Source organism: Rissa tridactyla, chromosome 3, assembly GCF_028500815.1.
Source record: "Rissa tridactyla isolate bRisTri1 chromosome 3, bRisTri1.patW.cur.20221130, whole genome shotgun sequence".
Taxonomy (NCBI): domain Eukaryota; kingdom Metazoa; phylum Chordata; class Aves; order Charadriiformes; family Laridae; genus Rissa; species Rissa tridactyla.
The window spans coordinates 90,287,846-90,542,290 of record NC_071468.1 but is presented as its reverse complement, the minus strand read 5'-3'; the positions used below and the strand labels follow the sequence as shown (position 1 = coordinate 90,542,290).

The window sequence follows — 254,445 nt, the reverse complement described above, 5'->3', positions numbered from 1 at the left end:
GCAACAGGCTGAAAGTGTAGTTCCTTGGTGATTTATATGGGGACCGGTAGATCTCCATTCATGGCTTTGGCAGTGAAACAACGTGTGCCCTCCACAAGTTCACAGATGATATCCAACTGGGGGGAGCAGTCATTGTGCTGGATGATAAGGCTGCCACTGGAGGTACACTGACAAGCTAGAGAAACGGGCTGAGAAACATTTTATGAAATTCAACAAGGGAAAATACAGTCCTGCATCTGGGATGGAATAACATCATACAGGGACTGAGCCAGAAAGCAACTTTGCAGAAAAAGACCTGGGGGTCCTTCTGGACAAGCTGAACATGAGTCAGCAGCGTGCCTTTGCAGCAAAGGTGGTTAATCACATACTGTGCTGCAATAGTAAGTGTAGCCAGCAGGACAAGGGAGGTGCTTCTTCCCTCTCTTTGGCACTTGTGAGACAGCCTCTGCAATGATGTGTGCAGTTTTGGGCTCCTCAGTACAAGAAAGACTTGGACATTCTGAGCCCAGTGGAGGACCACCAAGATGCTCAAGTGCTGGAGCATGTGATGTAGAAGGAAAGACTGAGGCAGCTGGGTTTGCTCAGCCCAGAGCAAATACAGCTTCAGGAAGTACTTATTGCTGGTCTACAGCTACCTTCTGGGAAGGTGCAGAGAAGACAGAGCCAGATGCTCCTCAGAGGTGCACAGAGGAGGGATTAGAGGCAACAAGCAGAAGCTGCAGCTGGGAAAAAGATGTTCAGAACCCAACCAAAGGGCAGAAGCAATCTGCTCCAACTTCAAGGTTGTCCAAGGTTTGAGCAGACTGGACTAAATGATCTTGAGATCCCTTCCAACCTAAATTCTTCTGGGATTCGCTTTCAACTCCAGAAGTTAAATCTTCCCTCCCTTAACTCCAGATGTTAATTTTCATCACTTCTAGTAAACTTCAGCACTGCAATCTGAGCAGACTGATGGTGAGCTGAGGTTGGTACTCTTTCTCACATCATCCCTTGCATGGACTTGTACAACTTTCTGTATACATTGTTAAAACTTTTAAACTTGTTCTTAAGAACATAGCCTAAGGAAGCTCTATGTTGTAATGCACGATGTATGAAGTAAATGAAGTAAATATAAGTACACCCTTGATAGCATGTAGCAGTTTTACTTTATTCTTTTTGCCTGTGCCTCATTGATTTAACTTTACATTTCCGAGTTTCCACACTCCACGTAGCAGCAGCAGAAACGATCACAACCACAGGGCTGTTCATGCTGGATAGGAATTTGGCAGTTGGACTAAATAATTGTTGTAGGTCCCTTCCAATGGAAATCTAACCTTTCTTCTTTTCCTTTCCCCTTTTCCCTTCCCTTCCCTTCCCTTCCCTTCCCTTCCCTTCCCTTCCCTTCCCTTCCCTTCCCTTCCCTTTTCCCTTCCCTTCCCTTCCCTTCCCTTCCCTTCCCTTTTCCCTTCCCTTCCCTTCCCTTCCCTTTTCCCTTCCCTTCCCTTCCCTTTTCCCTTCCCTTCCCTTTTCCCTTCCCCTCCCTTCCCTTCCCTTCCCTTCCCTTCCCTTCCCTTCCCTTCCCTTCCCTTCCCTTCCCTTCCCTTCCCTTCCCTTCCCTTCCCTTCCCTTCCCTTCCCTTCCCTTCTTTTCTCTATGCAGAATAATCTGTCTATACATCCCATTTAAGTTGACAACTAATGAAAGGGACCGGAACCTGTAGCTCCTGGAAGGAGAGTAAAGGTTGTACTTATTGTAAGAATGGTAAAATGTCCAAGCAAAGGTAGGATGTGTCTGGAAGAAACCAATAGCAGAATAGAAAGTAACAACAGGAGAAGCCAATGAATGGTAATTCTCCAATAGACTTCCCTGTCTACTAGCAATCTGTGACTATTCGATCTATCTTTGAAATGAGTTGTATGGGCATCCTCAAACACAGGACAATCAGCCTTATTTCAGCACCAAAGAACCCTGTCTGAAACATTAAGAAGGGAATTTAAAAATGCATGGAACATGTTAAGACTGTAGCTACTTGTTAGCATAACCTTCTGGGGAAGGAAAATAGTTTCTTTGCTATTTGAAGAAATTTTTTAGCATGTCAGAAGAACTGTGGATGACTCAGCTTATCTGTATTTTCCACAATCCTTTAAAAAGATCAGTTGCTAAAGTGTATTACAGAAAAAAAAAGTTGCTGTAATGCAATATAACAACATACATCAGACACTAGGTAAGAACAAAAGTAATAATGAACAGTTAACTCTGAACATGAAAATGGCTATCATACAGCCAAAAGTTAGTAGATGTACATACGGTATATAGCAGCATCCATTATAGCAGCATGCTCTAGAAAGGATATCTGTAGGTACAGAGCTAGTTCCAGGGGTGTGTTCAACCTCCACAGAGGCTATTTAGCTACAGAAAGGCAATCATACCTCTAAATTTTCTTCAATTTTACACAGTACAATATTGGCACCTAAAGAACATTGCCCTGTAGGACAGTGTCTGACTCTAAGGGGATCTACCTCCTCTCTTTTACTATCGCAGGGAAAAGGGAGCGCACCAGGTAATTCTGCTGAGGTGCAGGTCCGTGCATAACCTAGTGACAGCCCAGAACTGGTCAATGGCTGCAGCACAGAGGACATGGTCTTCAGAGCTGCTGGTTATCGTGTCAAGAAGCAGCTGAAACATCCATGTTGGCTGCTATCACCATCTCCGTTCTCTTTTCAGCCCAGACTGGCTAGCTATCAAATACCCTCCATTTAACTTTCTACAGCAAAGCAAAAGGAAAGTCATATCTTTTCTCTCTGTGGCATACAAGAGTTTCCATTTCTCATCTATTTTGAAGTCCTTATGAGTTGCTGTTTATCATCATTTTTTCTTGTCTGAATGTACCATTGCGGCTTTTAACTACCCGTTACCCTTCCTCTGCCCTATTGTATAGATCAGTCTGCTGCCAATAATCTCTTCTCTATGTAATTTTTCATATGTCTTCATTTAGGAACCACATAAGTCTTATTTTGACTCTTATTGTTAGGCATATATTCCAGATGTTATATCATTCACCAAGGTTTTTGCAAGTTTTTCAGTATTTTTTTACAAATGTGAATGCCAGATCTGTCCATGGTGTCTCAGAAATGGTCTTACTACTTATAGATAGTGGTTCCATTTGCAGTTACCCTTTCTGTTTGGTCACTTAACTACTTGTTCATCCATATAAATTAAATTAAATAATTTTTGCGTCTCTATTTTTTTTTCATAAACTCATGCAATTCAAGTGCCTACAGAAGCTTTATCTTATATACTAGTACTAGTACCATTACCTTTATTGGTCAGACTTTTGATCTTCAAATAGCAAGCCTATCTGACAAAATCTGTATTTCATAAAACCAGGTTGATAGACATTAATTGCTTACATGTTTTATTTTCTTTCTTGTGGCATCCTATTTTTGTCTTTTTAATTGAGTCCCGAATCCATGTCATGTTAATGAGTTACAAGTATGTGAAATCAACCAATTTAACATTTGGACATGTTTTCTCTAATGCACTTGAAATTCATGAGTGTTTCAAGACCAGGCAAAAAATCAACTGGAATATTTAAGAGACTTATTTGACCAACTATTGTAATATTTTAATACTCTTGGACAGTGAGTTCTCCATTCCTATGTCTATAATTAAAGATCTGTGTCCCATTAATTCTCATATTACTTCCAGTATTTCAAGTGTGATAGCTTTACTTAGTGACTTGTGAAGTGGCTAGGTGGGATGCAAATGGTATTCTGTTCCATGTGTCATTTAATGTGTCAGAAATGACAGAAAAGGTTTTGTATGGCAACTAAAAATGGAATCCATTCCTAGCTGTATTTTATAATTTTTTCTGATATATGCTAAAGTACCCTAGAACACAGGTTACAATGTGACATGTCCCTGAGCTATACTTCCAGTATATACTATTTCACAGTACGTCATACAGGATTTATGATCTGTTAAAGTTAATAATCCCGAATTTGCTCACATTCATGAATGATATAGATAAGACATATTGTAAAGGAATATTTATGAGTGTGCATGTGTGATAATAATCACAAATACGCTACTGCATAGGAATTGCAATACTGTGATTAATAATAATAACAATAGTAACAATATAGATAGAATATCCCTCATGGTCATCACAGGAGTGTTTGCAAGACTGCTTTATTTAGAGAATCAAACACGAAACCATACATAGCATATATAGTAACCTTTAATACCACTTGGGTTCAGATTCTCTATGAAAGTGTAGCGTTTTTTTCCTAGCATGACAATATTAAACATGTCAGAATAGCTTTCAGTACATCCTAAAATGTGAATATTCTGTATGTCTAGTACCTGTAAGAATGGAATTTCATCCATGAATGGAATACATCCAGTGTATAACAACTATGGATTATAGGAGGTTTAAAAAATATTCTATTAATTTCAAATAATAATAGTTTATCTGTAATGCCATAGCAATGAGAAGCTCTGGAACTTGTATGCTAGAAATCACTTACACCTACAGCAAGGACACAGCCCTTGCCATAAAGGCCTTGCAACATAGCTTTGGATAAAAATATCTTATAGGGAAGTCGGATATTGGCAGTTTCAAAACACTTTGACACGCTTGCATGAAAAATGCTTTGGCCATGGGAGGGGAGGCTACAGAAAATGGCATCTGGTCCATGTTATGGGTAGAGACTGTCAAGAAAAACTTCCTATGTAAGTATAGTGACCTATCATGATTCACTGATGTTACTGCTGTTTAAATAGGTACCTGAGGTGATTCCACCTCCTTCACCTCTTCCTACTCCTCCTTTCTTTTTTCCAAACATAAGCTCAGCTTTGATGTTAAGTTTAAATAGATTCTTGCTGCATATTCAATTTCTGTGGTTAGGGTTTACCATGGCTTCAACAAAGAAACCTGAGCTCATGCCTGCAGGACTTGGAGTTTCCAGGTGATTCTCCTGTGTCGTGTCTGTACACAGCACAGCGTAATAATAATCATAAGGAAGACACTTTTGACAATGAGGGTGGTGAAACATGGGCACAGGTCGCCCAGAGAGGTGGTAGATGTCCCATCCCTGGAAATATTCAAGGTCAGGTTGTACGGGGGTCTGAGCCACCTGATCTAGTTGAAGATGTCCCTGCTCATTGCAGGGGAGTTGGACTAGATGACCGTTAAAGGTCTCTTCCAACACAAACTATCCTATGATTCTGTGATTGTATGTGCAACGATAGAGCTGTGTACATGCTTGTATAATTTTTATCATCTTATATAGGTGATATTTTAGCCATATCATTCTTATCAATCAATAATACATCGCAGCAGTTGACTGAGCAAAATGGTAAGACTGTGATTAATCTCACTTTACTTTGAGCGCCTCCATATGAACTACTCTAGGTTTCACATCCAATGAGGAGAAACAGACACTGGCAGAGGAAGATGCATTCTGCCACCCCTGGATAAAACAAGCCATTGCCTGAGGTTTTCTGTCTCTATCAATAATACAAAGAGCCTGGAACAGTGACTAGGTGAGATACCTAAGTGTTAGATGGCTAAAGAAAATTAATCCCACCCTTATGTATATTTAGGTAACCTTCACCCATTCTGAGCCAGTGTGTATATTCTCTATGTACACACAAGCAGAATGTGCTGTCCCATTATGAATAATAAGAATACTTTTCATGTATCTACCTCATTCACTCCAGGATATCCTCTGTGTGCTTTATAAACATTAATTAATGTGGCTTCATAACAATCTCATGAGGAAAGCATTGCCCCCAAATTAGAGATGAAGAAATGCAGCCGTAGCATGCTTAAATAAGTTGTCCCAGGTTGCACAGAAAAACAGCGGGATAAACGTAAATACCAGAGGATGCCTCACAATCATAGCCCAAAGATAGGGTAATAGTAAGGTGTGGCTCCCAAATCAATACAAACATGGTGCTCGCTTCCGCACTATTCAAAGTAAATAGGTTGAGGTGTGGTGTGCACAGGGTAATTCCTGATGTGTTCACATCAGTCATACATTAAACTTAGTGCAGATGTAGCCAGGCTGACTAAGGACAGAACGACAGGGCAAGGGTCAAATACCTCTTCCACATACTTGAGACATTTGTGTGTCTGTATGATTCACTTTTTTTTATTCTGCAGAGTACAACATTTCAGCAAAGAAACACGATTTGAGAGCAGCCCTGCCGAGAAGGACTTGGGGGTACTGGTGAATGAACAGCTGGACATGAGCTGGCAATGTGTGCTTGCAGCCAGGAAAGCAAATGGTATCCTGGGCTGCATCAAAAGTGTGGCTAGCAGGTTGAGGGAGGTGATTCTGCTCCTCTACTCACTCTGCTCTTGTGAGACCCCACCTGGAGTACTGCATCCAGCTCTGGAGCCCTCAGCACAGGAAAGACATGGACCTGTTGGAGCAGGTCCAGAGGAGGGCCACAAAAATGGTCAGAGGGCTGGAATCTCTCTCCTATGAAGAAAGGCTGAGCATGTTGGGGTCCTACCAACTGGACAAGGTTTAGAAACAGGTGGTTCAGGCTGAAAGCAGGTCAGGGAGTGTTTCAGGAGGTGCTAGTGTAGATGATTTCAGTTCAGGATGGTGGTACATTCCCCACTACCAATTTACTAGTGGGGACATAGGCATCTACTGATGCCAGGCTTTGTTCAAACCTCCAGTAGGCTTCATGTCACTATATGTAACTACTTCCGAGGTTATCTTCAGTACAGATTTGCATATTTTTCCCCACACCACCCCTCTCCCCTCCTGGCTTCATCCCCCTAATGCCATTCTTGCCCAACACCTCTTATGTGCATGTCTAATCCTACCACCATCAGTGTGCGCATTGCCAGAGCTGCAGGACAAATCACGTGGTGACGTTACCTCCCTGCTTTGCCATACAGAAGAAGCAAAGACATGGGTACTTCAAATGCTCCTAAAGTAATCTCAAAGTATTACTCACACACTTCCCTTCATGTTTTTATTCTCCCTACTTTTTCCCTTGTTACTTTTCCAGGTACTGGGTAACTTCCTGATATGTTGACATTTGTACAGTGTTTCACTCTCCATTTCCATATGGCCCTCTCCATTTGCCACACAGTTCATCTCAGTTATGCCGGCCAACAAAATGCCAAGTCACCTTTCCTGTTACTATCTGGGTCATGGTATGGTTTGGGTTAACTGTTGGTGTGAGCAACCAACAGCCAACTCCTTCAGTCACCATCATCTGCTATGACACAACTTTGAACAGAGGCTCTCTCATCCTTTCCCTGGAGCACACAGGTGAAAGTAACGGAGAGGTTGCATGTTAATGGCAAAGAGTAAGGAGAAGACACCATGATGACCATGAGCCTTAAGGTCAGCCTCTAGAAGTGGGTGCACTGAAAGGTGTTCTGCTGAATGTTACAAGTGCTGGACTAAGTAAAAGCTGTGGGCACATCTCAGAGAATGGTCTATAGCCAGAAAAAGGTCTACTGATCCTCTCTGCTATTGTTATGGGAGAATTGTAAAAGAACAGGAAAAGATTCCTGAATTTCACTGTAGTATCCAGCTTTACGCACTGGATTCATTACTGTTTTGCAGCTATGGATTTTATTTGGCTTTGTGTAAAGATGAGAGAAAAAGCATTTCTCTTGAACCACTTCTTTTCCTATATCTGGCAATATACAGAGGATGGAAGTAATTTAAACGTAGAACTAGGGACTATTTTAAACTAGCTTTGCAATTTGCATAAATATGAGATATAGGTATAGTAAGAAAGAGTACTCATTTCTTCCAATATTTTTCTAGCTCTGTCCCATCAGTAGATTGAGGCAGATTAGCTAACACTGAAAAATTGTCCCAAATGGATGGACTGTGGAACCCAGCAGAGTTACAGTCTTTGGCTTGTGTAATTTCTTAGCAAGCTTTTTCTGATTGAGAGGGACAGGGAAAAGTGCATGAAACAATTTCCTTTTTGGAATTCCCTTCATTGTTCAGCTTCTTTTCACATCTGCCTAAATTTTCCCTTTAGCTGGCAAGTGACAGCTCAGAACACTTCATACGGGTGGAACTGCAGATGGTCAATGAGATGCCAGTGAGCGTATGTTCTCAGTGGCGACCTCCACAACTAACACATACTACAGTCCATAATACGCTGCTGAGTCACTTGGTAATGAAGAAATCTCCTTTGCATTAACAGGTGGAATTATGTTTATCTTTTCCATAGTTTGCCTTTTTTTCAGTCTCCGATACTAATGTATTCCAAGACCTACTGAGTATGAAGAAATAGTGAAAATAATTCTGGTAACGAGATCATGATGCCATGCTATGTTATATTATTATTTTCCCCAGCAAATAGTCCTTTCATTTTCCCAGTCATTAAATGTTTTCATTAGTTCATAAAGAAAAAGAAATTCTTAACATCGTTTCTGTCTCTTTGTTTTGGCCCAGACTGCTTCGGCTTTAAAGACTTCCAAATGCACACTATTTCAAATTTCACTGTTTCAAATGGGAATAAAAGCATGTCATGCTGATAACAAATCCTAACTGGGATTTTATTTTTGCCGAGGTGAGAGGAGGACATTTTTTCCCCTCTTCTATTAAAAATATTATCAGTTGTTTTGCACATACTTTTGTTTTTGCATGTACATTTCATTTTGTTGACATATTGGTTGAGTACTGTAAAAATGGGGTTATGTGTTTGGAAAATGAAGGAAAAACATGTTGTTGCACCCAAAACTTTTATTGTAGGTAGAGTCTCTTAAAATTCTGTAAAACCAAAAGCCTCTGATGCATGCTACCAAATCAGTCCATAAGAAAAGAGTGGATATGCATACCACACCATTGCACAACGCTACCTGACCCATGGCCACCTGGCATTCCTTCATTCCTAAACCACGTCACCCTGCAATAAGGGATGTAGCAGGATGAGCAGGAGGCATCCCTCATTTCCCCTGGTTGCCTCCCCTTAAGCCTCAGAGGGAGGAGACAGGATTTCTGTCCCTGTGTGCCAGATCTACAAGCTGAGTATGTATTGGGATAACGTATGCGAACACAGCCTGCCATTATCTTCTCAGATAATGAGAAGATAACATTAAAAGTATGTAAATGTTCACTATGTAAGCTGCAGCATGGCCAGGACCGTATCCAGGTGTTTCCCTACACAGTGACATTTTCACTGCAGCCTGCACATTCTTCCATCGTCCTGCAATCACTAGGCATCAGGGTAGGAGAAGGTCAATGGGATGCCTTGCAGCCACAGTGAAATCACACGCTGTATTGGTTACCTTGTCAGCGAGTAAAGTCTCTATTGTCCCAAAAGGCAAACATCTCTTCAACAATGTGACAATATATACTTCTGCTGATACTTCATGTTGAGTACCACTTGAGAATGATGGAATAGCTGCCTCAGCAATTCACTTTCCACGTGTTCATTTGATGGGCAAATAATGTACATGTGAGTACCACTGATGACCTTACTGCCACTTGGTACGTCCAGTTCCAGACAGTGACTACTTCAGAGATATTTGAAGAATTGTCCAATAACCCAGTGGTGTCATTTCAGTGCCTGACTTTGTACGGTGCTACTCTAACAAATGAATTAGAAAAGGGAATAGGAGTGAAGCATGTGACAGTACAGCTGGATCTTGATGCAAATAAGAAGAGAGATGCAGATGAGAAATGGATAAACCTTTCTGTTTGTGAAAAATTATGTGAAGACAGAGAGAATAAGAGTATAATTTTATGATGTGGAATTGGGATGGGATTCTCCCAAAGAGGATGGGTTTGTTTGAGAAGACATGAATATAGTATTGCCAAAATAATGTCAAGTGAGAGGGGCGTCAGATATGAGTGTGTCTGGAAAGATGATGAGAATTCAGTGTGGAAAAAGGAAAAAAGGTGAACTAGTAGTGAGGTTATTGGACCAGGCGCTAGGATTACAGGTGTTACTTCAGACATGTACATGTTGTTTTCCTGAAGGAAGGGAAAATGTATGCTATTACACTTCCATTTTGATGATTTTCAGAATCTTGTTAAACAATCAAAACCATTTGCATATGGGGGTCTCACTGATGTTGAGTCTCATCAGCATTATTCACTTGTCACCAGAGCTGTGTCCTTTTAGCTGCTCTGTCATCAAGGAGGGAGGGCACAGGTAAATCTAATTGTAGCTTCTCTCATGAGTGCAATACAACCACCTTTCTTAGAAGTATGTTAAAAAGGGACTGTAACTGAATATTCAATTTATTCCATTGGAACTGTTCTGGAGTTCTTCAAACTTTTAGAGTTACTCTGTACTGTACTCTCTTACTTTCTCCTTTCTTTTTCCTCCCTATGATACAAAATTTTGATAAATCAAATATTCAACAAAAACATTGCATAAGTCTTGCAACATTTATAGACTCACTGTTCAACAGAACGGACACTTCTGAGAAGTCTCAGTTTAAGTTATCTTTAGCAAATTCACCATTTGAACAGATGGACTGTAGAAGGGATAGGACTAAGGGGCATAGAGGTGGAAACAGGACTGTGATGCAAAAGAAGAGTTCCCCACAATATTCATGTGATATGAATTACACCTCCTGTACAACTATGCAACCCAGGCACTCAGCATATGGCAAGTCATTTAGGAAACAAAAAGTGGCTATACAAAATAAACATGACAGTGCATTTTATAGTTCTGGAAAATTTATCTATAATAAAATTGGCCCCATAGTCAATGCTGTGTTGCTAAGAATGCAGATTAAGGTACATATACAAATAACTAGCCAATTATGACCAAAAAAATGGTCATAATTCCATGGCAACTTCATTAGTGCAAAAATTAGATTGAAACACTGTTGAGTAGGAGTTTCAAAATGTTCAGTGTTTAGTGGGATGTCTTCTCCTTCTGGAAAAACAGACTCGTGTGTAAATAGATTGCTTTTTTCTGATCTGTCTTTCATGTACTTGCTTTTGATTCCCATCTAATTTTGGTGTTCGCGCCTCAACTGCGACCAAAGATACCTCAGCCTGATTGGCATTCTTCAGGTGTACAGCATCAACCATACCAATCAGTACAAGCAGTACTTTTTGAAGTCCCACATTGTTTTTGACCTTCAAACTCACTGTTAGGACCTCTGAAATTAATTATTTCCTAGAGTTTTAAGTAAGACAGGACTGTGAAATGAACATTTGTGCTGATATATCACGACTCACTACATTTCATTATATCACCCTTCTATTGAGCCAAATATATTTTTGACAAAAACATCCTTTCAGAAAAAGTAACTTTGATTCAAAGATGATTATTCACAAATCCCTTTGAAAGCTTAATTTCAGTGGTTATGCTCAGTGCTGTGCCTTGTTTCCAGTGCAGATGTGCCCACTTTCATCTTCCAGACCTTAGTTCCTTTGAACTTTTTCTCCACGAAATTAGAGACCATCATAATACCTACCTTTTGCTCCCAGCAGAGATAAGCACAGTAATCAAGTAATTTCTCAAGCCTCATCTTTTTTTTCTCTTTAAATAACGAAGAAGGCATTTTCTTCAGTTCTAAGGTATTTTTGTGGCTCTTTTGTGCATTTTAATGACTCATTTTTTGAAATGAGGATTCTTCGCTTTTTTCTGAGACTCACCAGCACCATATACGAAACTAAAATCACCTCTCAACTCCTACTCACTAATCACCTGATTTTTATACATGAGGACTGAATAATTTGCTTTTGCAATAGCCTCATAGTTTTGAGTTTGCCGTCCTTTAAATCCATATAAATCTCAGAGTTTTCCAAGATACCTCAAGGTTCTGGAACAAGGAAGACTTCCCCTTGGTGGAGGAGGATCATGTTAATAAACTGGACATACGCAAGTTCATGAGACCTGACGGGATGCACCCACAAGTGCTGATGGTACTGGCCAATGTTATTGCAAGGCCACTCTCAGTTATCTTTGGAAGGTCACGGCAACTGGGGCAGGTAACTGAGGGCTGTAAGAAAGCAAATGTCAGTCCTGTCTTCAAAAAGGACAAGAAGGAGGATCCAGGGAACTACAGGCTGGTCAGCCTCACCTTGATTCATGGGAATGTGGTGGGGAAATCCTCCCTGATACTATTTCAAAGCATAGGAAGGACAAAAAGATGTTTGGAGCAATTAGCATGTATTTACAAAGGGGAAATCGTGTCTGACCAACCTGATAGCCTTCTACAATAAGGTGAGTGGCTTGGTGGATGAGGGGAGAGCAGTGGATGTTGTTTATCTTGACTTTAGTAAGGCTTTCAACACCATCTTGCATAATATCCTCATTGACCAACCGATGAAGTGAGGTGGATTGAAAGTGATGTGAACTACTGGGCTCAGAGGCTTGTGATCGGGGGCATGAAATACAGCGGAGGCCAGTCACTAATGGTACCCCAGGCGCTGATACTGTGGTCAATACTGTTTAACATCTTAATTAATGATCTGGATGATGGGACAGAGTGTACTCTCAGCAAGTCTGCAGACAGTGCAAATCTGGGAGGAGTGATTGATACACCAGATGGTTTTGCTGCCATTCAGACAGACCTTGACAGGTTAGAGAAATGAATCAACAGGGGTCTCTTGAAATTCAACAAAAGGAAATGCAGAGTCCTGCCCTGGGAAGGAATAACCCCATGTACCAGTATGCACTGAGGACCAACCATCTGGAAAGCATCTTTTACAGGAAAGGACCTGGGGGCCCTGGTGGACAAGGTGACCATGAACCAGCAATGTGCCCTTGCAACAAAGGCCAACAGCATCCTGGGCTGCATGAGAAGAAGCATTGCCTGCAGGTCAAGGAAGGCGACTCTTATCTTCTACTCAGTCCTATTGAGACACATCTGGAGTGCTGGGTCCAGTTCTGGGCTCCCAATACAAGAGAAATATGGACACACTGGAGCAAGTCCAGAGAAGGGCCACAAAGATGATTAAGGGATTGGAGCATCCCTGATACAAGGAGAGGCTAAGAGAGCTGGAATTGCTTAACCTTGAGAAGAGAAGGCTTAGAGGGATCTTATCAATAGGTATAAACACCTGATGGGAGGGAACAAAGGTGAAGGAGCCACTCTTCTCTGTGGTGCCCAGTGACAGAACAGGAGGTAACGGACACAATTTGAAATACAGGACATTCCTCCTTAACTTTTTAACTGTAAGGGTGGTTGAAAACTAGATGATGTTGCTTAGAGAGGTTTTAAGAGTCTCCATGTTTAAAGATATTCAAAACCTGACTGGACTTGGCGCTGAGCAACCTGGTGTAGATGACCTTGCTTTGAGGAGGTCCCTTCCAACCTCAGCAATGCTGTGATTCTGTAAAGGGTATTTAAAACTGCCCTCAGATGACAGATTAGTTTCCATTAATTTTTCATAAAAGGCAGGTGGAGAAAAGAATGTTGACACGGCACTTAAAAGACAAGAGGATAGTTCAATGTATGAAATATTAGCAGAAGATGGAGAAGTTCTCTGTATCTTCTTAACTTGAGTATGACTCAATTATCTAAATTGCTGAGCATGTCAAAGGGGCAAAAGATCCAATAAGTAATGTAGATTGCTTTTGGAGTCCAAGAGGGAATCTGTTCTGGCTCCTTGTGGAATAAGGACAGTAATAAAGATAAAGAAATATACAGTGGGACAGCGAAGAACTGACCACACTCCTTTAAGCAGGAAGTTGGATTGCAGTCCTCCTGAGTTCCCTTCCAAACTGAATGATCATGTGATCCTATGGTCCAGGAAAAATGGCAGGTAATGTAGATGTATTAAAAGCCAAGACAATAAAATAAAAATGTTATTGGTTGATCTGACAGTCTTCTGCAGTTGGTTTAAAACACTGTTGGATTTTTAGACTTGGGAATGGAGATTCCAATGAAACACTCAATCTGGAGTGTAATGGTTTGGTACGTGAGGAAATTTTGCTACATCTGTCTAATGTTGTGTGAGATCTCAGCAGATTTTTTGAAGGTGCTTTATGGTTTCTGTAGGGAAATGTAATAAATCAGGCCCTCAGCTGCCATGCACTTCAGAAAGACAGCAGGCACTTCTTTTGGACAAAACAGGACTCAATATTTCATAGAACGTTCACAAAATAATATAAGCTATAAGGCATTGGCTTTGTTCAACCATGAATGCTTTATTCTTTCAATTTAAGATGGAGAACAAAAATCTTCCTCCTTATCCACTTATATTATGTTGGATTTGCACACTACAGTGAATAATTCACTATTCCTGCTCTGATAATTTTTTTAAATGTAACTCCTATTATCTTATCATTTATTTTTGGAAGGAATAACACTGGTGAATAAGACAGGTTTTATTCGGCATTTGTTTTTCTGAGGCATCTTGAAAGTATTAGTTTACATTTTTGTATGAAAGAGTTGGTACTGAGGCATGAGACAGGCCTGTATTGGTTAGTGACTGGCTAAGTGGGAGTACCTGTAAACACTCTGAATGTAGGCTTTATCTTTGTTCTCTTTACAGAAACGATAGAGATCATCTGCCGAAACCACTTTCAACATCTGTAGGGTAGTTTTCCTTTACATCACTCATTGATAGGTCAGATTAATTGCTCATTCAAACATATCCCAGTCATCTCCTCTGCACACTTTTCCTCTATGCCAGCTCCATCCTTGGCTTTGCTGCTACCTTGTTCAACACTCAGGGCATCTTCAACGGGTTCAATGCTTTCTAAACATCCACTGGGATTTCAGATATTAATAGCTTGAAGTTTCCAACATAATTCTTCAAACAGCGTTAAACTTGAAGGGTTCCTGACAGGCTTCTGTATTTAGAAGGCAGTCCTTGCAGTGCTTTCTTGGTTGTGCAGCATATTCCTTTTTGACAATCAAGATATTTCATACGGTCATAATTAAATTGCCTTCCTGCTACTGCAAACAGGCACAAGCTTTTCAAATTAGTTTTCACGCAGAGTCAACATAACCATACACTGGAGCACCCTTCAGCTACATCAGCAGAAGGAACTATTCACTGAGAATGAGGCTAAGTGCCAACGTCCTACTAAGTGATTATGGTGGCCAATAATCACGTTCTCCTAGTATGTATGAACCGGTCGGCATACGTAGGTTCAAAATGTTAACAACTTTACCTACCTGTGACTGCACTTCAGTTTTGAAGGATTTAATATCAACAGTTTTAAGATCATTTGCTCACTCAAGACAATGCTCTTAATGTCCTCTGAGGTGTCATAATCCAAATTTCAGCTTTCCCAGGGCATAAGGTAATAAACTGGACAACTGGAGTGGTTTCTCCCCTAGACAGCATCAGAAATGTGCACTGCCACAATGACTCCACTTCCTGTGTTCTTGTATTTTTCTCCCCGGGGAGATAAATTTCTCTCCTCTTGTGATGTACTCTAAGTATCAAATAAGCGTTTATTCTCAAGTGTTGGCTTTTAAAAAGAAGTTTTGTTTTGTTTTACTCGCACAGTGAAAACAAGCGTTCCTGCAAGTGGATCAGCCCTTCCAATGAGCCTGGCAAGTTTAGCCCTCCGGGTACCGTATCCTGCTGTCTCCACTGGCCTCTCCACACATTGACCTACCGATGGGATGCACAGCAGCAGCATCAGTAAGCACCACTACGTGGGCTGTAATCTGGCTAGCTCAGTTAACCACAGCATTGATAATTGTAACATCAGCAGTAGCCGGGGCCATACAATGAATACAGAATACATTGGTTACTGGCCCACACCGTGCTGCCATGTCTTCACTGCTACGTTACCTCTGTTTACTGGATTAAAGCTAACTCGTGCATGTCTATTCATGCTGCTCACACACCCAATGGAAAGCAGGGTGGACAAAGCCTTCTAATCTCTTTTTATCAGTATCGTGTGTCTGGACATTTGCTAATTGCTACTTTCAACTCTCATAACTTTGATTAAATCACTCTTGGTGGTTGGTTCCTTCATGCCCTTAATCTACGGGTTCCTTTTTGAGTAACATTCTTCCTTGAGAAACCCTGGGAGGAGGTGTTAACACAAGTACAGTTTGCTGCCCAAGCCATGGTTCCTTTCCTAATTTTCTGATGCTTTCACACTCCATCAGTTAGAGAAGTGTACAGCTCAGCATGCAAGATCTGATTCCCAAGGAAGTAACTTGATTTTTCATTATTATTAACCTTCTTGCAAACCTGTCAGGACAGAATAGAGGAACTGGCTCTGTACAAAATCATGCTCTCCTCTTAAGTTACAGTCAGATTCTTGTGGAGCAAGCAATACTTTCTATCAGGCAGGCCACGTAGTCTGTAAAGTGCTATATATTATAGGTACTCCTTAAAACATGCTGTTTGGGTACCAGAAGCAACAGTGACAGCATGGAGAACCACGCAGGGTAGAGCACGGCTTCGCAGCTCGACAGTTCTCAGCAGTGTCTGGGAGCCCACATTGTTCTCTTGACCGCTTTCAGTAACCAGGTTAGCTCATTTAAGATGAGCTAAAATTAAGAGCTCTAACGAGGACGTCCTGAGGTGGATCTTTTGGCTCTCATGCTGCGATTTACAGCTGTGATAAAAATCAGTTACGTATTTATTCCTAGTAATAAGATCTTAAAATGCACCTCGTGTTTGGCACGCTTAGGTAAATTTTTTTCTTCTAAATATCTCCTGAGGCTCCGTTCTGGGCAATCTGCCTACTAACAGCTTCCACGAGCTTTGCTTCATTGTGTTATCTTGAATTGTATTTTCGGATGGAAAAGTCCTTTCTTTTTGTGGGAAACCGTCATCCAGTATCATTATTTTACCCCTTTTTAGTAACGTAGTATTGGGGACCAGACTTTTTCCTTCCACTTCAATTTTCATTTCCTTCATGCTTTACAGAAACAGCATTTCAATCAATTTTGTGTCTATTCTAAAATTTCAGTTTGCATCTCTTTTGATGAAGTTTAAAATCTATTTTTTAATTCCAGCAATGGTAACAATCCCTAATATTTCAAATCTTACCATTCTTCACTGTTTACGTGGTCTCATATTATGAAAACAAAAAAGCTCTTTATTTCCATTTACTGGGAGGTATCACAAAAATAGCCAAAGAATCATTCAGTTCCCTTAAATGCTTATCTTTGGGTTGACCAAAGTTTTCTTTTTTTATTAAAAAGATGTAGGAAAATAAGCCTTAATTTAAAAGCTATCACACTTTAAAAACTTGCAGAGAAAATATTTATTAAATTTTTTTGTACACTAAAAATCAAATCACAACCTTCAAGAAAACTACTGAGTATTTTGATGAAAATAAATTGAGAAAAAATACTTTCATAGCAGAGAAAATGAAAGAAAAGAGTTTCTACACTGTGCATTTTGTGGAGAGTGCTGATGTGATTATTTGGCTGTATTGGTAATTAAAAAACAATCTACGTAACTTCAGCTTAAGCAGTATCAGCAAGCAGGTATTCTGAGACTGCAACAGTTTGTATCTCACGTTCTACCTTCCTCTCTGGCAAGGTCTGATTAATCCCTATTTCCTATATGATTAGAAATAACAGGGTCCCCTTTCTCAACAGTCCTGATGAACAGCAATTACAACGTACCTCCAAAGAGGGCTCAAGACATCAAGATGATGCAACGCAAAGCTGACCTATCTGTGTGGCACTAGAATCTGTTGCTTCTGCGTGTAATTTTAATTATCCGTCCAACTGAATATTACAGTATGATACATTGTTACTTCTTGTCCGGCTTCACAAATAAAATTCATTCAATTTTGTCCCCATGTCATTTTTTACTAACTGCCTGAATTCTTTAATGTTTCTCCCAACTCTTTCCAATTTGTAAATAACTTGGTGATAACATAATAACTTTGTGATAACGTGGTAATCGGGAGCTGCAGTGATGCTTTTGATGCAGTCTGTCCAGGGCTGTTGAGCAAAAGAAGATAGGAAAGTCTGAATTTGATCTCTCTACTAATTCTGGCAGCAAAGGTCTTTGAATTCACGTCCCTGCCATTCTGGCTGAAATGACAGGCTTCTTTGTTAGCAGATCATTAATTTGTTGTATAGTTGCGGTTTGCGCATGCTCACAGTGCATCTCCCATTGAAATGAGCAGATGTGTTGCTAGAGTCTTCCACTAATGCTAAGTGTGAGAAAAATGCCAAACGTTGCATGTTGTTAACATTTGAGTGGTTTTCTCATTATTACTGGCAAAAATGGTGAGAACTTTCAAGGTAGAAATGAATGTACCCATTTCCAGGGGCAGGAGATGATTCCGAGAGTAATTGGTCTGAATGTTTCGATCATACTGAGAAAAGAGGTGAACCACTTTGAGAGACTCCCTTCATCCCACTGCCTGAGGTGACTTTCCCTGTAGCAGAGTGCATCAAAAGAAAGGCGTATTTGAGCTGTGCCACTTCAGTCGAGCATCCCGCTTTCACTGGGATTAAAGAAGTACACTGCATTCTTTATCTGCACTATGGAAGTAGTGACCAGCAACAAAAGAGGGACAAAACAGGTAAAAGGTGAAAAGCAAGACTCATGAGAACTCTGTCAGAGTCCTTAATTGCTTAAAATGGCAATTGCTTTGGGGGCAGTTATGACATACTTATGTTCTTGTGTAACATCATCTATACTTCCCTTGCAGCATTACTGGTAGTCCACTTAGTCATTCTTTTTGAATGCTTGCAGGGCTTTTTTTTTTTTTTATAATTTTGCTTTCTGTTCTTGTTCTATTTTGCATTCTCCTAAGGTTGTTGTATGTTACTCACGTCTATTCCAACTCCTCCCATTCACTTAACAATTTCACTAATATTTTATTTACTTCCTTCTTAAGGTCATTAATGAAGATGGGTCAGAAGTGCAATCTCTGTGGCATAATAATACGTTGTTTGGATGCATTGATAATTCAGAGGGTGGAGTATTAATGATTGGCTACCTAAATAAATTTTGAACCCTACTTCTAGTCATGAGGGGACACTTCATTCCAGCATAAATATATCATTATTTATGCAATAAGAACAATAACTGCACTCACATACTTATAACAGTAACTTCCACATGAGGAACTTCAATGATTACAAATCCATTATTATCATCACTTTTCATAGATAAGGAAGAAGTTAAAAAGCAAAGCCCTAAGCCTTAGCTAAATGTCAGTAAGATGGTGGATGAGTCGTAAAGAAAACACATGACTTTTCCCTATTCGCTTTTCAGCAGCTCAGCTTTTATAAAATTGTCAAAAAAGGGATGCTGGGAAAAGAAGTGGTTGACAAGCAAGAGGTGATGTAGATATTGGGTCGCTCGTACTCCTGAGGGGCAGAAGAATTGTTTCCATCTGTCAGATTTAGCATCTGAAGGCCTGGTCCCGTCTAGGCTTGTTGGATCTTGATTGTGCCTTCTTGGATCTAGTCGTCCTCAAAGACCTTCTATTTCTCTAGGTCTACTCTTTTTCCCAGCAGATGATTTCTGGAAAATGAACCCATCTGTTGTATTTTTTCTGTTACTAAATATCATGGGCTTATAGAAGCTGCACATGGAACCAGTCTGATAAGAGCTGACTTCTTGTTTAAATATTTAGAAATCACTTCACGTTCTTTTGGTTGAGTATCATTCAGATTACCCAAATCTAGATTTTGCCATCAGTTTTTCAGGACTGAATTCACAATTTTATGCGGAATCTTTTCTTGCTTTCAATGGTTGTGGTAAAGGACTCATCAAAGGAGACTTCTAACAATTGCAATGGTCTCAACAGTTACACAGTCTGTGGAGCAGCATGCCCAACATTTTGTAGATCTCCCAACCTTCTAAAGACCCCACACAGTCACACAGACTGGTGAATTAACAGAAACAATCTGTATCCTGTTTTCTCTGTGGAGCCCTACGATCTGATGATAAACAAATGTGGTTCAATATTTTATTTTATCTTTTTTAGACACTGGAAAAAGAATTGTTTGATACCATAGCTGCATGTCGTATTACAGCTATAATGGTGATTGTTGTTTAGATGTCTGTTCCACCTCTTTTGAAAGGTATATGTTAAAATGACTGATGCACATTATTGCGTTATGGCCACCTACTCTTTGAAATACTCTAATAATGCAGCGAACAATGGTAACATGTTGTAATAACTTTAGGCCTTGATTTGCTATCGTGAACAAGTGCATCTTTCACCCATGCACATCCTTAAATTTACTACTTTGAGCTGCCCAAGTAAAACTACTTTTACTCAGTTCTTTTCTCCAAAATCTAACAATAGCAAAGTCTCAAGTCAGTCATTTATGAGGAAAGATGTGAAAATAGATGTTGAGCAAACTCAGGCCTCCAATGTCTTAAATTGGAAGGCATTCACAGATGAAGTCCCTATGCCCACACCCCTTATGTTCATTAAAAAGTAAATTGCAGTCTCTCAGGGCTTTCTAAGGGAGAGGTGAAAATAGATTTGAGTTTCTCTGGCCAACCTACTAGTCCCACAGAAACCACATGCAGTCTAAGGTCTGTACAGAGGAACGCTATGCACAAACCATCGTGTGCTGCTTCTCAGGCAAGTTTCAGAGGACCATTCCAGTACAACTGTGTCTTTTCTGAACTGGACCCGGTCCATGTCCAACTAGACCAGAATGCGGGAAGAAAAGATTGTACCTTGTAGCTATCTAACAAATTGCCCTTAACTGACCACTTCTGTCAAAGCTTTAATCGCAGAATTAGTTGTCAGTATTATCTACAGCTTTACAGGTCAAAACTCGTATTTCAGATTTCACTAAGGAACTGATTAGCAGCCACTGTAACAAGTTTGATAGGTTTTATTGCAATTAAGATATATTACCTGACTTTTTTTTTTTTAAATAGTCAAGAATGCACTTATATAAAGTGTACTGCAGTAAACATGGTAACTGTACCATGCTTAGCTGCTATAAGATGGACACTCAAAAGGAAATTTGTGACAGATATATATAGAAAATATGTTTTCTTCTGTTCTTTTTACATGGACATCCGACAGAACCTATGGATCTAGCATGACCTGAAGTTGTGAGCCCACACAACAGGCTGTTCACGTGATTTCTCAACTCTGTTCTTTTCTAGTTATTTACAGCCCACATGAATCTGTAACTCAGTTTGGCCATATACGAAGCAAGCTGCTGAACAGCACCAGCTGGATCTGATGAAATCGATATATACAGCTGGGTATTATCCTCCTACTGAAGGTACCACAACTCTCTTATCATCACGGATTTCCTGTGTGGCCTCATACATACATGGTAGTGGCCAGATAACAGGACAGAACACAAAAGAATTCCAGTTGAAAAGATTAGTAATTATCCAGTATGCAGGTGAGCAATCACCTACTATTTGTTGTACTCGGTGCCAACCTGTAGAGGCTGACACTATAATAGGTCTACAATTATCATCATTTGAAGTGGGTATATACAATAATATACTCTTCTTCAAAGATTAGTGCAGCTATTGAGTGCCAAAGAAATCCTCAAATGAGAAAGTTCTTAACGTGCTGGAATTGTTATCGGGATCTCTAAGGTTGATCCCTAGATCTGTTTTGGGCATCCTGTATGACTTAGAGGCATGCTGCTCACTTTCCTGTGCCTTAGTTTAAAAAAAAAAAAAAAAAAAGGGGGCGAATAATACTTCTCAGTCTTACATAGGTGCTGAAAACAAAGTTCTCAGATATTTTCAAGGTATTCTGATGAGATGGTGATACACAGAAAAGCAACTGAAAATGAAAAGGCACTAACAGGATGAAAATGGATGTTTGGACTGTGTAGCAGCTCATCATTGAGATATACAGGCTGCCTTCTTACTTCCAACGGAAGTAAGTTAAAATCTGCAAAGCAGGTGATTGGCTGAATTAAAGCCATTCACTTTTTAACTTAAAAACAAGATACAGATTGTCCAGTGAAAAAGTATATATACATGAAGGCAGGAAGCTAGTAACGAATTAGGTTAGGAGATATAGCAGTGGACAGGATGAAGAGAGATGGTATTGCTCATGGAAGGAAGCAGTTTAGAAAGAATTCACTTTACCTTATTTAATTGAGTGCAAGTTACACATTTCACTGCAGATACTCCCTCAACTGTCAGCTGAGAGGACGAAAGACACCTCCAGAGAGTCCCTCACCTCATCTGCAGACTGGAAGGACATAGGGTTAGACAGTCTACCCTGTGCTGGCTACAAAGGGATCACTTGCTTTGTCTGGCTACCTACCTTTTAGATAGCTCAGAGGAGGTAAAATCAACCCCACCCTTGATTTTTTGTTTGTTTGTCTTTTTCAATAGTAACCAAAAGCTTAATCCTAGCAGTTATCTCAAATTGTAATAATGAACAATCAGGCATTGCACCACCACATGAGTAAAGATGTGTCCTTATTGTAAAAGAAGTATAATTAACCCTACCTTCTCCATCGCTCTCTCTTGTGCGACTGCTAGCTGTTTTTTTGGCAAATAGCAGAGGTTTATATCTACATTAAGCAACCCTTGTTTGATAGATTTTAAATATTATTTGAGACCAGTATTCCTTAAGCAGCAAAACAGAAAGAGAACAAAGGCAAAGAACAGAAAGTGGGAGAACAAGAAACATAGATTTATACAAGGGCTAAGAAGAATCATCAGAAATGATTTCTTCATTTCCCCGGGAATCAGATGCTCTGAAGAACGAAGAAACAAATCTGACTGAAAGAAACTTTGTAAGACGAGACCCATCCTTTTCAAGTGATAAATAATGCTGATCGATTCTTGAACACTAAGGATACGTCTCTCCTCAGTCTTGTGGATTCACGAAGCTCAAGGTGGAAAGGACCATTGGATTATCCAGCCTGATCTCTTCTTAGCACAGTTTAGAAATTTTCATGTAGTAGATCTACTAATGACTGGAGTAAGTTATGCTAAACATAACATATTGTACTACAAGCTTCCTGTGAAAAGCAAGAAAATGTATGCATTTCTTTCCAGAGCTTATCACATCTTTTCTCATTTCTCAGCTATTTTTTGCTGCCCTTGCGTCTCCCTTTCTCTGTCCCAGTCTCCTCCCAAATACAGAACCTGCCTCTAATTCCTTTTTCTCCCTTGGTGCCAGTTTTGATAAATCTGTATTTCAAATCTGGTATGTCTGGTACCATTATCTAAGTGATCTCACACCTATGATGTGGTTACATAGGTGCTCTTGGTGTTCTAAGATTGTACTCCACAAAAGACGCCCTTTCCAAAATATTCCCCTTGAAGTTTGGCTGTTCCTCACATAACTCCCCCATAATCATGTGTGATCCAGCCACCTTTCACAGCATGACCTCTAGCCTTCATCAGCTTCTCACAAGGTTATTAATGTTCAGCAGTTTCTCATGGCATGCTCACCAGATAGCCACGTTCCTTCAGTCGGCTTAACCTCAGCCCAGGACCTACTGAACAGCCCAGTCGCTTGTCTGCAGCCTTAACACCAAGTTTACTGGCAGACATTTTATATTAACCTCTCCGTCACCAATACAATACTCAAAATCCACCACGGTTAGAGCCAAGAGGTATCCTTCTGAAATAAGCAGCTTGAACACTTATTAACGCTTCCTTTTTGGGATGTGTTCATTAGCCAGTTTCTAAATCAGTATTTTGTGCGTGTGCACATCTATGCCTTTTACAGACTTTCAGCAAAAAATGGTATCAGACAACACATAGAAGCCCAGGTACAATGGTTCTCATTATTTTAGTGATTGAACGTGTCCATCAATATGAAAAAAAGTTTATTTCCTAAGCCCAGTCACAACGCATGCATCAGATCTGTAAATGATGAAATGCCATGGGACAAGATACACTGATATAAATAATTATTGTTCTCTATTTCTCTTTATTAAAAACCAAAAAATTTACACATAAATCTCGAAGTAGTCAGTAGCGACAAACAAGTAGTATGTCATGGAACATAACACGTAGGAGGAGTGGGAATACTAGACATCTGGTGATTATTCTTGCTGCTGAAAATCTTAATAGTTTGTTAATTACCCACTGATTATTTTCACAACAACTTCTCATTTGCTGAGGTGACTCTGCCATCTAGAATGTTTGTTTGCTGCTTCTTGCGGACATCTGTAGGTTGTAGCAACACATCAGCAGTCAGGAACAGTACAGATACTCTCAGTAAATGGAGTACATGAAACACTCCATGCATTTTCCTCCGAATCAGCTCCACTGAATGCCTGTCTTTAGTTATAACCAACGAGCTACCATCTCTTTTTCTAAAGATCGGCCCTTTGTATCAGAATCATTAAACCTCAAACACCAAGTTGAAAGGATGTGTTAGTGGCTACCAAATTTTCAACTAGAAGAGGAAAGCCTTTCTCTTATAGTCATTTGCAGAAAACACCACAGTGTGGTACAAAGATTTTGTCAACATTTGAAAAATCCTTCATGACTCAGCCGTACCTTCGCTACATTTGGATTTGCAATACCATCATCCAAACTGACACAAAATCTTACCATATGATGTGGTATTTAAAATAATGAAACAGGATTCCCCTGATGATAACTTATAAAAGACTGACCTCTCTCTCTTCTTTCATTTGTCATCCAGTCTTGTCCTTGCTTTTTGTGATTCACTTGCCACATTTGTCACTCAAACTGGAATCACCTTTAGGTGGAAATTTCAATTGGTATACTTCTAAAATTCCCTATACATCTCTGATTTTATAATGAATAACAAGCATAAACACTGATAAGCAAATGGTTCTACCAACAATGCAAACATCGCAAATATTTTATATTTTACTGAAGAATACTAAATGGAGGGTCCTTTATTTTTTCTATGGATATTACAGCCTTTCTTTCTCTGACCCATTTCTCTCTTTGCAGCTTTTTTCAGAGGTCTACCCTGTCTTATTTCTTCCATTCATTTTGGTTTTGCCAGGATTCTACATGGTATCCCAGTTTCTCGTCACAGCTACAGAAATCAAATAACAACTCCTTAAAGCATTATTCACTCACTAGAACTCTCTTCTCCTTTGACCTCATCAAAACTGATAATAATGTATGACTATATCTCTCAAGTGAAGGCAGACATGGAGAAAATTGATGCAACTTGTGCTGCATCTTTAAATTTTCACAGGACTCATGTTCTGGTGGAACGTGAGAGCCCCAACACAGCAACAAAAATGTCAAAAACACCCAAAAAAAGTGTATATGCAAGGAGGAGTAAGGCAACATAGAAAAAAAATAAGCTTCATACCAGCTGAAAGTTAGAGTTGCTCTGTACTTATTAGAGAAAAACAGGCACCTCCTCCGTGGAATGATCCATTACAGTGTAAAAGAGGTGTTTGGACTGAATTTGTCTCTTGAAATGCCTCTTTTCCTTGACTGTAGAATGAGCTTGTATCACTAGATTAGATGAGATACTTAAATTCTAGATGAATAAAGATGAGTAAGATAAATTTCAATGAAAGACCAGTTTAGGTACCATATTGTTACTAGATCACGTTTGGTGTCTGTGGAAAACTAATGATTAGTAACCTATCAAATTAATAAAGCTTATATATACATGTCTAACTGCTTTTGTTGTGTTAAAAAGCCTCAATATTATAAGTATCAGAAGAACCCTACTGCTATAAAGAACACAGTAACTAGTACGTACAGCCAGAATGTAAACTGAGAGGCTGAACCGTTCTACTTAGTGTATTTGCATTACTATAATCCAACGCCAAGAAGAAAGGGACAGGTCAGAGAAAGAGCTGCCTTTAGCAGCCTTAGGCACACTGCAGATATGGGATCAGCTTATGAAGAATCCGTCTGAGAAAAAGGTAGAGGAAAGAAGTAATCTTAAGGAGCTGGTCGGGACACACAGTCCTGCTGTTCTCTTACAGATAAACAAAGCTTCACAAAATAACCAGTTATCGTTTAAAGAAGAAAATATTTTCAGATATATTTTAAGTAAGTTCGTATTATCTCAGTTTGTAACCGAGAACTGAGCCCAGGCAGCTCACACTTTCCCTTCCCTGCCCTGTGGGAATCGGGAATAACGACTGGAACCATGCCAGCGCTCCGGGGCTGCGGGGAACCAGACGCTGCTCCGGCCGCCGCAGCCCAGCGCTCCGGCGGGAGCTTCCCATCCCCACTCCGCCAAGACCGTCAGGGAGGAGAGGCCTCGGGAAAAACCCGCCACCACTGCCGAGGGAATCCCTTCCCGCCCTCCCCTCACTACAGCCGGCCGGCCCCTGACTCCTCCCTGCCCTCAGCTCCGGGCCGGACAGGATCCCCACCGCCCCCTCAGCGGCTGAGGCGGCCAACGGCCCCAGCGCGCGTCCGACGCACTGCGCCTGCGCGCAAGCCACCTCCTCCTCCTCCTCCTCCTCCCCCCCCGCCCTCCTCGGGGCAGCGGGGCGCGGCGCGAGCATCCCCCACGAGACGCTGGGAGGGGGGCGGGAAAGAACCACAACTCCTCTCCAATAGGCAGGCAGGCTCCGCTGTTTTTCCTTCCTCGGGCCAATCAGAGCTCGAGTCCTCCCCCGCCTCGTCATCCACTCTGACCAATGGGGAGTGGGCTCTTTGGGCGTCGGTGATATTCAAACCCAGAGCGGCGCGAGCGGCCTTGCTCGGCCCGGAGCTCCATCCTGGCTCCATAGCGGCAGCAGGCAGTGAGGGTGAGTCCGGCCGGGACGGGGGCAGCGGGGTGCTGGCCTAGCGGTGAGGCTGTGGGGATCGCCTCCCGCCAGCCCCCTGGGGAACGGCAGTGCGGGGGGCGGGCGCGCGTCGTGGCTTCTCCGGCCCTGCGGGGCCCTCGGCAGAGGATGTGTCCCGCGGCTCGGCTGGGCTGGCGCCCCTGCGGGCGAGGGAACCTGCTGGCTGACTCTCCTCATCTCCCTCACCACCCTCTCTCCCCTCCGTTTCCTCTTCTGTGAATTTTTTTTTTTTTTAACCTGAACTTTATGAGGGATTTCGAGAGTGGTGATGGTTTTTTCCCACGTTATTTAATTGTAGTATATTATAAAATGAAAAGGAAAAAGAAGTTCTGAATAATACAGATGGATGCAGGCTTGGCAAAAAACGCATGAGGAAATAAAGTTGGTTGAGGATATCGTGCAAGTTATCGTGAATTAGGCTGAGGAGTAGCACTTTCTAGAAATACATATAAAGCGGGTCTGTGCTTGATATTAGTTTACACAAATTGTTTTGGAAACAGGAAGGTGCATGTGGGCAAGGAGAGGGGAAAGGAGAGAAAAATCTTGGAACGCGTACCCATTCAGCTCTGGCTAGTGCAGGTGATAAAGCAATACCTATTTCTGAAATAATACCCTGAATTAAAACTACTCTCAGTTATGTCCCTTGTTACTGCTTGGCTATATCCTTAAGCCTTCAGAACTTAACCTTTAGAACTTAAAATTGTGTCTTAGAGGCTTTGTGTGCTGCTCTGTTCCCCGCTGCCTCTTGATAACTCTTACCTGCCTTAAAGCCTCCAGTTTGTTTATGTTGCAGTAGCTCACCTGCTTCTCTGCTGTCGAGCCTCTTTCTGATTAGGCCTGTTTTGTATCTTTGGGTCTTATACCTTTTTGTAGCTAATGCTAGAGTTTCAATTTTTTCTTTTTTTTTCATAGCTAATATTGCTGATTTCTTAAAATGATGATTTTTTTTTTTTTTGAATGTTGGGTGGTTTTGTTTCCCTTTAAGAAAATCCTAAATCAAGGCTTTAGGACTTGGAAACGAACCCAAACAAAGATTATGCACACATATAGGTTTTTTTTTAAAGCCTGGGTAGAGGCTTCTAAACCACCACGTTTCTATGTATTTTTGGAAATAATGGCTGGATGAAGGAGAGACTTCTACTAGTGGCTGCACTAGGGGACAGGTTAGAAGTGAGTTATCAAGTCTGTCTAGTGCTAACTAATAATCTTGTAACCCAGTCTTGTAATCGGTATGAATGGAGCTGAAGTTGGAGAAGACTTGGAGCTCATCTGAATTCAGATTTTGGTGACTGCTTGTGGAAAAATTTAGCCTGACTCTTTCTAGTAACGATTTCTTCTAAACATCTGTCTGGAGTAAGCAAAAATCGCAGGATTTCTTTCATATTTCTACCATTGCAATTTGCTCTTTAGACTTTAACTTAAAAGCTTGTATCTTTGAACAAGGTCTAATGCTTTCCTGACTTCCCATGGGTTTTAAAGAAATTGAGCAGTTTGAAAACTAGTATCTGTTTCTTCAAAGCAGTAATAAAAACTAGCTTCTGTTTTAATATCTACAGAACACTAACTGGTAACTGGAGGAATGGCAGATAATGCTATGTGTTTCTGAAGATGGTCGTGTGATGTTATTGCGTGTTTCCATTCTTACTTGCCTTGAATCAAGGCAGCAAGATCCCGAGGGTAGTAACTTTTAAACACTTAAATGTCCATGTAATAGATGCTAACGTTCAGGAAGGGTCTTTGGTAGTACTGTGCTGTTTAGGCAATGCTGATATCACTGCACTTGGAGATAGTTCTTTCTGTATCTGACAGCATTTTCTATACTACCATCAAGCATGCGCATCTTTGCTTAAATGGTTAGCACTATTAAATAATGAACTGAATACATCAGCAGAATAATGCAAATGCTGTAGAAGACAAAGGCTACCATTAGTTTTCCCATCTTGTTTGAGTGTGATTGTTCTGTGTATGAAAGGAAGTAATCAGAAAACATATGCATGGGTAATGTTCCTGATTTTGAGGTGGCATTTTTGCCTCTTCTACATGGAGTAGAGGACTTAACTCAAAGTTCTTCAGCGTATGGTCTTTAGATGCTATTAGACACTAATCAGATCATAGGAACAGAGCTAAACAAATGTTTAACAGTTGTAGTCACAATGATCTGGAGGTGTAAGGAAAATATAGGTAAAAGGATAACTGAAATATATTTTACTAGGTTGACCAACTAACTTGGAGAGCGCTTTCTTAAATTTTTTGCTGCCTTTCACACCTCTTTAAACAGATGCAATATTTCAGTAGATTCCAGAATTAGGAAGAGTGTACCTTTTTGTTCAATAATTAAGAAGTATTTTCATCCTTTCTCAAAGCTTGCATTTGAGGAAAAACTGCATCTGACTCCATTCAGAAATGGAACAAATAGTGTAACACAGCAAATCCAGAATTTCAAGACTGGATACTGTTATTTTTCTTTGATATCAATAAATGTTGTTGGGTGTATTACACATGAAATCCTATGGATAACCAGTATTGTCACTTCATCCACTTACAACACATACTGCTCTTTTAGTCTCTGTCCCTTGGCTGCTTATTTAGTGGGTCTGTATGAGGGGTTGAAGTTACTCTATTACACTTTTTTTTTTTAAAGTTTGTTCTGTATTTTCCTGATCTCTGCATACATGTTCTCCCTATTCTTTCTTTCCCTGTTTTTAACTTCCTCTTGTATGGCTTTTCTAGATCTCAACTGTGCTGCTATGCAGCCATTGCAATTAAGAGCTCAGTTCCTATTGAGTAACTATATAACAGCATGTTCTATTTTAAGTCGTTGCTGTTTTGTCAGATTTTGAGTGTGCTTCACACAGAGAAATAAATGGCTTTCTTTAAAAGCAATCATGCAGCAGATTAAGTTAAAATGAGACTCTGAATACTTGCTTTTGGTTGAACTTTGGCATGTGTAGAAAGATTAGTTGCAAATTATAACAATACACAGGTGGTTATGCCCTTAGTGTATTTTTATCTGTAAATGTCATAAAAAGCTGACATATTTGGAAGTGCTAGCCCTTAGTCCAAAAGCAAACTTTGAGCTTTTTTGTACTGTTTTACTACTAACTAGGATTAGTTTTATTGATTTAATGAAAACTATATTTTTGTGATATCATGAAGATGAGGCAAGCTTACAGGATATACTGATATTCATTTACTTTTCAATGTCTAACTGTTCCATTTTTGATACACAGGAACTTTTTCAGGATGGAAAGCTACATTTCTTGCCTTTGCTGGATTCTTGGAATCATCTGAGATAGTCTGACCCTCACCCACGTTATCTTTTTGACAAGGCATATCCTTTCTTCAGGAGAGATTTTTCTCCATGTAGTACACGTTGAACAGTTAACCAGCACACCAGAAATGTAAGTTTGACATGTATTGATGAGAGTTAAGAACGAATTTATGCAGAAAACTATTTTTTTGGTCTACTACATTTGGCAAGCTATTCCTGTAAAAAGAGTAATGAACTTTTTACATTGGTGAAAAAATATAAATAATGTCTTTTAAAAAAAAAATCCATCTGGGAATTGTTAGTGATTACAGTTGTAATAAGAGATCGTGGTATTACCTAACCTGAGGTAAATATCTTTTGATCTTCTTGGTGCTTCAAGTTTTGGAGAAGCTGACTTCATTCATACTTTGAAGGAATGGATACAGTTCAAGGACAGATCTTTAAGGATATTTTCACCTATAAAGAGGAGATTTGGCGTACTGAGTTTCCATAGCCCCCTCTACTAGATTTATCAAAGGCAAAACTGCAACATGTACCAAAATCTTCCTTATGAAGAGATGCATGTGTGTTTTTCCCCCGCATGAAGTAGATAAGTATCATCTTTAGAATAACATGTGAACAGTTTTTGCTACAGTAATCGCCTATGTAATTTTTAGCAACATAATCTCCAAAAGATGGGACAGTTTACACAATCAGTCTCAGAACAGCCTAAGATTTTTCCCTATGCACTTTGGGGAGAAACAGATACTAACTGAAGTTCCAAACAAGCACTGAAATTAAAATTTATTCAGTGTACTTCTTTTTTTAAGAAGAGTGAAGGTAGGGTTTTTTATTTAGTCTCATCTCAGTGAAACAAAAATTGTTTTTCAGATAGCACTGATTTAGCATGTTGTCTTTACGTGTTTTTGTAGCTTTTCTTCTGTATAGGTTTTGCTTACAGCCCTGTTTGGGGGATACTTGCTTCTACTTTTCTTAGACTACTGAAAATATTTCATTTTGTAATTGAAATGTTGCTATTTTGCTTTTCTGCAAAGATACTATGAAGTCATGTTTTGAATATCTCGCCAGGCTCCAACAGTTGTTCAAGTGATGCTAAGATCTTTTGATAGTGGTAATGTACACGGTGCTTTTGCCTGACTAAAACTTGGAGTTTGCAAAAAAAAAAAGCCCCATATTTTGAACCTACTAAAACAACCTCTCTTTCTGTGAGGCTTTTTGTCCTGGAACTGTTAGAACTTTAGCCCCTGGCTTTTGTTGCAGTCTTTGGCTACTTGCTATATATTTGGCGTGTACCACTTATTAAAGCAATAGGGGAATCTCCTGGAGGAAGGGGATCATCAGGATGGCATAGGCTCATGCTAAACAGAGGATATAGAAGTTTGTTTACTTTCGCTGTACAGATTTGGCTACATAAGGTAGGAAGTAACTACATCTCTGTAATAGATTGCCAGATGTGCACATACAGTAAGGAATGTGGAAACTTCTGTTAATGGTTTTTAGAATATTAATATATTACTGTGATGGGAAGGTGGCTGAAATGTGAAAGTGTCAAACAAGAGCAAAAAATACCATTTTTTCTCACAAGTGCTTGCCTGTGCTGCATCTGTCGAAATTGCTGAGTGTATTTGTGTGTTCTTTCACTAGCTCTGCTGGAAGAAACCTCCAAGCTTTCTGTGTATCCTCAAAAGACATTTTACTATAGCAGTGGTTTTCAGCATGTATTTATTGATGGAGCTCTTAAATTGGACAATTATAATTTGAGTATAGTTTAATTTGCTGTATCTTGCTAGCCTGTGTTGATCTGGAAGTTTGACCCTTATAGTCAACAGATCAGCCTGGAATATGACTGCGCTAGGATATATTAATTGAGACTTGAAGCTGAGGAGTGTAACACTTCTTAGATTTATTCAGACATGTTATCAACTGCAAACCTAGATTTAAATCACCAGCTTAATAAATGATTGCAAACACTTACATATAGCACTTAATAGCTAAGCTACTGTTATAAAAGACTTAAAAATCTTTTAACTTTTCCAAAATACCAAGTTCAGTGTTATTAACTTTTACCTTAACTTGGTGTGATTTTCAAATATTTCCCTGTCTTCACTGTTAACCATGAGAGCAGAGGTTTGGAGTGAGGTATTTATCTCTGACTTTGAATACTTCTAGACAATTATGTTCATACTTCTCCAACACAATTTTAGTTGCAATGAAGCTTTATAACTTATTTTTCAGATTGAATGATAGTGAATGAATTTGCAAGGTGTTAGAGTAAAATGTAGGCATAAGGCATACAGGTTTGTATAGCATACCTCTAAGTAAAGAAAATTATGTGTCTCTTTTGGTAGTAAGCTGCCACCCACATCAGTGGTGCTATCACATTCTTTGAAATGGTTATGTGGCTTCTTCTTTGGAAATATGCACAAGAGTTTGCCCTTCCTGAACACAAAGAATATAGAAAGGTTAAACATACATAGCTTTGTCTTAATAATATTCCTAATACTTACTTTTGTTAGCCTTAAATTACTCCAGTTATGTGGAGAAAATTCTTAGTAGGTGATGAAGTACACCGATTTGCTTTAGGGTTCTCCCAGCCTATACATAGGCTGTGAAACTGTGCAGATATGCCTTGGGTGTTTCATGTGTGAACTTTCCTCATCTTCTGATTAGTGTCTCCTAGCTAGTCCTCCCCTCCACCATCAGTTTTTAGTTTCAGTGTTGGATTATATTCCCTAATAAAGCAGACATTCCAGCCAGGAATTAATACAAAAGCTGAATATTATTCACTACAAGCAATGTAGTTTAGTAATTTGTTACGTATACCTTACTGATTCACCTTTATTCACAGAATCTTCATGGTTGGAAAGGACCCTTAAGATCATTCAGTGGTTTGTGTAATGTCTTAGAATGAATCCTTTTGGATAGACATCTAGGCAGTAAAATTTTGCAACAGCAAAACTTAATGAGAACTAGAACTACTTCAAAACGTTTGATTTAGAATCTCAGTGGTATAAATAAGTGCACCACGTTTCAATTAAGAAATGCTGCTTTAGAGAAGGAAAATGTTAAAAATGAGGCATAACAAGAATAAACATATTTCTCAGAGCACATCTCACTGTCCAACTAAGCATATATTATGTTAAGTAATAAATATGCCCATTACAGAGACAAGGTAATGCTAAAAGATGGGTTGTAAGTATCTGTCATGTCTTGAAACTTATTATTTCTACTGCAAGTTATACCTGTGATGGAAAAGATTAATAATGTTAAAACTTCAAGTTTATAGTAGTTTATAGTAGTATATAGTTTTCTTTACATATGAAAAATCTTTACATTTAAGGGAGGTGTATGTGTGGGGTGACACATCTAAGGTAGTGTAATCCAGCCTTACAGGTGTCATCAAATGAAAGTCTCTCCTTCCTCCCTTTTCTTTCTCTTGTCCATATGGTGACACAGTTGAGGGAGACAGAAGAACATCAAGCAAAAACATAAAAGCTCTCCCCTTTTTTAATGTAGTTTTCTGTTGGCATTTGTCCCTGAGCCAGGTCGCCATGAAAGTCTGACAAATGCTTGTTCCATTGCTGTTTATTCCAGAGAAGTGGTGGGAGTGTATGGCTAGGAGGAGGACTGCCTTTTAGCAATCCAAATCTATGGATTCAGGATGTGGTTTAATACAGTAGCTCCTAGCTATTCAGGCAGCATATCCCACCCTCATTTTATTCAAACACTGGATATACCTTATTGGAAGGGGCTACTGTGAAGCATGGACTAGTATTTGGCCAGATCAGTTAAATACCGATTCCTTTTGCTCATTCACGTTGGCTTCTGCTAAGAAGTTTACTTGTGTAACTACATTGACAAAGGCTTAAAAGAGTATTTATGTTACATAATGTGGTGGAGTCTCAATTAATCTGCACAATACACGGGAGGCTTTCCCATGGTAATTCCAATTAAGGTGAACTACAACAGGGTTCTTCAGGAACATCACTGTTTTTTAACCTTGTGTCTGCAGATGGAGGAAGAGGACCACAGTGAAAGAGGATTGCCACAAATTGCTTCAATCATGAATAGAGTTAGAGACTTGAAAAACAAATACAGAAATGAAGACAATATTACAGATGAGCTTAACTGTACTAAAATCTCAGCTGATACAACAGGTATGTGTTTTTGTTACGCTGTTGCCACTTATGCAACAGATCTTAACCTAGATTGAGTGAAAGAACCATTAACTCAAAGGATTTAAGGTTTAGCATTTCTTCAGTATTAATGACCACAAAATACATTTCATCTCTCCTTGTTTCTTTAACTGTGCTCTAATCTTGTTTAAAAAAAATAATAAATAGCTAATCATCTTGCATGCAAGCTTATAAAAAGTGTTTTCTTCTGTTCATGTTTACTGCAGTTTTAATCAATCTCCTTTGTTGTTTTTCTGTCAGATAACTCTGGAACTGTTAATCAAATAATGATGACAACAAATAATCCAGAAGATTGGCTGTGTTTTTTGCTCAGGCTAGAGAAAAAGGGTATTCCTCAGATGGATGCTAACCTACTGAATAGACTCATTGGTCGTTACAGTCAAGCGGTGACTGCGTTACCTGCAGAAAAGCATAGTCAAGATGAGAGCTATGCTCGCATTCTTGTGAGATTTGCTGAGTTGAAAGCGTAAGTATAAATTTTCAATATAAGAAGTCTGCATTTGAATGATGATAAAAATAGCTTCTTTACATCAGTGCTTTCCGCAACAAATAATCATTTTGAGTGTGGATGTTTTCATATTGACTCCTTGAATCTCTGAGTAGCTTTGGCTAGTCAGCTTATCTGTTGTCTCCACAGTACTTGCATTTTTTTGTAGGTGCTAATAAACATAGTTCTTCAGAGCTATTTGATTTAGAGATGTTAACGCACTTTTTTCTGTGTTCTATGTACATGGGGAAATAGCATAAGACCTCTTTTAGCTTTATACTTCAGCTCAAAAGAAGCTGCATGGGTGAAATCTGGTATAACTTTGGGTAACTATAATCTGTGTATTAAACTGTGTATGTTTTAAGTTAGGTTTAATTTCCCTGTGGACTTCTATAACTGACATGGCTGTGAGGCTGACAATTTGCTATCATCTAATCCATCTAGTCAAACCATAGTGGTCTATCCTTGTCTAGTCTACTTTCTCCCTTACTAGGAAAGACTAGTCCCAGCTACATTAAATTATCTGCCTTAGGGTAGGAAGAATGTCTTGGAACATCATTCTGTAATTTCATACTTATGAAATTAGGTTTGATTGTGGTCATTTGTCCTAGCTTGAGGGAGAGCATCTGTTGTTTCAGTGGCCAGTCTAGCCCAAACCACAGCATCACTTATTGCTTTGTTCAGTCCAAACTTCAACAATGTGGTGCTTCAGACATAATTTGGGACAGGGTTATTTGATTTTTTTTGTAAGGAGTTCTTTTGCCACTTGAAGTATCATTACAGCAAATATTTAGAAGAGCTATGGTTTTAACATTGCAGCAATCTTTAACAATTGGAGTTGAGCAGGTTGTCGTCCAGTGAATATAGCTAGTCTCTTTCTGTTTCTTGTATGTCCTCCTATTTGGCTTTTTGGCAGGTGGCTTGATCTTGCAGTATGTTATCACCTACTTCTTTGTCTGTACTGTCATTTGCATGGATCTTGCTGCATCACTGCTTATTAAAAGCATACAATGGAAGTAATCTGTTGAATCTACTGTTGAGAAACAAACAGGAGTGAATAATGACCTGCTGTGAATACTTAGTATCTTGAAGAGGTAAGGTCTTTTTGTGTAAGCAGAGTAAAGCACATCTTCCATCAAGACCTCCTGTCTTTAAAGATACTGAGAGGTGGTGTTCGTGTTCAAAGGTTAGTTGCTTGTCCTCAAAACAGAATTGTGTAATGTAGGCTTCCAGCTCGTACTTTCTGGAATTTCTTTTCCAGAATGGTGATAAGATGTTATTATTAAGTCATATCTGTTATCTCATTACATACAGTAGGAGTTTAAGTTCAGAAAGATTATTTCTCACCTCCCTAAGAATTTTAAAACTCTTGGACCTGTTTCCACTTGATCTTTAAAACATGGTTTTAAAGGTGGGTATTTTTAAAATGGATACTAGAACTATGTTTTTTATTCTGTGTTATATTGCAGAAAGTAAAACTGAAGGCACTGTCAGTAGCCTGTTAATATTAGAACACATGAATACTATTAACAGTTGTAGTGGTGGTGTCCCACTGAAATGTTTTTAGTTACTTCACTGCTACAGCCTTTAGGGGAACCTTCTTGAGAGAGTAGTCTTTTCTTGTTTCACTATTAAAATGCACTCTCTATAGCTATCCTAAAATACCTTCTCTTTTGGTAGACAGCATTGCTGTAGAATCTACCTAGCTCACTGGATAGTTCAGATCTGCTCTTTTTAATTGGCAAATACCATCAGTCATGTTTCCTGAGTTGCTAATGAAAATTGTTTTAAAAAACGATGAACAACCCACTCCCAAGCCCCTCTTAAAAAATGTACCCACCAAAATCTGACATTGCAAAGTTCCATTGAGATTGATGCTTTCACTATCTCCCTAAATGATGGTCCCCCATTTGAAAACTACTTTCAGAGATTAGCCAGTTCTTAATCATTTATTATAAGCCTCAGAGTGGCATATGCCAATTATTTATATGAAACTACCCTTATGAACTAATCACTCCAGAACATGAAATGACTTTTGACTGATCAGATCTAAAAATCAACGATGTTACCTGTCTGTAGTTTTTGGAGATTAACGTTAAGGTAATCAGTCAGTGGTTATTTGGATCTTTTGTGTTTGGCATGTTTACTCATTGCTCTTAATTTTCTTGGTGTTTGAGATTTCTCTGGTGTTTCATACTTATCTTCTCTGTTCCTGGCTTGTCTAGTACTATCTATTTTGTCTCTGCTCAGTTTTAACTTCTGTTAAAGAAGATCCTCTGACCTCATGACTTCCTAGAATGCTTCTGATTTAGGTTTTTTAGTTATTGCAAGTAAAGTAACACTTTGATACATAGGTACTCTGATGATAGTGCCTTTAGTGGGAGAAGATAGGCGCTCTTCAGTAGACTACTGTTTGCTGTTCTCCCAAATGTTCCACCTAACAGGAAAAGCAAGTTAGAGCATCACAACCTTCAGAAGTGGTGATAACAGTTTGAGATTTTCAATGTTTATTGGCCGTCAACACTTTTCTTCTGGTCAAAGCTGGATTATTCCATTTTTGGTACTGGACCTGTATTGTGATGGTATCTCCTCTAGCTGCAGTCTATGCCAAAGCCTTTTGACCTATTGTGATACTGAGGTGGTTTGAAAACCCCTTGAATGTACTCTGAAACAGGCAAAGGTGCACAGTCAGCCGCATCTGTGATTGATTATCTGTATCACACACTAACTGTGCCAAGGCTGCTTTCATGTAATGCTTCTGGATGTAGCACAGTGCCACCAAGTGTATGGCACCTGATGCCTGTTGCTAATGTTAGGGCTTGTTCTGCATATCTGCATATGCTGCTTTCTATAGGGACTTAAATTTTAACGTGCTTTTTGAAAGTGAATGTAATTTGTTACAGCTTAATTTCTGTTACTCTGACTTTGCCTGCAGATGGTCTCTGCCTGTCCTATTGCTTTGAATGATCAGAGCTGAGTTTATTAAACTTACTGGAGTCCAGTAACATGCCTAAACCATGGTAGAGACTTTTCTCATCTTTAATTCCACAAAATTTTACTGGAAATATGTTCTCTAGCTTTCAGTTTTGTATTTTTCTGTACTTATTTTTTGAGACATTGTAATAAATTTTTCACTATCTCCACTTCTAAGTACTACCTTTGCTTACCTGTTGAACCATGGTGGAATTTTGGAAGAAATGTCTTTATTTCTTGATTGTAGATTTTGCTACTGAGTGTTAAAAGAACTCTTTTTTTAATATTAACAAGGGAGAAGGAGTCCATTGAAACCTAATATTAATTTATTATTTTATAGTGTATAGATTCATGCCACTCCTATTTCAATGAGTATTTACTTAAGCTGTAGATCCTCTAGAATATTTAAATGCTGGTGTACTGCGTGCAAGCATCTCAGTTGTCCTACTTATCAATCTATGGCTGAATGCAAAACTGGGAATAAAACTTAATAACAGTAAAAAAAAAAAAACCAACACCCAAAGCATTAAATGTGAAGGATCTTGTCTGGATTTAGTGGTACCATCTCTATATTTTTTTGAAGTATACCATGTTTGCCATTGCTGCTTCCAGTGTGTCTGCAGAAAACAGACTTAAATCTACCTTGTGATACCAAGAATAATTGATAAGACTGTGTTGCCTAGGAGTAAGGGGGGAAAACAGAATGAATTCCCTCCATCTTGTAAGGAGTCGATGTTCCCATAGAACCCTTGACAGAGGTAGCTATTGGGTGAATGATCTTGTTGTGTCCTAGTTTTCTATAGGTATGGGATTATAGACATACCAACAGGAACAACATCCTTCAGACCTACATCTCTGCTAAGGGAATTTGGCAATTTGAGTGAAGTTGCAGAAGCTTTTCAATGTAAAAAAGCTCATAAACTCTAGCAAAATTTTGGTGTTCAGTACTGCTTTAATGTAGTGGATTGGAAACTTTGTGACTGTATTGCTGCAGGATATAACTAATAGTGCATACAATATTTCTTCTGACTTGATTAATGTGATACATTTTTCCACACTTGGTGTTTCTAAAGCAATCTCTTCCCTGTCCCCCTGCCGTGCAACCTTATTAGTATAGGAGCAGATGTATCTAGAAGAAAAAAGATTTTGCTCTGGGTAGTATTAGCCTGTATAGGTTAGTGAGTGTTCTGAGGGGAAAATATCTTTTTTTTGAGGAGTAATATAAATGGTGGCAAAGAATAAGACCTTAATCTTTCTCTTCAGGTTTGAGCATATTCTGTTTTTTGGAAAGGGTCAGCTTCATATCGTTGAATTATTAGCTTTTTAAAACTCTTTGCTTATTTGTACTTCACTAATGCTTCTAAGGAAGAGGAAAAACTTCAGCTATAGATGGATTGCTTTTCCAGGATTATCTAGAACTGTCACCCTGCGCATGGAACTTCATCATTTTTACTCAGGCTCTTTACCTTGTGTAACTATTGATATGCTATCTTTACAGTCTTCAAGATCCAGAGGAGGCACGGGACCAGTTTCATTTGGCCAGGCTGAACTGCAAGAAATTTGCTTTTGTGCATGTGGCTTTTGCACAGTTTGAGCTGTCGCAAGGTATGTAATAAAACTTCTTTGGTCTTGCTGTTTTATGTTGTTTTAAACTTCTCTGTTACATAATTTGCAAGGAAACATAGGTATTAAATCAGAACAAGAAAAATCTGGATTTTTGTCTCTTTCGATTGAAATTTAATGAGAACGTGTGTTCAATTTTAAATGAAAATATGTGCACAGTTCTTAATAGGTTTTTTCCTTTTTAGAAATACCTTTAAAACAAGATGAAAATTAGCACTGATTTCTGATTTTTTTTTTTTAAGCTTAGATCTTACAGTGGGACGTATGAGTAAGGCTTTTGCCGTATTGAAAAATGATACTCAAACTTGGTTGATAATTTCCCTTTAGATATTTTAAACTTGCTTGTGGAAGAAATTCTGGCTCCTTCCAAAGACCAATTGTAGATTCTTTGTGGGTTTTTTGTTAAATGAAAATATGCTGTAAATGTGCAATTTGGTTCAATGAAATTTCCCCTCTGCTACTCAAGATCCTAAGTAGCTAGCAATTATATTTTAATTGACCTCTGTTTCCTGTTCCATTATTGAACATTCATGTTGGGACTAAAGAGATGGTTGATACCTGCTTTTGCTTCATAAATGCTGTGGACTGACTTATTTAACAGTATGATAAATGTCACGTTCTAATCAGTTGGGGGGGGTGGTTTGTCAGTATTCAAAACAGAATGGTAATCCTTGTCATATGGTGCCATACAGCAGTGTTTTAGGCAAGCCATTCTGATGTGAGAGTGGTAATGTCTTTCAAAAACTCTGGCTCCCTTCTTTGAGGGATGCCTGAACTCTCCATCCTTGGTAGGGATAGCTGCGCTGACAGCTTACTTTGTAAATTAATTTATCCTGTTCCTTGATGTACTGGATCTGGCTTGGCTGGGGTTAATTTTCTTAACAGTGCATATGAGGCTGTGTTTTAGGTCTGTGACTGCAACAGTGTTGACAATGCACCGGTGTTTTAGCTGTTGCTGAACACCGCTTGCATAGTGTCAAGGATTTCTGTTTCGTGCTTGGCCCCTCCTCTGCCCAAAGTGAGTAGGCTGGGAGGGGACACAGCTGGGACAGCTGACCAGAACTGACCAAAGGGGTATTTCATGCCATATAGTATCATGCTCAGCAGTGAAAGGTCGGGGATAGTCTTTTCACAGTAACAGTTGCTCAGAGACTGGTCATCAGTCTTCTGGTAGGAGGTGATGAATGATTGCCTTTGTATCGCTTGGGTTTTTTTTTCCTTTTTGTATTAAACTCTTTATCTTTGAGTTTTTTCTTGCTTTTGCTCTTCCAGTTTTGCTCTTCCAATTCTCCTTCCAGATTATTCTAGACTATATAAATTATGGTCTAATATATCTAGAAAAATATGTGCTCAATGTGGTCCAATGTTTTGGACCACAAAGTTCACCTTTTTACCTTGCCTTATGTCACTCCTTTCCTGTTGTGTGTAGGGAAGGTGGCCCTGGTACTTGGTAGCAGGGTTGTGCTGCCTACCCACAGGCTTGTATTTTTGGGTGTCTTTTTTCAGTCTTCTTTCTATGGGTGGCTTGAACAGGGATCTATGTCACCCTGTTTGTCTCCTCCCTTTAACAGCTTGCTCCATCTAGAAGGAAAAGCACATTGCATTAAAACTGCTTTCTTCTTTGAAAGAAGAAGACTTGGTGGATATATTTTGAGTTTTTTGTGATTTGTTTTTCTTCATGGCTTTTGTTAGTATAATGCAAGTTGTTGTATACTGCCTAGGATGAGAAATTCTCTCCAAAATTAACTACAATAAATCAAGGAGATTAAACTTTATTCTATATTCTGGATTCTGAATACATCTTACTAGATGTTCCTCTTCATGCTTACTTCTGTTTTTATACACAAAACCACTGCTTGTGGAAAATATACTCTGTCCAGTGCTTTCTTGTTTTTACTGTTTTATTAGGAGGCAGTTTGTGTGTTCAAAATGTGTTCCATGAAGCAGAGCCATTTTATTAAAATCAATAAGTAAATACTCATTTGTCTCCTCAGATTTTCCAGGGTTTTTTTTTAACTAATAACTTTATCTGTAATGGAGCAGGAAAGGCTGTGGAAATTCCCCTCAGAAATACATGCCAAATCAAATGATTGAGGAATGATACTGAATAAGACTCCTACACAGGATGGGGAGGACAGGACTAAATACTGCATATCTGTGACTTGAAATTCCACAGTTTTTCTATTTCAGATGAGTCAGTTGTCTGACTGGTCTTGTTCTAACATAAACTTGTGTTGAATATATAAACAGTAGTAAAAAGTAGCTAGTAATTTGTCTAGTGAGCACTTGTATGCTTATTAAAAATATAATAAAACAGTAATACTGCAAGAATAAATATATTGTCAAATAAGTGTAATAAAACCTATTGTGTAATTTAAGTAAAATGTAGAAATGCTACTGGTGGTTACCAATGACTAGATTCATCCTGTCACAATCACTTGTGAATTTAATTACCCCATGCCTATGGGATGTGTTCATGCAATAGTTTTTTCTTAATTTGACAGTGAATAGTCAACTTGAAATGAAGTACTAATCCCAAACGAATAAGCCATTTATGATTGTCTTTATTTTATCTCCAATGTGCTCTCTGATTTGTATCTGTTATCCTTGAGCTGGTTTATTTGACATTTGGTAATGCGTATGGAGCTATAGTGTCCCTGGTGAATGCTTCAGAGAGGATTAACGTGCGAGTTGTATGTACCTTGAGTGCTGTTCCTTTTTCACTGAGTGTGCCCAGCTTAGGTCAGAGGGAAAGGAGGAGGATGGTGGTGCTTTGTTACCTCCTCATCCCGATCATTTCAGCAGTGCTTTGGCACACCTTCCAATTGCTTCTGGATTAATCTGTCTTTCCCATTGCATTAAGAAGAAAAAGTTAATTATACATGCACTTCCCTGACTTGAGCAAAACTGTGAGCTAAAGGTCAAGTCAAAATTCTGAAATTATGGTTGGCAAATTGATACCGATTTCCTTATAAATTGAATATTCATGACCTGGAAATAGTGACACAATAAAGACAAATAAATAAAACATTCTGTTTTGTTTTTATTTAAATGCTGAATACAACTTCATTTAAATATGTCAGATGAGGAGCTGTCTCTTTCTTTTGGTGTGCCTTGGGTGGTGTGCTTGAAGCAAGATTTGCTGTGAATTGCTCAAACTCATGACCATAAGTAAAAGTCTACTTTTGGCTATATAGAATGTCATGCCTGGGTGGATCATTCAGGTTTTTTGTATGTGATGAAGTGGACTGATTGAAACTCACAGGTACTTCTGGCTTTACTTTTGTGCCTTAGTTCCTCATCTGTTAAGTGGGATGGAGCAGCTCATTTTTCACAGAAGTGTTTTAGCGTCATATTATTTCTTATTCAATGAGAGGCACATAATACTAGGAGCAATTACTTTCACTTTGAATAGCAGGTCTTATGGAAGCAACGTGTGGTTACTAAATATAGCCAAAGGTAGAATGCTGGTTAAGGATTCTTAAAAAGAAATACCAAGCCTATCCACTTACTCAGGATTTGGGAGAAAAATAGTATTTAATTGTATGGTTAAACAAGGCACAACAAATATGCACAAAAGACACTTAAATTAAATCATAGCTAATCTTATTTTGTTGTTTTCTTGCTTCAGTGTATAACATCACCCATTCTTAAAATAGGTTAATTAAACATCAGTTCCTCACACATATAACCCACTTCCCCCCTGCCCCAGCCTGGACTGGAGGTGACATTGACAGCTAACTTCAGTTTGAGTTTCCAGTGCTAGAGAGATCACAGAGCTCTGAAATATACTATTATATAATATAAGAAATAATTATATATGTATGTGGCACTTAAAAAACCAAAGTGGTTTACACTTTGCTGCTTTGGAACTGAGGAAGAAGGGCATTTGGGACTTCAAGGGCATTAACAGCTGTAACAAAACATTGCATTATTTTGCCCTGATGTTCTCTAAACAAAGGAAAATATTTTGGTTGCAGTACACTTCTTTCCTTAGTTGACTCTTACGTTTTTTACTAGCATGTATGTGTACATGCTTATATATGTAAACTGATTACTTTAAATGATTTTGTTAAAACACACCTTCTTCCCTTCCAGTTCTGTTCAATCTCTGTTTACGGCATTTAGTAACATGTAAGACTGTAATAAAAGAATACTGTTCCTTTTCACTCCTCTTAACTGTAGTGCTTTCTAGAGTAGTGATGTTTGGTTTGACAGCTGCTTTTAACTTTGATTTCTATTAAGTGTATTAAAGATGTCTTGTAATGCATTCATAAAGGTTGTATCTGGTCAGATCTAAATAAAAGTCCATAAAGCTCTTATTTCCTTGCTGATACTACAGAAAACTGAATTTTAGAATTTGTGTTGTATTTCTTTACAGTTCCTATAACACTAAACAAATGCTGAGAATGCAGTTTGTGACTTCATAAAGCGTATTTTGTGACCTAGTGTTCAACTTCATGTGAAAAATTGACTTGCTTGATTCACTTGTAACTAGTTCCAGGCAGTATCCTGAAAGTGGATATTTAAGGAGGGAAGTGCCTAATGAACAATGGCTTCACAGAATGACGCAAAGTGAATATAAGCAGCATAAGTGTAATCATGTCTTGAAAAAAACCATGTTGCCCCAGTGTAACTTTTTATTTCCTTGATTTCTACTTCTGTATTCCTTACTACTTAGGAAATATGAAGAAGTGTAAGCAGCTCCTTCAGAAAGCTGTGGAGTGCTCTGCTGTTCCACTAGAAATGTTGGAAACTGCTCTACAGAACTTTCATTCACGAAAGAAGCAGTTGCTTTCAGATGAGGAGAAGGAGAACTTTGCAGGTAACTACAATTTCTTAAATTGTTGATAAGAATTTTTGCATGTTGTAACGCTCGACTGAAAAAATAATAATAAAAAAATCTTTCTAGGTATACAAACTCAAAATCTGTTATTGTCTAATAAACAGTTATATTTATCTATATTCTCCATCTTATTCCCTCAATACTTGGTTCCGTCTTTGATGCAATGACTTTAGTTTGCGGGAGCCATAGGATGGTAGACTTTAATTCTGACTCATTAGGTATTTTTACTTTGTAATTGAGACTCCCGGCTGAAAGTGTGAAGTAAGAGCTACTGGTGGTAAAGAAGAATTAGAACCGAAACATACAGAGTAAGCTCTACAGATAGATACACCTCCAAAGTAAGCTATCTGCTTGTGACACTTAGGTGCCAGAACTTTACCAGCATCTTTCAGTGAAGTCAAATCTAAGAAAGAGAATCCCTTTAAAGTTTATATTTATTTTACAAATGGACAAACCCCACGCATTTATCAGTACAAAATTCAAGTGCTTGCCTATATAGCGAAATATAACTGATACTGGTTGCTGGCTGTAATTTCAATAAGAGAACAGTTACCTGGAAGTTTTCAAGAGATATAAAGTTGTTTGGAGTGGAAAACATGGTTTGACTCAAATATTGAAGCGCATGTAACTAACTCTTGCAAGAGTGGTATCTAAAGCTTCCATGTTTTTGCTTTGTGTAAGGACAGAATTAGTGCAAAATAGACCTGACTTCATTTCCTTAGGAATATTTCTTCAGGAACACTATTTGAGATTTGGCTGGCTCCCATTGAATCAACCTGGGTGTGAAACAGTAGTTGGGCAAGGAGCAAAAATGTCTGGCGACACTTGCAATAATAATCAGTTATTGTATTAATTTTTTAGTAAAACTTATTTTTGGCCCTATTCTGTTTACCATTAATTGCATATAGACATCATTAGTGCCATAACTGATGTATGTGCCACAGAAGTTCATGGATTGTACAACTTCTGTCTGATATTACTGGCTCTACTTGCTGCAAAGCTAAGGGAATACCTATGAAAGAATACGTGTCAAAAGCCTGTTTGCCAGTTGGGAAGCAGTGAACTTTGGAGGAAGATTTTTTTTATTTAAATGAACTTGTAACATTAAGTATTTGAAAATTGGCAAGTTTTGCTTCATCTATTTAAAGATAAATTTTAAAAGGCAAATAACATTAGACTTGAAACATCTCAAACTCAGGGATGTACGTGGCCTAAATGATTGAACTTGGCTTTAAGTGAATTTGTATGGTGTTTCTGGAGCAATACAGAAACTATTTTATCTGTTTTATTTTATAGGCATTTAAGTCCTGTCTGTTTCATATTTCCATTTTAAAAGACTTTGAAATACTTATATTTGAAAACAGGAATACTGTCTATGTAAATGCATTTCTTCACTACTTCAAAAAATTGTTCAGAAAGCAAGTCTAGAAGCCTTTGGTTTAATTCCTTTTTCCCCTCTTTCATTAATGCACAGCAATCTAAAGTATTTGACATGCCAGGTGCAATCAAGAGTTTAATTGGGGGAAAAATATAATTTAGTACTCAAACTGTAAGGCATGAGTAGTATGAGAGGCAGATAGGCTGTCTCAGACTGTGAAGAAATAAAGTATGGTAGATCACTAGTTGAATGTGAGACTCCAGCAGTAAGACTGGGCAATAAGTATTTAAATGATGGAAAAAAGAAATGTGTGGGATGTGTGTGAGGCTTATAATGATGGTACTGGATTGGTAAACTGCTAATTTGAAATTATATTCAGTGTTATATTAAACAAAAACTTTGAACTACATTATACGTCGAGCCACTTCTCTGTTTAATACATTGAACTGAGTAGTTTGGTCTATTCACGTAAGTCATTTATTAAAAAAACATAGACTAGAAATAGGTAATACTGTGGTGTTCTTCATCTGACAGAAGCCTGTCTTCTGCTGGCTGAAGGGAGCATGGGAGGATTCAAAATAAAAATCAAATTAATTTTAATGAACTGATCCAGGATTTTAAAATGTTCAGAAAAATTGGAATATAAAAAAAGTCCTTTAACTGTGATTCATGGGAGGCTGTGGCTAGCCATGAGTTCTTCTGTTTATTGGTTAATGGAATAATTTCCTGTATTGATGGGAAAACAGTTGTCTGTTTGTAAGTTGTCAATCTTAGTTGTCTTTGGCTTTTTTAAAATGCTTGTTGTGGTGTCTGTCTCTAAAAAAAAAAAAAAATCTTACATAATGGAAGAGACCTGTCTATCTAAATAATCAGGTAATAATTTCATTTTTTAAAAGGGTTTGTCAGGAAAATAACTGAAGTTAACAGTTTAGTGTATATCTGAAGGCTCTTAAAAGAGCTTGTACTCCTTAATGTTCCCTAAATGAAGAATTAAACTACCGTTTTTATATAACAACTCGTGAACACATGTTCATGGACAGTTACTAACGTGTCAATGTGTCTGCATTATTGTATTCTGACTTCTTGTTTATCTGAGAAATAACCTTCTCTTATTCACCGCCAGGCAAAAAAGGTTTGGTTGATGACCATGTTGTTCTGAGCTGCTTATTTCCAGCTTTTGAAGTTCTAGAACAACTCTTCAAATCACTTGATTTCTGGTTTTGCTTACTGTAAAGCACATCTGAAATATATGCTTTATTTTCACAAGGTGCAATAATACCATGACTAGGAGTTGAATTGACGTTTCATTTTAAGATTAATGTGTAACTTCATATAACTTTTGCCAGATCTTCAGTGACAGAGCAAGATTCTGTATGGGACTGAGATGGGGCAAGGGAATGAGCTGTTTGCTGTTGCCTGCCTTGATCTTCTCTGACCTGGCAGTAGAGCACAGCTTACAAGAGCATACTCAAAATTTTCACTCTGTGAAATGAACTGGTTTAATTTCACCCAACTAATTGCTTAGACTAATTCAGCTGAGTTTCTAATTCAGCTGAATTTAACTGATATGAATTAGGGATTACCCTCATAAGTGCTGTGTTGGCAGGTCAGTGAAGTGGAAGGATCACTAAAAGGGCTTTGGTAACAACTCACTGGGCTAGTAAGTTCTTCAACTGGTTAGTAGAGTTGGCTCTAAGAGGGAATGTGCTCCTGGCCTATGTCAGGAGGTTTGGAGGTGATTTTGAAGTTTCTTTCAGCCTTAGGATATGTTAGCATGAAAAGCATGTTCAGTAACTGGAATTGGGAAGCTTCTTGGAGTTTTAATGAGTAAAACTGCAGTTAAAGTACCTCTCCTTTTAAGAGGGCGAAGGAGAATCTGCTTAAGGTTGGCAGTTCTGATTCCTGTCTTCTACCTCTGGCACAGTAGGTAGTTCTAGAGATTTAGTATGCAGCCTTCTAGAGATTGTACTGAGAACCCTGAAGGAGAAGATCTGCCTGTGAAAGATTTACCTATTTATTTTGTGAATGCTGCTTTTCATAACTTCCAGTAGAATTGAAAAGGCTGCATGCTTTTGCAATTGCAGGCACCTGTTAAATGCTTTCAATCCAGGTGGATCTACAGAAACACAACTGAAGTAGCACAAAAATTTTGTATCAAAATTAAATACCACATAAATGAAGTCAGAGACCAAAAGCTAGTGCTCCACAGGAAAACAGGACAGGTCAGGGATATTATCAATATCTTGGGTCTCTGCAGTAGCAGGGAGCTTGTCAGGATCATCTAGACAGTTGTACCTTTGATACGCTACCTCTCAAACAAGATGAGTTTTGATGCTTAATTTAGGATTTATTATAGTTATTCAGGCATGGGTGTCCTCATCACATGAGCTGAAAAATAACTGAAATGAACAGAGAAAGAATCCAAATGTAAGAGGCTTTAAATCTCGTGAGGAGTCCTTGTGGAGCAAGCTTCAGAAGCAGCCTTTGGATGATGCTGGTTTGGAGTGGAGTTGTAATCTCAGAATGTAGATTTGGAAAATCTGCTTGCTCTGAAAGAGTGGGTTTCTTCTTCACTCCTGCAATATACTATTTAAACCAATGTTTTTGATGCTTGTATTCTTCATGCTGCATGTAGGATGAGGTGAGTGAGGTTTTTGAATTAAAAGTTTAATTGCTTGGATAGTCTTTGGACATCTTGAATCTCCCTTTTTTGTGCTTAGATATAGTTTACAACTCTAACTGTATAGAAAACAAGTGGCTAATATATTTAACAATTGTTACAGGAAATTTTGTGCTTATCCTGGAAAGCTGCTTGTGGTTGCGAGTGTGTTAGGGTTTTTTCTTCTGAATTATATCTTTTATAATTACATAAAATGTCTGTCTAGATCAATAGGAAATACTGATATACGTCAGTTTGTATGTATGTAATGCAAATGTATGCATTTTTAAATTGCACTTATTATAAAAGAACACTTTCTTTTGAAATAACTACAATCTGCTGTATTATCCAAATAATTCTAACTCATTTACAGTATCAAGTACACAAGAGCTTGGACTTCAGAGCATAATTGGAAACTACAGAAGCATAAAAAAGAATGAATCTGGTGAAAATTCCACTGTTACCAAACATTTGTTTGGGTAATGGCTTGATTTCTTTCTTAATTTCTTAAAACACCATTTAAACAAAAACTGCACATACACACTACATTTCTTTTTTTTCTTTGCCTTCAGGGAGGAGAAATCCCAGGAATTTGATGCCCTCTTAAATTGCCACAATCCATTAAGACCACTAAACAAACCTAACCAGGTATAAAAATGTAACATTTTGCTTCAAAACTTAAACTTTTCATTCTGCGTTCCACATCTGATAACTTTCAATTTACTCTTAGGCCTGCCCCTTTGGGAGGGTTCCTGTTAAACTAGTAGCTGATGATGATGATGATGACGTGAAGACAACGGATGTTCCTCTTGCAGCTAGTGTTATGAGGAGGTATGGTTATTGGGTTTACTACAGCACAACAGATCTTAATTCTCTTTTTCAATAGAATGTTTTTGTTGGATAGTGGAAATATCAGTTAAGAATATTAAAATGAATCTAAAGATTATCGACAGATAGTCATTATAACTGCACTAGGTATTGCAATAACCCACTTCCTATCTTATTACTCAGATTCTTTGTATGAGAGCATGCAAAGATCAGTTTCTTGTTCTGGCTAATTGGTGGGCTCAAAAGGAAGGGAGACAAAGGCAAAAATAAATTTTGTTCAAAATAACTTTACACTTGTGTATTCCAGTTCCTAAAATTAGATACAAGGCAGTCTTGTAAGTTCCCAAAAAACTTTAAAATCCTCATTTTTAACATAATCCATTTGATAATGATTATATTAAGAAAGGGGTTATGCTCATTTTATTGTAAATGATTGTTCAGCATTGGAAGAAAATAGCACTTTGCTACATGTTACTTGACTGTAGCAAAGCTTGAAAGTAAATACAGGAGAAAAAGCTTCTCCCCCAAGTTAAGTTTGTTATACTTTTTTATTGCTGTGTAATTAAATTCATGTAGAAATGGGAACTTTGGGGAGAAATATGTAACCAAAGAGTAATAAATGCACCCTTAACCTCTCAGAAGTTAGCTAAAGCCCAATATTCTGAATCTGTGAAAGCAGTGAGATATAAGGTATTTCACATAACAATACTGTTCTGTAAGTATTTCAAAATTGACTTTGGAACACACTAGTAGGGTTTAGGATCCTAGATGTAGCTTATTACTCTTTTCTGTGGAAGGCAATCAATTATGCCATCTGTCATAGGATAATGATGGCATTGTTACAGACTTTTTTGGTATTGTTTCTCACTTGACCGTCAGAGTGGACCTGCTTTTCTGTGTATTTGAAACTTGTAGCCAAAAGGCTTCACACAACTGCCTTTTCATGTGCATCATAAAAGGCAATCATGACATTATATGTTGGCATGTGATGTAATTAATAATGTTATTTCAATAGGCAAATATCTGGTTCCAAATGTACAGCTTTCATTACACCTCTTCCACCATCAGAACCAAAATCTAGTGGGGGTGATTCATACGACCTGGGAGACTTGCAGGTAACTTAAATTTTTTGCAATAGATGTAAGGAACTCTACCTGGCTGTCCTATGATATTAGAAAGGAAAATAATAAACATTTTTTCAGTTTAAGAAAGAGATAATGTAGAATATTCATGTGTGCTAAGTAATCAGTTGTGAATAGAAATATTCATTGTGGCTTTTAAATTTTAAAACTGTTATGCATAATCAGGTGTTAAGAAAGAGCTTTCTCTGGACAATACATCTGATGGGAGAAATGGGGGGGGGTGTTAAAAATCTGTCATGACTTATAAAGAGGGGATAATCAGATTTCATCTTGACTACAGGAGCTCTTTTAGCTGTAGTCATGAGTTCTATCATGGGAAGTACTCTATTCAATGAAGTCCATTTAATTGAGTTCACGAAGTGCTCTATGGAGCTGTAAATTATGGCTTTTGATAGATTAATTTTGAGCTGTGCCTTGGATTATCGTGTCCTGTGTTGCTGTCCCCAGAAAGAAAATTCAAGAATAGAAAGCATTTAGGTCTTTGTTACAGAAACTGTATGATGGAAATTCAGGTTGTTGATGGATTTAAAAAATATCAGTAATGCTTGTCTGTGTGCCCTGCACTGTTTTCATATGCATATTTGCTTTGTGGTGTGTCAGTCATTAATTATCATAAGGAAATGTCTTTCAGACACTATGCTTGGGCTCTCTCCTTTGATTCTTTTTAAGATGCTTTTTATTTTCTTTAGTTGCAGGTGTCAGATGAGAACAGCATAGAAACAGCTACCAATTCAACTGTAACTCTCAAACCCAAAATGAATACAAGTTTTGTGATTAAAAGAGAAGGTAACTATTAATATGTGATATTTCAGTAGTTTGAATAAGAATAACCATTGAAAATTTGCTGTTCTATATTTTAAAGAAAATGCATTGCTAAATAAAATGTTCTTCAAAAAGTGAAAAAATTCTTCTGCTTGGAATAGAGGAGGATTTAATTAAAATCTGTCTTTTGAATGGCACCTGTGAAAGTAGTAAAAAAAAAAAACCAAAAACAATAAAACCAACAAACAAAAACTCTTTAAAAAAAAAAAAAACCAAACACCCCAAAACCCCTAAAATTCCCTACTGCAACATTGTCAAAAAGTGTAGAGTGCTGGGCTTGAAGTAAAATGCCAATGTATAGTGCTAATTCATTGTGTCTTTATGTTAGGTGGATTGTAAGAGCTAAATAGGCATTGAAACAGCAACAGTGCAAGGTTTCAGATTAAGACTTGCCAGCTTGAGTGTAGCAAAATGTTGCTGGCATATCAGATAAGTGCTAGTTTATACCAAAACAAAAAAGTGAATGTTGGCTGAGAGAAATTCAAACTAAGGATTATAATGTTCTTGAGAGGTAGTCTGTTGAGATTTTCTTGAGAGCAAACAGTAGTTTGATTTTTCCGGTGATTTTCCTTGTATATGCCCCTAGTTTACCATATAGGCGCCACAGCTCTGTTTTCTTTTGTTGACATTTAATGTGAGATTGTTTTGGCTGAAGTAAGCTTAAAAAGCTGAGACCGTGACACTGTCTTTCACTTGAAAAAAAAGTGCAAAGCTCCTGCAATTCTCTCTGAGTGCAGAACACCCGCATCATCTCTTGCTGTCAGCATTTTCTATCCTGTTTACCCATTGTGCATGAAACTCTAGGTGGCTTTTTCTGTTGTTTATGTATTAGAGAATATTTGTCATATTAGGATTGTTCACATATCTTAATTATTTGCTTCTGTTTTGATCAGGCTTCTCTTGTCTTTTGTTTTCATCTGTTAAGTGTCCGTTGTCTTTGATCAGCTTCACTGCTGAACTTGGACACAACTTGGATGTAGAGCAAGTAAAATTTAGAAGGTTACTAATGACTTAGCACCAACACCATGGAATATGGGATACATGTACTAATCTTTTACAGTTACTTGACGCTTCTAGATTTCTGATGAAACACAGTTCCCTAGATGGCTTTCTGATTTATGTTCCTACTGAAGAAGTTAGGTGAATATGTCTAATAATGATGCAAGGGTCGGATTTAGGATTATACACGTATCTACTTATTGTTGGAAAGAAAATGATTTAATTTGAAAAATCGTGATTTTTTTTTTTAACTTCAGTGTCTCCCCAACCGCCCACCAAAACCTTTCCCACTGACTTGTGTTGGGAACGGTTTGGATTTCAGGTAATACTTTCCCTGTTAGTGCTTCATGCAGCCTTCCAGACGAGGTGGTGGTTGTCGCACCTCAGTCCTTTGGTAGCTCAATTGTGCTCAACTTCCGCTTAGTGTGGCATATTGCTTTCTAGTCATTTGAAAAGAAAACTGAACGAGCACTTGAAGGAATGCTCTTAGGCTGTGCTATTTGCAGCCTGCCCTGCAAATCTGCCAATTCACTGTCTTATTACCTCTGCAAAAGGAACCACGAGATGGAGCATGCCTTGTCCCTTTATGCCTCTGGCTTCAGTCATTACATTGGGTTATAGGTTGCCTGTTGTCACAGACAACAGACTTCCAATTTGAAGTATTGCAATAAGCTTATCTTAAATGTTTTATAAACCTGCTTAGTGTCCCAGGATGTTGTAGTACAAATGATGAATATGATCTTGTTCTGTGTGTTGGTGAAGGAAACAGTTGTGTCTCTCTTACTGTTACAGTAGTATCCTAACACTTTGAAGAAAGTTGTCAATGTTATTACACTGAACTGAATATGAATCCTGAATGCCTTTTAATGCCTGATTCTAGTAGGTCAACTGTGTTTGTTTATTCTGATATAGAAAATGAGGCAAAATTATTCTAGAAACTGTGGGGAAAAATGTCAGAAACTGTGGAGTGGAAACTCAGTGGAGTGTCAGAAACAGTACTAACTATCAAGTCTTTTTAATAATCTGGTTTTGTTGTGTTTTGTTTTTTTTAGAAAATAAAGTCCAGCATCAGGAGCTGAAGATAGCAGAGCCAAGGAGTCTGGAAAGTCAACAGCAACAATTTAGTTCTGGTGAAAGCTATAGGAAGCAGTTGGAACAGATTAAACTAAACTATGTTAATGCTAGAAAAAAATGGCCGGTTCAAGATGTGACACAGAAAAGCTGCTCCAGAGAGGTAAAATAACAGGAATATGTAGTGGTTTTCTAGCTGCAGCAGCTTTCACATGTTGAAAAAGTGATCTCTGTGTTTGTAATTGTGTCTCTCTGTGTGGAATAATATCTTGTTTTGCCCTCTGTAGGGAAAACAATCGAGCCTTGAACAATCTGGTCCTCCTGTTTCAAAAGGATTATCACCACCAGATGCTGTTTCTAAGAGAAGTGATCCATCACATGTTTGTGGAACACCAAGCACCACCTGTAATGATTATATGGACTGGTGAGCCACTTTGAGTTGAACACTCATGAATGGTAGTCGATGTCTGGAAAAACTTTAGCAGCTTTTAACAGGGTTTCTTAAGCTTTTCTGTTCAGATAGCACACAAGATTTCTGAGTGCTTCCAACTCTTGATGTCAAGAGCCTGACTTTAAGATTCAGATTTCATTTAGGGACCTCTGTCTTCCCTGGAAGTTTTTCAGCATTTGGAAATACACCATCAAATCCATAAGTCCTTATTAGAGCATTTACCTGTTTCTCTGATTCCTGCTGCATGACGCTTTCTTTTGTATGCCTTGTGTTTTTTGTGGCTGAAAAGCTTTTTAGATTGATAACTATATATCAGCCTGGTTCCTGTGATGCAAGTATCTGTGGTTTAAAAAAAAAAAAAGGTGTAAGGAATCTAGAGGCTTGCAGAATAGAGCACTCAAGTTGGGAAATGTTAGCATTTGTTTATCCATGCAATCTTAAATCGGGCATAAACATATATTGATAATCTTTCTGATCATGTGATTACTTACTATTTTCATAAGTCTCTATGATGAATTATATAGGTCAAGGATATATGATGAGTAAGCACTGTTCCTGTTGGTAGGATCTCTGTCTCCGTAGCTGTAGAATTTAGAATATATGTAGTGCATGAAGCACATCATCTCATGATGGAACTTGATAAAAATAGTCCTTGAATAGTAGTCCTGTTCTTGCTTCCTTCAAACTCTTTTAAAAATTAAATGCTCATTACACACAGTATGTATGGCACGTGATAAATACACAGAATTGTGGAGTGCTTTTGTGTTCAGTGACAACCATGATTTTTGACTTGTTCTGTTTACTTCAGACTTTTGTCATTTTATTCCCTAAAAAAAAGTCCTAGGGATATAAATTTTTCCAGTTCTGACCTTTGCATCAGTTTCTATAAATACTGTGGAAAAGTAGTATATTTGGTGATAGAACTAAATATATCGTAGACATATCAAGGGAACAAATCAAAAAACATAAAGAATTTCTTGCAGTCTTTAGTCTTTTTAAATACATGATCTTTCTGCTCACGTACAGCATAGCTAAAGCTCTCAAAAACCCCTCTCATAATTGCCTTGGAGCTATTTGCCCCAGTATGCTCACTTAAAAAAAAAAAAGTCGTGTCTCTTCATCTAAAAAGATTTTGAATATAGAACAATAAGGTGAAAAAAACTTAACTATGGCTATCTTGCTGTCTTTTGGCCAGCTCTTCTAGTTACATGGTTCTTTCATTTTCCAGTTTGTGGGGAGTGCCAGCTAGTATCTGAAGATGGGGATTTCTTTAGTTACTATTTTTAAGAAATAATTCCTAAGCATGTTACAGTTGAAGTGTACTCTAAAAGACTTCTAAACCAAGAAGTGGAACTGGTCTTGATGCTAATTATTGAATGTAGCAGAGGCTTTTGCTAGTCAATAGGGTTTAACTTTAAAGAAGCAATGAAGATTTGAACTTTGTTAGAATAATCTTAAAAACAAAAAAACCCCAAAACAACTAAATGCAGATATTGTTCATAATTTCCTTTAGTTTCAGAACACCAGTTGTAAAGAACAACTTTCTACCAGGATGTCAAATTTCTACTCCCTACAGCCAGCTCCCATATTTCCTACCACATACTCCAGCAACTCCATTTCAAAATCAAGTTGGCTTGCAGGTAACGACTTCAGGCTATCTTCTGCCATTTTTAAGTACATATTTTCATTGGACGTTAGTTTAGGTTAAATATATGCGTATATGTTTTTTTTAATCTAAAGTTGCTATTCATCTTTTTGGATGGGTAATGGAAAGTAGTCCGCATTGCTTATTCTCAAAATAACTGCTGCTTCATATGTATGTCTGAATTTAGGTAAAATAAGTCAGCTCTTGAAAAATCAGTTCAGTTGTGTCACAATCCTGAAGCCTTTATCTCTGACATGTAAGCCTTTTCAGATCCTACTTCATAACAGAAGGAAGAACTAGAGTCACTGTTTTTGTTCTGTTATATTTTTATAGTGGTACTATCCACTAGAGTGGTGTACCCATAAAGAGAAGCAGCGTAAAACCGTAAGAGTCTGAGGGAGGTAAGAGAATGAAGAATTACACTTCTCCATTTTGTTAGACTTCACAAATTTTGATGCATTTGTGGTGACCTGAAATCACGTAAAAATGGATTACCTTAGATGGGTTGCACATTTAAGTAGGAGTCTTCACAACTGTAGACAGAATTGCAGGCTAGTTTAAAGCTTCCTACCAGATGATTAATATTTAACACTTGTGGCTGTTCTGCAGCTTAGCATAGCAGGTATGGGTGATACAGGCAGTTTCAGCTTCACAGCACTGAAGTCTGCTAGCTAGTAGTTGGCTTCAAATAAAATAGTAGGGGAGTTGAGTACGACTCTTAGTTGCATCCTGTGACTGAAAGTCTTGTAGACTATCACATTTCCAACAGCTGTAAAGAGGGAGGTGTCTCTAAGGATCTGAGAAGCCTTATTAAAAAACACCGTTTTCTTGATTTCCAGTGTGAAGAGCATGGGTATCTTTTATGAGTTCAGTGATGTTATGTGCCAAGTGATGATCATTATACAAATACTCTTGCTATGGGGATCTTTAGCTTTCCAGACAAACATGTTCACAGTTTAGCTTTACAGTTCATCTTGTTCAGAAAGACAACTTTAAAGCATATTAACCTAATAAAAAGCTAAGTTCTACCAAGTTCTGCTGCATGTATAGCAATATTGGTTTTTGTCTTAACTTTTTCTGTATATTCGCAGGTTCCAGCTTCTATCCCTTCACATGAATGTCTTGCTATCAAAGGAAGAGTTTATACAATATTAAAGCAAATAGGTAGTGGAGGCTCAAGTAAGGTAAAATGCTCTTTTATTATTTTAGGCAGTTGCTCATTTACACAGTAGTAGTTGTATTGTAAACATAGATGATGTCATCTAATAAGGACTGCCTAGTACTAACATTTACAAAATGTTTGAGTGACCCAGAGAATCTAGGAATCTGTTGTTTTAAAGCTATGCTTAGACTTTACCCCTCATGGATGCAGAAGAAACATAGTGGACAGATTAGATTTGGTACAATGCTGTCTCACCTGAGTCTTCAGATGGCCTGCAATAATAACTGAATTAATGTATTATTATGAAAATGATGCTTCAATTATAACAGGATGTTAAATACAGTACTGTTCATTTTAGTGGAGAAACAAAGTAAAACCAGCAGATTGATAAAGGGGGGGTGCTGAAGTAAAGAATAAACAGTGAACAGAAACTCTGAACGGATGTGGTCAGAACACTGACAGGAGCTATGGAAATAGGAAAAAGTGATTACCCAACATCTAAAAATCTCACTTAAATCAGTAAACAAAGGTTGGAGCCCATTTTGTTTTGCTTTCTGCGTGAAGGCCTGAAAGTAGATTGTGTATGCTCTTGAAGATAATTTCTGTTGTGGAGTGAGTATTAAAATTCCTAATAAAATCAGCTCTTCTGTTATAGGAGATATGCTGCAGTATTACTGTAACATGGGAGGCCATTGTTTAGGGCAGTGTGATTATGTTGAGAAATGCATGGCTGGTAAGGTTGATTGAAAGTTCCTGAAGTGAACAGGCCATCCCTTGCTACTTCTGTAACTTTTGTGAGAAGTGGAATGTAAGCATGACTGAAGTGATGACTGAGCTGCTTTCTATAAGGAAATTTGGGGTCATAGGAGCTTGGGAAACAGTTTCGGCAAAATCTCTTGTTCAGAAGATAAAGAATTACAACAGAAACAACATAGGCAGTTTTGTGTGACTTTAGATTTCTCCTCTGCTTTCTTCTGTCTCCCATACCTCTGCTTCGCCTGTGTGCTTCTGTCTGAAGACTGTATAGTAGTCACAGGGACAGTCTACAAATTTCTGTAAGGGAACTCTTAATACATGCATGCATTGGTTAATCCTTAGTAACAGCCTCTGTAGTACTTAGTCTGCAGCACTTGGAAAGTGGAATGGTTACTTTTGGGTAATCTGAGGCATATGGTGAAATATAAATTGGATACTTAAATGATAGCATTTCTATTTATAACTCTTTTTTTTTTTCCCCAAAGTATCCTTTTGACTTGCCAAAAATTGCCTGGAAATCTTAGTTAGAGATAGTTTTAGAAATATCTCTAATCTTGTCCTTGAGTTCAGTCCACTAAATCCTTTGGTGTTTTGTTTTAAATGCATGGATTTTCCCAAACTGGCTTTAAGGGCCTGAGATGGTACTAAGATTGATGTTGTTTTATAGCTTTTCAATTTTTTAAATTAAAAATATTTGATAGCTGTCATTTCATAAGAAAAGCTTCCTCTGTTGGCAGCATGCAATTGTAGAATGAGGTGGGATGGAAGGGGCCTCTGCATGTCGCTCGATCCAATGGTTGGCTTAAAGCAAGGCCGAAATAGAGCAGGCCGCTCGTGGTCTTTTGTGGTTGAGTTTTGAGTATCACTAAGGATGGAGATGTCACATCCTCTCTGGACAACCCGTTCCCCTGTTTGACTAGATGATGGTGAAATAAATTTCCTGATATCTAATTGGCATTTTCCTTGTTGTTAGTTATACCTGTTGGCCCTCGTACTTTGATGGTTCAAGAGCAGTCTCTCTTTCATACCTTCCCTTTAAATAGCTGAAGATAGCAATAAGATTCCCTGTAGCCTTTTCATCTTAAGACTGAATGGACTCTGCTCTCAGCCTCTTATGTGCCATGTAGTCTAACCTCCAAATCATCTTGGTGTGATACAATGGATGCGTAGTGGCAGGTCAAACCCTTATCTCTGTCGGAGGTGTTATTTTGCATTCTTTATCTCAGGAACCCTTCAAGACTTATGATTGAATATACCTAGTGAAATATAATGTGGTACCGAGATGGTTTCTCAGAGGGTGGTTTCCGTTGTATTTGGTGGCTTCTTTCTTAATTTTTCTTCATGCTGACTTGTATGAACTTCTTTGTAAATTTATTGTTGCTTCTTTTGAAAAGGTACACTTTTGCTTTGAAATTCTTGCTGTGGTGAGATGAAGGACGATAGTAAATCAGAACTAGGATTGAATGAAGTTATTTACTGATACTGTTTTGCAGGTGTTTCAAGTACTGAATGAAAAGAAGCAGCTCTATGCTGTCAAATATGTGAATCTAGAGGAAGCTGATCAACAGACTGTTGAGAGCTATAAGAATGAAATTGCTCATTTGAGTAAACTGCAGCAACATAGTGATAAGATCATCCGTCTTTATGGCTAGTGAGTAAACACTAATTTTATTAAACCAGTATCTTTTTATATAAAGAAGTTGCCTTAAATTTTAACGCAATTATATTCATTTTTTAGTGAAATTACTGATCATCATATCTACATGGTAATGGAGTGTGGAAATATCGATCTCAATAGCTGGCTCAAAAAGAAAAAGCATATTGATCCGTTGGAACGGAAGAGCTATTGGAAAAATATGCTGGAAGCGGTTCACACAATCCATGAATATGGTATACTTAAATAATTCTATGTATTTGTATAGGTTATATGGCAGAGATAATAGAATGTGTTTAAATTTTGGAGGTGATACTGCTCTTAGTTTTGGTGTAAGTCTAGTGATCTTCAAAGATGGGTATTTACTGTATTGTGAGAAAAAATTTCAGTGAAACAAAAGACGAGTAAATCTTGATGCAGAGGTAGACTTTGGTAACTCCAAGTACCACCACTACATAACGCTTTCTATTTCCTCGCAAGAGGCAGAAAACAATCTTTTCTGTATTAGACTACATTGTATATTCCCAGTGCTGCATGTTTCCGTTAGACTCAAATTTCAGTCACTCATCCTCTCCAAAAAAGCTTTGACATTAGTGACAGCTTTTACAGAGCTCTGTCGTCTTTACTTTGACGTAGTGTTTCAGCTTTTTCCTCATAGTTCTTCAGGCCTTCCTTTCATCTTCACCTATGTAATTGAAGCACATGCATCTGTATTCTGTTTGACTGTATAACATAAAGCAGAGCAGATCTGGATCCTTTTTCTATTTAAGAAAGGAAAGTGAAGACCTGTACATACAGCAGAGTGCATCACCTCTTTACAGCACAGGAGCACTAGAATATTCAATAATATAGAAAGACAGCAAAACCTACTAAAACACAGGCTACATACTATGTGATGTGTCCTTGAAAGAAACTATCTTGCAAAATACAAAGACGAATTGGTTGATTTATGACTAATAACCAAAATTCATAATAAATCATGTAAGTAGGGTTTGTGAGAGGTCAGTCATATGTAATCCTCAGTGAACGGTACCTTTGAGATCAGGAAGCAGAAAACATCAGACTAAGCAATATAATTCTTTTATTTTAAGTACCTGCTCAGCTTATTCTTTAAGAGAAAGCTACTGGAGTAGACAAGCCATTGAAATGATCCAGAACAACAGTTCACTATTGCAGTGTGCGCATACAGCTAGAGGGACAGTCCCTAACTGAGATAAATTATGCAGCTCAGGTCTCTTGGAGCTATTTTGGGGTGCCTGCAGATTTGAATAAGTAATAATTTGAACTATAAACTTATGCAAGGTGTAACTTTAAAAAGCAATGGAAACACTTTTATGAAATCTGGAGATAATCACTTGCTTTTGGCCAGGTAAAGCTGATCTGCACCTTCTCTTTGTGCAAGGGTTATGGGAATTGAGTGAAAAAAAACCCCATAGTAGTAACTGGGATTGACTTTAAACTCTATTTCACAGGCATTATTCACAGCGATCTGAAACCAGCAAACTTTCTGATAGTTGATGGAATGTTAAAACTAATTGACTTCGGCATTGCAAACCAAATGCAGCCAGATGTGACAAGCATCATTAAAGATTCTCAGGTGAAATACTTCTGGGAAACTGATGTACACTTTTCTGTAAAGTGCTGTAGTACTTGCTGATTATGTTAATTAATGTAGTAACTTCAACGAATGCTGAAATTTTATGCTGAATGGTTTTATGTGTTTATATAAATATTCCTATATATAAATTTTTACATGTTTTTTATGGAACAGAATAACAATGGCCTTCAGCCTTAATAGAAACAAAATTTCGACATGCCTTTCAGTGCTTTGAGACAAAAATCTAATGTTTTAAAGTGCGTTAAATTAAGTGCATGCTTCATTTTTTTTTATGGCTAGGTTGGCACAATGAATTATATGCCACCTGAAGCAATAAAAGATATGTCTTCCTATGGAGAAAATGGGAAATCTCGATCTAAGGTAACATATGATCTTTTTTTTTCTCCTATTCCCTTCATATTAATAAGAAAGTAATTCAGGCATATATTAAGGCTTAGTTTTCTCAAAATCTTCCATTGAAACTTGAACACAAGGAAATCCATTGTGCCATGATATTGGTGGGCAGAGATTGAAGGCTAAGTTTATTCCTCTCAACTATGTGAAGGATTTTGCAAATGATGTTTAGAAACATGTAACTGCTGGATTAATGAGTAAAACTGAAAGGAAAACAAATGCCCAGGCTTGGGTGTTGGAGGAGCTGATAATAATGATGATGATAACATCTAAACTGATAATAAATGTAAAATATTTTAAAATCCTTTTCTATGGAGCAATAGAAAAGTCTTCCACCAGGATGTCATGGCATTGAACAGCAATATAGAGTACAGTGAAATGAATGCAGCCTTTCACATATCAGAGGCTGTACTGACAACTAATGTTACAAAAGTCTTTTGAGCATCTTAAAGGTCCACCATGCTGTGCATCTCTGACAAGTCCTCCTTTCCACTGAAATCACTCCAGGCTAGAGCTTTCAGGCCTGTTTCTTGGAGGATCTTTCACATAGTAAAGCGAGAGAATCATTCCTCAGTCACTTCTTGGTTGCCTGTTGTGCTGCTTATGCCCTTCTGTTTTAGCTTTCTTCTGCCAAAAATTGTCAGAGCTCTTATGGTACTGCTAGCTGCTGCACAGCTACATTTTAGCATTCTGCATGAATAAACCTGGCGTAGAAATCTTTTTTTGAAAGCAAGAAAGTTTGTTCTGGTATAAACCATGGTTAGTTTTCTTGCTTAAACAACCAGATATGATGATGCTTGTGTCATTGTCATATTTTTTAATTCTTTTAAGTGAGAGGCAGGTATTGCAAGAAATGAGTGATACCAAATAAGGCCTTTTAAAAGGTGATAGAATGAAGTCTAGTATTTTAGGGGACACGTGTGTGAGCTCTGTATATACTATTAATTCTTCTATCCTACAGAGTACTGTGTATTGTAGAACTCTCTATGACTCCACCAGGGCAATGGAATGTGAGTGATGAGGAAAATACTGAAGGAAAGCAATTTCACATTGGCAGTCAAACTTCAGTTCAGGGGTGTATAGTTTTGTGGAAAGGTGTTTAAAAAAGTAAATAATATATATTCATATGCACGTGCATATACACACTCAAAGATTGTGACTTTTTAGCAGTTGAATGGAAGTATTACTATGTAGTAAAACACAATCTTGTCTTTCTAAACACACAATAGTGTTTTATAGATGAATTTTGTTTGTTAAGGATGATGCATTTTACCTTTTCTTATGTTTTTAAAAATTGCATGCAAAGTGCAGACTTGCTCTGGAGCTCAGCTCACCTAAGCAAAAATCTAACCATTGTGCCGGGAGTCAGGCTCTCCGTGTGCCTCTTTCCCCAACTCCCTCATCTCCCCCCCTCCCCCAGCTTTATGTGCTTTTCTTAAAGTGCTTCAGCTTCAACAGGAGAAGTGGAAAGTCCTCCAGTAAGGAACAGCCCAGGTGTGGTGGTTGAAATCAGGGTCTGAATCCTTTAAAGCCAGAGGAACTGAACTATGGCTTCCCACTTCATCCACACAGGGGACGTAGCTGTGATGTCTCACTGGTTTCTGGATTGAATTAATTTAGTATGCTTTTACTTGTATTTACTCATAAATCTGAAACTAGGATCCTGCTGTTCAATTTGTTAAGGACTACCTTTATTTTAAGTTAGTTGTTCAAGTAAGCTGATTTTCAGAGATAATTATTGAAAATAGCTTTCTTATGAAATAATGAATAAAGCCCCATCACTGTCTCTGCAAGTAATGGCATGCTGTCTTGGTGATTTTGTGTCATAGTTACTAAGATCTGTTATCAAATGTAAAATAGTTAAGTGAAATGACTGTACAATTATATGATAAGGAAGTGTCCGTTCAGTCAATTTAAGTGTGGAGTAATCCTTTTTTGTTTGTTTTTATATTAGATAAGTCCAAAAAGTGATGTATGGTCATTGGGATGCATTTTGTACTGTATGACATATGGAAGGACTCCATTTCAACATATAACAAATCCAATTAATAAACTGCATGCCATTGTTGATCCCAGTTATGAAATAGAATTTCCAGATATTGCTGAGAAGGATCTTCAAGATGTGCTAAAGGTAATTGTCCCTTAAAATTAATTTTGATTCAAATAATGGCAACTTCTTAAACTGAATGAGTTGTGCTTGAGAAACATTTTTCACAAATAAATGCTCACTGCTACTTGTAGTAACAGCTTTGTTCCAAAAGAAGACTTAATGAAGCTAGAGCTACTTCAAATAGTTTCCAAAATAAAAGTCTGTTTCCAGCTCAGTGGCAAATAAACAAGTAAATACTTATAGCAATGTAGCTTAACTCCTTTGGCTGAACAACCCTAAGTAAATACTGTAGCTTCTGTACTCCTCATCCCTTTCCCTCACCCTGCATATTTGCCTGCTTTTGAAACTGGGCCTCTGCTTTTACTCGAGCCCAAATTGTGTTGCTCAGCAGGTAACAAACTGAAATCCAGAAACACTTATCCCGTTAACTTTCACATCTCAGTGTCATTTTGTGTTAGTTAGAATAAAAGAATATTGCAGGTTCTGGTCTTCACCTCTTCTGACACGATTGATGGAGCAAAACAGGATACCAAACTTTACTCTGAAGATAATTGCTAATGAAGGCGATCAGTTATTGTATTGTGAGTTGAGACTTTCTGAGTGTGTAGTTCTGCAGTAAGAGGTTCTGACATGCATCTACAGGGTCTTCTGAAGATCCTCACTGTTAATTCTTAAGAAAATTCTTAATTTACTTCAAATTAAATTATTTCTTAATTCACTTGCAGCGCTGTTTAGTAAGAAATCCTAAACAAAGAATATCTGTTTCGGAGTTGCTGGTACATCCTTACGTTCAAATTCAAAGTCACTGTCAAACAGGTGTGTTTATTTTAAAATACATTTATATTAAATAGTATTTATAATTCTGTTTAAGAAAACAAAATGCTTTACTTGTATTTGTGCTTTCCACTTGCTGGTGTAACAATTTATTTTGTTTGGGGCTTACGTAAGTTTCAGAAAAGACCTCAGCATTTTAAGTCTTAAACCCCTTACAAACTGCACCGGTAACTTATATGTATATAAATTAACCGCAGGTGTTCCAAATGCAAAAGGAACAACAGAGGAAATGAAACGTATCCTTGGCCAGCTGGTTGGCTTGAATTCTCCCAACTCTATTTCTAGAGCTGCTAGGGTAAGTACGCTTTCTTTTCCATTTTGTATGGTACTACATGTTTGTGGAAACAAAGGTTAGAATGTTTGGCAGTGAAAGCTGAAAAGGATACATATATCAAAGCTTTAACCACAGCTGGAAAAGCATTACACATTGTAGTGCTTTTGTTTGCAAGCATGCAGAATCTTTCCACATCCTTCTGAATGGGAAGGGTTGAAAGGGTGATGGTAATCTTGATTTTTAGCTTTTTCTTTCCGTTCCACCTCCCAGTATATCTGTATTGCTTTACATCCAAATGCCCCACTATCCCAGCATTTTCTCTCTAAAACAGTCTTACTGTGCTGCTTAGCTTTTAAGCTGACCAAAAACTGTAGTAGGACTTCTAATTTAATAACCATCATTATGGAGAAATTATCTAAATCTGTCAAGCATGCAAGCTCTTGGACTGCAACAGTTCTTACTTCCTGGAAGTTGCTGAACTGTTAATGCATTGCTATGTGTAAATTAGTCCCTGTACGTTCAGTTGTTATGATTCCAGCCTGTTGGTTTACTGCCTAAAAGAGAAGCTTGATAACTCTTCACCAACTTGGTTCTTTACACCTGTTTCTTGGAAGAGGTGATGGTGGTCAGATATATAAAATGCAAAGCTGCTTTCATGGGGAGGGAAGCAAATTCAATATGCATAAAGTAAATCTAAAGAAGCTTATTTACACTTACACTGCTAATCATACCTGATTCTTTTTTTAAATATGGGGGTGAACAAGAGATTACCCTTTTGTGATGTGACTATGTGTCCACTGATTATTTTTTTTTCCCATCTCATATAAAGCTTGGTCACCTCTCTCCTTCCATGCCGGTGTTTCCGCATCAGAGACAGTTAACAGAGTAAACTTGATTTTACATCTCAGTAATTACTTTGCTGTCTGCCAACTTGTGAAGCTCTGTACCTTTGCTCGTGCTGCTAAGTCAGAGTATGTGTTTTCTTTCAGGCACTACATTGCGTTACAACTGCTACAACTAAGCTGTCTTAAATGTATCATTACTTTCTGATTTGAGAAAGAAGTTTTAGTGTGGCATTTGGAATATTTCAGTATGTGATGACTTATTAAAGTGGTAATCCCTGTTATAAAGATATTGTTTGAGTCCACGTGTGATATAACTGTTCACCTAAATACTTGTGTTATTAACTTTCAGACTTTATATGAACAGTGCAACAGTGGTAAAAGTCTTGATGTGTCAGCATTTGCAAAACTTGGGAGCCAAAAATCATGGACAACAAAATGATGTACTACTGTTCAGGATGCAACGGAGATATCTGGTCTGTTCAAAAAATATTTTGTGCTGCTAGCTTTTAAAAGGACACTCAGCATAAAGTTCACATTTTTAAATGTTCTCTACGTCTTCCGATAATGCTTGCAGATCACTAAAAAGAATTCAATTTAATGTTTTTCATTGTGGGCTGTTTCCCAGTGCATGCTACTTGGATTGAACAATAAAAATTGTTATTTGGTGGTTATGGTCTTTGTTACTTACAAAGCACTACAGTCTTTGGAATATAAAAACTTGTATGAAAATCTTAAAGCTCTCTTACCTCTCTGAAGCTAAAACAAAAAAGTTCCTAAAATGCCAGTTGGTGCACATGAAAAACATGCAAATATCTCTTGAAATATCTCCTATGACATGAACACAGAATATTATGCAGTTCTGTCCTTTGCCAACAAATACGTCTTGTATCTAGGTTCATCCTAACTAAGGAAATAAGCACTCTGTTTATATATGTGATCAATTACAATACTGGTAAATTAATGTAGATATTGCCCAGGTTTTGAGCTGTTCCTGTGATTAAGTGACATGATGGAAGCATCAGTACAGTTCTGAAGTTGTATGAGTAAAATGGCTTTTGTTCTATTAAAATGCTACTATAAATCCAATATATTCTTCAAATTTCAAAATAATAGAAAACCCATTAAGGTTCATGATGGTCAGAAATCACTAATTTGGGATTTTTAAAAGCATTAATTAAGCAGTCTTTGAAATGCACTGAATGTAGCAGGACTTTTACATGGATTGTTAGTGGATTGGTCAGGTTTTAACAGTTACATTTCTGGTGTAAGCGTATGAATTTAAAACGTACTTAAATTATTGAAAGATGTTAAAATAATATCTAATAACTTTGAATTGCCTTCAGTTTCATGACAGCTGCCATGCTGTCCTTGGATACTTTCTGAAGCATGGAGCTTTTCAGCTCTCTATCAAGCATTTTGAATTAGTCTGTTTTGCCTTTCCTTTGTAATAGCCCTGCATATAAAGAGCCCAGCTTCATTATTAAAGTGGTTCTTTCCTCGTTTATCTGCATGAGTTAAGAGTATGACATACTCCTTCATCAGTGATGGAAGAAGTTGAAGGTCAGCACTAGGGAAGCTTTCCTGGATAATTTCTGCATGTTAGATTACTGAGTTCATGTTTTCTTAGCTTCAGAAGAGCACTGAAATATTTTAAAGTCTTTGTGATAGCTTTTGTATTTCGTGTTTAAGTTTGGATAACTCATTGGGAAAAGATGTCATAAAGTAATGCTTCACGCAGGCCTAAGTTGAGGGATATTTGTCTTTCACTGTAAGCATATACTTAAATATTCACTTTTTCCCCCTTCTAAGTATTTTTTTTTTTCAGATTGCCTGGATTCACAAGATTTAGGTTTTTATCTTCTTTGATCTTGGAATGTTAGGTTTCACTGATGTCTTCCTACCAGTTGATTTCTGTAGCTTTCATTTCCATGACTCTTGAAAGATTTAGAGGATCCAAAAATCTGAGTGGCACAGTGCTACTGGTTACCTGTTAACCTGAACCTGTAACAGTACTGAGAAATCTCCATAAAGCCTCTGAAGAAGGGAAGAAGTCTAGTTTAGACGGCCAGGCTTTACTACCTGACAGAAGTATGGTTATGTGTCCAAGCGCTGGAGTGCAAATCAAGTGCCTGGGAATTCTTTCTGCTTCTGTGGCAGAGGTGCATGTTCATGGCACTTGTCATCTGCATGCCATCTGGCAGGTCGATTAGGTCAGCTGTCTGTGTGTGGGGGGGAGAAATGACCATTCTTGCTGCTGGAGATTTACTTAAGCCAACTGCTGCCTTGGGAAGGTGCAGCTGGACTCCTGAGAACGCTTACAAATGACTTTGAGCATCACAGAATACTGGGTGGTTGTGTTTGATGTTCTGAGGATGTGGAGATTGTTCTTGAGAACTTTCAGTTTGACCCTATAAAAGGGGAATTCCCACCGCCTTTGACATGTGTATTAGCAGGGCTGAAGGGCTGAGATACCTTTATCTTTTCTTTGTCTAGCTAAGCTTATCTTATACCTATAGGAATCGGCATATTGTACTGCAGCCTCTATTCTACTTTCCCTCAGCGTTTATGGGGGATCATTCTTTACTGACAACTTCAGGTAAAGAAAATGTTACTGTTTATCCCTGGAAGACGTGGCTATTTCAGCAGTGATGCAGATGCAAAGTGGCAGCTGTACTTTGCATGATTCTTCAGCTCAAAATGGAACCTTTTTTACATGCTTGCACACTGTTGGTATCACTCATAGCGCTATTATGATGTCTTGATCTGAAGTTAATAGCAAAGAAAAGAGATAGCGAGTTGTAAATACCTATCTTAACAGCAATATTGGAGGAAAGACTTAAAGACTTTATTTCAATGTGTTCTTGCTATCTTTCCTGCTGTTGATTTATTGATTTTGATGACTTTATAACCCTATAAGAACTGAAGAATGAGAGCGAAGAATAGCACATGCTCTGATCTCAGATGATACAGGAAACTCGGAAGTATTGTATCTCTTTCCCAAACTTTAGTAGCTTTGATTTTAAAATGAGGTTTTCAGAGCTCATTAATATAATAAAAGCCCCCCTTAATAGATGGGAAACTTTATTCTTAATTCTCAAATATTCAAAGCAGTAAAACAATTCTTCAGATACTTAGTAAAAAAAAAAAGGCCTTTAATGGAGAATACTATTTCTGTAATTTTATCAGGCCTCTGCTTAATGTCTGTGTTTCAAAATTCTAAGCCCTCACCACCTTCATGTACTTGTTAGGACTATCCTGCTGTGACAGAGCAAGTGCTTGTAAAAGAGCATTAATTACTCTGGGGTGTGGTGTCCCTGTGTCTGTTCAGCACCTGCCCTCCTTTGTTTCAGGTTAGCAGTGATTCTCGGGATTACACAGGGGGAGTGATTAGGAGTGGGAACTACTCCTGATACCAGCCCTTCTCCCCCTCAGCCTGGTCTGGGAGCAGGGGACAGGGAACCTGTGCTCCCCCAATGACGGGGCACACGCAGGAACAGCACATCTGCCTTGTAAGGGCAAACTTGGAATTATAAACTTAACTTTGGTGTTGATCCCACTGTTACATGAAACCTTGTGGAGTCTCAATTAGTCATCTGTGGGGTCGGGGGGCAGCTATCCCATATTTCTGGGGGGGAAAAAGTTAAAGACTTGTTCCCTGCAATGGTCCTGTTCTTTCTGGGGTTTTTGTTGGTTTGGTTTTTTTAATCAGACTTCAGTACTCCTGCAGAAGTTCAGTAGTACTTCAGGCATAATGAGAGTATATGCTAATTGTACTCGTCTGTTATATAAATGTTAAAGTTACAAAGCTTGAAGCTACTGAAGGAAAAAAAAGTTAATGTTCTGCACCTTTCATATTCTAGACAGCTTGGGAGACTAGTTATGGTGTGGGAACTGAAACACCATTTCTGCCTTTCTCTGGAGAGAGCGGGGGAAAGAAGTATCAGCCTCTTCAGAGGAAAACTTATGAAGAAAATGCTTACTCTGCAGAAACATCTTTTCACAAAGTTATTATTGAAATGCCTCCCAACTACTTGTCTAGATTACAGATCTTGAAATATTTCTGCATAATTATTCTAATGTCATGATTGCTAACTTTCACTGTTTCGCTTCTCTTGTTAGTCCTGAATAGGCAGAGAAACTGTGCTACATGCCTGATTTTTCTGTTGTAGTGTGTGGTTGATCAATCCTTTCTCTCATTCCATGACTGCTAAAGAACCCACAGGAAGTAGAGCTGGCATGAGAGGGAGCTTATGAAAGAGGACTGGGGCTGACGAGAGGTAGTGGGTAGGTATCAGTCATCCCTTCTAAATAAAAATCTTCTGTTGCAAATGGGTAAGTGATTTATACTCCTTCCCTGCCTCAATGATGTGCTACAAGATGTTTGCCTACCCTGGCAGCTGCAATCTACCGGCCCTCAGTCTATTCCTATTGGGTTTTTGGCTTTACAGCCAGACACTTCGGATTCTGCTGGGATCTTAAAAGTCTGTGTAAAGTAAAGAATAAAAATAGCTATGCATGAGTAGTTTTAAAGGACAGAAAATACCAGTCTTAAATGTTGGGTAACAGAGGTTGCTGCCAGAAGCTTTCTCAAGATTACAAAATGCGTTACTGTCACCCTCAAGGCCACAGTTCAGAACATTGTGTATGTATAAAATGGGGAGAGGTGTTGACTGACTAAACTGGAGTGTATCTCTTTGTAATTACTGATACTGGATACATGTATAACACTATATCAGCTAATATTGAGATACCACAACTACATGAAGAGTAGAAAGTTAAATGAGAACACTTTAGTAAGGTCCCTTTAGTAATTCTTGTTTGGAAGCTTCCAATCTTTTTAAATCTAATACTGTGTTCCAAAAATCCTTTACTCAGCAGCTAACACTAAGAAAAGCCTAACTGCAGAAGGGTGACTTTCTTTTCTTATTCATGGACGGGTATAGCATTACTCAGCCTGAACAGCTGTATGTATAGTTGGAATTCGAAGACTAAATGGAGTTTAAGTTTTGAAGGCGCTGCTCTTTTAGTCTGTCTTGATGTGCCAACACCCAGAATTGTCCTTGACAAATATAAGAGAAGGAGGCTCTTCCCTTGCATAACTCCCTGCTCTCAGGGCGCTTGTCCAAGACAAGTCCTATCCCCATGGCCCTGGAGGAGTCAGGTTCCTGCTTCTTATCTGGCTTTGTTGAAGGCACTCTGAGCTCCTGCTGATGAACGCACAGCTGGGTGGGAAGGGAATGGTTAAATCCCGAACAGTAGAGAGTGCAGACCAGGGTGTGAATTAGTCTGAAGGTAAGTGGTCAAACTATCACTCTATTTGGTCCCTCCTGTGGGTTTCTGTTTCTTTTTCTTTAAGCACCCGATAGTGGTTTCATGCTACACAGATAACTGATTCCAGCAGTGGTGATTGTTAAGTATCAAATTAAAAATTAAACAGTTGAAGTAAACTTGAGTTCTAGCCCACCTCTGAAGCCTAGCTCCTGAGCTCCTCAGCAAGGATCACAGGCTAATCCTTGCAGGTGCCAGTTATGGCAAGTAAGAGCTGGAAACTATACGCTGCTTCCTTCCCACTGTCCACACTCTCTTATTGTCTTGCTGCTCCCTCAGCTTGTGTGAGTTCTCTGCAGCAAGCATAAAACAAATATTACTTTTCATCATATTTATAGCTTAGACGCTCATGGCTAAGACACATCCTGCTTCAGCGAAGTATAAACCGCCAATACAAAAGTATTCCCTTCCTGCTCAATGCATTTATCGCCTCCCAGCCCAGTTATCCGTGCCCACCTGCCAAGAGCACAAAGCCCGTCTGTCTGTCGGTGAGCTTGTAGAGTATGCCCTTGTTTGCTCACCGCTCCACATAAAGTAATGAAGAGATAAATCTTCTACCAAGATAAAGGCTATAAAGAATGGAGCAGGCCATGTAGTGTGATTATTTTGTAGGATATGGAGCTGTACGCCTGTATGGAAACGGGAGGAAGCTTTGCACAGCCTGCCCATACGCTTTCATGGGAGTTGCTGAAATGAAACCTGCGATAAAAATCTGACTCCTCACCTCAATTCCTCCCCTTGGCAGGTGGAATATCCACAGCTAAACGGTGATGCAATTCCAAGATGCCAGCTCTAATCAGATGAATTGCTAAAATCCTGGCAGCTTTTGCAACGAAAGAGATGAGTAATTTAATTGGGAATAGTGGTGCCACTGTTTTGAACCCTTAACAAACACAAGGAAAAGGTCAATGATTAAGCAGCATCAGCCCATTGGTCTTGAGCCGTACAGTATTGTAAAGATCTCTGGCCTGTCTGTGTACCCGCTTACTGTGCATGTTATGTGGTTATAGGCAAGTAAACTTTGAATACTTGCTTGTTACATGCTTTGCCTATCTGTCTCTCTCAAGTTTTTTTTTTCCCCTATTTTACATAGTTGTTGAAAAGCAATTAAAAATACAATGAAGTAACTATAAGGAAATATGGATTAGATTCTTGGCATTGATACTTGCTTGCTGTGTGGCCTTGGACAAAATATTTCTGTGAGTCTTTTCCCTTTACATTCCTTGTCTCGTCTGCTTATAGTTTGGCAGAAAGCCGGTTTGTACCGCGAGTCTGTACAACGCTGCTTGTGCTCGGTGACCCTGTGCGGGACAGAGCTCTTGATGCTGCTATTGCAGAGTGGCATCATACGTTGACATATTCTTAATGGGGGTAAAATTTGTCATCCGCACGGTGTCTGGATGTTCCTACAATGGGGATCTGATTTATGGATGCACAGTTCTGTGCAGCGGAGGCAGGGATGTCCCCTCTATGGTGCCTGAGGAGCTGCTGTGTGGTGGGGGCACTCCTGAGCCATCCACCAGGAAGAACAGACCAAAATCTGTCCCTTGGGCGGGGGAAGGCCTGCAGCCTATAAATGTCTCACTTCGCTGATGAATGTGCTAGCTATTGCACTGTGATGCAAAACAAAACTTCCGTGGCCGCCTCTGCTACGTGTGATTTGGACATATCTAGTGGCCTGGGCCCTTCAAGGAACTTAGCTGCTGAGGTAGGATTTCCAAATTCATGATGGCTTGGGTAAAAGGCAGCCGGATGCTCGTGTCCGACAAGCCCGTGATGCCTGTTGGCATGGGCAGTGGTGTCACTGTAGTGCTTCAGTGAGTTTTACAGGTGAAAGTACCCACAGACAGTAAGGTTCCTCAGTAACGAGACAAGCAGGAGTTTGGAGTCTTGAGCAGGACTTGGGTACCTGACTCAAAGGTCAGTGTCTACCTAAATCCCTTCCATCTTGGGACTTAGCAGAGGTCCAGCGCTACGAAGGTAAAGACACTTCCTAACTGCAGCAATGCATGCTGGGCAACGCAAATGTGAACAAAGAATTGGTTTTAGGGAGAGCAGGTGAAGATTCAAAGAAATCCTGGCTTTTGGCACATTGTTTGCCTTGAGTTAGAGAATGGCCCTGTTGCTGCTCTTGCTTCTTATCTCCTCTAGGAAGAGGAGGCTGTGACAGAAAAGCAAAGTAAGTTCCCTGCATCAGTGCTCAAAGCAGAGGAACTTGGAAGCTTTCATGTCAGAGCCTTGCTTTGTAAGAGGTTAGTTCAAGGAACTGTTTGAAATCGATGTGACAGTAACAGCTTTTTAGAGCAGTTGATAAAATGAGCAATAAGAGCTCTCCAGGCTCCGGCCGTGTTGACTGAAGTTTGCAAGTTGTACTGAATATTAATTATTGGGAAAGGAAGAGAACAAAACAAAATATTGATGCGCTGCTATATAAACGCCTGTGTTTGAAAGCTGCCTGCAGTCCTTGAAAAGGATCTAGTAAAACTGGAGAATATGGAGAGAACCAGTGAAAGGTGTCCGAAGAGATGGAACAACTTCCATATGAGACTGCAAGCTGTATGACTCACGCAGGAAACTGTATCACGCTGGCAGGGTGCTGGAGGGGAGAAATCAGCATTGCACAGGGCTAGGAGCTGATGAAATGATCGCTCAGGATTTTCAAATGGATGAAAGGAAGGTACTGGGGGTTAGTATGTAAAATGTAACTGTGTTCAAAATGGGGCTAGTGGGGAATATTGTGGAAGCCAAAGGCAGAAGAGTGATCAAAAAGAGATTAGGTATGTTCAAGGAGGTTAGGATGATCCTTGGCACTGAATATACGTGGTGTTGATGTAATCTCTGGCTTGGGAATTCCCTCCAAACCTCTGATCCCAAGCATCTGGGATGTTTTGACAGAGGTGGAATCGCTCACCTTGTTGAAAGGGTTCCTGTTGGATATCAGACCGCACTGCCACTGTGGCAAAAGTTAAATTCCTTAATGGGAGCCCTGTGGTCAGGGAGCCCGGTGGTTGGGTTTCTTTGGGTACTAGATACTTGATTTCATTCTCCATGCCTGTCAACATGACAGTTTTCGCAAGCAGCATTCAAATGGATTTGATCAGATACCTCGGTGTCAACTGAAAAGCAACCTGTCTTGGCAGGCGTTTTGTGTACCAGCAATGGCTTGACTGTATCTGTACAACGTTATCTGGCATCCCACCTTCGCCTTCTACCCGAGCCACTGCCTCGGGTAGTCATGCGGGTTTTGTAACTCCGCTGTAACTTCCCTGCTGAGATCACACGCCGTCCCTCGGAAGGGCGCCTGGAAGCTGGGATCGCGGCAAAGACTTTTGCCTGGATGCAAGCTGGCAGCAAGGCTACAGGAAAGCAAGCAGCAGAGTGGTCGACTGCGGCGCTCTGTGGTAGGAGAGCAGGGTTCAGGTCTGCTGGTTTGGTCTTAATGGGCTCACCTTTAGGTCCCGCGTATGCGCTCTGCCTTTCTCGGCTGGGCTTGTAACCAGGTACTGGCATAGTTGGCAGCAGGTCACACTTGGCACATTACCTGCTGATAACGCCGGCAGCAATTCCTGCTGGCAGCTTAGGTCGGTGCAGGTGGCGATGTTCCAATAACCACTTTGGCACACTGGTGGGGTTGTGTGTGTTGGTGGTTTTTTTTGGGTGTTTTTTTTTTCTTCCCTACATGGGCAGGTCTATAACCAGTCCTGCAAAACTTGTTTAACTAGCCCTTCCTTTGCACGGTTCCCCGTGTGCTCAGCCTTCCCACAGCGCCTTGCCTCACACTTTGCTATATGCATGTCCTTATTCCCCGTTTTAGGGCAATAGTTGGAAGCTTTCCAGCGGTGTTTTCATGGGGAAATGGCAGTTCAAGGAGTTCACAGTGTTCCTTTCAAATTCTTCTGGGTTTCACTTTTGACAGGTGCCTGGTATCACTTGGGCGGACTCCTGCCATAGTTCCTAGCACAAGGCCTCCATGTCCTGGAGTTTAGGCCCTTTCAGGATCTGGAGTAAGCCTTCTGGAAAATATGGAGCCCCACAGCATTTGCAGTTTACTTTGCGCTCTTTCATTATATCAGAGCATTAAATCTTGTCCTTTCAGCCACTGGTCGAGGATGTTTTTGAGTTCAGGGAGGTTCTGGTTCAGGGAAGACTAGTGAAAAAATAAACTTTCCTGGATATCGGACATCCTGCTTTTGACTATGTTTGGAATTGTATATGTTCCCAGAAGGGATGTGCATAAAGGCTGGTTGTGTAATGAGTTAATCCATCAACACTGCTAATGTATGAGTTGTGCATCCAAAGCTGGTGCATCCAAGCACATTTTCCATAATAGCTCCTTCATTTTACCTGCTTACAGTAAACAGGAGTCATTACAAGTGAAGACTTGCTCGTTCTTGCTAACCAAAATATCATATCTTTCTGTCTTAATTTTGCAATTATAATAATAACTTGAAATCTGTATTGAGATAAGATATCACAGAGCTTAATCTTAAGCATCTCTTAGAACATCATAGCCTAATAATGGAGAATTTCCTCTCCCTAAGACAGGCCAAGGATAAAAGAAAGATGAATATATTAGTGCAGGACTAGATGAAGCATCCACTTCCCTCTGCAGCAAAACCATACTGTAGTTCCTGCCGTGAATGGAATTTTTTTTATTATTTAAAAAAAAAAAGCCCAACCAGAAACAGGGAGGTGCTGCATCTCCACTGTCCTGCCTTTGTGAGCTGTCAAGAGCGTCTCTGGGAGGGTGAGAAACTCTGGTGCTCTCCTGCTTTCTCTCAGCCTTCCTTCTGCTTGGCTAAGTGAGCCGGGGCTTTTCTGTGGAGCATCTTCTTGACCCACCTAATAACCTGCCTTTGCCCTTTTGCCCATCCTGGTTAGCCGCGTTCAGAGAAGGTGAATTGAAAACCAAACTGTTTCAGAAGCCTTACCAGCTGCCTTTTAGAGGGAAATATTACCACTACTTTGTCTTTTCAGGGAATGCTTTTCTGACTACAATCCCTAGGCTGCGTTCTGTTTGTTGGCTTAAGCAGTTGCGATTGATAGCTAATAAAAAATGACTAATGCTGCACTCTTTCCCCATTCCACCCCCTTCTTTCACCTCCGACCGAAGCTCGCACCATGCAGACGAAACGCTTTGGCTTGGGTTCTAGGTGCTTGACCTGCTCTTGGGCTGATTGAATTTACTGCAACTCATTTTTACCCCTACCCATGAAGATAACCACCTAGACCTGAATTACTGATCCTGAATTGAGGATGATAAAGGCGGAGGTAATGATAAATTTAATTAGAATGCTAGCTAGCTTTGTCATTAATGAAAATATTAGCTGTGATCCTTAAACTTCGAAGCAGCTCTGAGAGCCTCTCTTCAGCCTACTGAAACAGGTCTTGCTTTGCACTGAGCTCCTCAGGCTTCTGATTTCTTTCTGACCACCATGTGTGGGGTGGTTTTCTTTTCGTACTGTTGTCAGGTACTGTCCTGGGGTATGTTATCATCAGTGGTGATGCTCTAGAGCAATGCGTTATTGTCCAGTCAATGTCAAATTGATACCAACATTGGTATAAGCTGGTATGCCAGTGTCACTGGTCCCTTCTCTTCTTTGCATGGGCCTGTGTTTTTGGCATAAAACTGGCAGGTCTTGACAATGTCTCAGTCCCCCTATTCATTTCAAGATAAATGAAATGTCTTTTAGGTGCCTTAGATCTCTGTATCTATATACACAAAATAATTTTATTAGTCAGAGTCTAGGTGCCCTTAACGCATTTCTACCTGTACTGACACTTCCCTCATATGACAGTAAGAGGTTGTTCATAATCTTTTGTATTCACAGCTCTACCTCTTTTTTTTTTTTTGTATGGTTTTAATTTTGAGTTCCAGCTCTTGTAATTGTTGTCTGAGCTGTACAATACCTTACTGACACACCACTGACTCTGGACTATATTTTAGCTGACTTAGACGGATCCTCAGGGAAAAACTTCTGCACTCACCGGACCTCTCCCAGGTTGGCATTTGATTTGCAGATTACACGTGTTGACTTCAAACCCACAGAGCCTTTTGGCAACGTCTGAACGGCGTTTCTTGAGGCCATTGATCGCAAATGTTTTTTTTGTCCAGAGTCAGACAATGCTAGACTGCCAATGAACAGGTCTAAAATTTGTTATGACTTTACACTGTGACCAAACCAGCTGTTTCTGCTCAAACATGCTGGTTACTGGTGTCTAGTGGTGCCTGGTCCACGTACTACCAGCCCCTTTGACTGGACCACGTGCTGCTAGTGTTTTAAGAGTACAATGTCCATGTAGTCCTTCGATGCTTCGCACTTACTGTAATCAGGTTCTTTTTAACTCCTTCAAGAGTTAAATCTTTACCAGGATTTGTATCAGTGTGTTGGATACTTTTGCGTGGGAATGCTTCTAAAGCAGCTGATTCAGAGACCTAAATTAGGTACCTGTTTCTGAACTTAGTTTACTCTTTTAAAGGAGTTTGTGTTCTTTCCTGCTCTGCTAGACAGCTCTTTCTGGTTGACTCCTATTGACCATGATTTCTCTATATACCTAAGGATGCTCTTTCTAGTAAACGCAGTTTGTCGTAACTCTAGTCTTATACTGCCAGTTCTTTCCACAGCTGCTCAGAAGATTAAGTCATGATTGCCTTCTGCGATGAAATGACTGTATCTGGGGATGAGGGGGAGAGCAAGCGATGATGTTTACCTTGACTTTAGCAAGGCTTTTGATGCTGCCTCCCACAATATTCATGTATCCGAGGCAGGATATTAGGGACTGGGTGGATGGACAGACAGCTAGAAGATGGGTGAAACACTGGTTGGATGACTGGGCTCAGAGGGCAGTGGCTAACGGGTTGTGCTGTAGACCCCTGCAGTTCTCTGCTGCCATTTGTCCTATTCAACATCTTCATCAATGGCCTGGAGGAGGCGATGCAGCGCACCCTCATCAAATTTCCAGATGACAAACGCTTGAGGGCAGGGCTGCTTTTCCTGGGTAGGTGGGAGGAAATGGGCGGCCAACAGGAACTTCATAAAATTCAGTAGGGACAAATGCTAAGCCCTACCCTGGGGAGGAAGAGCCCAACCCGGAGGGCTGGGACTGTCTGGCTGAGGAGCAGCTCTGAAGAAAAGGCCATGATGGGCAATGAGCTGTGAATGTACATCAATGCCTGCATTGTTCTTCTAACAGACCTCTGCCTCATGCAGTGTTATCTCATGGAGTGTTAAGCTGAGGTAAATTAGATAAGCATAGCTGTTAAATGAAGCTTTACATCACCCACCACGATTCAAGTCCTCTCTAGTAGTAGTATGACTTGCCCTGTGCCCTCTGAGCAGTAAGCTCCACCAGGCTCGCTGGATAGTCTTAAACATGAGGGATTACTTTAAATTATGTGAACTGGGTGTCAGGGTTGTCTTATTTCCACTCCAGCCTCTCAAGATCTCTAAGGGTGGCTGTTGAAGCCTGTGCTGCCCCTATATCTTTGATATGACAAAGAGCATGGTACATTCATAACATAAACACGGGAAGGAGGAAGCCATAAATGGAGCCTGTGTCTTTTCTCATGTGCTGTTAGCCTATATGTCCAGTTCACTGCTGATTATCTTTATGGTAGTGTATCTTTATTGTTTCTTTCTGTCCATCTTCTGCTGTGACAATGGCGTTACTGTGAAGAGCAGCGATTCTGGCATCTGTTTCCAGCTAAATGTTGCAGTCTCTCTTGATCACTAGCAGCACGCCTGGCTTGGGACTCGTGCTGGTTTCACAGATCTGCTTCATAGAATCATAGAATGGTTCGGGTTGGAAGGGACCTTCAAGATCATCTAGTTCCAACCCCCTGCCACGGGCAGGGACACCTCCCACTAGACCAGGCTCCTCAAAGCCCCATCCAGCCTGGTCTTGGTTTCATGGAGTGCCCTGATTGCACCTTCACCCTTATGTGACACAGACCTCCTGGAGGAGCATCTTTCCCTCTGCTTTGGTGGCTGTGGCTGTGTCTTCTCTGGTGGATAGAGCAGACACAGGCCCCTTCCCCATCCCTGAGGGCCAGGGCACTGTGTGGCTCACGTCCATACACCTGAACTCGCTTCTGTCTCTGACCAGGGTCATCTCACCCAACCTACCTCTCCTGAGCTTGTGCTGTCCCTTGAATTTTCTGGGATGTAATTGGCTCAGGCAAACCTTCTGGTGGGTAGTTTGCCACCAGAGAAGCAGTAGTGGGCAAACTAGAGTATTTCACAGCTGCTGGCACAGCCAGGTGACTGGGTGGCACATCAGCAGGGGCTAGTGTCTGGCAATTCGGCATCAACTGGTCATTTCCAGAGGAAGGCAAACAATGCTGCTCCTGGGAAGGGAATCAAGATCAATGGCATTTGGGCCCAAAAGCCCCTTGATTTTCTGCTTCTTACCCCTTGGAAGCATCAGGAGGGTTATACTGCAACCAAGGCTTTCCCCCTTTACTCCCCTTTTACTTTTATTGAAAAATAAATTTCTCTTAACTAGGTGAGAAACTTTTGGTCTGGCCCTCTTTTAGTGTTGAAGCACGTTTATTCCTCTGGCCTTGCGAGGGGCTCTTAGGGCGGGTACACGCTGTGTTTGGGGGCTGGGGTTGCAAACCAGAGAGCACAGACCCCCGGCAGGAGGAGGACTGGGCTGTAGCCCGTTTCTGGGTGTTTTACATCCACTTGAGGGCACCATAGCATTGCCGACAGCAGAGTTTTTGCGAACTGTATGGTGCACTTTCCCCTGCATTTTAAAAGAATTTTTAGAAAAAAGCAATTACTTACTTTATTTAACTTCCTCACCATCTTTTGAGAATAAACAGATCAGAACTAGGCAATCTTCCCCTGGATTACAGACATCTAGCACACAACACCCTCTATCATGGTAGACGTTTTACACCAACCCTTTCGGTAACTCCTAGCAGGGAGGTGAGCTTTGCGGATGAACAGACTCAAAGGGAGAGAAAATAAGAAGTGGTTTAGCTCTGAGCTCTTGTGAGATAGGAACTTCGCTTGGAGAGCCAGGGTGGTGACAACTCACTTATCTGAGAAGGGCTTGAAAGCCGAAAGCTGCTGTGCCCAGCACCCGGGGGGGGGGCAGGGATGCGGCCCCCTGCACCATTGCTCCATCAGGCACAGCCTCCTCTGCTGAGATGCTGAACCGCTTCTTCCTTCCCTTCTCCCTCCTGTGCCTGCTTCCCATCTTTCCTCTCCCTTCATGTGCTGCTTCAATCTCAGCCTCGGACGTTTCCAGCCACACACATGCTAAAGCAGTCATGTTTTTTGTTACCCTCTGCAACATCCCCTGCAGGCAGGGGCAGGTCCAGATTTGAATGCAGCTGCATTTGCTCGGCAAAGACAGTCCCTTAAACAAGAAGGTCACCTTCGTGTGGCTGAGCGGGTCTGCCTGGTACCGCACAGCTCCCGAGAGCAGCAGGACACAAGCAGCCTCCGCTCAAAGATGCAGCATCTTGGCTTTGTCTCTTGAAGGAGGGTGATGCTGATGGATGGTTCCTTGCAGGTTTTAGCGGAGTTCTGAGTTTTGGCAGAGAGGGCTGCCTGAGGATCTGACTAAACTGGAAAGGACAAAAGGGTGGTCTGCTCCTGCTAGGGACAATTGCTAACCACACGTGAGTCCTTCAAAGCACTGCAGAGAGCTGCCAGGGGAAGCTTCCTGAGGGGTGCTTTGAATTTAAGCTTATTACTTCAGAGGAATAAAAAGGAGGAGGTGTGTGCTTCTCTGGCAAGTGCTGAGGGCCTTGGAGTTGTGCCCCAAAAGTGTTTCTGTTTGTATTGCAGAGGCTGGGCCACTTCAGGCTTGTCAGCACAAGAACAGGCTCCCGAACGCATAAGGTTCTAGTAGGAGAGATCTGTCCTACAAAGCGAGGAAGAGGATGAGTTGATTTAATTTGGGGCTCAGCCCGGGACTCCGAAGGGCCCTGGCTGGCAGGGCACCAGACGAAGAATCAGGAAAAATGGGTTTGGGTCTCAAATGTACCATCGGGTTGTGTGACAAACTGCACGGCCTCTCTGAGCCTCAGCTTCACGAGCTGCGCGCTGCGCTTAATTATGCTCAAACTCAATGGCCTAAAATGTAAGGGTGATATTGCTGTCTGGATTTGATTTTTTTATTTATGGCCTCATTGAGGACCTTATCTTTCTCAGTGACTCATCACTTCCACAGCTTCTCTGCAACAGATGAAATTTCACCAGGATAAAGGGCTTCAGGCAAGCTGGCGTTGGTCTAAGGGGTGGGAAAGACAAATGCCTCTTGTCCTTGGGTCAGCTGCTTGCTCTCCAAATGTTTCTCTCTCTGAGATTTTAGCTTTGTTGAATGAAGCTGGTGATCAGGCTGTGAGATTTGGAACTACCAGTCGTTCTGGTGAGCTTGTGCCAGCCGGGGGTGAGGGACAGCCCGTGGTCTCCACAGAGGCTGCACATCAGACAACGGCTTATTTTTATGAATTGTTTGGAGAAGGAAAATCTATAGAAATAATTTCTTGGATTTCCATGGCGAGAACCCAAATGTCTCCCCCTTGCAGAGCTGTTGTACTGGGAGAGCTGTATGAGGATCTCCTGCTGTGCTGGTCAGCTGGTAGTACCTGGGCTGTCTCTTGCTTCACATACTCTGAGTCAACGTATGGTTTGAAAGGCCAGGGATCAGCACCATGAATTGTTTTGTCCGTTATCCCCTTCCTCTGTCAGGCCAACTAATCAACCGATTTTCTGTAAAACCATCAGAACTATGAACTGCGAACATTGTTTGCAGAAGTGTTTCTGAGTCACCCTTTTAAAGCATCTTGGTGTAGGTGTGTGAAGAAAATGGTTCCTGTTCACCAGCATCGAAGAGATGACTATTTAAGAGGCACCTGCACAGTTCACAAAGGCATTGAGAAACAGGCTTGCTTTTGTGGGGTGTTTCTACCACCTCCAGAGGCCTGTAGGGTCTCCTCTAGTTGTCTATGAACTTTGTACTCTCCCTTCGAGGCGCTGGGTAGCTCAGCTCTGCTTCTCAGTCTTCAGCTCCTTTCCCTTCCCGCCCAATTGCTCCATCCATGCCACGAGGAGTGGTTACCTGCAAATCCATCTTGCTCCTTGCGTTCTTTCACATAAACCCATTCGCTCGGCAGCCTCTAGTACGTTTGCACCTCATCTTCTCCAGTGCACGTTTTTCATAGAAGTTCTTACTTTACCACAGGTGGTCCTCCTGGCCACCATCTCTGATGTGATGAGATATGGATTCCATCTGTGTCGCCGCGGAGCAGTCATTGCAAACCTCTTTTGTATTTCTACCTCTATCTTGTATGGCAGCAGCGCCCGAAATAACCTTTGCCCCTCCCCGTTTTCATTTCACATGGAAATCCTATTCATCCAAACTGCCTGAAATATCTACATGCAGTGGAACGCAGGGATGAAGGTGTGAAGGACTTTATCAATAAATTTAGGCAGGGATACACTGCTTGCCTTTTTTTTTTTTTTTTTTTTTTTTCTGCTCTATGTCTCTCATGAATATAAACTGGGAAATTAGTATTAGAATTACATCAGTGGAGAGAGGCGCAGCAAGAAGGGATCAGTCATGGGTAATGTTAGCTGGGGGAAGCTACTCGTGGGCTTTAAGAGCTGCTTTTAGAGCAGCTTTTTTGCGGCTCTAGAACACAGCAAAACATATGCAGAAACCTGATTAAAGAGGCCTGCTTATGCTTAAATACATGCACGTGTAAATGATTTTATTTTCTATGAAAAAATTTATGTTTGTTGTCTTTGCAAAGTTGCCATTAAGGCACTGGTTTCACAATGTGAAGTAAAGACAAAATCAAAGCAGTCCGACTTGAGGCTTGGTGTCAAATGGTGCTCACCACATTGTGGCTTTGTAACGTAAACGTGGTCGTGTCGGACCAGGATTAATGTTTTCCATTAATTTTACTTGTTGCATAAACAAGATGGGATTATGTGTATTTTTTGCTTTTGAAACGGCATATTTAGCAAGCACGTGCTGCTGCTGGATCTCAATTAAAGGTTAACTACAGTCAGCTGTCATATTGGTCTCTTATCAGTTGTTTTCTATCTGTGAAGTCAACCTGCATATAATTCCCTGTCCTTGGATTTTGCAATTACATCTGGGTAGTTTGGTTTACCTTTAAGACGGTTAGAGTCAAAATAAATAACACAGTCACGCAGATGACTGTCAGATCAAAAGTCACTGGGTCCATGCATAGAAGTACCAGGTGTGTGGTCATCATGCTGTCTGTAACTGATCCATCTGCACGTTCAGGGACTCGGATGCGTACCTGGATTTGTCAAGTGATGGAGTGAGAAAAAAGAAGTCTTGGACATAGAGTGACAGAGAAAATCTTCATCATACCCTATAAACAGGGAAGTATTTTTCCATCGCTGCTGCTCTTGCTATGTGTGTTACCATAAATAGCGCCCGTGACATGTGATACACGTACATGAGGGTATATCCCAGCAAGTATCTTAGAAATAATGGTACGTGGTAATCAAAGTTAATCTGCCTTCCAGTTTTACTTTCAAATTTAGAAATGTTCTGGTTTTCTTGAGAGAAATGAGCTAGGATGCACCTATAAGCTGCTAGAGTATGTTTACTTCTTATATAAGAATATATTCTTATATTAATTTGTTTTGTGATGAATCCAAAGAAGGTCAAGGTCCAGTTGGTTTATCTGCTCTACAAACACCCAGTGACAGACAAGCACACAGAACAGAAGGCAGGAAAGAAAGGGCTGGCAGAAAACATTTGTTTATAGAGGAAGTTAATGCACGTTTTGATGTATCTTCACATGCCATTGTTTCTTTTATCATTTTTGAATCACAGTATCAGCTATGTGCAGCTAAGACACATCCAAACCCAACCACTTATTGTGTGGTTCCCTGTGGACATCAGTGCTAGAAATGCTTTATTTGCGGGGAAAAATTATTTTGCTGTTAGAAAAAAAAATCAAAGGGAAAAAAATATTCCTGCGTTCCTCTTTATGTTCTTTGTGATTAAAACTTATCTCCTAGCTCAAACAGTGAAGTGTTATTTTCTTAACAATCAATAACAGTGAACAACAATGAGCAGCAATACTATTTTTCCCCCCCAATAATTTTCTTTTATTTGCTTGCTTAGTTTGCTTCCTTGGTTGTTCTCTTCTTCTAAATGCCTCCTTCTGTTGAGATTTCGGTGTTGGGATTTAATATGTAACAGAATACACAAAGACCTCACTCTTAATTTCACCCTTATCCTTTTCACCACCAAAGTGGTCGCATGGTGGTGACCGTGGGGCACCTGAATCATTCTCATGGGTTTACTGTAAATGGCAGAGGTGCAATAAAACAGGAACCGGAGCACTTCAGTGGTACTGCCCTGGTGAAGTCACTCCCTTTGATGACATCAATACTTGTGCACCTACTCTTTTGTCAAAACGTCCTCAAGAGTATTTTTCAGAAGAAAATTTGATCTTCCAGAGACCTTTTCCTCTCCTGTTAATGGGATTATTTAGCAGGGTGGGATTTTCTATGTTCTACGCATTTCTTCTTTTCTCTTGCCTCCTGAAATGACATTTTGGGTCTAGACGTGTTTTTTGATGCGCTATTAACAATCTCTTGATCCTCCGTGCACAGTGAAACACAAATTCATACAGAAGGCGAGGAAGGCTAGCTAATGAAACAGCCAAACCTCTGCTTGGTGTTTTTTTCAAACCATACAGCTTGCTGTGGACACATGAACTTAGAATGGAAAAGAAGTTCTTCCAAAAATAAATATTTTTAGCTAATCTGCACGGCACTTTTAATATATTCTATATTATTTATTTTAACTTTAGAAGTGTTTAAAGTGACATCTCGTTTTGACATCTAAAATAAAAACAGCATTACTTTTTTCCCCATTTGTTTTGACTTCATTTTCGCTCCAGATTTTGGGGGTTTAAAGGTGATACTTGAAGTCACAATAAACTGAACATTTCATGTTGATAGTTGCTGAAGAGAAAATGTGTGTGAAATTAAAATTTTCATGTTAGTTTTCTACTGGGTGTTCCGTCCTTATGTTTGATCTGAAAAACCTACCTATTCTTTGCCGTAGCTCATCGTTCATTAGTAAAGTAATGTTAGCACGCACCATAGCAAACAGAGAAACGGGAATGCTGTCCTTCAAAACGCTGCTTTTGTTACCCAATGGGTCACAGCCCCTGGCTCCCCTGTTCAACACAACTGCATGGCAAACAAAACCGCTGGTGGACGCCCTGGGATGGGAAATGCTGCTGCTGCCTGTGAGTGAGACGGAGCAGGATTTTCCCTCCCAGCCACCTCCTGCAGGTCCTGACACATGTAAAGATACACAGGACCTTATTAGTCAGGTTAACGTGCAACAAAAATCATTATTACTGCCACGACTTTTTCTGTGGATCATAATTTCTCATGTCTAGAAAAAATGCAGTAAGAGGAGTTTTCCGTCTTTGCTGAAATACCCATGCTGGGTACAGTCATCATTTCCACCTCCTGCATAACTTGAAATCTTGGAGGGAGCCCTGGTAAAAGGCCTGGTAAAAGTCTCACTCGAGCTGGTGAGACTCTCCTTCTGCTGAACCAGGGACAAGGATTTTGCCCATCGCCCAGACCAGCTCTGCTGTCCTTTTCCACTGATGAACCAGCTCAAGGTCATTTTATTCTCTCTGGAGATGACTTTTCTCCTGCTTTCCAATGCAGATCCAAGTCTCTGAGGGGTCTGGTGGGTGCGGAAGCATGCAGGACCCGGCAGGAGCACAGAGGGTGGCCTCCTACCACAAAATGGGACCTGTTGGGTCAACTTAACACTTGTCCCAGCAGCCTCTCCAAAGACAGAGCTGGGAACTGGGTTGAGGTACCCTCCAAAATACAGTCACCTCCGCATGTGTGGTTGCCATCAACTCTAGTCTCAAACGAGATCAAGTAACGAGCTGTGTCATTTTTTCACACTTAAGAGATTGGATAAAACATGATTAGCAGGGTACCTGGTGTGGGTACAGAATAGGAGATTTAATATGAAATATTTATGTCCTGGGATTTGGGCATTTCCCAGCTCAGCTCTACTTCACATTGAGCTGAGAGCTTGTGAAGGGTCTTGGCGAGTTATTGGAATAGCTGTGACCTGTCTGAGTGAGGACAAACCCTCCAGCCCTGTCCAAAGGAGATTCAAATCTTCTCAACAGATGGTATCGAGTACTGGCTTAACAGAAGGAAGTGCAAGAGCCTTTGCTGCTTGGCCTAAATAGCAATAAGTACGTGGGGCAGGAGGATGGAGGAAACAGGGGAGAGGTTTGGGGCAGAATGACCCCCGCTGCTGGATCTGATCTATAAAGGGAAGCAGGTCCTGAAGGTATGAACACTTCAGTCCATCGGAGTCTGGATGTACCCTCTTACAGGACTGACGCGAAACTCTTACCGTCTTGTCACAGGAATCAGGGAGGGTGAAAGGATCGTTGAGCACTAACCTAAACACCCTGCAGACGCGTGCTTCTCTTGGTCTTTTGTTTCTTTTTACGTGTTCACACAAGCCTTGCAGCTCTACTGACTCATCTGGATTCTCCAACACTCTCAGTTGCTTTTAGATGAAACTTGCCTTTCTGAACACGATTTCAAGTGAATGACTGGTCTCTAAGACATCTGCTCCCTTCAGGGTGGTAGTTCTAGGTATCAGGCAATCTCTCGAGGACGATGCTCCTCGTACATGTATTTCCCAGGGCAGATAAAGGAGAAAAAGTTATGTCTCTGCTTAGTTTCAAAGGCCAGTTTGAGAGGTGACGATGCAGGAATCTCTGAAGGAAAAATACCTTATGGTAGCCACTGCAAGCTAGGAGCAGTCACTGGCATATAGCATGATAAAATCGCTCCCAAATTGTGTGGGTCCCAGAGAAGAATGTTACACTAAGACTAGAGAACACACTTGATTTCTTGCCCCCTGTTTTATAATGTGTTTGAAATCAGTACATTGCATACATTTCAATTTCCATTGCTCTAATGATCTGACGATTTCCTGAAACACTTTAATGGAGTTTCCACTGACCTTAAAATAATAGTATTTTTTTAAAAAGTGGTTAAGTGCAGACTTTTATGAGAGAAACAGAGCCAGACTTCTCTTTCAAAAATATGATTTTTGCAAATGCTCTTGCTTCTAAAAGTCTCAGAGCCATTTTTCAGTGACAAGAATAACATAAATGCCAGAGTAAGCAGCAGTTCTCACAACGCTGAAATCTCAATATTGAATAAGCAAAGCATTCATTTACTGCACATAGAAATAGGCCCAGAAGAAGGTCTGAATGTCTTTCAAACTATCAGTGAACGACATGGAAGTGCTTGTGTCTTGTGGCCACCTTTGGCTCCATGGGCAACTCACATCTCAATATGAATATTTGCAAATAACATTTATCCTGTCATAATCTGCTCTTATTAAATGTGCTCAGATTTATCTTTTCCTTTTCCTCCTTTCCCTCCCTTCAGTTTTTAACCTGTACTACTTCAAAGTTTCAGGATGTTCCACTGTCTCAGCATCCTGGTTCTTTCCACAGAGACACTGTGACTATCTTACTCTGGGTTTGAGCACTCAAAATTCATTTTCTTAGCCTTAGTTTCCTAATCCAGTTCGCTCAAAACCGTACTACTCTTTGGCAAGGTTTTCTCAGCCTTTTTTCTTCATTCCTGTTGAACTCCATGGTTATCAGAAAGCTGGCTCTTTCCCCAAAGTATCTTGACAATAAAGCCTCATACATGGCGATAGAAAGATTTCCTTTACAATTTCCACCATGTATATGACTCAACATCTTTTCTTCCTCCCTAGTTTTGTCAAATCAGCCTTATCCTAAAGGAATGATTGCCTAAAGGTTGGCAGACTCTTGCCCTTATTGGTCTTCAGTGGTGCCAGTTAGGTAAATGTTTAACAGATTGAGTATCAGTTGTATGTAATACCGGAGAGTCTCTAAAATATCAAGTAATTCAAGCTCATGCAATTGAAGATGTGCTTAGACTTGGACGTAAAGCGAATTGGGTTTTGTTACTCCTCTCAGTCCCAGGGATTCCCTGATGTCCTAGACCCTGGATGCGGTGGTTTTGTGAACTGCTCCGTCCCTACCCCTTTGGGAAATAGTAGGAAAATGGTAAGGAAATATTTCTGCAATAAGATCCTACCACAGCTGTGCCTGAACTCTTCCCAGCCTTACTTCAAATCAGATGGGAAAACAGCTGTGAGAGAACGGGGCAGGTATCTCCTTGGCACGGGTGTGGTAGAAGAAAGTCTCAGCAGTCAAGGTGGGGAGATGGTCAAAGACAGATAGAAGAAATGGGGCTCTTCTGGGTAAACTGTGGTGAGGAAATATCTGGTGAAGAGTCTCTCTGGGGTTGGGTGAACACTTGGAGATTTGTACCTACAGGCTCCGTGAGTCATAATCAGTAACCCATTGTGAAGAATCAAACGCAAATTATGTAGATTTTTCTATCAGTTTTTAAGTAGTCTGAGCTATAAGAAAATCCAAATTTTGAGATAGAACTGCTTTCTTCGTTTCCCCCCCTCCCAGTCCAAATAGATAAATATTTAATTTAAGATTTATTGATAGAGAAGTTATCCTATGGCAAACAGTGAGGGGAATTTGGGCATGTTAACACTGTTGCAGGGAAAACTCAACGCGCTAGGCCTATACCTCTGGCCCCTCACGTATTTCAAAATAAAATGGAAGTATTTGGGATTTAGTTTTTTGGACAACAGATTACTTGTTAAGACCTTGCTCATTTTATCATAAAGTTGTCTGAAGATATATACCACATATCTAATCTGTCATCTAACCTTCACTCGCTAATCTGTGGTATTTATAGAGTGCTAACCACTAGACTAGGCATTTATCTTCAATGATATAAAACAGACTTAAGTTTAATATGAGAGTGGGCTCCATACCACATTAAAATGTTTATCACCATCTCAACCTCTCTTCTCAGCAGGGGAGGGGGCTGAAGGGAGGAGTCACCTTTTCCATGCCACTCTGGAGATGACGTTGCTAGCCAGGAGCGTTTTCTAACTTTGCTTTTTCAAAACTGTGCCCTTTTTCTACTTTGCTTTCCAGCATTTTCCACTTGCTGAGCAATAATAAGTGGTGTATCTATCTGTATTTAAAATGACAGATGGTGCCTGTCCCAGTGCTGATAAGGGTGACTGTACAAACACCGTCTCCTTGGTGGGGGAGCCGTAGAAAAATGGCACAATCTGGTACGAGGTTGTTTCTGGTGTATTTGATAATTTCTACACCCCACTGCCCCCCCAGGTGTGCCCTTATAAAAATTTGCTGATTTACCCTTCACCAATTTTTCTAGTATGAAGAAAGCAAACAAGTGATGTTGGGCAGGTTAAAACCTACTCATGTCTCCAGATTCATGCCCCTTTCTATACACTGCTTAAAACAGAGCCTTACCTTTAACCAAGGGAGAGATGGCCCAGTAGCAGCATGTCTGCCACGGTGCGCGCAGCTCTGCTGCAACCGCAAAGTGATGACTGCTGGGAGTTTTAGATGAAGACGACTCTGACACCATGTTACTAAGAGGCAGGATAAAGCTGCTCAAAAATCATGGAAAGAGTTTACTCGTCCAGCTGGGGTTTGTCTGTTTGTTTTAAACAATCGTGAAAGCCCTTTTGTGTTTATTTGTGCATTTGCCCACGTGGAAATCTGCCCACTGCTGCTTTAGATTCATAAGCAGCTGAAGAGTTAAGAAATATGTTCCTGTGTCACCCCATCTTCTGTCCAAGGAGCATCACTGAGCTGATTATTTACTTTCTGTACTAATATTTTAGTCTTGGATTTGGCTATAGCTCCAGATAACACATGTTTGCATTCACATCTGCAACAGCTAAAGTATGGTCGGGCAGCATAAAGTCTCTAACAAAGTGTCTTTGGTCTAAAATGAAGACAAACACCCTCCCTCCTTCAGCCAGTGACTGCCACCTGCCAAAAAGTCACTCCAGTGTGTTTGAAAACAAAGAAGAGCAGAACATGAGTGAACTGTAGATGCCCCGGGGTAGGTTTTTAGGAAGGGAGCTTCTCAGAGCTCCTTCTTCACGTCAAGATGTGAAGCAGAAGTTCAGAGACATTTGCCTTTTCCTTAACTCGGTCACCAGAGGCACATTTAAAACAGGCCTAGTTTCAGTGATAGACAACATTTCACTGCAAGGCCTCCTGGGGCAGCTGCCTCCCTATTAATTTGCTACTTCTATCCAAATGCCGGTCATCAAAAAGATACTGATTTTACCAGACCTAATCAAGCAAAGTGCTTAACTTCACATGCTTAACTTCAATCACTTGAGAAGTTCACCCACTAATCTTCAAGATTAGCTAAACATGCTTAAATTAACTGGATTTATAATTTACATACTCTTGCTTCAGATATAAGGGCCAAATCCTGGTTTGCCATGGCATTACCTGTTGGAACTTAAGCTAAAGACACCGTTTCAGAGCTTGTTTCCAAGCTGAGCAGGCTTTAACTTGGGGATGATACTTCCTACTATCTGCCTAGCCAAAGTGGGCAGTCTGAATGGTACCTCCCGGTTCCTCTAGTTGGGAAACTAGTATCTTTATTGCTCAAGAAAAACATCGTGCACTATGGGACAAGGGGGCTAAGGAACCCTTCTAGAAAGATACTGGTTTTATTACTGGCTCCTTTTGCCATCATTAAGGCTGTTAGTGAAGTCAGGTGTCCTCCAAAGCACCTATGACACAAGATTCACCCAGCTCCTCCCAGAAAACTAAATGTACAAAACTCCTGGAGAAGATCCTGTTCTGAAGTCATACAGATGTTTATAGGCCAATTAAATGTTTGTACGGGACACCAGAGAGATAAGAGATCACCGAATCAAGGAATACGTGCATGTATCAGGCTGGTGTGACAGGATGACCTCAAAAAGGCTGCTGTCAGCTTCCTAGGAGGGTGTTTCCTTCTCGTAGCCCATATGAAATAATTGTGGGAGATTCTTCTCCTCCAGAAATGCATCTGCCTCCAGTCTCACCTTTTAGGAAAGCAGGAGAGCTTGCCATCACTGCTTAGTAATAACTTAGTTACTATATATGTTGTGCACCAATAACAGCATACATATACTTGTATATACAGACATTCAACTGCAAGAACAATGTCAGATTTTCTGCCCTACATTTAAATTATGATAGTCTTTTAAATAACTCAGAGCGTCGAGCGAATTATTCTGGAGAGCAGTGCCTTCAAAATTTCAGAATAGGAATGTTTGCTGATGATACAAAATTATTCAGAGGAAGACTAGGGCCATCAGAAGAATTGCAAAGGGCTTTATGAAAATCATCAACTAGGTGTCAAATGACAATTCAGTGTATATATATATATATAAAGCAAAAGATGCACATAAGGGAAAACACTTCTGACTCTGCTCCTGACTAAGATGAGAGCCCCTGAACTGATGACTATTACTCAGGAGTAAAACTTGGGGGCTGTGACACTTTCACGGCAACAACAGCTCAGTGTTCAGGAGCAACTTCTGGAAAAGACAAAACAGAGAGTGTAATTCTGTCTGTGTATAAATCCATGCTCTCCTAAGTCCTAGATACTGTGTCCTGTTCTGATACTTTCCCCACTTCCCCTTAAAGAATATTTTAGAAAAGATACAGGGCTAAGAAAGGTTCAAAGAAGGGTAACAAGATGATCAAAGGCACGGTACCGCTCTAAAGAAAGAGCAATTTTGGAAGTTATGTCTCTTTAGTTTGGACAAAGGATGACTCTAGGAGTCTTACCAAGATTTATAAAATAAAGGAAGGTATAGAGGGGGTGAATAGGGATTGACTGATTCCTTTTCTTCCCCCAGTACAAAAGCAAGAAGGCACTAAATCGAGCAAATGTCATATTTGATCAAGTTTTGTCTCACATTCACAGAGCTCGACATAGGCTAATGTGGATGTTTATGTGGCTTCAGGATCAGGCTGCATGAGATAATAGGGTAGAAATTAATTGAGAGTTATTAAATGCATAAAATCACTCTGGTTCAGGAATTCCCTCAGCTACAAAAGATTGAACGCAAGAGAAGTACTCATGAGAATAGTGCTATATATCTTACACTCTTCCTGAAGGACTTACGTTTGGCTACTGCCAAGGTAAGGGTGAGATGGCTACTTAAGCTCCTCTATTATCAGACAAGCCTCTTCAGCCTTCCAAGTATGCTATTAGGCAAATTAAGGCTATGGGCTAAGAGCCAAAAATGCTACATGCCTCATACTTTTGGACTCAATAGGATATTTAAGAATGTGCGTAAGTCACTGGATATTTAATAGTAGCAACTATCCCTCAGCTCCTGCTGACTTCCTGACACTGGCCCTGCTGTGGCACACTGGTCAGAGAGGGTAGAAGCCTGGGACCATCTATGCCTAGCAGGCAGTTTTTGCAAACCTGAAAAATCCAGGGATTTTAAGAAAAAAGTTGCAGTGTGTGTGAATCACCTAAACAACAAAGGCGATGAGTTGTATTAGCTATATATTACTTGTGACAGTAATATACAGGCGTGCAAAACAACATTAGTCATGGGAGAGATGCAGATGGCAGCCTTGCTTGGAGCAGGACAATTCCAAGCAATGGTGTGAATATCCGTGATCTGTCTGTAGCAATTCTGTGTGTGAACTTAGGATACATTTTTTTGTTGTCCGAATGGTGGCACTTGTGTCCGAGGAGCAATTCTGATGGTTGCAGAGAAAACGTGGTGGCAGCAAGTGTTTGCGGGGGTGTGTGCTTTGTTGATTGAGAAAGTATATGAATGCATAACAGAAAAAATAACACTGATGTGACTGTGTCTCACTGATGTTCTCAAAACGTCATGCTACAAACAGCTAAAATAGATAATGTCCATGGGGATTTCTCATGTCACAAAATTGGATTTTGTGTAATACACTTTCTGAACATTTGAAAGAAGCATTGCTACTGTAGTAAGAAGACTGTAGATGCTTGACATCTAAGTGCATGTGGCTTCGACCATTCTATAGGTAAGGTTTAGAAAGAAAAAACAACCGTTGTCTAATTTACAAGCACAGAGCTAAATTCAGCTGCTGGTCCTCTACATTTGAGAAAATTAGGTCAGAGGGGGAGCTCGTTTCAGGTAATTTTGAATCAGGACCGCCAGGATCATTTTCACCTGCGATTCAATATTGACTCATAATTGTAAGTAATCATTCTCTCAGAAAAAGCTGATGATGTGTCCTTAGCAGTTGTGCTGAGGCAGTTAACCTTTACTCTGTATTTTTGGTAAACGGTCATAAAGCTATTACAATATGCCAGGAATTCCTGTTAGAAAAATATCGTCTCCTTCTGCCTCTTCGAACTATACACAATCAAAGGAAATCAATTATGATAAACAGAAATGGTATCCAATACCGTATGTTACTGACGTCAGGACTGTCTGCATGTGACTGATGCAGATCTCAGGAAAAAAAAAGTAGGAAGGGAACCAATTTAATCTGGAGTAGAACTTTAATAAGCACAATTAATAGGAACTGTGAAATGATGGTGAACTGTGAAATGGTGCTGATTTCAGCTGAAGCCAAAGATTTTTTTCCTTGGAGTAGAAGAGTTGTTTTTATCAGAGCTCACTCTCATACCCAGATGAATTTAGCAACCTTGGTCTCTTTTTCTAGTCCAGCCATTAGCCAATCTATGTAACTCACACAGAACCTCAGACAGCATCAGGCCTGCAACTGGAGTTCATTCCACTGAACCTCAGCCCAGCTAGAATTTTACAGTGAGAATAAGAAGAATGGGACTTTCTGGGAACTCCTCTGTTGCTGTGCCTTTTAACCTAAAAAAAGCTCTTTGATACCCCCAGCAATGAACGACAGTAAAAAGCTGTTGAATGGACGAAGAAGGGGACACGCAAATCTCATCAGGTGTTCAGTGCTCTGGGCCCCCTTGACCTTCACTGCAGTTAGTGGTAGTTGCTCCTCAGCAGCACTACACTTCGAGTTTGCTCAACTTTGGAGCAGTCATCTCTTCCTCCGCTTTTTATCTCCTCAGAAGGGCAAAAATTTGCAACATAAATATCATGGAGAGGTAAATAAATGGAAATTTTTAAAGGGCCCAACATGGAAAAAACAAGCAGTTGTAGCAAAGAACAAATTTGCAGCTCTGCATCTGGTGGGATGGCCTTTACACACCTAAGGCTTGGAGGTCTAACGGAAGTAGCTCTTGGAGTTGCTTTTTTTAAGACTTGCTAAGAGCCCAGATGGTAGGAATGCATAAACGCTATGCTTGGTGAAAAAATTTAGTACTTCTTCCCCTATATAAGAGCAAGAGAGTGTGAAGTAACAAAAACTTGAAGTATCAATTTCAATTAAGGCTGAGTTCCTTGCGTTCCTGCCACTTAATGTTGCCTGATGTTTACTGGCGACTCCTGACAATTGTATCAGTCAGCTCTTGTTCTGCTACAAAGGTTCACACGTACAACAGTACGAATCGCCATTTTACTCTGTTTCTTTATCAGTTTTATTTCAACAGCTTGTATGAAGAATATTTAATTACACAGCAAGTCTGGGAGAAGTCCGCATGTTCTGCATTTCAAATTATTGTATGTGAAATGCAGGAGATAGATAGATAGATAGATAGATAGACAACATTGTCATGAGCTGTAGCAGCTGACTTTTTCTGAAGTTTCTCTCAAATCTCCCAGGAATGGGAAATAATTCCTATACATGGGATTTCCATCCCTGGGACTTCCACCTGTGAGCTCCTTGATATAGGTGTCACATCCTGTTAGCTACAGTGTAAGGTATGAACACTGTTAAGTGCTCTGGGAAAAGGAATGGTAGACACCCATGGCATCTTCAGGTGGCTCCTTTTAACAAGAAATAAAAGCATCTACTCAAGGGACTGCTACCACAGCATCATTCATAAGTACAAATGTATTTCTGTGCTCGCGCGCAAGGTCAGTGTATCAATAAAAACACAGACAACTTGTTCCTTCTTCACTTGAGGCGTCATAGTTTTCACCGGGCTTCCTCTCAGGGGCAGATTGTACCTGTTTTATAGCTGGTCTTTGCAAAACTGCCACTGCTGGTGGCAGCAGCGCAGAGCCACTGTCATGGCGGCAGCAGGCCAGGCACAGCCTGCCTGCAGCGGGACACGGTGGCGAGCTGCTCGTCACAGTGAGCCCTCCTGCTCCCCCGGGGCTAGGGCAGCCCGGTGCGACACCGTCAGCCTGCAGCCCCGCCCCATTCGAAACAGACTGGTGCAAATAAAGTTCAAGGTAATTTTGCAGATCAGGGTCATATTACTTTTCAACCGCCCATGTATATAAAAAGCACACAACTCCTCTCTGTGTGGCAGAAATGCTCTCCCCTGCCGTTGACGCATAGCTCCACGTGCATTGTTTCTTGCCACAGGGAACTCTGGCTCTATGGCTACCGAGATCCCAGATGAGAAATCTGGGAAATGTCAGTGTGAGACACGCCACACTAAGAGCATCCTGTACCAGATCCTTAACAGAGAGGATGGAAGTCAGGCCAAGTGGCACCAGCAGTACTGCGGTCCCCATCGCTCCATGGGAAGCAAGGGCTGCTCTTGTGTCCACAGGAGAAGAGTTGCCCTGAAAACACCAGAAGTGACGTGCAGAAGAGCCTCTGAAGTCCTCTTGAAGACTTTAACTTTTATTAGAAACTTGCCTTCTTTTTATCACTTGCCTTGGGAGGATCAGCTCGTCCTCATACAGCAGAACTGGGGCCCTCTTTTTGTCCTGGGCATGGCACAAGAAGGGGTGGATTTTGACCTGAGAGAGATTTCAGCCCCTAGTTTATTGAAGAAAATCCTCCTCAACCAGTCTCTGACAGCTAGCAATGAATTGGGCAGCTCGTCACTGGGAGCACCTTCAGCAGAAGTTCAGAAGATGAAGAATTTATTGTGGAAATTCTGGGACCTGGACATAAGTGCAAAAGAATATGCCTATCTTAAAGGAATTATTCTTTTTAATTCTGGTAAGTCCTCCTGGAAGCTACACAGATGATTATGTGCCTAGAATGACATTTGGCGTTTTCATTTGCTTACAGACAAGTGTTTAGTTTTATTCTTTTCTATGAATATAGCTAAATGTTCTCAAAAATCTATATTCCAACAATTCAATGATTTTCTGCCTGAACTAGTTTATTTAGGTTCCTTAGTTGTGTGCAGTAGGTCACACAGTGTAAGCCGAAACAGCTTCTATTGGACAAATTTTAAGTCATAAAGAATTAACTGTGTCACTTCAAACTGATTTCCGGTTCCAAGGTAATACAGCAGCCTCACCCGTAGTACAGCAAAGAAGAGACGGTACGTAGGAACGCGATGTGAGTATTAGAAGTATTTTAACAAAGACTTCCTCTGTAGCAAGAACACTGGAGAAGATAAAATAATCTATATCATCTGATTTACAACAATGAGGCAAAAGGATGCTGCGTTGAGGTCACACAGCTTTTATTTATGTATTTATCCTTTAGTATCTCTACATTCAATGCCTGGGACAGCAGTCACGGAGCAAACTCAGACTAGTGATTGCATCCTCTCGCTTCTGGTGCCAAGTGCAGCCTCTTTAGGAAGGAAGGTTGCCTAGGTCAGCACCGCGGAGCGCGTGAGTCATTAAAAGCGGAGATCTAAGTCCACTAAAGTAAATGGAAAGACTTATTGACTCCAGTCTGCTCTGGCTCAGATCCCCGACTCCTTCCACAGCGATCACTGCTCTTGGCTGCACTGTCAGCAGTGTGCTATACTTGGGACTGCACCAAAAGCATACTGGAATGTTTCAGTTATTCCATGATTTTTCTTGCGGTGAATGGTTTATCGGCTGCTCAAAGGCTGCAGTGACTTTATATTTGTTTCCAGTAGGATTCAAATTCTGATTTTTGAGATTTAATGTCATCCAGATGTTTGGTATTTTCTCATGTTTGATGCCGCAGCATCAAACCAGTGGAGTTCGTTTCAGTGCAAGTTATTTTCTCAAATTTTCACAATAAAATCAGGCTGAAAGAAACCACCAGTTATATCTAGGGTGATGATAAGAGGAGAAATCCCTCATGTGCAGCAGCTTACACAGTTTAACTAGCAGGCATTTTTATTATCTCTGTGGATAAATGTGATTTTCACTTAATGAAGGAGGAAGCAGCAGCAGCAGCAGTGTTACATTCTGGATTTGTGCTAACTCCTGCTGCTTCCCCGGGGTGCCACCTGAGAGGCCCAGCAGCCCTTCATGCTGTCTGCAGACACTGTCCAGAGTTTCAGGGGGACTCCCTAGTCCTTAGGTGCGATGACCCTATTATCTGGAGGTGCCTTTTTTCCACAGGCTGCAAAAGGTGGCTGGGGGGACCTCAGTTAAGTCTGGATTGACTCCAGATGAAACAAAGAGTCACAGTCTAACTCTGGGCTGAAACAGGTACTCAGGGATTACACACAGCCTGAACTGTCCTTTCTCTACCTGTTTTGTGGCAAACAAATCTGCACAACTGTCATTTCACCATTATTTTTTTTTAATAGCTTTTGAACACTTTCCACCAAACTCAGAAAATGTTTTCTACATACATGCAGCACATTTTCAGATGCCTTCTTAGTTTTGGCTTCATGTTTGGCCAAATCCTAATATTTTACAGACCTCAGTTCTAAGCAGATTTCAGGCAGCCACCAGAAGCGACAACACTAAACCGTCTCCTGGATCATGCAGTACCTCCTGTGGGCTTCTGCCCTGTATCTTCAATCCCTGTTAGGACCACCAAAACTGGCTGAGGCAAATGGGAAGCACCAGGCATGGAGCACTCCAGAGCTGGGTTACGAGTTGGAGTTCAACGAGGTGCCTAGAAATGCAGCTGTAGTAGCACAGCTAGGCCAGGGCTTGGGCAAGAAGCATGACAAATAAGGATAATGGAGCTTTGCTTGTGCCCTAAGTAATCTCTTGTGCTTACTATCATAAAAAAATGCCCTCTGGGGACAGGCTGGCAGGCAGCATGGAGTGTAGGTCCTCCCACTAAAGCACAATTTATGTAGTACTTCTGTGTAGGAGGCTCTGGCTGGGCTACTGATTGACCACATCTGGGCCAGCAAGAACCTGTGAAGGAGAAAGCATGTGCCCAACCCCTGAGAGGTAACGGGCAGCCCTGCATCAACTGAATCCAGACTCTCCAGAACATATTGCCATCCCTGCTCTTCACAGGAGTGCTTTGGCTAGGTGGCTTCACAGAGGTCGAAGTACGGGTGTATGGGTGAAGGGTACAGCTGCAAGGCCTTCTCTAGCATCTAGGCAATAAGTCAAAGGAAGGAGCAGGTAGGACTGTCACCACACATGAACAGCACAGAGTGAGATGAAACTGCTCTTGCTGCTTTTGACAATTGCCTGCGAAGCAATGGGAACTGTGCAGTGAAGAGAGGGGAATCATGAAAAACAGTGCTGCTATTGTATCAGTGCCATATATATATATTTATGGAGTTATATATAAAAATATATGTATATATTAACTCCATCAAGGCTGTGACAGGACTTCTATTAAAAAATATGCTTTTAAGAGGTTTACAGTTCATCTGGAAACATGTGTTTGACTGCATATTATTACAACAGATTTCAGAACAAGAAGTTTCTCATTATTTGCAAATTAAACCCAGTATTTGATTACATATAAAAGAAGACCAAATGGGGAAACGAAGCAAATGTGAAGGGATATAAGCAATTGCCATTCCATCCTGAATACACAAAATCCTGACAACTTCCTTTCCATGAAAAATCTAACACTTGGAACCATCCTCACATCTTGCAGCTGGTGGTAATCCGGGGGGAGAAGATGACTTTTCCATACCCTTCATTTCTGGCTAGCCTGGTTGCAGGCTTTGCTGTGGCTTCTATTCCTCTGGCAGTGATGCCTAGGGAGAAGAGAGCTGCTGAAGACTGACAAAGGGCAGGCAGCCACAAACTGCAAAAGCCCAACCATGTTGCTTTTGTCCTAGTACAGGGCACTAGGCAAGAAGGCAGAGCCTCCCACACTTGAATGGTCCTCTGTAAAACACTCCCTGGTCTAAGCTATTCAGATCCCATTCAAGGGAGGTATGAAGTCAGCCACTGTAGAAGATACTAAACTGGAGTGTGTGCTGGGAGATAGGTTAAAATAAGACGTGGGAGGCAGGAGAGGCAGAAGTCAAAACTTGGGCTGCAATTCTAGGAAGAAAAGTTGGTGTTATCCTCAGGCGTTGAGGACAGGAGGCAACAGGTTGCTGAGAGCTACATGACAAGGCGACCCCAGCGGAGCCAAAGGATAAACATGAGGAGTCCTTTGAACTGAGCCCTGGCACCCACAAAAACCGTCAGTGAACCAGCAGGTTTGAAGTCATGTGCTATGGGAGGTATGTGACTGAGGCTCAGGACCATGACTCCATAAGGCAGAGACCTCTCCCTCTTCAGAAATGGCTGAGGAAAGAGAGCACAAAAATGAGAAATACAATTATCTATCCTACACCTGTGGGTCATGATACATCTCACAGGGGACCTTTATGCTCTTTTTAGACTGTAAATGAAGATACCTAGATAGCATGGTGAACCATAGTGCCCCAGCTCAGTCTAGCAAGCAGAGGCAACAATAGGAGAGAGATGGGGCTGGGTAGACTGGAAATCTATGTCTTCAGACTGCCAGCCTGCTTGCTCCTCCAAACCACCACCTCCGTCTTCCTGATGTTACCTACCTATTTTAGATTAGAGCTGGAATGTTTCCACCTACTCAGACTACGGTCTCAGTATCATTTGGTGGGTAGTCAACACTAGAAAGCTTCTCCATCTGTACTGAGTCAAAGTTACCTCCTGTTACCATTTCAAAGCTGGATTTAATGTAATGGGCTAAATTCCAATGTGCTTACAATGCTGCTCAATATTCCTTCAAATTATTCAACTATGCATATCTTGTCTTTTTTTTCCAAAAAGTAAATTTAGAAAGTTTTTTATCGTTTTCAGGAGAAAGTAGAACTATAAGCTAGAAAGCCAGACACCCATGATTATGAGGGGCACAGAACGAAAGTGTTTACTCAAGATTTATTATTTTACTTTTTGTTTTGACAGGATGCCATGTCCTAAAATGTCTCCCCTATGTACAAACACTGCAGCAGGAAGCTCAGAAAGCCTTGATGGAATTTATCTCAATGATGTTCAACAGAAACCTAGGCAGGTTTGCTTGGATTCTGCAACTAATCGCCTCTCTTCAGGACATTGATACAGATGCTATTGAAGAGCTCTTCTTCAGGCCCGTCCTAGGAGAGGCCACCCTGAATGTATTACTTCTAGAAACCCTATATATCAAGCCAGACTGGCTTTGAAAACAGATGACATCTGTGCTCTCAATTACCTATTTTTGAAGAGATGAGAGGATTTTATGAGCTATACACATTTCAAGCAAATCATCGATGCATCTTTGTAAGCCATATATATTTTTGTACGATGATGTAATTTTGTAACATTTTAGAATTAAAAGCAGAGAAATCTAAGCATTTCATGATTCCGTGTGCTTTCAAAAACTTTTAGTCTAACGTATCCAAAGACTGTCTAGGAGCAGAGCATACTTTCCAGCTGAATTCAACCATATTATTTCTAGTGAACATTTGTATAGCTGTTTAAAACTCTACTATATACTTTTGGCTTTCCAGAAGTTTTTGCTTTCAGGAAAAGGGGCAGTAGTAAATTTTATTCAGTGCATCACCAGTTGAAGATGAATAGATACATAAAAGGCTGAACAATGGTAAAATCAGTATAAATCCATCCTTTTCCTGGGATGTCATTCCCTGATCCCAATCCCTTTTCTGTTCCACTGAGAACTCTATTCCGTGGCTGTAATTGCTTGATGGAGCTACCCCTTACTAACTGCTTTCTTATAGGTTTCTTTTCTAAGTGTTGCAGTAAACTGTGGGCATTAAATCCCTCTCCCATTATTCACATTATTCACAAAGTCCTTCCTTGACTAAGAAACTGAACAATATGATTCAAAAATTTGTTGACTAGACAAAAGCTGTTCAGGATTGTTCAGGATTGTTTCCAGGATGGGAATAACAAAGGCTGAAAGGTACTGTGTTATGCCATAAGCAGCAGAACTAACATAGCCCAGTTTCCTACATATTTAAGGCCTTTCTCCTTTAGCCCTCCCTGCACCTTTTTATAATTACCCTCTCTTCCATCTAAACAGGTGGCAGATATTCCTTGGACAGCAGAAATACTGAAATATGGTTTCCTACAGTTGTGTACAATCTGTTCCTCCATCTCTCACTGCAAGGGTTCTGCGTCTCCACCTCCAAGTGTGCTATGGCATTCTCCACAAATCTCGCTGTCTCCTATCTGTCTGGCTGGAGAAGAGGCAGCACGTGTTGGGGTGGGCGCCATGCTATGTGTGTGCTGACTGTTCATCCGTCAGGATGAAAAAAAACATTCAGCTTACATTTTAGCTGCAGTAAGGGAAGCTACTTGTATCTTTTTCCTGTCCCACTCCTTTCCCAGCGGTTTCCATGAAACTTAAGAGGAATTAATTTCTGTGTTCTTTCAGTAGAGGGTCTAATCTCGTTTTCTTTGGCAAGGGGGCTCAAATTCACCAAATGGGGAGTGACAGGCAGGTAGATAGACAGGACGTCAAAGATTTTGATAGTATATTCCATGCTTCCTTAGAAAGTCAGGCTAAAATTGTAAAAAAAGAACTCACATATATATATACACATGTACATCAACACATATTTATATACAGAGATAGATGTTCAAAGGACTTTAAAACAAAGTCAATCAAGAAAAAAAGAGTTTAAATAATAAGAAGAGTTTAATATCTAGCAGTTTTGACTAAATACTACACATTTTTCCGCACTTTGATAACTGAGAAATAACTTGTAAAAATAAGGGGAAAAAAGCAAACCCCAAACAAGACAAACTAACCAAGCCCCCGGGTACTAATGATCATGGAAGTAACAGCCTCTACAGTAATCACAACTCACCTTCCTATGTTACAAGCTAACCAAACCTTTCTGAAATGAAGCTTTTGGGACTGATGTTTTCCATGGAAAGCCTTCAGGCTAGCGGTTTTCAGTAGATTTTTGTTAAAATGGTTCAATAGGACCACCACAGATCAAGTGGTGTGTAGTAACAGGATATTCCATGGTTAGTTGTTTGTGTTAGTGAATGGAAACATCAGTCCAGACATTTGCTTTTTGTCTGTTTTTTTTTTTTTTTTTTTAAGATTCACCCAAGCACAGAATCATAGAATAGTCTAGGTTGGAAGAGACCTTTAAGACCATTGAGTCCAACCACCAACATAACACTGCCAAGTCCACCATTAAACCATGTCCCTAAGCACCACGTCTACCCATCTTTTAAATACCTCCAGAGATGGTGATTCAAACACTTCCCTGGGCAGCCTGTTCCAATGCTTGGCAACACTTTCAGTGAAGAATTTTTTCCTAATATCCAGTCTAAACCTCCCCTGGCACAATTTGAGGCCATTTCCTCTTGTCCTATCACTTGTTACTTGGGAGAAGAGACTGACCCCCACCTCCCTACAACCTCCTTTCAGGTAGTTGTAGAGAGCGATAAGGTCTCCCCTCAACCTCCTTTTCTCCAGGCTAAACAACCCCAGCTCCCTCAGATGCTCCTCATAAGACTTGTTCTCCAGACCCCACACCAGCTTTGTTGCCCTTCTCTGGACTCGCTCCAGCACCTCAGTGTCTTTCTTGTGGTGAGGGGTCCAAAACTGGACACAGTATTTGAGGTGGGGCCTCACCAGTGCTGAGTACAGGGGGATGATCACTTCCCTAGTCCTGCTGGACACACCATTCCTGATACAGACCAGGACGCTGTTGGCCTCCTTGGCCACCTGGGCACACTGCTGGCTCATATTCAGCAGCTGTCGACCAACACCCCCAGCTCCTTTTCTGCCGGGCAGCTCTCCAGCCGCTCTTCCCCAAGTCTGTAGCGCTGCATGGGGTTGTTGTGACATGAGTGCAGGACCCGGCACTTGGCCTTGTTGATCCTCACACCATTGGCCTTGACCCATTAATCCAGCCTGTCCAGATCCCTCTGTAGAGCATTCCTACCCTCAAACAGATCAACACTCCTGGCCAACTTGGTGTTGTCTTCAAACTTACTGAGAGTGCACTTGATCCCTTCAGTCCAGGTCATTGATAAAGATATTAAAGAGAACCGGCCACAATACTGAGCCCTGGGGAACACCACTTGTGACCGGCTGCCAACTGGATTTAACTCCATTCAGCATAACTCTTTGGTCCTGGCCATCCAGACAGTTTTTCACCCAGTCAAGTGTACGCCCATCCAAGCCATGAGCAGCCAGCAGCAGTGTACATCCAAAAATTGTATTTGTACATTTGGTATCAACAATATCATATGGCAGTAGACATACGAGTTCCTCTCACAAACACCTCTCAGGTCCTAACAGCTTCTACGTCCTGGCTACTACAAATGCTCCACCGGCACAGGTGACAGCACAGTGCAGGCCAGGGCTGCAGATGCGGGACCCAGCTGGCCTTGCAAGTGCAGCTGCTTCTGCAATGAGAACAGGAAGAAGATCCCTGCTCTGATCTCAGTCCTCCCACTGCTGGTGTGAAGAGAGCAGAGAGAGGAAGAAACACTCTTGGCTCAGTGGGAACAGTGAGGAATTTTGGATAGAGGTAAAAAGTACAGAAAACATGTAAAATGACAAATAGTCGTTCACATTATTTAGAAACAGGAGCAAAAAGGGAGATAAAAAAGCAGGAGAGGGGGACATAAGCAGCTTATTAATAGAGCTAATTTCTATGTAGTGTCCAGCTTACCCTCACAAGCCAAAGGCCTGCTCAGTGACTCACCAACAACCTGAACCAGGGACAGCGTTCATGATTCAGTAGCCTGAAATTCAGGCTACTGAGAGACATTAGTCTCAGTTCACAGCTTTACTTCTTATCGAAATCTGCTTCAAGGTCTTTGACTTTATCTTCAAGGTATACAATGGCTTCAATTCAACTTTCTTTGAATTGGAAGGCACAATGCCAACAAGTTCCCATAGCTTGGCTCACCTGGAAGACAATGCAACAGCTGCTGACTACTCTTTCAGCCTGATGGGTGTCTATGTAACGAGCTGTCTGAGAAGAATGCTTAGCGCTCCACAGGGAAGCTCATGGTCAACATGTTGTGTTTTCAAGATGACAGCTGCCTTCTAACATGAAGGCAAATACTACCATGAACTCCCACAATACTCATGGACCTCATTTCATTGTGCTCTGAATACAAGACTCGGTCCTTCAACAGGTCTTTAACAAAACACATCTTCTTTAGTATGTGTGCAATTAAAAAACTCAACAACCTTGACTTAAAGCTCTATGTAATGAAACATTCCCTGTCTCACAGACCTGATCACAGAGAGCATGAATGTTAATAATCATTTTCTTGATATCCTGTTCAAAGGGGCTGAGATAATATTGTCTTGCTGAGGACAGAGCAAGAATCAGTATCTAATGCAATTGAGCTGCATATGAAGGTGGAGGCTGTGAAGGTACAAGAGCCAGGCAGGAACAGGACAGGTGAGGGATCATGAGCAGAGGTTAGGAGCAAAAGCAGGAACTCTCTCTGAAAGGAGGAAAGGCACAGCACAAGACAGCCTTTAGCAGTCAAGGGAAATAATGCATTGGAATGGACAAGCAGAGACAGAAATGAACAGAAGGCAAGAGGAAGATAAGGGAAAACTCACCACTAATACCATCCCTGGAAAAACTAAAACCAAACCAAACAAAAAAAAAACAACCCAAAAATAAACAAACAAAAAAACCAAAAACAATGAGGAGAGGAAGGTTCGTTACCCCTTCCTTCAGCTTCTGGAATTGAAACCAGAAGCAGACGTACTATTTCTCCAGCTGTGAAATCCAACAGCTGTGTATCCATCCCCCTCTAGTGCCTAGAAGAAGACAGTATTGCCACCACTTAGAATGTGAGCTTAGCTGCTGGAGACCTACCAAATAAAGTACCTAGTCCTGTTGATGACCCATGCAGAGCTTTAATTCAGAGACACCTCTCCTTTCCCAGTTGCTGACTTTTTCAAAATACTGTATGACAATATTTTAAAATTGTTAGAAGAAACCTACATTTGCAAAATCAAGAATGAAAAAGTAAATTAATTTTGCTTGTGAAACCTTATTTTAGCCTCCTTCTGAATACTATCATAAGCTCTTTTAATGATCTGATTACAAACTCTTGTGGTTTCCCCTCAGGACTCCCTACCTTATGTGGGGCAAAGAATGGCCTGTGCTGTGGGAATTTGTTACGACTGCTCAATGGAGGAGGCTGCTGTCTGCTAAGGCTCAGCTGCTTTCGTTGCAGCACCAACATTGCGGAATCTGGATTAAAATGGGTCTACAGTGACAGAAACAATGCTCTTACAGTTAAATTGGATGAATGACACCTTGCAGACTGTGGAGCAACCACTTAAAACTCAAGTGGCATTATTCCAGGCACTCCGGAGTGGTAAGTGTCCCAGAATAAAGCTGGTACTAACAGTCTTATCTGGAATAAAAGTTCTTCATTTTTCATAGTGGCAAACGTGGCGCCTGGGGAAGCGTAGTTTGCAGAAGTCAGTAGGCTCTCACAGGTGCAATCCAGGTAATGACAAACTGCATCTCACACTTCCAAAATAATGTATAGTGCTTTAAGCACTGAAAACTCAAGTCTGTGCACACCCAAAGTGCAGGGAAGCTTTCAATAGCTCTAATCTTGCTGTTCTCATTCCTCCTAAGTAAAAAGAAGTCATAATAATATTGCCTCTTTTCGTGACAGATCTTTGAAGATACTAATCAGTGTTTGTAAAGAGCGAACAAATGTAATACCTGAGTACCTTAGAAAGTCCCACTGAAAATGAATAATTCTGTGTTCTATGCTATATTCAATAGCAGACAGTAACTTAATGCAGAGCCCTACAGATTACAGGGAAAGGACAAAAAGAGAAGCTACTAAGAGTAAGATTTAGCAAGCACTGAATGATCCTGTGGCAAAAATAACATGCTATTTGCTATGGTGGGATTCACGTTGCAAGCGAGTCTCTTGCACTCTCTGGAGCACAGGCAGAGAGATGAGCATGTTCCAAGGGAGGTATTCCTCCCTTCTCTTAGACACCTGTCTTAGGTTTGGATGAATCACTCTATGAAGTGCTTTACCTCTGCCTATTGATACAGCTAAGGCGCCTACTTGACCATAGAAGATTCATTGCCTAACTTTTCAGATGGTAAAAGTGAGATTAATCCCACCTCTACAACATATACAGAAGTGATCTTGATCCAGTTTGCACATGCAATATTAACTTAAACATCTTCCAGTGTTAGCATGCTTGGCTTTGCAGTCCTGATCTTCTTTAAACAGCAGGTTTTAGACTTATGCTTCCAGCTAAACATGTACTTCTAATAAACAACAGATATCTGGTATAGGCTTGCAAACAAAGATAATTCAGTGGTTTTATTCACCTGCCCAGAAAGGACTAAGAAGACACACTATTCTCAGAGAAAGCATTCATCTATTTTGTTTAAGTAATACCAGATTTCAAAGTCACATGGGACATTATACTGTGTCCACATCTGTATCAATATTTCTATGTTGTTTTTCTGTGGAATGCCTTTTTACCTCTTTTGTACAAACAAAAGTATTTAATTCAAAACCTAAAATTTGCACTTGCAAATCATAAACTTAGTCTTAGATATAATTTTACTTGCAGCTGAGCCAACTATTTTAGGGTACAGATATGTGAAAAATGTGGTGCTGTACTTCATATTAGTATAGTCACACAAGGAAACATATGTCACTTATTTCCATCACAGGTCCGCTGATAAAAGCAGCCTAATTCAGGGGAAAAAAACTGGAGACAAGTTTCTATAATACAGGTATAGGCTAAAGAAGCCCCAATTCTTTTAATGACAAAAAAGGATCTCACTGAAGCCAGTGTTACTAATTGTACAGAAATCCTCAATCTTTTCCAGTGGGCCAGAAAAGGGGAGGGTGAGTCAGTAGTTGTGTTTTGCTTGGGCTTGTTATCAACTGTTGTCCTAGGTGAGGTTGTGATTTTGAAAGTACAAGTTGTCATTCTTCCTGTGTGCTCTCTCGCTCTCTCTCTCTCTCCCTGCCTGGGGGGGGAGCAGAAGTGTTGCAAGATGAAGCACTCCACATCTCACCTAGATAAGATAAGAACTTCTTCATCAAAGGAAGACATGGCCACAGCTATCTGCTAGCAGGTAATCTCAGAAGCCAACAACGCAAAGCTTCAAGTAGCGTGGGAATGGTCCCATTTCAGTCACAGCGGAAAGAGTGTGAGCCACACACACTCACATCAGCATAGATGTTTACTAGGAAGGCAAAATGGAAATTTACTGTGGTTGAGACAGCAGTCAGAATGGCAGGAGAGAAATTTGCAAAATACAGGTCTTGTTTGTGCAGCTGACCATGCAGTGAAGGGTCTAACAAGCTTTCCCCACCAGGATCTTATTAGCAATTGAAAATAATCTGTCATATGCCTATAACATACAAATATTTGCTTCCAAATATACACATATCAGTCAGTGCAGTGGAACATAACTGGATGCAGTAGATGGCTGTGGTCACTGCATCATGAGCAGGGGGGTTGCACATTTGTTGAGGAGCAATACAGCTTCTGGGAGCATGACAAGAAGTATGATGACAGACAAAGAAGGGATTCTCTAACTAGGAGGAACAGCGGCATCACCTCCACTGCGCAGTGTTGTCTAGGAATCAGCACAACTGGGAGGGCAATCAAAGATTTAAGAGTAAGTCATTGTTATTGGTGACATGTCATACACAATGTTGGTGAATCAGACTTCTAGTCTGCCACCAAAAATCACACTGTCATACAGAAGTGACCAGAGAGGTGTTGCATGCAGCTCCTGAGCATGCTGCTGTGGTACCCTGGATTAGTAGATGCTGTCACTATGTTTCTTCTGGGATCTCAAGTCCCCTCAGCCCTGCTACATCAGCTGGTATGGTCCCTGCACTCCTAGTTTAAGTAGTTTTCACAGTCCTCTGAGGCATCGAACATGTGAGCCTTGCACACCCCTCTGAGGGTGTACGGATAGGTGTGGACTCCCTCGCCCACACTCCAAGTTAGGCAAAAGCAAGCCAGTTCAGATCTGAAAGTCATGTATTTGCACAGATTTGACAACTCGGGCACAGCCCTGGGCCACTCCAGCTACACAGATTCCAGAGGTGGGTGGCATCCAGTTGGCTTGGAAAGTGAGTGAGGCAAATATGTGTCTGTCTGCACCTGTCCTGGTCAATATATATGAGTCAACAGCATCATTATTGGGAAAATAAGATCAGGGCAGGGACTAGGAAGGTCCTCCTACAACATCCAATCTGGTCTCTCTCATCATGGATATCAGTCTTGCATATGATTACATCCCCAAACTTAACAAGTTCCACCTGAAGATAATCTGGGATGTGTTTGCATGCTCTATTCCTAATGGGACAGCACCTAGAGCCTCCTGATCTGATAAGTTTAGGAACTTTCTAATTCCAACTCTAGATTATTAACAACTAATACATGCACATTCTTTCTTGTACCAATATTGCCATTTAATTCAAACAGCTTTTCTCACTCTAAGGTGTTCATCCAAGACATTTATAGACAACAGTTGTGTCCCCTGCCATCTGCCTCTGTCAGCCCCTCCTATCATCCCTTCTCTGATAGTTTTCAACTTCTGGTCCATACCTCATTCTCTTGTTTTTGACTGATGGCCTAACATTATGTTCACTGATCTGCCTGAATCAGATGATGAATCTCTCTGGTACAGAGGTGAATCTCAGATTTGCTCCCATCTGTTCTCTCCTTCACCTGGAGGTCATTTTGTTTCCTGTTCTAAGTCATAGTCTCACGTACGGCCTCATTGCTCTGTCTTAAGCTCCACCTCTTAGCTATCTCAATCATATCTTCCTCTCTGTTGCAACTGGCTTCCCTATTTTTCTCTTTTGCCATTCCGTCATCTGCCTGCTTTTTCACATCCCTTCCCATTACTGCAAATTCATTTCTTAGGTTATTCTTCTCTATCGGTTAGTCTTTTGTTTGTTTGTTTGTTTGTTTTGCAACTGCATCCTTCTTCCTCTTTTACCCTTCAGGTTCTTTTCCTAGATCCCAGCCTTAAAGAAAGGATGAAAATCCTCAGACCTCCTCCTACAAGTTGCTACACAAACCACCCTTGCTGTTGTTTGTTTTGGGCAGGTAAAGCATTGCTTGCAAGAGTAGTTTTTCCTTTGGTCTTGTCTGCAACAGTCTTTCACAAGAAGCTGAATGTGTGCAGTCGTAGGCAGTAGCTTTGACACTACATATGAAACCATCAGTAGGTCTTGTACCACCTCCTGGCACATTTGAAGGAAAACAACCCTAGGCATTCATCTACTGCAATGTAAATCATCCCAGTATCTTGCAGACCCGAATAAAACCACTCCTGTTTTTTATCTCCTCCTAGTTCTTGTTATCATCTTCTCAGCATGCTAAGAAAAGCGTACTAAGAAAGCATACTTCTTTCTTTGCACTAATCTAATTTCTGGGTGATGTGAGAAGCCTAGCAGAGAAGACAGAGCAAGATGGTATACAGCATGAGTCTTACTTTGTCATGCTGGTCTCCTGAATTTTTTGACTTCTCCAGCTAACCTGCTTCTACTGTCCCGCCTGAGATCCCCTTCAAAGGAAATTCTTTCATTCATTAATTTAAGTTAGTTTTCCTCCTATATTACAGTGAAACGTCATCCCTTCTTTGCATTCTGAAACATGTTTTAGTTTACTGGAGGCTCCTCAAAAGGAAGTACTGAAAAGTATAAAATTACAATTTAATATCTAGATAGTTCAAGAAAAAATAAACCAAACTGCTTGATGCTGTCCATAAAAGGAGGTGAGGCAGAATAGCAATAAAAATTAGTGATTTTTTTTTTTGTGCTGAAGCATGTAATTTGTCATGTTCTTGTCTTTATTACATCCACCTCAGAAAGCAGATGGAAGATACAAAATTCTGCAAAGGGGGCTGAACTTTGACCTCTTGGACACAGCTCAGGGGAAATAAAAAAAGTGTTTGTGACCATTCTTGCACACAACTATAACTTCTAAGGAAGATGCAGTGAGACTGAATCTTGTTTAGGTCCGTGCATTCTCAAAATAAACAACATCTCTGAACATGTTTATCCTCTTCTGGGGCAGAACAATGAAAGAAACAATGAAAGGACCAAAGGCACAAATTGAAGTCTTCAGGATTTGGGCCCAGCTGAGTAAGCAGCTCTTGACATTTCTGATACATCTGTGAAGAACATCATATGGAAAAGTCTGATAACAGATAAACAGTCTTCCCTAGCTTCAGGCATATGGCAACCCACATGTGAATCATGCAAAGACCTTTCTTTTCTGGAGATCCAAGTATTTCTTACTAGTTATCTGTGGTTTTAAAAACATAAGGCAGAGTGAGTGATCAGCTTGATCTTTATGATTGTTCCTCCCTTTTCCAAAAAGATAAGAAAATTGCCTCTGCCCTAGACTCAGACAACAGCATTAACCAATGTCCTGTTAGGCACCAAGCTAGTGGGAGCATAGCAGCATCACTAGTATTTACAAGCAGAGATCACTTCATCTGAAATCCAAGCCAGGGGTTCACAGTGTGTTGCCGACTCCAGAGGCAAATTATAATGTGCACACAGCTTGCATTGCATACTGCGTTGCATGACATCGACCTGTTCCCAGCAGCCTGTCCTTCAGAGAGCCTGGACAGCCCCACTGAACACAATCCCCTCAGAGAAACACACTTGCTTAGTGACTCCCATTTTTCATCAAGTCTTTCAGAGACAGCAATTTTTGACTATTGAACAGCTCACGGTGCACCAGAAAAAATATCACTTGTTTGGTTTCACACAGGGTGCAAGTTCAGTCTCCTTACACACTGCAGCTCCTGTCCCATGATCTCCAGGGCTATGCTGCATCTTTCCTGGGATATCCTTAATCTACAGAGTTATGATATAGCAATAGGGTAGGGTGATCTATGGATTGACTGCAAGACTGATCCATTTGGAGTACCAAGACTGCTGTCAGATCTTCAGTCCAGTTTGACAGCTTTCTGAAATCTGTATCTGTGAGTTATTGTGAGGGAAACAAATGTCTGCTGAAGATGACCCACCTTTTATGCCGACAGCCATGGTGGCCATGGGACTGTGATGTGCACAGGCAGTAAGTGTTTCTATTCCAAAGGAATCTGATTTTCTGCAACCCAGGTTAATAGAATCTCTTGCTTAAGTCATCTTGTAGTACCATCATTATTATTGGGTTTGGGATTTTTAACTACTGAAGATTCCTGCTTGGACACACAGTTTCCCACAGGACTGGGCGGATACAACACAGTGACTGAAACTCAGGGACTAAGATGAAAAATACTGAATCCAAATCCAAGCAGACATGTAGACCTCCCATATACTGAGATTACGGCTTGTGTGCTCACTGGCAGTGTTCTCAGGCAACACAGGGCTGAACTGGGAGAACAAAGGGCTCTTTGCTTCCAGACACGGTTGCCTGGGACAAAAGAGACACACTGTAGGAGTTCTGTGAGTTGCTACCACACATTTTTCTGTGAATAATGGATTTCAGTCTCTCAACTGTCATTCACTTAGTCATGTTAAAACCGAGCTGAGTTTCTCTGCATATCAGACTAGTCAGTAACAAAAATGTCCCTCCTCTGCTTTTTCCTCCTTTCAAGGGTTAGCTTAACAAACAGGTATGGCAAACTGAAGCTGTATCATATTTTCTGGAATTGTTACTTCTTCTTTTGGCATGAGTTTATTACATAAACATGTGGAAAAATCTGCACTGGGACTTTCCAGTTAAGCACATGTGACAATATCTGTGATGCAGTTCCTACCAACGGGACTAGAAGAGTTTGAGGGAATAAGAATAAATCTCTTGGGGGCTACTCCTGCCAGGGACTTAATTCTGTCCCTGGGAAATGCTGAGCATAGGCTCCTACAGAGTCACTAGTAGCGGAATTAACTTCCCATACATCAATCATCGAGTGAGTTACCAAGCAGACAAGTGTCGCTCTATGATTCCTGCCACCTACCCTCTCACCCGTGACATCCGCTGCAATTCTAAAATCAGCAGTCATCTAGATTTAGAGAAACAAACGTTGCTGGCAGTATAAATTCCCTATCTTTTTATATGCGCCCATCTGTCTGTCAGCCTGGGTATCTAAACCACATCACTTCAATCTTCTTGTACCTATGCTATGTAAAAAGTCCTTTTTTATAGCTGGACCCACACAAAAGCCTAGCCCTTACAACCAATTTGGAATCAAGGCTCCCAAAAGAATAAAAAAGTTTCTTGCCTCCCACTAATTCCTGCTGGAATTAGCCTGGCCTAAGGGCTACTTCCAGCAGTCAAATTTAGCCTGACCGGAAGCAGAAGTAGAGGTTAGAAGTAGAGATACAACTGTGGTGAGATTTAATTTTTAGAGAACTCCCAGTAGAATGAATATGCCTTGTTTTTTTCTCATTTGACAAAAAGATTGCACAGAAATGAAATCTGAAACAGTCTTGATGAAAGCAGCGAGCCCTGTTGGTAAGTCATTTAATAATTAACTAGACAAAACTCTTGACAGTTCACAGTAGGAAAGAATTCTGATTCAAAAAGGGTGGAGAGAAAAATCTGACAGATCTGTATTTCAACATCTGTATGACGTTTCATCAACTAAATCTTTATTGTTCCCTGCCACCTAATGGTGTACGTGAAAAATTACAAATCAGTACTACAATTCTCAAGTTATGCTATTTCTAATTGACTGATATATTTATTTAAAGGAATATCAAGGTTATGGATAAAAATGTGAATTACTATTATCGCCTTTCAAGTGAGATCCAGGCTGCCTAATCTAGTCTAAATTATGGGTGTTAAGGAAGCTGTATTTCTACATTAAATGCCTGTGCTGCCTATGGGTGCCTCTGAAAACCTGCTACAAGATATTCTGTTAATCTAAATTAAACTAAGGCAGAAGTTTGTCATTACCTACTTGAAACAATTTTTTATATAAAAATTAGAAGGAATCCATGTACAGCATTGCCAAAACCTAGTTGTTTTTTCAAACAAGGCACAAAAATGTTGAACCAATCTTAGATTTCCCCCGAGCCATATGAATTGCACAAGTGTTGAGCATTCCTGCTTTGAGTGGCAACCAACAGAATTTGCAGGAACTCTGTGGTGATGAAAATATTGAGTCAAAAAAGCAAACAGAAAGATAACACTTTTTATGTTAAAATTAAAAATGCACCTACAGTTTTTTTTTTGCTGGGATGAAGCAAATGGATTGGGTGAAGGAAAAAAGAAATGATAATAAATACCATGACCAGCTACCTTATTTAAAGATGGCTGCAGGTGGTGACTGCATTGGTGCAGACACCAGTGCCACACTGACTGCAGCATTAGAACCTGAATATAATCCAATACCTGAAACTCTTGTAAATTAGCCTAGGAAAAAAATACCTAGAACATCCTCTAACTGCAAAGATGGTTAAACTAAAAGGGAGAGGTACGTAGAAGGGAAAAAATATGCCATTTGGATTACATTTAGGAGAACTGACAGCTCAGTATGGGGTTTTGCTTTTGTAAAATTACTGGCATATGTGTCCCTAGAGTATGGGGGTGTGGCTGACACACCGGAAGGCTGTGCTGCCATACAGAGAGACCTGGACAGGTTGGAGATCTGGGATCTGGGCAAAGAGGAACCTTATGAAATTCAATAAGGGCAAGTGTAGGGTGCTGCACCTGGGGAGAAATAACCCCATGCACCAGTAGGGGTTGGGGGCTGACCTGCTGGAGAGCAGCTTGGTGAAAAGAGACCTGGGAGTCCTGGTGGACAACTATCAAAAATCATTTCCCTGTATAGGTACTTCTAGATTGAGTCACAGTAGAAAATAGAGTTAAATATGCTCTGTGGTTTCAAAGCAATTAAAACTGATTGAATTAAACAGAGAAGAGTGGGATTCTCTTCCCGTAATTATGAATCATAGAATCATAGAATCATAGGGTTGGAAGGGACCTCTGGAGATCATCTAGTCCAACCCCCCTGCCAGAGCAGGGTCACCTAGAGCAGGTTGCACAGGAAGCCATCCAGGCGGGTTTTGAATGTCTCCAGAGTTGGAGACTCCACCACCTCTCTGGGCAGCCTGTTCCAGTGCTCTGCCATCCTCAAAGTAAAGAAGTTCCTCCTCATGTTTAGGTGGAACTTCCTGGGCTCAAGGTTGTGCCCGTTACCTCTTGTCCTGTCCCCAGGGACCACTGAAAAGGTCCTGGCCCCATCCTCCTGACACGCATTTCAGTATTTATAAGTGTTGATAAGGTCCCCCCTCAGCCATCTTTTTTTCCAGACTGAAGAGACCCAAATCCCTCCGCCTTTTTCGTAAGAGAGGTGTTCGAGTCTCCTAATCATCTTGGTAGCTCTCTGCTGCACCCTCTCCAGCAGTTCCCTGTCCCTCTTGAACCGGGGAACCCAGAACTGGGCACAGTACTCCAGGTGTGGCCTCACCAGGGCAGAGTAGAGGGGGAGGATGACCTCCCTCGACCTGCTGGCCACACTCTTCTTGATGCACCCCAGGATGCCATTGGCCTTTTTGGCCACAAGGGCACATTGCTGGCTCATGGTCATCCTGTTGTCCACCGGGACTCACAGGTCTCTTTTCACCAAGCTGCTCTCCAGCAGGTCAGCCCCCAATCCCTACTGGTGCATGGGGTTATTTCTCCCCAGGTGCAGCACCCTACACTTGCCCTTGTTGAATTTCATAAGGTTCCTCTCTGCCCAAATCTCCAGCCTGTCCAGGTCTCTCTGTATGGCAGCACAGCCTTCTGGAGTGTCAGCCACCCCCCCAGCTTTGTGTCATCAGCAAACTTGCTGGGGGTGCACTCTATCCCCTCGTCCAGGTCATTGATGAATATATTGAAGAGGACTGGACCCAGTACTGACCCCTGGGGAACACCACTCGTCACTGACCTCCAACTAGACTCTGTGCCCCTAATCACAACCCTCTGAGCTCTGTCTTTCAACCGGTTATCTATCCACCTTACTGTCCATTCATCAAGCCCACTCTTCCTAAGCTTCCCTATGAGGATGCTGTGGGAGACCGTGTCGAACGCCTTGCTTAAGGTAGACCACATCTACCGCCCTCCCCTCATCTATCCATCCAGTCATGCCATCATAGAAGGCTATCAGATTAGTCAGACATGATTTCCCCTTGGTGAATCCATGTTGAGTACTTATGATAGCCTTCTTTTTGTCTACATGCCTTGAGATGACACCCAGAAGAAGCTGTTCCATCATCTTTCCAGGGATGGAGGTGAGGCTGAGCGGCCTGTAGTTCCCCGGCTCCTCCTTCTGCTGTTTTTGAAGACTGGAGTGACATCGGCTCTCCTCCAGTCCTCAGGCACCTCGCCTGTTCTCCAGGACCTTTCAAAGATGATGGAGAGCGGCCCAGCAATGACTTCCGCCAGCTCCCTCAGCACTCTCGGGTGCATCCCATTGGGGCCCATGGACTTGTGAATATGTAATTGATCTAATTGATCCCTCACTCAATCCTCCTCAACCCAAGAGAAGTCGTCTTCTTTCCCCATTACTTCCCCCAATGACTGGGACTCCTGAGGCTGGGCCGAGCAGTAAAGACCGAAGCAAAGAAGGCATTCAGTAACTCCGCCTTCTCCGCATCCTCCATCACCATGGCTCCTGTTTCGTTCAACAGTGGGCCCACAACTTCTCTGGTCTTCCTTTTGCTTCCAATATACTTGTAGAAGCCCTTCCTGTTGAGCTTGACATCCCTGGCCAGGTTTAATTCCAAGGCGGCCTTGGCTTTCCTTGTTTCATCCCTGCATGCTCTGGCAACATTCTTGTAATCCTCCCAAGGGGTCACTCCCTTCTTCCACTTATTGTAGACTTCCTTCTTCCACTTGAGCTTTTTCAGAAGCTCCTTGCTCAACCATGCAGGTCTCCTGCGTCCCTTGGCCGATTTCTTTCTCTTAGGGATGCACCGATCCTGAGCTTGGAGGAAGTGGTCTTTGAATATCAACCAGCTTTCTTGAGCCCCTTTGCCTTCCAGAGCCCTAGCCCATGGGATCTCTCCAAGCAGTTTCTTGAAGAGGTCAAAGTTAGCCCTCCTGAAATCCAAGGTTGTAATTTTACTTCTTGATGTTTTGTGCGTGGTACCCATGATCCTGAACTCTATCATTTCATGATCACCACAACAACAATGAAACACCAAAATGACTTATAAAAAAAGCTGAATAATGTCTCTGTGGATAGACACCGCTGTTTCTAGCATTGCTTCACTTACTGTTAGGAATTACTCATATAATTTAAAAATAGGATTGTCTTTAACTCGAGTGTGATCATTCTGCTGAAGTGTTTAAAAATCTAAAATGGGGATGAAAGCCACAGTTACTATTCTAGACTGAGTGGGAAGCACTGTCTTAACACAGAATTGGGTAATATGGCAGAAGTAACTGGGTGATTTCTGACCCTATGTGCAAATGAGTACAAAACTATTCCATTAAAGCTTCTTTTTCTTTTTTTTTTTTCCTATTCTGTGCCAGACTACAACTTGGCTGGCACTTCTAAAACCCTTTGCTCAGAACCATTGCTGCTCTGCTCTTGTTCAGTTTGTCTTGTTCCTGGGGGTAAGACTACCCTTTCTGTTCACATGTCTAATCTGTACAGGACTGATAATAAAAACATCCAGGCCAAAAGCTACATCTTCTCCTTTCCATAGTACACTTCAGAAAACAGCTCCTCAGTTATACGTACCCAAGAAAGAGATGACTGTCCCTAACCAGCAAAATAACCCATTCGTGTGAGTGAGGAAGTAGGGACAGGGGAGAAAACAGCTCCAAAGTACCAATAAATTACAGAAAAAGGATGAAGCAGACCATAATTAGGGTAGGAGGAAGATAGAAGACAGCAAAGGAGGCAAGAAAACAGCTGTAGTGCCAAGACATAGTAGTAGCGTGACAAGCATGCTTACTAGCAGCTCCTGTAAGAGGGTGTGAATCAGCTAATTAGCTGTTGGCATGGAGAGCATGCTACAAAATTCCTTCAACGAACCACAGAGCAGCAAAGAAAACTCACAGCAATCACACAGCACGACAGACAGAATTGAAGAGAAAACAACAGTGAAACTACACTCGAAGGAATGCAACAGAAATCACCTGGATGCCTCATCATCTACAGAGATGTAATTTAAAAAAAGCAACATCTACTGGGAAACGTGACAAGCTCAGAAGAAGTCGACGGTTCAGCTGCAAGCTATGTCCACATTTTGAGAGACTTTGGAGTAGAATAGTAGACATGGAGCACATGCTCATGTCACAGTCCAGTACTCACAATTTGCTCACAATTAGATCCATGTAATCAGAGGTAACACCATGGACTTCAAAGAGTGACATCTGATTAATGCTGGCACAAACATGGGCATAATCTTGTCCATTTCAGTACGGTCTGCAGTCATCATCAGATCCTCATTAATTGCTCTTCATCATTATTCAGAAATAATAGTAATGACTGCCAGAGTTTTTCTATGGTTGTCAACAACACTAAGGATGCACATAATGACTAATACACACAGATGGGAAATGTAGCTGATTTCAGCTCTTAAAAGTCTGGTGTATAGATTTAACAGAAGTGGCCCTAAGTGACTGAACAACTTTCAAATGAGAAAACTGTCTGCAAAAGGTAACTGAAGTTCTGTAATATTATAAGATATATCAGGAACAACATGGATATAATTATTACCCCATCAGAGCTGGAAAGATATGAATGCTAGGACTCATCTCCGCTAACATACTTGTGAGCCAAAGTACATTTGGATAAACCTCTTTGATTGCACATTTCCCTTTTTAGTACCAGCGCAAATTCCCAAGGCCATGTGGACAAACTGCCTTTGTACTCAAAAGGCACTAATAATTTAGGTGGCAAGCCTCATCTCAGACCCTTTTTTCTCTTTCACCTAGGTCTGAATAGCAGTGAACAGGTCTTACTGAAGGTATTACTTCTTTCCACCCTTTCATCATAAATACCTTCCTCTGTAAGACACTGGGCTGCACAACCATTATTGTCCTTTTCAAGTTCCATATATCATGAGATGTGGGAGACAATAGTCACTGAACTAAGACAGCAAGGAATATCCTTTATCTGCCTGTGTTGAAAACTGAAGCATGGAACTGCACAACTGCACAGCCCAAGACAGTGGGCTGCACAACCATTATTGTCCTTTTCAAGTTCCATATATCATGAGATGTGGGAGACAACAGTCACTGAACTAAGACAGCAAGGAATATCCTTTATCTGCCTGTGTTGAAAACTGAAGCATGGAACTGAAGCTCCTGGAATATCTGACCAAGGTTATTTCCACATTTTATAAATAATACAGCAAGATAAATAATAACTGTACATAAAGCAAATGTATCTCATAGTTTATAGTTTGGGTTTAGCAATTCACAGGTCCAACGACTGACATATTAATAATAGATGACAGACTTACAAGTAAAGTAATACCTTTCTATACTACCTGATCTCCATGTGTATGTTTTGCAGATCTGGCCACAACGATGTGCAATATAGCTGAATTCCTCCTACTTGAATACGTTGCTTACTGAAAGAAATACAATTATTTGAGTAATAAACTTGGACATTTGTCATCTCTTATACCTTTAGTCATACAAATAAATGGTAATATCATTTGATGGTTATAATGTTTGCTATGTACTAAACTTTTTCACACATTTACCTTTTGCCTTCCAGTGGAGTTGGAAGCAATCTCAACATTTGACATTTATACTCCTCTTTCATTGGGGAGATCGTTTTTCTATTGTTTATTAAAATTCTTGTCCCCTTTAGATACTCATCAGTATTTTGCTTCCATGGTATATACCAGGATATGTTAGAAGAACTTGTTTGATCCCATGATTTTGTGTGCTTTGTCATCAGTCTCTAAGGATAAAGAGCAAGTGACTCTTGTCACTTGTAAAAGCATTTGTCATGCTTTGTCATGTCACTTGTCATGTAAAGCATGTTAAAGAGCAAGTGACTGGTCTCCCCAGTTAGCAGTAGGATTAAGCCTTTTATCTTGCATAAATCCCAATGATTAAGAAATTCAAAATCAACATGAAAAACTGTTTTTTCACACAATACATAATGAAACGATGGTCTTCACTGAAATGGTCCTGTGGTCATTAACTGGGGTATTCAGTAATGGCTTGTAACTCAGACAGAAAAAAAAGACTTATCTAATCATAATAGTGATACATATTTCATATTGCATATGAAATCTCATATTCCAGTGTTTAAAACAAGGCCCTGTTCAGATGGGTTTAGAATCATAGAATAGTTTGGGTTGGAAGGGACCTTTAAAGGTCATCTAGTCCAACCCCCGTGCAACGAGCAGGGACACCTTCAACTCAATCAGGTTGCTCAGAGCCTCACCCAACCTGACCCTGAATGTTTCCAGGGACGGGGCATCTACCACCTCTCTGGGAAACCTGTGCCATTGTTTCACCATCCTCACTGTAAAAGATTTCTTCTTTCTATCTAGTCTGAATCTATCCTCTTTTAGTTTGAAACCATTAGTTTGAAACCTTTAGTTTGAAACCTTGTCCTATTGCAACAGGTCCTGCTAAAAAGTTTGTCCCCACCTTTCCTGCAGGCCCCTTCTAAGTACTAAAAGGCCACAATAAGTTCTCCCTGGAGCCTTCTCTTCTCCAGGCTGAACAACCCCAACTCTCTTAGCCTGTTGTCATAGGAGACGTGCTCCAGCCCTCTGATCATTTTTGTGGCCCTCTGCTGGATCCACTCCAACAGGTCCATGTCTTTTCTGTGCTGAGGGCTCCAGAGCTGGACGCAGTACTCCAGGTGGGGTCTCACCAGAGCGGAGTAGAGGGGAAGAATTACCTCCCTCGACCTGCTGGCCATGCTTCTTTTGACATAGCCCAGGATACGCTTGGCCTTCTGGGCTGCAAGCACACATTACTGGCTCTTGCCCAGGTTTTCATCCACCAGTACCCCAAGTCCTTCTCGGCACGGCTGCTCTCAATCCCTTCATCCCCAGCCTGTATTGACACTGGGGGTTGCCCTGACCCAGGTGCAGGACCCTGCACTTGGCCTTGTTGAACCTCAAGGGGTTCATACACGTCCACCCTTAAGCCCACCCAGGTCCCTCTGGACGGCATCCTGTCCTTCAGGTGTGTCAACTGCATCACTCAGCTCGGTGTTGTCTGTAAATTTGCTGAGGGTACACTTGATCCCACTATGTCTTTGATGAAGATATCGAACAGTACTGGTCCCAATATGGACCCCCGAGGGATACCGCTTGTCACCTATCTCCATCTAGACATTGAGCCATTGACCACTACCCTCTGGATGCGACCATCCAACCAATCCCTCACCCACCGAACAGTTCGCCCATCAAATACTCCAATGCAGAGAGAAGGATGTTGTGGGAGACAGTGTCAAAGGCCTTACAGAAGTCCAGATAGATGACATCTGTAGCTCTTCACTTGTCCACTGATATAATCACTCCATTATAGAAAGTTGGTTACAAGTTACACATAAGCCTCCTCATTTCAAAGAAAAGATGCCATATATACACCATTCTAGTTTCCAGTCTTTTTCTCTGAGGCAAGGTTTTGGAGTTGGGAGTTCTTGGAGCAGAGTAAAAATGCTATCCAGTATGGTCAAACTTATAGATAATATCAACACAGTCAAAAGTAACTCAAAGGGATTTGTCATGTGTGGAGGCTGCATGAAAGGGGTTGATGGAGAAGCATATGTATAGACAAGATACGAAGTACTGGCAAAAGGGAAAGGTGGCAATGATGGACATGGGGAGGAAGAAGGGCTGTTAACAGTAGAGCGAGAAGTTTCACCTGGGTGATGGGAGCATCTGGAGAAGGATTGTGAAGTGGTCACTTTGGTAAGAACATTAGAAAGAATATTTTATAAAACCTGACAAGTAAAATACATACATATGGAAGAACATAATCTCAATTTCTAAAAAAAATATGTAATGAAGGTATGAGCAAGAGTGTTAAGAAAAAAGAGCTTGGACAAGAAAAAGGATTAAAAAGCAGACCAACTCAAAGAGGGGCCGGATGTGCAGTTGAGAGGTTTGAAAGACACATGCAGGCCTGCAATGCCTGCAGGCCTCTCTATTAATTCTTTTTATCCTTCTGGGCCATCTGCTGGGATAGAATTTGAAGATTTCAGACTTTTGTTCAGTGTTTCTCGATGCTGGGATGGCAATATGAAAATCCCCATGGAAGAAAAGAAAAACGCTTAAGGGGTAACGTGAAGACTTTTGTTTCCGCTACAGCTGTGATGGAACCGAGGGAGAGGTAAGGCCCTGCTCCGCGTCTGGTCGCCGGCACACCGTTACCAGCAGCGCCGACGAGAAGGGAGAAAACGCCCACTAACCCGGCTCGGGCACACAGCCGCAGAGCCACCCCGAATCCGGCCGCAGCCGCCCTGAGGGAACACCCGCCCTGAGGGAACACCCGCCCTGAGGGACCCGTCGCCGCTCACGGCCGAGGCCCGCGCCCAGCAGCCAGCCCTAACCGCCACGGCCCCCAAGGGCCTCAGCGCCGGCCGCTACCGCTATCGCGCACGCGCAGCAAACCCTCCCTTTCCCCTCCCACCCCTCCACCCACCGCAGGACGGCTTCTGATTGGCCCGCCCTCCACCCGCTGCTGGCCACTCAGGAAGCCCTCCCAGGACCCCGCCTCTTTAGAACACGCGCCGGCCGCGGCGGCCCCTGACAGCAGCGGTGATGGCGGCTGCGGCGGGCCTGGCGCTACGCCGGGTGCTGGCCTTCGGGACAGCGGCGGTCCCCCGCCGCGGCGCGGGGGGATTCTGGAGCCGCCTGGCACCACCGCTGCCGGCCGTGCCGCGCCGGTCCGCTGCTCACTTCGCTTTCCAACCGGACCCGGCGCCCAGCGCGTACGGTGAGAGCGGGGCCGGGCCGGGGTCCACCCCGCGGGCCGGGCTCGCCCTCGCTCTGCTGCCGTGTCCGCCCCGCTGCCGCCGCCTTCTTTAGGGAGGCCCCCGCCCGGCCGGGGTGGGAGGGAGGAAGGGAGAAGGGTGGGTACTTCCCGCCTTCGTCCCCTCGGGCCGCCCTGCCGCGCTGAGGCGCCGGCGGTGGCGGCGGGGCCGGGGCGTCCCCCCATCGCTGGGGGAGAGACCCCCGGTGGGGGCGGAGGCCTCCGGCTGGGCATGTTTCCTACGTTGTGTCCCCGTCGCTTCCACCCGCGGATTTTCCACGGAAGACTTGGGCTATGGGGGGATAAGGCCCCGCTGGGCCGCGGGCCGAGGCGCTTTACGCCTCTTCGGCGCTTCGCCGGTACCGCTCTGGGCGAAAGGGGGGCTGATGAAGTGTTTTTTGGGGGTCAGTGCAATAGTTGCAATAGGCCTACCCATCGTCTGCTCAGACCTGCAATCCCTCCCCCTGCCCCTCTCCTCTTTCAGCGGTAAAACTTCTCGCAGTAACTTATAGCAGTAACTTAATGACTTACATCCATTCCTGTTTGTTTATTGCCTGCCTAAGTCATGAATGTGGTAATAAACCTGTGATTAATAAAGACTGCTCTCTAGTGAAAGGTTTGAGGTAGTCCCTAGGATGACACGACTGAGGGTAAACACAGAGCAGTTGGAAATTAACAGCTCAGGATGAGAGTTGCTGTTTTGACTTTGTTTCTGGGATGCATCCCAGCAAATGACTAGTGTTGAGTTCTCCTGGAAGAATCCTGCCAGCTGCAGAGTAGCTGTTTCTCTCACGTGAACCACACATGTCTTCTAGAAAGGTTTTACTTAGTTGGATACCTTGGTCGTTAAATCAGAGAAAACTCTCATCCATTTCTGTTAGTCACGGGGAGACATAGGCATCCAGGGTGTTGCGGAGTGAAGCCTGTGTGCTGCAGGTCTCTGCTTGAGATCACAGTGAAGAAGACGGAGTGGAGCAGGCCAGTTTTTGTTGCCATTTATTAATAGAAAACTATTTCCCTTTGGTTTAAAATACACTTTGAAATTCTGTGAAAAATAGTTCAAGTAAAATAAACATGTGCCGATTATGATCTTGATATTGTTAAGATAATGCTTCTCCAACCCCACAGTTCAAATCTGAAGGGCACAATTAGTTTCTCCTTTCCCGTGAGGGCTGATACAGAGGCCTTCATTATAACCAAGGGCAGCAGGTCAGAACAGCCAATGTGAGGAGTTTCTGATGGTTGCTTGAATAATTTATACTGAAAGAATTGTATCTTGTGGAAAAGATAACATAAATACTAGTGTGGATGACTTGGGAAAGAGAGAAGCAACTGCTGTTCCCTAGCTTGCTTTCCCTTGAATTTGTAAATGTTGATTATTTGTAGCTTTTGTGTAATTTGAACAGTTCCCATAACTGTGCTACCAAGCACAAGAATGTGTAGGAATGCCACAACTCAGCTCTGGACTGGCATGACATGAGTCTTTAATAAAACATACTAATGTTAATTAATAATTTAGGAGGAAGGGAAGCTGAATGGTTATTGAGAGATACTGTAGCTACTGGAAACAATGTAGTTCTCATTCTGATTTCTAACACTTGTTCTCATGTTTGTCTGGGATCTTCACCTAAACATGGCACCATCACTTTTTTTTTCCTTTACATGCTGTATAGGTAGGTAGTATTCTCCTGGGCTGTGGCTCCTAGTCATGACTTAGACAGAGGCTTTGCTGGTTAAAGAGCTACCAAATGTCACCCAGTCAGTTTCTTATTCACTCAGTTTCAGATAAGGCATTATTTTATTTGCTTGGGGAATCTGAGTTGGTCACAGTAGTGGGGAGTGGGCTATTGTTCTGCTCCATCTTTGTTTTCAGGCCTGTTTGTTTTTCCTTGCAGTGTTGGAATGAATGAGGGCACTCAGGTAGCCTTTCTTGGTTTTAAAGGTTTTCTTTCAATCTGCGCTGCAGAAGATTTTAATACAGCAGTCTGGTGCATTTGTTTTACCCATTTTAAGTACAGCTGTTCAGCATCAAGTTTTCTTTCCTTGGAGTGTGGATTTGATGCTTCTGACACTAACTGCAGTTCATAAAGCAGGCCGGTGGTCTAGAAAACTTGTGATAATAATAGGTGTCTGTGAACAAAAAAGGCCGGAGCTTTAAGAAAAAAATAATCAAAGAATGATAAAGTAAGCTTAATGAGATCCGGTGAATCTTAGCAGAAAGGATCCCAATCCTCAAAACAATAATGCTTTACATCGGTTTTTCCTTTGAAAAACTGTTGTATTACTCGTTGTTCCTAGTGTTTGACTAAGCGTTGCAAAGCTGCGTTTGCTCTAGCTAAGAGCATAGTTTTGGAAAAATGGTTGAATGCAGGGTAGTAGAATTGTAGTCCTTGGGACTGCAAAGTATACCATGCTCAGTCCCATCTATTCCATAATTTAAGTTTACTCAGCAAATGAGTTGTGGGGACACCTAATAGGGATCTTGTTTATGACTGTTAACTGAGTTTTTAGTCATGTTTTGCACCAGTGTTTTCTAATGTACTTTGTGTTTTGAACCAAATCAGATGGCTAAACTACCACTTTCACACAGGGCAAACTCAGAAGATGAATCTCTTCCAATCCATAACAAGTGCCTTGGACAATGCTTTAGCCAAAGATCCGACTGCAGGTATACTATACTTGTTACTGTGCTTTGCTTTGTATAAATTGCATTTTGTTTTGCCTATTCGTGTGCAATATTAAATGCCTTTCTCGTGGCCTTTTAAAATATTCTAGTAACTTATTTCTATGCTTTGATCTCAAACAAAAGCTAAAAATGTGTTGTATTAATAATTAATGGATTATGTGATCTAAGATGCAGTTGTGTCTTCTGTATTAGCTGTGTGTATTTTGCTTGAAAGTTGGGACAGAAAGATATATTGCTTGACATGCTTCTGGTATTACTGATGCGAACTGTACTTAAGGGCATCCTGAATCCCACCAGTAAGTAAAGGAGTTTTTAAAATGTAAATCTTAGCTTTTAATTCCTTTAACTCTCTGTGTTCAAAAAGTGGTATTTTTTAGAGACTATTCCTTGCTCTGTCCATTCGCCCTTCTCTCCTTCTCTGCTTTCCAGCTTTACTGATATCTGTTCATTCTTGTGCATAGGCAATGTAAAATTTTCTGGGCTTTTGCGGTCTGGATAACCTATAACTTTGAAGAAGCTATTTCATCATAGCTTGATTTTAAATGGGTTATCCTAAATTCTTTTGCACAAAAGTATTTACTCCGCTTGTAATTCTTATACATGTCTGTTGCTTCTGTTGTCATAACAAAGGCATGATGATGACCAGATATCTGAAAGAGATGTTTAATGTCATTAGCGCAGCTGCAAAAGCTGTATGACCTTGTGTAACTTTTGGGATTTTGTTTTTAGTGTGTTAGTAACTCTTTTTGGCACTTGTTGAACCACTGCTCGATTAGTCTGACTAATCGTCTAATCTATTAGGACAAATTCCATGTTGTCTGTCCAGTGCTATGCCTGTGTAAATTCCCTCTCCATCTACAGCTGTGTTATAATCACTTTTATTAAATTAAGCTTAGGCAACTGAGGGTAAATTAGTGCCAAGAACAGATTTTAGTACCATTTCTGTAGAATCAGCCATATAAAAGTAAGCAGAATGTTAATCCAGCAGGAACTTAAACTCATAGATAATCTTCAGCCTTTTAGTTGCTCTAAGGTTGCAGTCTTGCTCCTCAGCTTTGCAGGGCTGGATCTTTGCAAAGCCTTTTGCAAGACCATGTTGGAGTTCTACAGTCCAGATATGTGAGTTGTCAGTGTCGCCCTGCTTACTGAATGAATTAGTACTTGCAGTAGAAAGCATGTCTTTTAGTTGTATGGGAATTGAGCATCTGTTGTTTACGCAGTGGAAATCCTCATGCTTATGTTGATGAGAATTAGAGTCTGTCCAGGAAAATATTTTCAGTGGCTGAACAGAATGAGTAAATCCGTGCAAGTTTGCTGATACCAGCATTAAATGATATTTTTTTTATCCCAGATGGCTCAAAAGTGAGTAGCCATATGGTAATGGAAAGGCTGTATGAAGATTTTAAGTACATAAAAAAATAAAACAAATTAATACTAAAAATTAATTAGAGAGATGGTCTGGGGACATACTTCAGTCATAAACTCCGTGACTACATTGGTGTTACATCATTATACAAGTTATTTTTCTTTAAGTGGTGTCATTAATATGATTGTGAGAAGTGTGCTAACCCCTTCTAGTACTTCTGATCAGAAACATATTTCATTTAAATAAAAATAATATTTGAAAGGCAAAGAGGCTAACTCATTATTTTGTGTCCTTTAGATTATAGAGAGTATTGAGGAACTTGTGATTTCTCAGAACTGACCCCACTTCATGCAAACTGCTATTGGTGATACTGCTGCACATCCCTTACATGCTTAAAAAAATTGAAGTGGGCAATACTTGTTTCTGTCAATTATATAACACAACTTTTAAGAAAAATTAGACATCATCATTCCATTAATTCAAAGAACCGCCCCCGCGGCACCCCCCTTCCCCCCAGTTAGCTGATATGAAGCTAAATGTTAAAGGCAATTACTTTTAGTGATAAAACTTTATTGGCTACATCACCCACACTGTAGGGATAGTAGTGTTAAATACTGAGAGTTGTCCCGGTTATTAGATATCCATCTTTTCTGTAGAGGAGTTCTCCTGAAGTCACTTTTCGGGGATCTGGCAAGTATGTTTGGAGAAGGTTTGGAACTTCATGTTCGATTGGTATTTCAAAGAAAACTTCAATTTGACATTTTTCAAAACACTGTGTTTACTGAAATCTGTGGATGAAGAATGCAAATGGTTACCAGTGGAATGGATAATTTCACTGACTCTCTAGTGATTGAATATAATTTTTTCTTGGAATTGCTTTTATTCGTTTAGATTTAGTTCTTGTAATAATATAGCATATATAAGAAAAATAGATGATGTAATGAAAGCATAGCTGAATCAGTTTCATGAATTCTGTTTTGAGACATAGTTGTGTTGCTGTTCTGATTCCTTATTAACCTTGGTTCTTTATTTGTTATAGTTAGAGTGTGCATGAGAAATGCTTAGTAAAATGACATTTTAGGTGCTACTTATGTTAGTGTCTCATATAAAAACATTTGAATCCTATTGGAGCGGGTCCAGCGGAGAGCCACGAAGATGATCAGAGGGCTGGAGCACCTATGCTATGAGGACAGGCTGAGAGAATTGGGGTTGCTCAGCCTGGAGAAGAGAAGGCTCCAGGCAGACCTTATAGTACCTAAAAGGGGCCTGCAGGAGAGATGGGGAGGGAGCGTTTATCAGGGAGTCTAGCGATTGAACAAGGGGTAACGGTTTTAAACTGAAAGAGGGTAGATTTAGATTAGATGTTAGGAAGAAATTCTTTACTGTGAGGGTGGTGAGGCACTGAAACAGGTTGTCCAGAGAAGCTGTGGATGCCCCGTTCCTGGAAGTGTGAATGGATGTGGGGCTTTGAGCAACCTGGTCTAGTGGGAGGCATCCCTGCTTATGGCAGGGGAGTTGGAACTAGATGATCTTTAAAGTCCCTTCCAACCCAAACCATTCTGTGATCCTATGTTTATTGAAAATAAGATGCATTGGAGTAACATTAGCCACCTCTACTGTTCTTATTTTTCAGTAGTGTTTGGTGAAGATGTGGCCTTTGGTGGAGTTTTCAGGTGTACAGTTGGCTTGCGAGACAAATATGGTAAGTTAAATTTTAACCCTGACATTATCTTCATATTAACATCTCTGTTCTTTTGTACCCCTCTATAGTTTGTGGGAGAAGAGAAGAACACACGGGAGAGTCCTTGTAAATGGACTCCTGTTTTCTTTTCTTTCCTTGGAAACAGAAAAAGTTTTCAACATGTTACCAGTTATGTAAGTTTTCAAAGCTTTCAAAACCTGTTGACATAATTTCACGAGTCTTCTATTTCTTCAGCTAACTTTGTCAATGTAACTACATTTTTTTTGAACTGCAGTTGGACCAGATTTATCAGCTGGGAGTCCTGGTGGACAGTAAGTTGACCATGAGCCAGCAATGTGCCCTTGTGGCCAAGAAGGCCAATGGTCTCCCGGTGTGCATTAAAAGAATGTGGCCAGCAGGTCGAGGGAGGTCATCCTCTCCCTCTACTCTGCCCTGGTGAGGGCAGAGTACTGTGTCCAGTTCTGGGCTCACCAGTTCAAGAAAGACAGGGAACTACTGGAGAGGGTCCAGTGGAGGGCTACAAAGATGATCAAGGGACTGGAGCACCTCTCTTATGACGAAAGGCTGAGAGACCTGGGTCTGTTCAGCCTGGAGAAGAGACAACTGAGAGGGGATCTCATCAATGCTTATAAATATCTAAAGGGCAGGTGTCAAGAGGATGGCACCAGACTCTTTTCAGTGGTGCCCAGTGACAGGGCAAGGGGCAATAGGCACAAACTGGAACAGAGGAAATTCCATCTGAACGTGAGGAAAAACTTCTTTACTTTGAGGGTGACAGAGCACTGGAACAGGCTGCCCAGAGAGGTGGTGGAGTCTCCTTCTCTGGAGATATTCAGAGCCCCCCTGGATGCATTCCTGTCCAGCCTGCTCTAGGTGAACCTGCTCTGGCAGGGGGGTTGGACTGGATGATCTCTGAAGGTCCCTTCCAACCCCTATCATTCTGTGATCATTGGGGCCCCATTTAATTACTGTAATCAAATTAAAGCCTCTTAGCAACAATACATGGTGATGCTTTTTTGGTCCTATCTGTAAAGAACTGCAAAGGAATTACATTAAAATGGATTTAAACTGTTTGTTAAAGATAGTATTTTCTAGAATGGACTTGAAAGCCAATATAGAAATGATGCGTTATAGCTATGCTTGCGCTTCATCTAGAACATGATTGGTTTACTTGTTTGGGAGACTCATGTGAAGATATTCAGAGAAATGGTACAACCTTTGTCACAAAAAATCTTGGAAGTAGCCTTTATCACTAGATAGGAAAAACAGGTTTGCAAAAGTATATGAAAAATAAGTTGGTACTTAATCATCTCCTACCTCAGACTGTTGATGTGAGTTTAGTGGAAGAAAAAAAATAGTTACTTGCAGAAACTTTTTAATTTTTGTTGAAAACTTATTTTTTAAGTAAGTTTTAAATAGGGAAGTTCTTTAAAACTTGCAGGAGCTTTTAAAAATTTCTTGTGTGATCTGTGATTTAAATTAATCCGTATATTGTGTTCATTTTGGAAGAAACTTAGTTCTGCTATTTTTGGGGGACAGCCTTCCTGCAGCTGAGTATCAGCGGCTTCCAAGAAAGCTGAGGGGAAGGAAAAGACTTTCAGTCTGTATGTTGTTGCACAAGCATCTAAGTGTCATGTTCACAATTCTTGGTGCATACAGTTTAACCACCTAGTTGGTGTTACCTGGTTGGCAAATCTAGAGGACTTTTCAAAGTCCTTCATTGTTTTTCCAGTTAAATTTCTTCTTTGGTTATCCATTTGGTGTGGTTTCATTTAGTACCCATTTTGCTGCGAGAAGTATTGCTACTGGAATGCTAAAAAAGAGTCAGTGTTTCATGTATGACGTGCTAGGTAGTACATAGCAGTTTACAGGTCTTGGAAACTGGTTGTGGATACGGTAATCTGATAGTTTTTAGTTTGGCAGTCATTGTCTGCCCCACTGGACTATTAAACAGAAGAAGAGGTTATAAAGTGTTAGGTTTCAGGAGCTTGCTTACTTCAAGGCACAAAGATGACTGGGATCACTTGCAGCCAGTGATTAAATCTATTCCATTTTCCTCATCTGTAGGAGATGAGTTACTGCCAATCTTGGAGACCACCAAGATCCACTTTTTTGAGCGAACCGAAAATGGAGAGAGGAAACTTTTAAGAAATTTTAGAAACATAACCATATTTTGTTGCCTTGTTTCTCTGCTTCAATTATTATATGGATGTTTTCTTGCTCTGTGGTTTGTACGTTAATGTTCAAATAGTTTGGATAGGACTTGTATTAGCAATGGTGCTGCCTGTTGAGACTGAGTCAGAGTTCTGTAACTCTGCTGTGATATGTTGATTCTATTTACTAGACTTCATGTGAAAATGAAGCCTCTGAGACAACAGTCAGTTGCTGGAAACATGGGCAACAGAAGACTTCATTTGGGAAATAAGCAACAGGAGCAGATGGCTCCGTAAGCAACCTTCTCGTTTTTAGGGAATATCTCCAGTTTAAAAGACAAAAGGAAGAAACTTTATATTGTTAGGGTGTTGCTTTGAGGGTCACTTGTTGGTTTTCTTTGATGTGAGAAAGTCATATAATGGCATGAAGGAAAGATGACACAGGTAACTTGGCTTCTTTCTTCACTAATAGTGAAATACTTTAGAAAACAGGCAGTGGCTGAAGAAGGAAGGACAAAGATGAACTAGAGTATGTTCTGAAAAATATAAGGCTGAGGAGAACCAGGAAAGACTGAAAACACAAAAATTGAAGGAATCCAGAATTTTGAGAGAGGTGGCTGTCTGTCAGTGTTCTCTTAGAGATTAAATAAACTCTCGATGCAGTGCTTGTTTTATGCAAAGGCTAGAGTTCATGTAAAATAAGGAGGAATTCCAGACAGAATTGACGAACAAGCAATCTCATGGATCTTACCTCTACAAGGAAGATTACATATGTTTAATGACCCTTCTTTCTCCATTTTCCTCCTGCATTTAGCATAAAAATAATAATAGGAGATGCAAGTGATATAATATTAGGGGTTTTTTTTGTATATGTTGATGTAAAATATGAAGGAATGAATATTGTTTTCCCCTCTCCTGGAAGAGAGAGGTCTCTTCCCCCCCCCCTTATATAATCAAAATCGCTAGGTGGCAGTCTATGCCTATAAGTAGTTATTTTGATACCAATTGATAGTTCCTTTTTAAGCACTTTTATAGGGGTCTAGGTCTAAATATCGCCCAACAGTAGAGTAAGGAGAATTTAGTATATTAATACTCAGTAGTAGTACTATACAGATGTTGGTTGCTATCCAGACTGTTACTGAAGTCTCTCTGGAGAGCAAAAGAGAAGAAATTTGCTTTTAGAATAAATCTGTCATAAAATCTAAAACCTTTTTTGCCAGGAAAGCCATTTAAGCCTGAGTGTAGAGTAATGTTGTGATATAAACACAGCTAGAGGCTTATGTAAAAGAAGTCAAGCTCATTGACTTTGTAAGGAAATAAATCCTAATTTTTGATCAGTTGAATTTTTTACATGCTACAAGGAATTTTGTTTGAAAATGTTTAACTGAGGAATCATATGTAAACAAGTCAGTATGTGGAAGTTTCTTTTCCACCATAACCATGATTTAGGATAGCATGTTTGTTCCTATTTATCTTATCTCAACATCTGAAATAGATGATTCCAGTTTTGTGGCATCGGGTTGCTGGCATCACCCTATTGGTTTTAGTATGTTTTGCATGAACTGAATGCTTAGAAATCTATTGCTGTATAATCCTCTGTCCTAAAAAGGAGTAGACTCCTTGTGATTTTTATGTGGAGAATTCTTTTCAGATAAGGGAAGGGCAATAAGTCTTATACATTTTTTTTTTTTCCTTTGTCCCCTCCCTCTGGTCTTGCACACTGGAAGGCATATTCTTGTTTTATTTCTTGTTTCCTTCCCCATCACCTGCTACCAGGTTTTTGATTATCACAGTTTTTAATTATTTTTTTCTTATAAAAAGAGAAGTACATTATTTTGGTCTTTTGAAGAAAATGCTGTCTGAATGAAATAGCTGTACATTTGTCTTTAAGTCTGCAGATGGATTTGAAACAGTGATCTTGGAATGTGAATACATGTGTCCAATTGCTCTGCCTAAAGTGTGAAATAAAGTTGCAGCATGTAAAGATCGGTATCATCCACATGACAAAAATACAGAGGGGATCAGAGGTAGGGATTAGATGACAGGAGGTAAAGAAATGGGAGGAAAAAAGCAGAGGATAAGGTAAAAATGGAGAAAGTGGATAGAAGTAAAGACAAAGAAGCAAGAATAGTAGAAATGGTGATTGACAAGGAAGGCTGCTGAGAAGAATGCCAGAGCAAGGTGGGGTTTTTTTGATAACTCCAAAAAAATCCATCTAGCCTACTGTGGCCAAAAATGACAATTTTGAGATTATATAAATGGGGGAGTGAAGTATACATAATACTTGTCTTGCTGCTGACCTCCGAACACTTACAGCTTGAGGGCTTCCTTATCTAGAAGTGCCTCTGTGTAGTCATCAGCCTCAGTAGAGATTTGTCTTTAATACCATTCTGGTCTACACTTAAAGGAAGGCTCTAATGCGTACTTACTGCCATGTCAAAAGTCTGTCCTTAGTGACGGTAAGGATAAAGTGCCTTCTGATTATTTCAAAGCTTGATATGCTGAGAATGTGGAATAGGATCAGTCCTTGCTCAGAACTCTGAGAATCCAAGAGAAGTAAGGTTGGCTTGGCAGTCTTTCCCTATAGCAGTGCTTTGGGGAGACAAAGATTTTCTTGGTTTATGCGTTCGCTTTTATAGATGAGATTTGGGTAGGTGTTAGAAAACAAATCTAGAAGAATTGGAAGAATTTAAAAAATTGGAATCTTAGATCGAGTTATTGTCTGTGTTTCTTGTCATCTCAAAAAGTACTATGCATCTTTAGTAACTGATGTCTCTGTGCTAACAAATATTTATGTCCAGGCTTTCCAATACTACAGCTGATTGTAGGTCTTCTCAGTTACATGCAGATGTCTCGCACGGATGTGGGTATTTGTATGTATGCATTTGGATAACAAGTTTCAGTGAAGTTATGTTTCACTCAGAAGCTGGGAAGTTATTATGGTTGTCAAAAGGTTTACGCTGTAGAGAGGAAAGTTGACCTAGTAAGGAAACATGAAAGTCCAGACTTTAGTTTTTCTTGTTGCTAAGGTATCATGCAAGTTTGGATGGCCAGGGAACTAGCAGTTTCACTTTAGAACAGGAATGGTGTTTGAGCTTTATGTCTCTTTAACTAAGCAGATTGCACTTCATTTTAGAATCATAGAATTGCCTAGCTTGGAAGGGACTTTTCAGATCATGGAGTCCAACCATCAACCTAACTCTGACAAAACCCATCGCTAAACCATATCTCTAAGCACTAAGTCTACAGGTCTCTTAAATACGTCCAGGGATGGTGACTCAGCCGCTTCCCTGGGAAGCCTGTTCTGGTGCTTAATAACCCTTTCAGTGTAAAAATTTTTCCTAATATCAAATCTAAACCTCACCTGGTGCCACTTCAGGGCACTTGCTCTCATCCTATCACTTGTTATTTGAGAGAAGAGAACCTCCTTACCTCCTTTCAGGTAGTTGTAGAGAGTGATAAGGTCTCCCCTCAGTCGTCTTTTCTCCAGGCTGAACAAGCCCAATTCCCTCAGACGCTCCTCATAAGACTTGTTTTCCAGACTCCTCACCAGCTTTGTTGCCCTTCTCTGAACACACTCCAGCACCTCAGTGTCTTTCTTGTAGTGAGAGGCCCAAAACAGAACACAGTTTATTTTTTATTTGTTTTTTATTTGAGGTGCAGGCTCACCAGTGCTGAGTACAGGGGCACAATCGCTCCCCTAGTCCTGCTGGCCACACTATTCCTGATAACAGGCTGGGCATGCTGTTGGCCTTCTTGGCCACCTGGGCACACTGCTGGGTCATATTCAGCCGTCAGTTGACCAACACCCCCAGGTCCATTTCCACTGGGCAGCTCTCCAGCCGCTCTTCCCCAGGCCTGTAGTGCTGCATGGGGTTGTTGTGATCCAAGTGCAGGACCTGGCACTTGCCCTTGTTGAATCTCATACTATTGTCCTTGGCCCATTGATCCAATGTGTTTTGATCCCTCTGTACGGCCTTCCTACCCTCAAGCAGATCAACACTCCTAGCCAACTTGGTGTTGTCTGCAAACTTACTGAGGGTGCACTTGATCCCCTGCAGCCTGAATTCACAGCAGCCTGAATTTCTTTTTCATGGCATGTCTTTCTGTTTGCCACCAAGGGAGTCTAGGTGACTGCTTCAGTTAGGTTCCTACTATTTGGATGCCAGATTAGATTACCTTCTAAGTGTTTGAACTTTTAGAAATTACTTTTGGACTGAAAGAGTAGTGTAAATGAGGTTTTTTACTTTTCAGTAGGGAATTCTCAAATAATGACATATTAGTTCCCTTGCAACTATTTGGAAATATGGGTATAATGTGAATACTTTGAATGGGAATTTTTATTTCAAAGATTCCCTCAGCTCCTGGAGGATGCCACTGTGGTGTCTCCCACCAGAAGTGAGTGCTTGCCCAGGGCAGAAGAGACTTGGCTTCAGTTCTGTCCCTCAGGAGTTCTGAAGTTACTCCCAAAAGAGCTGACTGTGATATCAAAGCTGTTATCTGTGGAGATGCAGCAGAAATGGTTTTGTCAGCAGTTGTTCTTTTGAACTGTTTAGGAATGAATTTGTCTCTTGCTCATGTGATTCATTTGTCGCTGTTTGGGACCCTCTGTGTGATAGTAGGGTGAACAAGAGGCAGATAGGTTTCCTCCTTTCTGGATTGATGTCCCATCACCGGTTGGAGGGTCTTTCACTCACGGCTTTTATTTTTGTCTGTTCTGGTTTCTTTTAGCTGTTTTGGTCTCTGTTATTGCTGTCGTCCTATTTTTGTTTGTCAGTGCTTACAGAGATGTACTGCCCCACAGCAGCTGATAGTACTCTCTACAAAGTCAGTTAGAACAAAATGCTTTTCATAAGGTTTCTGTGTAACATTTCTACTATGTTCTGGAGTGATGTTTGCTGCCTTTATTGGCAGTGTGGTGTTGACTGCCAGTTTGTGGTATGCTTTAGTGCCTAAGTCCTCACTGTCGTACTGCTGCGCAGCCAGTAATTGCTTCTTTTCCGGGTGGATGCTTCATAAAATGAAACTCAGTAAGAGCAACTGTGTGTCACTCTTATATGTAGGATAAAACAAAATCAATCTCAGATCACTTCTTTTCATGGGCATTCTGAATTACATAAATGACTAGAGACATTCATACATGCAGATAGTAGTAAATGAGGAATAAGCAGCTTCAATTTTTTTTCCTCCTTACTCATTTTTCGTAGCTAAAATAGATTTCCTCACACGGAATAGAAAGGGTGCAATAAGTACGCACATATAAGTTGAAATGTAATTATTTTCTTTCCCTATTGTGTTCAAACATATAGGCATATTTTATAAATAGTCCTTCCTATGTTTAATTATTTTGATGCAGCTAGAAGTCTAGATAAAGTTGGCAGGATTTTTTCATTCTTCCAAACCATATAAAAAAAAAAAAGTGTGAAATGGATGGGGAACAGATTTCTAAACAGTAATTAGTGCCTGTTCAATCAGTCCAGGATGCTTTCTTGCAAATTGGAAGAAGAAAAGGAAAATCAAGAGAAGGAACAACACTTGTATTGAATCCTGTGAGAGTGGGGGGAGTTGAATCAAAGATTTCCCTTGTGTAAAGTTTCAAACACATCAAAAAGCAAGTGGCTGAACTGCATATGAAACCACAGTTATTGCAAGAAAATAACTTCCTTATGTAGGATGACCTAGCCTCACTAGCAATCAGCTGGATGCTTTAAAAATTATTTTATTTATCACTTCCATATTTATTTTCCCCTACTTTCTGCCTGCCTTACAGAATTAGATTTCTGAAACACAGGGTATGTTTTGGGACACATCAGCTGGCAAAGGCTGTTCTTAGCCTTCTTGCTTTCCTACACACATGGTCCCAGTACAGGATTATTCTTATGGTTTGCAGCTTTTTTTTATATTGATCTACTTTCTCTGGATTCTGATTGGGCTACTGAAGGATATGGGCCATCCAAAACTGGATACATTACTCTGATTCTTACTCTGTAAAACCTGGTTTCTTACAGCTTTCTGTTGATATGTCTCACGATAATGCTAGCTTGTCTTGCAGCAGTAATGTTTATTTCCAGTGTCTGATCCACTATAATCCCTGGTTGTTATTCTGTAGACCTTGTGTCTAAGGTGTAAACACCTGTGAGTTTTCAGAGAATGCTTCATTCTGAGTGAGTCATTTGTTTATAGTCCAGTAAAGTAATTCAGGAGACTTTGTTTATTTGGCCAGTAGATGACTGTACCTAGGCATGCCCAAGGGACATGAGGCTTTCTAAAATTGTGGTAGTCATTCTTTGAAGAAAAGTATCTACTTGAAAACAGTATTGTTTTATGAGCTTGAGCTGTAGAAATCTCCTGAAGACAAGTGCTGTGTTTAAATGAAATACCTATGGGGGAAAACATGGGTGAGAAGATAAGGTTGTCCCCAGGTTGTTATGGTATTTGGTGCAGTTTCTTGGCTAAGATTTGGATATGCTTACAAAAATTGCTTCATGTCCTGACAGCTTTTAGTAGCATGAAATAACGAGAGAACGTTTTGAAGCTGAGCTAATAGAGGTAGACATAGTGTGTTTTTTAAAAAAAACCTAGTAATTTGTTTTCAAATTATTTTATGGATTTTGGAATATTTATGTTGAAATCTTTTTTGTTAGTGATTTCAGGAAACTGTTTATTGCAGAGTCTTCACAGCACGTCATTGGTGAGGGAGCAGAGATCTGTCAATGGAGGTTCTGGGTGTGTTCTCATGGTGCCAAGCATTACAGTGCCAGGGCAAGAAGTACAGAAACACAATTTGGATGGACTGGTTGGGGCCTGTAATGCAGCGTATTAGGGTAGTGTGTTCTGCCTCCTGGAAATTACTAGTGGTTGGGTATTACTTCAACAGGTGGGGAGACACTCTGGGGTTTTTCTATGTTTTTTTTTAATCAGTAATCATGAGTTCTTTTGCATGCTTTAAGAACATAGCAGCATGCTGTTGTAGGGAGGAGAAAAACTCAGCCTAAAGTAGAATAAGAAATAAGTGTTAGGGATTTGTTATATAAACAGATAGATAGAAAATGTTAGCTTGATGCTTCAGAAGCAGACTGTGAGCTTGTTGAAGCACTGTGCTTTCCCTTTCATGTAGGTGCTGGTTCTTCTGAACATAGCGCATGTGGTAGAATGAAGTAGTTCAGAATTTTTGACATGGCAGACTTAAGCTGAGAGTGGAGCAAATGACTAGTTTTTGTATATAGATTGAGTAAAATGTAAGTGGTCTGGAGTTTAGTTATCCTTGTTTCTTTGTGGATGGATTTAAGTAAGTGCAGAATTCTGCAGCTTGCTTGCATGATTCTTCCAGAGCAGTTTGGCAAGATCTGGATTTTGTTCTGATTTATATAAATGTCTTTGAACAGTAACATCTGGAGAACGTTTTCCAGGCTCATTACACAATAGTACATTTTGTTCATTTTCATCTTAAATAGTCATTTCTTTTCCTAACATTTACGGTTAGAAAAAAGGAAAAGTTATTTGAGAACTTGATAAAATGTAGTATGTCACTTTACACTGTGTCTGTGGGATATTTATATAAATCAGTCTGTGTCAGAGCTAAATAGAATTTATTTTAGTTTTGGTTTTATTTTTTTTAATTGTTATGATAGTGTGCCTGGTGTAAAACCAATATTTTATTATGTTTCTTTTTATATGTTGTAAAACTGTTTGAGGGAAAGATAAGGCATATACTTAAGAAAGCTGTTCTAATGCATTTTTAAGATATTTCAAGATACGTTGTTGGCCAAAAAAGTATGCGGTGCTGAACTCCATAAAAATGGAATTTTACACTTCAGAAAATACTTGCAGTGAAACATTTAAAAGTAATATTTTAGTAATATAGTGTCAAGGAGGATGAAACTTCATGTATTAAAGACATGAGATGGAATCTGGGCATAACTAGTATTCACAGTTTGTATTAATACCAGGTCTGCAAGCACAGTTCATTTACCTTGTTTAAGATGTCACTCTTTATGCCTTTACTATTTCTTAGGTGGAATTTAGTGATTCTCAGTTTCCTTGGTTAGTCCTGTGATCAGTATGACCTCCGATTCATTTGTACTCGTCAGGTGGGACTTATTTAGTATGTCCGCTGTTTCTTCTGCCTCTGAGGCTGGTGATAAGAGTGTGGTAATTATCACCACTTCAGTTTAAGAAGGTGCTGCAGACTTTATTACAGGGAGTAGAACACTCAGAGTTTTCTTGGAAGTTAATTTGCTAGAAGCCTAGAAGGGCCCAAAGGGTCAAGACTACGACCCCAGTCCAGTCGATTGTCTAAGCAGCTTTGCAACAGAAGCACTTTGAGAAGCAAGTTAATTTTAATTTAACTTGATTCAGAGCCATCTTCCAGTGACCAGGCTGACATAACACGCTTGTCATTTATTATAAAAGATCTCCTTTCTTTCTAACTTGTAGAAACATTAAATCCTCAAAACCTGGCAAGGAGTTTTCATGCTTGTACGGAAGCACCAAGTATAGATCAATTTTATTGATTTTTCTCATGCGCATGCTTTGCATTATCAAGGGACAGGCTTGGTTACAAGGGAGATTCATAAGATGATTTTCATTACTGCGGATTACTGGTCATTCAGCACTTTGTTCCCGAGTACTTCTTTAGCAGCATTAAATCCTTGTTGGGAATAGTTGCTTCACAATTTAGGGTAGATCCATCATGCTTCAAATTAACTATAAACTATTTCTACACTACTGACACTGAGGAATGTGGGAGAGGGTGCCTTGTATTTGACACCGTTTTGCTTATTCCTGAGTTTGTCATCCAGATAGTGTACCCAGCCTATTACAGCAGAATTTTCATTAACATGTTGTAATACTTAGCTTTGGTAACTGTTATGTATTTTCCTGTTGGATCTCTTGTCATGTCATGTAATGTTTCAGATAGTTTGAAAATGCATGGAACTGACCTAAGTCTCTTAAATAAAGCTGATATATTGTCCCTTGGTTATACCCACATGTAAGTGCTTGATATATGTCAATTTTTGCAAATAAGCGTTCTGTCATCTGATACAGCTTCGCATGTTTAACTTTATAGTCAGTTATGCTTTTCTGCAAGTGTGCTTCTCACACAGCGAAATGTTTTTGTTGTTGAGCGAGGAATGTTATTAATCATAGCTGGAAGAACACTTGAAAGCCTTGGTGCAGTTAGGCATCGTGCTTTTTTTTCTTTAGGCTGATACAACTGGGTGTAGGAGCCAGCTGATCAGAAGGAGTTCAGTGTGGAGTGGGCTACCTGCATAGTCATCAGGAAAAAGGAATTCTGGTGAGCAGATCTGCCACTGTGATGTGAGCTGCTTACTGAATATTTTTCTAACACTGTGGAGCTGAATCAGTACTATTTTATCAATGTCATGAAATGCTTCCATCAGCAGCGCAGGTACAGGCATAAAAAGTTTGGGCAGTCAGCATGTAACCCTGCTTGGGGCTGTTAATGAATCATAGAATAATAAGGGTTGGAAGGAAAAGACCTTGAAGGTCATCTGGTCCGAACCGGTACTCAACATAGAGCCAGTTTAGGTTGTTTGTGGTCTTGTCCAGGTCAGTTTTGAATATGTCCAAGGAAGGAGCTTGTACAACTTGGGCAGCTTGTTCCAGCGTTTGACTGCTGTCATAGTGAGGGTTTTTTTCCCTCTTGTATAATTAGTTTCCCTTTTTGCATCATTCTTTCACCTATCGCTGTGTACCTGCAAAAAATCCAATCTTCCCCCTTGCTTGTGCTACTGCTTGGCTGCTTTTTCATCATGGAAGGATTAAATGCAAGTTAACTGTCTTTCAAAGCTACACCATTATGCCATATGCATTAACCTCCCCTGACCCCTCCTGTTCCCACTTCTTTGAGAAAGGGAGATAATTAGATAGTATATTTTCATAATTCTTGTTTATTCTTTAGCTTTTGGTGGGATGCTACTTTGTTACAAATGACAGGAAGTCTGAAGCTGGGGAGATGGCCAGAAAAGCAAGTTTTTCCTATTTGCTTTAGGAAGGTGTAGCTGTTTATAAATAAATTTTCCTGGCTCCTCCCTCATTCAGAGGGCTGTAAGCCTGTCAATTGAATAAATGCTTAATGTTATGTTCGTGCTGTGAACAACTTTAAGAATTCACTAAGTTTTTCCTAGACAGCGCAGATTATGAGAATTCATAGATAATGGGGGGGTTACTCCCAGTCCATGGTAATGTTTTCTTTGTACTGCAGCAGTTCTTCTGCCTCTGATATTGTTACTGAGAGTGCGGGTTAAATGAAAATGCAATAAACGTGCTTTTCTCCTAAGGGAATCTTGGGGAAGAGGAGGTGAAAGTGCAGATTTAATTTATGGAGCTCTTGGAAGAAAAAATGCACCATCTTGAGTAAGAGAATGATGTGTTGAGAACACTTTAAGCTAGAACTGCTAGTTCAAATATTCATGTCTATTCAAATGTAGGAATGCCTTGGCATTAGTAACTGGGAAAGACTTAAAAGGAAAACTTACCCTTCAGCTATTTTTAATTTCCAGTTTACTTGAATTACTCTTCAGAAGTGTTGGTTATGTCAATGGAATAAATGATAAACTTGTGAGGAATTCCTGTTCTTACCAGTTACCTGTCAGAACAGGTGTCCTTTTCTTTGGGCAATACTGCAGTGATTAGTGCTTCAGAAGGATCCATTTTTTGTGCAAGTGATTTTTTTTTTTTTTTTTTCCCCCTCCACTGGCCCCCAAATGAAGCTTAATTAAGACTCCTGTAAACAAGTGAAACTGAGTAAGACAGACTTGTCTATCATTTGACCTCTATAAAACTTCTGTCTAGAATAAGTCGGGTTCTTTGTTGCAGGGCAGAGTGGGATAGTGGATTTTGCAGCAGCAGGAGAGGAAGCAGCTAATTTAGTTTAGTGCATGCCAGTGTCCATTTTGGCCCTGTTCTCGGTCACTCACAGATTTCTGAAGTACTTTTTTTTTTTTTTTTTTGGCTGATACATGTATCTTATTGCCATAATGTGACTTTTTGGAATATATAAGGAAAAAGTGTTGGCAATCTGCCATGGAATTAGTTGCTAATAAATCAAAATTTGAATGAATCTTTAATTCAGTGTGGCTAAATGTTGAACTTCTTTAGAAAGCATAGGCTGCATATACACAGTGATTGTTTTGTGTGTGAGGATATATTTGTTTCTCCTACAACAGACCTCACTCATTGCACTTGACTTGAGGCTTTAAATTGACTTAAGTGAGGGTTGAGACCTGGCTGCTGAGCCGTGTAGTTGGCTAAGGCAGGCCAGAGGTATGTCTGAGTCCTTGAAGCCTGCTGTGAATGTCTGGGCGCACACAAATAGTCTTGGCTCAGACTGTGCAACTCTCGTAGGATACAGAATTGGGGAAGAACAGGAGAGGAGTAAAGCTCAATTCTGTAAACTCCATTATTCTACACACAGTAGGTAAAATTCATCATAAGAAGTTAAAGCTATTTGCATAGGAAATCCTTTTCATGTCATGTAATTACTTTTTATCTGTTAGGTGTGTGAAATGATCTATTATTGGGCAACTCTGGAAAAAGCAGCTTTTCAAATGGCATGGAACGTTAGTGTGCAAAGATGCCAGAGGGGAGATGTAAATCATCTCTGTGTCTGTGAGACTGAAGCCTTGCTTTGGGCAAGTAGATTTGAAGTTTGCATATTCAGCTGGAAGGCTAATGTGTTTTTACCGGTATTCACTATAGAGGAACAGTGGCCATTGCACGTCCTTTTTTAAAGTTGAAGAACTGTGACTAGGATATCAACAGAAGAAGTGGTTGAACAAATTGATTAAAATTAATAAGAAATTACTGGAACTGTTTCATGTTTACCCAGGAGCTCTAAAAGAGCTGAATATGAATTTACCAAACTGTGATGTGTGCCCGCTCTGACATGGAAATGGAAATGGCAAGTGTCACCAATTGTAGAACAGGGATTAAAAGGGATTGTGGGACCAAGAAAGTCTGAATGCTGGATAGATTGTGCTAAATTATGTTAAGGAATAGAATTAGTAGACTTATGTAGATGTACATCTACCGAAACTCCTAGATATTCTAGGATTAGAACAGGTCTTTAAAGGCAAGACCGATTTGAAATCAGTCATTTCTATTTGAATTTTCTACACAGTCCTGAGTGAGTAGCAAAGAGGCTAATCTCCTGGGACTTCCTTTTCTTGCTGGTCCTCTCTTTCTTCACATGCATTTGTGATTCAGTTGAGGACAGAACATATTTAGCTTGTTGGAGTCTTCTGTTTGGCTTCTAATGGAAGTTTTAAGTGGAAGCTAATGAGATGATGGGGACAAATAAAATGCTGCCCAGGTATATTGTTAATACCACTCAGTACTGACAAGTTTTAAGATGCCTTTTTTTAACTCAAGTGATGTAGAAGTATCTTAAAAACAAACCCTCCTCTGACCAAGTCACCAGCAGTACTCCTTAAACGACTCAAATTGTCCAAAGGCTTTTAGAGTGATGTGAAATTACTCAGAGTTAGAGCCTTGGGTGGTGTGTTAACATCATAGGAGATTTGATATTGTTTGACTGTTTCATTTTTTAAATTAAATTAAGACAGGAACATGTTTCATTGCAGATACTGAAATCTGAAATACTTTTTTCCTGATGGCTTGGAACAAATAAAGATGAAGCAGGCCAAAACATTAATGCAGAATAATCGGCTACATATGTCTGTAAACATGTTCTGTTAGGTTGCTATGAAACTTTTTATTGTTGGAGGATGAGAAGATGACTGTAAGACTGTCTTAAAGCAGTTGCCCCTCAGACTTAGGGTTAGTGGTAATTTGAACATTTGTGGGGTACTTAACTCTTTGTTCCGAAAATCACAAAGATCAATCTTTTTTTATTTAAGTGAAAATAGATCGGGGAGGATGAAGTAATTGTTTAAAAACTGCATTTAATCAAATACTACTTTTTCCTTAATGCTTTTAATCTTTTCAGATTTACTTTGTTAGGCAGCACTTCTAGTGTATTTAGTTTCACTTGTTTAACGTGCATCTAATCTTCTTCCTGAGTTTTGGGGATGGAGAGATGAGAAGAATCACCCTTTTTTTCACATAGCCCCGTTTGCCACATTGCTTCCTTTGCTACTTGGAAAAGGGCACCAACCTGTTCAGATGGCTGAGACAAGGGATGTTTATAAAGCGGGCAGGTTAATTGAAATGGACACCAGGGTAACGTCTTTCCTCAGAGGCTGACGCACCTGGTTTCAGATAACGTAGAGGTACTGCTTTCACCTGGAGTGACAAGTCAGCTTGCGGAGTTTGTGTTAGCTTGTTTGGAGCTGCATGGGTGACGCAAGTAATAAGAGAAGAGGACATTTGAGGAAATGTTTCTTTGCTGGTACGGAAATGAAATATGGAAAGACCAAGTATCTCTGGGTTATTTGTCCGCTTGAGTCAGATTTCAGCAGAGTGAATGGTTTGCAAAGGATGATGTGAATGACTGTTTATCAAAATTGACTTCCTTTTTCACATTTTGAAAAAAACGTGAAAAATAAAAAACGTGAAATAAAATAACTAAAAATACATAGGGTTAATGCCTTTAAATTTTCAGTGTTTAAATACTTATATTTGTTTTAGTAATGATTTTCGTATTGTATAAATAAAGACAGGAGATTAAAGCCATGCCATAAAATTTTTAATGTTTGGGGAAATGAATAAATTTTGTTTTATCCTAGTGATGTGTGTATCTTTTTGTCTTAAAAGGCTAGATTTTATTAAAGAAAAAAACCAACAACCCAACCCTTGAAACTCTATCCAAGGCTTGTTTTCCTATCTAATGAACATTAAAGTGCTTTAGGTTTTGCTTTTAAGAATGGATCAGTATTATTATTGTACATGTAAAATCAAAACCATTCCTGAGTAATGAATCTCATTCAGTGAAAATTACCTGTCTCTTTCTTTTATTGTTTTAAGCCATAGTGCTTCAGGATTATGCCTTTAATTCTCAAGGTCTAAATTAAGTGCTTAGAACTGATCATGTTATAGCTGTATTTTACACTTGCTTTTATTAATTCTCTTTTCACTTATGTCATTGTACTCCATTGATAGCAGCATGCTGCCTCTAATTTAATATCTCAATAGTATTTCAGTAGTTTTGTTAGGGTGTCTTATATTCTGAGTTATAGAGGGGCAAGCTAGTGTGGTGGATCTAACATGCTTTTAAAGTCATTCACTTATCACAAATTGATATTAAACAATTAATTTTCATATTTTTTATAAGTTGAAAGTTCATTTTACAGGATTGTTCAAATACACTTCAATTTTTGTGTGATGATATAAAATTACTTACAGAACTAATGTATAAGGTAACTTCAGTGTACTCTGAAAAACCTGTTAATAAAGAATAACATTAGATAAGCCTAGTATGATCTGACTTCTGGGCAATTCTTAATGACCTATTTTTTTATTCTGCTTATATATATTTATGTAGGCTATGTGGTAGAGTTTTAAGCCAGATTTAACTGCATTTCAGTAAATCATGTGTGCTAAAATAGAATAGAAATTCACATGAAGAAAAGGTGACCAATTGAATATTTTGATTTCAATATAAAAATGCTAGGTTTTTAAATTCAATGTGAATTTCTTTTTTTTTTTTTTTCTTCACCCTCCAGTCTCTGCTCTAGTCTTATTTTTCCAGTGTTTTCACATCTTATATCAAATTATCATGTGAGCAAATTAAGTGAAATGTGTTGGTCTGCCAATAGACTTTTGGGGCATTGACAGCTTCCCTGGGCAACCTGTTCCAGTGTCTCACCACCCTCACAGTAAAGAATTTCTTCCTGATATCTAATCTAAATCTCCCCTCTTTCAGTTTGGGGCTGTTACCCCGTGTCCTATCACTACACTCCCAGATAAAGAGTCCCTCCCCATCTCTCCTGTAGGCCCCCTTTAGGTACTGGAAGGCTGCTATAAGGTCTCCCCAGAGCCTTCTCTTCTCCAGGCTGAACAACCCCAACTCCCTCAGCCTGTCCTCATAACATAGGTGCTCCAGCCCTCTGATCATCTCCTTATTATAAAAGTTCTTTCATCTTTCCATGGCATTATTTTCCTTCTCCATCCTATGGATTAGTTTACTGATCTATTTACTCTGTACAAATGTGACTAAATAGCCCTGACAGCCGAAGTTTCTTATTCTGCGTGGGAGAAGCATGGTACTGATGTGACTGGAATCTTCCCCTTCTGTCAGCTCTTCAGGGAAGAGGTGATATCTGCATGAAGCTTTTTGAACTGATTTTTGTTAATTCTTGGCAGTAAAGCCAAGACACAATTGGTGTCTGTCAGAAGGGAGTATAATTTTTAACTTGTTTTTATTGTCCTTGTAATTATCTTCTATAAATATCTTCCCCACTTCTGGGTTTCCTAGAGCATTCTGTCGTTCTGTTACTTGGAATGAAAACCTTCCAGGGCTGGGGCTGTTTTTATGTAGTGACATTGCCAGACACACTGGTGGTACTAGTGAGGAAATAATAGAAATATGCAGACGAGTACCGTTGCTGCAGCACGCTGGTAAAATAAATACTCAGCAAGGATAAATGGCAGCGCTACCAAGTTACTGCCATTTTCACTTCCTGTGCTATTTTTAGTCTGAATGACTTTTGAGCACAGTACCTGTAGAGTTTATTATTTTTCTTCTAGGAGTTATGAAACAAAGTACAGATGACCCATATCTGGAAATTACTGAGATCAGCTTGCTCATATACCTTGGAAACGAGAGCTAGCAGGTTTTTCTGCTTGTAAGATGTTCTCTGATCTGCAAGGTACTTTGCTGTGATTCAGAGTTGATCAGGGTAATAATACTGGATGTGTTTGATATCCAGACAATGAAACCCCACTTTCTTTCAAAAAGCTATGCGATGGTTTTGTTAATCTAGAATTCAGTTTTAATTACTGAGCTGGCTGCAGTGACAATGCTATGCTGGCTGATGTGTGGAGATGAAGGACACGTACTTAAAAGACTTGTAAAACGTACCTCCCTTTAGTATATCATAAATAACGGCTGTGGGTACTGGGCCTGCTCTTACACCTTTCTAAAACCTTTTGTTAGCTTCCCTTTCTCTAGTTCATGAACTTGCAGCTATTGAAATTAGGAGTCTTCGTAGTAATGACTTTCCTAATTATTAATTGATTAGTTTGGTCTTTCTTTTATTAGTTGTTTCTTTGGTGGTTATTTAGTTTTGCTTAATTGATTTCATAGCCGCTGATGTGCACTGTGCTCACTTTTTTCCATCCAATTTGAAGTCTTGGCATATTCGTTCATGATGTGCTCCTACAGAAGCCTACTGTCTATTTCCCAGTGCTCTAAAAGGAAAATTCAATAGCATAATTAGGTTCTCCTGTTGATGTGCTGAGGGAGTATTTTAAATAGGTCTTATGGAGGATATTGTAATGGTGTTTCATCTCCCTCCCTGTCCTCCTTGTTTTTAACTCCATGAACTGAACAATTTTGTCTTCAGCCATCTGTTAGAGTGATGCGTATTTGGAACCTGAAATTACCGTGGCACAGAAATATGTCAGGGCTAACACGACCTTTTTGCACTCCTACAGGGAAGACACAAAACCCAGAATATCTGATTTCCAGTCTTGTGCCTTCAACGGCAGGAACAGTTGTGTTGTTTTTTTTTTTTTTCTCTTGCCTTGGAAACACATCAAATTCTTTAGTAAGCACAGCCTTGCCTTATGAAAGAAGGCTGGTAAGACTGGGCACTGTTTACAGGCAGCATGGGGGAAAAAGACAGTATACTTTCACATAGATGCTCTTGTGGATCTCAGCATGGGGGGAAAAAGACAGTATACTTTCACATAGATGCTCTCGTAGATCTATCTGCTTTTGAGTACGGACAGTTTTTAATGCTTGTAAGTATTCTTTACTTCTCCCACATTAAGCATGAGTGGTATGCATGCTTATCAGAACAAATTATTTTCCTTGAAGTGTTAATAAGAACACTGTAAGTTGCAGAAACTGTTCTTATTTTGCATTTTGTTTCTCCTTGTCTCCCTCTGAGCTGTTACAGGTTAAAGTGAAAGTATCTTTACCTGTAATGGATGTTTATTGTTGCTACATCTAAAAAATCCCATCTAAAGAGCTGTATGCATCTTTGCAGGTGATTTGTTTATAACTTGAGTATTTCTGGGACGGAGTCCTCCACTTTGAGCTGGTGTGTTAAAGGAATTTTTGTTGTTGTTTGTTTGGTTTTTTTTTTAATAGGTAAAGATAGAGTTTTCAACACCCCCTTATGTGAACAAGGAATCGTTGGCTTTGGTATTGGAGTTGCTGTTGCGGGTGCTACAGCCATTGCAGAAATTCAGTTTGCAGATTACATTTTTCCAGCATTTGATCAGGTTAGTACTAATAAATTTGAAAGAAGTAAAAAGAAATCTTATGACTGTTTAAATTACTCTACTATTAGCCTTAATACTTGGTTTGAGTATGTAATTTTTGCAAATATATCCACAGCTGTATTACTAATATTTATGCCTGCTTTAAGTAAACAGGAAGGTACCAAGGCCAGTTTCGTGGCTCATTAAATAATGGAAATTAAAGATGTGTTTTGAAGCAAATGTCTCTTTGTTTGTTTTTATTTTTGGTTTTGTGGCTGTGTTGGCTTCAGCAGCCTTTAATTCCTCAGCTGTGTCTTCCCAACACCATCTCTCCCTTCTCTGTGCTGCTGCAGCCAGCCATGTGTCCACAGGACAAACTACAGATTTGAACTGGGCTGATTGACAGTATGGGAACGGGGAAACAACTGGGTTATATGGGTACTCCTGAGGCCTGGGCATCTAATTTGAACACAAAGTCATTGCCTCATTTGCCTTGGAAAATGTTTGCCTTTCCACTGGCTTATTCCTTTGCTTCTAATTTGGTCCTCTGAATCCCATGCGTGGATGATCTAGTTACATATTCTGTATTGTAGAGGCTTTATGGCAGATAATTAGAAGTATTGGACTGAATGTTACTTTTGTATATAAATCTTCCCAGATTGTTAACGAAGCAGCAAAGTATCGTTACCGCTCTGGAGATCTGTTTAATTGTGGAAACCTCACCATCAGAGCCCCCTGGGGATGTGTGGGTCATGGTGCACTATATCACTCTCAAAGTCCGGAAGCTTTCTTTGCTCACTGTCCAGGAATAAAGGTACAGTAACTCTTATTTTATGAAGATTAATATTTTTTTTAGATTTTTTTTTGGTTTGTTTTTTAATGAACCTGACTAACAGTGAGTCTGGATGCAGCCAGAGAAAGAAGAATGGAAGTCAAAGTTCACAACAAGAAATATGAATATAGTAATGAAAAACTCTTTTAGAAGTTTTCAAGCTATAAAACTTGCACTGTGTTAAGAGTTGGAGAATTTATAGCCATTATTGCAGCAATATTTAGTAGATAAAGCATTTTGTATTTATGTGCTTTCTTGCACTAAAAGCATACGTTTTACATCTGTTCTGTGTCCAGTATAATACAGAAACTAAAAACGAACGCTAATAAATAGTACTTTCTTTTTTCTTTTCTTTTCTGCATCTGTCTTAAGTGCATTACCAAATTCATTTATATGGATGACAGTGACAGGCAGTGAGCACAAACTGAAACACAAGAGATTCTGTCTGACCATAAGGAAGCACTTGGCACAGGTTGCTCAGAGAGATTGTGGAGCCTCCATCCTTGAAGGCATTCAGAAGTTGCCTGCATGTGGCCTTGGGCAACCGGCTCAAGGTGGCCCTGCTTGAGCAGGGGGTTGGGCCAAATGACTTCTGGAGGTCCCTGCCACCTGAACTGTTGTGATTCTGTGAATGTTAACTTTAGGAAATTTTTCTGTGTGAGATGGTGGCATCCCTTGAAGCAGAGATTCATAGCATTTAGATGGATAACTTCTTTCCTGCAGAAGAGGGAGGGGCGGGATCTAGCAATCTCAGGTTAATAAAGCCCTGTTTGTCAGCTCTCCATTGTTTTGTGAGTAAATTTTTGTCTATGGACATGTACTTCTGGTTTAACTGGCATCCAGTCCATTGAGAAATGACTCATAGATTGATTGATGTGGAGGACTGAAGCAAACCCAGTATTTGTTGCTGAAGACACATGTTCATTGTTTATCTGGTGTTTAAACTATTGTCTATACATGATTTTGGTGTTCTAAGACTTCAGATGTTACTCATTTGCGGGGAGGTCATAGCCATTCTTCTACTTGTTTCTCTTTGCTTAAATAAAAAATCTTGTTGTTCACATTTCCTCTCATAGTTGAGAAACAGAACACATTTTTGTCTTTGGGTGTTCTTTCTGATCTTTGAGGTGTTCCTATTCTGAACTTGAACATATTTCCTGATACAGACAAAAGCAATCTACAAAGTCTTTTGCCAGGTAATTGAATCAAATGGTTTATTGAGCTTGTTTAAAAACTAGAGTAGTTTATTATCATGTGGAAGCACAAGATAACTTATATGATTAAGATACTGATGCCAGGTCTAGCCAACCTATTCTGATCTTGTTGGCCAATCTTAAATAACCAAGAGCTGAGATTTAGTGGTCTACTGATTAAAACTCTTTCTAATTCATAGCAACCTAGTACTACTATGCTTAGTCTCCTGAATAAGTTAGTAAGTCAGAATTTTGTTTTATCACTCCAGATAATTTAATTTCTTTTCCCTTATCTCTGATCTTTCTTCCGTCTGGTTTTTCACATTCTTTCAGTTTTCCTCAGTTAAAGTGCTAAAATAGGTTGCTACCACTAACAGCTGTCACCTCGATTAAGAGTATTGAGCACATAAAACTCTGTGGAACTGATGGAACAATATACTAGTTTTTGATCCACAGAGAAGTATTTTAGACTCTATCTTTTGAATCTTGTATCTTTGAGAAAACAATGTTGTTCCTTTAATGTTTTTTGCAAAGCTGTTCATTGATGCAGTTAATAGTGTTTAAGGCTTTATTTTCAAGGTTGCAGGTCTTTTTTTGAATGAACCCAAACCCAGCCCTTAACGTATGAATCCAGAAACAAATACGAACTTGTGGTTAAAGTGCATTTGCAAAAGTCTCAAATCTACGCATAATTTCTCCAAATTACAGGAGGAAAGGCTGTGTGTTACAAGCTGGGAGGGGTAGGATTGATCTTTGGGGAGAATGGTTTTCAAAACTGCCCTCTCTTTAAACTCTGTGGCAGGTTCATGACTTAGAATTTCTATTTTGTGGGTTTTTTTTAAGTGAAAGGTGAGGTTTGGATTTCCCAAGCAAAAGGGAGTTGTGCAACTTTGGCTGTTTAAAGGAAGGACTGTAATCATTAGTGCTTAAGACAAGGCTTGTTGGAGTGACAAGGACATTGTCTACAGTTTTGATGATGTATGTCTTAGAAGATCAGACTGTTTTCCAAAATTACTGTACTGACTCTCTCTATTCCATTGTAAGACTGCTACAGACTATTTGCCGTCATGGCTAGAAGCTTTCTTTTCATTTCCAGCCTAAATTTGTTCCTGACTAACTTGTATGTTTAACTTATCTGTCCTTCATCTTCCCTTTCATATGCTAAGAGTTTTCCCTTTAGTCTTTGTTGTGTTAGACTAAACAAATCATACTGACAGAGATGTTAACAATTTCTGAAGCTCTTTTGGCACCTGTTCCATTCATTGATATAGTTGATATAGTCATGAAGTATTCCAACTGAGTTTCTAGCATTGATTTTTGCAATAGCACTAACACTGCCTTGGCTATATTATGCTTTTTTAGGGCTATGCTGTGAAGTGTCCTGGTTGTCCTTTGAGCAGATAATAAATTCAGATCTGAATTTCTACTGCTAAGTTCTAAATTTATAACAAAAATGTGTGGCTTAAATGCATGACTTTTCAGTATGTATTGTTCAGTTCGCTTTGGCTTTTGTCAGTCGTGTTCTCAATGTGAACTAGGTCTTTTTGGTATCATCCTCTGTAGTGGTAGTGACTCTCAGCTTTTGAATCGGTTTCATTACCTTGTTCTGACTTAACATAGTAAATGAATAACATAAATAAAGCCTGTCCTAAAAATGGTCCCTAACGAACTGCACTAGTAACATCCATCAGTTGGGTAACTTCCCATGTGTCTGTTGCCAAATGCTTCGGTGAAATATTAATAGACTACATCTCCCTTGTTTAGAAAAATCACTTACCAGTGATTACATCTGGAGGCCTTGCTGAGTTTCTCTTTGCTTGATAATAGTTTCAGGTATTTTTTTGGTATTTGTTCATTTCATTTCAAAATGAACAAATTTCAGGCTTCCACTACAAGCAAAGGAAGTCAACTTTAAATAGCTGTTTCCTTTTTTAGTCTTCAAAACTTGCTGGACTAAGTCTGAATACCTTCCATGCCTGCTCTGGTGGATCTTTACCCAAGGAACTGAGGATCACTTAACTGAATTTTTTTGTCATATATAAACTATTTTGTCATATATAAACTAAACATATAAACTAACATTTAATTTATTTTTTTTTACCTGTCTGACTTCCTTCTGTTCCCTCTACCTCAAAATGTTATTAGGATATTAGTTCTACCTTATTGGAGAGGAGTCCATTAGTATTTAAGTCATGGTGTAGAGGGAAGTATTCAAGCGTTGTGAATGAACAAAATAAAATTCATTTGGAATGTGCGTTAGTAACTTAGCACTGATGTTAATTCCCTTTGTAAGAACTGCTCAACCTGTACGTAGTTTTATTTAAAGCAAATAATTGCTTGTTTTTTAATATTAGTTGAGGAAACTTGTAGCAGCATTGCAGTTTAAATGAACTGTTTTAAAAATATTTTTACAGATTGTTATTCCAAGGAGTCCTCTTCAGGCCAAAGGACTGCTGCTGTCATGCATAGAGGATAAAAATCCATGCATATTCTTTGAACCTAAAATACTTTACAGAGCTGCAGGTAAAGATTTATATGCTTTATTTTTCAATAAAGCAAAAGGTTTGTTTTTTTTTTCCCCATATATTTTGACAGTCACAGCTTAAATCGATACTGTAGCAGAAGTCTTGACTTGGACTTGTTTTGTCTCTAGCTACGTTTGGGGGTTATGCTTTTAGAGGAATTGTGAAAACTGAATAAGATCTCTAAATTTGGCTGCAAAGATAGATGAGCATTTACAGTCTGATTCATACTTAGTCAACTTTGGAAGTGGAATGCTTTGTACAGTTTTGGGTTAAAATAAAAAAGAAATAGAACTAAGAGGTGTTAGCCTTTATCAAATTGCAATATAAACTTGACAGAAGTTAAGCTGGTTTCTTTCTGGTAAGTCTAGGTATTAAAATAAGTTTCCAACTTGGTTTTTCCGAAAGAACTGAACATCACTATTTTCACAAAGTTAAAATGGCATTGAAGTGCCTAATTTCAAAAATCTTGAAAATCTACGCCTTTAGATTTTAATCTTCTCTGGAAGGAAGTGTGATTGTCATTACTTTTTTCATTTGTTTTGGTCATAGTGAACTTTTTTGGTTCAAAGAAGTTTTAACAGCTATCATTATGCATAACATATGAGAACAGAGTAATTTGAAGATGATTGTACTTGAGTTGGTTGTAAAAATTAGCTTATTACTTTTTTGGACTAGAGAAACTGGACTGAACAGGTAGTGGGTAAAAACAAATTTTGGATGTGGAGACAGGCAGAGTGATTGGGTGAGCAACTGATAAAATAGAACTCAAGTCATCACTTCCTTTCAGTGTTTCTATGTCATATAGCTTTATCAGCTATGCTTGAATATGTCAATCCAATTTATAAGTTGACTCTGTATGTGGACTGAAGTTGAGTGAAGGACAAAATGTTTGCATTTTACTTTGGACCTTTTAACAGCACTTTTCCATCAGTGCATCCATTTTGTTGGTAAATTTATTGTCTTCCTAGAGAAGAAAACCAAAGAATAACAAGGAAAATATATAGAAAGTAGACATCAAAGCTACAAAAAAATAACAGAATAACTTAAGAAAAAACGGAATGTTTACTGGGGAAACAGCTTATTTGCAGTTTCAAAAAACCCCCAGAATTCCCGTTAGCAATGTATTTTTAAAAGTGCAACTATTTTTGGTGTGGTGTGATGTACCCAAAGGGTTTTGCATTCCTTAAATGCAGTGTGGTTTGAGAGCTTACTGAAATTTAGCAACAAACACTTCTGACTCTTCATTTAGATGAAGTAGTTTGGAAAATGAACTTGAGTATTAGAGTCCTGTTACACAAAGAAAAAAAAAAGTTTAAAATTCCTATGTCTTTAAAACAACCCTTTCATTCATTCTTGTCCAGTATTTACAAGTCAAAAATACAGACTGTAGAGTTAATAAAATACTTGCTTTCCTAGTGGAATGAATGACCGCACATCAATATCACACAGCTTTTGAGAACATGGGGAGGTTTTTGTGTTTGAGGAAATGACTTGTAAAGCAATTGATCCAGTGAACATAAAACAGCCTTGTGATTGAAATCTTGAGTAAAGATGTGCCGAAATAGTGGTTAATGTGGTTTATATGCTGGTCAATAGCCAACCACTGTGTTACTGCAAGATGATGTTGGTAGTTTCTGAAAGACTCTGGTTTCCTCCTATATTCTGATGGCCTGATTTTCAGAGACATTACTTAAATTTTTGTCTTAAAATTTCTAAGAACGTCAGTTCAGTGATCTAGGCTGAAATTTATAGTACATTGGTGTCAACATGTGACGGGGATGATTATGACAGGTAACTTCTTTCATTTTGAGACAATTTTGAGTGGACTTTTTATTATTTCTACAACATATTTTATTATGTGGAAGAGTTTTGATGTTCCTTTTATTTTCATTGAAAACCTTTCCCTCTGGCATAATTAGTTCATCATCTTAACTGTTTAGCTGTCCTTTGTAGCTTGGGTCAGCTTCAACTGGGAGAGCGGCGTCTGTGAATTTCTCCTAGAAAATTAATCTTGTAGAGTTCCTTCTTATGCTGCTGGCCACTGTCAGGGTTTCTTGAACTTCCACCACAGAAACTAAGTGGCCTGGTGAATTCATAAATGGAACCAGGGTCATCACGATTGTTTGGTCCAGAGGCAGCAGCAGTAAGACACAAGCCTGATAAATAAGAACAAGATAAATGGTGGAAAGAAGGATTTTTAAAATGCAACTGTCTTGTGTTTTGAGTAGAACAAATTTTCGTAATATCCCATATGAGTGTGTTGATTCTAGCAGGAGAAAGAAGATAGTACAGATTCAGAAATTCATTTACATAGTAAGCTTGAACTATGTATGTATTTTTTGTTTCTTTCCATTAGTGTCTTAAAATGCTACAGGGTCTTCCCAAGGCTTCCTTCTTTTTTTTTCCTTTTTCCTTTTCTGGGAGGCACGGTGGGGGGAGTTAATGATTTCTACTGGAAACTTCCACTTTAACATTGATACATTTTTAGGGGAAAGACAGGATATTAAGAATATAATGTGGTATAAAACACCACCCAAGATTTCAGATACTGTTTTTCGAGGCAAAAAATAATTTTCTTTATACCCATGATGATGGCTAAGGCATTGAATAATGAAATGATATTGCCCCTACCATAAGATTTTTTTTTTGTTCTAGCTTTATGTGAATAGACATGTTTATTGCAGAGAGCTCCATGACTGATGTTACAGTGGGTGTGTAGGGACTTCATTGAAAAATTAAGGTGTCAAAGACGATAATGGGAAGTAGTGTTTTCTCTCTGTAAAATTAATGTAGGCATTTGAGCTTCATCATTCTCCTCTGATGGAATTTTCTTTCTCCCTATGAGGGCTCTAAATAGCTATCCATGATACTTTGTTAAGAGTTGTTAGTATCTTTGAAATTTCAGCTGAAAATAAGCTATAGATGGGGTAGTCTTTAAAACATGGGATATCTGTCCTCGTTCACGTGGGTTGAAGCTACTAATGCTTTATTTAAAACAATCAAACCAAACAAAAAAACCCCACAAACCAAACAAGAAAAGACAAAAACCCCAACCAAACAAAAAACTATGCCCTCTGCTTCTGCCCCCGGGTCGTTGAAATGAGCTGTTGGGTGCTAGTGATGGATGACAATATATATCTAGCTTGGGGTTTATAACCTGAAGGTGCTTTTTGAGAATGTTAAGCAGGGTGCCAGGTTATTGCTGTTTTATGGAAGCTCTTGTGCAGAACCAGCCTTGTGATTTTGCATCTGATACATACCTCCAAGGAGCCATATAGGCCAACCAATTGCTTTCAAGGATTATTTTTTAATTTTTTTTTTTGCTCGTTAATGATGAGGCAGGCTTTTTGATATTCAAGCATAGATTTTTTTCATAACAGTAAAGACATTGTAGAAAAAAAAAAAAGAATCTTCATATGTTTTGAAACATAAGTCTGGTCTCCAAGGTAAATCAGAACCGAAGCACAAAATATTTCAGTGTGACTATCACATGGGTATTGTCATTGCTTGCTATTTTTTTGGAATAATGAATTTAGCTGGATGTGTTCCCAAATGAATACAGACTTGCTTATTCAAATATGCTGTATACTTAATCAGATGTGAGGTTATTAAATGAACATTCATTTCTATGTGAATATTTGCTATCCAAACATGCCTTTGCTCACATAAGAAAGAAGAATAAAATTAGGTCTTAAATCTTCACCTTAGTCATCCCTGGGAAAAAGGTGGAAATTGAAGCAGCATTGCCTTATGTTCACCACATTCACACTGTGATGAACTGAGGAGGAAAGGCAACTTCTGAAGTGAAGAACAGCTTTGCAAGAATGTTTTCAAGACATTTTCGAGTTTGTTCAAAAAGTAACTCACACCTTAGATATCCAAGAGCCCTAGCAATACCGAAAGGAGGGAGTGGACTTAAAGCTAAGATCATAAACTGCCTGGGTGTCTGTTAATACTGACTTTTAAAAATTACAGAACACAACTACCTGCTTTGCTTGAATGAAATACAGTTGATAAGCTTCATATTCTGCGTTACCTCTGACGTGCAAACAATTTGAAATAGTCCTTATATACAGATACATGTGTTTATGTATAGGTATATATAACGTTATCTATGTGCGTATATAAGTTTATATAGATATATATGTACGTAAGACATATATCATTAAGCAGTAACTAGATTGGAAAGGAAAAAGCAGCATACTTAGCATGCATAGTTGTAGCTAGTAATCGCAGATTTCTTCTTCCCATCCTCTGAAGCAGGACTTCAGAGGCCTGTTTGAAGCCCAGAGGCAGGACTGCCTGTTTCTCTTGCATAGTCACCCCCTTTACTAACAGTTCATTTAGCAGAGGACTTACTGTTCCTCAGTGTGCCTGGGCTCTGTGGAGTGCTAACCCTTACTCTTTGTTTATTTGTTTGGACAGTTATGGCAGTGCCACTAGCTGCGCATATGTGGAGTGGAGAATGACAAGTGTTTCTCCCCCTCAACAGCTCTTTTCCTTTCAAAACTCTGTGGAGTGAAGGATCTTAGCCAGTCTAGCAGCCCTGTGTGGTTCCCACAGGGGACAGAACAGCCTTTTACTTGCCTCACTCCAGTCCTTCCTGGTAGCTGGTGTTTGGGACACATGCTGTTCCCACCCCACCAGCTGCTGGCCAAGATCCCCACTTGCTCCTGTAGCTCACATCACAGGCCCAGGGTATCTGCAACCTGGTTTGACTCCTGTTGCTGGCCAAGCGTCTTGTCACCTCATCCTGGTCTCACCAGCAGCCGGCACTTAGTCGTTGGAGCACATACCCCTGCACAGGACAGGATTTCAAAAGAAGCTAGGGCAGACCACCATGATCAGGGCTCAGTCAGACCAACATGCTGACCGGCCCTGTTTTATGTGCAACTTGCCCCTTCTATACCCCTTTCTATTCCTCACCTTGTTCCTCCCCAACCCCCTTCACCTTCACATGCCCTCATCAGCTGGTGTAGTTCCACTCACTCCCCTCCAATACCCTGGACCCTCAGGTTTGCATGCTTATCAGTTGCAAGTCCTGGTTTGCCCATAGTTTCTTGATAGCCCTTCATTCAGTGTTCCCGATCAGGTTCATTTCTTATCTTTGTCTCTGTTATGTTTGTCTTCAGGTTTGTGTCTCTGTATGTTTTGTTTATAGCTTCTCCTTTATCATCCCATTTGACAAGGCTTTCCATCAGATAACCTTACTTAAAGAAACACTCCCACATTCCCCATACTCTTAGCAATAAGTGGGACTGGGCAGGTTTGGTTCTTGTTACTGCCTCCTTCATCATTTTTTGGTTAGGTTTGTGTCCCTGTGTGTTCTTCCTTATGGCTTCTCCCTCTTCCTATTATCCGCTTTTGCATTGAAAAGATCCTTGTCCAGACACCCTTAAGGGAGCAGATGCTCTCTCCTTCCACATAACCTTGCAGTGGTCATCAGAAGTTTTGTGTGTGTTAATTTGCCTTGTATAAAATTAGAAAGGAGTGAAGAAATGTAAGCCTTTCTGGGTACAAGTCCAGAGTTAAATATACAAGTACACACATACAGAGAGAATTCTGTTGCTGGTTAACTTATGAGATTATAATATTATTGAAAGTGCTGTGGTGACGTCCCCCTAAATGTCAGAGATACTAAGAAAATATCTGAATTAAAAAGGAAAAGGAGGCTTTGATTTATAAAAAGGAGCTAACAGCCTGTGTGGTGTCAAGAGCACATAATGATTATGAATCAAAGGAGAAGATGAGTCACCTTGACATTATCAGGTTCAGACATCTTGTGGAGAACCTACTCTGATGTTTTTTGACCTTTTCAGTTTCATTTAATTGTAGTATATATGACATTGGTGGTGTAGAAATAAATACGGCTTGCATCAGTGGTTGTTATAGAGACAAGCCAGGTAAAATGAGAAAACATGTGTTTTCTTTCTGCTGCACAGACTGCTCTTTTAGAAAAAGCAACAGATGGTGCAGCCTCTTAAATGAACTTGTGATGGCCCTTTTACTCTGATAGTTACAAGTTTTTGTTAATTGCTTTATTTGAAATGTGTATTTGAAATATTTGATTTAAAATATTTTATTTATATCTTTAGTAATAGAGGTATGAGCTGCTTTGTGTATAAACATTGTTGTCCTGGTTTGGTTAATTATTATGGAAGAATATGCATAGAATAATTTTATATGATGCTTTTAATCATTTTAGTGGAGGGAGGAGTTTTTGCAAAGGCATTTGAATAAAATCCTGCCAAATCTGGACTGCCCTATGAATTTTTGACAAGCTGAATTTTGTATTTGAAAGTGTCAGGAATTTTAGATGAGCTCATCCAACGGGCATCTTGCTGCAGAATAGTTTAGCTATAATAAGAAATTAGTTAATTTGTGTAATTGTATGTTATATTTAATTTCCCTTAGTGGATAAAACCATAACACAGAGAAGGAGCTCTTTTTGTATCATGTACACCTTCCAGTTTTTCCTCTGGTGCATCCCCCTGTTGCTTCAAACCCTTCTGATTCGTGTCAGTTCCCTAGGTTTCCACTCAAAGGTCCGGTGGCACCTTTATAAAGTTCTTGTTCTCCAGGTTTCATGTAGATGACAATCCCATGAAAAAGACAGTTATACGATGCCAATTAGTGTAGTTGTGGGTTTCATTATCTTTCACAATCTCTGCTTTCTTTTGCCTGAGGGTTTTTACAATGTCCAAAGTCCATAGAAGCCTGGTCTGCTTTACTGTGAGCCAGTAAAGTGCAGTGGGCAGGGGCTGGACATGCCTTTCCCCTGTTTCTTTCCCCACCCTGTATTCCTTTAGCGACTTCTTATTCAAATAAATTATTACAGGAAGACATTGATATTTTGATACATTAAAAATAATAGTTTGTAAAGAGATCTGATTTTGTGCTATGTTTAAAAGCACTTAGTGTTTAAAATTCAATTTACTTTTTCTCTTTTTCCTTGATTGAATGGACATGTGTTCTTGAATTATGCTGAAAAGAAGTTCCCGTTCTGGTTTTAGGAAGAATGATTTAGTTAATATGTATGTCTCCTTTGTGCCTGTTCAGATGAAATGAGATATCCCTAACATAAGCATAGGCAAAAACTTTTTTACCGTAAGGGTGATCAAACACAGGAACAGGTTGCCCAGAGAGATTGTGGAGTCTCTGAGCGTGGAAATACTCAAAATCCAACTGGACGTCGCCCTGAACAACCAGCTCTGTGTGACCTTGCTCTGAGCAGCGCGCTTGGACTAGGTGATCTCCAGAGGTCACTTCCTAACTCATCCGTTCTGTGAAATTTGTGGTATTTATATATCGTTACTGGCAAAAATAATCTGCTCTAATGTAAAAAAAATACTCACTACCTGATTTATTGAAAAATAATGTTTATAACTTGTAAGCCAGGAAAAAACCTAGGTCATTCTGCTTGTATTTGGTCTGCCATACCAATGAAGGAAAAATATGAAACATTTAATTACTCCTGCTGGTATCACTCAGTAGGATTCTTTATCATAACTTCAGGAAGCAGTTTTGCTCAGCAGGAACTCAGTAACTATTTTATAGTTTATAAATTTAGCAAGAGTTGAGTAAGATAACTTTTTTTTTCCCCCCTCTTATCACTAGAATTTATTTTAAGAAGTATTATTTGACTTGCTGGTGCATAGACAAGTTCCCCTTTAGATCAAAACAATATTTCTTTTGAAATATGAGATATGGATTTTGTCAGTTTTAATCATTAAATCAGTCAATGTATTGAATCAATGGAGCATTGGTTCAAAACTAGCACAACTGACCTAATGTGTTTCCATCTGTAAACTAGTAAATGGGTCTTAAGTTGAGACAAACCACCTCAAATGTTTTAGAGAAGACAAGATGTTTAATTTTTGTCTACTTTCTCTAATTGTGATGTATTTTTGGTGAATAGATAACATTTTTTTTTTTTTTCAAAGCAAAAATATTTAGAGTAATTTGGAACTCCTGTAATCACAATTTCTTAGTTGGCACTTCCTGTGTAGGTTCTGAAAACTGTTTTCCCCTCTGTTTAGACATAAAACAGTGGTGTGTGATTCCTGGCAGATACCAGGAGGGTGCTGGCACTGCTTTTCCCTCTCACCTGAGTATTGAACTACAATTTCAAGGTTCTCTTGCTGCTTATTAGAATTAACTGCAGCGTTTACTTGAGATTTTTTTTTAATCAATTGTAGCAGTGTCCATCTCCAAATCGGATGCTGATATTTTGACTCGGGGTACACCAGGACTTTCTGCTGTCATTGTTGTGTATATGTGTATCTTATTGCTGTGGTATATAATGTAAATTAAACACTACACTGAATGTGTTTTTAATACTATAATTAAAAATATTTTTAATTACGGATAAATCTTTGAAATAAGGGCTAATATTGAATGTGATTTTGGTCTATTGTTTTAGATGGTGTTAACGTTGAAAATTTTTAGTGTATATTTTTATGGGATAATACTGAGTAGTAAAGGAATCTAATGCTTATTTTTCCCTTTGTTTTTATGTATTCAGTGGAACAAGTTCCTGTGGAGCCCTATACCATTCCACTATCTCAAGCTGAGGTGCTGCAGACGGGCAGTGATGTGACACTGGTTGCTTGGGGCACTCAGGTCAGCTCTTACAAGCTATTTGTCATGCAGCAAAGCCTAAGCTAAGGGTTAGAATAAAATCGAAGAGTGTTAGATGATGCTTGAATAGTGCTGCATTCAGGCTCAAGAGCCGGACAATAAAGCGTGTGCATCTTCCATCACTATATGCTTGAATAAACGATTGCCAGTGTTTATATATTTTTTAATTTTTTAATAATTTTATTATATTTTTAGCATATAATAAATATTTCATATTCATTATATGAAACCTGCTTTTTATTGTGTAAGATTTTACTCATTTTCCATTGAAGCTGGCTCCGGAAATGTGGAAGAGGTACATGTGTAAGAGGTTAGCGATTTATCTGTGATGATGAAAGTGACATATTTAAGAATGGGGCAGTGAGATGTGCCTCTGAGGAAGGCAATGGGAAAAGAGAGTTCCAAGTGGTATGCTGAGAGAAAAAAATTTGGATTTTTACGGCATGATTTTAAAAATTGCAGTCTGGGGTTCCCTTTATACAGAGAGTTAAAAATCCACTGAACATTTAATACAACTAGTTTTCTATAGTTTTGATTCTAACAATTGTATTTCAAAGTTCAAGAATATGATTGGGTGGGCCCCCCCCCCCCCCCCAAATTAAGATGTGCAAATATTGAAAAATCTAGTAAAAAACCAAACAAACACAAATCCAAAACCAAACAACCGACATTTGTTTTGAAGAACTATAGAAAAGCAATATGAATCTAGTTTGAGATAATCAGAAATATTTTTTTATTGCCTTTAACCTATAATTAAGAAATTGCTGTTTTCCTGGCCTAATTATATCTGAGGAGCTTTTAGAGGAGAGAGTGTTGTGACTTTTATCACAAGAGTATTGAATTGATCTCTGGGGTTGTGTCTTTTTTTTTTTTTTTTTTTTTTAAACTGTGACCTTCAGTGCTTTTCTGTGATAGTTTCTTTGTCCTCAGACTGCTTGATCTCCTTTAAATCTATGGTTATTTCTACTCGTCTCTGATACTTTGCACTGGTATTACATCATGGACTCCTTCAATATCTTTACTTGTACTCATTTCTCCAGCAGAAAACGGTTTCTATAGATCTCCGTGTTCCCTTTTGGAAGTGCAAATTTTTGCTCCATTTGGTTGAAATCTTAGTGTTCATCATATTCCCCAAAATTGAATTGATAAAGTAATGGCTTGAAAGCTGGCCATGGTGATTTAATAGTATCCTGAGTTTACCCAGTAGGCAGTAGTACAGAGGGGAGTTGGAGTGACATCCTTCAAGAAAACTATGTGCTTTGGAGCTTGGAAAATGTAAGCCAAGTGTTAAGACAGGCAGTTCTTTTGATGTGAATAATAATAGGACAGATGTGCAGTCCTAATCCAAATTTAGGAGCTGCCCAAACCATGGGAGTTGACTGTATAGAACAGTGTGGGGACAGATGCTTAGTGCATATGCAGTAAATCCAGCGTGTTCTGGATGTGTCAGGCTTCTGCAGATCAAATAGGTTCAGTGAGTTTGTGCTGAGGGTGTTTGCAGGCTGTGTAAATAAACTTGGAACTTGACTGCTAAATGTGCAACCAATCCAGATTTTATTGTCAATAGGCAGAGTGATTTCACGTGCTCACTGCTTGCTTCTCATATGATTTCGGATGTTAGGTAGTTGCTTGGCAGCTGCTGCTCTGGTGGGGTTGCCTGATGCTTGCTTTCCTGGGTGGTACTAATGAGAGGCAGTAAAGGCTTTTAATTCCTCTCCAGTTGTGCTCGGTGTTTTATGGTCATTAACTAATCCTTATCCCCTGTGAACTGGGTAAACGTTCTCACTTATACATCAGAGAAATGGCAAAAACATCCATCCCGTGTCACATGTTGAAAATTCTCAAACCCTCTTATTACAGCCAGAGATGTATTGGAAGTTTAAACAAAAACACTGCAAGCTATTTTTTTTTTGTTTTTATTGTTACAATACTTTTATTGATTTACCTTTTATAATAGTCCTTTGGTGTTTAGCTGTTTTGTATTTGCATTTAATAGATGCATGTTTAAATCCTTAATCATCTTGTTTCAGCATAGATTTTTGTTCTACGTAGAATTTAATACTGGTCTCTGACCCTCAGGCAACTGACACTGCCTGACTGTGTCCATGTTGTTAAATTCTGTTGCCTTCCAGACCAAGACGACCTCATCCAAATTGCTTATTGGGGATCGTCCTTGGCCTCCAACCCCTTACCTGTGCCTAGATGTTGCTTGGTGGAGGTCATCATCTGCCTCAGTCCAAACCTGTATTACGAAACATTCTAGCAATAAGGAAAACATCAGAGTTTATTGACATCATATCAAGAAATTCTTTTTTATCCTCATATCTCATGAGCAAATATTTTTTGCTGAGGTATTTCTGGAGGATAACCTGAGTTGTTTTCATAACAATTGTTATTTTCTGTGTTGGAGCATTTACTTGCTAATGTTTGTTTTAGGGAAGCCAATGCTTACAATCTGTTTTGCTTAAAAGTGTTGTATAACATATTGTTTTCTTTTCTGTTCATATCATAAAATACCTTATGAAAAGGATGCTAATAGGTGTGGATTGTTTTACCTCCACTTTGTCGCACTTACATATGCTGCTAAATATATTCCTTGACTGGTGTATTCTAATTCAGTACACGTCTCTTGCTAGAGGGGAATACTTTTTGTTTTAGTAAAATGTTAATTATAATAATGAGATAATGCAACATTTGTAATGTTGGTATTAAACTGTGTTGGTCATATTGTCATATTAGTGCCAATATGCTTAATTGTGGAGGTCAGGACTGGATGTTTACAGGTAATTTTTTATGTGATACTTACTGTCTCTCCTGACCGTTCATAAGATAATGCTTTGGAGATGATCACTTGGTAATCTATTGTACTTTCTGTAAACTGTAGTAAGTGTAGTTACTAGGGCTGTTTTTGAATGTATGTAATGCTTCTTGCAGACTTTCATGTAACCGCTACATCAAAATACATTACTTGGATATATTTGGATCTTAGCTTAGTTACAGTCCTAAAAAAACTTATCCTAAACCCCAAACTGACTAAAAATATGAAATAGTGAGGTCTAATACGGTTCACTGAAAGATACATTTCTAGAAAGCAACAGTTTTGTTTTTAGCAATTCTTCAATCTAGTTACTTTTTTGAAGTGGTGCTCGAAATGCTAGGAATAACGTATGTGGTAAATAAGAAGAATGAACTGAGTAATAAATGCTTATTAGATTACTGAGTAAAAGGTTTCTCCTAAACATGCCAGAAATATATTAAATCACTGCTCTTATTCAGTATGCGTAATTTAGAACATTTTAAACAGAAATGTTTACTTGGTGCCTTTTCAGGTACACGTGATCAAAGAGGTGGCAGCAATGGCTCAAGAAAAGCTTGGTGTGTCCTGTGAAGTTATTGATCTGAGGACCATCTTACCCTGGGATACAGAGACCATTTGCAAGGTAAGGAAATGATGCATGTTAATTTAAAAACACACCAAACCAAAAAAACCCCCGCTAATAACAACAGTTGAAATGCAAATAATGACGACTTTGTAATTTAAGTTTTTTTTAAAGGCGTACATTTTTGCACTATATTGTATATATTGTTTTGTATTTCTTGTTCTGTATCATATATGAAGAGTAAATGTGTGTTACATGGACCAAACATTTGCTTTAGCATTGAAAGAGAATTATGGTTCAGGATTCAAAATAGTGTTAAATATATGTTTTTTGTATCAAAGCAGAGGGCAGTATTTACTCAGACTTGTGCTTGAAAACTGCTTTTCCATGATTACTGGCTCTTTCTGTCATCTTTCTGTCTTTGGGTCTGAAAAGATCAGGTGAAATCTCTTTTTTTTTTTTTTTTTCTTTTTTCTTTTTTTTCCCCTGCTGTTTTACACCAAAACCTTTATCTAGTTTTAGGTCTGCAATAATGTGCCTTAGTTTTGTTTATCCATATTTCTAGAAATAAATATTTTTGATTCTATGACTTAAGGTATATGAATTCTTGGGCTGGGGAGAAAGGGCAGCATTTATATTCTCGACTATCTGGTTTGAAATTCATGGGTATTGTGAAGTCCTTGTCTGCAGTATGGGAGTCTTTGATTTTGCAAAGAATTTTTTTTTCAAAGCACTAGGCAGCTGAAACTGGAATTTGAATTGCTGTATGCTGAGAAACCATGGGAAGTGGTTATTGTACTTACATATACGTTGGTCTGTAGTTGCTCGGTAAGGGGTTTGCTCTTGATCAGGTGGAGTATAAACAGATTAAATGTGACAAAGGGAAAGACGAACCATTGCTCTGCTACTCTATGGCAAAGCTCGTATGTCTCCGCAGTATGAATTTTACTGTTATGTTTTTCTGGGGGACTGCTGATGGCTCTGGATGGAGCAGACTATGGGAGGAAAGATACATGCTGGGCATCTGCTATTGGCAGTGTCCTATTGTCCGGTTGTGGATGTGTAACATGTTGTGTACTTACATGTATAGCCATGTGTTGCATTGTATAAATTTGATTTTTCTCAGCTGAAGTGTTTTCAGTGTTTGTTTGCGGTGTATTTCATGTTACTTGGATGTACTTTCTATCTGTCAAAAATGAACGTGTTGAGTTGTCATCAATCTGAAGAGAAACTTTGGCAGCAGTTAAATCCTTTACAATCCCTTCAGGACAACTGAAATTATTCCTTTTTTTTTTTTAGCTAAATTTTTTGCCTTCTTTGAGCCATCATTCTGTGAAAACAAAGCATCTCTTTGAATAGCGTAGTTATGTCTGTTTCGTTGGGTTGGACCTGCACTGAAATGCCATTGGGAAAAAATGCAGCTGTAATATGAAGTGCAGAGCTTTAATTGTACCACGTTTTGTAAATCTGTACTTTAAAAATAGATATTCCATGAAGATTTTAATCTTATCTTCTATCCTGAACATCTCGTAAGGCAAGTGTGGCATAAATAAAAAGATGGAACAGTTAGACCTGTTGCTTTAAATCTGTTAATGAGTTCATTACTAAGAATTAAAGTGAGTTATTTTGAGAGAGATATGGTGCACATTGGCTAGGCAGTTCAGCATTTTATTACAAATACCAAATAGTAAATGTTTTTAGCATTGCTCTTGTATTAGTACGGTTGCAGGCTGGCCAGCCTGATGGGAGAAATGTTAAATTATCTTCTTTTCTAATGTTGTCTGGTTTGCTCTGCTGAAAATAATTAGTGGTTTTGCATTGGGTACTATGCCATACTGGAACTTTTGAACTTAATTTGCATCCTGGACAGCTTTTAAGGTAATCACCATCATAAATAGAAAGTTGGAAGGGATAGTTGTAGCTGTTTGCTGTAGCCTTCCCCAAGAGGAGCTGGGTGGTGCAGTTGTTGCAGATGACAGTGGCTTTCAGAGTCTGTTCTGGTGATGGGACTTGCCATACACCAGTTATTCCCTTCCCGAGATGCCAGTGTCAAGGACCAAGAGAGAGTGGTAGAAAAGTTGGCCATGCCAGAGAAAGTCCTCAGTCGGCCATTCATCTGCTGAAGTCCTTTTTGTAGGCTCTTAATAGGTGATGGGATTGATTTTTACTCCAGTCCGGCCAATAAGCAAATCACCAGCTGTTACGGGGCTGCCCTTTGCCTCAGACTATTACTTATGTCAGCCTCCATAAACCTCAGCCCAAGTTTTTCTTTTACCTTGTCTTACATATATGTTTGAATTGTACGTCCATCATCTTGTCCTGTTGGACTCAGAGGAAAAGGACGGTGTATGTGATGTGCTACAACCTTATTGCCATTCTGCCGGTGTTGGGATGCAGAGTTCTCTGCTGATGGGATTCTGTGCTGCGATCTTATTGGAGAGCAGGACTTTGGGTTTTGACATAAAAACACATCCCTTGGTTTTACTGCTGGGAGTGGTGTTCCTTTGTGATCAGTACAGGCTGCTATTTCAGTCCTTGGCCTGCTGCTGCTTTCAGTCCCTGCACGCACACGTCTCCGTTCTCATGTCTTTCATACCATCCTTAACATACCTGTTACGATTCTCCGCGGTATTATTATTCTCCTGTCTACTGGCTCTTTCTAGAAGGCAGGGAGCCTTTTCTAGCTTCTTGTAGGCTGTGTGATTGTTCCTAATCGTGTCCCTAACATTTGGGTTCCCTATCTTCCATATGGGTCAGTGTCATGAAGCTTTAATATGGGAATTGAATTTTACAAAAGTCGTATGCATTTGCCGGTCTAATATGTTTTACTCTGCAGGCTTATTATATTCTTATGCTTACCCTGGAAATGCTGCATTTTTATATGGAAATATTTCTGTGAATTTTCCTTGTCAGTCTATGTAATTTTAAAGCGAATTCAAGGAGCTTTCATGATTGGTGTTGGGGAATGAGCAGGCCTCATAATCTTAATTTAATTGTTATTATCTTTAGAAAGGAAATAACTTCAACACTGAAGTTTTCAATGCAGCCATTTAAAAATGAGATACTTTACTTAACTGGAAATATATGCAACTTTAATTTGACAACTGTGGTGTAGGCATGAAGAAGGATGGGCTGAAATGGTTAATGCTTTGGAGATGAGCAGTAGTATGTCAAAATTTTCATTGCAGCTCTTACTGCTTAGTCTGCTTTCTGTAGCTGTTTCTATATAGAAAATTATGTTATCAAAATACGTATTTCGTAGAACTATGAGAAGTTATACTTCACAACTGCCACCAGAGGCCTCTTTTTAGCCAAGTTAAGCAGCTGCTTTGACTTTGCATTGCTCCTATGAGCATATTTATGAATATATAACTGAGTGAAACATAAATAATAAATATAGTGAACATAAATAAAAATTGCTGCCTAATTTTACTGATATTTCTTTGCATTTTAAAAATGTTGAGATCATGTTCAGTTTTGAAATAGGTTAGCATTTGTCATCTGTATGAGATGAGGGTGCACCTGCCTGGAGCAGACTGCCATGGGCTTTGAATGGATCCCAGCAGTAATTGAAACCTTTGCTTTAGTACAGTTCCTGGGGTGGGTAAATGTGCAAACGGGCACTAGATTTTTCTTTTGTCAATCCTCAGATGTTTAAGAATGAGTATTGAAGTTTGAGCTAGTTACAGTAGCTCACAGAGCTATTCTAGAGAAAGGATATCTCCTGAGGGTCATTCATGCTAGCTGTTCCATCAGCCTATTTTGGAATGAGATAAATTGGCCTCTGGAAATGTCTTGGTTTAAAAGTTTTGGGTGTTTTTTTTTTTTTTTTTTTTTTAAAGAAAAAAGTTAAGGGACCCCTGATTGATGAGTGCAGTGTAAAGTCAGGTGAGATAAATAGCACCCTTATTGTATAGCTGAGATGGCATCTACTGCTGACAGAAAGGACATAATTAGTTGGCCTGTTTAAAAAAATATCCAACATCTCTTTTCTAGAATAAAAGCAAAGAATCTGTGTGTGTTTATATAAATATATATTTTTTTATGTAAGGCCTCATTACTTTTTAACTTGGGAAAGCTTGTTGTGCAAGAAAGATGTCCTTCCTTACTTAAAAGCAATAGATACAAACAGTTCCTTGCTCCTGAAAATTGATCTAGCCTGTTTCAAGATTCTCTAGCATTCCTAAAAAAACAGCATTCTGCTCTGGATCAAGAGAAATCATTGACAACTTAAAAAGACATGCAAGAAATACTTTAGGTCACTTAAGTTAGTTTAGACCCGTATTTCATACTTTGCTTTTTACAGAAATTCAGACATGTTAAAATGTTAAACTAAATACAATGTATATTCCTTAGTTGTCTGTATTCAATCAGAATTTGTCATTTTGAACATATTTCAGGCTGCTGGCATTGTGCCTTCTGTGCATACGTTGTTTGATAGGCTCAATGCTGTGAAAGCTTGATGTGATGTCTCTTCTGAGCTTTATATCTAAGTTTTCATGTGCTTAGAAAATTAACTTCTGAAGTGATTATTTTCTGAATTTTATGAAGTGTTTGTACCGGAGACTTTTTTAAAAAAACCCAAACCCTTGACTTTTTGTTTTCCTTTGATGATGGCAAGAACTGTTTTTAATGTATCACTTATTTTCTGGTTGTATACTTAGGTTTGAGACATTGTGCTTGTATGTCATGATCGCTGAAACTTGAGCTGTTCCTCTCAAAAGATTCAGATCACGCTGAAAGTGTCACTAGTTGAATCTGTCAGATTTTGATGCCTTTTGCGCTGTAGAGCATTTTAATAAAACACAGCATTTGGAGAGTGCCCTCTTTACAGGAATGATCACATTCCCTTTTTGTTTTCTCTGTTACTGGTGCCTGGTGCTTATTCTGTGCAATTTAGGTTAGTAACAGCAATAGAATATGAGCAGGCTGATCTCCCAGTTTATCCTAAAATTTGACAGCAAGGTCACAGCCCCGGGAGACAAAAGATTGGATTGGAGAACCCGTGTGCTGACAAGGCATTGAATCCAGGTCGTGCTCCTCTTAAACATGTACCCTTACCACCATCTAATTGAAGAGCTGAGTAGCTCATAAGCTTTTGTTCCCAGGGCCATGATACTTTGCTATCAGTTCGGTGTTAGCAGATTATCAGTGTGCTCAAACCACACTTCAGTCTCTGAAGGATATAATGTGTTGTGGTTGCCTAGGCAGTGAATCCTAAAGGGCAGTATGTCTAAACTGTGTGTTTAGGTTCTTAAGCCTTTCACCATGACTTAGTTGGGAAGCCTGGATCCACTGCAGACTTGACACGAGTGTTCTGGCTTCCTGTCCTTGTGTTCTGCTTTTGTTCCCATGCCAGGTTGCTTTTTGCTCTCTCTACATAACCATAACATTGCGGTGTGATGCGATGTACTGTGAGATACTTGCGTGGTTACATGTAGTTATTTTAGGTTGTTGACTTGAGCAAGTTTTTTTAAACTTTTTTCTTTTAGGACATTTTTGCTCAGTCACCACAGCCACTTACTTCAGCCATATGGAAGAAATGCAAGATCTCAGTAGTGTCATACAGATGTCCTTATTTATACATCTGTTCCTAAAAGACAGAAAAATTGTTTTATTTAGAATTCATTTTTCATGATAAAAGTTGTAGATTTCCCTTACAGAGGTGTAAGCAAGCCTTTTGCAAGACAAGTCTGTCAGCAGTTTGCTTTTATTGAGCACAGAAAGAATTTTACATGCATTAAAGCACACACTGATCTGTAATCTTTCTAAAGCTTCTCGCAAAAAAAAAACCTGAATAGATTGTATAGCTTGTACTTGCATAGAGCTCCGGTATAGTGCTTGGTAATGACACACAATGCAATTCTTTGTACTTTACCTCTAGAGGATTGAAAGCCAACCTGACATCAACTCTTAATATATAGCTGAATAGATCAGCATAAAAAGTTGTGGTGTTATGTGTTAGAAAAGTGACACAAGCTTGTTTAAAGAGTATGTGCTGCCTTTGCTGCTTCCTTAGGAAATGTAGCAGTGAAGGATGTCTTTACATTACTGAGCCTCTTGTCTATATGTACATTCTCAAAGCACTATGTTATTTCATGGACAGTGAAAAATTTGGTAAGATGTGTTTACTTTGATAATCTTCCCTGATTTCTGATTAAAGCCATTGCTTTATTCCCTAGGGCTGGAGTATGAGTGATAGAGTGGCTCTGATTCAGAGAGAGTAGTTATCTGTCCGTAGAGTGGATTACTTTTTTTTTTTTTTTTTAAGGGAGAGAATGTATTCCCTGTGCTTATTCTATCAGCATCCTACTTCTGTGTGTTCAGCTGGGATCGGGAGTCATCTCTCCTCTTTATACTTTCACCTGTAAACATGAAGACATGAAACTAATGTGCTTCTCAGCATACATTTCTGATAACAAACCCTCTGTCTCGACCATGTTCTGCTGACTCCCCAGCTGTTGGGTGTGCGTGCAGACATCTGTGTTTACTGCAGCCACAGCAAAGAAGTCAGTTCCGATCAGGGAAGGTAACACTTTCCTACTACTGGATTGATCAGCTGTGTTATTATTGTAAGGCTAAACTACCATTAAGGGTGCTGCTCAAGAAACTGAAAAATGAGATGTATTTGAAATATCTATAAAATTTGTTACTTCATAACCTGCAAAACTGTTTCTCCCTTTCAGAAATTAAATTTGTAGACGAAACTTTTTTCCCCTTCCTTATGCTTAGCAGATTTACTTGGAAGCTTTGGAGAGATTAGGCTGTGTGCATTTTTCTGTCTGTGAACTGTTGGGTGCTGTGGTATTGATTTAAAAAGCCAATGGCACACTTCCCAGTGCTTCACTGGTCACATTCAGTGTAAAATTCTGTGGTTGTAGCATTTTTTATATTGAAATGCATGTATTACTGGAAGTGGGAAATCTAGCTTGGGTTGAAGTGCTTTTAAGGGATTGTGGAAATTACTGTATTTTATTCACCCTGATTTGAGCTGAGCGTGTTATTTAAACCTTAAATTGATTAATATCAATCTGCCATTTTCACTTCTGCAAGTCAAAATTTGCACATTTTTGTGCTTTTGTATTATTTAGAAGGCAAGTATTTGCGATGCATAATGATGAAGATTTGCATTTATTATCTAATTAGTCATCCGAACTTTCTCTAAACTGTTGCTACTGTTGTGCAAAGAAATGCTGTGAGCCTGGATAACTGTGAATTTTGAAAAAACATAGTGTTGTCTTTGCATAAATGTAGTTTATGGGCTGACATTATGAATAATAGTAATGCTGAAGTTGCTTCTTTAGGACACTGTACTACAGACAAGTGAAGGAGTGTATGATATTCTGGGTGCTTGGTGTTGCTTTGCTCTTCTGTAGAAAAGGTTCTGCAGACCTCCCCATGGAGATCAACATAAATGCTCACCAGGCTGAAAAAACGTCTGCTCTCACTGGAAAGAGCAAATTTGAGCAAAAGAGGAGGCAGCCGCAGTGGGTAATACAGCACTGAGGAGCAGGTTAGGGCAAACTCTGTGCTTGTTTTCCATCAAAGCTATTTGGGAGCCTTTACTACAGTGTGTTTTAGAGCTTTCTCCTTAATGCACAGGTGGCGTTTTTGTCAGCTGTTGTCATCAGAGTGACTGAATAATTGTCAGTAGTAGATCCTTGGTGTCCTATATTTAATAGGCAGCATGTCCTGGCAGACCTATGGGACTATCAGCTTGTTCTTCCCATTACTTTAAGTTTACTTCATCTAATTGGACTGTGAATAAAGGAAAATCAAGATCAGCGAGCCTGATGTGGGTTTTTTCTTCATTAACTGCACTCACTAGGCATTGAACTGTACAATTGTAATGCAGGTATCCTGGGAACAGATTTATATTTCTTGGCTATCTGTTCTTGATCTTTTGCCATTTTACATGTTGCTCCTTGGATTTCTTGTTGAATGGATCTTGTACCTATAAAATCTGATTAAAGTTGGACTGCTTGCATGATGACAGTTAACTTTGTCAATGTTTCCATAAGAAACTTGTGTCTTTTGTTCTTGCAGTTTCAGGTTGCTAGAGCGTGCCGTGGGCAGTTGCTTGGCTTCCAGAAGCAGAACACTGGAACCATGCTTGCAGGCAGTCATTTTAAAGTTATGAGAATATATAACCACTTTAGAAACCAGTTATTCACATCTTTTTGCTCTTCTATGTTTCAAGAAAGCTTTGAATGGAAGCCTTGTTTTTTGTTCTGATGCATCTTGTTGTTTCAGGAAAGTAGCTCAAAGCTGAGGCGTTTGTGTATATATAGGTCAGTTTTCTCCTTTCTCCCTCCCAGTATAGAAATAGTTCTCAATCTTTGAATTCCTGTGTCTGCTTTTATGTATGTATTGGTAGGTGGTACTTGAGAAAGAGTCTGATTATTGAAAACCCTGATTAAACAGAGACAAGGCATTTGCCTGTAGTTTCTGTTAACGTTGATGAGCATAGTGCTGATGATACGGTTCATGAAATCCTCATAAAACCTTTTCCCTTTTGCCCACATCCCGTATTACAAGCTTCACATTTAAAAGCACTTACCCAAATAAATAGTGGTGTGTAGTCTATAGTTAGCAGCTATTTTACAGCTCCAATATGTGTGTTTATTTTTTTTCCATTACAACTGGTACTGATTGAATTCTGATGGAAGTTGGGATGAAGTTCCACAATGGTAATCATATATGAATCATTGTTCCATAGAGATAATTATTACTTCTCTACAGTATTGCCTTTCTTTAAATGTCTGCAGCTATTTATCCTGCTATTATCACTTAGTTGAGCCAGCTACATTTTTTAACTACTTATTTAGGATTCAGATGCTATAGATTTTTATTATTTGCGCATTATTAACCTTTACCTTGTGAGAATGTAGTTTTAAGTATTTCTGCAATACTTCTGTAATTTTTAAGATAATGTTGAAATTTGTGATGCTAAGATTTAAGCTGCCTTTTACTGAATTATTGTATAATAGCATATGCATTTATTAATAGCATAATGCATTGTATTTGGCTTATTGTAAGTATTTTTCTTTTCACAGTGGGCTTTGAAGGCAGTCTGAAATTCTTGTAATACAAACATAGGGTGCATAGACTACATAGACTGCAGAGTTTTCCAAATGTAAATGTTTGATTTTTTTTTTTTTTAAAAGAAGATCTTTGTGTTTCATTAAGATATTTAATCATTAAGATATTTACCAAAGGTCTTAGAGCTGTACCTGGTAGGATGACAGGCTAAACCCTGACCTGATAGATATATTGATTACTTAATTTTCATTATGTTGCTACCTTTTTGAATGCTACTAGTATAGGTCTGGACAAACCATTCATCTTCCCTCCTGTCTTTGTTTTGCGTTAAAGAGCCTGTATCTATGGACTGCTTTCACTTTTGGTCTGCCACACAACAATGCTCACCAAAATCAAAGGGTTTCTTCTAAATAAGCTCATAATATTCTACAGTAACTTTTTCTGCTAAGCTACTATGAAGTACTCCTAAAATCCCCCAAGTGTCTCGAAATTTCTTAGCCTGTTTGACTATTCCGTCCTGCATATCTGGTGAGCTGAATTAATGCATAAAATTCTGAATATTTGGTTACCTAATTGACTCATTATCATAGAAAACAATAATTTTCTTGTGTATTATCCTGTTTTATATTGTCTTGTTATGCACCTTTTGAAGGCTGTGACACATATTAAGACCTTTATCGTGTTGAAATGCTTGATTTTCTGGATGTATCTTAATAAGTTCTTTATTACTATTTTTATAAGATGGAGACTGAACTGATCTGAAAAACCTTGCAATTTCATTATTTGTTCTTTGTATATAACTTGCACTGTCCTGAAATTTATGATAATATTTCACTTAATAATATGATAGGACAGAATTTGCATTTTGCTGTTGCATGTAGATATAGAAAAACAAAAAAATTACTGTCCTGTCATGTCATCAGAATATCCTAGAATAAGATGCATGGTCTTTAATTATTGCATGATTATATAGTGGTTTAACACATGGAAAAAGCAGGTCTGGAAACTGTGGTGCTTTTTTTTTTCCCCAGAAACAAATCAGATGATTTTTTTTTCCTAGCTCTTTATTTTTGCAAAATATGCTTTTGACTTTTAAAACTGGTCCTACTAGTATTCAGAAATTGTTCCGTTTGATGTGCACTTTCGAGAATCTTAAGCTGATGCGGATATTTCAGAACTTCTTGAAGACTTTTGTTTAACATAAAAGCAAATAATAAAATTCAAAAAATGAATTACACATTTCTTTATGCTACTGCATAATTCCAGCAGAGTATTTTAGCAATTTTTTCCCCATTGGCTCTGATTGCATTTCAATTGTTATATAGAACTAACCCTAAAGAACCAAGAAGCTGCCTATTGTGCAGAATATACTTTTGCAGATAATACAGGACAGAATTTCAAGGGACAAATCTCACCTTTTGCTCTTAGTGTGTTTTGCTTGAAATTTTGCTCCCAGCTCAATTGCATACAGATTTTTTTTTTTTTTTTAATTAAAAGGGAATGTACTAGCTCTGTATCTACTTAAAACTGTCTAAAAGACCTATGAAAAATTTAGTTCCTTATAAATTTGCCAGGCTTTAATTACTCTGGCTTTCCCATATTGAGTGTCAACCTAAAACTGGTGGGTTTTTTTTGTTCTTTGTGGGGATTGTTTTTTGTTCTTTGGGGGGGGGGGGGGCTACATTTGCTAAAATTATTCATCCATATCTCAAACAATGGTTTAATCGTGTGGCTGAGCTGTTTTTTATCTTGTCTGTATCCATCATAATGAGTTATGTATTGGCTTGCAAGACTGTATTGGTTCTCTTAACTATGTTAGCAGGTGCTCATGGATTATTGATACCACTTGCACAGGTTTGATTTACTAGGTGGAGAATTGTTAGCTTCATGGTTGGGAGACCTCTGACTGCATTATATTATTTTTTTGGTGGGGTATAATGACTGTGACTGGCAATGCTGGAACCTGCAATTATAATAAAATACCTGTATAGTCCTCTGCATTTATTTAGGGCATTTGTACCTACGCTGAAAAAAGTGAAGCTAAAGCAAGGTTGGGAGGTAAAGCTGTGTAAAAAGTGAAATTAAGGATGGAGAAGAAAGAAAAAGATGTCATCCAACACCTGGAGGAAAATCTCATGTGGAAGGAATTTAGGGATATGGAAAAAAAAAATGGTTCCGAAACAGAGAAGAATGTGTGTTCTAGGCTTGTGCTACATTTTTTCATGTAATGGAATTGTAGTTGAAAGTTACAGTACTACTACATTTTATGCAGACATCTATCTGTAGACAAATTTTATGACATTGTATAGCAAATGTAGGCTTGTATTATTTAAATGGTTTAATAGACTTTTCAGTAGCTACAGCAAGAGAACTGTTGCACTAGCGTTTTCATGTATAGCAGCACATTGAACAGCATATCAGTCACCTTGCTCCCCTTTTCACTTTGAATGATTTACCTCGTGACTTTCATTAAGCCCAGGTCAACTTTACCTGTGTGACAGTGTAGCTTTGATGGGTGTCATTGCTGTGTAATGCCTGCACTTGCCTGTTACGGCTCTTACATTTACCTTAAACTCAGTGTTTTAATAGTTCTCTACAATGACTGAGAGTATGGAATGTCTTAGGGCTACTCTTCATATTCCTTCACAAATTTTGTGATCAACTGTAGTATTTAAGTTTAGTTTTTAGGTTTTGGTTTCCTGGGCAAGTTACAGAGAAATCTTACCTGAAGGGGCCCATTAGTTTCTGTGATGTTGTTGTAAACAACAAGGTTTTGTATAATTTACTTTATTGTTAATTGCAACTTGGGGTAGGAAAGTCGTAAATTAGTATTTTATTCTTGTATAAAAGAGTACTTGAAAATATTTTTTTAAAAAATAACAAATATTTTATTTTTCTGTGTAATGTTTTAAAATATTCTGGGCTAAGTTTCAAGTTGCAATTGCTTTAAATTGAAGAAAATGGATAGAGCACCTGATTAGTGATGCTGTGGCACCCATGTGGCTTCATATTTGGGAAGATGCCCAGCTAATTTACCTTTAATACGAGCCCCTTAATATCTCTGGAGATCTGTGTACCTGTTCATTATTGGCACCTGAACATATTCTTTTTTCTGTGCTGAAAAAAAGGAAAGCTTTGCTGTTGTTCCCTTTGATTCTTCTCCCAGGTGCTAGGGAGAAAAAAAAATAATAAAAAATAATAGTCTTTGATTCCAGTGGTTGCTTTTGTCTCTCCAAACACAAAGAGCAGGAGGAATTGCTGTTCAACATTTGCTACTGCTCTTGTTGCTCTCTTCTTTTAGGCATCCATTTTCAGGGATGTGCTATTTTAACTTCTATCCCTTGTACTTGAAGTACAATATAGTTAAATCCATAAATGCTGGACAAGAAAGAGCCAATGAAGGGAAATGTTCTGAGCTATGGCATATGATATTGTTACCTTGAGAAGAAGGGAAGTCGTGGGGCCGTAGCGGTAGAATAAGCAGGATGGACCAGTGGCATCTGAGGGAAAAGCAGGAGGTTCAATTGGCAGTGCTGGACTGTCGTCATAGTTTTCGTTCATGTCCCCTTCTTCTGCCCATGACTTGACTGAGAAGTCTCCAGCTGTATCGTTTTGGAAGTGTTGTGATTTTACTTATCACATAGTGTACCTCAGTACAGTGCTAAGCATGCAGGGCATTCAGGTGCTCTTTGTGTTTTTTAAATACCGGTATAAAATATGTTTCCTCTATTCTCTTGCTGAGACTGTTTTTCCTCCCCTGCTTTTCTACCAGTGTGATTACCCTGCAAATACTTTTGCCATTAATCAAGTTTGTGGCTTGTGAACTAGAGGAGCGAGTATTATGTGGTTGTTTAGCAAGTTTATTTAATTAAAAAAAAGGTAAGATTTTTGTTCATGAAATTTAATTGCAAAAAAGAAGTTTTTAGGAGGAATTAGTTCAGGCCATTTTCTCTTTGAACATGATGGAATATGAAAGATAACATGTAAGAAGAAAAGCATCCAGAAATTCAATTAGTAAAGCACTGGAAGTTCTTAATCTGAAGCAATCTAAAATAACCATGTTGAGTATTAGAATAATCTTTATCGCTTTTTAAAATCGGGTGATGTGAGGAGAATTGTTCATTTGGCCTAAATTTCATGAAGAGAAGAGACTGCCAGCATCATAAATGCTTACAATATCATTTTAAGATCATGCAATTCATTCATTCTTCCATTTGAACCCTATGTGAGGTATTTATCCGCTTGCCTCAGCAATATTTTTTTTAAACTGTAGTCACATTACCTAGATCAGTAGTGCAGTGTACTGGAAGTTGGAACTGTACTTTGGTTTATGTCTTGTAGCTTAAGACTTGCAATTGTTTACAGAGAATGTTAATCAGACTTTCCAGATGAGAAAAACAATAAGTGGTAATTTATAACCACTTGGTTACAGTATAATGCTGGTGCTGTAAGTGTGCTTTATGACTTCTTCATCCAGCTAGGAAAAAACCCTAATATTGCCAGTTTTATGAAGTTACTTGGCCTGCAAATGACAAAACTGTAAAACTGCTCTTTTGGCATGTGGTCAAACATTACCACTAAGTACTAATCTATACTATATTATCATCTCTGGCATTTGTGGTGCATTTACTGACATGTTACCTAGACTTTGAAGTTCACAATAGCACTCTGTTTGGAAGATTACAAATTTCTTAAGGAAAAGGGCTTAAATGGTTTCACTGCAAAAGTGGAATCTATTTTGAATGTAAAGAGTAAGCGGCATCTATATATCATTTGCCAGCAAACTGGTTCATTATTTTAGCACTAAAAGAAAAAGATGATAAATTATTAATTTTTTCAAAGTTTTAAAAGATTTCTCTTAGAAATTTCAATTTCTTTAATAAATTTAGAAGGTATGATTCTTTTCTGTCTACAGGGAAAATGGAGTTAGAGAAAAAAAGAAATTTGGATAATTAAGCACAGCAATGTGACTTCTAGTTTTCCATTTGTTAGTGTTGAACTATTTGCAATATGATGGCAACAAATGTTGCACTTTAAAAAGCCTGTGGAAACAATTAATTTCTAATTACCAGCTTCAGTGTTTTGTTGACATTAGGGAAATCTCTTTATGCTGTCATTTTTTTTTTTTGGCTTAGAGTTTAACAATGTTTTAAATAATGGATTGAATAGAGGAAAATGTGATTTTTAGATCTTAAAAACCGTCAGCAGCTTGTGTTAATATATTTTTATAGTTTTATTTTCCTGTGAAAGAAAATGAATCTATCAAAATAATCTGTCTACCTAGTCACGTGTAAATTGTCCCTTCTACTGGACAATCAAAATGTGTATGAAGTAGTTAATGCATATGTTACTGGGTATGTATGTATCTAAATTTAAAAAGTATCATCGTGATTGACGTAGCTGTTCTGAAGTTAAACCTTAAAGATCTTGGTTACTCTACCTAATTACATTTGCTTGTACTAATGAAATGTTGCAAAATGTAGAGATTTTCTTGGGGCAATTACTTGAAGTAATTGAAAAGCTAATATATGGAACTATTCTTATTTCAGAAATGACTTAGTATCACGTTGGAATTGCTTATCACAAAAGATAAATTTAACTATATTTTTTTCCTGTGACTTCAATAGTTGTCAAATATTTTATAAAGTTGTAGCTTGTTTTGCTTAAAGCATCATAGTGTTAAGTAGTTCTCTGACCTGTAATACACTATAATAAAATACCAATTTTTTTTTCCGTATTGGGAAAAGATCAAAATAAAGGTCACTGTAGAGTAGAAATCAAGACTCATATTCCCCCTCCCTCCCGTATTCTTTATTTCATCTTTATTTCATTATCACCTAAATTAATATCAGAACCAACGTGACTGAGCAAGCTGATGATTCAGCAAAGTACTGAGGAAATTGTTGTTGTGATGCAGTTTTAAGCTTTCACCATAGGCATTCTTAAAATATTGTGTACATCTGCAAACTTATAAAGAAATAAAATATTTAGTGGTAATGCAGAAATACTGATCTTTAAGCAAATAAAAGACACTGAGCAATCTAAAGTTATATAATTGAGAGGCTCAATACTTTTATAACTAAACAACATTAGAAATGTAGGAGAATATAGAGGAAGAGCTTGTGATTTGCGTTAGTCAAGTGCTTTAGTTACAAGTCCTTTCTGCCACAAATATCTTTGGATATTTGGCAAGTTACTTAGTTTTTGTGCCATGGTCTTACCATTTATAAAATATGCATTTATCTGTCCTTTTTCCTGTGTTGTCTAATGTAAATACAAGTTCATAGTTCTGGGCTTCCAGTAGCATTTCAAAATTTAGATTTTCTGGTTTGTTTGTAGGATTTTTCTTCAAGGCACTACAGTACAACCACTTAGTCCCTTTTTCCACTTTTCTGAATTCTGCATGCTAGCTCTTTAATATCCGCTTTACCAATTCCTCTTTGTGGAAAATAAGTGACAGCAAAGGCTAAGCAACAGTCTTCCTCTAAAATGATTATGTTTTACTGTGGAAGATTTTTACCTGGGAAATCCAGGAACTCTGATAAACTCTGCAAGGCTTTCTGTGAAAACAGAGCTCCAAAGAATATCAGAGAAGACAGATTTTGTTATTGAGTAGTAACTTGATGAGCTTCTGTGAAAGGGAGTCTACAGGGCTTTTCTTATTACTCTGTAAGAAAATGAAAATGTTGCTCAGAATAGGATAATGGAGAGAACTAGTAAACAACCACATTTTGTTTGCCACCTATAATGCTGGATAATTGGTCTTCCCTTTGGCCCTTCCACTATCAAACCAAGTTTTATAACGGTCCATAACACATCTACAGCTCTGCTAATTACTGCTCTCCAAGAATGAATTGACATTCTGGTCAATATGGTTTTGCTCAGTTGACGGGTTTGGTTATGCTTCTTTCATTGACATGCTCTGAGATGTACAAAGTTCCTTGGTATTTCTAGGGATCCGTGTTTAATATCTTCTCTCTCTGTTCCTTGCATGTACAGAGCATGTAAATGAGTTCTCTCCAGGCATTTTGATGATTACAGTGATGCAGAATTAATTTATGACTTGGAATGAGTGTTATTCAACATGGTTACATTTGGAATTCAAAGCTTCAGACAAGAAAGACTCATTTGCACCTTGTGTGGTTCCTAAGCCAACTTCGTGGTTTTCTGTCTGCATCATATCTACTGTTAAACATAACTGCCTCGGTGATTTGGGAGAAAAATCTTTTTGTTACAATTAGACTGAGACTATCACACTTCAAAGCATTTAAACACTGTGTCTCAGATATGTTAATAGTAAGTAATAAGCAGAAAGTAACTCTGAAGTGAATGGTTTAGAGGCTTTGATTAGTTATTCTGTCATTTACAAAAATAACTGCTGTCTTTTAGTTGATAAGCATTTAAAGGGTTTAACATGTCTTTTAAGCTGTTGATCTAAGAGAAAAATGCTAATGTCTGTGTGTCGTGTTGAATTTAGATACCCGAAACCACAGAGTTAGTTCTTTGAGGAGTATACACTTGATAAATAGGCAATACTTATAAACTCTTAATGCTCATAACTTGCTCATGCTGCTGACTCATTTTGATGCTATGGTGATCAGTACAATGGAAAATTTCATATCAGTTAATGGAAGCAGGCTGTTTTTCCCAGGTTACTTTCATGACTTTTCAGCTCATCAGGAGAGGCTATTTAAAAGCAAAATATATTTCTTGGTCTATACATAGATTGTCTTTTGTGTACATTTTAAAATCATTACGAGCAGTGATTCTTGGGCTAACACTTGTGTTAAAAGATTGAATGTAGCAATTATATGTAGTTCCATTGTGTGTCAAGAAGTGACTGTCTCAAATGTGAGGCTTGATTGGGTGTCTGTCATTGGGGAGAATTCCATTGACGTCAATGAAAAATGCATAAATTTCGTGACAGTTTCTAGATCACTTTGTATGTTGCTGCTTTATTGTACTATGCTAACCCATCAAATGTCTTTGGCTTACTATAGCTCTAAGCAGCATGTCACTTGTGCCCAAAGACCATTAAACTTAATGGAAACGGAGAATGAATTTGGTTGAGTACAAATAGAACTAAAAGGCATATGACTAACCTTTTTAATGCCTTTGAGCATTGGTATAATTTCTTATTTTAGTGTAATCTAATATTTTTATTAGTTTTACCTTGAATATGCAAGACAGATGTTGATGGAACGTGCTGGAAGATTTTAATAGCGGCATTTGCCAGAAAATAGAATAATAGATTGTAAAACTCAAGTTTATCTATAAAGGAAAGGCTGCTGAATCTTAACCTCTGCTTATTTGATGACTCAGTCAATATAATTTTGCAGTTTTTTCCTGTTTTCTGGACTAATTGTATGTGACAAAAACTCTGAAGCTTTATGATATAATCACTTGATACTGAGAGGAAATATTTTACCATTATCCCAAGCGTTGACACTGCAGTCACTCTTCTGAGCAGAAAGAAGTTAAACTGAAATTACTGCATTGAGTGAGATGCATCAAAAAGATCAAACTAAGGCTATTGTAGTAGAAGCAACAGAGTTGTTATCTAAATAGAAAATAATTCTTTCACACTTCAGGATATTTTAATGGAAATCTAAATTAAAAAGTTACAGGCAAATTGCTGAGTGATAATTCTGTGAAAATGATTTTAAAAAAGCCACAACATAGTAGAAATATTTCATGAAATGGAAGCCTGAAAAAAAATTGGAGAATACTCAGATGCAGGCTCCATGGATTTTGGATTTGGCCTTACTGTCTCTTCTTTTCCCATGCAATGATATGAAGGCATAGAAATGATTTTTTTTTTCTTACTTTGGGTAACACCATTATGATAAAGAATGAAAAATAATTGCTGCGTGAGTAATGAAGACTGGTTTTCTATGGATTTATGTTGCAATATTTCCTACCTTCTGCCATTCCATATTCCCATTTAGATACATTAGGATGATCAGCTCCTTTCTAAATGGCTTGCTAGACAAAAAGTAGCAATTAAGACAGTTTATTGGTGTTTACTAGTTGCTGAAAGAGCTGTGGGAAAGTTAGTGTTAAGTGCAGCATGTGTTTAATTGGGGTACTGAATTAGTAGGAGTCCTAATCTCTCTTACCCAGAGAGACTGATTTTTACCAGGCTTGCTGGAACTTAATATCTTTAAGACTTGCATTTGGCTGCAAAGTGGCTATCAGGAGACTGGCAAATGGACAGAAAAATAAGATCAGGTCACAGAACCCTCATTTCCTCGTCTAACAGGCTGAAAATGAATATATACCTTGAAAACGACTATTCATTCCTCTGTAAGTTGAAGTAGGTCAGATACGGAGAGCGTGTAACTGATAGAAAAGAACGGAGATCAAAGAAGAAATAAGGTGAGGATTGGTTAGATAGTTTTAATGAAGAGGGCACAAAAAATAGAAGGGAGAATAGGACAAAATACGGCACTGAAAGAATGAAAAAAAAAAAGAGGAATTGGTTGTTGTTTTAGAAAAATTAATTTAAATGGAAAAGGAAAAAAGTATTCAGAAGAACACAAACAAGAGATACAGTAATTTTTAAAACATAGGTTTGCAGACATTTGACACAAAATTCTGTAAACAATCTGTGTCATTCAACTAGTTATCATATCCATTAAACCCCTGTTAATGCTTATTTTCGAAAGGGGTCAAAGGTGGCACATGTCTCATTTTCAGGCATCTATTTGACCATCTTTGTCTACTTCAAGTTTTTCTTAAATTATTTAGTGATTATTTTGCGTAGATCTTTCCACTGTATTGCCTCATGCTTTCCCATATAATCCAATGAATCCTAGACGTAAATGGGTTTAACAGCTGCAGTGAAACGGATTCATCTGTCTTGTGATAAGCTGTATGAATTTGTGCTATCAGAATAGGAGTTAGGTTCAGGAAGCAGGGATGAAGCAGCTGATGGATGCACTGGTGCTGAAGTGCCCGCTTATGGAGTTTTAGTGAAAAAATGTTTTAGAAGTGTAGTGTAGCTTTTCAGAATAGTTATGCAGATTATAAAATCCACTATCTTTCAGATTTAGCATACATGCTCTTGTCTTCCTTGATGTGATTTTTTTTTTCAGTATTACTTGAAAAAGACAGTTGTTGATATGAAGAATGTCAATAAAGTGGTTCCTTTGAAAGTCATCCTCACTGCTGTTTATTGGTGGTTAGAAACTTACTGACATTCCCTTCTGTGTCTAAAATGTTTTGTGAACATGTGGCAACTAGAGAACACTGAGTGAGGGGCAGAGTTCATTATTTTAGCCAAACACTGGATCTGTGAAAGTTTGAAGATCTAAACCAACCTTTTTAGACACCTTTGTCTCTTTTTAGAAGGCTGCGTATTAGTCTTGGGTTGAGAAATCTCCTTTTAACTTTCACTGGCTGTTTGTGTACATCATAAAGGTGGGTAATTGGTAAGATGTGTGGGTTATTTGTGAGAACCTCAAGAGCACCAGCCATCTGTACTTAGATAAATAGATGCAGGGAACAGGAATCAATTTAGGAATGTTTTTTCCTGCTGAGAGATTTAGATGACTTCTGACTCAGGACAAAAGTGTTTTCAAGCGTAGAATGTCTTCCTTGATCGAGGAGACTTATTTTTCGTGTGACGCCAACTTCTTGGTTTGGAGTAGAACAGAATTCCCCTGTTCTTTTTCTTGGTCAAAAAACCAAACCCCAGTTCTGAATCGTTACACTGGATTAGTTGTGTTATCAGTTTTTCTGGCTGGCATGATTAGCTTACAGATAGGTGATGATTTTTTTATTAGATTTCATGTGCTGTTCACACTAGTCTTACAACTTGCCTTTCAGTTTCCTCTTTCTGTTGAAAGCTTGGTGAGGTGCTTGGTCAGATCAGTTCAACATAGTAGCTAGAGGATGCTTTACATCTTAGAAGGGATTCTTTGAGTGTTGTGGGTGTTTGGTTGGTTTGTTTGTTCCACCCCTCCCCCCCCCCCCCCCCCCCCCCGAAAGAGAAAGGTGTAAACAGTCACATTTGTGGTTTGGAAGACTCTTATGGGACTTAAAGCTTAGAATGGAGCAGAAGCAGATGAAAGGGAATCATTGAAGCCACTGTATAGGGATAAAGAGCAAATTGCATAGATCAGGCCAATGGTGGACTTTGATGGCCTGAACAAAGTCTTGCTGCTGTCCTGGTCGTGCTGGAACTCCAATATGAACTGGAGTAAAACCTGGACGAGTGGTATTCCACAGCTGGTATTGCCAGCCTTTCGTCAGTTCCTTTCTCCATACGTTCCAGAATCCAGGTCTTTCCTTTCTTCAACTTGGCATATCTCTTGCCTCGGCCTTTTCCTTTTTCTTGCTGTTGTTTTCTTCATCTACATTTCTGCACTTCTTATTTTCCAGAGTTCATGTTTTTCTTCTGTCTGTTCTACCTTCAACTTACTGTATTATTCTTCCACAGTCTTTCTCTTCATTTACAGCTTTAAGAAACATATTTCCTTTTAATCTTTCTATTTGGAAAATAGGAAGGGTGCTGAGGTAGTAAATGACAATTACAGGCCATCTTGCCATCTGTCTCTGTTGTTCTGCCTACTGGCTTTCAGCCACATGCTGCACCTTCTTATTGACTGATAGCCTTTGTTATTAGGAGGTGTGTAACTTGCCATATTTTTTTTTTTAGGTTATTCATTACAGTTTTAATGTAATTGTAAAGATAGTTTCTGTACATATTTTATTGTTGTGTCATGGGTGGATCAAAGCAGGATTTTTTCTGGGACACTCCTAATGATTGTCTGTCCTACATGGTTAATTTGAATCATATTAGAAGCTACTGAGTAATATTATGGGGGGAAATGAAATTGTTATCATGGGTTCAGCAATAAAATTTCAGACTATTTTACTTATTTTCTTGGTGACCTGATGCTCTCTTCAGAACTATAGTTAGCTTCAGTAGACTTTTCTAAGGAGGCCTGTTATGTGGATCATATCTGGCAGCAGAGTGTTTTACTTGTGGATGAATACTGCTAAAATTTGTTACAGACAGTGTTTTTGTGTATGTATTGGGGTCTGGGTACGGCAGTGAATTAGTTGGCTCATTCTCGGATCCTCTGAAATACCTGGTGAGGTTGTTTATCTAGTGTTCTGCACAGAAAGTGTAGTACACCATTTGAAGATTAAGATAACAGAAGATTAATGAATCTTAAAAATAACTGGATAGTCCATGGAAGCTCTTTCAAAACTGGCCAGCGTCCCATCTGTTTTTCAAAAATAAAAGAATAAATTGCGTGTAGGAATCTAGCTGAGCCACTGTTCATCCTCATAATGTTTTGTGACTCAGCGGAGGAATTAACAGCTTCGCTGTCTGAATTTGCCATATGACTCTAAATGAGAGTTAAAGCACCTGAAAGAGCTAGGGTGCAGAAAAGCAAAAGGTGTTGGTTATGAGGAAGGGGATAAATGAAGCTAGCTAGATCCAGTTAATGTCTCAGGAGTTTAGGTAGTCCTGAGGTACGTGCCTCGAAGAGTTTGGGACTTGCATCTTATGCAATGTGGGTTTTTTCCCTGCTGTTTTGGGTGTAGAAGGCTGGAGTCTTTCCTTAAAAGTTGGCTTGGGGGAACCTCAAAAGCCACTCAAACTTAAAACGTGTGTTTTTTTTTTTTTTTTTTAATAAAAAAGTTTTATGGTGAAAAGGATATGTACTATTACAGCCTGATTATTTCAGGAGTTTATGGGACAGCTGACATTTTCAAAACCCATGACTATTAATAAACAATATGCACATAATTTCTGAAAGGCAAAAGGAGGGCTAAGTAATCTCAGGTTTAAATATTAATTTATTAGTAGACTTGTAACTTCTGAGACCTAAAATAAATGTTAGTTTTGAGCATGAGTATAGAAACACTGAAGAAGCAAGTTAATTTATGAAGACTGTATTTTGTATGTTTAATGGTATGATTAAAATGGTAAGGGAATAAAAAACCTTAGAAAAACTTCTCTCCATGAAATGTCAACTGAATGTGGTGATGCCACACAAACTCGAAGGGAGTCTTATAATGAAGATTTCTGGGATGAAAAGGACCTCTTTAGTGAAAAGGATCTCTTTGGTAGAGCATTGTCTGTCTGTATTTGCCGAGACATTCTGATTTTTGCTTCCATAAACAGGGAATTTAAAATTAGTATAGTAGGGGAGGGAAGGACAAATTTGTCCACGGTGCGTTATTAATAATTGGTCAAAGACTGGCAAAGTTTGGAGGCTGCCACTGAAGTTCTTGTTTTATGAAACCTTTGCCATTAGTTTTATGTTTTAGGCTACATGCTCATAAAGATTGTTTGAATAGATGTATTTAATTGTGGTTAAGTAGGCAAATGCAGCTCAGAGTATTGAGGAATTATGAGTTACCAGTCCAGTGGATTCATGAATATTTTCCATGAGTTCAGTTGCCTTTATACTTAAAAGGATTCTGTTCATAGTTATTACCAGAAGGCAGTCGCTGAGAGATTTAGAGACATTTTGTCAAAAGAAGCTTTTTTTACAGTTTGTGTTATTTATTTCAGTAGCGTTATCCAGGTAACATGTAGGATCCTCAGAAGTAAACAGGGACTCCATGCACTAACTGTGAATTAAAAGTATTGTCACTGTTAAGGAGAGCTTCCAGTATCAAAAAAACAAATGAGACATGAAGAGGTAGAGGACAAGAATGCAGTAAAATCAATATAGTATATGTGAAGTGATAAGAATGAGCCAGGTGGGTTATATTTTCAAATTTGTTTTTGACTTCTGAATCAGTTCTCTTTCCTAAATAATTGACTCCAGTGTGTATGTAGCAATTTATCTTAAGGGTATCAAGAAGTCATGCTACGGACTTCCAGAAGTAATTCTTATTTGCCTATCTGTTACTGAAGTTAGATGTTCCTAAATCTTTTTAGGTTAAGCAGGAGTATCCATCTGCACAAAACATAACTTTTCTCTATTGTCTCCGCACCCTGTGACCATTATTAGCAGCTACTGTTTTCTTGGCAATTAACTGCTTTAGAGTACATAGAATGGTGTTAAAAAGTATTAAAGAACGTTTGTAGCATTGTTTTACAAGAGCAAATTTACTGAAAGGCGTTAGAAAGTTATTCACTGGTTGATAGAATATCAGTCCTTTTAAATTAGTTTAGCACTCTTCTAGTAAAAAATAAATCAAGCAGCCCAAACTGTGCTGAGATGTGTTCTCCTGTGTGTCGTATCTCTCTTCTCTTTTCACAGTGTCAGCTATTTAAATCGAAAGTTGTTTTGGAGAGAAAATCTCTACTACTAACACATTGGGAATCTGTCCTGAGTTCTTGACTTTTCAGGAAGCTTATAAATCTCTCCATTGAACATCTCAGCCATACCCTGACAATGTTGTGCAAGATGTAAAGGCCATAACTGTTTTATTATCCACTCTCTTCATTGCTGTTTGGGATGTTCTGTCTAGCCGTCTGTCAACCCCTTTGGTTCTGATTGTAATTTTTTAAATTTTACAGGTTACTTTGCATTACTTCTGTGCCTGTTTTCATTTCTCATTATCTCCGCACCATTATCTTCACACTACAGCATTATGTTTTCAGTGCTATGCAGGAAGAAGCCACGTTAGTCTTTCAGAATTATTTTTGGCATTTGTAGTGTAAAATGATACACATTGGAATAATAAAATCCTGGTGTGTCAAGGCAGTAAGTTTTATGGTTACGCTAACATTTCTCTGCAAGATGTTTCATATGTGCATCCCAGCTGTGGTCACATTAGTTCTTTATGAACTGTTCCTGCCATGCATACATTTTAAACTGGGGAAAAGATCCATCCTGATGTGGATTTTGAAGTGGTGAGCTTAACCAGTGCGTTATGCAACATCAGCATAATAGCATAAACTGTACAGTCCTGTCCCTGGGCACCACTGAAAAGAGCCTGGTTCTGTCTTGTTTGCACCCTCCCCTTGGGTATGTACATACATGGATGAGATCCCTTAATCCCAGTCCATTAATTATCTTTGTGGCCCTCTGTTGGACTCTCTCCAATATGTCCATGTCTCTTGTACTGAGAAGCCCAGAACAGGACACAGCACTCCAGGTGTGGCCTCATCAATGCTGAATAGAAGGGAAGGGTCACCTCCCTTGACTGGCTGACAACACTCCTCCTAATGCAACCCAGGATACCATCAGCCACCTTTGCTGCAGGGGTACATTTCTGGCTCATGGTCAACGTGGTGTCCACCAGGATGCCCACGTCCCTTTGCTGACAAGCCACTTCCCAGCTGTGTGGCCCCCAGCATATACTGGTGCCTCGGGTTGTTCCTCCTCAGGTGCAGGACTTTACACTCCCTTTTTGAGCTTCATGAGGTTCCTGTCAGCACATTTCTCCAGCCCATCCAAGTTTCTCCAACTGGCATCACAACCTTCTGGCCTATCAGCCTCTTCCCAGTTTTGTGTCATCTGCAGCTTTGCTGGGGGTGCACTCTACACCATCACCCAGATGCAACTGAAGAGCTGTCTTTAAAAAAACCCTGCAATATTTTCTAAATAATGATTTAGAATACAGTACTGCAAACGTGTATTGAGATTGCCGGGGTGCTCCCTACTGTGGGTCATCTCACTGACAGCGCACAGACTGCTTACAGATGCATGTCTCCTGCTTCAGTGAGCACTCTTGCCTTTCTGTGATCAAAAGTAGAAAAATGTTGTGTATTTCATAAAGAGAATTCTCAGTAAATGCTTTGATGCTGTTTTAATTACTAAAACTAGTGTTCTTCACCCAGACTGAGTTTCCCATAATTTCTGAACATATTAAATAGAAGATGAGGAAAAGTAAGCATGGCCTTGCTAAGGCTAACAACTCATACTCAACCAAAGTGATTGCCTTCTGTGGTAGAAGTCTCTGGATCTGTGGACAAGGGGTGAGCAACGGATGACGCTTACCTTGACTTCAGCAAAGCTTTTTAAGCTTTCTCAAAGCTGTCTCTCAGAATACTTCTCTGTCCAAGTTAGGATGTTACGCTCTGATCAGAGGGACAGCAGGATAGGTAAAATGTTGTTCGCGTGATTGGGCTTAGAGGGTCATGATTAATGGGTACGATATTCTACTTGGGGGCCAGCGACAAGCAAGTACCGCAGGGGTCTGTACTAGGACCTGTCCTGTTCAAACATCATTATCAATCATGTGGAGGAGGTGATGGAGTGCACCCTCATGAAGGTTATCAGATGAGACCAAACTCTGGGGAGGGGGAAACAAGTGATATGCTTGAGGGCAAGGCTGCCATCTGGTGAAACATAGACAAGCTGGAGGAATGGGCTGACAGTGACTTTATGAAATTCAGCAAGGTCAAGTGCAGGTCTTTCACCTGAGAAGGAAGAGCTTATGATGTCAGGGACTGGGAGTACCTGGCTGGGGAGCAGCTCAGTGGGCAAAGCCCTTGGGGGGTCCTGGTGGGCAGCAGGGTGAATGTAAGCCAGCAGTGGTCCTGGCAGCAACAAGGGCCAACAGCATCCTGGACTGTGTCAGCAGGAGCATGGTCTGGTAATCAAAGTCAGAAATTGTAACTTTCCACTCAATACGCAAGTCTTGGTTCCCCAATAAAAGATAAATATTGATAAGGTGGAGCAAGGGCCATCGGGATGGTTGAGGGCTGGAGCCCTTGCCCTTAGGTGGGATGCACACGGTCTAAAGGGTTATGTAAATAAATGGCGCAAGCTGACTGGTACACCAATGCTGATTTATTTATAATCTTTTTTATTAAGAAGAGATGCTTAGTCATATCTGTTGCTTGGAAAATGTACTTCCATATAGGAAGCAGTTGGGATGCGAACCTAATCTGTTGCAGGAACCTCACTTGAGATTAGAGACAGTAAAGCCTCAACTGTTCAATGCAGTGCTATTTGAGGTGTAAGGGTCATACTTCCTCCTGGGAACTGTTTTTATTCTGCCCTAAAAGGCTGTGTAGGTTTGAACAGGAGCACAGTAGTAAATTGTTTAAGTGGAGCTGAAAAGAAAACTGGGAATTAGTTGTTGAATATCATTTATATTTAGAAAACTCAGACGTTATTTATACTGAGTGGCAGAAAAAGTTGTGAATGATGACTTGTGAGCAAAATATTTTTGTTGCTTTGACTTGCTAAATTTGAGCCATTCATCTCAGTCTTCAGAGAGATTTTTATTTGTTTTGGTCTTGATCTTCTGAGAGACCAATGTAATATTTGCATTTCATTGATAACAAAGAAAATAAATATATAGACATATGCATCTGCATGCAGATAGCTAGATATGCCTATTAAAACTGACAAAGTGCAGAGAAGTCTTCAAGTAACTTCTCTGAAAGCTTGGTTGGCTCCTTAATTTATCAACAGGAACACTTTGGATGCACTCCCTGTTCGTTGTTCACTGTAAAGTATTAAAAATAATAATCAGAATTCTACCTATATGTTATTGTTATCTCTTTCCTGCATGGCCAAAGTTCTCGGAGAATTGTCTGAAAATAGGTTTTGAGAATTTTTGCAAGCCTATTACCTTGTTTCCTCACTCCAACTCATCTAGTAGAAATACAAAATTCCTCTACAGGATGTACAGGTTGATTTCTTGATAACCAGCTCAGCTGTAGCTGGAAACTTTGGAAGTGATTTTATTCGTAACCTTTCTGACAATGGGAACAGGGCTCACCAACTCCAGCATTCATTACTATGATACTTGGAGTTGTAGTGCATTCACATTCTACTTTTAGATCTTTGTTTTCTCTAATAGCTGGTCTTTGATTTGAAATTAATTGGAAAGGATGTTAGATTAAAAACCTCTGTGTTTTGTTTTTTGGGGATTTTGTTTGTTTTTGTCTTTTGCTCCAGAGAAGGCAGGTGAGGGTATAGACACAGTGTCAGAGGAGGGTTGCGCAGCAGGACAGCCTCTCTTACCACCCTAATGTGCTAAGGTCACATGCTGCGTTAAACGCTAGTGGAGGGCTGTTCTCAGTTCTTTCCTGTGTCCCTGTTTCCTCTCGTGTTCTGTCCTTCTACGGACTGTGTTTTGCTCCTCTTCGTTAGAAACCAGAATCAATGCCTCTTCATCTCTGTGCTCTTTGCAGTCTGTGAGCCCTAGTGGATCTGCTCATCCTTGACATGTAAATTGGGTATCACAGATCCTTTTGCTTTGGGGAAACTCATTCTGCACTTCCGAAGCTGGCAGTAGGTCTGAGCTCTGTCTCGCCAGCCTCGGCTGTGCCATCTGCAGGCAATGGATTCCAGGCTTGTAGGTCAGAAAGCACAAACCTCGGCTGCATCAGCTGACAGTAATGGATTAAAAGCCTCTGTTTTGGTTAGCTGCTAGCAGGAAGATTTGTGCTCTGCTAATGGGGATCAGTGAAAATGACTGGCAACTTTTTTCATTATTTGTGTCAAGTTAAAAAGAAATTGGATTCTTTTTTCATTCCCTGCTGTTAATCAGCATACTTCTCTATTACAGAACTGCCCGTGCTTTTTCATTTTATTGTTTGAGAAGTTTTTGTTAAAGATTTTTTCTCCAATGGCCTTCCGAAGTGATGGAATAAGAATGACATGTTTTCCTTCCCAAATAGTTTTATCTACATAGGTTGCTGCCAGTGCTCAGTTAGGATTCTCTGCTATTTTATTGCAGTACTGTGATATGTCTGTTATACTTACAGTAGCCTTATGAATCTCAACAGAATTAGTGTAAGGCTGACTGTCTTATTAACAGAAGTTTAGAAATCTTACTCATACTTTGGGCTGTTGAGCTGTGTGTGACGAAATAATGGTTTTTCATGTCATTTATTTGTCTTTGCATCTTGATTTTACTAATAAATGAGTTTCAGTGAACTTCTGGGAGTGTAGCGTAGACATCAGGATATAGTAGTAGATTTGAATGCTCTCTTTCATTTTCCTTCTCTGGGAATTTAGTACTATTGAAAACCACAGCAAATTATGTTATTTTCTTTTAATTCAGATAAATTATTGAATTTTTTTTTCTTCAATGTTAAGAATTATTTTTGCTGCTGGGTTAGACTTTTAAAGAGTGCATACTGTTCCTAGCTTTTACTGCTTCTGGGAGAAAGTAGTTCTTCTGGGCAACTGATAGTTATGATTTGCAAACTAGATCATTATCATTAAGAAGTTACAGGGCTTTTTCATGTCCAGGCTGTTGGGAGACATCCTTTTCCTCTTCTATTCTTTCTCTTGGCACCCTAGTAAAAAGAAGTTGAGGATCTACTTGTTTTTTCCAGAGAATCTCACAACTCCGAAAAGGCCCCGGGATGTCTGAAAATTGGGGACATAATAACTGTATTTGTTAAGATTGTCAGTATATGACACGCACAAACTGTATTTGGGATGTGTCATCCTATGGATTTGCATGTACTAAGTAAACGTAATCCTCAGTGATTCATCTGGCAGGTTATCTTATGTATTTCTCTGTGGGAAATGCTGAATAGAAATCTGTGATCTTATTTCTATCCCTATGTTTATGATGTTCGGTACCAAGAATGCTTCTATGCAACGTCATTTGCTATTGAAACATTAAAAGGAAAGTTGAACTAATGGGTTGGGGAAAGTAGCCTCCCTCAGGTTCTACAGTTTCCAAGAATCAAATTCATTAAAGCTGATCTAAAAATGAAAAAATATTTTTTCAAAGCATTTACTGAAACTTGACCAAGTTTGGGGTTTATTTTGGTGGATTTTTTGTTTGTTTTTAAGCTTCCGTATTCTGATTGATTTTCAGTAAAGGTACATATCTATTAATGTTAATTTTAATACAATTTATAAGTGTTTCATTCATACTTACTGCAAAGTGGGATATAATACAAATACTATTTCCGTACTTTTGCCAACTTCTTTAAAATTATTTTGGAAAGCTAGTTTTTCAATTATGCAGCAAGTTTTTAGAGTCTTTAAAGAACATCATCACAAGTATGCAAAAATTTTAATGTGAAAGTGAACATCAAAATAATTCCTTTTCTGTAAGAGATGGAAAATCTTTTTATTCTGAGAACAAGATTTTTCTTCTTTAAGAAAATAGGCAACTTGCTATTGTGACACGATAACAGCCATTTATAATAAAATTCTGACTTTTATAATTTCTTTAAAGGCAGTTGCTGTGTTAGTGAAGCAGCTGGTTACACTGGAAGTAGCAGTGTTGCTATGTGTGGAGACTAATAGTGTAAAAAGGAGTTTACCATCAGACTAATTTTGGTTTAATTCTGCTTTCCCCTAAGTAAGAGCATAGTACGTCATTGGTAGTGTCAGAATTTAAATTTCAAGGCTCTTGGAAGTGCCAGACTTGCGTTGTTTTCTTCTGTCGTCAGTGCCTGTAGGAGGGGAGAAAGCGGACAACATGACGAATTGAGAGTTGAACAGAAAAGTGATTATAGAAACTCTTGAGCAAAGATTGCGGCCAGGGAAGCTGAAAATAATTCGCTCAGCTGCTTCATTGCAAAAATGCTGGGCTGCATTTCAGAAAACCTTCAGAATACGATCTGAAAGCATTTGTCTTGCAAAGGCATTAGGGATTTTTTTTACATTTCATTATCAGGGTGATCATGCCATTAGCCTCTGGCTCTGGTGCAACATCAGTTGTCGTCGCTGTGGATGACACAGGTGTAAAACAGTCCCGTCAATGAAAATGAGGTGGAAAAGTATAGTCAGTATTGGTTTCTGGTTTTGTTTTGGGGTTAATTTAGTAGTTGGAAGCCCTAGAGTCTTTTCTCTAATGACTGGATATAGCACAGGTGACAGTGTTGTGCCATGACCTGGGTCTCAGCTGCCTTCCAGAGAAAGGTGGCACTGCTGAAGCTTTCTGTGAGCAAATCCTGATCTACTTCTGATGTCTGAATCTCTCTCTGGTGTGGTGTTTGCTCCTTTGTGCTAGCTGTACACTGCTGCAGGATAAACTGGATTATCTCCTTCAGCTGGTTTACACTGTGGTCCCTCCAGTGCTTGAGGAGATGCCAGGGATGGGCTGGGAACAGGAGGTTCTGGGTCGGGTAGGACCTCTCCCTTTTGGGAACAACCGGGGTTGCATCATCAGCTGAACTCTGCTGTGAAAGGGCAGAGTGACTGTGACACAAAGAGAAGCCATGCTCTCTAAATGCCCACATGCTACTTCTGACTTTCCTCTGTGGTCTGTTGCTAAAGATGGCAAAAAAAAGTTTCCGGTTTCATTTAATTTGAGATAGGAGATACCTACAGAATCTCTTGGCTGGCCAGTTTGTTACACTGTGGTGATTTAACCACTGTCTAATCCAGTTTTACACCAGTGGGATTTCCCATTAAGTTTGAAGGATAAGGACCCCGTTACTGGATTTTACTGTGCTGCATTTATTTGGACTGTAAATGCTCTTCTGGATGTTGGGCTTTGGTTATCCTGAAAGCTGAATGCTTGCCTCATTTGATTTGACAGAGACAATGTTTTACAGTATATTTTAAAAATGAAGTTAATGTTTTATAGAAGAGCACTGATATCTGAAAATAAACATCAACAATGTCCACTCTGCCCTAGAGATTTTAGAGCAGTTACTTTTGAAATTTTCCTTTTAAACTGATTAACCGTTTTACTTCCAGAAAATAAGATTGAATCTCCACATGAAGATACAGAAATTAAGTTAGTTAGCCATTCTAGAACACTACCAATGTAGGAAGAGGTTGGAGTTTTTCATCATGGGCTATGACTTTCTTCTAAGCCATATAGTCTGAACCATTTTTACATGGTAATATATATTTTAAAAAATTGTTTGAGAAAATCACATTGGTTGCTATTGGCTGCTGTTATTACTATATAGTACTGTCATCTGTAAGACAGAGAAAACAATATAATAATTAAAACGAAGAGGGCACAGAGACCAAGTATGTCTGATGAACCAAAGTATCTTTCTACCTGTAATTTATTAATCTGAGTGGGTTTTTTCCCCCCAAAAAAAACCCCAAAAAGCTCGAAAAATGTGTTCCAAATCAGTTAAAAGGAATAATCTATAGATTTATGAAAAAATTAGCAAGGAAGAAGCAAGTAGGGAGAAATAACTTAGAAATATACCATCAGCAATTCATAATTAGATGCTCAAAAAACAAATTAACATAGTTCAGAAGTAGGGCACTAGTGCTACATTGACCTTAACTGTATGTCAAGTAAAGGCAGTGCTAGTGAAAGGAAACAGTAAAGTCACTGAGGTTCTTCAGAGTCTGATTTTTAACTTGTTTTTTAATATTTCTATTGAAGATACGGAAAGCATTTAAAACCATTCTTGATAAATTAGAGGTAGCAAACAGCTGGAGAAACAGATAAAATAGACAGTCACTGATAAAGAGAAGATAGGTTCATTAACTGAGCTGGGTTCAGGCACGCAATACATTTTTCAGCATATCTAAATAAAGTCTGTATCTTGAAATAACAAGTACACACTATATTTCTATCTTTATTTCAAGAAGCAGTTATCCTTTAATGACAAACCACTCTTTCCTGAGAACAGGGAAACACAGTCGTCAGTTGAAACTGGACTAATGTTGTTATGCTTTGGCCAAAAGACCTCATGTATCCAAGAGCTGCTGTATTGAGGTTATATTATCTCCCTGTCTGGTGGTGTTCTGAAAAAGGCCGGAATGCTGGTTCCAGATGGGTGTACTTCAAGAAGGACATTTTTAACTGGAGATGATTCAGGGTAGGGTCGTAAGAATGATGAAGAAATTGGAAGTGTGCTGGATGGTGAAAGACTTAGAGCTCAGTCTGCTTAGTTTAGCGAAGTGTGGTTAAGAGGTCACTTGATCCCAATCTTAACATATTCAATGTGGGGAGCGGAAATGTGATAATAAATAGCTTCTCTATCTAGCAAACAGAAGTAAAATAAGAACAAACAGCTTGAAGTTGAAGTCAGCCAAATTAGTTTGGAAATAGGGTGCAAAATTTTAACAGGGAAGGCAATTAAACACTGGAACAACTCAACCAATAGCTGTGATGCATTTGCAAACACTGGAAATACCATAATTAAGATTGCATGGCTTTCTGAAAGACTCACTGTAGCTTAGGAACAAGCGTTAAATGTGAAGTAGAAATTGCTGCAGGGGAACCTGTAATGTTCAGGAATTGCAATACTCGCATCCTTTCTAAAAGTCCAGGACTCTATTTGCAGTGCAATATAGCAGTTAATTTCTGGACATTTTGACTCTGGTTTAACCATTAGGAGAATTTTTAAGGTATTTTTACATGGCACAATGTGGTGCAGGTATGCATACTGGCCCTGAACAAGCTAGGATGGACGCTAAAAGCACCAAAGCTATGCTAGCATGGTTTCCCACCAGGGGTGATACATAGTGCTTTTTAGCAGAGCTTGTATGTGGTGCTTGGTGATCACAGCTGCTTGCTCACTCTTAACAAGCTCCTACCTGCAAGGAATCCTTGAAGCCCTTAGGAATCATATGCAGAGATAAGGTTTTCTCATATAGGAGAAGCAGGTTTCCAAAATGATAGTTTTTTCACCCCTTTTTCTTTATTGTTTACGTGGGTTCAATTTGAGGAGAGATAAATTAATACAAGAAAAGTTATCAATTACTTAGAGCAAGAAACTGTATTTGACTTAGGAAACCTGTGATGTGAAAATAGTTGGAGGCTGAGAAATAGTGAAGGGAACACATTGAAGGCCTTATTCTTACTCTTTCCTAAACACCAAATTATCTCTATTGCGGAGAAAGGATACTGGACTGGTGGATTACTGATCTCATCCCATGTGAATATTCTTATATGCATTCTAACAGTGTCTGTTTCATACTATTAAATTCTGAGAAACCAAATCTGTAATGTTTCCAAGTGTGAACCCCTCAGAACAAAAGAATCTGTGTCTAAAACAGAATTCTCAAAAACACCTTTAAAGTCTATTAATTGTATCAGTTTTACCATAGCAACTTGAAACTGATTGTATCAGTTTTATCATATCAACTTAAAACTGGAGTGCACATTTTGTTCATTGAACCGTCATGTTGATGCATTGGACAGATTTATGCCTCAGGTCTTTAGAGATGAGTTTCCAGTGCTGGCAGAAGAAATACAAGAAATCAGCCTACATAACTGTGGATTACTTTCCAACTGTTGAAATGCTTTTTCCGGTCTTGTTTAGCTCTGAATGTTGTCAAACCACTTCATAGTACAGTATATGGATCATCTTGTTTATAGGCCTGTGACTTGCCAGTCCATCTGTGGATGAGCTACTTAGAGCCGTTGATTGAGTCATTCCTAGAAAAGCAAAAGAATTAGAGAAGTACTTGAATCAGAAAGAAAACTGTATAATTAAGGCATTGCCTTTATCTATTCTATTACGTAGACAACATGGAGCTGCCCAACTGGAGAAAGTGCTGGTGTAGACATTAAATGGAAGATCAAAGCATTATGAAAGTTTGACCTGATCGCTAGCACTGTCTTTGGCTTTTCCACTTGATGACTAATGGTACACCAGCAGTACGCCATGTGCTTATCTTAAAAATCAGGCTGTAACTGTTCTTGAAAGATTAACATACACATTATTCTCATTATTTTTTTTCTGATGTGCATCTCTAGAAGTTCATGAAACTTTTTCATGCACCTTATGAAATTATAAAATGTATATGATGAAAAGTGAGACTTTGCTGCCATATTTCTGAACAAATATATCTGATGTTGTTTGATTCTAGGCAATTTAGTATTTAGTTTCAATAAACTTCAAGATATTTGGGTGTGGTGAAGCTTTGTACTCCCATCAGATTAAAAATATTTTTCTTTCATTTTTATGTCTCATGATGAACCTGGTTTGTTTTTTGATTAAAAGGTGCTTATATCACTTTCTGTATATATTGGGCTATATAATTATTTATGAATTGGATCACATAAAAACTGCACAGACATTGAGATTTAAAATTAGAAAATGTTGCTTGTAATTGCCATGTAAAACTTAAATAAGCAGCATTAATCCACATGATTATTTTCTTGCTAAAATTTTTACTTAACAGTTTTACTTTCTGAGTAGCTATGATTCGTGACCTTATCTAGGATCTGGTTGTGCAGAGGTATGTATCAGTGAAGGATTTCTTTCCATGTGTGTCTTTCAGTATTTTCAGGATCCAAATTTTTACTGACTTCTTGTTAAAATCCTTATTCTCATTCAGAAATGTTACAGTTTGCATTGATAGGGTAAATTCATGTTCAGTGGAATACATTTTTATTCTTGATATTTCCTTAAAATGGTGTAGAAGGTGTAAACAGCTTTACAGTAAACATAAAAATATCCTATTAATTAGTTTAGACTTTTAGGATGGTTTATCTTTCTATGAAAATGCAAGAGGGGAAAAGTAGCTACATTCTAACCCTGCTAATGATGTCACGTTTCATATATTCCACAAGTAATACAAGTAAGAAATCACAAGAGCCATAATTTAATTACATTTTTGGGGTTTGTTTTTCCTTTTCAGTCAGTGGTGAAGACTGGGCGATTGCTGATTAGCCACGAGGCTCCCTTGACAGGAGGATTTGCATCTGAAATCAGTTCCACAGTTCAGGTACACGTTATTTGTATTTAAGTGTTCTGCGTGGCAGAATATGTTTACCTATTGAAAGAATATTTATTGCTACATTAAAAGTTGAGGTTTTCGTATTTTTCAAGTTACTCTTTATTACATTTTTATTAAATTTCAGTTTTGTGGATGCTTGTGTTGCTTTATCTGAACAGCTGATAAACCATTTACCTACGAGGCACTGTGCATAGCATCAGCTAAGCTAGAAAATCTAACTTTCACTGCAAAGCAGGGAGGATGTGCTGTCAGATGCAAAGGAAAAATCTTTAAGTATAATTGATTTTTTAATACACTTTTTTACCTTTCTCATATTTTTTTTTTATCCCCAAGACTTCTTAAAAATACATTCTAGGAATGTTGAAATCAGACACGTAAAAAGCACCCAGGTCCAATATGGTATAATGTGGTGTTAGACCTAGTGTTCAGAGACCTCATTAGGAAAGCAGTCTGGGAAAGTGGTTCGTGTATAGTTGTGGTGATGCTCACGCATCTGTAGAGCTTGTCTGCACAGAACAGCTTTGGAAGGTTGAGATGTACATCAGTATCAGTTGTCTGGAGCATTAGGCTTTAACTTTTCTGGACATCCTTTTGAGCTTTCTGACGTTCTTTATCTATGCTTGCATGCATATTTTCCCCTTAACTTGATTTCTTTCCTATGCACATCAGTGATACTGTTTTATAGAAACATTTAAATGAATTATGTCCATCACTGTCTGATTACCATTTTCTGATTATTCTGTTTTTAGAGTAGTTAAATTACAGGACTAGAGAGAAATGGGATTTTAAAATTCCAAAATGTAAGCCGTAAAGGCAGTAGTTAAAGCTTGTGAATTAGCCTTTTTGTAGGAAAGAATAGACTTAATTGTTCTGGCAATTTAATTTGGAGTTAAATATGCATAAGGAGTCAGAAAACTATGTTTCTTGATCGTTGTGACACAATTTCTTTGAAAGAGTAATAGCGTTAATTTTAGTATTATTATGTGAAGAGAATTCTTTTTTCCTATGAAAATTTAGTCTCTATTAAGAACCAAATGTTTATCATCCTTCTAAGAAATTAGTATTTGACCTCTAGCCTCCAACTGTTTTCATATCACAAGTTTCCTCAGTCGGATATGGTTTCTCGCTCTAAGTAGCTGATAACTTTTCTTGCAGGAATTTATCTATTCTCAAATTGAACCCATGTGAAAAATAAAGGGGTGGGGGGGGGGCGGAGAAAAAGAAAAAAAAATTCCACCTCCCCTATTTATAGGTAGGCTCTGATTAATTTAGGTCTAGTAAAGTCATAAGGTACTGCCAGTCGTGTTGAGAGTGGTGGTTTTTCTTAATTTTTTACAACAATGTGAAATAAACTCAACCAGAAGAGCCTGTCTTTTAGCGTCTTGTGCTATTATTAACACTTGAGGAGAAAACTATTCTAAGCCATGCAGCAATCTCATAAGTTGCCGGCGTAACAAAGGAAAGCGTGTATGTTGGAGAGAAAAGGGATTTGAAAAGAAAAAAAAAAGCTTATCAGTAAATATTATTGGAAGATTCATTGCATGGGGTGTTCAATATGTTGCTGAAACTACAAAATGAGTTTGTAATCTCCTCAGACTTCCAATAAGAAAGGTACTTACCTGATTGATCACCTTGGGGGTGTTTTTCATATCAGAGCTGTATCTTGACAAATATCACTTATTTAGAAAAGAAAGTATGAAATGCTTTAATAAGGGGCTATTAATTTCTGTCGATATGGAAAGGAAATATTTGTTTTGTGATAGTAGCTCATAATTATAATAATTATGTGTGTTAATTATATTAATTTTTTTAAAAGAAACTAGGATTTGTATATCGAGAAATATTAGTTAATTTATCACACGTACTACCTCAGAATAAATTGGAATATAAGTCTTTGGCATTGAATTTATCCATAGCCAGTTTCTTTCATATTAATTGGTTGACTTGAATCTGTGTTGTAATGGTGTTGTTATAAGTCTTTATATCCATTCTGGAAGATTTTATCATCCATACTAAAATTTTGATACCAGTTATTTTTAAGAATATTCATGCTGCAAAAGAGATTAGAATAATATTTACAAAGCATTACAACTTTTTAAGGAACAGTATTGCTTTAGGCATAATAAAGACCTTGCTTTTTTTTATTCAGTTAAAACACTTGATCTCTAAATGATGAAGTTAAGTCCATATGTCTAATATCACTGTGCCGTAAAAATAAAAATGAAAAGTGAAATTCACTTTTGCTGGATACAATGCATACTGAGAATGCCAAAAATTGGGGATTGCAGTTGGCTTTAGTTTCCTGTTACACATGGAAGTAATAAGAGTTCAATAAAGTGTGTTCAGTTGGATTAGGTGGTAAGTTTCCATATTGTTATTCCATCCTTGCTGTGAGGTCTCTCGTCATAGAAATAAGGTGAATAAAAGTACATGAATTATTTTAAAAGTTAACTGTCACAAACGCTTCATGGTAAAGTACACTTCAAGGAAAAGAGTACGAATGGAAATGATGGCGTTCACTCATGAACTATAGGAGTACATTGACCAGTTTTCTTTTTGCATACGAGAGATTAAAAACAGCGTTTTGAGAGCATATTAAATAAGAATTATTTTGTGTTAAATACAGGAGGTGTAAATAAAAAAAGAAGTAGAAAAAAGAAACAGGATGTTTTCAAAGAGAGATGGGGAGTGGAGGAGAGGGAAACGGGAGTAAATTATGTTAAGTTGCGTGACAGAAGGCTCAACTCCACACACACATGCGAAAGGAGCCCAGAGGCACAGTGGCAGTGAGGGGAACCCCAATAACCCAGATTGGGAAATGCAGCCCCCAGCCCAGCTCCTGCCAGGTCTGTCCCCAGCCTCAGCCCCATGGGCCAGGACAGGGACACCCAGCACTCCAGGACTGAGTGACATTATGGATCACCCTGAAGACTGAGGGGGCTTGCTGCCTGCCAGTGTTTGGGACTTCTTATGGGATGCAGGGAGGAACATTTTGGAATCATACAAGACTTATGGGATGTTTAGAGGAGGTCACGGGGGCCCGTGCGCCTGGGGTGCTGGACTGACAGCGGGTGAGTGTGTCAGGGCTAGCTGGGGGTAGGTTAAGTGAGCCAGGTATATATATATCTCTATATCTGTGCATGTCTCTGAGAAGTTGGCTACTGGAGGAGTCAGGACATCCAGCTACTGGAGAGACTATGGGATCTGGGGTCAAGTGAGAGACCTATAGGTGTGTGTCTGGCAGTGAGTGAGACAGCTGGGGAGATCAAGGATCCAGGGCAAACTACTGGACAGAATGCAGTGTCGAGGCCCAGTTACTGCAGGGACCTGCAGCATGTGTGTCTCTGCGGTGGTGTGTAAGTTGGGGTGGGTTTCTGTCCCGGCAGCTGTGGTGGGTGTCTGTTCCCCACCGCCCCCCTCCCAGACATGGGACTGCGTGTGCAAGTGCCAGCAACTGGAGAGACAAAGGATCTTGGTTTTAGGAATTTATATTGGGGTAATGCAAGTGCATATTGTATTATTCTACCTTTCACTTTTGTTAATCTTGTAATCACTTTATTTTAATTTGCAATGTTTCACCTTTTTAAGTGTCTGCTGTTACAGAGCTCCTTATAGGTGAAGCTGACCAACCTATATGCACACTGTTTCTCTAATTAAAGCAATGTTTCTGAAATTAGATTAAGCTCTAACACATGGCTGTCTTTTGGTAGCACTCCTGTGGTAAAAAGCTTACGGAGCAGCAGCTTGCAATCCCACTTCCTCCTTATCGTACTTGTCATATCAACAATATGAAGATAGTGGTAGAATTGTAGAGTACACCCATGGTGTGACACAATTTCGCAAAGTGCAAGACTTAGTAGGGGACTATGAAACAATAGATTCTACACGGGAAAATGAACTCAGTTGCGTGATCCTTAATTTTAGAAGTCTTTCATGCTTGCAACGGTTGATAACAATAATATCAGATCTCTTTATTTGTAGCTACTACTTTGTCATCAGCATTCCTATTTAAGTTGCATGTGTTGCTTTTTTCTTGCAAATTAAGGGATTGTTGTTCTACTGGGATGAGCCTTTGAGTGTAGCTGAATTGATGTCTTCGTAGTAAGATGAGTTCCTTCTAAATGGAGCACTCCTACTGAGTTTGGAGTGAAACGGGGATAAGGAATCCAAACATAAAACTGTAATCCTGCAGTAACCCACCGTCATCATTTGAGAGAGTGCTGTAGGTGATAAAGGTTTTGGTTTCAGCAATGAGTCGTTATTGAAAAGCTCATCTAGAACTAACTCAAAGGTGCTCTGTTTTTCTTTAAGTCATTACCATCATCTCTTTGTATTATTTTGAAGTTACTTACATTTTACTCTGGGATGTATTATATTAGAAAGCTAAACTTACACTGAAGGTCTTTGGAATTTTATTGCGGTCTAAGCAACATATCAGATTAGAAGAGAATTCTCAGGTTCTGTTTTAGGAAGGACTTAAATGAAACTTTTTTTCTTTCCTCTAAAAGCAGGTGGCCTTTCAATATGAAATCTCAAACACTTATATTTTGTTTGTACATAATGTATTAGAAGAGAGTTTTTGAAAGGGTAGGGCTGAAAACTTCATGGTAACCTGAAGAATGCTGTCAGGTATTTCATTGAAAACATTTTGAATTACGCAATTTTGAGAGAGATTTCATGTAAGCCTGAAACAAATAGCTTATGTTCTTAAAAACTGAATTTTTAGTAGTCACTAATAACATATGCAGTTCTTGCCACTTGTTGGTTTTATGTAGCTTCTGGTATGATAGAATGAGCACTTACTTTGAACATTAGAGGATATTCTGCTTAATGTCCAATAAATAGCAACTGCTTGACTGCAAAACTTTGTCGGCACTGAATTGGCATCTGGCTATGCCTTGTGGGGATCTGGGGAACAGGGGATGTTGGGTCAGCTGCCAAAGAAATGTAGAGGTGAACAGAGCTCAGCCCTCAGAAGTCCTTCCAGAGGACTCTGTGTTTCTCAGAGTTGCAGAGGGGTTTCAGTCTTCCAAAAGGTTAATCAGAGGATAGGTCCCAGCAAATTCAGTGAAATAACCTCTTTCTGAGGATTGAATTACATGACTTTTTTTTTCCCAATTCTTCAGTTCTGTATCTAAAAATTGGCTATAATTATCTTTGTCTATTTGGATTGGTGCTGCTTTAGATTTCCTCCTGCTGCTGCAAAATAAGCCTAATCTCCAGTAAGTGGTGTAATTTCCTGCTAGTGCGTGACATTAGGAGAAACTATTAGATGAGCTATTTTTGTGAGAAGCATTTCAGGAAAAGGAAAAGTGGATATGTCTAGGAATGACTTTCAAAGATGTAAGAGTTTCACAGCAATTTTATTCTAAAGCAGGTTACCATAGAAAGAATTTGCCAAAACAACAATAAAAAGCATGAACAACAACAAAAAAATAATTCAATGATTTTAGCAGGATGAAGACTTAAAGTGAAGTAGCCCTAAGGCTGATACTGAACAGGAACTATCTTAAATAACTATTATTTTAGAGTACCGATAAAAAAAATTTCATCTTTCCAACATAATGCTTTCAGGATATTTGAACTGAATCATTTTTCATACCATTACATTATGTGTCTTTTGAATTTTCTAATGAGCTGAAGTCATTCCCAGTGGAGCTGTGACCATCCTCCATGGCTCTTTGTGGTGCTTTGAGGAAGTGATTGCAATGCCGTACTCCAAAATATTTGCGAGACCAGGTTTGAGTTTCAGGTTATGCATCTGCGTCTGTACTTAGTGCCATAGGAACCAGTTAATAACTTGAAGTGGTCTGTGGGGTTTATTTTGAAATTATGGTGAATGACATAAAATCTTGTGCTGGTGCCACTTATAATCTAATTTTAATGAACAGGCTGTAAATCTGTATTAAAGTCTGTCTTTATTGAAAGCAAGACTTCCAGTGTAATTGTTATTCATATATATTTAAATGATTTAATTCTCACAATATGTGTTGAGGCAAATTGCCTTTTGAACAGACCACTGGGGTATAATGGAATGTATATGTCTTAAGAAGTTGGAAGAGTTTGAGGTACAAATTGTTAGAACTACTTAATTATACAAAAGAAGGAAATTTGAAATAATTCTCTATTCCGTTGGAGAAATGATAGTAGAAGACTCAAACACGGTTTTCCAAGCTAATTAGAAAGATGATCGAACACAGGCCAGCCTTGACAGCTTTTTGTAGGACACAGACTTCTTTTGCTATTGAGTGCCATTTCATAGAATGGCTAAACAAAGAAGCTCTGGACTAAATGTAGCATGGATACCTGAAAAAAAGGCACGCTAAAACATGCCGGTACAGGAGTGCGGTCATTCGGCTGACATAAGAAAATGATTAAATCTGAATTGATGTTTTTAACTTTGCTTTGACGCAGTCACAATATAGGAGTCACAATAGGAAGTAAAATTGGAAGAGGCGAAATATTGACACAATGTAGTCCTTCATTTACTCTCCCATTTAACTTCGTTTGCCACTTTCACTCTTTTAGCTCATCTAGCAGGAATCACAAGCTGTAAAAGCCTGGTTTCTATCACTATCGGTTTCTATCACTAGGAGTATGATGTAGGAAATGTTGGTATAGAATATAAAGAAAAGCTGAAATAAATGCACCAAAGTAAATTCAAGGTGGGCATAAAATGTATAATAAAAAAAGAGCAATAATTTGAAGGAAAAGAAAATCAAAGCATATAGAAACAAGCCAGAATAATGGAAAACAGTAATGTTATTTCCTAAGTAAGTAGTTGGGAGTAGTAAGGGAAATATCATCAACATAAAGTTGCCATTCAGTGACTTGAGTCAAAGGTGTATGTGAAAGGTGCATGAAGATGTTCCCTGTGTTTATAAAATACGAATATAGGCAGTTCGGCAAACTCCCAATTTACGATGCAGCATGAACTAGAAGCAATTTTTGCAAGTCTGAAAACTTGCATAGTATTAAAAGGCCATCAGCATATTTTGATAAGCAATGTAGAAAATAAAAGTGAATAGATAAAATGTTGCAAACCCAAGATTTTTCAAAGGAAGTAAAGCTGTGCTATTTATCAATAAAAATGAAAGTTTATATACAATGAAAAATGTTAAAAAAGTAAGATTCATTAGCGATACCAATATTTCAGTAAAATCAATATAAAAAAAGTGATCTTTCATATTAGGAATTTGACTTACGAATTTAATGTGAATCTTTTATATTCATGATCAGACTAAGAGTTATTCTGGATCTTAAAGAGCTTTCTAAAGGGCATAAAGATTGGAATTTTTCTGTTTTCTTTGGTAAATAGAAGAACAAGTTTTGTGCTGTGTACTCCACTGCGTGCCCCCTTCTAGACCTTTGCCCCTCATTGCTACAGTGCCTGCACAGTGCCTGGGGCTTCTGTGCCCGGCTGTGGGGATTTGGTGGTTGTGTTTGCCTGGCAGAGATGGTATTTTTCTGAACCTGTATTGCTTTCAAAAGGAACCCAAAATCTAACAAGCAATGCCTGTTCACGGGGTAGTGCCTGTACTTTCTCCGTATGAACTTTTTAAGGCCAAAATTCTTCTGGGTGTTACACCGAAGTCTCTTATTATACAATTTGACTCATTGTGTGGAAGTATCTTAACTTTCATCTTGTCTTATGTTCTGATACCTATGACCAATAAGAAAGTCTTGTTTTATAGCTGTAAAAAATGTAGCACAAGATGAATGGACTTTAAGGAGTTTTGTTTGATGTTATGTCATAAAGTCCAATTTACTTAAGAGACTTCATGCATGCTTATTTTAGTTTTGATAGACACGGGGAGGAAAAAATTTCTCTAAAATGCAAACAGAAAAATCATTATAATAGTAGTATGTGTTATCAGTTCAGGCTACAGGGGAGCGTTATGTTCCTCTAGGTTGGAATAAATTCAATATTGAGAAAAGAAAAATGGTTTAATGAATTGAATATAGCCAAATATCAAACAGGACACACAGTGATCTGTCTGTACTGTGTAAAACTCCTAAATACATTTCTTAAAACGAGCAAACAACCCACAAATCCTAAAATAACATTGAAGTTGGAAAAATGAAGTGCTCAAAGATTGTGGCAGATTTTTATAAAATTTGTGCCAAAATGCACTCTCTAAAGCTGTAAACACAGAGTGTTTACCTGTGCAATTAGTCCAGTCTCTAGACACAACAAAAATCAAAATGTCTTATTCATCTGCAGCTCAGCTTGAAGTCTCTTTAGCTTCTGTGAAACACTTCATGAAAAGGTCCACGCAGGAGTGGGCATGTGTGCTAAGAGATGTCCCAGCCGTGGGGCTGCTTAAGCACACTCGCTCCTCTTTTTTTTGGGGACAGTCTCATTCCCTGCATGACAGGGGACACAAACCGAAGCCCCGGCTGCCCTCCCTGCAGGCAGTGCTTCAGCCAGCCACTTATGGCACATCCTTCTGATGGCAAATTATTAACCCAAGCTTAAATCCCACCGGTGCTGATTTGCATGTGGGTTTCTACACAGTGAGAGCATGCCCTGCCTACTCGGCTTTTGGTCTGTCCTGTCTAAAAATTATGGTTTGGAGTAAGCTTTTCCCATGCACCATGGGAGTATCCTCACTGCTGTCAGGAGCTAAAGCTCTTTCTTTTTTTCTCTAGAGAGGTAGAAGCAAGAATGAGATGGGAGCTTGGCAGTTTCCGTAGGCACTGAGAGGGACAGTAAGCGCTGCCTCATTAAAACTCTTTAACAACTGAGAGAACAAGGCCACCAGTAAGATTTTGAGGGGCCATTTCCAGTGTATGAGAATAAATGCCTGCCCTCTCGGACTATGCTACACACGCCAGCTTTGCTGCTATGGGATCAGAGCTCACAGACGGAAAGGGTGAGGAAGATGACAGACATGCGCCAGTAAATGGCTCGCAGTGGATGGAGCAGATGGTGCTCAAGACAGTGGGCAACTGGAGACTGCCTGTCTCTCTAGGCAGACACTGGTGTCAGGCACTTTTTAGGAAAGCATTCAACTGAGAAAAGAGTCTTTTTAAAGCTTGGCACTAATTTGTAAGCTTTCTATAGAGTTACTTATTTTCAAGTAACATACTGAATAAATGCTTTTGGCACTGAAGCATTTTGGACACTGAAGGTCCTGTCCATTTTCAGCTACGCTGTCTGTTCGGCAGCATGCAGCATTTCTTCCAGATGCATAAAACCCTATTTGCCTTCTCATGTCTGAACTGGTTTTCCTGTATTGGTAGGACTTTTTGTTTCTTATGCAAATTCTTGAAGAGGCACAAGAAGTTTATCCCAGGACAATACAAAGTGTTAAAGTGGCAGAATACACAAAGAGTCATTGTGGTTCAGTGAAATCAAAAGTTTTGGCTACTGAACAAGTTCAGTGTTGGATTCATGTTAATCAGTCTAGTGTTAGGTATGCTCTTGGTATATTTACTGAGGACATTTTTTCCACGTTCTGATATTTAATTTGGCATGCAAATGTTCATATGCCTGAGGCTGAGCTCCAGCATCATTGTCCTGCTGATGCATCTGTGTTCATTCATTGTGATTTATAACTTTGAACAATGTGTTTGGCCTTCCATACACTAATTCTGCAAAAGACCAAAAATATGGGCACTGAGGCAGAAACAAAATTTTCTCTTTGCTGTGCATTCCCCCTGTGTTTGTGTGGTCATCTTTCTAGCTATTAGAAATTGTTCTTCTAGGGGAAGGATATGTTTTGTGTTTATACTTACTCTAAGGTACAGTTTACACTTACAGTTTTAATTCAAACTGCTTTGATTGGAACCATGTTGTGATTCCTACATTACATTTCTGATAGCCCATGGAGCTGATAGAAATTAGAAGGTTTTACTCCAAATAGTGAGGGCAGCAAAAAACCTTCCGTGGACTGCATATCCTATGTTTTCTGGTTTGTGATGTGGTGATAGTTTTCCATTTTTATCTCTAATACCATATTAGAATTTGGTAACATCAGCATTTTTAACTAGTATATAAACATAACTAATGATGATTTAGGAGGACATCAAAACTATGAACTTTCCTATAGCAATTTTGGGTAAATGTTAAAGCTGTTACTGAGCAGGCCTTTATATTATACCATGTCAAACTGCCAACTTGTTGCTTAATTCAAATTAATATGAAAAAATCCTTTCCATTTTAATAGGCTTTACAGTGCTTTGAAACTCTGACTCTAGTCTGATAAAGATGATCTGTGGCAGGACTCTCTAGAATAAGGCAACTCTGAAAAGTAGTTACTAACTCAAGGATATTTATCATCTCTTCTGCTTGAAAAACCTAACAATAGCGTGTTTAAACTGCATTATTTTGTTTGGCATTATCTTTTCTTCCGAATGAGTTATGAGTCGCTTTAGAACTCCAAGTAAGTGGAGCTTTGAACAGCAATTTGCGATGGCGTGCCCAGGAGTCCCCATAAAAGAGTGGTAATGACCTTTCTTCCAATTTCCAATGCCTTAGAGCTATAAAAAACTTCTTGGGTGGTTGAAGTCTCTTGACCTTTGGCATCATTTCTCAAAACACTTCAATGAGATGCTAGAATCCTTTATTAGCCACGGGTATAGCAACTTAATATGTACTAAGGCACCCTGGCAAGCCAAGGTGAAAAACAGTGCTTTTCAGTTGCACTGTATGTCAGGTTTACTTCTTTGGAGCAGGCACTCAGTAGCTTCTCTTATTTACTTAAAAAATGTCTTTAGTGAGTTGGCTTGGAATTATAAAGAGTTGATTTATGAAAGCATATTGTTCTTTTTTTTCCTGGCCTTTCATATTTTGATATGGCCAATAGAAATCGTCTGGTTAGACCAGCAGTTTAGAGCAACAGTCATAGTTCAGAGTACCATGACTGGAGAAAAGTGGTCTGTGGCATATAAAAATCTATGCAGAATAGAGGAAAAAATATAGTACACAACAGAAAAATCTATGCTTGCTTGTTAATGGCTCACTGAAGTTTTTAAAATACTATATATAAGGAATATTGCTTTTTTTTTTCTTTTCTTACAGGTAAGAATTACTTAAAGTAATACATAAAAGGCCTGTAAAACAGTGTGTATTTATTGATGTTTTATGTACGCGCACAAGATCAAATTATTTCAGTTCCATGATGAATGTATTCATAGGAGAGGATGTAGAAAGAGCCTCTTGAACTCTTCTGCGCTTCTGTGCCCTTCTAGAGCGCTGTGAATTTTATACTGTTGCTGTTGGCTACGTTAAGATCTTTAATATAGAAGAGAAAATGGAGGCTGCAGTTTTTCTGCCTAAAAAACCTAGTCTAGTAACTTCTGCTGCATCCTTGAGAAGGGAACTGCCTGCTCTCCCTGGGGACAGAGGCAGCTTGTCAGTGCCCAAGTGTCACCTTGGCTTAAAGTCTCAAATCTAGACATATGATCGTAGGATAAGTTATGACAGTGTAGAGTTTCTGTATGGTAGCTTAGACAGGCACAGAGGAAGAACTTTTGGAATAGTCGTCTTTGTCTAATAGTCCTTTTGAATGTAAGTGGGCACGTGTTCATCGCTATCATGTAAGGATGTAGCAGTTAAAAAGCTACAATTAAAAAGCTACAAAAGCAATTAAAACCAATTAAGAATTCCTGAGTAGCAGATGTAAACCCATATTTAGTTCCTGAGAAAAAGAAAATTGCTAACTTCAGTCAGTTAGATGAGAGGAATAAGACTGGGAGAGAGCCCTGCATGCATGTCCCTCTGTTCCTATGGCCTTATCTGTGATGATGCTTTAGGCTGCTAGAGAAAGGTCTATTACATACTTTAACACCAGCGTAAGAGAATGAACATGCATCACTCTCCTAGTTGTAGATATGATTCATATGCTGTATATAGGCAGTGCCTGTGATACTTTATGCGATTGTGCCGTGGTTGCTATCACAGCGGGATTTTGAAAGGCAGCTTTATTTGAAAGAGCAATAGCAATACAGGCATCTCTCTACATCCCACTGGAAATGTTTGTCGCTGTTGCCACGCTTAACAGTGAACATCTAAGCAGGAAAAAAAAGTTATAGGCACACATGGCACAAATCATTCTACTGACAGTTCTTTCACAAGGAGCAAAAATCGATGAGGATTTCATGCTAGACGTGACTGAGTCAGGAAGGAAGGTCTGCTTCCACTGTACCAAACACTGAAGCGGTCATTCTATAAAACACCCTTCAAAACTGAAAAAGTTTCTCTATAAAGAGCCAAAACCATCTTTTATTAATCTATATATGGAAGTTTCTCACTCTGGAAAAGTTGATCTGTGTAGCTGGAATTGTTCCTAAGATACATTGGCTTGGAAATAATATTTTGCTCCCTGTCATCACTGAATAAGTGCCTTTTATCCATGTTATGGCAAGTGGAGCTCTGATCACCCAACTGCATTTTGCTGAAGCACTAAGCATAAACAAATGACTAGTAGTGCAGTAGCTTTGATGTCTGAGAAGTATAAGTATCTTCGTGGATGGAAGTCAGAAGCAAGGGGCAGAAGCGTTTTGCTCTCTCACGTTATTTGGTGAAAAGATAACATTTCTACTGTACATTTTAAAGAAACTGCTCTCCTACATTTGAGGTAATGCAAGTTAGGAAGAAATGTAAACAAAACGAGTCTTTCTACTCAAGGTAACATTAAAAAAAACACCTGACACTTTGGCAGGGAGGCGGTAGGAAATGCAAGCTCCTGAGGTTTCAGAGCCATTGTCTGGATATTGTATCTTCTCCCTCCCCAGGTGTCTCTGGCACCTCTATCATCTTGGCTCTAAGTCACCCAGGGTGAAAATGTCGGCCCAGGCAATGAAGTCAGTGGAATTAAGGTTTCATTCTGAATACTTTTTAGTATTCTTTTTTTAGTATTCCACTTCTTTTACAAGTCAGCACATGGAAGGGATGGTTGGCCCTAAGAGTCACCTGCTATTTTTTTTCTTTAACTGATTGCACATATGTAGAATTGGAAAGCTCGAATTCTTTACAGCAAAAACTACAGTGCTTTGCTTTTTCTACCTTATTTTGTTCAATGACTTTAGTTGTACTGTGCATCAGTGAATAACCTTGCAATAAGTAAATCCCTGAAAAGTGCAGTCTTTGAGCAAAGAAAATGCCAAGAATGTACTCTAATATTACAGTATTATGAATAATATTATTGATGTATTATTAAAAACCTGAATGTCACCAGTTCTTCTAGAAAGGAAATGTCCCATGTTTTTGCTCTCTCTAGTTTTGGCGATTTCAGCAATATTATATCAGAATCTTATATGGCTTTGTACTTTATATTACATGAATAACCAGAGCTTATTTTATATTAAGAGAGATAAGTGAACCTATTTAGCATCCAGCTTATTTTAAGCTATATTAGTCAAAATGTTGTGCGTTTTTTCTGAGGACTCAAGTTTCCTCAACACTTGCACCTATGCCACATCAAAGGGTAAAAGCAGCAGTAAGTAAAGAATCCTCATTATACATTAGTCCTTCAGAAGTGCAGGTTAACTGTTAGAAGTATGTCTTGCCTTGATGGAAGTTATGCCAGCCTCTGAAAAATAGGCCACAGTTACAGTGGGTCTGTCGTGGAGAAGCAGAAACGGTAGTTTTATTTTTTTTAACCTTTGATCTTAAAAGCCATTTGTGAGATTATGCGGTTTTGTTTTTTGTTTTTTTTTTTCCAGTCCTTCTCCCACATAGCTTTCTTTTCAAAGGGGCCTGTTTTTTTTCTTCATATGGTACATGTAGTTAGACTAAGAAGTCCGTATTTCGTTACCTAAATACATGGCCTGACTTTAAAAAATCTAGTTTAAAAAAATCGTAGTTCCTCCTTTAAAGTTGATATTACATGAGTCATCTGCTTAAGAAAGAAGAGGAAAAGGACATAATCACAGTGATACTTTTTCATAGCAAAGAGCTGAAAGAAAAAGGAAAGGAGCATCATGCCTTAATGCCAGTGACATTAGTAACCGCTATTGATCTATCCGTATTGAAGTTTTCTGTTCAAGGGTAATTGAATCACTGAGATCAACAAGTCATTAGTTAACTTTGTTAGAGCCAGCATTTCGAAACTCTGTAAAGAAGCTTTTCTAGTCTAACTGAAATCTTTAGCAAGGTACTTTTTGAGAGATACCAGGTTTTATGCAGAGGCTTTGCACTCATAACTGTGTGACTGAAAAGGAGTTAGATTTTGTGTCCCGTATATGCCCATTTATTTACTGGTTTGAGAACACCTTTTAAATTTACAGTGCTTTAAAAATAAGGAAATAGGAAAATGTGTTGCTTAAAATGTTATTTTTAACATGGATTGTAGTTTTGGAAGTATCTTATTTCTTCTGAGAGAGCAGCACTTTCATGGTTAATGGTGATGTGATCCATGATTTACAAATTAAATGATCAAATTCGGCTCCCCAGGGACAGAGATCAATACTTGGCTTACATAAATATTATGCTAATAGGCACAGAAATCTATTATGCTAATATATCAAGAATTTCTTTTGAAATGAGAATAAAATTAACATTTGGAATAAAAATTTCTTTGAATTTCCTTTTCTCTGATTTATTTCCTCATCTGTGGGCTGTATTTGCCCCAGAGCAAGCATTATTTATAGGTGGGATGGCTTGCGAAAAAGGATAGCCAAGAATTATTGCAAACTATGTTTCAGGCGTATTTCCATACTAAATTCAGTTTTCCTATGTCAGGGATGTGCACTTTTAATGACTTGACTTTTAGAAAGTTGTCTGACTTATGTGATTATGTGAGTATGTAATTTGGGCCTCCTGTGGTTAAAAACATTGCTTTTTCAAGAATGATGTAGTTAAAAGGTGCAGACGTAATAATCTTTGCTATGCACATAACATTTGTTCGACAGTGGAATATCCACTATGGTAAAACAATGTTTTTTCTGTTAAACTGATCATGTATTTTGTATTTAATATGTGTGAACAGTCTAATAAAAAGTAAGCAGAAATAATTGAAGCTCCACTCTGATCCCATGGTGAGGCTATTACTCATTATTGCTTCTTCTGAACACCACAGCTAAATATACTCTAGATGGCATAATAAAATTAGCTGCTAGTAATTTAAAGGAAAATACGACATATCAGTTTTAAAGTGGGATACAGAATTATAGTGATACATTCTAGAGTTGTACTATGAAAACTGTTGAAAGTTTTACACCCAAGTGACTTCATATTGCAAAAGTGAATTTTTGGTTGGAGTTGTGGTAGTAAATGCTGCTATTTGAATTAAAGAAGAAAGAAAAATCTGCTATTGAAACTTACGTTCCAGTGATAATAACTGACACTATGATCAGAATAAAATGTATTTCTAAGTATACAAATATGTATTGCAAAAGAAAATCTCTTCACTAATCTGACTGCAGCCCCGTAGTTAATAAAATTGCAGAATATCTTAAAACAGTTTTACGGTGTTACATGAAGTGGAGTTTTGGTTTGTTATTGAAGTTTACAGGCTACAGAGTTTCATAATTATGTGGGTGCTTTTTCTTTAATCAGCCCTTAAAATGTTAATTATGCCTATATATTATACTATTAAAAATAAGTTCTCCTTACTGACACTTAAAAATATTTTCAGGAAAAAAAAAAAAAGAAAAAAATCTGTTTGGTTGCATATGTACCAAAGTTTTACTGCGGGATGTGGTTCTGCGGAATGTTAGTCCTGCTCTGAGTCATTGTCCCGGAGTTCTGCTAAAAATATGATGAAGATCACTTACACCTTTGGAAGCAATTCAGCTTTATCAGACTTGAAAAGCCCTTTGCAATATTAAAAATTTATTGCAAGTGTGAGATCCCAGTCCTCTCTCTGCGTGCAAACAGGTATTGTGCCAGCTTCAGTCAGGAGCGCAGCGCTCACTGCCTTATGAGTTATCTGGCACTTCAAAATCGAGAGGTATGAGCGTTAATTATCAGACCTTGTGTAATATGAATCTTAATCCAGTCCTGCTTCTGCAATGGTTAAGGTTGGGTAGCACTGAGACATATAAATAGTGCTGGTGATTGCAGTGTTTCAAAACAAGGCTGGAGTAAATTGTGAAATATGTAAGGGCTGATGTATATGTTACTTCTCTCTCCTTGACTGAATGTGACAACACTAATGCCACAGCCAGGATCGCAGTGAAAGTAAGCACTTAAAATGCTGCTCTGAAACGATCAGGAAGAAAGACTGAAAAGCTCTAAAAGTGTGGGATAACATTAGGAAAGGCTGTTGTTTCATGGTTTACTGTATGTACACATCCTTTTGCTGGTGGCAAGCTATTCAGTTGTGGTGACTGAGTTAAACACACATACATTTCCTTTTTACTTTCCCTGTCATCGCAAGCAAAGGCAGGAAAGCCTCTTCAAACAGCTGTAAGTTTATTCAATGCATGTGTAATATATCTGTAGGGAATGGTATGAAGCATTTGCTTCCTGAGAGGGAAAGCACAAATTAAACAGCTGCAAGTGACAGGACAAAAAAGGTTGGTCACAGTATCAAAACACCCCAAGTCGTCTTCTATCAGAACTAAAGTCTCCTCCGGTGAAAATCCATTGTCTAGAATGGAGTCACACTGGATATTAAGCTTACAGATGTGTTAACTTGAATAGAGCATAACAGCATCATTTTGAACAAAACCCGAAGGTGGTATCTTCTCCCTCGCCCGCCTTGATATCCATTGAGGGCTTAAGGAAAACCCCCTGGTTTTCTTTAAGAACTGTCATTTGCGCACACTTCAAATAATGAGGCCTTAACAATTTGCTTGGAAATAGCTGCATTGTGGAATAGCTTTATTCCTTGTAACTGACAGTATATGCAAAAGCGTAAAGGCAAATTCCTGGCTGTATTCCAGGCAGCCCCACCGCTTTGGATTCTTACACATTCGTCATTGCTTTCCACAGTCAGTTGCAAAATTTTCTGATCTGTATTCACTTTTAATTTTGCCATAATTTATTAGTGGTAAGCATATTAAAAACACAGAGCAGTTGAGGAAGATGGCTGGTAATAAAGAGTTTTCAAATTACCATTAATTTTGGCTTTACAGCTGAAGCGATTAAAAGCAATCATATTGCAACATGCCTCTTTTTCCTCCTCTGAATGAAGTGGCAATGTTTGTGCTTTCTGGAAACTTAGAGTGCGCAAATCAGAAGCAAAAAGAATAGAGAAATATGGCTGCAGATTTTACTGGCAATTTTCAAGTTCGAAAATGAACAGTGCAATAAATACTGTTTTGATGTGTTTCTAAAATGGAAGAATTCCTCTTTATTTTTTTAACTGTAAAAAAGATTCCTCAATTTTCTGGGTAGGTTTTGCTCTTCCCAAGATTTCAACTGGATGCAGTTACATGAACAATGCTGAACTGCTGGTGTGCATCGATCATGGAAAATCACACCAGTTGTTGCATTAAGCTTCTTAATATAGGTGACTTTTTCTTCCTGTACATTTTCTCAAAACATATTTTTTTTTATTTTTTTTTTTTAGATAACAAGAAATAATAGGGAAAAGCTAATTTTTGGAAGATGTATGCAAGCATGCTGCCTTCATACTCTTCTCTTACTATCATGCTGGCAAACCCCCAGGTTTGGGGTAGCCATTCTGCTACGGAGTTGTGTCTGTGTTTGGTGCTAAAGATCATATTGAATTATTCCTATATAGTTTCTTTGGGGATGAATAGGACGTGTTCGTGCTGCTGTTCTTCTGGGCCGTTTTCCTCGCGTTCTTGTCAATGTGAGCTGTAGCTCTCTAGGAGATGATTAACAGATCTCCAGGGTATTTTCACAGCCATGGCCACTCTTCCTACCGTTTTTGCATGCCTTGGGGATGGGCATAGGAGGCAAATAATGGCTCTTTATTAACAGAGAAATAAATCATCTTGTACTCTGTGTTTATGGATTTTTAAATTATCATATATTGAAATTCAAAGGTGTTAATGTTAGCAGGGGGCATGAACATTTGCTACCTCTGTCGTGAGACGCCTGGAACTGTGCCCACCATAGCAAAGAGTGTTAATTAGGGAAAGCAGGGCAACGAGGGCTTAGAACTATCACAGTTCTCACAGTAAATCCACATCTGTTATTTTAGAAAGATTTCAAATCGTGAAAGCTTTTTGCAAAAGGTTGTCCAGTGTCTAATAACCCTACAATACTGATGTCAGCAACTACGCAAGCAGGCTTTCTAGTTTACTTTGCACTTCCCCATATACAATGCAAACAGATAGCTAATGACTGGGTAAATACAATGGGAATGTACTTTGTGCACTGTGTGTTCTGAGCTTGAGTGTTTTGGTCTTTATTTTGTTTGCCTATTTTTATATTCTTTCACAAGCACATTTTGTAATGATGGAATATTACAGAGTTCCTAGTACAGTACAGAGGAATAACACAAGGATTGTATTGTGCTCACTCTTTTTAAATCTGAAATCCTTGCTGATGCCAATTATTTTTGGCTTTTCTTCTTTTGAACTAATATAGTATGAGCAGGGGTTATGTGTTATGATTCTTTAGCACAAGAGTGTTCATTCAAAGCAAAAAAAAAAATCAGACAAAAATGTATCTGTCAGACTTTGGCATAACAATTTTCTTTGCCTACCTCTTTAACTTATTTTTTTAAATGAAAATCTAGGAGAAGTTTGAATATGTGAAAGAAATGACAGTGAGAGCTGAGGAAAAAGTCGTTACCTGAAAAGTACTACCAGTTACAGTATTAATCCACAAGGACTAAATCTGAGTCACGTAAGGAATATGATTTACAAAACCACAAAAGAAAGACATTGAAAGCACAGTCTTTAAAACCAGGCTGATCTTGGTCTTGCTAACACAGACCTGTATGACATTCCCTGCCTTTGCTGGAAGTGCCTCCTGCTCCCTGACCTGCAGCTCATTGTCCAGCAGGATTCCCAGCTTCTTTTCCACAGAGCTGCTTTCCAGGTGGCTGCACCCAGCTTGCACTGGTGACCAGGGTGCTTGGAGCCTGGGTGCGGGACTTGTGCTTCATGAGGTGCTTGTCAATCCATTTCTGTGACTGCTGAGGTCCCGCTGCTCCAGTTCGTCACCCCTTTCCTCCCAGTTTGGTGTGACCTGCAATATTGCTGAAAGTGCACTCCATCCCATCATCAAGATTATTAACAGAGATGTTGATGAATGTTGGTCCCTGGTGAACATGTCTAGTAACCGATTGGATTTTGTCCTGCTGATCACCACCCTTTTGTTGGACTGATCCAACCAATTTTTCACTCGTGCTCACTTTCAACCTGTGTTTCAGAAGCTTGGCGAAAGGGAGACTATGGGAGGCTGTTGATAGCCTTGCTGAAGTCCTGGTAAAACAGCGTCTGCTGTTCTCCCCTTTTCCATTAAGTGTAACATCTCATCTTAAAAGGCATCAGGTTGATAAGGCAAGATTTGCCTTTCTTAAATTCATGTTTGGTCATTCCCAAGCAAGGTGTAGTCTTTGGTGTTCTTGGATATGACATCAAGGATGGCTTGCTCCACCTTTCTAGGAGCTTGAGGTTAGGCTGGCTGGCTTACAGTTGCAGAATCATATTTCTGTGGATCCTTCTTCTTGCCTTGCCTAAAAACGTGCATGAATTATGTTGCCATGCAGATCTCTTCCCTACTGTGTCTTGTTCCTGCAATCATACTGGGTTTGAGGAAGAAATCAGCTACTATAAATCTTTCTCTGGTAAAAAAAAGCAAGAAAATCAACCCTGTATCAGCCATCTGATTTAGTTTAAAGGTCGTGCTGGGTTTTGTTTATGCAGTACCCAGTGGCCTGAATGGAAGGGATTGGCAGAAGTGTATTGGCTAGTCTAATCTTATGTAACTAATTTTCCTAATTAATTTAGAATATTATAGTGGAAAGGAAAACTAATGATAGCATTTCTGCAAAAAAACCCCTAGTGCCTAGCAGTTATTGTGTCAATATGAAAAGCTGCAGTGACCATGTGAGACTGGAATGCTTTTGCTACATATTGTGTTAACATCTCTCACTGCCTAAATAACCTCTCATCTGGTCTGTCAAGCCCAGTCATCATCAAACAGGTCCATTTGGGTTTTGTTTGTTAATTCTCCTGATGTACTTATCTTTAAGGTTCAAGTGGTGATGGTTTGAGATATTTGGAAAAGATAAGCTAAATGAATATTTTATTGTTTTTGAGAGAAGGAAGGTATTTATTTTGGAAGCCTGGTAGCCTTTGTATCCTGAAGGGGTGCATGGTCTTCAGCATCAGATTTCTCTGAAGGTTTTTTTGTGTTGCATTCCTTCGCAACAGCTGGAATTGGCCTCAGAAAGTGGACAAACGGAACAATTCTCTGAAAAAAATTTGGAAAACTTTCTCTCCTAAATTCCTGTTACGTATATTGTTGGCTGATTTAGATAGAACTGAACTTTACTTTGAAAAGTTTGGAAGCCTGTGATGTGTTTGTGTGGGAATAATTAGCATCAAATGCGTGATGTTGCAGCCTGGGTGTTCATCTGTTATCTGGGATCACTTGTACGTATTTCTCCTGATCAGTTCCTTGCTACTGTTGGCAAACAGCTTTGTCTTTGTCCCTTGCTTTTTGGTGTCAAATGTTTTCTGTGGAGTTTTATTGTTTGAATCCACTTTATATTTGGGATTACTGGAGGCTATCCAGGTGAAACATAAATGCTTGCTCTTTATGGAGCAACAGACTAGATGTTCTGAAGAACGCTTTGGATCTCCACACTATCAAGTTATATGGCCATGTTACATAATTAAAAAAATTTAACTTTTATTTTGTTTTCTTACTCTTTGTTTTTAATGTACCTTTCTTATTTTCATTTTTGCCTTTTCTCAAATTCAGCACTATTCACTTGTTTTAGCAGCTCTTTCGAATGTTCTTGGAAGGGAAACAATCATATGGTCTCATTTACAAGAAAATATTTTAAAATGATCTAAGGAAAACTTACAAGGGTTAACTGATTTGTTTTTAACTCAGGCTGTAAAAAATAATTAGAAAAGCATTTTGAAGTTGCAAGTAAACCTGTGCTGTCTTAAGATGAATTGCAGAGTAAGCAAGTGCGCTCCGTAAGGGATTTTGCAGAATGCAGCACAAAATGTTTCTGGAAGTCACAGAGGTGCTGTGACTTAGAATGCGGGATACGTCCCTTAAACCTTGGCAGCATCGGCAAGCAGCTAATTGGTCTTGCTGAGGCTGACGCTTTAGGTGGGTGCTCATCAATAATTACTGCGTAGTTGTATTGAATTACGGCATAATTGAGCTCCACCGCTGATGTAATTTACCTCCACTCGGCATCAATGTGATCAATAAAAATGTCAACAATTGAAAATAAATTCTTTAAACTTTCAGTTGTTGTACAAATCTTTACAGTTCAGCTCAGAGATGTGTTGGTGTGATTGGTGCATTTGCTCATTTTGCATTACTTAAAAAATGGAAATAAAATTGTTTAATAACATTCAGAGCAAACATTGAATTGATTACATTTGTGAATATTTTATGTTGCTACGCTACATATATATATATATGCTTGAATGTTAATGTTTTCCAAAGGCAAATGTGCTGCTTCTGTAATTGAATATTAGCCGGTAGTTTAAAGTTCTATTGTGGATAGTCAGCTTCTTCATACAAACTACTTTATCAGAGTTTTAATTCATTGTCAGATTTGTCTCATGTAATTTTTTTTATATCAGATGAAACAGACTTTTATGGAGAATAGACGACCCTTTTCTAAAATAGATTGATGTATGCAGAAGGTGTATAATCTCTGCGGTGTTTTATATTTCGCATCTAAAGAACTTTGATACTAGATTAGATAAGCTGCCTGATTTAAGATGAAGTTAGGGAGAAGTTCCACCTTTAGAGGTGAGAAATAACAAACAGCTGAAGCAAACAAACAGCACAGAACAAACCACATCATTCACAAAAGGTGATTTACAAATTTTATGTCTGGTGCCGAAAATCTCTCATTTTGAGTAAGAAGTGCAGACAATTCATGCACATTGTTTTCAGAAGTATTTTGCTCAGTTTTATTGTTGAAAGGAGACATAGTAATAGTAAATTATTTGTAATTAGCATTCGGAGACACTCAGATTTGTCAATTTAGAGTCAAACAATTTATCTCCAGAGTAGACATTCACTGCCAAATAAAGAAGGACTATTGCGCTATTTCAAAGGACAGTTGTATACTTGGGATATTCTCAATATGTTTAATAAGGTAAAGAATGCATTTAGAACTGAGATTAACATGCTTATCTCTGAAGGCCAGGTGTGGAGGAGATTAGCTTTAAAATGTAGAGGTGATTAAGAATTTCACACTGAGGGCAACATCTAATGGTAGTATGACATGAGCTGTAACGTGAGGAATGTATTAATGAAATGCAGCTGAAGCAGAAGGAGCAGCTACCTTTGAATATATATACACACCTTTGAATATCTATGCACCTCTCGACTGCTATAAAAGAAGGACTCACAGTTATAAATCTCAGTGAGAGAAAATGTTCTCGCATATGATTAGTGTGTGAATAGGTATTTATGGGACCAAAACACAATCAAAATTACTATTTAATCTACCATAGTGTCTTCAACAAGGTGACAGCCTGCATGATCTAGCAATATAGAGTTTCCTAAGTATCTAGAAGCGTTAGTTTTATGTGCTTACAGCTTGCTGGCTTGTAGGAGAACCTTGCAATGGTGTCTGTGAAAAGAAGAAATTAAAGGCTAAAGATAAACTTATTTTCTGAAGATGACTGTAAACCATCCCCTTGCCCTATATTAGCAAATATTCAGTGGGAAGTTTGTAAGCGAAATCAAATTAAGTTTTCAAATCCCAACCTTAAATTATTCTCACAGAAGGTATAGCATACCCTTTCAAACATTTACTTGCTTGATGAATGACAGTTTTTAAATCGTTCGTGAAGAATAAGCTGTAGTGTTTTACACAGTGCAGCCGAGAAATGTGGGGATTAAAAGTTTTTGAAAATGATTTAAATAATAATTCTCTCAGAAATTATAATACAAGAAGCTGAAATAGGTCTTTCAAAAATCTGTTTTAGTGTAACGCTATAAATAAAGTGACTCTTCACCAAATGAAAGAAAGCAGCTACTTCTTGAAAACTTTAAATATTAGTAAGAAATACATTAACAACATGAGCTTGATCAGTTTGGTGCATTTGCCAAGTGCCTGAGTTTTTGGATATCTTGAAGCAGTGACTTAGAAATCTGAGTTACTTACTGCTTTAATTCTAATTCTCTCTCTAATGTTAGTGGAAAAAAGTAGTATTGGAGTTGCGAATGGAGTCCAAAAGGAGCACTGAGTTCAGGGGAACTCAGGAGTATTTGCAAAGTTCAGAAATCATAAAGAGAAAAGGAGGAGACACACGATCAAGATGATAGTCTTGAAAAGAACAGATGACGTTAATTCTGGAGGACAAGCATATATGAAGCACAACAAAATAAATAAGTGTGATTGAAGCTATGATTTAAAACTGGCTCTGCCCTTGATTTACTGGCTTTGGTAATTGTGTAGATTGAGAGGATTGCATACGTAAAAATATTCACAGATTGGATTTAAAAATGGAAGAGGATTATATCAGGAAAATGTATTCTATTGTTGAGAGGTATTTTTTCACATCAGACAGGCTTTTTCACAAATATTTTGCTATGGAGAGTTGTTTCATATGCTTATAATTGTTTAATTATATGACACTTTTCTGGACTTTCAAATTTTTTTTTCTTCATTGAGAAACACATTTTCTGGAGAATAAGATTAAGAATAAAACATACTTGATTAAAACTGAAAAGGCAGTTCTTAATTTTTTGCTCAGGTTCATAAGGTCCAAATTGCTATGTGTGTGCCAGATTTTACAAGTGAGCAGTATTCAGCAGACTTAAGAATAATCTTTTATATCTGAATTTTTGAAAATCAAAATATATGTAATAATTTTCCCTGCAAATGCTGTTGGTGCTTTGATTTGATCATATACTGTAGCCTCTAACTACTCAGTTCGCTGGAAAAGCTGATGCAGGCTTAGCGGAGAAAAGTGTTCAAGCTGGTTGGAACCGCTGATGGTTTCGATTCCATAGCTGGGAAATGGTGAGCGACCCATTACTCATGTTTCTCCTGCGAGCCTTCACCCGTGACTATTAAGGAGAGGAAATTTCTTCTCAGCTCAGGAGTACGAAATACGTATAGCAAGAGAATTGAAAACTAGGATTTTCAGCTGCAAAATGTGTGTCTTTATGTTTTAAACTGAGTGAGGCCAGAGCTGTTAATCCGAGGTCGATTCACTTCTTTCATCTAGGCACTGAGCGATGCCATGGAATGGTGAAGTGCTGGCGCCTGGCTCTAGGGAAGTGGGAAAAGATTAGATCTTCGATATAAACCAAATAAGTTAACAACACTGTTGTGCTGATAAGCATGATGATATTCAACTGTGTTACAGTGGTATAAACTGTGGAACATTTCAATACCACAAAAGTATGTTTATACTTTCCTTTTACAGTGTAACGCTTTCTGGCATGTGGGAGTTTTTAGTACTGGTTCTTTGCAGTTCTTTGGCTGGCCAGTTTTTAGCTATTCCTCAGTGGCTCTCTTGATTTAAGACATGCTCTCCAGTGACATCTACCAGCATGTATTGATTTATTGCACTGTATGAAAAATAAAGATATCACTTCACTTATGTAAGCAACCGTTGGGATGACCAGGACTCATGGTAGTTGTGTACACTCTGTATGTAGTTCAGTATGTTCTTTATGGCTTGAAGTACTTAAATTTGGTGTTGATAATTTTTTATAAAAATGAGACTTAATTTTTGATTTTATTATTGTTTGGCTGGACAGTTGCCTAGGCCAGATGAACTGGAGGGGACGGGTCATTTTGCTGCCATAAGCTCCCCCTGCAGAGTCTTGGTCACGCCGAGCTCCCGGGGACTGCCTTGCCCCTGGCCCGGGGCGGGAACTATCTTCTCCCTCAAATTGGAAGGAGGTTTCAGACAACTAGCTCAAACCAGATGCTGCCTCTAAAATAACCAACTGAGGTTAGAAACTGCCCACTCTAATGGACCGATTTCAGACATTTTGTTGACGAAACAGTTTTAAATTAAATATTTTACTGTCCAAAATGCATTTTGAAATTCTTTCAGGTAATACTCAGCTGCGGTTGCTGCCATTTCCCTCTGGGTAATACAGTAACACAAATTTATTCAGAGGCTTCTCAGTAACAAAAACTGCTTTTAGGTGTCTTAAACCTGCCAAACTGGGGCTGCAGTTCTTGCTTTGCGACTGCAGGGACTGCATTGTGCCGCCGACGGTTGGAGGGTGTTCGCTGTGCCTGCTCGGTGGAAAGGAAGGGTCCGTACCCTGGGAGAGGTGGGAGATGTCCCCTCAGCAAGGGGGGATCCCCACTGGGGACCTTTGCCAGTCACCACGCATGGTGGTGTGCGTTCTTCATCAAACGCCTCCTGAGTGAGGTGGAAGTTTTGGGTTGGGAAATCGCTTGCCTAGAGAATTCGTAGAAGATGTTTGCCTTCAGAATTTGCCTTTTGAACTCAAAATGATTTTGAATGCAGAAATAAACATGGAATAGGGCACACAAAACTGAAGCCAACTTGTGATGAGTGGTACACGCTACCATTGCTTTTCTCAGGGGCTGACTTTTCAAGACCAGCGGTCAAAGCAGATCGGTCACTACATTTGAATCAATTGAATTACAAGAAGTATAAAGCAAAATCAGTTGTGTTAGCTTTTATGGTTTTTGACCAGATATCACAGAAATATGAGCATTTGACAGCATGCATGCCTATCTTCTTGTATGGCCAAAGTACCCATGAAGCTGAACTGGAGTTCTGCCTGAGAACACAACAAACCAGAAAGTTGTTTTACAAGTGAAGTGTTTCTTGCTTTAAATACACAGTTTAGTGGACTGTAACATCTTCGATCACTAAGTAAAAATAAGGCAGTGGAGTACATTGACCTGTTTTGTACTGTTTCTTTAAAAAAAAAAAAAAAAATCAGACCCAACCCTTTGTGTTGTTTATTGCTGTCATCTCTCACTGAGGTGTGAGAGTTTCATTAGAAAGCATTTCACAGCTCAGAGGGCTGGAGTTGTTAATCTTTATGCAGTGTTAACCTTTTTTTGACAATTTTGAGCCAGTCCTTTTGTTTACATAGTAGAAAGAATTCAGAATGGTAATTAGGAATGATGAAAGTAAAAATGAAAGAATTTAAGGTGTCTTTCTGTATAAATATTAATAAGAATTCTGAAATATATTTCAGACAAAATGTATGTTTTTATTACCTCAGCTAGCGTATTTCTTTGCATAGCTTGACCGTAAAAAGATAATAAATTACCTCTAATTCTCTTTACGTATAAAACAAGCATATTTGCAAAATATTACTATTTCAAATAAGTATTTTTAAAGCTTTATTTTCTATAAACACAGCGTAAGATGATTGCAATTTGAGTTAATTGCTTCCATGTGCTCTGGTTTGTAGTAGCACTACAGCTTTAAAAGCTGAAAGCCATTCTCATGTCTATTTCATAGCATGAGATTTTACTGCAGATTATGGAACATAAATACAGAACGTAAATACAGGAATGTAATTTTAAATATATTCTTCCTATACTAAGATGATTTGTTTATCACTTTTTAACAGATTATTAAATTTAATTGTCAAGATCAGAAAAATGTTGAATATGTTGAACATAGTATTAGCTGTTCAGAAAAACCCCACTCATCAGTACATTGTAAACCTGAAACCTAACTTTTCCATATGTAAACATTATTATATTAATTATGGTATTGTATCTGTAACTTTATAAGTTTAATTTTTAATTTTTTTTTTTAAAAAACTAAAGTAAAATTTTTCCAGCTGTTCATAGGTTTTACAGTCAAGAACAGTTTTGAGTAATACAATGGAAACTTCATGGGGCTACATTTGTACTGTTGCCAAATAATGTAATTAATTCAGTGCAAAAAATACATTAGGGTATAATATTATAATTATGAAAATACACAAACTGTAAAATGAAGTGCAGTCAACCTATTTTGAAACAATTTACTAAATGTGAATCGTCTGTTAGCTGAAGCTGAAACACAAGTCTAGTTCCACATGCTGTATAATCTGATCTCAGTATATAAAGTCTTTGGAGCAATATAAACATATGTGTAAATGAGTTGTTTTAACATTCAATTTTTATAATATAATTGCCTTGAATCATGAAACCTCAGACCTAAGATGTTCCGTCAGGGAGGCAGAAATACTGTTAACAGTGAAATCCAAAAAGCATACAAGAAACAGCTTTTGGGCTTATGAGTCCAAAGACAACTCACGTGGTGTTCCTGCAAAAACTTAAGGGGGAAAAAAAAAAAACCAACAGAAAAACCCGCTCCTTAAATCCTGCATTATAATGTGAAAGCTCCATGCTTTTGTTGGACAGCTGAGATGGATGAATCCTAAAGTATTTTAAGATTGGCTGCTGCTCTGAATACAGTCAAACTTATACTGTTCAGCATTGTCACAGAAAAGAAGTTATCTGCAAGCCCAAGTTTTGCTAATTAAATCCTGGAAGGCCCCTTGGGTGGCTAGCATTGACTGGTGTTATTCGAGAGAAACAAGCATCGCATTTGATTTACGAAATACTCGAGTAGAAATATAATGTGTCTGTCTCTTTGCCTAACATATTTTCTATATTTTTCTTTAAGATGAACTGTAAAAGATGTGTAGACTCTTAAAGTTGAACGTGTCTGTAAGTCATGGCTGGATCCAAGGTAGGGTCACCACGAATTATATAGGGATAATGGTAGGGAAAGAAGATGACAGATGAAAATCGCTGGGGACCTGAAGGAAGAATGACCATCCAGTTTCACTCTTTTGGGGCTGCTAGTATTTAGTCCCTGCAAACCTATGATTTCAATCAGGCAGGAAGCTAATTACGTGCAACGCTTTCGTCCTTTAGCAAAAAAGACAAAGTGCCTCTGTTTTAGGACTGGCTGTGGATTTTTTGACAAAATGTTGTTCTGTCAGAAAATGCCAGGGCCAAATTTTTTGCAGTTTTACCAGGCAGTTTGTCAGGGAGTAGTTTTGCCTTTCCAGGTGGAATATCTGACAAACAAGATATTCATGATTGAAGATTTCAGTTTCTTCCCTGGGCTCTTTCTGTGTTGTGTTCACACCCATTGGATAAAATGTATATGTGAGGAGGAACAGGGATTCAGGAGCTGCCATGCTCATAAGGAGCACCCTGGCCACAGGGCAGAAGTGCTATATTTGTGCTCCCTTTGCTGTTTGGTGGCACAAGGCTCCCTTTGCTTTTGGGGTACCACAAGGAGAATGCTTCTCGCTCCAATTTTTCCCCTCTCTGTAGCTAGTTATTGGGGCGGTTCTGTATTCATGCGAGTGCTTCAAATATTAGTCTTTCTGTAGTGAACCGGGTGATCTTGGAGCTGGGATTGTTTAGCCTGCAGAAAAGCAGGCTGAGGGAACACCTTATCGCACTCTACAACTACCTGAAAGGAGGTTGTAGAGAGGTGGGGGTTGATCTCTTCTCCCAAGTAACAGGTGGTGGGACAAGAGGAAACGGCCTCAAGTTGTGCCAGGGGGGTTTAGACTGGATATTAGGAAAAATTTTTACACTGAAAGGGTGACGAAGCATTGGAACAGGCTGCCCGGGGAAGTAGTTGAGTCACCATCCCTGGAGGCATTTAAAAGAGGGGTAGACAAGGTGCTTAGAGATATGGTTTAGTGACGGTTTTTGTCAGAGTTAGGTTGGAGTCCATGATCTGAAAGGTCCCTTCCAACCTAGGCAATTCTATGATTCTATTTGTTGCAGAATAGCTGTAGCCACTCTACCTGGGGATTAGGTTCCAAGCATCAGATTCTCTCTGTCTTGGCCACCACCAAGCAACCTTGAACAAAGGTGACTGCGAGCTCCTTTATGGTGCTAATGCAGTGCCATTCACTGTTCTTGGGCACAGCTCCTGGTCAGATCTGGGCCGCAGAGGCTTTAGGTTGTGGATTCAGAGCAGGATCAGGCGTGGAACAGGGAGACAGCTGCAAAAATGGGAATGTTTTCTTTGAGCTCAGAGGAGCAGAGCTTTCAGTCACTGCCTGTTACGCAGGCATCTCAGACAGGCCAGGTGCTCTGGAGATGGGGAATCTGTGTGATATTTCCCTAAGGTCCCTGAGACCTTTTTGAACATGAGTTTTCAGAATTCAAGACTTTGGTTTTACTCTTCGTCTCGTTTGTTCTTCTCTTTGTACCTGAGGCTTGTGTTTCTGAATCAGAAATTAAGAGGCTTGTCACCTTACAGATTGAAAGAAAAGCTTCTTTGGAGCACTCTGATAGTAAAACTGAGCATAGCTTAAATGTGTGTTTAATTTTACATTATCTACCATTACAATGCTGGTTTAAAACTCACTGTGGAAGTATGAGGATGAGGTTAACTTTCAGGAGGTCCCTCACTCGTGTGCTTCTCTGACTCACTGTGCTTCTGCTGCAGGAAGGAAAGGAAAAATCCATAAGGGGGTGGCCAGAGTCAACAACCACCCCTAGCAGGTCTGGGTACTGGGGTTTGTATAAGAAGGAAGGAGATTTGAGCTTTTCCCCTACTCGAATATCTCACGCATTGCTTGCTTGTTCCCCCGCGGTGCTGCGTTCACTTGCTCTGAATTCTCCTCCTCAGCTGGGAGGTCTCTGCTAGCCAGGGACCCTCAGACCAAAGTCAGGCTCCCTTCTGCTGTCCCACTGCTCCCAGTTGCTGGACTTCAGTGCTAGCGTCCACAGTCCCTGCCATTCATCACTGTCGTGTCTTGGAGTTAGGAGCATTTCCAACTTATGTATAAAACTTGGTGGTACTATATTTAAGTCTTTATGTAGGTTAAGAAAACCATGAGTTGTGTTTCTTTTGTTGCGTTGAGAGATGTATCCCTTACACAGCAAAACACAGTTGTTGTCTACAAACCCATACTGATCATGGATTTTTCCCTGCAGCAGACTGACAAACAAAACATTGAGTAATATAAGTCACCGAGTCTATATGTTACTACTAATGGGAAGTTAAAAGTAAACAAAAATCTTTACAAAGGAGACGTTTCAGAAGGATACTCCTTTTATTAGCATAGTGATGCAAGACTTCAGTGTCATCTTAGCAAGAATCCTGACAAATGTGCCTCAGGATGTCCTGTGCAGTTGCTGTATCTTGTTATGACCTAATTTCTTCCTCTGTTCTGCCTTGATCATGTGGGTGAACCTTACATTTAGGAGTGCTATTTGCCTGAGAATAAGAAATATTGACTAGAAAAAGCTAACATTGAATATTCTTGTGCATACTGTAGGTGTCAAGGTAAAGTATACGCACATGTCTGAGTCAACCGCAATATATATTGATGTTGATGGAATTCACACAATTATATGCTAATAAATATATTGATGGGGTTATGCTATACTCAAGTCTCAAAGGACAGAAGTGAAAGGAGAGAAAATGTCTCTGAAAATAGCAGTTGTAACACCATATATTGCTAGCTGTTGAGTCAGCAAATTGTTCCTGTTTATTCAGAATGCTTCGGATAAGCAATTTATCTTCAGAGTGTATTGAGAATGCTTCAGATGAGCAAGGAACCTGATAAGTAATACAGAATAAGCAATCCAATGTTATTAAAAACTGAAGTTACACCATCAGTGTTGCATTTCCAAGACTGTTTTAACAACTTCCCTACAGAGGAATCCTCCTTCGTTAAACTAAAATTTCCTTTGAGGCAAACTCCTCTAATCTTTATGTATTTAATCACTGCCTAATTCAGAATACTAAGAAAAGGATTTCTCATATAAATAAGCTTGTCAGGATTAAGTGATTAAATGTGGGTGTTATCATCTTTGCAGAAGTTATATGGAATCTCCTGCAATTATTTATATGAGAGAAGTTCTCTGATTTAGCTTTGAGTAGGAAGGTCTGAACTTCTCCCATTTTGATATGGAGTTTTGAGCTACTAGAGAGAAACATCTGTTTCTAAATACTACATGTAACACTACACACAGGTTTAGAAGTGCAGTGTTACGAGTGTGGATCGGTGTAGTCTGTCAGACATCCTTATCAGTTTATATATTTGCATATATTCATTAGTCGCAGAAGGTTAAGAAATATTGTCTAACTGGATTCTGTTCTTAGGAAATGGTAATTTCCATTAATAGCCTCATTTGAGAAGCCAATGGGTTAACCTAAAACGTACTGAAAAGAATTTATAGGAGCAGCTTCAGAAGTTATCAAATCACCTAATGAATGGCATTTTGTTTTCTTTTATAATGTGTTTTTGATTACCTGCAATCTTCATTCATCTTTAAAGCTGGATATTATACCGACTTTGAATTCTAGCAGGTAGTCAAGAAACTTGGAAAATCTGAAGACCTTTCACTATCTATGTACTGGCAACATATGTTGTCCTGCATATTACATCCACAAAGATTTTACCACCTTTGGGAGTTGATAAAGACTGAAAAGAGAGGGAAATTTGGATGGATTTTTAAAGTAAAATTTTCTCTTTTACTGTTATCGGTGAACACTCTCACTAAGTACTACAGATTTTGTATTGGTCCTGTTTGGTATTAAATGTCTTCCACGATAATTCCCTTTAACTATGAGCATTTGTCTAATCTCTGCAACTACCTGTGTAAAGACAACCACTGCAATGAGTTGACATGAATTTGAATTTTTCTTCATAATTTCTCAGGTGGGATTAATGTAAAAATTATATCTCTAATCCATTCACTCCAGCTCTCCTTCCTAGTCAATACGAGTACAAGTCTTCAGAGTGGCACATTTCATTTTAGAGTAAATCTCCCTGTGGAAAGATTTGAAACTTTTTTAGTAGCGACTGAGAATTAAAGACCCTGTTGAATGTCTCCTAAAATAACTATTTCCCTTATAAGAACATTAATAGCATTGGACATCTGGCCTCTAGTCTGTCAATGCAGATATACGGCAATTGAGATTTCCCCCCGTAAAGCAGCTCAGCTGTTTTGCAGTGTCTGCAGTCCGTCTGCAAGGTAGATTGCAATTGTCTTGCAAACTGTAATCTAAACCACGTAGCTTTTATGCATTTTTTTTAAGAATAGTATTAAAGTTTTGATTAGCTTTTGTTATTAGTATGAAATATTTTGAGGTTTTTCAGTTAAGTCGATTCACTCCCAAAAGCATTTGCTTTTTAAATTTTAAACAGCTTATAGCTTTATTCTCTTGTTGTTCAGACTTATTAGTTGTCCATTACCATAGTAATATTCTGCATTTTACTTAATTAAAACCATTTACACCCTCTGAAATGACCTATCCCGAAGGAAAATCCCAGAGTAAAGGAAAAAAACCCTGTCTTAATAGTTTTGTTTCTGTTCTCAGAGAAGCTGACAAACTTAACATGACATGTAGCAGCACAGAGAAGAATATTTAAACACTGGTTAGAGCTCAGGAATTCAGATACAGATTTCATATTCCCATTTTTGTGGGGAAAAATCGGGAAGAAAGACATCTTGAAAGCAGCTGTTTTAAGATGCAAACCGTAATCATTTAGAAAAGTTATATCAAGTAAGTAAGAAAAAACTTCAAAAAAATGTTTGGCTATTGGAAACCATTGTATGCAATAAGAAAACTGCAAAGCAGCAACTTGAGTTTCCGCATGCTTTGCTCATCGTGCTACAGTAAACCTCAGCCATTGCTTTGTTTGTTCAGAGGGTCTTCTAGCCTGAAGTTGTTTATTAACCACTAAAGGCTAAGCTTTTCTTTCTCTATATAATTTGTGGTGACCACAAAAATAAGTAGAAATATCTTGAAAAATTATACACTGTTCGGAGAAAGCTACTTAAACCACTATTTTTGTGAGCATTCAGAATAATATTGATTTTACGATGGATAGGAAACTATGCAGCCAACAAACCCCATAATTTCTGATGTATTCCTGAATTCATAGCAGATACAAACCATGAACATAATGTGTTACATGTGAGCTTTATTTCTGTGGCTTTTTTTTTTTTTTAACCAACCACAAAAGAAGACGTTTGAGAGCATGTTTCTTGTCTTGATCAAGACAATGCCAAACAGTTACAGCTGAATCTTCAGTGATATAAACCCATGCCTACAGTGTCTGCAGGATTCTTTCTTACAGTTGTTAGCAGAATTGGTTGACAGTATTTCTACCAATTGACATGTGAAAAATCCAGAATTAATGTAGTCACCAAATACAGTGAGAAAAGCCCCCTAACAACTTCTGTTACCAGCTGGGTTTTTCTCAACACTGGTTTTCCATCTTCATAGCTCTGAATTCCCTCCTAAAGCATAAAGAACTCATTTTCCTCAGTTATTGTGTTCTGATAAAAAATTTTGTCAGGCTGATATTTTGTGAAACTTAGTTTGTTACTGAATTTGCTGGGCTTTATATAGCAAGTGTATGTTGTGCCAGGTTAACCTGACAGGTTAAATCCTGGCATTACAAAATCTTGACATTACAAGAACTGCAAGGTAGGTGATGAGGAGACTGTAGTATGTTGGGCTCTCAAAAAAATGGTACGAAGTTGTAAGAGGCTAAATTCTCTTTAGTTTCTTAGTTACAAAAAATAGAATTCATGAGTCATAAAGTCAATCTATTGTTAATATAGTAAAAATTGGAATCCTTATGGATGATGTTGAGGGTCTCAGAGCCAGAAACAGAGTACAGTCTAATTGGGTAAAGTACAAGGTTACATAGCTAGGAACTAATAATTTTTTTTTTTTTTAAAATAAGCTTATAGCTTATTAGTTGGGCAAAAGAGGAAGAACTAGTGTATCAGTTACCTTCTGCTCCGTTGTGTGCCACCAACATCATGCAGTAGGATAGAAAGACAAGTGCGTTTGGAGAGGCCCTTACCATAGAAATAGTGAGTACTTACTTTCTTGTAGAAGATAGTGGTAGGATCTTTTGTGGAATATTGTATATAAGTGTGGTAACTAGTTTTAAGAAAAAAACATTGAAACCAGAAAACATGAGTGAGGAGCTGCAACGATAATTGAGAAGCTGTGGAGAGCCTGCTGTAGGAAAATAGCTTTTCAGTGCCTGCCTTCTTCCTAATATCAAAACGAAGGCTACAGGGACGTAAGTCCTGTTAATAAATTTACTGGGGAAATGAACAAGGGTAACCAGCAGGAAAGGACCTATTTTACTAAAGTAATGCTGGGGAAAAATAATTTATAAATGAATTTGAAATTGATGACTTGAAATTAGAAAAAGGGTTTTCAGATCACCTGTCACACAGAAGGAGTGGGGATAAAAACCCTCCTGTAACTGCAGTATCACCACACTACAGTCAATACAGTCAAATATGATCAATTTATGGTAGAAACTGTGGCCTTCTGTGATGGCAGAGACTGGACTTCAATTCTGAGACCTCGTCAAGTCTTGCATTCTTACGCTTTCTCAGAGGTTCAGGAAAAAACTTCGCCTGGGTATGGCCCGGTGGTCTCATTTATTGAGAGGAAATCAGACGCCTGGGCTGATGGGAGCAGGAATTCCCCTGACTGGGTAACCGTCATTTAAAAATGTGGTTTGGTTTTGTGGTTGCACAGCTGGGAGGGCACATCAGTGTCAGTGCACCTAATCGCTGACGTCTCCTATCAGTAGTGACTTTATGGGACAGGAAATCTGATCTGAACAATGGTGGGTTTGGCCACCAGCAAAGGAAAGGGACCTAAATAAAAGCTCAGACTTCCACCAAATTCTGTTTTTTTGTTTCTCTCTTTATGCTTCCTCTTGTGTATCGTATATCGCAGTCTCTGTGATTGCAAGTGGCTAGAGTTTATGCTACTATTTAATTACGGTACTGGATACAGGCCTGATGTGCTTCAAAAAATCTGTTAAATATTGAAAAAATCAGTTCACATAGAGACCTTTAATTCTTAAATGATCCTGCTTTAATATAATAGCTGTGGATTTTTTTTCAGGGGAGAGAGGTTAGGATTGCTGTTATGAATTAGCTTCACAGAATCAGATTTTGTAAATCGTAAAATAATCTCCATTCGTACTGTAGTTCTATTTTATATTTGTGCTATTGAATACTATTTGTTAGTGACCCCACTCCTGTAGAATGCAGCTTGTGTTGACAGATTAATCTCTGGAAAAATTTCACTTACTGAATGAACTGAGAAGGAAAGTCTTAACGTACTTACATGAGGGAAACATTTTGATTTTTGCTGTTTAGCAGTCATATAAGGGGAAAAGAAAATCTCAGCTTGAACGGGGTTGCAATTTCCCTTTTGCAATGTTAGCAATAGCATATTTTTACATTTCACTCATGGCAGCTGTACTTTGCTAACTGTGTGTAACTGAAAAGAAAAAAATTATGCCGGGTGCTTCATGCTAACTAAGGCGGCTATGTAGGTATTTTACTTTTTACTCTGTTTCTTCATTAGGAACTTCACTATACAATTGATAGTTGGTGGAAGAGATAGATTAGGTCATGTAAAAGATTTATAGCTCTGGCTGTAAAGTAGAAAGTTCATTAGTGAAATGAAAATTAAAATTTCATAATTGATTTAGTGTAAAAGTGAAGTTCACTTAATAATTTTAAGTATGAAATTCATTTAAACAGTCAGTTCTAAAACATAGACTGAGTTAAATACTTGGACTTAATCCAATGAAAACTTCATCGAGACTCCTAGAATATACAGTTAACCTCTACTATTATGTTTCTCTATTGTATAAAAATAATTAATTCAGTTATCTGTATTTCTGTTCTTAAATGTTGCTGGATATTTCAGAGGTTCCATGCAGTTTGTTGAGACTTCAAAATCAGGTCAATAATTTTGAACTGTTAATTCTGGGATAAAGCTAAACTGAAATTTCGTAGCCTCTGAAAGATATTATTCGTGGCTTTCATTTTTAGACCAGTTTTTAAATTAACAGATGTAAGGCTAACTGTTTTAATAGTTTTATTAAACATTTTTAAATGGAAGTGTTTAATTTGCAGTGCATTTATTGCTCTTTTGTAACAGAGGTGGATAAACTTTTTATAGCTGGAAAAATTAATAAAGTATTAATTTTTTCTTTTATTAGAGTTTTTGGATTGGTTTTTTTTGTTGTTTTTGTTTTGTTGACTGAACCAAGGAGAGTAACACCAACTTTTCTTTATAGTAGAATAGCTGTAGCCTGTTTATGTGAAGAGCAATTTAGGAAATGTAGTGAAAAATGATCAAAACAAAACAAAAAACCAGTACATATTTTTAGAAAAGAAGAAAAGCTAATTATTATTAGAAAGTTGGGCGTAACTTGGTATGCAAATTTTAAGTTTGTATGATAAAATAATTCTTCCATGCTTTTTAAGTCAGCCTGTACCCAAAAGCTCAGTCTCCATTATGGTTCATTCAGTGTTTCTGAGTATTTTTCTGCGTAAACCTTTATATTTTTCTGTAAAACCTCATTGAATTTCTCTCCATTCAATTTTTTACGTTTTTTCTGTAGAATAAAAATTATGTCTCTATACTTACCTGTATGCTTTCCTAACAGTTACTTTTGCTGTTATATGAGAAGATATTTAATACATGAGTTGAAGCTTTGTACTATAATACCTGTGGGTATTATTCAACCTGTGGGTTGGAATCATCAAGCAGCTTCCTATAAATTAAACACATAAGCAAAATGGCAGCTCAGTTTAAAGAATACACAATAAAATTTCTTATACAACTGTTTCAAGTAATCTAATATTTCCTTCCTGCTCCGAGTCCATTTTACAAAGATGGTAATGTTAAAAAATGCTGTGGAAAAATACTAGGTAAGCCCCAAGCTTTTCATGGGTGGATGAGATATTTCCTTTGTACTTGCCTGTCCCCGGCTGCATGGCCAGGCTGCGGGTTTGCACTGGAGAAGTGTTCGGTGATGGTCAGTCAAAGTGACAGCATCCTTCTCACTGTGCTGTCCCAAAACACAAATGCTTCAGTCTAAAATGGGAAATACGCCGGTTTAATTTGTTTAATAACAGCAGTTGAAATTGCATTTCCTTTGGATTTCATTAGTGTGTGTTGAGTGAAGGACTTCTTTGAGGATTTTACTGTGCCAGACACGTAGATTGACAGGGCTGTCTTTGCAAGAATCTCTCAGCTGCCTAAACAGCTGTAAAAATAAAAATACCACTCACTGGCTATTAAAACTCTTAGCAGCAAATCCTTCCAGTCACTTCTGGCATGCTGAGCTTAACCCAGAAATGTTTTTGCAAAATACTTAAATAAGTAATTAGAATGATAGGTGATAAGTGATAATCTAGAAGTATAAAATCTGGTTATACTGGTAGGATATTTCTAGCTTTGCGATTAAAAGGTATAGGATGTAATTAGAAGGAGGATGATCCTCACTTTAAAAGCTTAACAAATGTTTATTATGTTGCTCATTCATGCAGAAAAATGACTTGCGATCTGCAAACGTTTTCACATAGGGGTAATTTTATGCAGGCGCTTTAGCTCCATTGATTTAACTTGGATTATTCACCTGTGTTAACATATGTGTAACAGTTTGCAGGATCATTGACTGAACAGATGAGTTAATAATGCCAAGTATCTTCAGATACTTGTGGTCCTGGGCAGTCATTCTAACTGTCGGTGGGTCTTAGGGCATGTTTTTAGAAGATATGTGGGTCCCGGTGCAAATATTCATAATTGCCACTTTAAGAAAGTGCACAGTATACTGTAGAATAACATAATTTTTAGTGAACATGCTGTAAGGTTGTTTGTTACTCTGCAGAATAAATAATGTCTATTTGAAGAATTTTGTCCTATTTTGGGTATATAATGTATAACGTGTAATTTGTAGTTAAGACCTTAGATTGTGTCAGATACAATGTAGCAATAAGTGCCCAGGAAAAAATAGTATTTCTAGTACTTGTAGCAAAAAGATGGGAAGTGATCGTCTCGTGGATTACATTTAAATATCAAAAACCCCTACTTGCCAAAGAGCATTGTTATGCTCTTTGGCTTAACTGAACTGAACTTAACTGTTCAGTTAAGGCAGTAGTGTATTCTAGCAACCTGGAAGTCCAGTTATATCTTCTCAAGTGTATCCATCTTGTGCCATTTATTTTGTGGAGAAGAATCATTCTGGCTGCTGCACCTCATGCCCTAAACAATGCAAATTATAAATTTACTGGGAAGAACTTAATTCCTTTGAGTGTGTCATTCTGAATCGAATATATTTCAATTCTAGTCCTAGACTCCACCAGGTTGGATTTAAATGGTGTAAAACTTTCATGGAAAGTCTTAGCCTTTTTGCATAAAACATAGGATGGAAAGAAATGAAAAGTACTTTTTATTCATTTACCTCCTCCTGTGGGAAGGATAAGCTGTTTGACGTAAACAAAAGGAGGTTTTTGTTTGGTTTTTGGGTTATTTTTTTTCTGTAAATACCTTGAGAATGTGATGCTGATTTTTTTTTTGTGCAGTTCTACCACCAAGACAACTAAACCACTGACCAAGGCTCTAATCCCAAGAGCTTCAAGTTGATGCTGTTGCCATGAATGTTTGTTGGAGTGGTTGTGTTGTAAACTTGATAAAGAGAATGTAACAAACAATATCAATCTTGCATTGGGTTATTAAAGATTGTTCTGTTCATTTGTGAAGCTAGCTGAAATGAAATTTGAAGGCAATCTTCAAACCCGTGTATGAATGAGAATTCAACTGCATCAGGCAGCCATTGCTAAGGTAGCTGGTGGTGTCTTAAACAATGCAACTAATGAAGCTCAAGAGAGATGTGAAATAAGTAAGAAATAAAATATTCTTGAGTCCATATAAAAGTCTTTGAAGTATAACAGGATTATGTTATATAAATGAAAAGTGATGAGACCCCCTGTAAAATCTAAGATAGATAAACATGTCACTTGGTGTCACCTGTCAGCCACAAAATATCGCAGCTGGAGAAGTTAGTTTCAGTTCTCCCTCTTGGAAATTGTAGAACCTTTTAAATTCACAGTGAATATTTCATAAACAGTAATGTTATTCTGCCTGTGAGCAGTGTGTTGCAGTGTAAGTGAGGTACAAAAGGTATGACTCCCCAAAAATAATGGATTTTAAAACCAAAATCCAGCTCATAGTGAGGAGTCTGTCCTGAATTTCTGGTCAAATCCTCTTTCAGAGTGTTTACAACTCCCAGAGGTACAAGTGACGACGAAGACATTATCCTCATTTGTTTTCCTTGTCCAATTATGCACATTCCTTTCTGTGAAATGGAAGTAATGAGCTTAACAGAGTAAATTGGTTATTTTTTAATATAAAGAAATGGCAAGTGGTCTGGAAAAATATGCAACATAAACGTTTTTCAGTGACTTGAATTAAAATATCCTTTCAGTGTCATTAGTTTCATCAGCTAATGATGTGCCAGGAGCAAAACATGCAAATATGTATCTGCAACAAAAGTAAACGGAGTATCCAGGATTACAGAAAAATAACATATGGGATGCTCTAGATACTGATTTTTCAGAAAACGTTCGTTTAATATTTCAATCAACTTGTGGATTCTGTACTTCCACGTAGCAGAAAAAGAGCCCATATTAACAGCATTGGCTTGCAAGGCTGGGCTGGTGTGTAGCCACCCCATAGTTGCTATAGTGACCTAACATCATTTTACAGGATTGCAGTTATGGCCATGGCACCAAAAATTCTGTCCTGCCTGAAGAGAGCAGTTTCGAAAATACTTTAGTTAATACATACGAATGTTTGTATTCTTACAGTCTGGGTTACTTCCACTAGTATTATTTTCATTTTACATTGCTTGCAATTTAAACATCTTTTTGCTCAAATTCCTTGAACATTTATTGGGAAACCTTTCAGATATACGGTATTTAGTAGAAATATATTTTCTAAAAGTGTGTGTGTGTATGGTATAGAACAAATTTATAGTTACTGTCACCTTCCTTCCCACCCAATCCCATGTGTTTCTTTTGATGAAGAAAACATCTATAGCACGCATGCACTCCCTTTCTTTTCTAGTACAGGTATTAATACAGAGAATTCATATATCAAACTTTTTTTGAGATGATTATCATAATGCAGCATCTCATAGTTTAAAAAATGTTTAAGCATTAAAGTATTTAATTATTAAAACAGGATTAAGTATTACTCTTAAAATGTTGCATTATGTGGTATATATCTGGATTCTAAAAGTGCCGTGGTCAGAAATATATTCACTGCTAATAGATTCAATGCTCGTGATTAAAAATAGCTGAAGTAAATTCTTATTTTAGCATGATGGTTTTAAGAGGGGTGTGAATTATTTATAAATTTTTTTTTCATTTTATGTTACAATACTTTATCTTTTATATAGTAAATTTGACTTCATCTATAAATATTGTTTTATGTGATTCAGTTCTATAAAGATGGTATTTACCATTAATTGCTTTCTAATGATAGCAAGCCAATGAATCACACAGAACAGAGATTTTTCCCCCAAGTGCTTCTTTATTTTTTAATTGCTGATTTATTTTGTAAGTAAAAATATTATTTATTTGGCAATCATAAGATAAATAATTTTAGCAGTGAAATATTTCTCTGTATTTGACAAGATATTAATTATGTAAATTCAAAGAATTGGTAACAAATAAAATGAATCATTACAAGCTGTGCTGAGTTATAAAAGGATTGTTTTAAAGTGATCTCAAGAAGGAAGAAATTCTGATAGAAGTTAAATGTTTACAACATGTAACTGCAGAGTTCTCTGAGGAAAAAATGTATCACTATTGTAACTATGAGGAAGAGATTTATAAAAGTACTTTAAGATGAAAATGGCTAAGCTGTTGGAAAAAATGTTTCCTCTAAAAAAAGATATATATATATAGAGAGAGAGAGGGAGAGAGAGAGAGATAACTATATATATATATAGATATATATCAACTTGAAAATATCTCATGGGTTTATAGTACTTATGTTGCTCATAGAAGTGACTTCATAAGAATGTAACACATATGTTGTCAAAGCAGATTATGTTTAAAATTTGCAGCGTTTGGTACTTTCAGCTGTCAAGGAAAGTACTCTACTACAATTGTGAGACATATGAAAACTGCAGATGCTTGATTTTTCTGTTATTGAAAGTAAACTGTTCAAATTAGACATTTCTTCAAAGCAAAAACCAAAAAAAAGACCTTTAATCTGTATTTAGTGTCAGCTTTATTGCATGAAATCCACCTTTTATAAAATGGGATTTGATCGACTACCTCTTTGGAAAGCTTTTGAAAATCTTTATCTAGGCTTTGTCTTAAAAAGTAGCTTTTGTTGTAAATGAGATCACCGTGCTTATTATTAACCTATAGTAGGATTCATCTAATTCTTACAATAGTAGGTAATTTACAGTTGAAAATCCATATGGGGAAGTAATCGATAGTATAAATGTAACTATCATCTACAAAGCAATATGGAATAAGTTCTCTTAACTGTTTGAGCCCCACACTTTAATTTGTGACAACAGCATGAATAAATCAGAACAAATTTATCAGGACAGAAAGTGAAACCCTAATGTGATAAGAGTTTTCTCTCTGAAAAGTTCTTTGAATATATATGTGGTTTTTTAAATTTTATAATCTGTAGGTGAGATGGAAAAATACAGAGTTCTAATTGACAGTAACCACAACTGAATTAAACCTTGCAACTAGCCACTGCATTCTTGGGTCTAAATTTTGTAGTTATTGTCAGCAGAAAAATAAGTAGTCTTGCATGAAAAATATTCCTACAGTTTGCCTTGTGTAATGGACCTTAACCTTATGTTTGGTCTTCTTTTTATTATAATAGCTATAATAGCAAAAGAAATATTAAAGTTTCAATCAAACTCTGCCTATGCATATTAGTCTTTAAAACCGACTTTTTGTTTGTCATCCTACAGAAAGTAAATTGCTGTACTGAAAAAAGGAATTGTAAAATCAGTGTTTGCATGTAGTCACGTGATATTCTTGTAGCTCTTAATTTTTTTGGGTACCTGTAGTGTTGCAAAATAACAATAGCATGGGAGACACCCCTGGGACATAAAATGTTGCAGAAATAATTTATTTTTGAAGGAATGTTTTCTCACCTTAGGGAGTATTCTACATAGTAGTAGAATTTAAAAATAAAAACATATTTCCTTTCTACTTATTTTAGTCCATGTTAGTCAGAGGGGAAAAATGAAATAGAACCAAAAGATACGGAAGTAAAGAGAATCAGACCAAATGAGGATAATTAAGGGGAAAAGTATCAGTTCGGAATTGCCTGTCTTGCTAGCTACACGTTAAATAGTCTCATTTACTGGTACTTGTCACAGTGTTCGCATATGGAGGTTTGTTTACTATGAATATAGAATGATAGAGATTCCCTCCAGAGGAAGGAAGGTCTGGAGCAATAAACTCTTTAATTATTTTCTTATTGGCCAAATGCCTGAAAGCACTTCCCCTAAACTGCGAACCACATTGCTCTGTTTTTCTATACATTGCAGAAGGATGAGTAATGTTTTCTTTCAGTAATGCCCAATAATGGATTTGTTTTCTTACTTTATCCTTTTTGTACAATTGTGTATCCCTGTAAATGCCTGCAGTTCTCAGTTGCACATACATGTTTTTAAGAGGTTTACACTCAGAACCCTAATTTAGCAGAGTACCTGAATCTCTGGTAAAAGTAAAATATACACTTAAATAAAGCTGAAATAAACTTGGATAAAGTTTCCCATATTAGCATACTAGAATATTACAATTTGGGGAAATAGAGGGAGTGTATTCAGTACTAGAGAGTGCATTTCAAATACAATCATGCAACGTTTAGCAAGTCCTTGGTTTTAGCATCTATTCAAAAAATTGAGGCATAAGATTGTTTTGAAGTGGTGTCTGTGCTACATTTGAGTGATCGCTACGAATTTCAAGAACAGATTTTTAGTGGGACCTGTGCTCTTAAGTCATTTTGAAAAGTCTTCCTAAATTTGCATTAAACATCAAAATTTGAGATTAAATAATGTGACCAATTAAAATGCCTTTATAGAATATAATAATGTATTTTCCAGGAGGCTTTGCATGAAATTCAGGCAAATTAAGGTAATTGGCAAAAGTCATATTGAATAACTGAGACCAGAATTTGACATCCGCAGTTAGGAAGCAGGAAGAGTAACAATTTAATGTTTTGTCCGATTTTTTTTAAATTAAGACAATTTGGATATATTGGACTAATAACTACATCTGTTCCCTTAGAAGTATTTTTTTTCCTAACAAAACAATAATTTTTTACTTCAGTTGAATTTTGGAAGTTAGTGGATGTTCTGCTAAATAAGTATGACTTTTTCATACTGATTTTCAAAACTGATTTTAAAACATTTTATACTGAATCAGAAATCCCATGCCTACCACTTGACTTCCAAAACCATTTGAATTTTAAGTTTTTTCCTAAGGTCCTTCCTTGAAAGATGTCAGAGTGTTTAAACAGTCTCTCTGAAATATGCAGGGATTTATTGAAGGCTGTAAGCTTGCATTCCCCTATTGTGCAAGAGCACTTTGGGCCAATATCAGCTCTTATATGCCCAAGCGGTATGGGGTAAATCCATTTAATTTAAAATTCTGATCTTCTATCACTCTTTTAAATACTGCAGCAGACTTCTTCTGATAGGCTTGTACAATGGACATCTGCTAATTTGTCTTAAAAAGAGCTGGATGTTGTGTATTTAATATTCTCAGTCGTGTTTCTCTATAATGTGCAAAAAATCTGGCACAGCAATATGTATAGCAGATGTGGCAGTACCATATTCGGGATGAGGTGAACTCTTGTTTCTCCTACAGTCTAACTTTTAGCAGCAGGTTTGAACAAGAATACGCATAAGGTAGGCTTTTTGATGGGCTGATCACTTGAGTTAAGTGCTTTTCAAGCTCAAAAGGGAAGATGAGTTAGAAATATGTCCATAGACTATATAATTTTTTTTTATATTAGGATACAGATCTTGCTAATACTATGATTTTTCAAAGTGTAATGCCATCTAATGAAGAATTTAATCCCATTTGCTCAGATTACAGTTACTAAATTAACGCTGTCAAGCAGGCAGCTTCATATTCTGTAGCTTTGTGAAAGTTTACTTTGATTTGGATTTAAAGGACACAACTGAATATATTGTCTCATAAATTAGAACTGATCCCAAAGATAAATCAAAACCCCATGAACTGGTAAATTTATTAGTTTTATTTTAAACAAAATTGGCTGAGAACTGGCTCTGTTCGTTATAAGTGAAGACCTCAGTCCTACTAAAGACTTGCTGCATACCTAAATGTATCCAAAGCATGTCTGGTAAAGTAGTAGTATCTTCTATCAAACGACCTTAAATGTTTGTAAAAAAAAAAAAAAGACACGGTTTCCCTCTAAATCATCCTATTAAGATATTACCTTAAGCTTGTTTTCTATGACTGCTTATCTGTAAAATGTGTGGATTTGTGAATTTTTTTTTTTTTTTTGAGGACCAAATGCTTAGCATATGGCAGGAGTATCAATGTGATTCTGTGAGTGAATCTAGCTGTCCTCCTGTGAGTGTGGTGAAAGTCATAAAAACATTAGCTTTATTACGGTTTGAATCAGAACTGTGATGCCAAGGTTAAGTATGTGCCCGGCTTTTAGCAAGATCAAGACTCTTGTCTCTTTACAATCTACAGTCTAAAGTAAAAGTCCGTTTTCTTGGTTGTTTGCAAATACATTATTCTGATGATAACTTTATACTCCACCTTCTGGATTATGATTTTATTTCCACTCTATTAAAAAAAAATCTTAAAAGCTTTTATCCTTTGCAATTTGCTGTTATCCCAATTTGCTGTTAACCCAAACCATTCTATGATGCTACCCTAAAAACTGTAAGCAGTTTATTCATTGCATTGTTACACAAATGTTATCAGTTTGCTAGGCAAATTACTTTTTCCATGATAAACTATTACAATGTGAAATTCTATGCATGACCCTATGACAGTCAGAGCCACTCGGGTGTGAATCTTTGTGAAACTGTGTTGAATTCGGTCAGATAATGTGTAAGTACCTTGGGTCTGTTTTATCTGCCTCTGAAGTAGTTTATTCCTACAGTGCAATAACTTTGTTAAGAATCTGCAAACGCACCCCCTTACCCCCAGAAAAATAATAGTAAGAGAGCTATGTTTGTACACATACAGAGAGTAGCTCGGACTTAAGAGTTCTTCCACCTTTATTGGGTTGTCATTCTTGGATGGTGTCTGGCAATGCAACGCTGCTCATCCCAGCTTCACTCTCTGACTTCCTCACTCATGTGAGGGGGAATCCACATGGCTCTCTGAAGCGGTACAAGTTTCAAAGCAATAAGGATGTGCTCAGACTGAAGGCACTTGCTGAGTTTTAAAACCCCAGAAGGGTCGCTTGTGACAGCTATTTTGGGTTCTCCCTGAGGAAAAAAAAATAATTAAGTGGAGTTTTGGAAAGTCTTATGACTTAATTTTTATTCTGAATTAAGTATAATAGCAATAACATTAATGAATATGCGTGCTTGCAACTATTCTGTATGGCTTGGGTTACCAGCTGAGATTTGTATTTACGGCCAAGCCTGGGGGCTCGTTCAGGGCAGCGTAGCACCCCGCCTGCCAGTCACAGACAGCGTTTCTCTCTCTGCTGCTTTGGGTAATGAAGGTGCAGTGCTGCTCTGTGCAGGGGTGCCCAACGTATGGAGAATATTGCAATAAATATTTTCAATGAAACTAACGAACTTTCTCTACAAGCTTTGTTTGGGACGAGCCGATGTCACAGAGCTGGATGTGATGTAAACCAAAGGTCTCTCCTAGGTAGTGGGCCTGTGACGGGTACTCTGAAACAGCAATGCAGGACTGGAAGGCTGTGGGTCTAGAATACACTTACATGTTTTGGTGTAATGCAGTCTCACAGGTGGTCAGGGCAGGCCAGTTTTGGAATAGTCTGAAAGCTACTGCTTCATCTTGTTGGTCAGTCATAGCATGGGAGCCAAGGACTGATGGGTATCAAAAATATCCTTGCCAGCAGGTTGGGGTAGGACATCATGATCTACCTCATGGACAGGTAAAGGATTTAATACACTTTACTTCCCAGCATTTTGTACTAATGTGAATTTTTTGTTTTACAAAGAAAAGCAAAGGAGTGCCTAAAATGGAGCTCAAAAAATCTTTATATTGCTTGCATATATTTTTACCTCAGACCTATTCAGGCTCTGCAGTTTTCTGGGTGAACTAGTTCATTATAAATGTAATAACACTGTACGCAATCACACAACGCCTTTGACCTTTTACTTCCATCTATTTTTCAGAAATATGCCACTTCGCAATGCGCTGAAGTGGCAGCCAGAGCAAAAGGTTATAATCTCAGCGTGTTATGAGTACCTTTATGCTGCCAAATATCATGATGTATAGAAAGCACCGTAAGTTAGAGTTAGGCTGCCATGGACTGCAAGGCAACGTGCATTCAAAACAGTTCATCAGTCTGAAAAAACACTTAGCACTTTGCTGCAGAAAAGTGTAGCTCTATGACTGTTTTCCTTGTGGACCTGGTGGAAAAGGGCTGGTAGATAATCCTTCACCTTCCATTTTGTTGAGCCAAGTACAGGGGAAGTTGGCCAGGATGTCTCAGTTGCACAAGTCCATTAAAGGGAGGCTAGGAGGAGACATATTTCGTCTCTTCATTTGTCTGCTCTGGCAAGCAAACACATATGCTAAAGATATAGGGAGAAACGGGGCTGATAATTAGCATCAACATCAGTTTGATCTGGCCAAGTTATTTCTGCATGTACTTCTTGCAGATTTTCATGGTCTGTGCCATCACTCTGGTACTTCAGAGTAGGAAGGTTGAAACCCCGTTGTTTATCTGGTTATTAAAACTGGTAACGCTGCACATATTTCCACAGGTTACTTTCAGATTAATGTGGTGTATTTATAATATTTTGTACCCTACTAGATCGAATAATGAAACTCTCACAGTTGTTGCCAAATCTGATCTCTGAATAGCGCACAAGCTGTGGGCTTTTGTGTAGAGCATGGATTTCTCTCAAGGGTTGGTGATATGCAAATCCACTTGAGTTCAAATTCATAATTTCCATAACTGTTTAATGTTTCTCAGACAGACTCTTAATAATCTAAGGGGACAAACAAGTTTGAATATGATGTTCGTGTATCCAACGAATAATACATACTCTTAAATTATGTAATTTTTCTATACGTTTAAAAGTGGTACAGGGAAGAAACTCTTACTCCTTTGTTTCTAAAATATTTGTTTCTTGGCAGCCCTGGTCTGGATGTATAGCAGATGTACTAAATATAACCTGTCTATGATTTAATGCAACACACATGTAGAAAATGAAAATAACATTAATACAAGTTGTTATTTTAATATGGACCTTTGGGCAAAAGGAAGCACTGTTCTGGTCTGGACTACTTATGCTGTGATATAAATAGAACGTTTGAGTTTCCAGGACTGTCAGTCTGGCAAAGTTCATTCGACCTCAATTTGTGATGCAAGACTCCTGAAAATAATGGCCTCACTAACATTTATTCTGTATTTCTGTTAATAGGAGGAATGCTTTTTGAATTTAGAAGCTCCTATTTCAAGAGTATGTGGCTATGACACTCCTTTCCCTCACATCTTTGAGCCTTTCTACATCCCAGACAAATGGAAATGCTATGATGCTCTTCGAAAAATGATTAACTACTGAGCAGTAATACAGGTGAGGAATAATGTCATATACTGACAGTTTGTCTGTAAGGATTCTGACAGAGCGATTGCAAGGTTTAGGGCTAAAGTGCCACGCCTTTTAGTTATTTATTTATAACAAGAATTGCCTCTTACGGCATTGGGCCTTCAGTCTTAAAGGTGTCTGAATATATTTAAGTGGTGCCATTGAAGTCAATGTTTAAAATTAATTACCTTGCTTAATCAATCTGAAAATTAAATGTCTTTTATCCTGAGAAGTGAAAAGAACATAAAGTGAAAGGTGAAAGGAATAGTAATGCACAGAATATATTTTCACCTATGTTGAACGACTTACAACTATTTCATAGGCAAACCATAGTGTTAAATTTTAGAATTTTTCACTCTTCCGGGTGGCCTGTAATCCTGTGAGGCACTATAATAAAGCCCAATTTACATCGAATATAGGCACTGCATTGCAAACATACACAGTGCATTGAAAACACATGAAGTATCTGTAGTATCTTACGGTTCTGTTCAAATACAATTACAAGGCTTATATTTAATGTGTGTTCTAAAAATAAATTTCCTTTAATTTGGTCATGCTTGAAGATTGCTGTTTGCAAAGCCCTTCAGGGACCAAGCAAGTCTGTGAAGCAGTATCTATTGCTATTACAGGTCTATTAATCAGTCTGTAACATCTTTTGTCTTTGTTTCATTGTAATATAATACTAAGTAGCATTAGACTGTGCAGTGGCCAACTGGGGCTTCATACTGTGCGTTGCTGTGGGAGAACTTCTGCTCTTTAATGTCCAAAATTTGATAGGAAATTTGTCGACACATTGTATGCTCTACTTCCTTTAATTAAGTGAATCAAGAAGCCTGGTTCTTGAGATTGAGTCTTGATGACTCTTGTACATCTGAACTAAAAAGAAAAGAAGAAAACAACATTCCTGTGGGAGAAGAAGGTCCTGTGATAGGTGGTCAGGGGGTTCTAGCTGTGGACACAGAAGCCGGGAGGGCCGAGGTGGGCCCTAAATTAGGGGCGCCCTCTTGTGTCCATTTTATCTATACGTTAAACTGTGAATTATATTTAGGGCCAGGGTAGAAGGCTGTCGAAACTTTAATGTTAATCTCGTTTATATGCATGCTTACTTTCAGGACAAATTTTTGCATTTCACTCTCTTTCTTACCCTCAATAGCTGATAGTGGAGCTCCTGCATGTGAAATGGTAACTCTACCAGTAAGGCAGTGTCTCCAAAAAATAGTGTAGTGCAATATTTTTGCAATATTTCTTGCGATATTTCTTGCAATATTTCTCCAAGATCACCCACTATTCACCTACTAGAGCATTTCCTTTGGCTTAACATTGAAGAGTGTTCTGATCTGTTTTGCAGAGTGTGTGGTAAATGCTATCCTTTTCACGGCAGTTGTTCTTGCCTTTTATCTGAGTTAAACTTATTAAAGCCTTATTTTCTTTTTTGTTTGGCATGTCTGTAATACAGTCAGTGAAGCTCTCCTAAAGAGATGTTCCTTTCCAAAGGATACCAAAGGACCAGATAATCTTACCCATGTGTAAGCAAGGGGAGACAAACCAAGGGCATTTGGTGGTTCAGAGACTTAGTTTAAGCCCCATTCCTCCACAGGATGGTAAACTGAGAGAGGTATGAGGAGAAAGAAGTGAGTTCTGAGATTGCAGTAAATTTGCATGCAGTCCAGTTTCCACACTGAAAGTCCACACTAAACCTTTCTGGTGGGGTAATATGGACTAAAACTTGGAAAAGTCATCTGCATTCATATTTACATTTCTCCTGTGGGCTGCACCACGCACCAATACCAGAGGAGGTTGTTGGCCAGCTGAAAACGTGGATTTAGCATATCTAGGAGCTAGTTTATTAGTGACTGTCTAGAAACCAGTGAGCGTAAAGACACAGAAAACTACTTTCTGATTTGTCTATGAAAACATCCTGATGGTGTGGCCCATAACACCACGTCATTTTGTTGGTGTGACTAGATCTTAGTGTTATAGAATGAGCTGCTCGTAGGTTTTTCCAAGAAAGAAGCTTTATTGCCTTATTTTTCTGTGTGCTGTATTAGGTAATTGGTCTTACGTGCTTGACACAGCAGTTACAGTAGATCTCCATCCTGCTATCCACTGCACAGAGTTTGCTTATGTTTCTGAGAAACGGAAGGATTGCTTTCCATTTGCTTCTTTTTTTACTCAGTGTAATATTTATTAGTGATGTTACTTGCCCTCAGTCTGGACTGATGAGGTTAATGTGTTCCAAACCACCTCACATGTAGGAAGACAGGGATATCTTTTCTAAGAAATGGTGCTACAGTTTGTGTGGATTTGTAGTCTTCTGGATGTTAGAAAAGTTGGGCCCCTTCTTGTCCTACTGCTGGAGAGCCAGAGGAGCTAGCAGGTCCCCATGGTGAAGAGGGATGTAGGGTTGGCTTTTAAGTTACAGAAATGGCCAAGCTGAGTAAATTGTTGCTTGGTTTATGTTTCAAGTAATTTCTGTTAGATACAACCTGGTGGCATGGCTGGCTACCTTCTTCTTTTCCCCTCATAATCGACAACTTACTAGAAATTGCTTCATCTATTGCTTTCAGTCAGGCTGTGGGGAAAAAAACCAAGTGGTAATTTTCAAATATATCAATGGTATTTATCAGATTGTCCTTTCTAACATGGCCTGAAATCTCTGTAGTTTGAGTGAGAAGTTACCCGCAACTTCATTTAATGAAGTCTGCAGTGATACCATACACTCCCCTTGTTACTGGGTAACACGAAGTTGTATAATGTTTCCTGATCTATCAGTGTTTGAAAGTCCTCTTCAGACCTGGAAACAGGTTCTATATTAAAGCATGGGCATGCTAACTCCAAACTTATTTTTACCAGTTACAGTATGCTTTTCTTTAAGTTACTGGTGTGTCAAAATCTTTCTGTCCTTATTCAGACAAGTAAGTATGTCTCATTAACAAAGAATAAGTCTGCATCTTCTTTAAAAACCAAAACTCTCCCCGAAATATATTTGGCTGTGCGTACAAACGTACCTCATACCCAGAAAGGTTCCTCTCAGGCACCTGAATTAACTTACTGCTTTGTGTCTGAGGCTAATACAGGCTCTCAAGCCGGATGCTACAGTCAATCATTTCTAAACTTAGCCTTATTATCTTCAGGTACATTGGGTTTGATTCAGCCTGTGTTGACAGTGTCTCACACATGCATAGTTGCTTATCTTGAGGTTGACAGTACAGATGGTTTTTCCTGCTCAAAGGCAGCGTTAAACAATGCATACTGTATACCTCACCGATGAGACGGGCAAGAGCAAAATCTGTATCTTTCAGCAGCATCTTAGTTATTAAAATTTATAGCTATGCTAGCTATAAGAGAAATAGCTTCCAGGTAGGCAGCTGTGTTCCAGATAACTCTTTGTAGTTGGAAAAAAAGATAAAAGAGAAAAGAAGCAGCGAGATGGATGTGCATTTTCTGGATAGGTGTAACAGTGTCTGGCTGTTCATTTGAGGAGAGGGTGCGGGGGAAAGATAATAGAAGAAACAGAAGAAAACAGTCACAAATTTTATAAACCATATCATAAAATAAAATATTGAGGGGTGGCTGTAGCACAGACATGGCAAATAGCCAAGTGCTTTTCTGTTAGCTTTCGCAGCTTTTTCTACCACGTTTGTGTATTCTGTTTTCTTGTCAAATTCTGAATTTTAAAGCTGTCCCTGCCAGGTGACATGAGAGTGTGTGTGTGTGTGTGTGTGTCTATGTAGAGACACCATTACTATTACAAATTTAGTCTCTAAAAATACAAAGTGATCACTCCGAACTTCATTATGGAACTATTTTATGGAAAGTTTAATCTTGGTGCTTAAAGGTTAGGCGATAGTGGGGGGATGATTTAAATTTCTTTTTCTTTCCGTCCATGTGTTTGAAGTTGTGTTTCGACATTCAATACAGTTTGGTCAGAACCAGTGCTCCAGTTGGGAGAGACTTGCAAATGACATTAATGCTTTCCCTTTATCAACCAGTAAGTTGTGCTGGGCAACAGGAGGGGACCCGGTAGATACTTTGGTTAGTAATTGTTCTTTGCACCCCTGGTTATTAGGCAGGGCTTCGTAGAGGTTAACTCAAGGCACAAGAAAAATATAATTCCTCTCCCTGTTTGGTAAATAAAATATGAGAGACTGTGCAAGATCATTTCTTTTTAACCTGAGACCAACAACCAGGTTTTTTTCAACACGGAATCCCAAATGTGGCAGGGTAGACTGCCTGCCTTTTATAATGCACTGTCTGTAACCCACTAAAATAAACAACCTCCAGAGGCTTGACTAGGACGCAACATTCCTGGTTTGTGATGTTTTCCTGCTGGATGGCAAAAATCATGCAAATGGCCAGTGAATCACGGCTTATTCACAGCCGGTGAGTACTCCAAATATGAGATGCGAGTGCTACGAGCCTGTTAGTATGGCTGTTGCAAGTCTATACTTGCATTCAAACCTTGCTGAGAATTCATGCAAGATCAGAAATAATGAAATTATCTTTAAAAAAACCCGATAAATAGGAAAGGTATTGGCTATAGGTTTTTTACAAAACCCCTCTTCACTGTAATAGTTGATAGTGTATCTAGTAGAGCTTTAAAAAAACAACACGTAACACTTTGCTTAACATGCTACAGTGGGATGGAAGACACTTCATCATAAAGCTTTTGCATAAATGGTGGTAATTAGTGTTGTCTTGACACTAGAGATCAGTTGCAGCATTTCTAATTTCTGCATGTCTACCTTGGCAGCTTTAAAAATTTAATATAGTTTTTAATACATAATAAGTATTTTGTTATAGTTCACACACCTTGAGGTTAAGATGACATAAATTTAAAAAGTAAGGTTACCATGGAGGGCACTGTGTGTTTAAGTTGTGGATATTACTTTCAGCCTTAAGATTTGTAATTTATTTTATCATCTTCTTTTGCAGAGATGAGAAGAACAAGGGGGAAATGCAGAAGCCACCTTCAAAACTCTTGACATTTTACTTAGATCTTTTGGGTTTGGAAATCACATAGGAGACTGTTTTCTCTGAACTCAACTACCCTTAATATTCATCTTGGCTGTTCTTCAGACAGTTGAAATCTTCCTTAATTATGAAATCAGTGATGGGCAGGTGATTGCTATAATAAGTAGTTTCAGATGTATTTAAAGATATTCCAGATGTTGTATGAATGTTACACATTGCCATGCTTCACTAGGTTACATCTCTAAACTTCATTGTGTAAATATTAGAAGCAGGATTTTGTTCAATAAAACATACTATGCACATGTTGTCTCTTGGTTTTGTTATTGTTTTGGGAAAACCCAAAGAATTTATTTGAATTTGACTCTGTTTTCAACAAAATACAGTCTATGTGTCTGGTCTGGCTGACACCTCCTTTAACCAGTGTCATTCGCTGTCTTTCAGTTGAGTGGCTTAATGTAAAACAGTCCCAAACACTCGTTTCCTTTCTGCAAGGGAATTGAAAACGCCATTTTTCTCGAGAAGGGAGGAGATATTTTTTTGTTGCTATAGGTGAGAGGCTCCATTGGCACATCTTTGCTGCAATGTCTTTGTTTAGTTATTTTTCCTCTAGAAATGGAATGTGTCTGCTGCTAAACGGTTGTGCAAAATGTGCCAATTTGTCGAAAAAAGGTAACAGTACCCTGACATATTCATGCCAGTGGTGGGAGAAGAGGCAGAGCACATACCATTTTCTGTTGGTGAGGACACAGAAATACAAAATTACCCAAAAGTCTCTACTATAAAATTAAACCTGAATGTTTATTTTTCCTGTGCCAACAATAAAGGGCACTGAACATCCTGAAGTGCAAAAAGCAGTCCAGCCTTTCAGACCGAGAGCTTCTGCGCTCAGTGGAGGTTTGCTAAATTTTTAATAATGCCCTTCTTTTCCATATGACAAGCCAAGGACACAGCAAAGATGCTGTGAAAATTATCCTCTCTTGTCCTACATTCCAGGACTCTGCTGCTCAAAGGGCAGCAGATCTTCTTCCAGCACAGTAGCTTCAAAGCTTATTACTGAATTCCTTTGGTACCAGCTCTGCTCATTTTTCCACCACCTAAATTAAGTGTGAATTCAGCAGTTCCTAGTCTTTTTGGTTGCTTTCCTCTCTGTACAAATCAATCTCATGCTGCGTTGCTTCTTATTATGTGGGGGAAGGCAGGGAGGGGATGGGAAGATGTATGCCGGTAGCCAGATAACCGCATTTCCATTATTATTCAGGGGGATCTTTCAGGGAGGAAGAAGAATGTCCTTGTACACAAACCTGCTCAGAGCAGTCCTCAAGGTGACTGCTGAAGCACCCCAGGGAGGAAGCTCAGGAGGATAACTTCACTCCGAATGTCAGGGCATATTGCCCATCCCTCCCTATGTTCCTCTGTCACCCATTCTGATGATGTGGGGGGTTGTTAATTGGGCAGATCCACTGAAATCCAAGGGAAACCTGGCTTTTGGGACAACACCCTTGATTATGGGTGACGAGGTGCCCGCGCCCGCATCTCAGTGATGTACTTCTCAGGGCTTCTAGGTAACTCGCATCTCACTCTCCCAAACCTCAGGAGCAATCTCTGTAGTGTGGTTCGTTGTTTGTAACAGGGGGCGATGATTGCCCTCCAGCAGAACTCGATTCAAAAAGCCACGTTCAAAGGACTTGTACAGATGGAAGGTGCTAAATAATAGTCTTTTCAGGTCCTACTACCATTGTGTGTATGATCCCGCGTCCATCATTCACACATTCCCCACAGAATCCTACAACTGAAAATGGAGCTATTTGTTAATGTTTCTAATCAAAATGACGTCATTAGTCAAGTCTTCTGTCTGTAAGTCTCCTTTAAATGCCATGTAGAGCATTTTTTTATTGTTTTAAATAAGATAGATGCATTATGTATTTTATATTTGTTGTGCTGGATGGAAACTATTTTGGTTTTATGAAGAAAAATGGTTTTAAAAATTATTTCTCTCTTTGTAGTAAATCAATAGATATTTTAGCAACTGTCGTCTTAAAATGTACTGTTACTATTCCAAAGCATATGAAATAGGTAGAATTATAGTACTGCCATAATGAAATGTGCTTTGGTAATTAATAGCCTTAATACTACATACTTTGTATTTGCGGTTTGCGTAGATAAAAACAGTTTGTCATTTAGTGCAGAGCTTAAGTTCAAGTTGTGTGTATGGAAATATAGAATAATACATTTCTTAATAAACACGTAGAAAGTATTTGTTCTTAGCGTGGACTACTGCAATCGTGTTGAGGGGCAGGTTTTGTATTTTCAGTGAGTGGTGATGTGTCATTTTTTAACAGTATTAAAAATGTTCTTTTCTCCTGTGTTTTGGATAACAGAATATATTTTCCCCCTGGCAAAGACAATTAATGTTCTATAATAGGTGCTGCTCCCCAAAGCCTGCCTAGATGGCAGTATCCACTCACGTAACCTGTGCTCAAGGATGGCGGCTGCTTCAAGTGCGTGTTATGGAAAAATGACTTATAGTTCTAAATTGGGCAGGAAGGTGTATGCTGTTACATACAAATAACTGTGTCTCATTAAATTCCGTAATAATATAATCCAAAGACAAGTCATATTTTCTGGTTTTTAACCGCTTAGATCTCTTAATTAGATTAATTAGAGTATGCAAAAAAAGTGTAGAGGAATATTCTCAGATTTAACCTGGGCAGTGGTTGTTTCACTCTAAGTAACTCCTTCTAAAGCAAAAATCATGTCAGTACTTCTTGCTGATAGTCCAGAAAATTAGTAATCTACTAGTCATGCTCATTTAACACTAATTGCTGGAAATACTTATGATACACAGTTTAATTCTGCATCCTGAGATTGGAATTCAGGACATACACAGCCTTCATGAGACCCCAGATTTATTAACTGCAGATGAAAGACTTGTATACTCTTCTTCTGTCATCTAGCTCAGTTAAGGCTGTAGTGCTGTACCAACCTTGCTGTAATAAGCAGTGCACAATTAATAAAATTATATAAAAATTGGATTTAAATCATTAGAGGTATTTTCCCTCGTGGAAGCGCACGTGTTTGTAAGAGGCTTAGCCAGTAGTACGTTCTCACTGCTGTAGCCAGGAGCCTTGACACAATGACCTTCAGCTCCTACGGTCTGATAATCAATTCTGAGCTCATGAATCTTTTCAGACGGCTCTCTCGCTCCCGTAGCTGAAAAAGCGGTGTTCCCGGTGCACTGGTATATTGCAGAAGCTCTGTTCTAGCCACATAACTTCAGAGGCAGCAACTGAAAGGAATCCATTCAGCAAGCTGGCAGAGATTGTTATCACAGCAGCTCACGGGGTTCAGTGAGCATTATATGTTCATAACAGAATAAGCTGACGCAGTCTGTAAGCTCTGCCAGATTTCAGTAGACCCGAAAGAAGGAGGCAATTCTTTTGTAGCTCTTTTGCTGCCTAGCTGCTCTGCGAGATACGTGTTCGCTAGATATGGGAGACGTACATCTGACTTCAGTATAAACAAGATTTTCAGAACTTAATTCGGTTGCTTGTGCTTTGGCATCGAGTACCATTTGAGACACCCTGGGGTACCCTGCGTGGTCTCCACATCTCCAGCTTCTGCTTCCACTGGTCCTATGTGACATCTACCAACCCCGTGTGTACCTTGGGTGCCTTAGGGCATCTCAAATGGCACTAGATGCCTGCGTTCAGGCATCTAAATGGAGCCCTTTGTTTTCTGGGGCTTGGATAGCTGATGTCTGACTATTTTTCTGTGACCTTGCATAAAATGCTAGCACTGAGATTGGTGCGTGCTTCAATTTTCAAAATAAATTGCTCAAATCCTCAGTAAGTACATCAAGTGGGCTACATTGACATGTTGTGTGTGTGAGTGTGAAAGAAAGGATTGACTCCTGGGTGATGGGCTGATGCTGAAGTGGGCAGTTAGTTCCTTGAGGGGAATAATTTAGAGCAAAACCCCAGCCTTATAAATGTCCCCTGGCCGGAGTTCGTTGCTGCAGCTCACAGGGTTTCTGATGAATATCTGAAGATAGCGTGTGGGCAGGACCTGGTTCAAGTTCAGCAAAGCCATGAGCAACGGCGGTGAGTTAATGGGAGTTGAGGGAGCTGCGGTCCCCTTGCTTCCCACAGGATCTGTGTGTGGGATTCACCTCAAGATTAAGCCACCTACATTTAGGTGTCGAGATATAGGTGTGTAGGGCCGAGCAGAGCAGTGGAGCTAGCTGGTAAGTGCCTTTGCGGTAATCTGACTCATTCTGTAGGCTGAGCTGACTCTACTGACTGCCTCAGGTAAGTTGTCCATGCACAGTGCCACATGAGATGCTGTAAGGTCTCCTGCCTGGCCTTCGGCTGCTAGTTTAGAAGGGTTCAGATCTCCCATCAGTCCTCAGTCATATCTGCTAGGTCAGGTCTATCTCACACGGCCCAAGACACCTCAGGCATCGTCGCTAGAT

General features: G+C 39.0%; 3 protein-coding genes across 4 annotated transcripts; all 3 read left to right on the top strand.

The window, feature by feature from the left end:
* Positions 1-26,434: 26,434 nt before the first annotated feature.
* TTK (TTK protein kinase) lies at positions 26,435-65,216 on the top strand. Its single transcript, XM_054194494.1, has 23 exons — positions 26,435-26,521; positions 29,791-29,961; positions 33,844-33,988; positions 34,268-34,493; positions 38,986-39,092; positions 43,792-43,935; positions 48,367-48,472; positions 48,566-48,641; positions 48,724-48,824; positions 49,837-49,936; positions 50,653-50,749; positions 52,837-53,018; positions 53,143-53,279; positions 54,820-54,946; positions 56,043-56,135; positions 58,363-58,520; positions 58,608-58,759; positions 59,996-60,120; positions 60,421-60,501; positions 62,489-62,665; positions 63,370-63,460; positions 63,676-63,773; positions 64,947-65,216. The coding sequence occupies exons 3-23, from the start codon at positions 33,844-33,846 to the stop codon at positions 65,034-65,036; spliced, it is 2,613 nt and encodes an 870-aa protein (XP_054050469.1). The 5' UTR covers positions 26,435-26,521; positions 29,791-29,961; the 3' UTR covers positions 65,037-65,216.
* Positions 65,217-94,330: 29,114 nt separating this feature from the next.
* LOC128906720 (nuclear receptor subfamily 0 group B member 2-like) lies at positions 94,331-99,240 on the top strand. The gene is made up of 2 exons (XM_054194499.1): positions 94,331-94,904; positions 98,987-99,240. Exons 1-2 carry the CDS (start codon positions 94,331-94,333, stop codon positions 99,238-99,240), a joined length of 828 nt encoding a protein of 275 aa, XP_054050474.1.
* Positions 99,241-120,706: 21,466 nt separating this feature from the next.
* On the top strand, positions 120,707-250,276 carry BCKDHB (branched chain keto acid dehydrogenase E1 subunit beta). 2 transcript variants are annotated; one of them, XM_054194497.1, is made up of 11 exons: positions 120,707-120,923; positions 123,550-123,627; positions 126,648-126,713; positions 146,109-146,242; positions 146,880-147,035; positions 150,661-150,769; positions 159,296-159,393; positions 162,741-162,851; positions 197,252-197,338; positions 244,836-244,988; positions 249,936-250,276. In XM_054194497.1, the coding sequence occupies exons 1-10, from the start codon at positions 120,749-120,751 to the stop codon at positions 244,974-244,976; spliced, it is 1,155 nt and encodes a 384-aa protein (XP_054050472.1). In that variant the 5' UTR covers positions 120,707-120,748; the 3' UTR covers positions 244,977-244,988; positions 249,936-250,276. The 2 variants fall into 2 exon arrangements, with proteins under 2 accessions (XP_054050472.1, XP_054050471.1); XM_054194496.1 differs by having other exon boundaries at positions 126,645-126,713.
* The last annotated feature ends 4,169 nt before the right edge of the window (positions 250,277-254,445 follow it).

Excerpts from the sequence above, each read along its gene's own strand:
- BCKDHB (XM_054194496.1), top strand. The coding sequence starts at position 120,749 with ATGGCGGCTGCGGCGGGCCTGGCGCTACGCCGGGTGCTGGCCTTCGGG. Across the intron at positions 120,924-123,549 it reads CCCGGCGCCCAGCGCGTACG|GGCAAACTCAGAAGATGAAT; the intron begins GTGAGAGCGGGG and ends ACTTTCACACAG. Across the intron at positions 197,339-244,835 it reads AAATCAGTTCCACAGTTCAG|GAGGAATGCTTTTTGAATTT; the intron begins GTACACGTTATT and ends TTCTGTTAATAG.
- TTK (XM_054194494.1), top strand. The coding sequence starts at position 33,844 with ATGGAGGAAGAGGACCACAGTGAAAGAGGATTGCCACAAATTGCTTCA. Across the intron at positions 62,666-63,369 it reads ATCTTCAAGATGTGCTAAAG|CGCTGTTTAGTAAGAAATCC; the intron begins GTAATTGTCCCT and ends ATTCACTTGCAG. Across the intron at positions 63,461-63,675 it reads TCAAAGTCACTGTCAAACAG|GTGTTCCAAATGCAAAAGGA; the intron begins GTGTGTTTATTT and ends AATTAACCGCAG.
- LOC128906720 (XM_054194499.1), top strand. The coding sequence starts at position 94,331 with ATGGCTACCGAGATCCCAGATGAGAAATCTGGGAAATGTCAGTGTGAG. Across the intron at positions 94,905-98,986 it reads AATTATTCTTTTTAATTCTG|GATGCCATGTCCTAAAATGT; the intron begins GTAAGTCCTCCT and ends TTGTTTTGACAG.